General features: G+C 43.0%; 4 protein-coding genes across 5 annotated transcripts; 3 read left to right on the top strand and 1 right to left on the bottom strand.

Annotated features, from left to right (window-relative positions):
* Positions 1–7,585: 7,585 nt before the first annotated feature.
* Positions 7,586–44,168, top strand: Ankub1 (ankyrin repeat and ubiquitin domain containing 1). Of its 2 annotated transcripts, XM_032898351.1 has the most exons (6): positions 7,586–8,037; positions 9,262–9,405; positions 21,296–21,512; positions 26,072–26,186; positions 34,766–35,698; positions 44,038–44,168. In XM_032898351.1, exons 1-6 carry the CDS (start codon positions 7,948–7,950, stop codon positions 44,165–44,167), a joined length of 1,629 nt encoding a protein of 542 aa, XP_032754242.1. In that variant the 5' UTR covers positions 7,586–7,947; the 3' UTR covers position 44,168. The 2 variants fall into 2 exon arrangements, with proteins under 2 accessions (XP_032754242.1, XP_032754241.1); XM_032898350.1 differs by lacking the exons at positions 7,586–8,037; positions 9,262–9,405 and adding an exon at positions 19,363–19,415.
* Positions 44,169–50,309: 6,141 nt separating this feature from the next.
* Commd2 (COMM domain containing 2) lies at positions 50,310–54,597 on the top strand. Its single transcript, XM_032898352.1, has 5 exons — positions 50,310–50,448; positions 50,529–50,606; positions 51,201–51,283; positions 51,773–51,946; positions 52,671–54,597. The coding sequence occupies exons 1-5, from the start codon at positions 50,382–50,384 to the stop codon at positions 52,866–52,868; spliced, it is 600 nt and encodes a 199-aa protein (XP_032754243.1). The 5' UTR covers positions 50,310–50,381; the 3' UTR covers positions 52,869–54,597.
* Positions 54,598–132,142: 77,545 nt separating this feature from the next.
* On the top strand, positions 132,143–250,666 carry Wwtr1 (WW domain containing transcription regulator 1). Its single transcript, XM_032898349.1, has 7 exons — positions 132,143–132,387; positions 132,719–133,153; positions 202,089–202,225; positions 226,642–226,841; positions 242,055–242,176; positions 243,575–243,687; positions 247,232–250,666. The coding sequence occupies exons 2-7, from the start codon at positions 132,723–132,725 to the stop codon at positions 247,414–247,416; spliced, it is 1,188 nt and encodes a 395-aa protein (XP_032754240.1). The 5' UTR covers positions 132,143–132,387; positions 132,719–132,722; the 3' UTR covers positions 247,417–250,666.
* Positions 250,667–262,696: 12,030 nt separating this feature from the next.
* On the bottom strand, positions 262,697–284,981 carry Tm4sf4 (transmembrane 4 L six family member 4). Its single transcript, XM_032896967.1, has 5 exons — positions 284,453–284,981; positions 283,674–283,763; positions 276,588–276,724; positions 273,290–273,479; positions 262,697–262,714 (listed from the first exon to the last, which is right to left on the bottom strand). The coding sequence occupies exons 1-5, from the start codon at positions 284,624–284,626 to the stop codon at positions 262,697–262,699; spliced, it is 609 nt and encodes a 202-aa protein (XP_032752858.1). The 5' UTR covers positions 284,627–284,981.
* Positions 284,982–288,358: the final 3,377 nt, after the last annotated feature.

Raw genomic sequence — 288,358 nt, 5'->3', positions numbered from 1 at the left:
CTCTTTGACAGAGACATCCCCTTCAGGGTTGAGTGTTCAACACTCACTTATTCCTGTGACTCAGAATCATCTACAAAAAGAAACTTCCCTGATCAAAGGTGACCGAGTCACTAATCTGTGGGCATACTACAGATATTTAGAAGGCAATTTGGCAGGTGCGTAATGTCCATTTAGCAAAACAACAGCTGTACTTTTCATTCCAATGCCTATGACTCAGCTGAGGTCCTGAACTCTGTCCTGTGCCAAAGGCTGCTCAGCTACCCTCAGAACAGGCACGCCGGGTCCCCCTTGTTGACAACTCACGCTGCCCTCACCTAACACAGAAATGTTTACTTAATAATCTAATGGCTTCTGGGAGCAGCATTGTTCACCCATAGGGCATAACTACATTTCAAAGCACGTGTGTGTGTGTGTGTGTGTGTGTGTGTGTGTGTGTGTGTGTGTGTTATAGCATACACCTGGCAGTCAGGGACAACTTGAAAAGGCGACTTCTCTTCTTCCACCAAGTAGGTTCTAGGAATCAAAAACTTAGATTCACCAGGCCTGGCAGATGTGACTTTACCTCCTGAGCCCCTCTCCAGCCCCTTGTTTTTACTTCATTAGTTTCCTTTCATTGTTTATTATTATTATCCTGGGTGTACATGTGCATGACGCCTGGGGGGTAAGGGCACACGCCATGTGTCGGTCAGAGGCAACTCGTGGAGTCAGTTCTTTCCTCTTACCTTTATGTGGGTTCTCAAGTTAACTCGGATTTGGGACAAGCACCTTTAATCACAGAGCTGTCTCAACAGCCCCCACCTTTCTATCTTACTTCTCATTAGCTTACCTTTTCATATATTTCCGCCCCTTATCTCCAGTTAAAACTTTCTACTCGCAGGATTCCACCTCCCACTTCATTCTGTATGGGTACTATTATCCACCTCTCTTGGGTGCCTTTGTACTTTCTGGCTTCTATACTCCCACACAGATACACATTTATAAAATTATAAGCTTGAATATATATAATTTTATATAATATATTATATTATCATAATATTTTATATAATATATATTTATATATATTCTTAGTTGCTTTGAAGAGACACCATGTTCATGCAACTCTTAAAAAGGAAAGAAAAAAGAAAAAAAAACAGAAACAAAAACCTTGTTGGTAATTTTATTTAGTTAATGTTAATTTGTAGATTAACTCAGGAAGAAGTAGCTTGTTTAATGAGTCGGGCAATACATCTAAGGTCATGTTATGTCAGGTCACCATCCAAGTTCTATTTTAATCGTTATTTTCTGCAGACCTAACGTGCTTCTCCCAGAGTCAATCTCTAATGTAGCTCTTTCCTCTTTACCAGTGAAGTATTTTTTTTCCATCATGTCCTTACATCTGTTCCTAAAAACTATTCACTCATATGAAATCATCAAATTGAGTAACTTAGCATCATCAGATTGGTTGTAATTTTAAAATTTTATGATCAATTCTTCTATAATAGGGACAATTTTAGTTACTGTTTTCCAATATTTATCTCTCTTTTTGGAAAATTTTGCCTAACATCCTAAGAATAACACACAGTTACCACGCCTAAAATCATGGTCATTCCTGTTCCATCAGAAGCTGTATCTTAATGAATGGACTCTTGGTTTTAAGTCGCAGTGACTAACTTGTACAAGCTTAGAAAGAATAAGGTGGGTTTATCTCATAAATACAAAGTCTTACAAAATTCAAAGCATAGAAACCACAGGACTGTTCTCTCTCCCTGTCTTACCTCTCCCATTTTCTAATGTGTGTGTCCTTTTTATTTCTTGTCTAGTCGTAGGGGATTGGTCTGGTGCTGCTTGTATTCAAATGATAAATTCCGTACCCTAAGATCTGGTTGCTCCAAGACAAGCAAGTCCTCACATATACCAGCCTTTGTTGTGGAAGCCTTGACCCCCACATTATCCATGACTGGTTAATAAAGATGACTACAGCTTATAGGTGGGCAAAAGAGAGGTATGACGGGCTTCGGATCCTGGGATTGGGCTCTCAGGCCCGGACCATGAGGGAGAGAAGGGAGGAGGAGGAAAGAGGAAGTCGCCATGGGATAGGTGGATCATGAGCACATGGCCATGAGGACCCGAATGTGGAGTAGGAACGACCCAGGGGGAACACAGCAAGTGATACCTCAGGGTTATTGACAGGGTAGTAGACAAAATAGCATAGGGGGCTGATATCTGCCCAGCTCTTGTGGTTTTAAGCTCATTATAAATATAAAAGGGTTTTTGTCTTTTATTTGGGAGCTATAAGTTCTACGTAGGTTTAAAAAAAATACACGAAATAATATTTGCCACAACAGTTAACTTCCCTTGAACTTGGCTGTATATTGGAGTTCAATCACAGCTCCTAAGCTGGTTGTTACAGTTTCAACCACTAACTGGCATTTACCGTCAGTGCAGAAAGCAAGGGTTCTTGCTGTTGAGTTATAATTCAACCAAATGGTGTTGGAATGAGGTTCACAGTACAAGTGGGCTGAGGTAGGGAGCAGCTACCTAGCTTTACTTGACTTGCTCGTGTCTTTCAAAAGGCAAGTTCAACAACAGTGTGACAAATGCTCGTACGGAAATAAACACGGAGTTCAGGAAGCTACAGACCATTTGGTTGTGGCTTTGAGTGAAGTTTCCTGAGGATCCTCTATCTTAACCAGAATTCTCTGGAGGCAAAACCTGAGAAGGGGATTTCAATATGTCCCCACGCCCAAGCACTTCACACCCAAGAGAACAGATCTGCCTCTGGGTGCAGGTTTGCCATTGTCTCCTTCCTTAGTAACTGATCCAGCTGGTCAGGTCAATTGCCCGGCTATAGGACCAACCCTCAGGAGGATGAATTCACCTAACGCCAATGAAGAGGTGGGAGAAATAGTTACACCTTCACCCTAGACAATGTACTTTTCTTTCCCTGAGCCCCCGCCTCCAGCGTTGCTTACAGAGCTGAAGCCACACAGCTTCCTAAGTTGGCCCACCTTTCTGAATTACTCAGAAACAGCTAACTTTCCCTTTTCTTCTTTCTGTTTTCTACACATTTCCCCTCATCCCTCTAAAGCCCTCCCTGCTACCCTTTTACTATATGGTGGCTTCTGTCGTGGCTGCTTGCTCAACTTCCATGCCTAGCTCTAAACGCCATGCTTTTCTGTCTCATTCCCCATCTCCCTTCCCTAGGCAGCTGCCAAGACTGACACAACTCCTGCCTCAGGGGTTTTCCCTTAAATTCTAATAAAATTGTCCTCAAGCTTCCTTTTGAGAGGCTGGTCTTATGCTCTTTTACTACCGAAACTACAACCTTCTGGGTGCCCTGATTCCTTAGTAACACAGAGGGACTCTGATAGGATTCTCCTAAATGCCCAATGACACATGCATGCCACTTCCAGATGAAGTACTCTTAAGGAACAACTAAAAATGGAGAGAAATAAGCAGGACAAAGGGCTGAGCAAGGTTGTAAATGTGAAGTCCATGCAGAGCCCGGTATACAAGGATCCTCTGCACAGTCACCTCCTGTGTTAGTCAGGGTTCTCTGAGTCACAGAACTTATAGAATGCCTCTATATACACAGAACTTATAGAATGCCTCTATATACACAGAACTCATAGAATGCCTCTATATACACAGAACTTATAGAATGCCTCTATATACACAGAACTTATAGAATGCCTCTATATACACAGAACTCATAGAATGCCTCTATATACACAGAACTTATAGAATGCCTCTATATACACAGAACTTATAGAATGCCTCTATACATGAAGGGAACTTATTGTAATGACTAACAGTCTGCAGTCCAACTAACCCAACGACGGGCAGCTGTGAGTGGGAAGCCCAGAGTCTCAGCAGTTGCTCAGTCCCTCAAGGCCAGATGTTTCAGCTGGTCTCCTGAAGAAGCTGGAATCCTGAAGAAGTTCCAACAGATGTGCTTCTTCCTTCCCCCAGTGTCCTTCTGTAGGCCTCCGGCAGAAGTATGATCCAGATTAAATGTGTGTGTCACCATGCCTGATCCTTGAACTTGCTTTGTCCCAGGCTAGCCTTGAACTCAAAAGATCTGCCTGCTCCAGTCTCCTGAGATTAAAGGCATGCACTACCTCTCCTGAGCCTATGCTTTCCATGGCCACGGTGCCTCAAGATCTTCACGTCAAGATCCGAGTCAGAAGCCTGTGTCTTCCAGCCTCAAGAGCGGGATCATAGGCATGCCCTCCATCTCTGGATTGTGGTTCCTTCCAGGGGTAGTCACACCTGCTCCTAAGATAACAGGATGAACTTGGCAGTCTTATAGCAGTCAGCCATTGAAAGAATGCCACCCAACAACTGAAGGCTATTTCTTTTTGTCACTTTTAGCGGTTGGCAAACATGGTTGCTGAGGGAGGTGGGTGGAGGGGTATATAGAGACCCATAGCATTAGCTGCATTCTCCATTATTATGTTCTCTATCAGAATAGTGAAAGCAAGGTTATCACGGTGTCAAAACACATCTAAGGGGTTGGGGATTTAGCTCAGTGGTAGAGCACTTGCCTAGCAAACGCAAGGCCCTGGGTTCGGTCCTCAGCTCCGGGAAAAAAACAAAACAAAACAAAACACACATCTGAAAATTATGTGACGAGAGAGAGAGAGGCACTCAATACCCCACCCCCATTTATACTTCCTGTTAATTATGTTAATAATTAACTCCCACATAAACATGTGGGAGTTTGTGTTTGTGCATGGTGGTACTGTTGTGGTTGTTGCTTTACTTCTGTTTTGAGACAGTCTCATTCCATACCTCTGACTGGACTCCAAGTCATGGCAAACCTCCTTCTTCAGCCTTCTGAGTGCTGAGGTGACAAGCATGAGCCACCACGAGATAAACATGTACCAAGAGCTCAGTGCTATTGCTGATGCCAAGAAATGCTTGCTGACAGGAGCCTGATATGGATGTCTTCTGAGAGGCTCTACCAGAGCTCTACTGGTACAGATTAACATGCTTGTAGCTAGCCATCAGACTGAACATGGGTCCCAATTGAGGAGTTAGAGAAAAGACTGAAAGAGATGAAGGGGTTTGCAACCCCATAGGATGAATAACAATATCAACCAACCAGACACCCGCCCCAGACCTCCCAGGAACTAAACCACCAACCAAAGAGTACACATGGAGGGACCCATGGCTCCGGCTGCATATATAGCAGAGGATGGTATTGTCTGGCATCCATAGGAGGAGAAACCCTTGGTTCTGTGAAGGCTCTTTTCCCCAGGGGAATGCCAAGGTGTTGAGGTGGGAGTGGGTGGGTGGGAGGAGGAGCATCCTCAGAGAAGCAAGGGGAGGAAGGATGAGAGGGGGGGAAACTGGGAAAGGGGATAACATTCTAAAAGTAAATACATAATCTATCAAAAAAAAGTGGGAAAAAAAAGAATCAAATGCAAAATAGTGGTTTATCCTCAGTCAGATATATTTTAGCAAGAAGGAAGATGCACATCTATGGCTCAGGGAAAGATCAGCCATTGAGCTGAGTGTCTAATACAGAGGATTTTGGAGGAAAGGCTTTCAGCTCTAGGGAAATGCTCACACTATGGCTTGAGCCATTGTGCTTAATACCATCACTCGGTGAATAGGGTTTGAAAAAACTCCCACCCAACATTGGTTCTCCCATAAGTTCTGCACCATCATTTCCCCAGCACATCTTGTGGGTAAGACAGATTGTAGGTAGAGAGTTTTGTGGCTGACCTTGGTATCTAGCTTTCGTTTTCACTGGTCTGAGGAGTACCTTCTCATGCCAGAGACTAGAACAGCAGTTCTCAGCCTGAGGGTCAAATACCCTTTTCTCCCTGGTCACATAGCAGATACGCTGCATATTGGATATTTGCATTACAATTCATAACAGTAGCACTATTACAGTTATGAAGCAGCAATTTATGGTTGGGGGTCACCACAGCATGCATTAAGAACTGTATTAAAAGGTTGCAGCATTAGGAAGGTTGAGAACCACTGCACTAAAACATAGGGGTGAAGGCTCCATGCAGGTACTGTCTTGATCTCTCTACATCCAATGAGTTGTGCAGATATTGTCCTCAGCAATATTTGGTTTAAATTAAGGCTCACACCATGAAAGGGAGCCCATGCCCTACACTGCCTGGATAGCCCTGAGATGTTGGGGAGAACCAAACACACACAGCTGAATAAGGAAGAAAGAAAGAAAGGAAGGAAAGAAGGAAGGAAGGAAGAAAACAGGGATATTAAGTGATTTCTTTCTTTTTTTTCGGAGCTGGGGATTGAACCCAGGGCCTTGCGCTTCCTAGGCAAGCGCTCTACCACTGAGCTAAATCCCCAACCCAGTGATTTCTAATAATATTCTGCTATACTCATAGATTGGTGCCTTGTCCGGTGTCATCAGAGAGACTTCCACTGGCAGCAGATGGGAGCAGGTGCAGAGACACACGGGCAGACTATACACCACAGAGAGTCTAAATTTGAGCTCTCCATTGGGTCCCTCCTCCGGGAAATAGGGGAATCCAACAGAATTGTATGAGTATGATATTGTATGAGTCAAAGTGGACGGAGGGCAGGAGGAGAACATGGACTATCAAGTCAACTAAGCAGGGCTCACATGGACTCACAGAGACTAAAGTGGCCAGCATGAGGCCTGCATGGATCTGCACCAGGTCCTCTTGTGTATGTTATGACTGTTCGCTTAGTGTTTTTGTGGGACTCCTAACAGTGGGGGTGTGTATATCTCTGACTCTCTTGTCTGCTCTTAGGACTCTTTTCCTCCTATTGGATTACCTTGTCCAGCCTTGATATGAAAGCTTTTGCCTTGTCTTATCGTATTTTATTTTGTCTTGTTTGTCTCTTGGTGATCTGGTGGTGGTGGTTGTTGTTTCTCTGAAGGGAAACGGAGAGGGAAGTGTACCTGGAGGTTCGCTGGAGAAGGTAAGGAGGAGCTGGGAGGCGTGGAGGGAGGAGAAATTGTGGTTGGGATGTATTGTATGAGAGAATTTAAGAAAAAGAAAGTGAGAGAGAGAGAGAGAGAGAGAGAGAGAGAGAGAGAGAGAGAGAGAGAGAGAGAGAGAGAAAGGAAGGAAGGATGGGAGGGAAAGAGGGAGGGAAGGAGGGAGGGAAGGGAAGGAAGGAAAGGAAGGAAAGAAGGAAAGAAGGAAAGAAGGAAAGAAGGAAAGAAGGAAAGAAGGAAAGAAAGAACTCCCACTGATGCCAAGAGGAGTAGAAAGAGATCACAATGGCAAATTGTTCTGAGTAGCACAAAGACTAAAAGAAATATCAATTATATTGTGTTGCTATGTAGCAGGTTTTATTATGCAAGGACGGGGAGGGAAAGGCCACTTTCATTTTCCTGGTACAAATGGGTATTGTTCTGTAAACCCATGCAGGATTGGACACACTGCCAGAGAACAAGTACACAAAGTTGTTATGGAAACTAGAATGCTTCCACGCAGATGTTTATAGAGAATTTTCAGGACCACCTCAAATTCAACAAAATCGACTTCCTTTGCTTTTCTGTATACCAGTGCACCCTAGAGACGCCTGTATTCTGATGGGTTCTTTGAGCAGCTTCTCTTGCGTGATAAATTCAGGAGTAAGGGAATGGCAATTACAACACCAAAGTGTCACTTTTGTGGAGGATCTTTGCTGTGCTGTCAGAAGCCTGCTCACACTTGCCTAGGCCCTTGTCAAATGCTCTGGCTTCTGTAATCTGAGAACCAAGTGGCTACCGTGATTGTGTTGGGAGAAACATTTCCTCCAACAGAGCCCCTGTCTGGGCTGTCCCATACTGGGATACCAGCCTTGGATGTGTCTCTCTATGCTCTTTCAAGTCGCTGTGGAGAATAGATAGTGACAGCTGCCTCTGACCATCAATTTTGTCCTCAATTGTGAATTGGAAAGTTTTCCAGCTATCTTTAAAAACAGGGGTTTTGCTTGTCTAGCTTTTGAGAAGATAACCACACGATGAGGATTTTCATAGCTTTCGAAGGATCTTTTGAGGCATTCGATGTTGCAGCACATACATCGGTGGGAGCCATCAAGCAGATGGTAAAGGTATGTGTTTGCTTCAAGGTCACTAAGATGTATTTGAGCTTAGTTATGGCTTACAGTTGAAGATCTGCATAGGATAAAGATTTGATTGGGTACATTTTTTAACACAAGGAACAAAGGTTTCAGAAAATATCACTATTTGTTTGCATACGAGGTTGATAAGAATATGGTATATTTAGGCACCTTAGATAAAAAACCAAACTTAGCCAGTAAGTTCTTGATGGAGGGCAGGGGAGCAGTTATTAAGTTTCTCTTCTCTTTAGTGAATTCATGGGTTGTGCCTGGATCAGATAGCTTACTGCAATTGTTCATAAAAGAACAAAAATATAACACTAACTTTAGCACCTGCAAAAAGTGTGTCAGTTGTCTGACAAATGCCTTGTTTGATAAGCAAACAGTCATGAAGTCACAAAGGATTTTCGAGACATTGAAGACATCAGTGAACCTGTGAGTTTTGATTTTATTTGGTATTCAGAGAAAACTGGAGCTCAGAGGGGCATCTTACCTCAGACCACACTGCCAGAATAAGAAACAGTCATGAAATATTTAATTTAGATGTGGTCAATCTCATTTACTAAGAAATATATCTTTTTCCTTTGTTTTGTTTTGTTGAGATGAGGTCTCATTATTTAGCTCTGGCATAGACCAGACTGGCCTGAAACTCACAGTGCCTGCCTCTGCCTTCTAAATGCTGAGGTTAATGACATCTGTCACCAAGCCCAGCTTTATTGAAGATTTCCTCAGGATGGTTAGTATTTGGTGGATTATTCCAATCTAGATCTTGCACAGGAGACAATGCCTAATATATGTCATGGATCTATGTGGAAGTATGATAAAGTCAATGGACTCCTTCTCAGAATGTTGTTAAATGCATAAAATATGCAAGATTAAGAGAGAACCACAGGGGCATGGTGGGGAGTGCTCATACTCCTAGCACTACACACTCTAAAGCATGAGGGATAGGAAATTTGGGCCAGCCTAGGCTACAGAGTAGGAGAAAAAATGAAGGTATAGGGTTTTCCCCCCAGATAAAATCTATTTATAAGCTTATGGTATTAATAGGATCAAAATAAAGAATTCTATCCAATTTCTTCTCTGTGTTCTAAAACAAGTATAATGCCATACAGGAAGGGAGGAAGAAAGAAGAGAGAAGGGGGGAGGGGAACGTTGTAGTGGTCTGCTAATAAAGACACAGACTGTTTTCCTAAGATGTCATTGCTCTTTAAGGATTATTTCCACATTCCTCTTTCTGAAGACAAACAAGGCAGGTGGTATCTTGAGCTGACGTACGCGGGAGCTGCCCTAAAGAACAACTGGAGTCTGTCGGACGTTGGGATATCTTTCTGTTCAACGCTCAAATGCTTTGTTAAGGTAAGACAGAGTGATGTTTGCCCGAAGATGTCTCTCTTACTTGGAGGGAAGTCGTGAATAGTTCAACTAAATGATTTCATAACAGAAAAAGCTTTTCATACGCTGGTGTGGTTGATGCAGATCTACAATCCCAGCTCTTGTGAGGCAGAGACAGGTCAGTCTTAGGCTGTATGGCAAGATCCTACCAAAAAAGAATACCACAAATAGCGCTTTCTCTTCCCTTTTAATTTTTAGATTTACTTATTTTATTCTATGTGTGTGAGCGCAGAAAAGGATGTTGATGCTAGAGATGGAGGTGATTGTGGGATGCTGGATGTGGGTTCTGAGACTCAAACTCAGGTCATCTGTAAGAACTGCATTCTATTAACCTCGGAGCCATCTGTCCTGCCCCCCAAAGATTTATTTTTAATTATAGGTATGCATGTGTATGCATATGAGGGCAGTTACCAGCAGAGGTCCAAGCCATTGGATTCCCTAAGAGCCGGAGTTAGAGACAGTTGTCAGCTGCCTGGCATGAGCACCGAGAACCTAACCTAAGTCACGTACAGGAGTAGCACACACTCTTAACCATGGATCCATCTCTCCAGCCTTCCTCCTCCTGTGGTCTCTCCGATGTACACATGGTCTTATGCAGGCTGTAAAGAGCAGGACGATGCAGATGCCCTATTCCTGGTCCCTGCCGTTCCACCTCTTGCTTGCCTCATCCCTTGCCATGTGCCGCATCCTGTCATCACAGGACTCACCATAGAGCAGAAAGCTTAAGGGCTGGCTCTGAAATATCTGTACGGAATGGAGCAGATGAGGTCACTTCCTCGGTCATAAGGATTAGGGGCAGTGGTGTGATGAAGAGGAAATTCTAAGTAATAATGAGAATGATGGGGAAGCATCTGGGCTGGCTAGTTTTATGTTAACTTGACACACGGTAGAATTATCTGGAAAGAGGGATCCTCAAATGAGAAAATGGCCCTGTCAGACTAGCCTGTGGGCATGCTTTGTTCCAACTTGGGTTGGTTCTAAAAGAACAGAGACTGTTGGGTTATATCCTCCAGTGACGGACCATGATGTGGAAGTTTCAGTTGAAATAAACTCTTTACCCCACAAGTTGCTTTTGGCCATTGCGTTTTATCACAACAATAGAAACCCTAAGACAAGTGTCTCATCTGAGTTCAAACAAAGTGGCCATCTGAACTAGATATATGTGCAGGAGAAATGTCTCTCCCATTTTCGGGGGGGAGATGGGTGTCCTTAACTACTGGTGCATAACTTGGGATCCTGGACTCAGCTTTCTTCACTAAGCACTTTATAGAACCCTAACCCTAAGATATACAAGCTGTGTACTTTGTGGTTTCCTGGACTCAATATCTCTAATTTGCAATTAATTTTTAATGGAACAAGTGACCCAACTAAGAGCTGCTGCTTATGCTAGGTACCTTATGCTCTTTTTAACCACTGTAACTGTGAGCTGTCATTGCTTTTAAACATGACACATATTTCCTCATGTCCATCATTAAAAATGTTATGAGATTCGAAATTAACTCTTAATATGTTTGTCTTTATAAAAACACTCTCCCATATTAACTATTAGAGATGTATAAACACTAATTCCTGACTCCATTTATATAATTTTAATGTTCTCTGAGCATTTATTATTTCTGTATTCTTTATATTTTTGAGGAATGTTTAACTACCAAAAACTGAGGTTACAGTGACTATGATTTCTCTAATTCTATTCCTCTAATACTCAGAAAATACTTTTAAAGCAAACCAGATTATATATTTTTTTTCTTTTTTTAACAGTGTCTTGCTATGTACCCCCAGCTCTCAAGCTTTTTATTCGCGGTGTTAGGATTACAGGAGTGCACCACCACATCCAGTACCTTTCTCAAACAGCTTCTCTGTATGTCTTTACATGATTTCCATACTATATTCGGGCACTGTAGAGCCACAGAGATCAACTCCTTACAATCTCTAAGTTCTGTCTAAGGACAGTGATGGGGGTCTAGGTTTTATTTATTTATTTATTTATTTATTTATTTAATATGTGTGGTATTTTGCTTTCTTGTATATCTGTGCATAACATTGTGTCAGAGGACCCTGGAGGCCAGAAGAATGTGTCAAATCATCTGGATTTACAGATGGTTTTGAACTGCCATGTGGGTGCTGGGACCCATAACTCAAACCTGGGTCCCCTGTAAGACCAGCTAGTGCCCTGAACCACCAAGCCCTCTCCAGCCCCAAGGTTTGTTGGTTTGTTTTCGTTTAACTGTTGGCTTGCTTAGAGACAGTGTCATTAAGTTCAATTCTAACTTTTGAGCTCGCTGGAGGGATTTAATGGCCTGGATATATAGAATGTATTACGAGTGCTCTTATTTAACCAAGACCCACCTTAATCTTCATTATTTAGAACAAACTTTATATATTTTTGACTAGTTAATATATTCCCTTGGTTCTCAATTCAAAAGATACAAAAGGATATTGTGAATCCCAGTGTTCAAAAATAAGACCACTATCACGATTTAAAGCCAAATCTGAAGCAAGCTTTAGTTAAATACTGGGCAGGAGGTTAGATCTCTAGCCACGTCCATCTCTGTGTCCCCAGAAAATGGCCACGGATCACACTTTGCAGAGACTTAAAAAGGCAACTCTGCAAGGCCACCATATTTCCCATCAGGTCCAATGAGGGGCAAGCATCAATCCCGATGTCACCCGCATCCAATCAGAGACAAGAGTCCCTCCTGCTGAATTTCCTGCCCACATCCTCCACCCTCATGTGCTCAGGCACATCTGGTGCAGGTGCAAATGGGTCAAACAAGCCTGTTTAGGGAAGTGAAAACATAAATAGCCTCCAGCATGTAACTCAGTTTTCACAACATATGGCTCCCAGTTCCCTCCTGAAAGTCAGTCTATATTCACAGCTACACAGAGAGAAACATTTCCTAAGTACCGCCAACCATCCACAGCTACACAGAAACAGTTCCTAAGTACCGCCAACCATCCACAGCTACACAGAGAGAAACATTTCCTAAGTACCGCCAACCATCCACAGCTACACAGAGAGAAACATTTCCTAAGTACCGCCAACCAGCCATCCATCCAAGAGCTGCAAGCTCTGCACCGAACTCTAATCTTTTTCATGGGGTTCAAGCAAGGAGTAGACTTTAGTGGCAAAAAATGGTTTATCTGAGAGAACCGAGACAGAGCATGGCCATCAACCGTGATGCTGATCAACACAGGGTTTCATTAGAAACTCACACTTTATGGAAGTTTACAGGTTTTACTCTTCTTCATTCTGTCCACTGGAGTCACATCTAGAGTTTGTTATCACACATGTTAAGAAAGGAAATGGTGTCTTTAATCTGAAGAAAAAGAATTACTTAACTGTTGCTTCCTATTTTGATTAGATGGTTAAACAGGCTATTTCTAAAACCCACAGTGTTTACTCTATGTATGTGGTAGCATCTGAAAATGAACGTATGACAATAAAAACTCTCCACTGAAAAAAGATCCCAAGCCCTAAAGAATGAAGACAAGCATTTGCTCTGTCTCGGGTAACCAGAGGCTGCTTTGCAAACACATTGTGGCTTTAGGTCATCACTACATACATACGAATATAAGGAACATCCTTGTTCTGTAACATTTAATTAGGTTGCTGTGTGCAAGTTAGTTCTGTCTTCTGAGAATCTAGGGAAGCCATTTAACTTACTTTAGCAAAAGTTAGAAATGTGACAAAAGCCAGAAACTCTTGCTGAATTCCAAAGCTTAATAAATAAGTAGTTTTTCTTTTAAAACATATACAAGTAGAGAGGCAGAGGAAGGTGGCTCTCTATAAGTTCAAGGACAGCTGGTTTACAGAGCAAATTCCAGGATAGCCAGAACTACACAAAGAAACCCTGCCCTGACAAAGAAAACAAACAAACAAACTAAAAAAAAAAAAAAAGAAAACCAAAAAACAACAAAAGGAAATGTATACGTAGATATATGTCATGAAGTAAAAGCAAGGTAGTTGCTTCTTATTTTGCTTACATGTTTGTGTAGTTCATGAAGTATCATTTATGTTATAAATGGATCTTATGTAAATGTTTAGGTGTTGTGCTGTTAAAAAGCATCAAGGGCCAAGTATGAAACTTAATAAGGAGGTATATGGCTACTGCTCAGACTTCACTGCAGGATACTGAATGTTTTCAGAGCCTGGATTCCCTCCTTCTCTAACCCCAAGGCAACTGCTACCCAGTATTCTTGGATTTTTCTCTTTCTACAATACTGTCCTTAGTTACAAGCAGCAGAAACAAACCACAGAAAATTAAAACAGAAAGAAACCTATTCAAAGCCTATTGGGTAGTTGTCAATCTTGTGAGGAAGATTAGAAAGTCAGGATCTGCAGTTACATAGCTGGAAATGGCACCTAAATCTGGCCATAGAACAAGTTCTGAGAGGCCACCCTCTGGCTTTGAACATTTTTTAAATTTTTTAATATTTATTTTTGTTTTTATTTATGTGTATGTGTGTGGGAGTGCCCTAAAGAAAACAAAAAGGGCACTGGATCCCCTGTGCTGCAGGTCTAGATGGTTGTAAGCTGCCATGTGGGTGCTGGGAATGGAACTATTGTCCTTTTCAAAAGCAGCAAGTGCTCTTAACACCTGTGCATGTGCACAGCCATCACTTACACCACAGAGGAGCCACCAGACAGGCTGGCAGCCTGTCACCAGGCCAAGGTGCTTCCGAACCACCATCACTTGGATAATCACAGGGTCTGCCATTACTTTTTGGTTTCTAATGTTTTTTTAAACAAAATGAAATATAATAATAAAACAAAAGCACCATACCAAAATTAGACAAAACAGGCCCATAGTAAAATAAAAGAAAGAGCTTCAGGAGAAGGCACAAGAATCAGAGATGCCCTCTTTTTCACATTCAGGACTCCCATAAAAGTACTAAACTGAAAGCTATAATGAATATGCAGAGGAACTGGGGCAGGCCTGTGTAGGCCCTGTGGTTGCTGCCTCAGTCTCTGAGTTCAGATGAGCTCTGTTCAGGTGGCTTAGAGAGCCTTGCTCTGCTGGCGTCCTCTGTCTCCACCATTCCCTCTAGCTCCTCTTTTGTGGGATTCTTTGAACTCTCAAGGGAGGGATTTGACAGTAATGTCTCATTTAGAGCTATGTGTTTTAAGCTCTCTCTCTCTCTCTCTCTCTCTGTGTGTGTGTGTGTGTGTGTGTGTGTGTGTGTGTGAGTGAGTGATAATTTCTAGCTGTAGATCTCTGTATTTTTTTCCTGTCTGCTGCAAGAGACAGCATCTCTGAGCTGGTTGAATACCCATGAATGTAACAGAAAGTCCTTAGGAGTCACTTTAGTGTTACTGTTTTGTTTTGTTTTGTTTTTTTTAAGACTAGTAGTATCTGGTTTTACCCCAGATTTCTGGGTTATCTAGACTCTGGTTCTTGGTTACCCTAGCAATGTACACATATGTTCTAACCGGTAGAATGGCAAGTCAGATCAGTTGCTCCCAGTGTTTGTTGCCATGACTTGGCATGTTTTGAAGGTGGGCAGAGCTCAGATCCATGGTTTTGTGTTTGAATTGGTGTTTACTCTTCTCTTCTGGTAGCCTGCAGAGTACCTTTCTGTGTCCTAGACACAGGGCCAGAGCGAAGTTACGGAAATAATTGGGTTGACCACATTCCAAGTACATCTTTTTCTGGACAGTTGCTGTCCACAAAGGGAAGTTTGTTTGATTTCTCAAGTGGACATCAGTCCATTAATGAAACCAGACATCGCTCCCTGCTTTGTTCACTCCAGGTCAGACCGGGCAGGTTCCTGCTTCTTTGGTTTCTGCAAAGTTTGTGAGGCAGAATGATAGCAGAATTCAGATCCACATCAACCTCCATTTGTGTTATCTGCTTTTAATAAAAATATTCTGCATCTCATTGCTAATGTGCACGTATTATTTCTAGTGTGTTTACATCTACTTTCTGAAGACAAAGTAAGGAACTGTGATCTTGAAATAGAATACATTTGTTTGGACTGAAAAATTAAACCTTTGAGTTTGTGGTCCACCATAGCATACTGGTTTGTTTGTGGGTTTTTTTTCCAAGGGGAAAAAAATGGAATCTTCTGTTGTTGTTTTGTTGTTAGAGATTTCTTATTTGTGTATTTATTTACTTGTTTGATTGTTTGCAATCCTGGATGTCAGTGATTGATCCCAGAGCCTCTTCTATACCAAGCAACCAAGCTCTTTATTGCTAAGTTCCACCCCAAGTGAATTATCTGTTTTTTTTTTTTGGTTTCCATAAAAGAGAAAAATAAATCATGTTTGGATACATACAGGATTAGATCTTGTCAGAGGTGCTCATTGGTTTGGGTGTTTGTTGTTTGGGGAAATTGAAAGACCTGCTGCTGTCCAGTGTGTAGTCCACTGTCTCTTGTAAGAAGAGGTTGTGTGCATCATACTTTTAAAAAACATTTTACTGATTCTTTATGGATCTCACATCATGCACCCCAGTCCCATTCATCTCCCCTCTCATATTCATCCTCCACCCTTGCAACCTCTCCCTCAAAAGTAAACAAAAAAATAGAGATAACAAAACAAACAAAAAAACATCTGCAGTGTGTCACAATGTGTCCAAACATCTTTACTTGCAAATGTTCACTGCAGTGAGTCATTAATCTGTTTCGAGGCCTCTGACTTCCCCTTCACCGTCAATACTGGATCCTCATTGGGACTCCACTGGGATATCCTGTTGTTGCCCTGTGTCATGGAGATGCTGCAGTTTTGGATTTGCTGGACTGGCCCCTTCCAACAGTTCACAGATGGGGTAGATGTTGGGGTGGGCCAATTCAGAACCCTGGATCTGGACCTAAGCGGTAGCTGAGCTGGTCAGTCTGCCAGCTCTCATGCACTCACACCATCAGGGCAAGCCTTCTAGCACTGCCTCTGCTAGTTCACCCAAGTGTCACAGCCAGCAAGGGGTGGGGCCAGCTGTCATGCTCTCAAGTCCTCATGACCTCTTGTCTGCTGCAGGTGGTGAGGGAGGAGAAGAGCATTTCTCCCATGCTCTGTACCCCTGAGTGCTGCAGCCAGCTAGAGGCGGGGCCAGCTCTCCTGTGTGCCACAGACAGTGAGGGGCTAGGCCAATGCTGCACAGTCCTGGGATATCAGCTTGGCCCCAGGTAGCAGGACAGACTAGAAACGTCATTCGAGTGGCCGTTGAGGGTAACATGGGCCATGGAGATCAACGGAAACCCCTGCAGCTGCAAGGCCATGGACCGCAACATGGCCCTCAGTGATATCGTAAGCTGGGACTTGACCATGGCCTGGGGTGGCAGCACAGACTATTCCAGGCTACTGACATCATGCTGTTCCTCACCTCCCTCACATTTCCAGTTCTTCCTCTCTTCATAATGCTCAAACCATTCCACTTCTCTTTTTCTCCCATCTCTCCACAGCAGTGGGTGCTTTCTGCCTGCCCATGCCACCTGCCGTGCGGTAGCAGGTGGACCTCTGGAAAATTTTAATCTTCTATATGTCCAACCATGATTTATTTATGGTTTTATTTATCTAACAGCATCTGTCTTAGTTAGGGTTTTCATTGCTGTGAAGAGACACCATGACCAAAACAACTCTTATAAAAGACATGTAATTATTGGGGCTGGCTTACAGTTTCAGAGGTTCAGTCCATTATCATCATGGCAGAAAGCATGGCAGCATCCAGGCAGACACGGAGCTAGAGAAGGAGCTGAGAGTTCTACATCTTGACCCAAAGGCAGCCAGAAGACTTTCTCTTTTGTGCTGGATAGAACTTGAGCATAGGAACTCAAAGCTCACCTCCACAATGACATATATCCTCCAATAAGGCCATACATACTCCAACATTGCCACATTTCCTAATAGTGTTATTCCCTGGGCCAAGCATATCCAAAACACCACAGCACCTGACATACTTGGGCATAACTAAACAACCTGTCTTGTTCAGAATGCTTGGGGAGGAGGATATCGTGTATGAAGGCAGAAAGATGCCTTCGCCTACAGACATCCTCTCTTTAAAAAATATTTATGTATTTGAGTGTGTGTGCACATGTGAGTACACACATGCACACATGCTATAGTGTGCATGTGGAGGTCAGTAGACAGTTGAAGGGAGTTGGTTTTCTCCTTCCATCATGTGTGTCCCAGGAATTGAACTCAGGTCATTAGAGTTGGAGGTAAGTGTGTCTATCCATAGACCCATCCTGGGGCCCATAGATATTATCTTCCAGAGAGATGCCTATTCTGTGATGCATTCTGTCTTATCATTAAGTTAACAGGTACTATTAGTTGACATCTGCTGGGGCGGCAGGCTATCTCTGCTACTGCAAGAGGCAAAAACGTAGCTTGGTTCAACATGACTGAGTAGCCAGTGTTGGTTGAAAGTTCAAGAGTTCGAACCTGAGTAGTTTACTTTAGGCATCTTTTAAGCGCAGCACAACTTAGTGAATTTTTTTTCTGGTGACAAATAACTCGATCCCGTGTGTACAAGAAAAAGTCATAACTCCACTTGAACTCCTTGTAAAAATACATGTGATGTCTTCCATAAAGATGGGTTCTCTAGATGGACTACATGTGACACTGTCCATAGAGATTCTCTATCTAGACTCTCTAGATTGATAAGCTTGTGACAAGGGTCATTAAGTGTGGTCTCAGCCACATAGATAGCACAAAGTCTCAGCCACATAGATAGCATTTAACATTCCTAGTTCTCTTACTGCTTATCCGTAAGCACAAGGGCTGCTCTGCCTCCCACAGGCATGTGCATGCGCCTTTCCCCACACAATCAAGGACAGAACTCTCTCCTGCCACCACACCTCAAGCTACTAAAGGAACACAATGTTTATCAAATGGTGGACATGTGGTTACAATAGCACAATTGAAACTATTTCTCCTGCATTAGAAATGAGTCTAGGATGTCATCTGTGTCCATTGATAAAAACTAGGAAACAAAGTTCAAGTGCCAAAAAAAAAAAAAAAAAAAAAAAAGCAGGGGGAGGGGATAGCAGGTTTGAAGGCATTTCCAAAGACTTAAGAATCTAGCTTCACAGATAACAACGTTTTCCAGTCACTTCTGATTTTCTTCTATGCTACCAGCTATTTTGCCACCCTCCCTTGTTATTACTTGCTGCAGAGTCTATATGTATGCACAGACTAGAGACATTTTTCTTTATAATCATAGGATAATTAATATTCTGGCCTGCTCTTAATCCTACTTATCTAATGTTATTATAAAGTAGTTTGCTGTTGAGATCAATTCAGTTAATGGGTAAGACCGACTTATGCCTCTGCGGTTTTGTTTACATGTTATGTTTATTTGCATTTCGCTTGTCATTTGTTTGCATTTATTGATAAATTTAGAGAGAGCTAAAGAGAAATCCAGGGATTCCAAAGAAATAATAGACTGCGATTGGGTGAATTATAATTTTTCTTTCTCCTCCACTATCTTCTTTAAAAAAAAAAAAAAAAAGTATATGGGGTTAGAGAGATGGCTCAGTGGTTAAGAGCACTGACTGCTCTTCCAGAGGTCCTGAGTTCAATTCTCAGCAATCATGTGGTGGCTCACAACCATCTGTAATGAGATCTGATGCCCTCTTCTGGTGTGTCTGAAGAGTGTACTCATATACATAAAATAAATGAATCTAAGAACTGTGTATGTAATGTAGCTGCTTGTATTATGCATGCAAATTATGTACCCCCAAAACTGTTTGCATGAGAGGGTCCACACATACCTTCTGGGACCTTGCCCGAACTTGGTTCTGATTGGTAAATAAAGATACCAGCAGCCAATGGCTGGAGAGGACAAGCAGAAGTGGGGTTTTAGGATTTACCGGCTTTGGGACTAGAAGGAGAAGGAGATCCACTATGCCGTGGAGAAAGGGGAGACACAGAGCCTGCCACAGGGTAGAGTAGCAAGAAGAGTGGCCCAGAAAAATGTGACTCAGATGGCTGACTAATTAGCGTTAAGAGCAGCCACGATGGAACATAGAAATTTGTAAGTAATAATTCAGAATTATCAGTGGGAGGTAGATTCTAGCAGCATGGAGGTTAGGAAGTCGCTCAGCTATTGTGCTGCCCAAGGCACATTAAAATATAAACAACAGAGTGTGTGTGTGTGTGTGTGTGTGTGTGTGTGTGTGTGTGTGTGTGTTTCATTTGAGAACATCAACCACTTGAAGTGGAAAGTAACCCACTCTGGGATTTATGAATTAAAAAATAATTTGTCATGTATGTGACTCTACACACACCACCACCACCACCACCACCACCACCACCACCACCACCACATATGTCTGGGGTCCACAGAGACTAGAAAAAGCCATCGGTGACCCCAAACTGGATTTACAGGTATTCGTGAGCTGCCTGGTATGTTGATATGTGTTCTGGGAGATGAACTTGGGTCCTCTGGAAAAGCAGCAAGTGCTCTTAAACACTGAACCGTTTTTCCCAGTCCCTCTCCATTGCCTTTTAATTACATTGTATGGTAATTTCTGCCTGACTATAAATCTTTCTGGGATAAATTTGGCAGATACTTACCTGAGGGAGCCAAGGGGAAACATGAGTACGCTTGCTGAGTGAGATTATTACCACCTATGCTCAGAACACTTAGCCCACTGCGTGCAGCTTGCTAGGCTGGCTTCATGTGTAACAGAAGAAACCTTGCACTTGTTCAACTGGTTTGTATCAGTGAACATGGGCCCTCAATCAAAACACTGGAAAGTCATGTTTCATCAGTAACACCGTTCCTCTAAGAACTTCTGAGAGGTGTATATTATATTATGACAGTGATATCAGAGGAATGGACTTAACATACTATAAGTCTGGAGCAGAAACAGGCTCCAGAAGAACCCAAGAAGAATTTGGTTTGGGGTTGGCTTTTGTCTTGTGAGACAGTAATGCAGAAAACTTTCTATGCAGATAAAGCTGGTGTTGAACTCCTGATCCTCCTGCCTCTACCTCCTGATCTCTTAAATCCTGTAACTACAGGCAAGAAGTGGTAAGTGGCTGAGTTGGCTGAAGTTGCATGAAGTACTCAGAACCCAGGTATTCACTTCTAAGAAAGCCTCTGTGGTGGAGACATTCGGGGGCAGTGCCATGCACTGGCATGTGCCCAGCCAACAGCAGGCCACTGAAGAAAAATGTTAGCAGCCCTGCAACCAGTGAAGGGGAAGTGTAACCAGTTTCACTTCTCCCCGCCCTCTTCCTGGGCTTGGTTGGTTCAACTGTTGCTGAGGGAGGATTAACATTCCCCAAACTTAATGTTTTTACTTCTGATGCCTCAATTCTACTTGCTTTCCTATTTGAACTCTAAAATAAAGGGAATAAAGAAAACTTAAAAAAAAAACATATTCGGTATTTCCATTGTACGGTATTGGTATTTGGAATTCGGTGTTATAGCAAGCGTAAATATAAGTGTTTTGTGTTCTGTAAGAAAGCAGAGCACACAGAGGAGGAAGAACACACGGAGTAAGAAAACTGTTCCTCATGTTCTCAGTTGGATCCAACCCCCAGAGAGAACCTCACAAGAAGAACTTTTTTTTAATTAGCCAACGGTTAAAAGCCTCTCTCCACATTAAGCACAGAATAGTGGAGGAGTGTTCTCTGCACTGTTTCCTCTGTAAGCATGTGATACAAGCTAGCAGCCCCCGCTTCTGTATCTGGGTCTGTAGAATAAATGCCAGAGCCCTGAGTCGTCATCCCTTGGCTCAAAGCAGGGGCCGTGTTATGTCCTCAGGATGGGGAGTGAAACAAAGCCGCAGAAGAACACTGGCTTTATTTTTCCCCTCTTTGCACACACGCCATGGGAGTAGAAATGCCCAGAGTCCAGTCCCTCACAACCTTCAGACAGTAAGTGTCCCCTTTGCTCTCCTGCAGAAAGAAGACAAGCCCACTCTCTATGTGTTCAATGCTGTGACCCAGGAGACCATGGCCATCAAGGAGAACATGTCTATCCTGGATAGGAAGGTGTCTGACCTGAGAACGCTGGTAACGCTGAGCTGTGGCTTCCCTGTGAGTGTCTACTGTCTCCGGACACCAGCAGGACTGGAGATGTATGACTGCAACACCCTCAAGGATTACCAGACGGATATCGGTACTGCCTGCCACATTTCACGTCAGCTGCTACCCCAGGACCAGCTCTTTTATACCAGGTTTTGCAGCTTTTCCAGAGGAGACGGAAACCTAGGTTTTTATGTTCAGATTCTTGGGCTTATTTATTTACCCTAAAATAGCTAATACATCCTGTGATTTAACTATCTGAAGTATAAAATGATGTATAGTGATAACTTTCCCTGGCCTCCTGGCCCCCTGAACACTCCATCTCCTTCCTACAGGAAACCCCAGTTGCTATCAAGATTTAAAATCACAAATTTCATCACACCAAGTGAAACCTCAGGAGGGACACTGAGGGTGTACATTATCGATTGAGTCTGTAGAATAAGAAATGAAGGTCTCGCAATTCTGCTTATTCCTATATGTAATTTTAGAATTTTTATTTGCGTGTGTGTGTGTGTGCGCGCACACACACACACACACACACCTTTAGAGGCCAGAAGAGGGAGTCAGATCCCCTAGAATGGAGTTACAATATGAGCTGCTTGACATGACTGCTGGGAACTGAGCTCCAGGGTCTTTGTGAGAGCAGCTCCCATGCTCTGAACTGGGAAGCCGCCTCCAGTTCTGCTCTGCTACTTCTTAAAGCAACATTTTCCTAATATCATCAGGCTGGAAGGACAAAACACAAGGAACACCACCTTTGTCTTCTAAAGGTCATTTCAAACACGTAGAAGGTCGGATGTTCTTCTTTCTTAACGCGGGTGGCAGCATTGTAATACAGTGTTCAGGAGCTTGCTCTGTATAATCTCATTCCAAAATGTAGCCAATCATATTAAAGCAACCCTTTTAACAGCAGTGCTGTGCAAGATGAAAAGCTGCCTTAGCCGCCTGGAATTTGCCCAACAAAAAGACGACAAATTCTCTTTCAGTACCATGCGTTCAGGTTACATCTTCTGTGGCCAAATGTCAACAAGGAAAAGCACTAGATTTGTCTTGCCTGTGCTAGAAAGTGACTCAGACCTTGAATAATTACTGGAAAGTGAAGGAGTCCTTGCTAGAGATCAGACCACCTCGGGAAGTGAGGGCGTTGTAACATTTGTTACAAAGGATCCGAGTTTTCCTCACAGACACACAGGGCTCTGTAGGCAAGCTTGAGTTAACTAGCCTGGCTTCCGGGGACTGCTGAATCTACACTTGCTGACATTGCTCCCAGCTCTTCCTTTGCTTAGCAATCCACGTCCATGTTGTTTGGAACTGAGGATCTAAAACCTTTGATATCAATTATTGTCTCCATTTTTGATCAGAGAAAGGGAAGCTGTAGGATTTGTCCCCAGAGTGCTACTCTAGTTCTGAGTGCTTGCAAGAGGCTTACGTGATCTGGAATGTAGGACTCACTGTCATTTGTGCTCAAGCAGCTGATAATCCAGTGCTTTAATTAAAGATCAAAAGATAAAACAACACTAGAATGCTTTCTGGAGGGCATCTGTTCATTCACTTCTTGGATTGTGACATTTTAACGCTGGGAAGAATTTGGAAATTACTTGCTTTTCTAGATATATATATAAAAAAAAGTAGTTTCTAAATTTTTCATGATATGTTGAAGAATCCCTTAAAATAGGCATTTGAACATGGGGAGTGGGAGTAAGAGTAATTGAGAGAGAAGATTTCAGATACAAAGTCCAGAGCCCAGAAATCATAGATAGACCTCTTGGGTACCTAAGAGAACATGGACATTGGAGTAAAGGCTCAAAGAGAAGGATGGTGTTGGGGAGGTGACTTTGGCCTGCCTCTCACCGTTCCCAAGGCATAACGAGCATTCCCTAAGTAGCCAGCCACTTGCTTTCCCTAGAGGAATCCTGGTCAGCATGCCGCTCATTGGAGAACCTCTCCACCCTCTGCTCAATAAACCACCCTTGCTGCTATCCAAAGGGAAACTCTGAATCATTCTCCAAAAGCAGTGGAAACTAAAATTTTGGAAATGCAATCATATCCAGGTTGAAAAGCCAAAGATTCAAGTTTCGCAGTGAGTCAGCGTACATGCTACCTCACGCAGAAACGCGCAAAGCTGCCCCTGTTCATCGGGCGTTTGCAGGAACATGGAAGAAAAGAGCTGAGGACATATCCTCGGTTATAATCCAGCTCCAAGTTGGTGTGAGCTGACGGGATCACAAGGAGACATTCAGGAGAATGTGAGCCGCGCTGCACGGGATACAGAACTATGAATGGTCAGAGAGGAGGGATGGAAGGCATTCTGGGCTTCTGGGACAGGACTGTGAACATACACTAATCCTAAGGAGAGACTGATTTCTTTTTTTAAGATGTATTTATTTATTATATATAAGTACACTGTAACTGTTCAGACACACCAGAAGAGGGCATCAGATCCCATTACAGATGGTTGTAATGAGACATGTGGTAATGTACATGTGGTTGCTGGGATTTGAACTCAGGGCCTCTGGAAGAGCAGTCAGTGCTCTTAACCACTGAGCCATCTCTCCAGCCCCCGAGAGGTTGATTTTTATTCATGTTTATGTGTATGTTTCAGGGTATGTATATGCCCTAGAAACAAGAAGAGGGTATCAGATCCCTTGGAACTTGAGTTACATACAGACAATTGCGAGCCACCATGTGGGTGGTGGGAACAGGATTCAGGTTCTTTTTTTTTTATGATTGAGATGATTTATTAACCCAGCATCCTTTGTTCTAATGCTTCTTGTTAGCAACTGTCACCTGTCTACCTGTCTAGTGATCCTGTCCAGATCTCTCTGTCCCTGAGGTGTTAGCTTGTGGTCCCCATCTTGGTCCTCTTCCACCATTTTCAGCCCCTCCAGGGTTTGGAGGACCCAGCAGGCCACACTCTTAGAGCCTCTGCTGAAGTGGCCGAACCTGACACATTTCTTTGCCATCGGTAGACCTTGGTCATGGAACACATCCCCCCACACCACCACGGGCTATGGAAGCAGCTCATGTGTACAACCGGTTCTCACCATATGGGGCAAGCTCGTTATGTTTGCAAGCTTGACTGTGTCCATCCGTTCGAGGACTTTCAGCTTCCCAGACTTTTGAGGAAGGCTGCCAGAGCTGTGAGAGCCCCTGCTGGCTAACTTCTTTACAGTAACTCCAGACCTTGTGCAGCCTCGGCTCTACCAGCCAGGGGAAGGGATTCCGGCTCTTTTTTTTTTTTTTTTTCTTCTTCTTCTTCTTCTTCTTCTTCTTCTTCTTCTTCTTCTTCTTCTTCTTCTTCTTCTTCTTCTTCTTCTTCTTCTTCTTCTTTTTATTAAATTGGGTTTTCTTATTTGCATTTTCTGTTATTCCCTTCTTCCTGGTTTCTTCTTCTTCAGCCCCCCTCTTCTTCTTCTTCCTTTCTTCTTCTTGTTCTTCCCCTTCCACCTCCATTCTTCCCAAACAATCTTCTTCACTCTTCCAACCTTCTTCTTCTTCCTTCCACTTTGCCCCAACATTGGCTATTCACTGCTTTGCATTTGCAGTTGGAGCCCTTTCCATGGTTTCCTAGTTCATTTAGTCCCTCCTCCCCATTCTATGTTCTTATGGGGCTGTTTCCCCTTCAGCTCCTTTCCAGTCTTTCTCCCCCAATTCTTCCAAAAGGGGTCCCGCCTCAATTGAGGGTTTGCAAGCTGGCATTGACCTCTGTATTGACATGTTCTGGCTGTTCTCTCAGTTGGAGCCCATCCGGTCCTGTTGGCCTGCACTTTTTTCTTCATCCATCTTATCTAAGTTTGGTTGGCTGTATATGTTGGGCCACATGTGGGCAGGCTCTGAATGGGTGTTCCTTCAGTCCTTTGTTCTAAACTTTGCTTCCCTACCCCCATTCTCATGGATATTTTGTTCCCCTTTTAAAGAAGGAGTGAAGCTCTGTATTTTTGGTCATCCTTCTTGAGTTTCAGGAAGAACAGTAAGAGTTCCTGTCACCACTGCACTTGAGCCCCAAGATTTAAATCTGACTTAAATCTTTATGTTAAAGTAAATAAAGTTTTAAATCTTAATGACAGAATCTTTTGTGTCAGAGGATAACCTGCATGAGTCAGCTCGTTCCTTCTACCACACAGATACTGGGATCGAACTCAGGCCTGCATGTTTGACATCAAGCCTTTGCTTCCTGAACCACCTCGCTGGCTCCTTAAACAAATTCTTTACCATTGATTATAAGTAAATGACTAGTGTGTATACTTATTTGATAAACCTATTCACCCCAAACTGCATAAAATTTATTGGACAAAAAGGACTTGCTAATTAAGTTTAAGAAGTCCTGGTTTGGATGTGGGCATAAAAAAGTGAGAAGAATGAGAAACTACTTTTAAATGTGGGATTTTTTTTTTTTTTTTTTTTCATGAAAATTCCCAGCATTTAGGCATTAAATGCACTCACAGAATGGAGGGAAAAGCCAAGGTACATGAGTGTTGATGGGCTTTCCCCACCCAATAAAGGCCTAGCCAGAAATACCTTCCCTGCTTCCCGATACAAAAGCTTCATCTCACAATGCATCTTGCTATATTTGGAGAAAGATAACGTTAACATGTCTGTATGGCTGAGCCACGGTGAGAGACCGGACCATAATCCGTCTTTCTTGATCTGCAGGCACAACACTTCGTTTGGATGTCTGGGATGGATGGAAGGAATTTCTCATGGGATGTCTTCTTGGGCAAAAACCTAAAGTCCAACGCTACTTATCAAAAGAAGGACCAGTCCTCAAGTACGAAAGCTAAAGCAGACGTTAGATGAGTTTAAGTCACTTTGTTCTAAGCTTCTTCAACCTGAATTCTCTGTATAGATATGATCCTGGCAAACCAATTCACCTTACACAATTCAATACGATATTACTTTATAATTATTGTTGTTATTGAGATATTTGATAACTCAAGATAACAAAAGTGTCACCAGGACTGGTAATGGGTTGTAATCCAGGCAGATTTTCTTCTGGAACACTAATTAAATCTGTGGCAATTAGTTTGCTTATCAGTTGGTTGGTTGTTTGGCTGGTTTTTCAAGATAGTGTTTCTCTGCGTAGCTCTGGCTGTCCTGGATCTTGCTCTGTAGACCAGGCTGGCCTCCAACTCAGAGATCTGCCTGCCTCTGCCTCCTGAGTGCCAGGGTTAAAGGCATGTACCACTATCACCTAGCACATATCATACTTACAGTAACACTTTAAAAATCCTTATCTTCAGGATAAATATCTTGCCACTCATAATTTAATTATTTTATTAAGCAGCAATATCTTTTTTTAAAAAAAATCTGCCAAGAGATAGGTTGAAAACAATGGCTACTTCTTCCCGAGCCTAGCTAAATTTAACCATTAAAACAATGTAACTCCAAATACAACCGTTGAATTTGCATTGAGTTATCACTGTAATTACTTTTTAATTAAAAAGAAAGCCAACGGTTTAACCATAATTTTGTAACAATTTACAAAGCTGCTACTCGAGCTTCAATGTTTGGTTGTGTTTGAGCTTTGAAGTGACAATGAGTCTAGCTTCTCCTTCAGAGGCCTTATTAAAGAACTGACTTGGCTGCCGGTCATTACCTCCACCCAGCCCCTCTGCACACAGTGGCCATAGTTACACCCCAAACAGAATAGGGAGCTGAGCTGTGTTCTCTCTGTGTTCCTCTGGCTTGAATCTCATTCTGCTTCAATGAATGTGTTTGCTGAGAACTGGATAAAAAGCTCTCCTCTCCATGGAGCAGTACTTTGCTCTTTTAGCCTTACATGAAGGGAAATGTGTGTCTAGGGCTGTGGAACGTGGCTAGCTTGGAGAAGCTGCTGGGCATTTATTTTATTGTGTTACTACAACCAGCTGCTACCCAGGTCTCCATTGAGTTGTTTGCGATACGGTGCTTTAGAACAGCTCCCTCTTGTGGGCAGTTTAACCATGCTTTACTAAAGGGTAGAGACCAGCAACCGCTCCAAAGGCAGCAAGAAGAAAGAAAAACAAACAAAAACCAAAAACCAAACAAACAAACAAAAACCCCAGTGTGTTAAAGTAGGTATTCCAGAACTATATGCAAAGACCTGGGAGCAAGACAACAGCTTTGAGGAACTGGGTGAGCCATAAGGAAAGAAGGCAGTCGGTAGGCAGAGGCTGGAAGTCCCAGACCTCTTCATGGAGGAGTATGAAGGAATTTTTACTTACCTATCAAGTTTTGAGAAGACATTCTGGGTTGGGGAGAGGCAAGACTGATCTTCTTTAAAAACTATAGATCATGCTGGGTGCAAGAGCCCCTACCTGCAATCCCAGCACTCGAAAAGGTACAGTCGGGATCAGGGTCCAAGGCCAGACAGAGCTAAACATGAATTCAAAATTAGTGTGGGTCGTAGGAGACCCTGTCTCAAAAGTAACTGATTAGGGGGGTGTGTGTGTGTGTGTGTGTGTGTGTGTGTGTGTGTGTGTGTGAGAGAGAGAGAGAGAGAGAGAGAGAAATAGAGAAAGAGAGAGGAGGGGGAGGCATGGAAGCACAAAGAAGATGAGGAAGATGTTGTGTCTTCTATCACTCCTCACCTTAGTATCCTTAGACAGGGTCTCTCTGGCCCTCCAGCCAAGTCAGCAGGCAGCCAGTCCTACTAACTCTGCCTCCGCCCTCACAGCACTGGGTTATAGGTTCACCTGAAGCACTTTACCCACTGCACCAATATCCCAAACCCTCCAAACCCTGCTCTCAGATAATGTAATGGATGGGCACTATAAGGAGTATATTTTTCCATATTTATTAGATTGGGTATTTCTTATTTACATTTCAAATGTTATTCCCTTTCCCGGTTTCCAGGCCAACATCCCCCTAATCCCTCCCCCTCCCTTTCTGTATGGGTGTTCCCCTCCCCATCCTCCCCCCATTACTGCACTCCCCCCAAGAATCCCGTTCACTGGGGGTCCAGCCATGGCAGGACCAAGGGCTTCCCCTTCCACTGGTGCTCTTACTAGGATATTCATTGCTACCTATGCAGTTGGAGCCCAGGGTCAGTCCATGTATAGTCTTTAGGTAGTCGCTTAGTCCCTGGAAGCTCTGCTTGGTTGGCATTGTTGTACATATGGGGTCTCGAGCTCCCTCAAGCTCTTTCAGTCCTTTCTCTGAATCCTTCAACGGGGGTCCCATTCTCAGTCAGTGGTTTGCTGCTGGCATTCGCCTCTGTATTTGCCATATTCTGTTTGTGTGTCTCTCAGGAGAGATCTACATCCGACTCCTGTTGGCCTGCACTTCTTTGCTTCATCCATCTTGTCTAATTGGATGGCTATATATGTATGGGCCACATGTGGGGCAGGCTCTGAATGGGTGTTCCTTCTGTGTCTGTTTTAATCTTTGCCTCTCTATTCCCTGACAAGGGTATTCTTGTTCCCTTTTTAAAGAAGGAGTGAAGCATTTTGGTCATCCTTCTTGATTTTGTGTTCTGTGCATCTAGGGTAATTCTAGCATTTGGGCTGAATAGCCACTTATCAATGGTGCATCATCCTTCTTGAGTTTCATGTGTTTATTTTCTTTGCATCTAGGGTGTCCATTCTGTTAAATGTTACATTTTCTCAGGGCTAATAGCCACTTATCAATGAGTGCATACCATGTGTGTTTTTTTGTGACTGGGTTACCTCACTCAGGATGATATTTTCTAGTTCCATCCATTTGTCTATGAATTTCATGAAGTCGTTGTTTTTGATAGCTGAGTAGTATTCCATTGTGTAGATGTACCACATTTTCTGTATCCATTCCTCTGTTGAAGGGCATCTGGGTTCTTTCCAGCTTCTGGCTATTATAATAAGGCTGCTATGAACATAGTGGAGCATGTGTCTTTTTTATATGTTGGGGGCATCTTTTGGTATATGCCCAAGAGAGGTAGAGCTGGGTCCTCAGGTAGTTCAATGTCCAATTTTCTGAGGAACCTCCAGACTGATTTCCAGAATGGTTGTACGAGTATGTAATCCCACCAACAATGGAGGAGTGCTCCTTTTTCTCCACATCCTCGCCAGCATCTGCTGTCACCTGAGTTTTTGATCTTAGCCATTCTGACTGGTGTGAGGTGGAATCTAAGGGTTGTTTTGATTTGCATTTCCCTTATAAATAAAGATGTTGAACATTTCTTTAAGTGTTTCCTCAGCCATTAGAGATTCTTTTGTTGAGATTTATCTGTTTAGCACTGTACCCCATTTTTTTTTTTATTAACTTGAATATTTCTTATATACATTTCGAGTGTTATTCCTTTCCCCGGTTTCGGCAAACATCCCTTCCCCTCCCCCTTCCTTATGGGTGTTCCCTCCCCACCCTCCCCCATTGCCGCCCCTCCCCCAACAGTCTGGTTCACTGGGGTTCAGTCTTAGCAGGACCCAGGGCTTCCCTTCCACTGGTGCTCTTACTAGGATATTCATTGCTACCTATGAGGTCAGAGTCCAGGGTCAGTCCATGTATAGTCTTTAGGTAGTCGCTAGTCCCTGGAAGCTCTGGTTGCTTGGCATTGTTGTACATATGGGGTCTCAAGCCCCTTCAAGCTCTTCCAGTTCTTTCTCTGATTCCTTCAACCGGGGTCTTATTCTCAGTTCAGTGGTTTGCTGCTGGCATTCGCCTCTGTATTTGCTGTATTCTGGCTGTGTCTCTCAGGAGCGATCTACACTTCTGCACTTCTTTGCTTCATCCATCTTGTCTAATTGGGTGGCTGTATATATATGGGCCACATGTGGGGCAGGCTCTGAATGGGTGTTCCTTCAGTCTCTGTTTTAATCTTTGCCTCTCTCTTCCCTGCCAAGGGTATTCTTGTTCCCCTTTAAAGAAGGAGTGAAGCATTCACATTTTGATCCTCCGCCTTGAGTTTCATTTGTTCTAGGCATCTAGGGTAATTCAAGCATTTGGGCTAATAGCCACTTATCAATGAGTGCATACCATGTATGTCTTTTCTGTGATTGGCTGAACCCCATTTTTTTTTTTTTTTTTTTTTTTTATTATTAACTTGAGTATTTCTTATATACATTTCGAGTGTTACTCCCTTTCCCGGTTTCCGGGCAAACATCCCCCTCCCCCCTCCCCTTCCTTATGGGTGTTCCCCTCCAACCCTCCCCCCATTGCTGCCCTCTCCCCAACAGTCTAGTTCACTGGGGGTTCAGTCTTAGCAGGACCCAGGGCTTCCCCTTCCACTGGTGCTCTTACTAGGATATTCATTGCTACCTATGAGGTCAGAGTCCAGGGTCAGTCCATGTATAGTCTTTGGGTAGTGACTTAGTCCCTGGAAGCTCTGGTTGGTTGGCATTGCTGTACATATGGGGTCTCGAGCTCCTTCAAGCTCTTCCAGTTCTTTCTCTGATTCCTTCAATGGGGGTCCTGTTCTCAGTTCAGTGGTTTGCTGCTGGCATACGCCTCCGTATTTGCTGTATTCTGGCTGTGTCTCTCAGGAGCGATCTGCATTCACATTTTGATCATCCGTCTTGAGTTTCATTTGTTTTAGGCATCTAGGGTAATTCAAGCATTTGGGCTAATAGCCACTTATCAATGAGTACATACCATGTATGTCTTTCTGTGATTGGGTTAGCTCACTCAGGATGATATTTTCCAGTTCCAACCATTTGCCTACGAATTTCAGAAAGTCATTGTTTTTGATAGCTGAGTAATATTCCATTGTGTAGATGTACCACATTTTCTGTATCCATTCCTCTGTTGAAGGGCATCTGGGTTCTTTCCAGCTTCTGGCTATAAATAAGGCTGCGATAAACATAGTGGAGCACGTGTCTTTTTTATATGTTGGGGTATCTTTTGGGTATATGCCCAAGAGAGGTATAGCTGGATCCTCAGGCAGTTCAATGTCCAATTTTCTGAGGAACCTCCAGACTGATTTCCAGAATGGTTGTACCAGTCTGTAACCCCACCAACAATGGAGGAGTTGAGTTTTTGATCTTAGCCATTCTCACCAGTGTGAGGTGAAATCTCAGGGTTGTTTTGATTTGCATTTCCTTATGACTAACGATGTTGAACATTTCTTTTAGGTGTTTCTCGCCATTCGCATTCCTCAGCTGTGAATTCTTTGTTTAGCTCTGAACCCCATTTTTTAATAGGGTTATTTGTCTCCCTGCAGGTCTAACTTCTTGAGTTCTTTGTATATTTTGGATATAAGGGCTCTATCTGTTGTAGGATTGGTAAAGATCTTTTCCCAATCTGTTGTGAACCCCATTTTTAATAGGGTTATTTGTCTCCCTGCAGTCTAACTTCTTGAGTTCTTTGTATATTTTGGATATAAGCCCTCTATCAGTTGTAGGATTGATAAAGATCTTTTCCCAATCTGTTGGTTGCCGTTTTGTCCTAACAACAGTGTCCTTTGCCTTACAGAAGCTTTGCAGTTTTATGAGATCCCATTTATTGATTCTTGATCTTAGAGGATAAGCCATTGGTGTTTTGTTCAGGAAATTTTCTCCAGTGCCCATGTGTTCGAGATTCTTCCCCACTTTTTCTTCTATTAGTTTGAGTGTATCTGGTTTGATGTGTAGGTCCTTGATCCACTTGGACTTAAGCTTTGTACAGGGTGATAAGCATGGATCGATCTGCATTCTTCTACATGTTGACCTCCAGTTGAACCAGCACCATTTGTTGAAAATGCTGTCTTTTTTCCATCAGATGGTTTTGGCTCCTTTGTCAAAAATCAAGTGCCCATAGGTGTGTGGGTTCATTTCTGGGTCTTCAATTCTATTCCACTGGTCTATCTGTCTGTCTCTGTACCAATACCATGCAGTTTTTATCACTATTGCTTTGTAATACTGCTTGAGTTCAGGGATAGTGATTCCCCCGGAAGTCCTTTTAATGTTGAGGATAGTTTTAGCTATCTTGGGTTTTTTGTTATTCCGGATGAATTTGCAAATTGTTCTGTCTAACTCTATGAAGAATTGGATTGGAATTTTGATGGGGATTGCATTGAAACTGTAGATCGCTTTTGGTAAAATGGCCACTTTTACTATATTAATCCTGCAAATCCATGAGCATGGGAGATCTTTCCATCTTCTGAGATCTTCAATTTCTTTCTTTAAAGGCTTGAAGTTGTTATCATACAGATCTTTCACTTGCTTGGTTAAAGTCACACTGAGGTATTTTATATTATTTGGGACTATTATGAAAGGTGCCATTTCCCTAATTTCTTTCTCGGCTTGTTTCTCTTTTGTGTAGAGGAAGGCTACTGATTTATTTGAGTTAATTTTATACCCAGCCACTTTGCTGAAGGTGTTTATCAGGTTTAGTAGTTCTCTGGTGGAACTTTTGGGGCTACTTAAATATACTATCATATCATCTGCAAATAGTGATGTTTTGACTTCTACCTTTCCAATCAGTATCCCTTTGATCTCCTTTTGTTGTCTGACTGCTCTGGCTAGGACTTCGAGAACTATATTGAATAAGTAGGGAGAGAGTGGACAGCTTTGTCTAGTCCCTGATTTTAGTGGGATTGCTTCAAGTTTCTCTCCATTTAGTTTAATGTTAGCTACTGATTTGTTGTATATGGCTTTTACTATGTTCAGGTATGGGCCTTGAATTCCTATTCTTTCCAGGACTTTTATCATGAAGGGGTGTTGAATTTTGTCAAATGCTTTCTCAGCATCTAATGAAATGATCATGTTGTTTTGTTCTTTCAGTTTGTTTATATAATGGATCACGTTGATGGTTTTCCCTATATTAAACCATCCCTGCATGCCTGGGATAAAGCCTACTCGAATATAGGCTTTTGTAGTAGGATCTGATGATTTTTTGAATTTCCTCTGAATCTGTAGTTATGTCTCCCTTTTCATTTCTGATTTGTTAATTTGGACACACTCTCTGTGTCCTCTCGTTAGTCTGGCTAGGGGTTTATCTATCTTGTTGATTTTCTCAAAGAACCAACTTTTGGTTCTGTTGATTCTTTCTATGGTCCTTTAGGTTAGGGAAGTTTTCTTCTGTGATTTTGTTGAAGATATTTACTGGTCCTTTGAGCTGGGAGTCTTCACTCTCTTCTATACCTATTATCCTTAGGTTTGATCTTCTCACTGTGTCCTGGATTTCCTGTATGTTTTGGGCCAGTATCTTTTTCTGTTTTACATTATCTTTGACAGTTGTGTCAATGATTTCTATGGAATCTTCTGCTCCTGAGATTCTCTCTTCCATCTCTTGTATTCTGTAGGTGATGCTTGTATCTACGGCTCCTTGTCTCTTGTGTCTATATCCAGGGTTGTCTCCCTTTGTGCTTTCTTTATTGTTTCTATTTTTATTTTCAATTCCTTCACCTGTTTGATTGTGTTTTCCTGTAATTCTTTCAGGGATTTTTGTGTTTCCTCTCTAAGGGCTTCTACTTGTTTACTTGTGTTTTCCTGCATTTCTCTAAGGGAGTTCTTTATGTCTTTCTTGAAGTTCTCCATCATCGTGATCAAATGTGATTTTAAATCTAGATCTTGCTTTTCTGGTGTGTTTGGATATTCCATGTTTGCTTTGGAGGGAGAATTGGGCTCCGATGATGCCATGTCGTCTTGGTTTCTGTTGCTTGGGTTCCTGCGCTTGCCTCTTGCCATCAGATTATCTCTGGTGTTACTTTGTTCTGCTGTTTCTGACAGTGGCTTCACCGTCCTATAGGCCCATGTATCAGGAGTGCTGTAGACCTGTTTTCCTGTTTTCTTTCAGCCAGTTATGGGAACAGAGTGTTCTGCTTTCAGGTGTGTAGTCGTTCTTGTCCATTGGTCTTCAGCTGTTCCTGTGGGCGTGTGTTCTGAGTCCACCAGGCAGGTCACTTGGAGCAGAAAAGTTGGTCTTACCTCTGGTTTCGAGTTCCTTGGGCTGGATTTCAACTCTCCGTGAGGGCAGCAACCAGAAGGGCCTGCCCCTCCTTCTGGGTCCCTGTGCGCAGGGGACCCTGATGGCACTAGGTGTTTTCCTCTAGCGTCAGAAATGAGGGCAGAGAGTAGTCTCCTCTGGTTTCCCAGGCATGTCTGCCCCTCTGAAGGTCTAGCTCTCCCTCCCATCGGATTTGGGTGCAGGGAGCTGTTTGACTGGGTCTCTTCAGATCAGGGCAGTCTCAACCGCAGTTTACTGCAGCTTGATTGTGCCTATCTTCCTGTTCCCAGAGGCCCTATACAGTTTCCTCTTGGGCCAGGGATATAGGCAAAGGTGGGCAGAAGTGGCGTTCTCTCCTGCCCTGCAGTCTCAGGATTGCCCGCATGTCTTGGCAATGAGCTCTCTCTCCCATGGGGTTTGGGAGCAGGGAGCTGTGGGCCGGGATCCAGGAGTATTTTTTATCTAGTGTAACTGTTTTGTTGTTTCGCTGACTTACTAACCCTTTATGCCAAACCTGTTCCACTCATTCAGGTACCAGAAAAGGGTAGCCCTGTACATCGCTGCTTTTCATGGACACACTGAGCTTACTGAGTGGGCTCTGAAGCAGGGTGCGCAGCCCCATGAGGCAGTGGGCGTTCACCCTTGCCGAGCATGGTGCCACGAAGCCCTTCACACAGATGTCTCTAACTGTCCTATTCATGCGGCTGCAGAAGCTGGCCAGCTGTTAATTCTGAAGGCCTTTGTCAACTTCAGTGTCCTGTGCCTGGAATGTAAGAACGCGGCAGGGCAATCTCCCCTGGCCATTGCGTCGAAACACCAGCATAAAGACTGTGTGCTGTATTTACTGAGCAAAATATGGTCCACTGTTTCTTTTCTAAAACTCTCGGTCCCAATGAGGATTTATATTAAAATAAAGCAATGGATTCTCCGAGCTCAGACTCGTCGGGGCCATAAAAGCCAGCCTAGCAGAGCCAGGGTCTCTGGGGCAAAGGTTGGAGACACTGTGATGGTGGATGGTTTCACCAAGCCCAAAATGACTTCCAAGAGCTGGTACAAGGCTGACGACAAGAGCTGGCATACCGCCCAGAGTAAACTACCACCCTGCAAGCAACAGCCAAGCAGGAAACCTGTTGGTTCCTTACCAATGTCACAGCACGACACGAAAAAACAAATCTCCACATTTCCATCCTTAGTAGATGCAAAGAACTTTTCAGAAGTGCAAAGTCATCAACAAGAAAACCAGAAAAAAATCGCTGCCCCGGCTAGAAAAGAAAAGAACATCAAAAACCCCTATCTCCCCCAGGTCCCTCTCCCTCCAATTTCAAGAGTGCATTATGCACGCCCACAGTTCTACTGCACTCCGCCCAGTGGTGATTGTTTGCTGAAGTCCCTCTTCAAGTCTTTCTCAGAGCACAGTGGGAGGACTCCACGGGAGAATGCCATCTACTGCTTAGCTGTGGCAAGGTAATGCTTTCTCTTTAAATATACAAGGGCAAATCCTTAATGAGACAGATCTAGGACAGAGAAATGTTCATGAAGCCCTACGATGGTGCACGGAGTAATATAACGTGTTTTAAAATGTCAATTCTTAATTAGCATCATGGACTTCGTCTCACTGAACCTAGTGGCTCTTGCCCGTAGTCACTTGGGAGTCAGAGGCAGGGGCATTTCATGCCTGGGATTCCTTGTAAGATTGTCTCAGAAAACAAAACAATAACAGAAGGATCTCACCTCAGCCTTAGACCTAAAGAAAACTTCAACTGGCGCTATTACCCAGTCCATGTGTCTATCTTTACTCTGAAAGAGCTCAGGAAGGGACACAGGACAAGGAAACTTGAAATATGGGAGGGTGTCATCAAAACTGCCCCCAAGAGTGAACAGCCATGAAAGTAGAAGGAGCAAAATAGAACAAATTAATAACAAATTGAACAATAAAAACTTAAAGAAGCTAACAAGACAAGGTTTACAGGAGAGAGGACATCTGTCCTCTGTAGAGTGGTAGTATTGGCATTAAGGTGATGGGATCACAGTTGGGGGATACACAAGTGTATCAAGTGCGCTTTCTGGAACAGTCACCGCTATGATTGAAAAATGAAACTTCCCATTAAATTATTTATGTTCTATTTTACATATGAGGCATCGCTGAGTACTGAGGTTAGAGCATTACAGATGTATGATGGCCTCTTCCCTTGCTCAGTATGGGGAGATAGAAATTTAAAACAAGGCTTTCCTTTGTGGACTGGTTTTGTTGTTTTCTGTCCTAAGTTGCTGCCCCCTAGTGGTGAGAGTAATTTAGGCTGTAAAATTCAAAATTAAAGATCCAACTTTATATGGCAATAAAAATATTTTCCAGAATTAAAAAAATCCAACGTATCTCAGTGTTGTGGCTCATGCCTATGACCCTAATCTCCTTTTAACTGAATCCAGCAAGAGACCATTCACGGGGTTGGGGATTTGGCTCAGTGGTAGAGCGCTTGCCCAGGAAGCGCAAGGTCCTGGGTTCGGTCCCCAGCCCCGGAAAAAAAAAAAAAAAAAAAGAGACCATTCACTTTCGATACTTCGCCTGCATTTACTAAACTATGTTCTGCGAAGAGGCACTAGTTCAGTGGAAAGATAGTATCTTGGTTAATCTAGTTAACACCACGGTAGTTCCTGTTTCCTCTTCTAAACTAGGTTTAGACAAAGGTAAATCCTTCCAGGGACACCCTCAGTCTTACTAAAGGTGTATCCTGTTCTTTAATTTCTCTATCCAGCTATTTGCTCAATATATCGCCTATGAAACTAATTTATATTCTGTGTATATTGGTTTTTCTTATTTCTATGTATTCCAATTCTATGTAATATCCCATATCCATTTTTATTGGGAGAAATCTTGGTTGTCTTTAACTTAGAGGCTGTTTTGAATTAAAATACATGATTATTTTTATAATAATTTTTTCATCATATGTTATATCCCCACTACAGCTTTGCTCTCCCTAGCCTTTCCCCTATCTCCCATCCCCCATCCCTGATCACCTCCTTTTTCCTCCAGGTCCACAGCCCCGCTCCCCCTTCCTCCCCTCAGAGAAGAGCAGGCCTCCCAGGTATATCAACCAAACACAGCATAACAAGCTACAGCAATACCACGCTCACACCGTCACGTTAAGGCTGGGCTAGGCAAACCAGTAGGAGGAAAAGGGTCATACAAGTAGGCAAAGAGTCAGAAACAGACCCTGCTCTCACTGTTAGGATTCCCACAAGAACGCCAAGCTACTTAACAATAGCACATATTCCCAGGACCTAGGTCCGACCCCTGTAGGCTCCCTGATCTCTGCAAGTTCCTCAGCCCTCAGTTTGATTATTTCCTGCTATCTTCTACTCTTGGGTGTGTTTACTTCTATTTGTTCTAGAGCTTTCAGGTGTGCTGTTAACTTGCTAGTACGAGATCTCACCAATTTCTTTATGAATGCACTTGATGCTGTGAATTTTCCTCTTAACACTGCTTTTATTGTGTTTCTTTGACCCTAGAGAGCTGTTCAGTTTCCATGAGTGTGTAGGCTCTCTGATGTTTCTGTTGTGGAAGACCAGCTTTAATCCATGGTGGTCAGATCAGATACAAGGTATTATCTCAATTTTCCTGTGTCTGTTGAGACTTGCTTTGAGTCTCTCCCATGAGGTGCTGAGTGAAGAAGGTATTCTTTTGTGTTTGGGTGAAATGTTCTGTGGTTATCTGTTAGGTCCATTTGGTTCATAACGTCTGTTAGCTCCATTATTTCTCTGTTTCTGGATGGCCTGTCCATTGGTGAGAGTGGGATGTTGTAGTCTCTATTATTGTGTGAGGTTCAAACGTGGGTGCTCTTTCATTTGGGACATAGATGTTAAGAATTGACACACTGTCTTGGTGGATTTTTCCATTTCCATGACAATGAAATGTCCTTCTCCATCTCTTTTGATTAATTTTGGTTTGGCCTATTCTGTTAGAGAGTAGAATGGCTACACCAGCTTATTGCTTAAGTCTATTTTCTTGGAAAAGTGTTTTCCAACACTTTACTCTGAAGTAATGACTATCTTTGGTGTTTCTTGTATGCAGCAGAAGGATGGGTCCTGTTTTTTTTTTTTTTTTTGTTTTTTCTATCCATTCTGTTAGCATTTAGCATTGGGAAACTGAGTTCACTGATATGAGAGATATTAATGACCAATGAGTTGTTGTTGTTGTTGTTGTTGGTGGTGGTGGTGTGAGAGTTTTGTTGGGTATAGTAGTCTAAGCTGGCATCTGTGGTGTCTTAGAGTCTGCAAAACATCTGCCCAGGCCCTTCTGGCTTTTAGAGACTTCACTGGGAAGTCAGGTGTAGGTCTGATAGGTCTGTCTTTATATGTTACTTGGCCTTTTTCCTTTGCAGCTTTTAATATTCTTTTCTTGTTGCTGTTGTTCTCTATGTTTGGTGTTTTGATTATTATGTGGCATGGGGATTTTCTTTTCGGATCCAATCTATTTGGCATTCTGTAAGCTTCTTGTACCTTTATAGGCATGTCCTCCTGTGATGGTTTGCATATGCTTGGCCCAGGGAGTGGCATTGTTAGAAGGTGTGGCTTTGTTGGAGGAAGTGTGTCACTGTGGGGGTGGGCTTGAAGACCCTCCTCCTAGCTGCCTAGGGACACTCAGCCTGCTCCTGGCTTCCTTCCGGTGAAGATGTAGACCTCAGCTCCTCCTGCACCATGCCTGCCTGGATGCTGCTATGTTGCCATGCTCCCACCTTGATGATAATGGACTGAACCTCTGAATCTGTAAGCCAGCCCCAATTAAATGTCCTTTATAAAATTTACATTGGTCATGGTGTCTGTTCACAGCAATAAGACCCTAACTAAGACACCTCCTTTAGGTGAGGACAGTTTTCTTATACGAATTTGTTTAAATATATTTTCTGGGCTCCTGAGCTGGAATCCTTCTTCCATTCCTATTATTCTGACGTTTGGTTTTTTCATAGTATCACAGAGTTCCTGGATGCTTTGTGTTAGGTGTTTTTTAGATTTAACATTTTCTTTGACTGATGAATCTATTTCTTCTATCATATCTTCAACTCAAATCCTGAGATTCTCCCTTCCAATTCTTGTACTCTGTTAATGAGTAATTCCTGTTATCTTACCTAGATTTCCCATTTTCAAAATTTCATCAGTTTGTGTTTTCTTTATTGCTTCTATCTCCATTTTCTGGTCTTGAACAGTTTCCTTTGCCTGCTTGTTTAATTTGGAGTGGGGAGGCTTGGCTTTCTTTAAAGGATGAATTGATTTCCTACAATTTTTTTCATTAATTTCTTTGAGGGATTTTTTTGTGTTTCCTGTTTAAGGAACTTAATCATCATAGTAAAGTTGGTTTTAAGGTCTTTTTTTGTGTTCCAGCTGCATAGGAATATTCGGGTCTTGCTGACCTAGTTCTGGTGGTGCCCATGTTGCCCTGGCTGTTGTTGACCTGTTGTCCTTACACTGGAGTTTAGGTACCCGGATTTAGGATGATTGTAGTTTAGGTGCTGACTATTGAGTTGCCTTTGTTGGATGGGTGTTGTTTCCCTACATCTCTGTTTCCTCTTTGGTTTTCTCACCTTTGTGCCCTGGATTTCTAGAAGCCTGTTTGACCTCTGACCACACTGGAATCTTGCCTTCTGGCTGCTTGCTTGGCCTTTGATGCAGCAGGGGGTCTCTGTTCTTCTGACTGCTGTGACCTGCACCTGAGCTGCTGGAGTCTGCTGGAACTGGGGGGCCAGGTCCTGGCCACCAATGCAGGATTACTTCTGTGTCAGTCCTTTGATGATATCAGCACTTCTTCCCCTTGCTCTGTATCTAGGAATGAATAGATAATAGGGTATGTTTGTGGTTGGCTTTTGTAACTACTTCTGATCAGTTTTCTCTGTTATGCTGGGGTTTTTGCCGCTATGTAAGGCTGGAACTGTCAAATAACCAATTCAATGTTAAGAAGAAAAATTCTAGAAAAAAAAATGTTCAATAAAAAGGGTTGGTGTAGAAAGGAGAGCCCTATGAAGCGTAGCCCTCCTGGCTGTTTTTCCTCAGCAGTTACTTCAGGCAAATTCATGCTCTGGTTCTCATTTCTCAATAATTTTCTCTTTCGCTTCAACACATTTGTCCCTGTCCACTTTCCATTGCACCTCCCTCAGAATCTGTTTAGTGTTTCTGGGCTGCTAGGGCTCAGAAAGTAAGGGAGAGACCTATAGTCTCATGCCCCTGTGTCCTCTTGTTGGTCTAGTTCACATGTGTCATGGCAGTCCCAGAAGTCAGGGGGTCCATTTGAATCATCCAGGCAGTCAACCCAGACAGTGGATTCTAAGTAATTATCTCCAAATAACCACTATAATTATTTTATACACACACACACACACACACACACACACACACACACACACACCACACACACACACACACACACACACACACACACACACACACACACACACACACACACACACACACACACACACACACACACACACACACCACACACACACACACACACACACACACCATACCACACACACCACACACACACACACACCCCCACCCCACCCACACACACACACAAACACCCCACCACACCCCACACCCACACACCCCCCACACACCCACACCCCCACCACACACACACACCCACACACACACACACACACACACACACACACACACACACACACACACACACACACACCACACACACACACCACACACACCACACACACACACACACACACCATACACACACACCACACACCACACACACACACACCACCCCACCCACACACACACACACACCCCCCACACCAAACACAAATACACGAACATAAACACACACACACACCCCACCATACCACACACACACACACCACCACACACACACACACACACACACCACACACACACACACACACACACACACACACACACATGTGAGCAGCAACACACATCTTAACAGCAGTGTGCACTAACACTGAGATGCCATTTACATGTAGAAACTAAGCAAGAGCCTCATTGTCCATGCTGGGTCAGGTCCGTACACGGAGTAGACACTGGAAGGCCAGTCTCCCAACCCAGGACTCCAGAAAACTCACCTAATGCACCATGTAGAAGCACTGGGTGGAGTAAGGGTCGCTAATGAACTCTCCATTTAGCGTAATGAAAGTGAAGCTCCTACAGGTGAATCAAGGATCACATTGCCGCACTTAGCTCAGACACAGGCTAATATAAGCTGGCTCGGTGACTGTGTATGGCTTTTGCAGGGATGGGAGTGACTGAGACCAAAGGTCACAGAGTCTTGGAGTAGAAGACAGTATAGGGTTAACATAGGTCCAAGGAGATGTCTGTAGTGTTGAACAAAACAGCCTTCCTTGTTGCTTATCGTCAGATTCCAATGAGCTTCATGTGATTCGAAGTCCAGGTCAGTGACTATTCAAATACGGGAGACTGGTTCCGAAGGCTGTGATAGAGCACTTGGAAAACAGACATCAGCCCGAATGCTCACCTGAGCAGGCTCTGTGCTTGAGAAGCGACCAGAGCTCTCCACTCTGTTTTGTTGGTAGTTGTCCTGTTTCCAGTGTTTTGTGTTTCTTGGTATACACGACCCACAGCATGTGCAAGAATGTAGAAGAGCCAGGGATTTGATACCAAGGCAGAACGAAGGATGGGTTCTGAATGGGAAGAAGAGGAGATATGCTTCAGAATGAAGGAGAGAGGGCCTCGGAGTGAGTCAGGTGGCATATGAAGAAAAGATAACTACGTATGAGGGACTGTTTCCAGGTTTACGAGTTAATCTTATGGGTAGCACAGATGGGTTAACACACTTTAAAGGATTCAGAGAGACATAACCACTGAGATAAAGTAAGAAGTTAGACGCAACATTTTAAAACCTAAAGAAAGGGCTGGATCCATGGCTCAATGGTTAAGAGAATTGACCATTCTTGCAGAAGACCCAAGGGTTTATTTCCTGGCACCCACAATCATCCCTAACTCCAGTTCCCAGAAATCCAAGGCTCTGTTCTGACCTCTGTAGGCAGAAGCCATATATGTAGTGTGTGTGTGTGTGTGTGTGTGTGTGTGTGTGTGTGAGCTCGCACACGCCCGTGCATGCACTATGCATATATACGTATGTATGTATGTATAAATATGTAGGAAAACATTCACAAACATAAAGTAAAATTTAATATAACTTTAAACACAAAAAGGCCCACTCTTCCCCAGACAAAGGAATGATTAAGGAAAGGATCTAGGCAAGGTGGTAGAATGGTAGATGATAAAGTTGACTACACTGCTTGAGGACCCAGGGAGAGATTGGCAGAAGATGGCGTTGGCAAGGTAGACTATATCTACATTAAGCAGCAACCTCTCTGTGAAGAATTAGTTCTTATTCTTGCCCCCCATAGCATAGGGAGTTAATCAGGGAGACCACACGGAGGTGGGATTTTAGTAAGGTGAGTGGATTAGTCAAAGTGTTTGCTTTTGAAAACAAATGGGGGTGGGGGGGCAGGTATCTGTGAAAAGCAAAACCGCAGTAGAGGAAGGAAGCAGTTGTGTGACAAAGAGACAGCAGAGACAGAGAACGGCAGCAGTTAGGGAAGCAGGCGGCTGTCAGTACTTCCGAGGAAGAGGCTGAATGAGGATGTGAGTAAGGAGAGGAGAAGAGAGCGGGGTTTGGTTCTGGCTTTGTCGGCGGGGAGGAGAGCAGAGAACCATGTTAGCCCAAAGGTATTGTGAAGGGAACACATTTATAGAGGCTTCAAACAATGTGGTAAATTGTACATACATAGGGGAGAAACATTCCTACTTGCTAACTGGGGGTATAAAACTTAAAGGAACTGTCAGGATGTGAGAGTCATGGGCCTAGGCCCTGAAGTGAGGAGTAAAGGGGGCCGGGATAAGGGCACTGATGGTCTGTGTACGGGACAGACACTATCCCAGGAGATCTGCAGGGCTCTGGCCCGGTCGGAGCAACCAGAGTTGCGCTCTCTGAAGGGACCTCCAAAGATAGGATAGGATGTTGGATGACACCAACATATAATAAGGTGTAAAATCCTTTTTTAAAAATTAAAAATTATTTATTTTTATTTTATGTGTATAGGTGTTTTTTCTACATAGATAGCTGTGTACAATTACTTGCAGTTCCTGTAGGGGTCAGAAGAGGGCATCTGATTCTCTAGAATCGGAAATGGCTGTGGGCTGCCATGTGGGGCTGGGAACTGAGCCAGGGCTCCCTGCAAGAGTAGCCAGTGCTTTTAACCATCGAGCCATCTCTACAGTCCATACGATCCTTCTTTAGTGATTCTCATTTTAACCACACAAAGTAGGAGCCGTTGTATTAAAATTTACAAGTCTTTCTTAATATAGACCTGGAGCAAGTGTAGTGAAGAATTATTTCCACAACATTTCAGTTAAAGACTGTAAAAAATGAGCTTGTTTTTAAATTTCAGAAAGAGAAAGTGGTGAGCGAGGATGTACTACGTACAGTTGCCTAGGGAGGACAGGTAGAAAATATTTCAACCCAGAAAATTCTACATGACTTTGTGTGGCTTTCAGTTTCTAGGCGGGCTCTGAACCTCCAGCACTAACTTGAAGGACTATCCGTCCTCCATCATCGTAAGGAATTAGCTTTAGAAAGACTGTTGTTTCCATTTCCCCTCCAACCTGTGTGTTAAGAGAATTAAACAGTAAAGAAGTTACCTTCAAGATTTCCATTCAGCCACTCTCTGGGAGAGATTGAGCCTCCTTGTGAATCACGTCTTTGTACTCTTGTTGGTATTGGTTTTTGTTGTTTTGTTTTGTTTTTGTAGTGCCTTTAAAGAGAAGCGATGGCTTCAGCAGTTAGAGATAGCAAGAGTCCTAGCCAAGAGAAGCATTTCTAACCTGACTGTCAAAGGAGGTCCAGCAAAGTGTGAAAACTACCCAGAAAGTGTGCTTTGAAACGTCACGGCAGCCCTGGTTTGAATAGAGATACGGTCAAACGGAAGCTCCAGTTCTAATGGCAACACATCTAATAACAGTTCTAATGCTACACAGCTTCAACCTGAGGAGGAGCATGGTCAACTTCTGTTGAATGTTTAACTGCGAGCTCTCCTGAACACTGTATTGTTCAACACTCCCCAGAGTGGCAGAACCCATGGAATGGGGATGTATTAAAAGGGTTTATTGGATCGGCTTACATGATGTAGTTTGGATGGTCCAACAGCACGTGCCTTCCGAATGAAGAACCGGGTACCTGCTCAACCCAGGAAGCTGGATGATCCCACAGTTCCAACCTGCTGCCAAAGGTGTGAAGGATTCTTGGTCCTCCCCCCACATCAGCAGCCAGAAGAAGATGGGTTTTTCTATCAGGAAAGGATGCAGCAGCAGCAGCAGCAGCAGCAACAACAACAGGGGAAATGAGGCACACAGGCAAGCAGGCAAGAAGCAAAGAGCCCTCTGGGACCTCCTTTACACATGGCTGCTATGGTGGTTTGGAAAAGAATGGGGTTCATATGTTTCAATGCTTATGGTTTGTTGTTGTTTTGCTTTTTGAGGAAGTGTGTCACTGGGCGTGGGCTTCGAAGTTTCTCAGTCTCTCCCTGCCTATGATTCATATCATAGCTCTCGGCTACCACAGCTGTCATGCCCTCATCAGGATGATAACGGATTAAACTTCAGAAACTGTAAGCCAGCAGCCCCCAAGTAGATGCTTTCGTTCATATGAGTTGCCTTGCTCCTGGTGTCTCTTCACAGCAACAGGACAGTGACTAAGAGAGCTGCCAATAGAAAATGCCATTTACATATACCCAAAAGAAGCCCCAACATATAAAAAAGACACGTGCTCCACTATGTTCATCGCAGCCTTATTTATAATAGCCAGAAGCTGGAAAGAACCCAGATGCCCTTCAACAGAGGAATTGATATAGAAAATGTGGTACATCTACACAATGGAATATTACTCAGCTATCAAAAACAATGCCTTTATGAAATTCATAGACAAATGGTTGGAACTGGAAAATATCATCCTGAGTGAGGTAACCCAATCACAGAAAAACACACATGGTATGCACTCATTGATAAGTGGCTATTAGCCCAAATGCTTGAATTACCCTAGATGCCTAGAACACATGAAACTCAAGACGGATGATCAAAATGTGAATGCTTCACTCCTTCTTTAAAAGGGGGAACAAGAATATCCTTGGCAGGGAATAGAGAGGCAAAGATTAAAACAGACAGAAGGAACACCCATTCAGAGCCTGCCCCACATGTGGCCCATACATATACAGCCACCCAATTAGACAAGATGGATGAAGCAAAGAAGTGCAGGCCGACAGGAGCCGGATGTAGATCGCTCCTGAGAGACACAGCCAGAATACAGCAAATACAGAGGCAAATGCCAGCAGTAAACCACTGAACTGAGAACAGGACCCCCGTTGAAGGAATCAGAGAAAGAACTGGAAGAGCTTGAAGGGGCTCGTGACCCCTTATGAACAACAATGCCAAGCAACTAGAGTTTCCAGGGACTAAGCCACTACCTAAAGACTATACATGGACTGACCCTGGACTCTGACCTCATAGGTAGCAATGAATAGTCTAGTAAGAGCACCAGTGGAAGGGGAAGCCCTTGGTCCTGCTAAGATTGAACCCCCAGTGAACATGATTGTTGGGGGGAGGGGGCGGAATGGGGGGAGGGTGGGGAGGGGAACACGCATAAAGAAGGGGAGGGGGAGGTATTAGGGGGATGTTTGCCCGGAAACCGGGAAAGGGAATAACACTCGAAATGTATATAAGAAATACTCAAGTTAATAAAAAAAAAAAAAGAAAGAAAAAAAGAAAAGAAAAAAAAAAAAAGAAAAAGAAAATGCCATTTAAGGTGAACCTACTCACTTTTAAATAACCCACTCAAGAAAACCCCTCCCATAATCCTCAGCGGCTAACTTTTGTCTAGTTAAACCCTCACAGGTAAGCTTTGGAGATGTATCTCTTAGTCAATTCCAGATACAGTCAAGTGGACACCAAGGTTAACCAACAGGAATACAGACATCCAAATGGCACCTAAACTCTGAAAAGACAGTACTGTTCTGATGCCAAAATTTACCAATGCATCCCCCATCAGGGGGATCAAGTCTCAGAAAGAACTCATGAAAAAAACAAACAAAAGCTGTCACCAGAAGTTGCCTGTGGGGTTAGGAAACTAAGGAGGATATAAGAATGGAATTTGGGGGGCTGGAGAGACGGCTCAGCAGTTAAGAACACTGTCTGCTCTTCTAGAGGTACTGAGTTCAAATCCCAGCAAGCTCACAGTGGCTCACAGCCATATGCAATGGGATCTGGTGTGTCTAAAGACAGCTACAGTGTACTCATATACATAAATCTTAAAAAAAAAGAATGGGAGTTTAGAACTTTTAATGTATTTTTTACCTTTGTTTTTCCTGATTTTGTTTTAATTCTCTGGAGTTTAAAAGTCATATAAATAAAGATATAATAAGATAACTTTTACATAAAATTCTATATGGCAAAGTCCCTGAGAGTGTTACCAAAAGCCCCTAGGTTCAGACATTTTAACTTCTGCTAGAGCATCTCTTGCTATTGTTTTTTTTTTTCAAACCAAAGTAAAGCTTACATACAATGAACCACGTGGATGTTACATGTAACGGGTAATGGGTCTAACTAGGGTGTGACCATGTAAAGAACACCCCATTCAACCTGTAGAACAGCTGAGTTACCCCTAGGAGGTTGGTTAAGCTGTCAAATAAATCTCAGTCTTGAAGGACAATGCCCTTTGGACATTAGTTTCTAGACAGAAGATTTACAAAGCACTTGGAACACTATGTTCACTTGAGATCTAATGGTGTATGATTAATTTACATTGTTGCATTTATCAATGGCATTTTTTAGGGTTTTGTTTATTTTTATGAGGCATGATTTAATATGTAGTCCTGGCTGGCCTGGAACTAATTTTGTAGTCCAAATTATTGAAAAAGCTGTGGCAATCCTCCTGCCTTAGTGTCCCAAATGCTAGGAGCGGCTACATGCTAAGAGGCATGAGCTGCTACGCTCCACCTAGTATTAGACATTTTTTTTTATTACTTCCTTAGTAGTTAGGATTCTGTTTGTAGATGTGTCATATTATCTATGGACATGCATAGAAATTTAGACTGTCACATTTCTGAGATATTATGAATAAAGCATTTATGGACAGTGTTATCAAAGTGTTTTCTGGATATCTCTGTTTCAGTTTTGGGGGTAAATACCTAGGAACGGAATTATTTGATAATAAGGTGAATACAAAATTAGCATCATGAGAAACTGGCTAAGAGTTTTTTGGGTGTCTTCGCAATTACACACTTCCACCACAACAGAAAAGAGCTTTCATCTGACATGCTTCCCTAACGCTTGCTTCAAGGCCTAACAAACAGGTTCAAGTGTTTCCAAGCAGCTGGCCAGAGGCCTTCTGCCCTCTTCAGAAATCACAGGTTGGAGAGCAGAAGTTCTTCCAGTGCCAGCCTCTGACGATTTTTATAACCCTTGACAGCAGAAGGCAGGAGCAGATGGGCCCGGTAGTTACACCTCTTGTTCTGGTTTCTGGTAAGATTCTTAACCCTGCCAGTGTTACGATCCCTGGGCCGGCCTTAGGTGTTGGACTAGACCTTTAACAAACACTGTCCGCCTCTGACTAAGGAGCTTTTCTCCCCTAAAGCTTGCTGAAATCCCCTGCCACCATGTTTAAACTCCAACCTCTTGCCAGTCATGGTGGGGCATGCCTTTAATTCCAGCACTCAGGAGGCAGAGGCAGGCAGATCTCTGAGTTCAAGGCCAGCCTTTCTACAGAGCAAGTTCCAGAACAGCAAGGACTATGCAGACAAACCTCCATCTCAGGAAACCACAAAAACAAACAAAACAAAACTTTCCAGTTCTGCGCCCCTTCACTGCCGTGGCCAACTCATTTGCCCATTGTGCCCTTGCATTCTGATGGCCTGGCAGGGCAGTTGCTAAAGATAAACTTGGATAAACAACTCCAGGAGGGAGAAGCTGCAGGCTTGCATGTGGCCCGAGCAGATTCCCAAACTGCCTATGTAAGCTCCACACATCCCCTTCCTCTATTTGAAAGCACCACCTTCCTCCTGCGCCTGCCGCCCTCACTGTTTGAAATGAGGAGCTTCATCTGCCTCAGATGTAACGTTGTGCCTCTTCAGAAATCTAACATTACGTAGTGGAATCCTTACTTCTACAAAATTTATGGCTCTCGTATAGGTCTGCAATACCAAGACCCTTGGTGCTACAAGGATTGCAGCTCTTTTATAAGGGAAAAAAGAATCAAGATTCCTTAGTATTGGGCAGTAGTCAGCACTGAAGATTCTAAATAAGCAGGTGTCCAATTCCTCACCCCGTGGTGATAGCCAATTTTGCAGCTCCTGGGGACAGGGTATTTGAAAACACTGGCTGCCTAGAACTGAAGAACTCTTCCAGCAACCAAAGCCTGCAGCTACTTTTTGAGCCTTTTTTGTAAATTTATTTTTTTATTGGATAGTTTATGTATTTACATTTCAAATGCTATCCCCTTTCCTAAGTCATTCCTCTCCCAACCCACCTCCCCTGCTTCTATGAGGATGCTCCCCCTCCTACCCACCCACTCCCACCTCAACACCCTGGCATTCCCCTACACTGGGGAAACGAGCCTTCACAGGACCAAGGGCTTCTCCTCCTGTGGATGTCAGACAATGCCATCCTCTGCTACATCTGCGGCTAGATTATTTCTAAAATTATTTTTATTACATTAGGAGGAGGCAGAGAATGAGAAAGAGGGAGACAGAGTGGGAGTGTGTTTCTATGTGAACACATGTGCCACAATGTGCTTTGACAAGTCAGAGAAGAAATCACAGGAGCCAGCCTTCTCTTCTATCAACCATGAGGGTCTCAGGGGTTGAACTCAGGTCTTCAGGCTTTGCATGCAACAAGCAACTTTTACCCACTGAGCCATCTTACCCAGCCAGTCTGATTTTTTTTAGAATCTTCTACTGCTTTTCAGTTCCTAAGAAACTGGTTATTTTACCATTCTTACCTCTCAGCTCGTGCAGTCACTTCTATGGCTTGGGTTCAGGATGCTCGGCTGTTGTGTCTGTTGCCACTTGACTGCTTTTATCATTGCTGCTACAGCACTGTATCTGCTTCTAGAAGTGGGCAAGAAAAGGCCACTAGAGAGAAGCCTTTTATTGGGTCCAAAGTTGTAGCTGCAAGAGATACTGTACATAGGGTGGTGATGGGGTGTGTGTGTGTGGGGGGGTGTCTATCCCTACCTGTTCACCAACTGAGCAGCCAGCTTCTAAATCTGAAGAAATGTTGTTTGTACCATTCGAAGCAAACCTCACACGTAAATGAAGGATGGTTGGTCAGCATCTTCCCATTTGTGCCAAGCATAGCAGTCCTTTGGCTGGGTAGCCTAGGAAAGCACTTCCTTTCTTGCCTAAGTGGAAATGTTCACCGGCTTATTTAGGGATCATGAAGGCTTGCAATAACACAAAGTCCTACACAAACTGTTCAAAGTCACCCTAGTTGGGGCTGTACCTTCAGAAACCAATGCAAACACCTGTGATCGTCGTGTAGTTTCTCTCAAGGTATTGTGGTGTGTACAAAATAGTCACTGTGTGTGTGTGTGTGTGTGTGTGTGTGTGTGTGTGATATGCACGTATATACACAACACACACACAACACACACACACACACACACACACACACACACACACGCACACACATATACATCACGTATATGTTTGGTGTCCATGGAGGTCACAAGAAGGTGTTGTGTCCCCTACAACTACAGTTAGTGTTGGTTGAGAGATACCATGTAAGTCCTGGAACTGAACCTGATTCCTCTGCAAGAGCAACAAGAGCTCTTAACCACTGAGCCATCTCTGCAGCACCACATATTACACTTTTGCGGGATGATAAATGAATGGAAGACTTGTACCTTAAACTCTTCTTACCAGCGTTCATCTCTTCCCTTCACTACTATAAAGTTAATACTGCGACATCCTGCTCATAGGACTGCCAGAAACCGGAACCCAAAGTATGGGCAGTACCGTCACGCCGGAGCCTCTTTTTGCCTGCACAGAGGTCGGAAGTGGTGAGGGCGGGGCCGGCGCCGAGTGGGGAAGTCAGGAGACTTGCTAAGATGCTGCTGGATTTGTCCGAGGAGCACAAGGAGCACCTGGCCTTCCTGCCGCAAGTGGACAGCGCGGGTAAGGGAGTGAGGGGTGCTTGCAGCAGGGACAGTTTGGGGGACAGCCCGTCACTCACGGCCTGCTGACTTCCGTTGCAGTGGTCGCCGAGTTTGGGAGGATCGCCGTGGAGTTCCTCAGACGGGGATCAAACCCGAAGATCTATGAAGGCGCCGCCAGTAAGAAAGGGAGAGGACAGGCTCTGTTTGTTGAGCTGGAAAGTGCTATCTATTCTCTTTCTCCATAGAAGCCTTTGCAAGTCCTAGGCTTTTACTCCTCTTGCAGTCTTTTAAAAACACGCAGAGCAGTCAGTTATGGTGCAAACTTTGCAAGTAGCTGCGTGATTTTAAAGCTAGTATGGAACAAATATCTTAATATTTAAAATAGATACAATGCCATCTGCCTCTCAGAAATACCATGGTGCTTAATAAAATACTGCATACTGAAGAAGTCGAAGTGTCATTCAAGTGTTTAGTTAACATTTGCTGCCCAGAAACTGCCTTTGCTAAAGCTGGGGGCGAGATTAAGAACATCCCTGTTGAATTCTTCTGCCCGGCTTGAGGGGGCTTTGTGTGTCTGTTCACAGGTTTGTGTTTTGTTATGATTGCTAGGAAGGAAATATTAAAGGCCTCTGTTAGTGGAGTGGGTTGAGAAGGAACAGTAGTCTCCACTTAACTCATTTTCATTGTACTGTTTGAAAAGAGGGTATTTGAACGTGTTTATTTGTAAACAGATGGATGATCTGTTCATTTCTTCCCTCTTCCCCTCCTTAGGAAAACTCAATGTGAGTAGTGACACTATCCAGCATGGTGTGGAAGGATTAACATATCTCCTCACGGAGAGCTCAAAGCTCATGGTAAGGTTTCTGAGAACTGTATTGTATTACCCAGATCCTTTCAAACAGGCACCTATTACAATATCACTAACTCAATCAAATTTGTGCGGTACACAAAAACAGTGTTCCTGGCATTATCTAAGATTAATACCTCTTTGCTAGTTTAAATTATAATTGTCAATATTGCTGTATCATATGCCATCACCCATAAATCTCAAGAGAGGGGAGAATGAAATATTGCAGTTTTTAAAATGTATCAGCAATCAGTATCTGGCTTGATGGAAAAAAAGTAAATAAAATTAAACATTTTACTTTCTTTCACATTTTAATAAGGTTATTTTGTATATTAGTAACTTGGATTTTGGAATGGTGGGCAATGATTTTCTTTACATATAAGGAATGTTCTAGACAGAATTAGAGGATATAATGTACTGTTGTATGTAGAAATGGTTTAGCCTTTACTAAACAAAGATACATTCCAGTGTTCTGTTGAACCCTGTTTATCTTTAGATTTCTGAACTGGATTTCCAAGACTCTGTTTTTGTTCTGGGATTCTCTGAAGAACTGAACAAACTATTGCTTCAGCTCTACCTGGACAACAGAAAGGAGATCAGAACTATTCTGAACGAGTTAGCACCGCGCCTTCCCAGTTACCACAGCCTTGAGTGGCGGCTAGATGTACAGGTACGGCTTTTTCTGTTTTTAATCTGACGTAAGCTATAAGAATTATTTATATGCTCTGCTGTTTACCAACTTAACCAAGCTCTGGTGTAAAAACAGAAATGGGAATTTTAATGCTCATTTCTGGGTCATCTCACAAATAGCTCATTTCCTTTTATTTCTAATATGATTTACTGAGTTTAATTTGCAAAGGTTTTTAATTTGCTTTTATTACATGTATTTACTTAATGAATGCACGTGAGTGGCACTTGCGTAGAAGTCAGAGGACAGCTTTCAGGAATTTGCCCTAAAGGATTGAACTCAGGTAGTCAAGCATAGCAGCAAGTGCCTTAACCCATTGAACCCTCCCAAAGACCCTAATTTGCAAAATTTTTAAGAAATCATTTTAGAAAAAAAGATGGTTTAAAAAACAGACTTGTTTGTTTTTGCTTTGTCTTTTGGCAGTGCTTAGTTTAAAAGAAAATTCTCTTTAGACACAAAGAAAATCATGCAGGTCAGTGTACTCAGTAAGTTTCACACAGTCACTTATGCAACATACATGCGACCGTGACCGTGACCAAGAGGTTTCATTTGCAATCTTGTTTTTCTTTCAGACTGTTTTAAAGCTTGCTTTTCAGTTTGGCACCTGTGATTCATCTAAAATTTGGTTTTCTAACACAGTATAGGGCATTTTAAGTGTTATCCACACAGCATAGTTATCAGTCCCTGTGCTCTCCATGTCTCCCAGCTTGCAAGCAGAAGTCTCCGGCAACAAATGAAGCCAGCAGTGACTATAAAGCTGCACCTGGACCAGAGCGGCGGCCACAGCACTCACTGTCTGCAGACAGACCCGGCTACCCTGCTTCACCTGGTTCAGCAGCTGGAGCAAGCCTTAGAGGAAATGAAAACAAACCACTGCAGGAGAGTGGTCCGCAGCATCAAGTAGCCCGAGGTCCCCTTCCTTCCGGCTGGCAGTTCAGGAGCGGCAGTGGTACATCTGCACTCCATGAGCTTCTTTTCCTGCTCGATCAGAAGCTGAACCACAGTTTCCTTTTGGTGCTAAGTGCCGGCAGCCTCTTGCCAGATTGAGAACATTTAGTATTTAGTGTGTAAATAGGATGGACCAACTAAAATGAACAGTACTGTTCGTGTGTTCTGTGTGTATGGGACTCTTCAGACTTGGATATTTTCTTATCTGCTTTATTTCCTTTGTCCTCGATCAAAATTTGAAAATAAAATTCACTGTTACTACTTAGAACTCTTTCTAGACAGTTCAGTGTCTTTGCTTCTAAAAGCACTATACAATTACAGCCATAGAAAAAGGCAAATAGGACTTTTACAAGCTTTTCTACATTGTTACAGGTAGAGTGTGTATTCTTGTTTGTATGTAAAGATGATAAGTAGCATTTACCACATTGTTTACGTTTGAGTCATGGGGGCTAATTGATGTAAGTGTTATACAAATTTGTGTGATCCTAATGTACATTTTATCAGGGACTAAAGGAACTAAAAGGCATACCATTGTTTAGATTTATAAACAATGATGTAAGAGTAGACTAATCAATTCTTTTTTATATTTGCTTATTTATTTTGTGTGTATGAGTGTTTTGCGTACATGTATGTCTGTGTACCACATGTGCTCAGTGCACACAGAGGCTAGACGAGGTATTGGATCACTTAGAGCTAGACTTAGAAAGCGCTGTGCTTCCGTTGTGTGCTGAGGCTCAAACCCAGGTCTTCTACAAGAGCAGTCAGTGCTCATAACCGCCAAACCATCTCTCCAGCCCCAAAGTAGGTTTTGTTTTTTAATATTTATTTTATTTGTGTGTGTTTAGATCCAAAGGCTAAAGTTAGTGAGTTTTCTCTTCCTATCCTATGGGTCTTTGGGATAGAACTCAGGTCATCAGGCATATTGACAAAAACTTTTAACCCAGTAGTTATCTTAAATACATAGACATAATTTTTAATTACACCAAGAACTAAGTTAATGAAGCTGCCACATTAACAAACCCACAAGCGAAGGAAACCATGATTTAGCAATGCATGTCACTGGGTTTAAAGGTAGCCTGCCTGCCAGTCTATGTGATAGCTCTGTGAGGCTCACTGTCTACAGCTGACAGCAGATGAGCTGGACCGGCCCCACCAGTATTGAACTGTTAGCCTGTGTCCCTCCAATCGACCTTTCTTCCACCTCTTGATTCATTGCTCTTTGGCCAATCAAAAGATGAAAGAATTGACACGGTGGTGCATGACTGTAATTCTAGTGCCTGGGACATCTCTGAGTTCCAAGGCCACTTGGTCTACATAACATATTCTAGGCCAACCAGTCCCTGTCTACACACACACAAACACACACACACACACATACAAACACACACACAAACACACACACAAACACACACATCAAGAAAAAAGCATAATCTACTTAAAAAAGGAAGAGAAAAATGCAGTCCTCATGACTGTTCTCTGTATGCATTTTATCTGTGATGATGGATGGCTCTCTTGGGGACAAAGGATTGTTAGTAATCCCTTTCCCCTCCCTGCACACGCCTCTTAGACCTCGTACACCATCAAATAAGCATATCCCTTTGTTTTTCTCAGACATTGTTTTATGACGCATTTGGTAATTTTCAATTCTTAATAACTTTTTAAAAATAAATTAGCATACAAATGAAGGGGTTTCATAATGGTGTTTTCATACACATGCACCATTGTACTGTGTTTCCTTCATCCTCCTCCTTTAGTGACCCCCTTCCCATGCCCACTCCACTTCCTTCTTGATGACCTCCTTCCCTGAGTCACCCCTCCGCTTTCATGTTATATGTATTCCATTGTCTTTTTTTGTCCCCCTCTGTAAGCTCCCTTCTTATGGTCTATATATTAAAAACATACAAATTTACATCAAGATTCTTCATAATGAAAATATATTTGCCTCCATTTTTCTGTTTAACATAATGATCTACAGTTGTATCTATTTTCTTGCAGATGTCACAATTTCAGTTTTCTGTGTAGCTGAATAAAATTCCATTGTGTAGGGGCTTGGAGAGATGGTTCAGCAGCTACAAGCACTAGTTCCTCTTGAAGATCTGAGTTCAGTTCCCAGCACCCACATGGCAGATCACAACTATGTAAACTCTAGTTCCAGGGATCTGACACCCTGTTCTGGCTTCCATGTGGTGCACAAACATACATGCAAGCAAAACCCCTATGTGAAAAAAACTCAAATTCATTGTATTTCTGTACCACATTTTCCTTCTCCATGTTATCAGTTAATAGACGTCTAGACGGGCCCCACTGGATATGAAAGTTTCTCAGTATCATTGGACTTAGATCCTTTGGGAATACCCAAACAGTACAGCAGTTGTGGAGTAGCTCTCTTCCTGGTTTTCTGAGAGACCTCTGCACTGGCTTCCGCAGTGACCACAGGGTTTACATTTCCACCCACAGTGTGGAGTGCTTTGTTCTGACCTTCTCTGCCTTTGTTGCCCTTCTTTTCTTTCTTATTTAGACAGGATCCTCACCCTCTAGCCTTGACTAGCCTGGAACTGAAAGTGAAGATCAGGCTGACCTTGAACTTGTGAATTTAGTTTTCTTGGCGGTAGCCATTCTGACTGTAGTGACACAGAATTTAAGGTGTTTTTTGTTTGTTTTTGTTTTGTTTTCTGACATTTGAATTTCTTCTGATCTGTTCAATTTATTACCTTATTTAATGATTGTATGATTTCGTTTTCTTTGGTAACGTGGTTTGTTTGTTGCCGCTGCTGCTGCTGTTGTTATTGAGACAGTCTCATGTAACCCAGGCTAGCCTTGAACTTGCTCTGTAGCTCAGTGATAGCTTTGGATTTCTGATCCTCTTCTCCCAAGTGCTGAAATTGCAGTGCCACCACATTCAGCTTTAACATGTTTCGTGCCTGCCAGGCAAGCCCTCTGACAACTGAGCTACATCCCTTCCCTTTCTTTAATGTTTGTTTCGTTTTGTATTTTCAAGACAGGGTTTTGACTGTCCTGGAGCTCACTCTGTAGACCAGGCTGACCTTGAACCTTTACCTGCCTCTACTTCCCAAGTGCTAGGACCAAAGGTAAGCACCTCCCCTGGCCAGCCCAGCCCAGGCCTTCCGTGCTTAATTTCTGTAGTTCTTTAGACCTCCTATTAGTCCCCTATCTGAATATATTTGGCAAAGATTTTATTCTCATTCTGTCTTTCTATTACTGATGTTTTTTCTTTGATGTACAGAAGCCTTTTAATGTCATGTAGCCTGTCTGTCAATTCTTGACTCTTTTCATATACTGTTGGAATCCTGTTTTGAAAACCTGGGCCATGTCTTGAAGTATTACCCATATTTTCCTCTAAGACTGTCCACTTCAGGTCTTTAGTCCATGTGAATTATTTTTGTGCAGAACGAGAGTCATGTGTCTAAATTCATTTTACAGTTTGATCTTTAGTTTTGCCAACACCATATGCTGAAGGGAGCACTTTTTTTTTTAAATATATGTTTTTGGCCGACTTGTGATGTAGCTATGTGGGTTTCTGTCTGACTCCTCTGTTGTATTCCATTGATCTCCATGTCAGTTTTCATGTCAGTGTTTTTCTGGTTTTGTTACTATGGGTAAATAATATAATTTATTATTGTGATATTTCCAGTATTGCTCTTTCTGATTAAGATTGCTTTGGATGCTGGGTGTGGTGCTGTTCACCTTTAATTCAAGCAGCAGGGGGCCCGAGGCCAGCCTGATCTACATAGTGAGGGGCAGTTCAGCCAAGGCTACAGGAGACTCTGTCTCAACAAAGACTACTTTGGCCATTCTGGGTCCTTTGTGCTTCATTATGAATTTCAGGGTTGTCTTTTCCTAGTTCTTTAAAGAATGTCATTGGAATTTTGAGGCAGATTTGTGTCGAATCTATAGATAACTTTTGGGGAAATGACAATTTCCAACTGTCTGAGTTCTACTGATCCATGACCATGGAAGGCTTTTCCATGTTCTAGAATCTTCTTCACTTTTTATTTTTTTTCTTTACTTTTAGTTAAAACTTTAGTTTTATTGTAGAGGTCTTTCCCTCTGCATTTTGACTTTTCTCTTGTATCACATGACCGTGACTGAAGACAACTTAAGGTTTATTTAGCTCATGGGTCCAGAGGGTTAGTGTCCATTGAGGTTGGGAAGTATGGTAACATGCAGCAGATCAGGGAGCTGGGAGAGCACACTTAGAAACAGAAGGAATGAATGGAAGTGAAGAAAAGCTACACATTCTCAAAACTTGCCCCAGTGACATATTTCTTCCATCAAAGTTCATAGCATCTCCAAACACTGCCGACTAGGGGCCAAGTGTTCAAAGGCATGAGCCCATGGGAGATATTTTTCTTTTCTTTTTGGTTAGATTTCTTACTATTTACTTTTTTGAAGCTCTTGTGAATGGAATTTTTTTTTCTGATTTTTTTTTCAGCAAGTCCATTGTGTGCACATATACACACACAATTTATATATATTGATTTTGTACCCTGCTACTTCACTAAAATTGTGTATCGATCGGGTCTGTGAGTTTTCTGGTAGGGTTTTTAGAATTCTAAGTATAAGGTCATGACATCTACAGATAGGGAATATTTTGACTTTTTGTCGTATCTGTATACCTTTTATTTCTCTTATTGTGCTGATAAGGACTTTAGGCAAAATATTGAATAAGCTGGAAAGAGGGGGCACCTTTGTCTCATTCTTGACTTTAAGAAAAATGTCTTCTAATCCCCCCATTTAGTATAATGTATTTTAGATTTATGCATAGCCTTTATTGTGTTGCTGTATGTTCCATCTATTCTTAATTTCTTCAGGGGTTTTATCACAAGGGGATGTTAATTTTGCCCGTTTTTTTTCTGCATCTGTTGATATGAGCGTGTTATTTCTGTCCTTGAAATATGTTATATTACATTGATTGATTTATGTATGTTGAAACTCCCTTGCATTACTGGGATGAAACATCTCTCTCTCTCTCTCTCTCTCTCTCTCTCTCTCTCTCTCTCTCTCTGTGTGTGTGTGTGTGTGTGTGGTAGTGTATATGCTTGAGCATGGTCTTGCACATATAACAAGTGGTGGCTAGTGGTTGATATTGAATGTCTTCCTTTGTTTCCTTATTATTATTATTATTATTATTATTATTATTATCATTGTTATTATTATTATTGACAGGGTCTCTCATTAGCCAGTGAGCTCCAGCAGCCTACCTGCTTCTCAGACAGATCCGTGTTACAGATCCAGCTGCCACATGAGTTTTCACCTGAGTGCTGGAGCTCCTAACTCAAACCCTTCTGCTTGCATATTGAGAATTTTGCTGACTCGACTATCTCCCCTTGCTCCTTAAGGTTTTACTTTAATACTTTTTATGCAATTCATATATTTTTATGTATATGGATGCTCTAACTGCGTGTTTGTCTGTGTACTGTGTGTGAGCAGTATTCATGGAGACCAGAAGATTGCATCAGATCCTCTGGGACTAGAGTTACAGTTGTGAGCCAAGACAGGTGCTGAGACTCAGACTCGGGTTTTTTGAAGGGGACAGCATGGTACTCCTAACCACTGAGCTCCCTCTCCAAAGTGTTTTTAAATGTGGGTTGTTACCATTCTCAATATTGTTACTATATAGCTATATTACATTAGGGAGGCCAGAAGGCTCAGTCCATAATGTACCTTCCATGCAAGCAGGACTACCCAAGTTCACATCCCCAGGACCTACATGAAATCGGGGTGTTACATCACATGACTGTCACCCTCGCCTTTGGTTAGGGGAGGGAAAGACAAGTAGATCCCAGAAGCTGATGTTCAGCCTTGCTGAACCAGTGGACTTCAGTGCCCTGAGAGACCATCCTGTCTCAAAAACTAAAGGTGGAGAGCAACTAAGGAAAGACACTTGACATCAGCATGCGTGCATACATACATATACACACGTGTCCATACATGTACACCACATCTACATGAGCACTCACATACAAGATAAGTAAAAATTAAGAACAACAACCATCTTCCTGTGTATGGATTAAATTAAAGTATGTATATATAATATTTAGCATAGTACCAGGCCTTTTTTAAGATTTTTTTTTATTTTAGCCAGGGGATAGTAATGTACACTTTTGATCCCAGCAGTTGGGAAACAGAGGAAGGCAGATCTCAGAGTTCAAGGCCACCCTTGTTTGCAGAGAGAGTTCCAGGACAGCCAGGGCTACACAGCGAAACCATGCCTCAGAAAAAAAAAAGTTTAGATAAGTCAAAATAAGACAAAAAAAATCACCTAAAAGTTTATTAAACCATTAACATTAAATATATAAATCCACATATAAACACAGAGCCCACTATGCTCTGTTTTGAAACTTTTAAAACTTTTTTAAATTATTTTTTTAACATATTCACTTTATATCCCACTCACTGCCCTCCTCCTGGTCACCCCCTTCCACAATCCCCCTCCCCATTCTCTCTCCTCCTCTGAGTGGGTGGGGTATCTCCTAGGCATTCCCCCTACCCTGACACATTAAGTCTCTGCAAGGCTAAGAGCTTCCTCTCTCACTGAGACCCGACAAGGCAACCCACCAGGAGAATATATCCCACGTACAAGCAACAGCTTTCGGGACAGCCCCTGCTCCAGTTGTTTGGAACCCACATGAAGGAAGACAAAGCTGTACATAGACTACATATGTGCAGTGAGACCCAAGTCCAGCCTGTGTATGTTCTTCTGTTGGTGGCTCAGTCTCTAAGAGCCCCATGCTTTTTTAAAAAATTGCATATATATATATATATATATATATATGGGTAGGGGATGGGGGGATGTATAAAGGTATGTATAATATGTAAGTACTTGACAAGTTGTAGAAACCTGGTTTTTTTTTTCATCTTTGCAAACTATACCATGAAGAAGAGCAGTGATACACTTTATACACTAAGATGTGCATTTAATGCTTTTTATCGTTGTTGACTGATTTGTTTGTTTTTTCTGAGACAGGATCTCATTGTGTCACCTAAGGTGGCTTCACATTCTTCCTGCTTCAGCCTCAGGAACACAACAGGTTGTATATCACCAGCTGTAAATGTTTGCCAAAGAACTCATCTTGGGTCTTCTTGATGCTATCCATCCACAGTCTGCAGTCCATAATAGGACCTTAGAGGAAAACCAATTTCATTTTCTTAAAAAGACTTACAGTACAAAGGAAAAACTACAAATGCCTACATTATTAATACACTCTAAAATTGATTTTCAGACAGGCATAGTGGTGACCACCTTTAATTCCCAGCACTAGGGAGGCAGAGACATGTGAATCTCTCAGTTCAAAGCCAACTTGGTCTATGGAACAAGTTCCAGAACAGCCAGGGCTACACAGAGAAACCCTGCTTGAAAAAATAAAATAAAATAAAATAAACTTTGCTTTCAGTTAGATCTTTGCCATTGTAAACCCAAACAACTCTTTATACTATGAATTATTTGTCTAATTTTAATATAAATTGTGCGGTTTTAAAAATTTATTTATCGGGGTTGGGGATTTAGCTCAGTGGTAGAGCGCTTGCCTAGGAAGCACAAGGCCCTGGGTTCGGTCCCCAGCTCTGAAAAAAAAAAAAAAAAGAACCAAAAAAAAATTTATTTATCATATATGAGTACACCATCATAGCTGTCTTCAGACATACCAGAAGAGGATATCAGATCTCATTACAGATGGTTGTGAGGTGGGATGGGACTTGAATTTGCTGGGATTTGAACTCAGGACCTCTGGAACAGCAGCCAGTGCTCTTAACCACTGAACCATCTCTCCAGCCCCCAAATTGTGTTTTTTAAATCATTATAAATATTGCTAATTACATGGTTATTGAACTGACAGCCTATGCTCTTCGTTTAAACTCAAGTTTAAATCACTGTATTTACTGTAGTGTAGTGACATCTAGAGGGGACGTGTTGACAGAGGCATGGCAATGTCAAGAGTGCCTCGGCTCCACGGAAATGGCAGAGCCTTCCTGGGTGACTCTGAAAGGGATGGTAAAGCCTTCCTGTGGTCAGTGTGAAGTGATGATAATGTATACAGGAAACGTCCACCACAGTTTCTCCCCTTAGCTATTTGTGGCCTAGAGACTGGTCCTGGACAGAGACAGCGCCTACTGAGAAGCTAAACTGCCTCTTTGTTCTGTGTATGACACCCTACCTTCCCTTCCTGTTCAGCTGTGACACCTCCATCTCCCTGTCCAACTCTAATACTGCAAGCTCGATGCTCTTCTGGGGTCCTGTGGTGTCTCCCTTTGAGAGCACAGACCACCAATCCCAGGTTTCTGTGTTCATGTATCTGTCACTTCTTTAGTGTCCTAAGTCCCTCACCATCCCTACTCAGGGTTCTGGGACGCAAGCCATGCAACGTCAAGGAGACGAGACTTCCATTTTGTGTGTCACAGAGTAGTTTGCTCAGCTGCCAGCTGCAAAGAGAAACAGCAGAACCAGCCACGTGAAGCTTCTAGTTCTTCCTCCCCACTCTTCATTTTCTTAAAGGTACACTTTACTTATTTACATGGGAGAGGGGCACAGAACAATTTGAAACCTTTCTTCTTAGACACAGTCATTTATTGCATGCTTGGAGTGGCCCCTGTGTGTGGAATGAAGGATAATTTTCTGGTTTAGTGTGTTTAGCTCGTTTCATCCTGCAGAGCTGTTTCACCTACAGCTCCTAAGGTTGCAGAACAGACTCCCTAAATGGGTGTTCTGGATGAAAGGAATGTTCCCCCCATCTGTTGACCGTGCTCCCCAGCGACTGCACTGCAGTCCAGAAGGCAGGGTGGAGCTGTAGTGCACTCCGGTGGCCAGAGCCTTGGAGTGTTGGGAGGCACACAGACCCCTGCAGAATGCTGAGGAAGATGTGGTCGTGCAGGGCATGGCAGAAAGTGTCCTTATGCTTTTCCCAGTGAAGTGGGGTTCCCTGAGGTAACTAGAGGTGTGATGGGAAAAGCAAACCGAGTCCTTTTTCACCTGCATGCCAATGTGGTGATTGTCATAAATCCAGTGAGGAGTGCATGCCTGTGGTTGTAAAGGAATGTGCTTAGTTCACAGAATAAAAAGACCTCTCAGTTAACTCAAAGACTAAACCCAGAGATTACAATTCAGAGAATGAGGAAAAGAAAATCCAGAGTAACAGAATTTCATGGAGGCAAGTATGGATGGTTAGAATATGGTTTGGGGTCGTGTTCTGAAAACCGTATAGTTTTACTCCAAATTTGAAAAAAAATCCTTCAAAGGTCAAGTGAGATGAAGTGCTGTAACCTAATAAAAGTGCTTCAAAGCAAGAGCTCAAAAAGGGTTGGAAAGTGTTGTTCTGCCATGCTTCGTTTGTTAGGTCTGTGTTTGTTGAGACAGGGACTCACTATGTATTCCTGGCTGGCCCGTAGCCCAGGCTGTTCTCAAAGTCAGAGAACGACCTGTTTCTGCCTTCTGAGTGCTGAAATTAATGGTGTGCACCTAACTGTTCGTTAGGGGTTTTTTGTTGTTTTTTTGTTTTTAAACATTTATTTATTCTATGTATGTGAGTACATTGTAGCTGTCTTCAGACACACCAGAAGAGGGCATCAGATTTCATTACAGAGTGTTGTGAGCCACCATGTGGTTGCTAGGATTTGAACTAAGGACCTCTGGGAGAGTATCAGTGCTCTTAACAACTGAGCTATCTCTCCAGCCCTTTTGTTGTTGTTTGGTTTTTTGTTGTTGTTGTTGTTGTTTTGTTTTATTTTTAATGAGACGGGGCCTCACTACATAGTTCTGGCTAGCTTAGAACTCGTTATGTAGACCAGACTGACTTTGAACTCAGAGATCTACCTGCCTCTGCCTCCTGAGTGCTAGGACTGAAGGAGTGAACACTACTGCATGCAGCTTGTTTGTTAGTCTTGTAAGACCAGGCCTCACTCACTGTTACCTAGGCTGGCATCGAATTTAGTGTGGTGCTATTCTTGGTTGTCAACATGACCACATCTGTATTTAACTAAAATCCCAAGGGGCTGTATACACGTGAGAAGGACTTTCTTCTTAATTAAATCATTTGAAGCAAGATAAATCCTTTAATCCAGATACTCTGAAGTGACAACAAATTCCTTTAGTCCAGATCTTTTGAGATTGGAAGATCCGGGCCACCCCTTCTGATGGCAGCCCATGTGAAGAACATGGAAGAAGGATGCTTGCTCTCTCTTTGCCTGCCTGCCCTCCCTATCGATGGCAAGACCGGTCCTTCACTGGCACTAGAGCCTTCTTCAGGATTCTGGTGTATCAGCCGAGACATCCAACTTCATGAACTGAACAACTACTGGATTTTTCTTGGCCCTTCTGTTAGTAGACAGCCATTGTTGAACTACCTGGACCGTAGCGTGCAGCACTCTCTAATATATACCCTCTTTACATATATACACGTGCATGTATGTATGTAGTATGGATGTATGTATGTATGTATGGATGCGTGTATGAAGATAAAAGTCCTCTTCTGACCTCTATAGGCATTCATACACATAAGGCAGACATAATGCACACAGCTTTAATCCCATCACTCCAGAACACTGGCAGATCTCTGTGAGTTCCATGCTAGCTACAGAGGGACACCTTGTCAAAAAAAAGTCACTACATATGAAAATGGTTATTTGTAATTAATTATTTCCTAACATTATGTGTATAAATGTTTCCCTACACATATGTCTGTGCACCATTTATGTGCCTGGTGCCCATGTGGGCTAGAAGAGGCTATCAGATCTGGTACTGAATTTAATATAGGTGTTGGGAAGAGAACTCAGGTTGTCTGGAAGAGCAGTCTGCTCTTTAACTGCTGGACCATTGCTCTAGCCCCTAAAATAGTAATTCTTATTGGGTGATCAATATGATTAAAACCGGGGCTGGAAAGATGGCTCAGCGGTTAAGAGCACTGACTGCTCTCCCAGAGGTCCTGAGTTCAAATCCCAGCAACCACATGGTGGCTCACAACCACCTATAATGGTCTATCTGGTGACAGCTACAGTGTACTCATATGAATATAATTAAAACCTTTTATACATTTTATTGCACTTTTACTCATTTCGGAGGCCACTGCTCCAGTGCACATTTGGAGGTCAGAGGACAATATTGAGCAGCAGGCTCTTGCTTTTTACCTTGTGGGTCCCTGGTATGAACTCAAATCAGGCTGATTGGAAGGGCCTTCCCCACTGAGCTGTCTCACTGCCCCATTAAAACCTGTTTTAGGACATCGTTTACGGGTTTGGAAACGACACAGTGACGTAGAACACGTACTGCTCTGACGGGGGCCTGAGTTGGCTTCCAGCAACATGCCTGACATTTCACAACCACCCTGGTCTAGATTCTTCAGGCCCTCATACCGTGAACGCATACTACACGCACACACACACACACACACACACACACACACACACACATTTAAAAATAGAGCTTACAACTTGTTTGTGGTCACAAGAACGTAACTACTGAATAGGCCTCTCTGTGCCTTTTGCTTCCCTCCGCTCTTCATCTTCCCCCAACGTAACTGCGACTTCACATCTTCGTTAGGCCCTCTGGACAAGTTCGGCTTTTTTTTTTTTTTTTTTTTTTTTGCTCAGTCTCTCATTTAAATTTGTGTCCATCCTTTAAAAAAAAAACACTGTGTAAAATATATCACAGAACATAAAATGTACCTTTTCAAAGTCCACAGTTCTGTGGGGTTTAGTATGTGTGTGAAGTTGTGGGGCCACCTCGCTCATTCTATTAAAGAACATTCCATCATCCCCTAAAACGCCGGTCTCATTAGTTGTCACTCATCGATATTCTCTCTGGCTTCGGGCCACCATGACACTCCATGGATTTGCCAACTCTACACACTTTATTTAAGTTGTGGAGTACACAGCCTTTGTTGGCTTCTTTCTCTAAATGCTATCAGGGGTCTTCTGTACTGTACCATGCTTCAGTAAGTCCTGCAACTTTATGACTGAACAATATTTGGTTGTGTAGATACAAGCAAATTATTTATTGGAAGTTTCTTCCTAGTTGTATTGTGAAATTAATGTATTGTGTTTTATTTTAGGTTCTTAAACCTCTAGCAGATTCTAGTAACATATTTCCAATAACGATTGATTTCTATAATTCTTCCCAGGTATAATTTAGTTGGGTCTGAGAGCAATTTCTTCTTAGCCAATTATTGAAGAGTCATTTCTCCTGGACTGAGAGGTCTTCCTAGCCTTACATCAGAGTAGCAGTTAGCCAGCTGAAAGTTAAAACTTCGTAGTTGAAATCAGCTTTAAAGAAATCATTCTATTTTTATATCCATTTTTATTTCACCCCAAAAGATCTCTTTACTAAAGTAAGAAATGTCCCGTGTGCATATTTTTTTGAGTTAGGAAAACTCATGTTAATATGATTGAATGTCTCTAGTGGAAAAGAGGAAGGGCTTTTAGCTTTTGCCAAAATTGGCATCTCCTATTTCTGAACTGATTTAAGGAGGCACACTGAGAGGCTCCTCCATGACCTTAGTTTTCAGGTCATGTGACTGCAGCCCCTGTTATCTGGGCAGTCCTCTCTGCTATCTCTGCTTAGGGCCGATGCATTCCTCATGTTTCTGAGTCCCATTCTTTCAATATCGCGACACTAACTTCCACTCAGTCATTTTCATGATTTATTTTAAAGGGAAAAGAAACATTTTGGAGTCTATCTCATCTTCACATCTCCTGGCCCACACACATCCCCTGTCCAGGTAGCACACACTCTTTTCCATTTTAGTAACTTAAGATAATTTGCCTTCCTCCCCAGCCACTCATGGGATTGCTGCCAGGACTTGCTGGGTTGCTAAATCCAGCTCTAACTCCTCAGGCATTGGATGTGGCTAATGCCTTAGACAGTTCCCACAGCCCTTCTGTCTGACTGGCCGTTGTGGTTTCCATTCTACATGCACAGCACTGTACTATTATTCTCCCATGTGGGACGCTCCTGCGTTCCCTCTTTCTTAGGAATGTTCTCCAGCACTGTCCTAAGCCACTTCTCACAGCCTGATACTAGATAACTCGGTTTATTGCCTAGATCCCCGCCCCCCATGTTGATTGGACTTTCCAAAACCTGTCTCAGATTATTCCACGTCTCCCCATTCCCAGCGCCCTCTGCCCATTCATTGAGCCAATACCGTTTCTTGCCTAGGTTCCTTTACCTGACACCGTATCTGGGGTTTCGCTAGTCTCTGACTCACTTATTATCATTCCCCCTCTCAAAATAAAAAATTTTCTCACACAGCAGCCTCAGCCTGAATTCTATTTGTGGCAAGTGAGCATCCTCCGAGCCAAGCAACTGCCATCTTGGGGCGTTCAGCTGTGCCCCCTTGAAAAAGATCATGCCATCTGGGCTTCAGATAGAAGGACAGGGAGGAGCATGGAATTCTCATCTTAGAAGCCAGTTGTTTCCTGCCATCTGGTGTAAGCAACTGTGCCTTAATTGCATGTGGCCTGCAAGAGGGGTTAGAGTATATATAGGCTGAATAGAGGTCACCCTGGGAAACTCTCGTTTCTGCTGAGCAAAGGTTTTCTTTACTCGGGTGCAGCTTGTTTGGGGAGTGTGATGGTTTGTATATGCTCGGCCCAGAGAATGGCACTGTTAGGAAGTGTGCCCTTGTTGGAGGAAGTGTGTAACTGAGGGCATAGGCTTTAATACCCTCATCCTAGCTGCCTAGAAGCCAGTCTTCCACTAGCAGCCTTTTTTATTGAATATTTTATGTATTTACATTTCAAATGTTATCCCCTTTCCTGATGCTACCCTCTCCCATTCCCCTTCCCCTTGCTTCTATGAGGATGCTCCCCCTCCTACCCACCCATTCCCACTTCAACACCCTGGCATTCCCCTATACTGGGGAAATGAGCCTTCACATGACCAAGGGCTTCTTCTCCAATTGATGCCAGACAATGCCATCTTCTGCTACATATGAGACTGGAGCCATGGGTCCCTCCACATGTACTCTTTTGTTGGTTTAGTCCCTGGGAGCTCTGGTGGGGTCTCGTTGGTTGATATTGTTCTTCTTCCTATGGGGTTGCAAACCCCTTCAACTAGCAGTCTTTAGATTAAGATACAGAACCCTCAGCTCCTCCTGCACCATGCCTGCCTGGATGCTGCCATGCTCCCACCTTGATGATAATGGACTGAACTTCTGAATATGTAAGCCAGCCCCAATTTAATGTTGTCCTTATAAGAGTTGTCTTGGTCATGATGTCTGTGCACAGAAGTAAAACCCTAACTAAGACAGGGAGAAAGTCCCCACACCCCTGTAAGTAACTCCTCACCTGTGTTCTTTAATGAAGCTTAATAAACTCACTGGTTTTCCCAGCATGGCCTTCAGTGGAACATGCCTTAGTTTGTGATGGGATCTTAGGAGAAGGGGTAGGTCTTGCTTTTTTAGGGCTTTTTAACACAATCAAAATGAGGAATCCTATCCTTTGGATGCTTAAAATTATTTAGTTGATGCACATTGCTTTTTGGAATAAAGTCTAACCTTCTTTTTAAAAAGGAATTATTTTTTATTTTTTAAAGTGTACGTGTGTTCTGGCCTCATGCATGTCTGTGCAGCATATGCGTGCTGATGCCTATGGAGACCATAAGAAGGCATTAGATTCCCTGGAACTGTAGTTGTAGGCAGTTATGAGCCTCCACGTAGGTGCTGAGAATTGCAGTCAGGTCCTCTGGAGGAACAGCCAATGCTTTTAACCATGGAGCCATTCTCTCCAGCCCAAATCTAACGTCTTAACTTGGCATGTAATAATATGGTTTTTGCTTCAATAACCCTTATCTCACTAGATGGATATTCCTTCTCATTTCCCCCTGCTAGGGTCCTTTAGTCCCCCAACTTTTGTGACTTTAACCAGAATGTTACACTCTCTGGTCCTCCTTTCATTACCAAGTAAACAGGACCCCTTCGCTATGTCGCTATGTCACTATGTCCGTAGTGCCTCATGCTGTCCTCATAAAAGATTCACATTTTCTTGTAATGTGTGGACATGCACGAAACAGGGTGGACGGAAAAGCCACACAATACAGATAGAGTCAGTTCTCTCTCTGCCATATAGGTCCCAGGGATTAAACACCAGTCAAACTCCATGTGCTGGCAAAGGCCCTTACCCATGAGCCATCTCACTGGCCCTTGGGACATAGTTTCTATTGAACAACAAAGAAAGATGGAGGAGAGGGAAGAGAACGTAAAACATGGAGGAGAACTAAACAGGCATGTGGTTTGCTTGCTTGCTGGCAGACATGGTAAGACAAAGATACAAAAATAGCATGAAATTACCTCAACATAACACGGCTATTTGTAAATTCCCCACAGCAAAAATCATACTATGTTAAAGATTCCAATTTTTCTTCTAAGATGAGAAATCTTGCACAAATGTTTGCTTTCAACACTAATATCTAACACGGTATTAAAAATACTAGCCAGAGGGCTGAAGAGTTAGCTCAGTGGTTAAGAGGTCCTGAGTTCAATTCCCAGCAACCACATGGTGGCTTACAACCAGCCATAATGGGATCCGATGCCCCCTCTTCTGGTGTGTCTGAAAGCAGTGTGCTCATATACTTAAAATAAATAAATAAATAAATAAATAAATAAATAAATAAATAAATAAATAATTCTTTTTAAAAAAGAAAAGAAACACTAGTCAGAGCAATTAGATACAGCAAGTAAGTAAGGACATTGTGAAGGAAAATTCTGGAAAGAAGCTGTACCTGCTGAACCTCCCACAAGGTTGACTGACAAATTAGAGTTTCAGTGACTGTTTAGAGGTTGGAATGTTGCAGATCCAGAACCTAATTACAAGTTATCTTAGGCTACATTTAGCCTTCTAAACAGCCATTCCTTGCCCACTCTGTGTCTAACTTAACATTCTGGGGCTAACAAAACCTTTAGGTTATATTAAGTTATCAAGACTCCAATGTCCATCAAAAAAGCTAATAAATCCATCAGACAACATCAAAAGCCCAGGACTGCGTCTCTAACCCATACTTTGTTTTCATCTTTCTGCATAAAGTCTCCACCAAGGTATCCGATGTGCTCCTTGACTTATGACTATCTTTGTTACTGTGAAAATTTCATCAAACTATTACCATGTTAGATCATAGAATTTGAAAACAGTTTAATATGTGTTCCTAAAGCCATAGTTACTCATATTTGACTCCAGAACAAACTCTTTTGCTCCTCTGAAATGAAAGCTGTTTCTTTTGTTGATGATATCTATGTTGAAAATGAAATAAAATTGTCTTTGCAAACGATTTTATATTTGAAAACAAGTTTCCATCAAAAGAAATCATTTGCACATTGTTCTGGTTTGTTTTTGCCAATTTGCTACACACCTAGACATACTTGAGAAAGGGCACCTCAGTTGAGAAATTGTCTCTATCAATTGGCCTGTGAGCATATCTGTAGGGCATTCTCTTGATTAATGATTGATGTGGGGGCTGGAGAGATGGCTCAGCAGTTAAGAGCACTGACTGCTCTTCCAGAGGTCCTGAGTTCAATCCCCAGCAACCACATGGTGGCTCACAACCATCTGTAATGGGATCCGATGCCCTCTTCTGGTGTGTCTGAAGCTACAGTGTACTCACAAACATAAAATAAATAAATATATCTTCCACTGTGGGCGGTCCATCCCTTAGACACATAAGAAGTGTAGCTGAACTAGCAGTGTTCCTCCATGGTCTCTGCTTCAGCTCCCCAGGTTTCCACCTTGACTCCCCACAAAATAATAAACTGCAACTGTGAGCCAAGCCCTTTCCTCCTCAAATTGCTGTTGGTCAGAACTTATCGCAGCAACAGAAATGATCAACCTGAAAAGAAAATGGTGTTATTAGTTCTATTTCAATAGCAAGAAAAATTATATGCTTAGGAAATAGAACAGTCTGTATGATGACAACTACAAAACACTTCTTAGGAAAATTAAAGAAGAAATAACTGGGGGGGGGTGTGGAGAACTATCTCAGTGTTTGAGAACTTTCTTTTTTTTTTCCCCCGGAGCTGGGGACCGAACCCAGGGCCTTGCACTTGCTAGGCAAGTGCTCTTCCACTGAGCTAAATCCCCAACCCGTTTGAGAACTTTCTTTTTCAGAGGATTTCAGTTCAGTTCCCAGCACCCACACGCAGCTCACAACCATCTGTAACTCCCCTTTCTGATCTCTTCGGACTCCAGACATGCACACGATGCATGTATATACATGCCAGCAAAACACATATACACATAAAAATAACAAATAAATCTAAAAGGTAATTTTTAAAGACAATATCAACACAGAATGAGAGGACATATTTGTTACGGCATTCCTGATCCCTGGGAAAAGACTCAATTCAATTATAATTAGAAGATTTAACCAGGTATGGTGGCACAAGCTTTTAATCCATTCACTCAGGAGGCAGAGGCAGGCAGATCTCTGTGAGTTCCAGGACAGTCAGGGCTTTTACACAGAGAAACTCTGTCTTGAAAAAAACAAAATAAAAATAGTAATTTAAAGATTTATTTATTACTGCTAGCAGGACAACAATCTCTGAGACAAACTTGAAATTGCCATGCAAAAGGGGGTGAAGGAAGGATTTTGAAGGAGAAATGACTATCTATTTACACAAGCAAGCCAGGAGCTGTTCTGCTTTGACAAAAGTAGGTACTCAAGGCTATCTCAATATGATCCTGAAATGTCTGCATAAGCAGGTTGCAGAAGCCAAAAATGCAGTCAGACATATCATAAGAAGTAGATGGTCCCAGCTGTCCATTTCTGGATGAAGGTCACTGAGTCAGGATTATGGGTTAAGTTATCTTCCGGGGACAGCTAGTAGGTGTCTGTCTCTGACTCCAACATGGATGCTTAGCGTAAAAAGTTTCTCTAGTCATCATGTGTTTGTGAATCACATGTTTGACAGGGAATAAATAAGTGGAACATACAAAGAACTCAATAACAAAAATGCCAGCATTCTTACTCAAAAGTAGTCAAGGGATTTGAATTTCTCCAAAGACGCTCTACAAATGACCAGGAGGCTATACGCTCAAGGTCACTAATCAGTCAGGAAATCCAGGTCAAAAGTCCCCTGAGAAGAACAGCAGGGTGACACACGCCTTCAAACCCAGCACTGGGGAGGCAGAGGCAGGTCTATCTCTGTGACTTAGAGGCTAGCCTGGTCTATATAGGAAATGCCAGGCCAGCCAGGAATTACTTAGTGAGACACTGTTTCCAGTGACAAAAACAAGAACGCCAATAAAATACCACTTGATACCTGTTGGAACAGCAAAGCAATAGAAAAGAAGGATTAGGGAGGATGTGGAGAAATAGGAACCTGTGTGGCCTCACAATGGGGATATAAGCAGTATAACTTCTGAAGAAGACAAGTTAGCAGTTCTCAAAAATTAGAAGTAGATTGCTATGTGGTGACAACGTGCTGCGTTTAGGTGTATGCCCCAAATATGTGAAAGCAAGGTCTTGAACTATTTGTCCACTATTATCCATAGCTGCATCATCCACATAGGTATTTACTTCCGAGTTTGTGTGGAAGGCCCCATCCATAGGTGAGTGAGAACCCCATACGCTTACAATAGAACAGTGGTCCTCGAAGCTCCTAATGCTTCAACCCTTTAATACAGTTCCTCATGCTGTGGTAACACCCAGCCATAAAATTGTTTTATTGCTACTTCATAACTGTAATTTTGCTACTGTTACAAATCGTAATGTAAACCTCTGATATGGGACTCCTGTGAAAGGGCCCCTCCATACTCGAAGGGGTCATGACCCACAGGTTGCGAACCACTGCAACAGAATATTACTCAACTTTAAGAAAACTCTGGCGTATGCTACAAAAGAGTTAAATCCCTGAGGCTGTGGTGTTATGTGAAAAAAGTCCCTCGCAATGCTGTCTGATTCCGCTTATTAGCCAAAAGCACGGAGACACAGGAGCAGCTGTGGAGTGTTTAATAGGTTTAATAGGTGAGAGGTTTCACTTTTCCACGATGAAAGGGACCTGGAGATGGGTGGTGGAGATAGCGCACAGTATCCTGCACTTAACTTCGCGGTGCTGTGCATTTAAAGAGGGCGACGATGATGAAATTCAGAAACCCAGCTTCAACAGCACAAGCCTGTAACCCCAGCAATTCAGAGGCTAAGGCAGGAAGTTGTCAAGTTCAAGGATAACCTGGCGGACACAGGGAGAGCCTAGAAGAGGTGTGTGTGAACGAGAAAGGAAAGAAGAGAAACAGAAAGAAAGAAGATTCCAGATGAGGAAGCACGAGTCTGAGAACCACAGAGCTTGTTGGGGGAGGCGTAAATCCTGTAGCTATTTGGCTAAGCCGCTGGTTATGATTCCCACCTCCCTATACCCCTTCCCCCACCGCGTTTGCCCTTCCCTTTCTCAATTCTCATTCACTCGGCTGCATTCCTGTACAGTCATGCTTTTCGGAGATTGCAAATTCCAAGCCATGAGCATGCTTCTGACCCCAGTTCAAGGCCAACCTTGTGTACACGGAGAATTCCAGACCAGTCAGAGCTTCACAGTGAGACCCTGTTTCGAAGTAAATAAATACATTAACATACAATATAATTCCAAGTTGGATGTAATGATCCTGAGGAAAAAAGAGAGAAAAGAGAGAAGTCACCAGTCAACCACTGGCAAAGCCTTTTCCATTTTGATTATCCCACAGACCTTTTCGATCCCCAGGGCCTGGTAAACCGAAGTATTGTTTGTGACTTAGAAAACGTGTGATTTCACAAGCTACTGCTGACCCGTCTGTAAGGCCCATGTGGGTGCCTTTCCAAATGCATGAATTTTTATTCTGTGCCTCAGCTGAGATTAGTTTCATTATCCCTTCTCCATACATAACCAGGCAATTACAGCCTCACAGTGTATTTTTTTTCCCATTCACAGAGTTCGTTTTCCTCTTGTCCTGCACTCCTTAAACACCAGGGGGCGCACATCCTTAAGTATCACACCAGGATTTGTCTTCCGGATTTGTTCCAGAACCAACTTTGAGGGAACACTTAACTGGGCCATGGCTAAGGATCAAAGCCTTTCCTGGTGGCTGCCTTAACTCACCACTGGACCCCAGGGGCAGAAAGTTAAGGTAACTCAGGAGAAAGTCCCTCTTTATCAATCAACTTAAACAGCGTAGTCCTTAACAGTGTGGCATCTGTTCTTCCTGACTTTTCTTTGTGTTTGGCTACATACAGAGTGTCTTCAAAGCTAACGACAGAGCGAGCTGGAATGAAGAAGCTGTTTGCAAAAGGCAAGAAGCAGTGCGGCATGTAACTACAAAGTGCTTAGGGTGGGGGATGTTAATAAGTCCAGCCTTTTGCCAAATTGGCGAGAAAGTAATCTGTAAATGATATTACTAAGAACACTTTTTTTATTATTCTAATAAGATATGTTTTAGTGTGTGTGTGTGTGTGTGTGTGTAGAGAGAGAGAGGTCAGAGATTACCTTGCAGGAACTGGTTCTCTCCTACAATTCGGGACCCAGGGATCAAACTAGGGCTTAAGAATTGATAAAAAGTGCCTTTCTTTACTCCCTGAGCCATTATATAACATATAACATATATGTTTTATTATTATGAATGAAATTCTCACACTTATTCTTATAATTTTTATGTTGGTCATACCTTATAAAATATTTTATTGTTTATGCCTGTTAATATTTGTGGAGTGATCCTAAAATATACGTTCAACACCACTTAGCAATCATTGTTCCCTTATGAAGTTTTATGCCTACTTATAAAGTTATTGAACAAAAAAAAAAAAAAAACAGCCAAGGGCTGGCCAAACGGCTCAGTCAGTCAGTGAGACTACCTGCTGCCAGGGCTTAAAACCTGAGTTCAATCCAGGATCCCACACTGAAAGAAGAAAAGTGACTCATAAAAGTTGTCCCCTGACCTCCACATATGCAGTGTGGCACTTATGTGCCTACCTATACACATCAATCACATCACACACACAAACACCCAAAGTGTAATTTAAAAAAGAAAAAGGAAATAGCACATGCCTTTAGTCCCAGCACTTAGGAGACAGAGGCATGCAGATCTCTGTGAGTTCAAAGCCAGCCTGGTCTACAGAATGAGTTCTAGGACAGCCAGAGCTATATAGTGAGATGCTGTCTTAAAAAACAAACAAACAAAGTAAATGATCTAGGAAGAAATATCAAAATACAAATACATAGGCATAGTCTTTAATACCAAGTAAGAATATTTATTATTTTCCTTTGATTCAAAGTTTGTAGGACTCCCCACCCACCTCCAAGGTACTGAGGGTCAAATCCAGAGCCTTGGAAAGCATATTAGGAACAAATGGTACAAATGTTTTAATCTATTTTTTGTTTTTTATATTGTTTTCTTTCTTCCTTTCTTCTCCCCACCCCTAACTCCCCTCTCTCTCTCTAATACAAGGCCTCACTATGTAGCTTGGCTATCCTGACCTTTGACTCACAGATGGGGGTTGGTTGGTTGATTTTGTTTTCTGAGAAGGGTCTTTAACATAGTCCTGCCTGTCCTGAGTCTCACTGTGTAGATGCTTGGCTTGAGTGTTACTTTTTGTTTTTTTGACAACTGTGGTTAAATGTATTTGACACAAATAATCAATGTTTAGAGCTTTTATGTTCAGAATTCTGCCCATTGTTTATAAGCAAACTTGGGAGCAGTTTTCCTAGGAGGCAGTGTTAGAGAGGATGGGAATGGAGGCAGTGACGAGATGTAGGCTGACGGCTACCTTGAGAGCTCGAGTCTCCGGTTTCCTTGGTCATAACTTCTTGTACCCCTGAAAGAGACAAATTCAAACAGTATCTGAGCGCACAGTCAGAGTTTAAATTTAGCCAACAAGGAAGCAGGAACACCCTCTATAGAATAAGAGCAGGCTTATATTCTTTTGTCCTGCCTCAGGGTGGGCACTTCCAGGTAGGAGCTTGTTCTGGGAAGCCCATTTACCTGGAATTTAGACAAAGTATACATACAACATGTGAGTATATGCTTAAGCCATATACTAATAAGAGGCATAAGCATCTCTGTTTTCTCTGGGGCACAACACGTACATGCTTTCCTGGCAGATGAGAGGTCCTGAAACAAGTTAAAAACAACCCAGCTAGAATCACCCACTCCCAATTAGGTTTTGTTGTTGTTTAACTTACTTACTTATTTATTTATTTATTTATTTATTTATTTATTTAGGAGGATTTATTTGGTCGTCTCTTCCCAGAGCTTACCTTCTTCATAATCACCCGCAGACCATGGTTAAGTTTCTAATTTTCACAGGAATTTTAAAATCAAGAAACATGCTTACCAACCTGCCTGATGTTTTAAAGAATTCCTCAGGCCACATGTGGAGACGGGGATGGTGACAGAATACCCAGAAGTGTGTATGCTATTCAGGGGTCGAGTCCACACTCCAGTTAAGAGATGATAATGGCTACAGCACAGAGGCAGCGTACAGAGGGTGAGAGACGATGCTGAGAGGACTGTAGAAGCAGCGTTCAGGTGACTCACTGAAGAGTTAGATACAGAACCGGAAGAAAGGGGAGAGTCCAAACCAGCTTCCGGCATTTGACCCACATCTTCGGCAGCCACTGCCATTTGTCCAATGATACAGCTCGAAGGCTTCTGGGTAAAATAGTTGGCTAGAGGTGCTCTCTAAATAAACTTTTTTTTTTTTAAGCTTTATTTTATGTATGTGAGTACACTGTACTTATTTTCAGACACACCAGAAGAGGGCATCAGATGCCATTACAGGTGGTCATGAGCCACCATGTGGTTGCTGGGAATTGAACTCAGGACCTCTGGAAGAGCAGTCGGTGCTCTTAACCACTGAGCCATCTCTCCAGCCCCTCTAAATAAACGTATAAAGGAGGGAGACTGAATAAGATAAAATAAGATTCCATTCAAAACAGTGAAAGAACTTCCAAACCCCACAAAGAAAATGAAAGAATACTGTGGTGCTTTAAATGAAATGTTCATAACACTTTCTGAAATTGGAATAATTGGTCCCTAATTGATGGTAATGTTTGAGTGGGGTTTAGGAGGGGTGCGACCTTGCTGAAGGAAGTGTGTCACTGGGAGCGGGCTTTGAGATTTAAAGCCAGTCCCAGTGTAATCTCTGTCTGCTTCCTGCTTCTGGCTTAAGATAGGAGCCCTCGCCCTCAGCTCCACCATCATGCCTGCCCACTGTCATGCTTCCCCACACAGTGATGGAGTCTTCTCTAGGACTATAAAGCTCTTTTTCCTCAAAGTTTCATGGTGTTTTTCAGATAACTTAAAAGAGCAGAGGAAAAGACAGGCAACACAGAAGTAAGATGAACACAGAGTTAATGGGGCGTGGCATGAATCGGGATGGCTAGACCTCAAGTCTCTGCAACAATTGTGGGCGTTGGTAAGACAGTGATTCCTCTGGAAGACACGTCAACACTGGAAAGAAGGCTTGTTCCCATTTTTCATGCTGTAAAAAGACTTTAGGAGCAGTGGCTGGTGCCATTTTGAGAAATAATCCACTTTTTAAAACTGTGTTCCTTTAGGAACCCACAGCTGCAGAATGAGACAGCCGTCCATGGTGGAATGGAACACTGGATATCAAGGAGCAAAGGGTGTGGCAACAGGAGGCTTATATCAGACAGAGATAGGAGAAGGGAAGGACTACCTATCTTCCGTGTCCCGGGGGATATCTCATCTACTAAATTTAAGACCAGAGTTTAATGGCTTTGAGCTTTAACCTCGAGTGAGGGGAGAGGCTCACACATTGAACCACCCATTTATCATTCTCTGTGAGAAAGCCAGAGAATGATTCTGCTCTGCAGGAAATTGATACCCAGTCAGAGCCGCATCCTTCCGGCAAGGTGTACAAATCTCAGAGACACAAAACCATGAACAATGATATCACGCAACTCCTCCAATGGTCATATCACCCCAACCACTGGATTTGAGGGCACTGAAAGAAATAAAATGCTCAGTAAAGATATCCAAAGCTTGCTGGTGAAAATGGTCAATGAGGTCAAAGCAGATACGAACAATCAGACTGACTTAGCTTCTTTCTATTGCTGTGATAAACACTACGACCAAAAGCAACGGGGGAGGAAAGGGTTTAATTCAGCCCATACTGAAGGAAATCCCCAGCAGGAACCAGGAGGTAGGAACTGAAACAGAGGGTGGGGAGGATGCTTTGTCTGATTTCCAATTCCAGCCATGACCTGGAGTGGCACCACCGCAGGGGGCAGACCCTCCCATAGCAATCATTAATCAAGGGCGAAAGACTTATCTATAAGCTGGTCAACGAGATGGAGATATTTTCTCAATTGAAGTTTTCTTTTCCCAGATAACACTGGTTTGTATCAGGCTAAGAAGAAAAAGAAAAGAAAAGAAAAGAAGAGAAAGGAAAGGAAAAAAGCTAACCACACGGATGAAGTGAATCTGCTCAGGATCTGTTGCTCAAAGTCAGCAACAAAACTTAAGTCAGGGGGCCTAGAAGACGGGTAAAGGCACCTTGAACTCACCTGAGACCTACATGGCACATAGAACTGACTCTTGTAAGTTGTCCTCTAACCTGAACACATGTGATGTGACATGCATGCTCACGTGAGTGCAGCATGCATATAATAATTTAATGTTTCTTTACGAAGTCAGTAACATGGATGAAAAAGTCAAGATCGTGGAAGAAGGTTCAGCAATAAATTGAGATATTTACAAAATACCAACGTTGGGGCTCGGTGGGGGCTGAAGAGATGGCTCGGTAGTTTAGAACACTCACTGCCCCAGGTAGTGCTGGTGCATGCATTTCACCCCAGCACTTGGGATGCAGAGGCAGATGGATCTGAGTCTGAGGCCAGTCTGGTCTACAGAGTTCCAAGACAGCCAGGGCTACATAGAGAAAAAGCAAAACAAAGACAAAACAGAAGAATACTCACTGCTCTTACAGAGGATCCAGGTTCAATCCCACATGATGTTTCATAACCACCTGTAACTCTTGCTGTAAGGTTTGCTCTTCTGGCTTCCTCAGGTACCTCATTCGTATTCACAGTGGTGGCGTACACATTTAATCCCAGAGGGAGGCAGACTCAGGCAGATATCTCTGAGTTCAAGGCTAGCCTGGTCTATAGAGCAAGTTCCAGGACAGCCAGGACTAGACAGAGAAACTGCGTCTTGAAAAAAAACATGGAAAGATAGATATAAATAAATAAATAAATAAATAAATAAATGGAGCAATGCTGGAGGTATCACAATTTCTGATCTCAAATTTTATTACAGAGCCACAGTAATAAAAACAGCATGCATGGTATTAGCACACAAAGAGATATACAGATCAATGGAATATGGTAAAGAACACCAAATAGGCCCACACAGAGACCACCATGTAGTTTTGTACAAACCTGTCAGGAAAATCTTATACTGGAGTAACTGAAGAGAAAGCTCTGTGGTTAAGAGCATCAATTACTCTTCAAGAGGACCTAAGTCTGACTTCCAGAAACTGCACAGAAACTGGTGCTATCTGTGTAATTCCAGTTCCAGGATGCTTGACACCCTCTTCTGGTCGCTGTGGGTATTGCACTCATGTAATGCATATACATGATGCAGGCGGAACGCACACTCACATAATATAAATCTTTCAAAGTAAGTAAGCAAATATTAAAAATTGATAGAAGGGGCCGGAAATATGGCTCGTGGGTTTAGTGCACTGACTGCTCTTCCAGAGGTCCTAAGTTCAATCCCCAGCAACCACATGGTGGCTCACAACCATCTGTAATGGGATCTGATTGATGCCCTTGTCTGTGTATCTGAAGACAGCTACAGTGTACTCATATCTATAAAATAAATAAATAAATCTTTATAGATTGATAGGTTTTATAAAACATACATTGGAGGGGTTGGGGATCTAGCTCAGTGGTAGAGCACTTGCCTAGCAAGCTCAAGGCCCTGGGTTCAGTCCCCAGCTCCGGAAAAAAAGAAAAGAAACAAAACAACAACAACAACAACAAAAAAAATACATTGGAGAAAAGATGGTCTCTTCAATAAATGATTCTGGGGAAATTGGATATCCAAATGTAGAAGAATAAAACAAGTCCCAAATCTTTTACCCAACACAAAAATCAATTCCAAGTACATTAAGGACCTTAATGTAAGATCCAATACTTTGAAATTTCTAGACATAGATAAGAACTTTGCAAAGACTTCAGGAACACAGGAATTAGCCCCAAGAATTGACTTGGGCTTATAAAAATTTTAAAAACTTCTGCCCTGCAAAGGAAATAATTAATTACTAGGATAATGATGTTATCTACATTATGAGAAAAACTGTCTGCCAATTAAACATTATATTGAGGTTTATATCTGGGATTTATGAAAAATGGCAAAAAATAAATACCAAAAAGTCCAAAGTGAATCTATCAATATATAGGCTAATGAACTGAATTGCCAGTAATAAAAGAGAAAGTAAATGGTCAGTAAATATTTTAAAATGTGTTCAATGTCCTGAATTAGCAAGAAAATTCAATTTGCTGGGAGTGGTGGTACCTAACTCTAATCCCTATACCCTGCAGGCAAAGTCAGAGGCAGAAAGATATTTGAATTGTTGAGTTTAAAGGCTAGTCTGGGGCTGGAGAGATGGCTCAGCGGTTAAGAGCACTGACTGTTCTTCCAGAGGTCCTGAGTTCAATTCCCAGCAACCACATGGTATCTCACAACCATCTGTAATGGGATCTGGTGCCCTCTTCTGGTGCTTCTGAAGACAGCTATAGTGTATTTATATATAATAAAAAAAAACATCTTTTTAAAAAAAAAAAAAAAAAAGGCTAGCCTGTTTCACATACCAAATTCTAGGTCAGCCTGGACTACATAATGAGACTCTGAAAGAAAGAAAGAAAGAAAGAAAGAAAGAAAGAAAGAAAGAAAGAACAATTAAAACTACTTTGAAATTTCATCTAAGAATAATTATTTGTTAAGAAAGCTAGAAAAATGACTAGCAGCTAAGATCACTAATTGCTCCTCCAGATGACCAGGGTTTCAATCTCAGAACCACCACAGCTATTCAAAACTGACTGATGCCCTCTTCTGGCATTCAAGGGCACCAGGCATGTATCACAGACACATGCAGGCAAAACACCCATATACATAAAAATAAATTATGTTTCCTTTTCAACAAAAGGAAGACATGACAAAAAATCCTGACAAAGATTCAAGGAAAGAAGAGTCTTTGAGCCTGCTGGAGGGACTATAGACAGATGCAACCACTGTAGAGAGCACTTTGGAAGGTCCTCAAAAGCTGGAGACCCTAAGACCCAGCCACGACACTCTTTGGTATATATTTAATCAACTCTAAGTCAGCACATCACAGAGATACTTATATATCCATGTTTATTGTTGCACTATTCAAAATCCATCAACATATGTATTCACTAGCTGTGGCCTATATATACAAAGGATTATGACGCAGAAGACAAATGAAATGTTGATCCTCTGAATATTATTATATTAAGAAAAATAAGCCAGACTCACAAAGACAAATCCTTCAGGGTTTTTTTTCTTTGTATAGCATAGATTTAAGACTCCCCCTCCCCCATCCCACGCATATGCACCTACACATCTGTGTTTGTAAATCACAAAACTAGAAAAGGATCGTCGGAGATAAAGAAGAGACTTTTAAGGTTTGTGGGAAATAGAGCAATCAAATGGAAGCATTTGGGGGAAGGGAAGCTGCTAGCCAGCAAGGGCTAAGGCAGCATGGAAGGAGAACGCGCTGGTAGCGGAGAAAGGATAAGAACAAAGTATAATGGCGCATGTGTGAAGAGGCCATAATGAAATCTATAGTTCTGTAATTTAGCTTATTAATTTAGGGGCTGGAGGGCCTAGACCGTTAAGAACTCTTGCAGAGTACCCAAGTCCAGTCCACAGCACCCGCCATGTTGGATACCCACAACTGATACCTCAAGGCACCGGCACCGGTGTGCATATGTCCCCGCGCAAACATCCCCACAGACACGGAAGTTACAAAGAACATATGAAGCTTCTACGATGTCACGTAATTCACTTCTCTGCCACTAGATGACGTGTTATGAGGAAAAAAATAAAAACTAAAATCAGGATTAACAGTGGAAAGGCAGCCAGCAGAAGCAGAAGGTGCTTGTTTTCTCACGTTCTCTAGTCTGTAGTTGAAAAAGAAATGGTCAAAGAGTACGAAAACACTTTGAAGAAGCAGAGAGGGGGAGGAAGGGAGGAAGGAGGGAGGAGGGAAAGGGAGAGAGAGAGAGAGAGAGAGAGAGAGAGAGAGAGAGAGAGAGAGAGAGAGAGAGAGAGAGAGAGAGAAGGGTCGCAGCTGTGGCAGCAGTCAGTTCTCCAGTTCTCCGATTTGAGTTTATAGATCAATCCCAAGGCGCCGTGCTTGCAGGCTATCATCCTTATCCATGAGCCATCTCAATGGCCCAGGACTGGGGAAGCCTTTGAAAGCATTGGCCTCTTCCGGGCAGAGATGATATCATGTTTTGGACTGAGAAAGTAAGGCATGTCAACTTTCTGGACTTTGAAAGGAAAGTCCAAATGACATCAGAGGATTCTGGGTATACCTGGAAGGTGACAACTGGAACTGTGAAGTCGGCTAAGGAGCCGATTTCTATCACTGATCGTGCTCTAAGAACGTTAATCTAAGCGGATTTTATCCCTTGTTTTTGATACGCCTTTTTACACTGAGTTTTGATTTTCTAAAGCTGTTTTCCCAGCTATTGTATACAGACCAATCTGTCAAGTGAATTCTTAAAATTTGTATTATTAATAATTTTCTAACTAGTTGTCAGTTTGTTGGAGAAGGTTGCTCTGTACCCATTACCCAGGGTGAACTAAAAACAAACATAATGAAAACAACCGTGTTGCTCATTTTGAACTAGACTTCTATACTAAAAAGTATCTTATTGCACAGAAGGCTTTCTTTTAACTTATGTGTATGTGTGCATGCTTACAGGAGTTTGTGTGCAGCACAGGAGTGCAAGTATCCTTGGAGGCCAGAAGGAGGTATAAAGCCAGTGGAACTGCAATCAGAGGCTGTGAGGACCTGCCGTGTGTAACCAAACCTGGACCCTCTGCAAAACCAGGAAGTGCTCTTAAACACTGAGCCGCCTCTCCAGCCCCAGTGACTTAAGGCTTTAGAGAAAAGACCTCACTGGAAAGAGTTAAGTAGACTTCAAAGAGGAACGAAAAAACCCCACGTTTTTATGAATCCTGAAAGAAGAGTATTTCAAACAGGAGCAATACCAACTCCCTAAGGTGAGACTGCACCTCCCAGTTTAGCAGCAAGAGAGTCTGAAAAACTTGGAGCCAGACTGTGGCTGAGGACTCTCTGGGCCCTGAGAACACCAACTTTAAGAGGTCAGATAAAGCCATCGAGAGACCGAGGTAAACATTTGAGTGATAAGTAGGAAAATATGTAGTTGTAAAAAGAGAGAGACAGAGAGAAAGTTTATCTGATACTGCTGAAAGTGCTAGACAATGAGAGCCATGAGTGACTTTGAGGATGTGAGCAAACCAGGAGCAGTGGCGTGACTGGGAGGGAAGTTGGTCCTGCTCGAGGACAGACATGTTCAAAGGGTAGAAGCTAGGGGCCAGGTGAATATGCTCAAACCTGCAGGGTTGTTTCCCTTAAGGGTGGTGTCCTGGCTTACGGAATGGCTGCATTTCCAGTCTTTCTGAGTCGAATTCAACAGCCTTCCATACACTGAACAAAATGTGTTTGAGCCTTGCCACTGTCATCAGAATAACCACAACACTACATTTGTCCAATTAGTTCCTCTCTATGAAAGTTGACGCATCAGTGCGTCTCTGTGGACGAGTCAGTCTTTCTATAAAGTCACCAAGTGATACACCGGGCCCATAGCTATTTCCATGGTTTGGGAAAGCATTGCTGTAAGAAATGCTTTTAAATGTGCTTTCGAAATATGTGCTCAAAGCTATAATCTGGATTAACATATTTGGAGGTTGTTAGCACATGCTTATTTCTTCACTTTAGGCCTTTATTTCTCATAGAAATGACTTCCGTGCGAAGCCGCAAGAAGAGAGAAGAGAGAAGTAACTTCGTTGTGCGTGTCCGGTAAATTCACTGTGGCACCTGGCGAGAGAAATTAGGGTGCAGTTGCCTCGACCTTGTTTCCTGTCATAAAAACACACGCACAGATCTCCAGAAACCTTATATAGACACACATTCTGTAAATGCTGGCACTTGGCAGCTCAGAACCAATCTAAGAGCTGGGTCTGTTTCGTACCACTTCTGACCAGTAAGAGGCACAGAGTTGTTAGTTAGGCTTTTGACTGGCTTTACACTCTCTTGAATATTATATCCAGATTCTGAAAATCCTCTTATTTTCCATATTCAAAACTCTACAGTTTAGTCAAAACATAATCAAGTCGAATGTAATTAATTAGTGAAATCTTTCTATAAACAGGGGCTAAAAATACTTGGGGAGTCATTGGGAAAGTGGACTTTGTGTTTGTGAGCCTAGAGTAATATCCCCGGTCGTCTATGTGTCTATGTCTCTTTCTCCCCTCTCTCTCTCTCTCTCTCTCTCTCTCTCTCTCTCTCTCTCTCTCTCTCTCTCTCTCTCTCTCTCTTCCTCCCTCACTTTGGCAAGTTCCCTGAGTTCCATCTAATGTTTGGCTGTGGGTCTCTGCTTCCATCAGCTGCTGGAGGATGTGTCTTTCAGATTAGTCTAGGCACCTACCTATGAGTATAGCAGAATATCCTTAGGAATCATTTCATTGACTTTTTTTTTCCTGTTGTGTTTGGTTCTCCCCTAGGTCTCTGAGACTAGCTCTGGTTTCTGGACATCCAGGCAGTGTCAGGGATGGGATTTCTCTCTGGACTTGAGCCTCAAATTAGACCAGTCATTGATTGGCCATTCCCATAAGCCCTTAGCCACCATTTCCCCAGCATATCTTGAAGGTAGGACAGGAGTAAGAAAAGGTTTTGTGGCTGGGTTAGTATTTTAATGCCACCACCAGGAGACTAGCCAGGTTAGCAAAGATAACTAGTTTAGGCTTTGTATCCCCCATAACTAGGAGTCTTCTAGGGTCACCCTCTTAGATCCCAGGAAGTTTCCACAGCACTAAGTTTCCATATTTCCTCCTAAATCCCCACCCCAAGTTCCAGTCATCTCTCCCTGAACTCTGACCTTAATTCTCCTTGACCCCCTGCCCACCTGATCCCTCCTGGTCCCATCCCCACCCAACTCCAGTCCACCCAGAAGATCTATTCTATTTCTCCTTCCCAAGGAGACCCATGTGTTCCCCTCTAGAGACCTCTTCATTGCCTAGCCTCTCTGGGCTTAAGATTGTAATGCAGTCATCCTTCACAGCTAACATCTACTTACAAGTGAGTACATACCATGTTTGTCTTTCTGGGTATGGGTTGCCTCCTTCAGGATGATTTTTTTTCTAGTTCCATCAATTTGACTGCAAATTTCATGATAGCATTTTTTTTCCCTAACAGCCGAGTGATACTCCATTGTGTAAATGTACTGCATTTTCTTCACCCATTCTTTGGTTGAGGAACACATAAGTTATTTTCAGTTTCTGACTATTATGAACATAGTTGAGCAAGTGTCCTTGTGGTAGAATGGAGTACCTTTTGGGTATACGCCCAGGAGTAGCATAGCTAAGTCTTGAGGTAGATCAGTTTCCAGTTTTCTAAGAACCGCTGTATTGGTTTCCAAAGTGGCTGAACAGGTTTGCACTCCCACCAGCAATGAAGAAGTGTTCTTGGTCCACATCCTCACCAGCAAGAGTTGTCACTTGTGCCTTTGGTCTTAGCCATTCTGACAGGTGTACAATAAAAATCTCAGAATCATTTTGATTTGCCTTTCCCTGATTGTCTAAAAATGTTGAACATTTCTTTTTCAGCCCATTTGAGATTTCTCTTCTGAGAATTCTCTTTTGAACTGTACCCCATTTTTAATTGGATTATTTGATTTGTTGGTGTCTAGTTTCTCGAGTTTTATATATATTTTGGATACTAGCTCTTTGTCAGATGTAGAGTTGGGAAAGTCTTTCCCCATCCTGTCGGCCGCCATTTTTGTCTTCTTGATGCCATCCTTTGCTTTACAGAAGCTTTTCAGTTTCATGAGGCCCCACGAAGTAGAAATTTCTGGTTGTGTCATGTGATACAGACTCACATGATGTTTTGCTGAAGCCAAGACCCGTGAGAGGACACATGATGTTTGGAGAGAGTATAACTGGGACTCAACAGACAATGATGACATCCTTGCATAGCTGGCCTTGCAAGGCTTCGTTGGTCTCCCATCTTTACTTGGTGGAGAGAGGCACAGCAGACAACCTCTCCTGGTGTCCCGGCTGATTGTGGTTGCTCCTGTTGACTCATGCCAACTCAGTGGAGACCTGGCTGTTTCTGTTGGATAGATAGCCACCACTGCTGACTTGTGTTTCGTATCCTGACACTACTGAACTGGACTGCTGGTATCCTGGCTACTGAGACTGGAATCACCCCAAAGAACTACTTCTAAACAGTCCATACTCCCTTGTCTTATTTGCCAACCCTTCTCCCCTACCTTTGGACAGTGGGCTAGGGGTGGGGGGGTTCGAAATGCTTGAGAACCCTTTTTAAAGTAGGTTCTGGAAAAATCTAAGCCTATAGTCCCCATTATTAATTGAATATCTGAGATATCAATTGTTATTAGTGTTATTGGTTACCAAATGTGATTGGTGTTCAGTTTAGAAAGTTGTCTCCTGTGCGAGTGCATTCAATGCTATTCCCTAGTTTCTTTCTATCAGGATCAGCATATTAGTTTTGTTGAGGTCTTTGTGCAGAGTGGTGGACATGGATCTATTTGCATTCTTCTACATACCGACATCCAATTAGACCAGCATCATTTGTCGAAGATGCTTTTTTGTTCATTATTCGTTTCTCACTTCTTTATCAAAAAAAAAAAAAAAAGGTGTCCACAGTTCTGTGCATTTGTGTCTGGGTTTTGGTTCAGACAATTCCCTTGATCAATTCTATTAATTGTGTCTGTTTTTATGCAAATACTATGCTGTTTCTTATTACTATTGCTCCACAGTACAGCTTGACGTCAAAAATGGTGATGCTTGTAGAAATTCTTTCATTTTTTAAGAATTGTTTCAGCTATTCCTCGGTGTAGTGGCTATTCCTGGTTGTCAACTTGACTTGACTGTATCTGGAATGAGCTACAATCCAGAATTGGAGGGCTCACCTTTGATCCTGATCCTGAGGCTGGGAGATACAAGTTTCTGATCTGGATCTTGGTATGGAGATCTTGAGGCAAAGTGGCTATGAATACCAGGAGTTTAAGGCAAGGAGATCTCTGAGTTCAAGGTCACCTAGGACAAAGTAAGTTCCAGATCCCGGCGTGGTGACACACACCTTTCATCTGGGACACACCTTCTGCTGGAGACTTACATAAGGACATTGGAAGAAGAGTCTCTTTTTTGCCTGCCTGCCTGCCTGCCTTGTGGGACTGAGCCACTGCTCGATCCTTGGACTTCCATTCACAGCTGCTGCTGATCATTGTTGGGGAGTTGGACTACAGACTGTAAATTATCAACCAATTCTCTTAATATATAGAGACTACCCATAAGTTCTGTGACTCTAGAGAACCCTGACTAAGACACTGGGTTTTTTGTTTTTCTGTATGAAGTTGAGTAGTATCCTTTCATTGCATTGAATATACATTGAATTGTTTTGGTTCGAGGGCCATTTACACATAGTTAATTCTACCAGTACATGAGCTTGAGAGATCTTTTTTCTCTTCTTCAATTTCTTTCTTCAATAACTTGCTTGATTAGTTACCCCAAGATATTTTTATATTGTTTGTGGCTATTGTGAAGGCTATAATTTCCCTGATGCCTTTCTCCATCCATGTCTTATATAGAAGTATTTTTGTTTTTTTGGTTTTTTTTTTTTAATCTTGTATATAAGCACATCTCAAGATATTTATCAGCTTTAGGAGTTTTCTGGAAAAAATTTTGGGGTCACCTATGTATGATACCTGCAACTAATACTTTGATTTCTTCTTTTCCAATTTGTATCTCCTTTTATCTTCTTCAGTTGTCTTATTGCTCTAGCTAGAACTTTGAGTACCATATTGAATAGATATGGAGAGCAGGCAGCCTCGTCTTATCCCTGATTTTAGTGGAATAGCTTTAAGTTTATCTCCATATAATTTGATGTTGGATATAGGCTTGTTGTTTATTTCTTTATTGTGTTTAAGTATGTTCCTTAATTTTTCCAAGACTTTTATAATTATGGGGTGCTGAATTTTTGTCAAAGGCCTTTTCAACATCTAATGAGATAATCCTGTGTGATTTTTTTTTCTTTTAGTTTGTTTATATGTTGAATTACATTGACGGATTTTCATGTTTTAAACCATCCTGAGGGATGGAGAGATGGCTCAGAGGTTAAGAGCACTGACTGCTCTTTCAGAGGTCCTGAGTTCAAATCCCAGCAACCACGTGGTGGCTCACAACCATCTGTAATGGGATCTGATGCCCTCTTCTGATGTGACTGAAAGACAGCTACAGTATAGTCATATAAATAAAATAAATCTTTAAAAAAAGACCCTTTAAACCATCCTGAACCTCTGGGATAAAGCCTATTTGATCATGGTGGGTGATCTTTTTGATGTGTGTTTTGGGCTTTTTTGGTTTTTGTTTGTTTGTTTGTTTTGGTTTGGTTTGAAGGTATTTTATTGAGTAATTTTGCATCTATGTTCATAAGGGAAATTGGTCTGCAATTCTCATTCTTGATTGAATCTTTTTTCGGTTCAGTTTGGTTACCAGGGTGATATCATAAAATGAATTTGACAATGTTCCCTCTGTTTCTATTTTTCTATTTTGTGGAATAATTTAAGGAGTATCAGCTTTTTTTTTTTTTTTTTTTTTTTTTTACGGTCTGGTAGAATTCTGGGCTAAAACTGCCTGGCCTTTTTTTTTTTTTTTGTTTGTTGTTTGTTTGGTTTTGTTTTGTTTATTTTTTTTTTTGGCCTTTGGCTTTTGGCTTTTAGGAGACTTTTAAATGGCTGCTTCTTGTTTCCTTAGAGGCTATAGATCTATTTAAGTTTGTTTATCTGATCTTGATTTAACTTTGGTAAGTGGTAGCTCTCAAGAAAAGAATCCATTTCTTTCAGATTTTCCAATTTTGTGGAGCATAGGCTTTTAAAGTATGGCCTGATGATTCTTTGGATTTCCTTGGTGTCTGTTACTATGTCCCTTTTGTCATTTCTGATTTTGTTCATTTGGATATTCTCTCTCAGTCTTTTAGCACAAGTGTTTGTCCATCTTGTTGATTTTCTCAGAGAACCAACTCTTTGTTTCATTGATTCCTTGTATTGTTCTTTTTGTTTCTAATTGATTGATTTCAGCCTTGAGTTTGATTATTTCCTGCCACCTACTCGTTTTTGAGTGTGCTTCCTTCTTTTTGTGCTAGAGCTTTTCCGTTTGCTGTGAAGTTAGTTACTAGTATGAGACTTCTCTAATTCCTTTATGAAGGCACTTAGCGCTATGAAGTTTCCTCTTAGCACTGCTTTCATTGTGTCCTATAAGTTTGGGTATGTTGGTTTTTTTTTTTTTTTCTTTTTTTTGAGATGGGGACCGAACCTAGGGCCTTGCGCTCGCTAGGCAAGCTCTACTGTTGAGCTAAATCCCCAACCCAGTTTGGGTGTGTTTGTACATTCATTTCATTTAATTCTAGGAAGCCTTTACTTTCTTTTCTTTCTTTCTTTCTTTCTTTCTTTCTTTCTTTTCTTTTTCTTTCTTTCTGCCTTGGTCCAGTGGTCATTCAGTAGAGAGTTGCTCGGTTTCCATGAGTTTGTAGCTTTTTATTGTTTTTGTTGTTGAAATCCGTGGTGGTCTGATAGGATGCAAAGGGCTATTTTCAAATGTCTTGTATCTGTTGAGATTTGCTATGTGATAAAGTATGCGTTCAATTTTGGACACAGTTCTAGGAGCTGCTGAGAAGAAGGTGTATTCTTTTGTGTTTGGGTGAAATGTTCTGTTAGGTCCATTTGAGTCATAACTCCTGTTAGCTCCATTATTTCTCTTTAGTTTCTGTCTGGGTGGCCTGTTCATTGGTAAGAATAGGGTGTTGAGGTCTCCCAATATTAATGTGTGAGGTTCAGTGTATGATTTAAGCTTTAGTAATGTTTCTTTGACAAACATGGGTTCCTTTTCGTTGGGGACATAGATTTTAGGAATTGAAAATGTCATTTTGGTTGATAGTTCCACTGGTGAATATGAAATGTCCTCTATCTCTTTTGATTAATATGGTTTGAAATCTAGATTGATAAATACTATAATGGGTACACCAGCTTGCTTCTTCGGTTCATTTGCTTAGAAAATACTTTTCCAACCCTTTATTCTGAGGTAATGTTGAATCTGTTTCTTGATGTAGCAGAAAGTTGGATCCTGTTTTCCCATTCATTATGTTAGTCTATGACTTTTCTTTGTGGCGTTCAATTCAGTGATATTGAGAGATAGCAGTGACTAAGGATTGTTAGTTACTGTTATTTTGATGATGTTGTTGGTTGTGTGTGTGTGTGTGTGTGTGTGTGTGTGTGTGTGTGTGTGCTTCCCTTCTTTTGGTCTTGCTAGTGTGTGCGATTATTTCCTATATTTTCATGGGTGTAGTTAACCTTCTTGGGTTGCAGTTTTTCTTCTAGTACCTTCTGTAGGGCTAAACTTTTAGATAGAGCTATTATTTAAATTTGACTTTATCATAGAATATCTTGTTTTCCCTATCTAAGGTACCAATTTCTGAGTTTGTCTTTGTTGGATGACTGTTTTGTTCCTTGGTTTCTGTTTCTTCTCTGGTCTTCTGGCCAGAATAACCTGTGGCTGGCAGAGAGACTCCATTCAAATTTGGGGCTGGGCTTCCGATGGCTGCAGTGGACTCTGTTCTAACGGTAGGTCTTTGCCTGTTTTTAGGTTTGGGACACAGTGATGAGGAGGGATGGAGAAATTGGGGATAGGGTGAGTGAGGAACTGAGAGAGAAGGGAAGTCTCTGGGCATGCAACTTACCTAGAGTTCTGAAAGCCAGTGTGTCCTGTGGTTGAGCAGGGGGTCTCAAGTCATGGTAGCAAGGAGGGGAGAGGGACAGTTAAGTTTCTCTGATAGGCACTGGGAGAGTGGGGATATTCTGTGGGCAGGTGGCATACCCGAACTTCTGGCAAGCCTGAGTGTTCTGTGGTGGAGCAGGGGAACCTCCACATTTCTAAAACTTATATTTTATTTGTATATGTAAAAATGTACGGGGTTGGGGATTTAGCTCAGTGGTAGAGCACTTGACTAGCAAGCACAAGGCCCTGGGTTCGGTCCTCAGTTCTGAAAAAAAAGAAAAAAGAGAAAAAAATGTACACACATGGGCACTCGTGTGCCACTGTATCCCTGGTGAAGTCAGAGAGAGTCAGTTCTCTCTTCCTCTTGGGTTCCAGCAGTCAATTCAGGTTGTTAGGCTTAACACCAAGTGCCTTTGCCTGCTGAGCCATCCTTTCTTCCCTTCCTGGATATGACCCCAGGTGAGCAATGTCCCAACTCTGTTTGCTCTTCAATCCTAGTTCACAGCTTAATGGCAGCTTAAGCCTGTGATTATCAAAACACTTTCTCGGGAGAGGAAGAATTTGATCCGTCCAGGTCATCTTTTACCTAGGCTATGTGACATTGTTCTCCTGGAATAGATGTTAAGCCAGGTCCAGCAAAATTTGGACAAAAGATGGCAGGTTCAGGCTCCATATCCAGTATTACTAAGAGTCCTCCTGGGCTTACCTTTGTAGATTCCAGGGAGTTTCCATTGCACTAGATGTCCACATTGCTCCCAACTGCCCCCTCCCAGATTCTAATCGTCTCTCCCATATTGTCTTCCTCTATCTCTGCCCCTATCTGCTCCCTCCTGTTCCTATCCCTACCCACCCTAGTCCACCTGCAAAATCTATTTTATTTGTCCTTCCTAGGGATATCAATCCAGCGACAAAATCTTCAACCTACAATTTGTCCTGCCTGCAAGACCATGGTAGGGCAGAACTTGTGGAAGTGGCCAACCAACTAGTAGGACTAATCCAACTTGATGCCTAGGATAACACCAAACACGACTGACAAAAATAAATAAATAAAATAAAATAAAATAAAATCAATGAAACAATTCCTATGGAGTCAGGAAGAAGCCAGCCATCTTGGAAGATGGCCACCTTTATACCTCTCCCTGTTTATCTATTAGGAAATCTATCTAATTCTTAGTCCTGCCAGTGTACAAGAAAACTTCTGGAGGTTGGCTAAATGACAGTGTGAATATAGTTAGATTTCAGAGGCATCTTGAAAAGATGGAAAGCAGAAAAGGAGAGGCACATCTGACCTTAGACATGTAGGACCAGGCTTACTGATCACACTGTGACAGGACGCTATGTCACCCACAGGTAACTGAGCCACATGTCCCAAGCTATGCAGGTGGATGAGAGAATGCCCACCGAGTCAGATGGCTGTGACCCTTATAGCACTTCCTCCCTCGTCCCCACTTCTGGCCATGAGGGGAACTAAGAAGTGTAGGCTTTTAACCAGAAACTACCAATAGTTAAACTGCTTAATATTAATGAGCTAAACGCTTTAAAATGGTGAAGATGATAAACTTTACGTTACACTTCTTCGTTACCATAATTACAAAATGAATAGACATGCAAGCAAAGGAGAATGGGAAAAAAGTCACAGCCTTTTGACCTTCTTGAGACTGTGGTATCCACTGTAAGTGACGGGATTTGAGAAAAAGAGACATGTTTGCTGTAGAGAACTTGAGTTAAGTTACTGGTTTGTCCAGGTCCCGTGTTCTTAGTACACAGGCGGAAACACTGAGGTATCAGCTGTGATTCTGATGTGACGTTGGATCTCTGGACCCATGGCAGTGCCCAGAAGATGAAGCAGCATCCTTTTGTGGCAGAATGGTATAGATGGAGAGGGCCTAGAGAAGAGGGAAGGTGGTCACAGTTCTATCACTCTAGTTTAGGTGAATGCAGGTCATGTAGCCACAACGCAGGAAAACTGAGCCGGAGTCGAGCTGGAAGAAAGTACAACTGTGAGTTCAGTGACAGACTATTTAAATACAGATGTGCAAAGATACTCACTTGGGTGTATGACTGGCACTAAGAACTCATGTGGCCTCTAGTCCAGAATTTTCTGTTGGGCCCTGGGGACTTTGAGAAGTGTTACTATAAGTTTTTCACTGTGCACACAAACAGCAAAAGTCCTGAGAGTGCTTAGGAAAGAGAATTGCTTAGTGTTCTTTATACATATACATATATATGTGTGCATGTGTGTTGTTAAATCGAGGTATGTAATATATAATGAGTATAACTACATGTAACATAATAAGCATATATTGTATATGAGTGTTTAGCCTGTGTGCTTGTCTGTGCTCCGAGTTTGTGTCTGGTTGGAAGAGGTGCCAGATCTACTGAAACTAGAGTTATAGGAGGTTGTGAATCACCAAGTTGGTGCTGGAAATCAATCATGGGTCCTCTACAAAAGCAGCAAGTGCTCTTAACTGTTGAACTATCTCTCTAGCCCCTGTTTAACTTGCATAAGTTTTTCTCAAATTAGTTGACTGCTGTACCCTTTTCCCCATTAAAATATCCACTAACTTACTAAGGACTACACTGGGGGAATCATTCTTTGATCTATGAAGATTTTATTGTTGTTAGCAAAGTAAAAAAAAGGTCAGAGTGGTTGCTAGATCTGTGGATATTCCATATGGTTACCCAATAGATGGTGGAAGCTTCCAGAACCTCATGCCTGACCTGGAAACTGAGGACACTAATCCCTCAATGTGGACAGTAGACTGCTAGAGGTTTTTGATCAAAGACAGCTTGCTCTCTTGGCTTTCTACCTCAAGTGCATGTGCCAGTAGAGACTTGGCCCAGTCCCTGCCTTGTCCTTTTCATCCTCCATATTGGCTTCTTGTCCACACTTTCCATTTGCATAACTAATATACACAGCACAGAGTTCCTGCAATTCTAAAGACATCTGGCCAGCACATCTTGAATGCTGATGTCAGGAAACATCTGGAAGACAGTTAAAGTTACTGCGGGCCCAACAGAGAACAATGGAAGTATGTTAATATGGAAAAATCAGCAGGGGGTGGGGTTGGCTTGTGTAATAAAGATGGCTGCCAGGCCAACTTATAAAAGTTCACTCGAACTCTGTCAACATTTTGAGCATTCACACCACTAAGCATTTGAGCAGAAGGCCAATTAAAATGAAATCATTGCCATTTTCTTTTGGACCCTTACCCTAGAAGCTTTCCTTTTCTTTCTTTTTAAAATACGTTCATTTTTGTCATTTCCCTCACCCCCACCCCACCAAGATGATGTGGACCAAACCTAGAGTTTTGCATATACTGAGTAATCCACCACTGAGCTCCATCCCAGTCCCATGGCCTTCCTTTCCATAAAATGTCCTGTCAGCTAGTCAAGATATACTTTTCTAAAGGCACGATGAACTAAATCTTATTTTTTAGTACATTAGTATGATCTTCCTTCTTGATCTCTCTCAAATTATAAAGATGTAAAATACTTTTTATTCACCTATATCTCTGTCTCTAAGAAGTTTGAAAGTTGAGGAAGAGGGCTACACAAGCCTGAGTGACCCCTAGTGGGAACTGACTCCCAAGGTTGTCCTCTGATTTCCACACTCTCTCCCTGAGTAATAATTAATAATGCATAAAAAGATCAGTGAGAGAAGGCAGGTGCCTATTTAACATATCAAGGTGGACCTTTGTTAGCATATCAAAACTCCAGGTTTCCCAGCATCCCTCAGTCCCTACTGGCTACAGAGTATAGCTGGCATACCCCACCCTGTACCCTGAACTCTTCAGCCCAGGGGCTTAGCTGCTCTTCCTCCATAGAATCTTCCCTATATAATCCAAGTATTCTGGTTACCTGTTCTCTGCTCCTTTTTTGATCCTTTTGTTCCTTTGGCTTCGTGGGTGCTGTACTTGGATCCTCTCTTGCCCTTCTCCTCCCCCTCTCCCCACATGGTCCAGGGTCATGACTACTCTGGGCTCTCCCAGATGTGTCTGCTTCTGGCTGGCTATGTCACCCTTCCGTCTATAATAAACTTTCTCCTCCACCATACCTACTAGTAGTCAGGTCCTTCCCTTTCCTTTTACTATCTTTCTTTTTTCTTTCTTTTTTTTTTTTTTCATTCAACTATCTTAAAAAAGGGTAGGAGAGGGTCAGAAATAAAACTCAGTGCTAGCATGATTGCCTAACACTCAGGAGGCCTTTTGTGTTTGTCTGGAGATGTGGCAAGAACTGCCCCCAATTCTACCCTTAAAAAAATGAACAAAAGGCAGACCTGAGCTTGGTGAATGTGGGACTGAAACGTTTACTTTTTGTTTCTTTGTTTGGTTTTTCAAGACAGGATTTCCCTGTGTAATCCTGGCAGACTATCCACACCAGGAGGCTTTATGAATATTATTTTTCAATGGCATGAAAGAACTCAAGAAGAGTTTTCGTATTGAATTCTAGCCTGTCTCCTCACTTGGGCGTATGTAACTAGAGCATGTGGTAGTTATTTTTGTCTCTGGATTTCTTTCTGTGAGGACGATGACAGCTCTATCGCGCTAGAATCGCTCTTGAACTCTTGTTAGCCACCCTTAGTAAGGCTTCCTCAAAACCTTAGTGTCAAACAAAGCAGGCAAGCAACTTAGCAAGGCATTTGTTTTTACAAAAATGGCATGACAGAACCAAGACCTAGCTAGGTCTCACACAGGAACAGGAAGTTGACTTTTATTCTAATTAAGGAGGTGCCTGTACCTCTTCCCCATTGGCTGGAGTCCAAGTTTACAGCCTTCATGATTGGCTAATTTAAAAAGCTTTAGTACAAAGAAAACGAAGGAAAGGGGTAAGAGCTCAGCTGCAGGGGCAGGACAGGAGTGAGGAATGCTGTATGTGGGAGCATCCCTGTAGAATTCTACCTTCTGTTTCACTTTTTTCCACCCTACCTCCCCAAGACAGGGTTTCTCTGTGTAGCCCTGGCTTTTCTGGGACTCGCTGTAGATCAGGCTGACCTTGAACGCAGATCCACCTAACTCTCTGTCCCAATTGCTGAAATTGAAGGAGTGTGTCACATTGCTCTTAAATTCTGTTTTTATATTGGAAATTTCTAACAACTCTTTCTTGTTCTGTAATGGATTTTATATCATGCTATTCTTATAATGCTATTCTTATAATATCTTCACTTCTCTGAGTACAGTAGTTTTTTTTTTTTAAGACTTGTTTATTTTATGTATGTGAGTACATTGAAGCCATCTTCAGACACACCAGAAGAGGGCACTGGATCCCATTACAGATGGTTGTGAGCCACCATGTGGTTGCTGGGACTTGAATTCAGGACCTCTGGAAGAGTAGTCAGTGCTCTTAACCACTGAGCCATCTCTCCAGCCCGAGTACAGTAGTTTTTTTTTTTTTAAAAAAAGTTTGCCCAAGTACAGTAGTTTTTTTTTTTTTTTTTTTTTTTTTTTTAAGTTTTACAGTGGGCTGGAGAGATGGCTCAGTGGTTAAGAGCACTGACTACTCTTCCAGAGGTCCTGAATTCAAGTCCCAGCAACCACATGGTGGCTCACAACCATCTGTAATGGGATCCAGTGCCCTCTTCTGGTGTGTCTGAAGACAGCTACAGTGTACTCATATACTTGAAATAAATAAGCAAATAAATATATCTTTTTTAAAAAGTTCTACTAAAATTTTTATTATACAGGATTACTAAAGCCATTTTCACGCAAGCATGTAAGGTACTTGGAGCATCCTCAGCCTCTACCCCCACATCCCTCCTCCTCCCACCCTCTTTGTCTCATTAGTCCCTTTGTTCCCAGACAGTTTTGGTTTTTTTTACTTTCATGTCATCTGACTTTTTTTAAATTTAAGAATATGTAGTTGTGTGTGTGTGTGTGTGTGTGTGTGTGTGTGTGTGTGTGTGTTTTGCCACCACATGGGCCTTAGGTGCTGAACTTAAGTCTTTTTCAAGAGCAGTTTCTCCAACCCCTAACGTTATTTTTAATGTTATCTTATTTCGTTATTTTTAGCCTTAATTATGTGGGGTAGGGGTTATGCACATGAGCACAGTGTCTGAAGAGGCCAGAGAGTGTTGAATTAGAACACTCCTGGAACTAGAGCTGCAAGTAATTGTAAGCACCCCTGCCCCTTATGGGTCTCAAGATAAACTTGGGTCCTGCGTGGGCTATTTACTGTGGGAGGAGAGGGAAGGGGGCATTTTTCTCCTCCTTCTCCCCTTTCTTCTTCTCTTGAGTCTTCTAGGAAGGAAAAGTTGTTCTTTTTAGAGAGGCTAGTTTTTCCTGACTGCCCACACTCTAATGACTAAATGTTAACTAAAAAGCAAAACACTTTATCACAAAAATCATTTTTCCATATACATACATACATGATATGGATACATATACATATATGCATGCATACACACACTCTCTCTCTCTCTCTCTCTCTCTCTCTCTCTCTCTCTCTCTCTCTCTCTCAGTGACCCACTGCCAGCCTTGATCCTGCCTAGTGCCTCGGTTCTGGTTCTTAGACCACTTTGTACTCTCTGGAGGCCTCCAGTTGCTGAGTGGAGATGTGTCTTTGAGGGGACACTCTAGCCTGGCTCCTGTTGAACGCAGGGTTGCTTCTTGGTTTTCTCTTCTGCTGACTTACATACAGTTTAGCTTTCTCAGCTCAATAGATAAGCCTGTTTTGAACTCCTAAAATTCTGTTGCCTCATTATTTCTTCCCATTTTTGATAAAAAAAAAACTGCAATATTCTCATTTTTTTTTCTTTTTTTTTTAAGCAATATTCTCATTTTAATGGAAGTTTAAAGGCAAACACGCAAGGTCAGTCATCTTTAATTAGTATTCCTGGAAAGACATGCTTACTGTAATGATTTATTCTGAAAAATCAGGTTTTATTTTTTGTGCCAGAAACTCAAATTGAAGTACTCTAACAGGATCACCAGATGCAACTTAGAATAGTTTTGAAAATGTATTTATTAATTTCGTACTGATTTGTAATGAATTGGCTGTCCTAACTGCTGTGTGGTAAATGTGTCTATTTGTTGGCAAAACCCACTTGAGTTGTTCATCACCTGTCCTGTGGCTGTTGATGTCATCAACGTGTGCAACCCTGATGAGCTATGAAACCCAGGCTGCCCCTCTGACACTCCTCCACAACCCCACAGGCTCCCAAACGCATGTCCTCGAGCCGAATGTTGGCTGGCATGCTGGCTGCTCTGGAGAGAACTCTGAGTGACTGAAATCTTCATGTCAGAAATCACTTTACATTCAATCTCTATTTTGGCAGGAGATTTTATGTTTTATCTTCTTCCTATAGAATACAATGGGGGGGGGTGTGATGGTTTGCATATGCTTGGCCCAGGGAGTGGCACTATTAGAAGGTGTGGCCTTGTTGAAGGAAGTGTGTCACTGTGTGGGTGGGCTTGGAGACCCTCCTCCTAGCTGCCTGAGGATGCCCAGTCTATTCCTGGCTTCCTTCAGGTGAAGATGAAGACTACTCCTGCACCATGCCTGTCTGGATGCTGCCAGGCTCCTGCCTTGATGATAATGGACTGAACCTCTGAATCTTTAAGCCAGCCTCATTTAAATGTTGTCCTTTATAAAACCTGCATTGGTCATGGTGTCTGTTCACGGCAATAAGACCCTAAGACCGGGCGTATATTTGGATTGGCCAGGGCAATGGGAAACTGGAGGCAAAAAGATCGGCAAGAATTTTGTTCCCAATAAGTGTGCTGGATGGTTTTACGTCAACTTGACACAAGCTAGAGTTGTTTGAAAGGAGGAAACCTCAACTGAGAAAATGCCTATGTAAAATACAGATGTAGGCTATTTTCTAATTAGTGATTTACAAAGAAAGGTCCAACCCTCTGTGGACCGTGGTGGCGGTGCCATCCCTGACTGGTTGTTCTGGCTTGAGTGGAACCCTGCAGGTATCCCAGCAGGGAATCAAACCGAGGGTGAAAATTCAGTTCAGACTGACATCATTGTCATTGACCTGGATAAAGACTGGGGAATCTGATATCAAACAGTTTAATCTCAACACATTTAAACACAGTGTAATTTGGGGCAGAAAGCTTCCTGGTGTAATACAATCCCCAGTGCCTAAGGAAGTGTTAATTACGGTGAAACTGGACTCGTCATTTCTTCCCAGAAGATGGGTTCTAGAGATAAACTACCTGTAGCCTAGGGAAGGATCTGGCCTGGTCTGGGTAGTGTTAGCTGCCTCTTGTCTTGGCTGTGAAAGCTTGGGGGAGCCTTTGGCTATACAGATAGTGTAAGGATCATTTAGACTGCTTAGGTGTCTCTGGTTCTGATTGTGGGAACTTGAGTAGCCCTGGGCTATGAAGGTCATTTACGTCACTAGCCACCTCCGCTCCTCACTGTAGGAGCTGGACAGGGCCTGGTCCAACAGATAACACAGACTGCCAGGCTCCATCACGTCTAAGTCCTGGCTTTCTGGATGGAAGAACAGGTTGTTACCCCCTTGTTTTCCTGGTAGAAAGGGAATCCTGTGCTTAGCATTCCTAGGTTTCTCTGGAGGTCTGTGGGCACAAGGAACTCTGTGCCTTGTCCCCAACACTGGTTTCTCTAAGAAAGCAGGCTGAGCAAGCCACGGAGAGCAAGCAGGTGAGCAGCCTCTGCATTGGCTCCTGCCTCCAGGTTCCGGCTCTGTTTGATTTCCTGTTCTGTCTTCCTTCAGGGATGGACTGTGATGAGGGAGTGTGAAGCCAATCAACTGTTTCCTCCACAACTTGCTTTTAGTCATGGTGTTTCTCCACAGCAATAGAAGCCCTACCTAGCCCTGTGTTTATACCTTCCTCATTTTGACTATGGCTGTTGTTTTATTGTTGTTGCTGCTGCTGCTATGAGGTTTTGGTTTTTGAGCTCCGAGGCTGAGCTCGGATTCACAGAGATCCACCTGCCTCTGCTTTCCAAGTGCTGGAATTAAAGGTGTACTCCATCACGCTGGGCTACACCTTCCTCATTTTGGGCCCTAATTTTATGTGACAAACTGTGAGTTCTACAACTAGTCTCTTGACAGTTGTCACAGAGATCCACCTGCCTCCTTGGCAGGTTTCCAGAGGCAAATGGCCCCAAAAACATGGAATTAAAAGTCAATGAAATGATTCTCCATCACTGTACTGGATAGTGGCCTAGCCCAGTGGACATCAGAGGCTTCATCCAGCAACTGATGGGGAGCAGATGCAGAGATCCTCATTTTGGGCTCAGGGACCTTGCAATTTTGTATGAGGGTCAAGGACACAATGTATGAGTCAACTCTACCAGGGTTCACAGGAGCTCACAAAGACTGAACCAATAATCCGGGAGCCTGTATAGTCGTGGTCTAGGGCCTCTGCTATATGTATGTTATGGTTGTCTAGCTTGGTGTTCTTGTGGGACTCCTATCAGCAGGAGCTGGGGCTCTGATTCTTTCCCCTGCTTTGGGGACCCTTTTCCCTCCTACTAGGTTACTTGTCCAGCCTTAATATGATGATTTGTGCCTAGTCTTATTATAATTTATTGTCATGTTTGATGGCTATCGATGAAAGACCTGCCCTTTTCTGAAGGGAAATGGAGCAGGAGTGGATCTGGGGGAGAAAGGAAGTGGGGAAGAGGAGATAGGAGGAGAAGAGGGCCCAATTGATAAGATATAATTGCCCACCTAAACACACAAAGCCCAATACACATCCATCTCTTAAAAACATGTGTAACAACCTGTAAAGGTACAGCGTGGAATCTTAATGTCACCTGCCATATTGTCCTGCCACGGCTTCTCTCTCTCTCTCTCTCCTGTCTCTCCCTCTTTCCGTTCCAGTCTCCTCCTCTTCCTTCAAACTTTTCTCCTGCCCATCCTTCCTTCTCATCCAATGGCAGGCCTCCTTCTATCCTGTACCTGCTCTCACCTGTATTTTACAAATTAAATGGGGAGAAGGTTCTGGTGAAGTCACCTGAGTCCTGAGTATGTGACTAGGCAGCTGTCCTTGAGGCAGTGGAATTAGCATCAAAATACAGATAACTCCAGGGTAAACCACAACTCTTGGGTCTTTTAGGGTGTCTATCTCTGGAGTGCAAGCACATCCAGACATGATCTGAGATGGTCAAATAAGGCCCAGCTAGGCCAGGCACTGTAAAGCTCTTGAAGACTTAGCAGTGGAATGTTGGCGTCATATCCTGGCTCTGCTGTGTATGGGAAAAGAGAAATGGTGAAAGAAATGTCTAGAGCAGAGAGATGGTCTGGCCTCAGTGGAGGTGAAGGCTGAAGGAAACATAAAGTCTTGCTGTGGTCTGAGCTGAAGAAGGCCACTGAACCAAATAATATATACCCAGAGGAGCCTGGCCATTGTCAGTATGAGGAACGTTGGTTTATTTTCCTCACTTTTTAAGGTAGAAAGTGAAGATATTTTAGCATTATGCCTACTATACCATACCTTACATATATCAAATGCCTGTAGGCCCAGCTACTTGGGAGACTGAAACTGAAAGCTCAAAGTTTGAATTGAGTTGTGTGCTACATAGCAAATTCAAGGCTTGTCTGGAAAACTTAGACTCTGGCTCAAAATAAAAATGGGCTGGAGTGGTACACACCTCTAATCCTAGGATCCAGGAGACTGAGGCAAGATGGTCACACTAAGCTTGAAGTCAGCAGGACTACTTAACAAGTTCCAGGCTACATAGAGTGAACATAATATATTGCAAAGACCTGGGTATATAGATAGCTAAGCCATAATGCCATTGTCTGGCATGTATGAGGCCCTAAGTTCAATTCCTAGTACCAAAACAATTTGTTAATTCATAAATCATTCTCACACAAGAGCTGCTCTCCTACCCTGTTCTAGCCCCTCATTAGGTAACCAAGGTTACCATTTATATCCTTTCAATGATAGTGTGGGCCAATGTTAGTAAATATCCTTAGTATATTGCCCTGCATTTTCAAAATTAGTATAAAAAAGATGAAGAGGGGGGATCAGGAAGAGGGAGTAGAAGGAAGCAGCGGCTGTTCTCTCACTCTGGAATAGTGGTTCTCAACCTGTTTGTCATGACACCTCTGGGGACAGATGACCCTTTCACAGGGGTCACGTAAGACCATCAGAAAACACAGATAGCTATATTATAATTCATAACAGTAACAATGAAAATAGCGTTATCTTTGGGAGTCCCTACAATATAAGGGATTGTATTAAAGGATTACATCATTAAGAAGGTTGAGAAGCACTGGTCTAGGACAATGCACACTGTTGGGCTCTGTGATGCCACTTTTTAAAAACTGGCTTTCCTGCCGCATCTCAGTTCTTTCCTAAATATCTGATTCTTATCTATGCTAACTTGTCTCTCTGCAGTTATACCTCTGGGATCCAGAAAGGATTTTGATACAAATGGCTATACAACAAGTCATCCTACCAAATAAGGCACAAACTTATAGCATTGTTCAATTCATGTTTTTTAAACTAGCTTTTCGAATTTGGAAAACTTCATTCAACTCTTAGAGCTAAGCCAATGGGAAAACTCAGAAAGTTAGTCTTTAAGAGAAACAACTGAAGTAGAAAAGAAGAAAAGAAACAAGAATTTTTTAAGCCAAGGAAATTTCTCACTGAGGAAAGATGCAAGAAACCTGCCTCAAACACTGAGAAGCTGAGGTCAGTCCCTAGGTTCTAAAAGGCTGAAGAAGAGAGCCCTGTTATCCTCTGACCTCCACACATGTACTGTGGCATGCACTCCTCACCATCGTGCAAAATAAACATTTTCAATGTAGTAAGAAAGAAGTAAGATTATCTGATCACCAGACATGGCGGTTGACCCTTACGATCCAAGCACTCCAGAGGATGAGGCAGTGGGATTGTGAATTTAGGGCTAACTCATGACACATAGTAAGACCTTGTAGGAAGAAAGGGGGTGGGGGAGGGAGGGATGGAGGGAAGGAAAAGTGGGAAGGGTAGAGTGAAAGGAAAATGGAAGAGCATTTTTTTAGTTCACGTCCTCGATTGGAGAGGGAGGTCATGGACTGCTAAATATGTCATTGTTCTTGGTTTCTATGAGTTAGCCATAGAATTGTGCATTATACTCTGGTTTGTTTACACTTATCAGCATCAACCTAACTAATTAACCACTACCCTGGTTTATATTATTTATACCAAAACATATCATTCCAACCTTAGCAAGCTTTAACTGTATGTGCCAAAGAAGGTCACAGTGGATTCAGCTGAACATAGGCTTGCCAAGCACGACTGGGCTGGAGCTGTGTAGTGGGAGAAGGATACAGGAGGGTGTTAAAGTGATACTCAGGTTTAGGGATACAGGAGAGTGTTAAATGACTCATTTAAAACTTCAACAGCTCATTGGCTGCTTTGATGCAAGAAGATTTGGTCTGAGGATGGGGTAATGAGTCAATATTTCAAAAAATTATGTGTATTGTTTGACCATATATATGTTTGTATATAAATATATATATATATATATATATATATATATATATATATATAGAGAGAGAGAGAGAGAGAGCCTACATGGGACTTAAGAGAGCATCAGATCAGATTCCCTAGAACTGGAGTTACAAATGACATGTGGACATGTGGATGCTGGGATCTGAACCCGGGTCCTCTGCCAGAGTGCCAGTGTTTTTAACCAATGAGTCATCTCTCCAGCCTTGAGTTCATTTTAAACTTTTTGAGTTTGAGGTACTTATAGAAATACTAAAAGGAAACATTAAATGGTGTTAGGGTCAGAATATATACACACACATTGGGTGCTTATCAGCTCGTGAAAGTTTGTAAAAGCTCTATGAGTTGGACCAAGGCCCTTTATAGTAAAAGGATAAGAGAACTATAAATAAGAAATAAGAAGCCCGGGACCACCCACCATGATGCTGTTTCAAGCTTGCTTGGATCTGGGATCAACTAGAAGTAATATCTCTGAGTCAGTCTATGAGCATATTTCCTGGGAAGATTAACTGATGGTGGAAAATCTCCCCACAGTGTTCAGTAGATTCTAGCTGTGGCCCAGACACTTTTACCCTAGCTGCTTGTTGATTTATGCATCTACTCTGTTGTTTCCACTGCTGCTGTTTCTATTTGCTGCCGTCAGGTGCTAACTTCTTTGGCTTTCAACATGAACGAAAGATTAGCAACTCTGCGAATTCTCTAGGCCTTCAGCATCTGATTGAGGCTGCACAAGGCATCCAGCCTCACAGACTGGGCAGCTGCCAGATTCTCAGCCTCTTCAGCATGAAGACAGTCATTATTGAACTACCCAGCCCATATCATGCAAGCCGGTTTAATACTCACTGTAACACCTATCCACTCTACCAAATCTGTTCCTCTTGAGAACCCCTGCTATTGTACCACCCAGTATTGAATTCTGGAGCTGTTGGCATACACAGTACTCTCCTCCATCAGTGTGTGTTTAGAGAAGGCTTCTTTGTTTACAGATTAAGATTGTTTCCAGGGGGAAGCATCACACTGCATCTATGCCCTATGCTCAGAGTCTCGAGATTATCTAAATGACTGGAAATTAGATGGGTGTAGTAAAATTCAGAATTTGACTTCTTGATTCCTTCTTTCTGACTCTTTTGTAGACTGCCACTAATAAAGACCAGGCCATTTCCAGGCCCATTGCCTTCCTTGGGTTTTACCTCACCGTTGTTTTTGGAAGTGATGGGTATCAAACCCCAGGAGTTCATGCATGCAAGACAGTACACCGGTGTACCAGGTCCAACTTATACCCTTCGAAAAGTAAGTGGCCTATGGAAAAAGAGACATGAGCCTTGAAAACATACATGTAGACCTGGTATAAAACACAGCTAACTGTGGCCTGGGGCAAATTTCCCAATCTGGCTAATGCTCTATTTTCCTTATTGTATACCAAGATGAGCAGTATCTTCCAGGTAGCTTAGCTGCTAGGACAGGAAGCAGAATGCAAATTGTCCTGCCCAACCTTGTTGCTACAGTTTGGAAATAGTTTGTGTGTGTGTCCTCCAGGGGCTCACGTGTTGAAAGTTAATTCTTATTATGCAGAGTAAAGAAGGCAGAAACAAAATTGGAGTATGATGTGTAGAGATGGTAGAGGTAGGCCTTTGGGAGGTAGTTATGATTTGGTAAGTTCGCGAGAATGGAGACCTGTGATTGAGTCCTGGTTGCATGTATGCAGAGAAAGATAAGAGGGTGGGTGAGTATGAGTATATGTCTGTGATGGGGAGGAGAGAGAGACACAGGAACAGAGACAGACAAAGGGATACTTGCCATGAGCTTCTTGTCAGCAATAATAAGACTGTCATACGAACCTTCAACTCCCCAGAACTATGGGCAAAGTAAGCTTTTTTTTTTTTTTTTTGACAGTATGCAGCTCCTGAAAATTTATTATGAAATGAGCAATGTACTAACACAGTTGTATTATTATCAGTGAGCAGGCCTTCTATCCTTATGGATTTCTTCTGTCTGTAGAGCCCAGGAAGCATATGGTTTGTTAACAGATTTTGGTCTGAGTCAGTAAAAGTGAGAGTGGATTTATCTAAGGCTGGTGTGAGTGGTGAGTGGATGGAGATTTCTCTTAAAAGCTGCAGCTGATACAAACCTGAAGCCAGCTGGGAACATTCAGGCTAATTTTGCTGATGAAGGATTTATGCTGAGGTCTTTGTTTTCCTCTCAGGGACCCAAAGTTACTGCTCTGGGATATAAACAGATCTTGCTTTTCAGAGTAGGTAAGGGGTTGGAGACGCTTCAGTGTTTTTGAGCACTTGTTCTTGCAGGGAACTGTTGCGATAAATTTTCCAACCCAATTAATATGAATACAAGCTGCACACCTAGATTGTGCAGATTTACCATTACACTACTCTATTCCCCAGCTATGAGATCCCTCATAACCTGTGCTTTCTCCAGGCCATGTGCTTCAGCTCCGTCTTCCTTCCACCTCCTCTTCCTCTCTTCCCCCCTCTTCTCCCCCTCTCCCCAACTCTTCAGCTCCACCTTCCCTTCCCCTGCCCAATCACTGGTTCTTGCCTTTATTTTACAAGTTAAAATGGGGAGAAAGTTCTGATGATGTCACCTGAATGTGTGATTCACTCCTTGTCCTAGGCAGCCCCTCTTGGGTAAGCATTACTAGCATCAAATAAAAACAGCATCGGGGCAACCCACAGGGGACCGACGTTTGATTCCTGGCACCCACACAACAGCTCACAAGTAGATGTATGGTACATGTAAGCAAACCATTCATACCCCAAATAAACAATATTTTTTAAAAATATTGTAAAAGACAGTCCAGAAGAAGCATCTTTTCCCCTTTTCTTTAAGGAATAGCAATGTTATAGTCTTTTTAAAAATGCATTCTTTTTTTTTTTTTTCCAGAGCTGGGGACCGAACCCAGGGCCTTGCGCTTGCTAGGCAAGCACTCTACCACTGAGCTAAATCCCCAACCCTAAAAAATGCATTCTTAAGTGTGTTTGCCTGCATGAGTTTATTCATGGATCCTTTGGAACTAGACTTACTGGTAGTCGTTAGAGACCTGATACAGGTGCTGGGAACTGATAAATTTGGGTCTCTGGAAGAGCCTTTTCAACCACTGAGCCACCTTTCCACCTCTGCAACACCTTATTCTTTTCCTCTGGTACTATATTTCCCCTTAGAAAAGTTACATCAGGATACCAGGACATGGTCAATGTTCTCTTCTCCTTCTATCCTGTAGAAACACGGGCCTGGCTCTTGATGTCACTGCTTAGCTCTTATTCTATATCTCTGACGGATTAGGTGCCAGCTGGTTCCATCTGGAAATTCCAAGGTCCTTACCAGCTGTATCTCTGGCAACATCATTAGCTCCCTCTCCATCCTTCCTCTGGTCTTCCAATCCTCTTCAATGCCCCGTTCTCCTGGTAACACAAACTCAAAAGATGAGAGAGCGGGCAGCCAAACCACACAATTAATGTCCTTGATTGTTCTGGTTTTGATGGTCACCTAGCTTCAGGGCAGCTTAACCTTTTGGATACAAAATGGTTGGCAATGATCTGGGTGTCACCCTGGATGTCACCTATACAGATGAAACGGACATCTTTTTTTAAATTGGTTTAGTATGGAGTGAAAAAGTTTTTCCCAAAAGTATGTCAGAAGATTTCTCTGATGTCTCATTGGCCCAGAAAAGATGATGTGTTTATGTTAATTAATTAGTCAAATTGAGACAAGGTATCACTATGTAACCTACATTGATCTGGAACTCTTTCTGTAGCTCAGGCTGGCCTTGAACTCTTGATCTTCCTGCCCCTTCCTTCCGAGTGCTGAACCGATTATAGATATGCACCACTAAGCACAGCACATTCTCTCTGTTAAAGAAATTACTGAGCGGTGGTCTAACATAACTACTGTGATGTTATGCCCTTGAGTTAAGGCCAAGGTCATCTCTCATCTAGTGTAGGCATCCTTGCAGAACTGGTGCTTCTCTATCAAGAAAGATGGGGAGGAAAGAGAAGGATGTCATATAAATCCCCCACTGCGGCCTCAGTCCATGTCTATATTTGCCATAAATAAATCATAGGTACCTAACTTGTCATCCAGATTCTCTGCTTTGAAGTCTGAACCCACTTTCCACAAATCTGTCAAATGTATCCTTTGGAACATGACTCTGCCACATTGCACTTTTGTTTAAGATGTTTCTCCCTCTTCAGATTTATCACTGAATTTTTCAAGCCATAGAACATCCCAGGAATTTGAAATGTCTAAACCAACTTCAGGAACTTTTATACATGTATTAGTTAGGGTTTTACTGCTATGAACAGACACCATGACAAAGGCAACTCTCATAAGGACAGCATTTAATGGGGGCTGGCTTACAGGTTCAGAGGTTCAGTCCATTATCATCAAGGCCGGAGCATGGCAGCATCTAGGCAGGCAAGGTGCAGACAGAGCCGAGGATTCTATATCTTCATGTGAAGACTGCTAGCAGAATACTGGCCTCCAGGGAGCTAGGGTATCAAAGCCCACGTCCACAGTGACACACCTACTCCAACAGAGCCACACTTTCTAATAGTGCCACTCCCTGGGCCCAGCATATGCAAACCATCGAATTACGTGCTAAGCGGGCATGAAAGTGCACAAACATATTCTCTCTAAACAGTTAATTTTCCTTACCAAAGGCATAATAAATAGACTGTCCCTAAGAGCGCTCTCTGCACACTGGGTTAAGCAATTTTTTCTGAGTGGAGACGGTGTATAAGAGCACATTTTAAAACAGTGTGTTTAGTTTTATATGTATGTATGTACTTATATATTTGTGCATGCATCATGTGTATCATGTGCATGCAGATGTCCTCAGAGCTAGAAGAGAATGTCAACCCCTTAGAACTATAATTGTAGGTGATTGTAAACCCCCTGGGTACTAGGAACCAAACCAAGGCTCCTCTGCAATTGCAAAACTGCAGATATTCTTACCCATTGAGCCTTCTCTCTGGCCCTACTTTCTCTGTACATCAGGCTGGTTTTGAACTCACAGAGATCCACATGCCTCTAACCCCAGAGTACAGGAATTAAAGGTATGCTCAGAATGGTTTGTATTTTGTTATTTATTTATTTATTTTTGCTTGTGATAGTGTATACTGTAGCCCAGATTGGCCAAAATTTCTAAGCAGTTGAAGATGACCTTGAACTCCTGTTCTGTTGCTTCTACTTCCCAATCCTCAGCTTTCAATTGAGTTGTTTGTTTGTTTGTTTTAGATGGGGACTAATGTAACCCAGGCTGGTATCTGGGAACTTGTTATGTAGATGAAGATGTCCTTGAACTTCTGATCCCCGGTGTGTTGGAATTTCAGGTGTACACTGCCATAGCAGTTTGTTTCAGATATCTGTGTTAATAATATGATGGAAGTTGCAGGTTTTGCAATCATTGAACATGAAACGTTTGGGATGTCCTCTAAATATTTGTCAATACCTGTTTTCAAAAAAAATTTTTTGGGATATCCTAGGGTATAAAATTTTCTCTAGCACACATTTCAAGTCTTGAACCAGCTTGAGAGGAAACGTTGACCGGGTTTGGTGACACATTGTCTTTAATTCCAGCACCCAGAAGGCAAGACAGAGTTTGAACAGAGTTCCACAGGGCTACATAATGAAATTCTACAGGGCTACTTAGTCTCCTAAACAAACAAAACAACAACAACAAAACTTAAAAAAAAAATTAAACATCTTTTACAAACCTAGAGCTGGAAGGAGTGATCAAGGGTTATTCTGGCCACATCTGCCTTTTTGAACATCCCTGTCCAGAGTATCTCAGACAGGATTCAACCCAGAGATGTCCTCTGCCCAAGGGTCCCTGCCAGTGGTGCGCTTTAGGTAGCCCTACATCATTTCTTCTGACTTTAGAATGATTTTCCTGAGACCCACGATCATGAGTACTGCTTGTTTTCGTCCTTCCAAAAGTTGTCCTTCCTTGGTTGTTCTGAGTTGAACATTTGCTAAGTACTTTGCACTATTTGGCTGAAAGTACAGAGTCCTGTGTATTGTTGGACAGAGGAAAGGCATTATCGAAGGAAGAAGTACCACTCTCTTTCCAGGACAGCCCTTTGTGTTTAACTCCCAGGAAGTGTATGGCTCCAGTCTCCTGCCTGGCCTCTTCATTTACATAACCAGCCCTACATCATTCATTTACATCTCCCCGGCTTGGGAGACAGTTTTCTCTTTCCTCCTTTCTTTGCCTTGCTTGTGGTTTGTCCAACAAACTCTCATGTAGCACAGGCTGACCTCCAGCTTCCTCTGTTAGCGAAGGTGACCTCAAACTTCTGATCTTCCTGCCTCTGCTTGCACCTACGAGGATTTTAGGCACTCCACACCACTTCCCCTTTTCTTCAGAGTCCCACCAGCCTGAGAGGTGTGGTGGGTGCCCTTTCACCCTCGGTTGACAGTGCCCAGTGGATCTTCTTACAGGAAGAGTCCTGTAGCAGCAGGAGAAGGTTCTGGGGGCAGTGAACACATCAAGAGCATGGGATTTTTTGGGGTGTTTCTGTTTGTTGTTTGTTTGTTTCATTTTTACATAGGTCTAACCCTAGGATTAGGGTTTACATAGGTTTTGGCTTGTCCAAGCTGGTCTAAAATTCTTGATGTAGCTGAAGAATACCATAACTCCTGATCTTTCAGCCTCTACCTTCCAAGTGCTGAGTTACATGGAGCTCTGCTTGTGATCTGTCCTTGTCCTGGGCCACTGATTCTGGTCAAGCCACAAGCCACCTCTGAAAAGCCTCATTTTTCATATATCTGTCTATCTACCTATGTATGTATGTATGTATGCATGCATGTATTATCATCTATCTATCTATCTATGGATCTATCTATCTATCTATGGATCTATCTATCTATCTATCTATCTATCTATCTTCTATCTCTTGACACAAAATCAGATAATTGGGTAATTTTTCAATTCTTTCCAACTTAAGATTTTTCTCTTAGCAGGGCTTAGAGAGGTGACTCAGTGGTTAAGAGAATTAGCTGCTTTCCCAGAGGACCCAGGTTCAATTTCCAGCACATACATGGTAGTTCATGACTGTCTGTAATTCCAGTTCCAGGGGATCCAACATTCTCATATAACATACATGCAGGTAGGGAGAAAGCCAGTGCATGTAAAACAAAAATAAATTATTTAAATAAATTTTATGTTTAAAAAATTTCCTCTTAGCATATGGACATGTTATATAGCTATTTCCATAATAAATATATTTACTGTTTCTGTGTGTGGCTGCTGGTGTTTGTGCTGTGACAGTGTTAGGAATAATGGTCATAGAGAAGAAGATGAGGGTGGTAGTTGAGCATAGTGGGCAGTGGCAAAGGTGATATAGATTGATGTACGGTGATGCTGTCTGTGATGGTGGGAGAGTTGCCCATGATAGAAATGAACTTGGTGATGGTAGTAACTTTGAATGTATAGTAATATATTTACCACAGACTGGTTATCTCAATGATTCCCACAGAATTTAGCACACTGTGTTGTATAGAGCAGGTAGTGTTTGGCAGGACTGGACGTGACCACACATGTCTGTAATCTTAGCACATGGGTAATTGAGGCAAGAGAATTCAGGGTTCACAGCTAGCCCAGCCTACATTTGATGGCACCCCAGGATATATAGCTAGACAAACAACAACAACTACAAAAACCTCAACAACAATGAAACAAACAAACAAACAAACCCTAACCGTAGACAATAATGAAAACAAAATGATAGGTATCTTACAGAGAAAGCAAAGGCTTTTACTCCTGTAAAAACTGTATCATTTCATTTGGTTCGATAGGCTGTTTAGTTACTCTTGGTTGGCATAATCAAAATCTTTTATGGAAACAATTTAAGGGAAGAAAAACTTTGCTTTTCAGTTCCAAAAGTTTACAGTACATGGTAGTGGGGAAGGCACGGTGTCAGAGGTAAGTTTACTGGTGACGGCAACCTGAGGTGACAGTTCACATTGTAGTAGATCAGGAAGAAGAGGAGGTTGGCCAGGGGTAAGCATTATTTGCAAAGGCCCACCCTAGTGACCTAATGTCTCCAGTCAGGCCCTACCCACTAAAGGCATTATAGCCTTCAAGATATTAACACAGGACAGGGACTAAGTATTGAAATTGTAAACCCATTGGGGGCACATGTAGGATTCAAATCATAACATAGCTTTGAAAATGCTGCCACTAAAGCCATTTTAGTTGACATTGTATATAGTGCACTCTATAAGAAAGAATGAAAGGTTTTTTTTTTTCAGTTAACAAGAAATCCTTATCAAAAGTAGACTATACACACTCACAAATGGTGGACAGCTGACAGGGGGCTGGGAGCCTGCAATCCGAGTGCATGGGAGTCCAAGGCGAAGTGGTCTCGAGTGGAGCAGCCTGGGCGTCACGTGAGGCCCTGTCTGACAATAAAACGACAGACGTGTAGGGTGAGAGCCTCAGGTGTAAATCTACTCAGAGGTGAAAAGTTCATAGGAAGAAGGTTGACTAGGACTTTATCTGAATATTAAACTGAAAATATAAAGATATTTTTATCTGACTTGAAATAGTTTGGATTGTTATGGAAACTATAGGCTAGTCTTTAGATTGAAACAAGTATTGTTTTATTTAAGGGCACATAATTTTTCTTACAAAAATTAGTACCATACAGAACATTCTTTACTTAACACACAAAAATATTCAAAGGTTTCAACAACTTTCCCTAGTTGTCTTTCGTTTTCTCTTCAAATAACTCTTCAACATTGGATTATCTTAGTGTTTCCTTCTTGGGTTGTTAACGGATCCACCAGATAAACAAGGTTCCAAATATTCTGTTAAAATAATTGACTTAAGTTTTGAAAAAATTTTGAAAGACTTACATATGGATATTTGTGACTTCCAATAGACACATTTGAGTGCCGATCAAGAAATTGTTTTATTTTAGAGTATCTTGGGCTTCCCTGATTCAGAATGGTTTAGTAGAGATGACTCTTCCTTGAGGAGGCCATTCCCATGCTTGGGTAGGTCTTACCTTCCGTGACTTCAGAGAAGCTTATACCCATTATCTCAGATACGTCCTGACTTTCTTTGGAGTGCCATTTTTTTTTCTTACCTCATGTGTAAACCTATACTACAATTGGATTTTTAAAATTCTTCTAAATATAACACAGCTCTAAGATGATAACCTTGGGACAAGGATTTAATAATATCTCAGGTTAACTGCTAACTCTTAAAGAGTAGTGAGAAGGCCAAGAGATATGTCTTCTCTGGGAGCTGAGGCAGGAGGATGGTGAGTGTGATCATTGTTATACAGTGTGATCCTCCCTCAAAAACAAACAATGACAAATACTGGAAATAAAAACCCAAGCCAAACCCAAAGCAGTGGGTTTTTACTTCTTGAACACCTAAAAATTACTTTAAGGATTCTAAAAATGATAGCACTGGGCCTGTACTTAGCTATTGGCTAGCATGCTCAAAGCCCTGAGTTTAAACCCTAGTAGAGGAAAAAAATGAAATCTTGGGAAAGCAGTGGAAAAGATAATGGTAATTGCCACCAAGCCTGATGATCTAAGTTCAATCTCCAGAACACATACTGTAGAAGAGAGCTGACCCCTGCAAGCTGTCCTCTGACCTCCACACATGCACTGGGGCACACACAAGTGCATGCCCACCCATATACATACAAACACACAAATAATTTTCCAGGGATGGAGCTGGACCGTCACTGGAGAGGAAATCCACAGGAGGAAATGAACCATCACCATGTCAGCATGACCAGTGAAAGAAGTGGACAGATGAGAGAGAAGAGAATAGAGTGAAAGGGGGGGGGGTTGGGGATTTAGCTCAGCGTGGCCCTGGGTTCGGTCCCCAGCTCTGAAAAAAAGAAAAGAAAAGAGAATAGAGTGAAGGGAAGAGTGGCCGCTGGGGTACAGCCGTCTCCTACCTTTCTCCTCTTCCCATTGTTTAGATGTTGATATCTAGATGGTAGAGGCTAGAGGACTGAAGGCAGCTCACAGCGTATGTGCCTGGGTTTTTAACATTGAGAGGGCTCAGTCTCTGGGTGCTTTCCTCACTCATCCAAGTCCCTGGTTTCAGTCTGTAGCAACTCTATTTCAATAAAAAAGAAGGGAAGGGAAGAGAGGAGAGTCTGTCTTAACCAACGTTCTATTGCTGGGAGGAGACACCATGACTAAGGCAACTCTTCTAAAAGAGAGCATTTAGTTTGGGCTTGCTTATAGTTTCAGAGGCTTAGTCCATTGTCATGGAGCATGACGATACACAGGCAGACGTGGTACCGGAGAAGTCACTGAGAGTTCTACATCCAGATCACAGGCAGCAGGGAGAGAGAGACACTGGGCTTGGCTTGAGCTTTTGGAACCCCAAAGCCCACTCCCAGTGATGCACTTCCTCCAGCAAGACCACACCTCCTAATCCTTTCAAATAGTGCTAAATCCTGGTGACTAAGCGCTCACAAATATGAGCCAATGAGGACCACTCTTCTTCAAATCGCCATAGGGTGTTTTAATTATTTCTGTTGCTGTGGTAAAAATACCATGACCAAAAACAACTTAAGGGAGAAAGAACTCATTTTGGCTTATGGTTCTATGAAGAGAGTTCAAAATGGCGGGAGGCATGACAGCCCGGTGTGGGCAGGAGCAGGAAGTTGACCAGTCACGTGTTTCAACTGTACACAGGAAGCAGAAAATGAGAGTAGAAGTGAGGCAAGGGTATAAACCCTCAAAGCACATCCCTGGCGACATCCCATTGCCTCCCAAACGGCACCACCAACTGGGGATCTGATGTTCAAGTTCGTGAACCTATGGGATACATTTCTCAAACCACAACCAGGAGGTGAGGGGGCTTCCTTGAGGTACAGGGCTTCACTGAAATCAGTGTGTTACAGAAGAGCTAAAAAGGCCAGTGTTGGACCCAAAAAATAGCAAATTGGTGCTTTTATGGCTATTTCTACATTTCAAATGGAAAAAAGATAAACATGTTTTCTTTTGTTGTGTTTTGCATATGAGACACTAGGTCAACTTAAGAGAAATGTAGTTATACCTGCTCAAAACGTTTGTGAACCCCCAAAAGACCACTAATGACCCGATTCTGATGCCATCTGTCTTAGTTAGGGTTTTATTGTTGTGAACCTACACCACGATCAATGCAAGGTTTATAAAAGACAACATTTACTTGGGGCTGGCTTACAGGTTCAGAGTTTTGGTACATTATCAAAGGCAGGAGCATGGCAGCATCCAGGCAGGCATGGTGCAGGAGGGACTGAGTTCTACATCTCCACCCAAAGGAAACCAGGAACAGACTGAGCATCCTCAGGCAGCTAGGAGGAGGTCTCCAAACCCACCCCACAGTGACACACCACACCCTGGGCCAAGCATATGTAAACCATCACATTCTGCTCTCTGGCCTCCATAGGCTTGTTCAAACATGAGTCTATGGAGGCATACTTAAACTTAGTATAATAAAAAAGTACATTTAGTTAACTTTCAAAGTCCCCATAGTCTATAGCAGTATCAACAATGTTAAAAGTCCCAAGTTCAAAGTCTCTGCTGTCACTTAACTGTAATCCCCAAATTAAGACAGGCAAACAGCTGGGCAAACGTCAAACTCTGTCATCTCCATGTCTGATATCAAAGTGGTCTTCAGATCTTTAACTCCTTTTTCACCTTTGTTGAGTGTAACAAGCTTCTTTCTCCTGAGCTTGTTCCACTTCCTGTTAGCAGCTTTCCCCAGCAGATAGCCTGTGGCTTGTTTCAATGTCTTGGATCCACCAATGATCCTCCAAAGAGCCGACTTCACTTCTCCAGCTCTGCCCTCTGTAACGCTCAGGTTGATCCACTCCATTGCCTCAGCTGTTCTTGGTGATCATCCCCATGGGACTGGCATCTCCATTACACTGGGGTCTTCCGTTGCAACCAGGCTTCACTGTAGCCTCTCACAGGCTCTCTTCATGGTGCCAAGCCTCAGCTGCTTTGCATGACTCCTTCAGTCCTGGACCATCAATTGCAACTGAGGCTGCACCTTCATCAGTGGCCTTCCATGGCTTCTCACAGTGCCCAACCTCAGTTGCTCTTCAGGACCCCTTCATGCCTTCAAAACCAGTACCACTTGGGTGACTCTTACACATTACCAAGTCCAGCTGCAGCAAGAGGTACAACTTTGGCTATCTCTGGAACACAGCTTCTTTGTGCTCTCAGAAAACACTTCTCAGAAGATTTCACCTCAGTGATACTGATCTCTTTCTTATCTCCAGCTAACCAGCATCAATTATCCCAGTAGTCTTCTCCTCCTCCTCTTGAATATAAAGCCAGAGACACGTAGATGAAGATGCTGAGTTCTGCTGCTCCCAGGAGCTGGAACATGGCCCCCTTGTCTATTACATTATCACTGGCTTCCTCTTTTCTAACCCCTTCACTGCCTAAGCTTGGCTGTCCTGGATCTTGCTCTGTAGATTGACCTTGAATTTAGAGATCTGCATGCCTGTCTCTTGGGATTAAAGGTGTATACCACCACACCTGGATTTAAGTTTTTCTTCACCTAGATTGCCCTGTTCTAGGCTGGCCTTGAACCCAGAGGTCTGCTTGTCTTTGTCTCCTAGGATTAGAGGTTTGTACTAAGTTGCCTGGAGCTAACTTAGCTGGGTGGGATCTTATCCCAAGGACATTACTTCCTTAATTCGGATTTAATATCCTTGAACACAGGATTCAGCTCCATTTCACTTCCTGGTGTCCCTTTAATACTTGAACCATATATTTTGTGGTTTTCTTTTCCTTTTTTAACTTCTCTCTTTTCATTAAATTGTTCTTCATAAGAGTGAATTTTAGCAACCACACAACAGAATTTACACTGGGCTGTTTTGAGACTTCCTTTTTCAAAGCAATTAATCTAAATCTCTTCACCTTAACCTCAGCACACTCTTCGGACAATGGCAAAAAGCAGCCACATTTTTCTTCAAAATACCACAAAATCAGTCTTTAGGCCACATACTGAACCATCTTGGGCCAGGTCAGAACAATTCAAATTACTCTCAGTAACAAAGTCTTCTGCATTCCTACTAAGGTAGCCCATCAAGCCCTATTTAAAACATTCCACTGTTTTCTAAATCCAAAATCCCAAAATCTACATTCTTCAAACAAAAGCATGATCAGGCCTATCACAGCAATGCCCCACTCCTGGTACCAACTTCTGTCTTAGGGTTTTATTGTTGTGAACAGACACCATGATCAGTGTAAGGTTTACAAAGGACAATATTTAATTGGGGCCAGCTTACAGTTTAGAGGTTCAGTCCATTATCATCAAGGCAGGAGTCTGGCAGCATTGAAGCATCCAGGCAGGCATGGTGAAGGAGGAGCTGAATTCTACATCTTCACCCAAAGGAAGCCAGGAACAGTCTGAGCATCCTCAGGCAGCTAGGGAGGAGGGTTTCAAGCCCACCCCACAGTGACACACTTCCTCCAACGGGGCCACACCTTCTAATAGTGCCACTCCCTGGGTCAAGCATATGGGAAACAATCACACCATCTATATTAGGGTCTTTTTATTCAAGCTTGAGCTTGGGCTCACCACTGACCCTGGTGCAGCAGGACAGGAGCATGAAGCCCTGAGCCCTCAGCAGGACAAGGTTTTATAGAAAGTGGTGAGCAAGTGAGGGGGCGTCCAGCTTGGCGAGCATCTGATTGGATGATTATTGTGACGAATGTTGTCCTTTAAGCTGACAGGTGGGTGCTATGTAACGAAAAACATGAACAATCACAGGTGGTCTGCAAATACTTCTGGAACTATCAGACTAATCTTGACAGGCTGTTGCTAGGAAGTAACTCTGGGGTATGAACACACTATGTCAAAGACAAACTATGTAATTCTTTCTAGAACTTGGGTGCGGCTTGGGTTCAACTTGGGTTCAGCTGCAGGTTAAGTTCTCAGGCTCTTTTTCTTTTAAAATGGAGGCCAGTCCCAAAATGAAGTAGGTTTGGCCTCTCAGTAGTATCTAGTAGCTTAAATATCTGATTTATCCTTTGTTCTGTCTTTATGTCTACTAATTGGCTTCTTTCATACGGGCATGGATTTTTGCTTCATGGTCAGACTTGTACTTTCCTTCCAAATGTAAGGGAAAGAAACTAAATCAGCTGCATGCGTTGTCTGTAATCCCAGCATTCAGGAGGCTAAGGAAGGAGGTTTGATGTAAACTCTAGGCCAACCTGGATTACAGAGTGAGACTGTCTCTCCAACTACAGCAGAGCTAACAATAACAAAAAAGAATTAGCTAGTGGGGTTGGAGAGATGGCTTGGGGATTAAGATGGCTTGGGGATTAAGAGCACCAACTGTTCCTCTAGAAGACGCTAGTTCAATTCCCAGTACCCACATGGAGGCTCACAACAGTTTGTTAACTTCAGTTCCAGGAGATTCAATTACTTCCGGCCTCTGTGGATACAAAGTACACAAATGGTGCATAAAGACATACATGTAGGTAAGAATCTATACACATAGACGGAGTGAGGAATGAACTAAAGTACCAACTTGCAAGCAGTATACTGCAGGGATGGGATGCTAGCCTTTCGTGTGTACTGTGTGCATTAAATGAGAGACTTTGTGACTGCTGGGAAGAAGTATATACCTAAGGACAAAGGCATACAACCAAGAGTGGCTCCATCGCATTCCCTGTGACCTACTGGGAGTCTTTTGCTTTCTACTGTCATGTTTTAAGAGGTCCAGTAGCAAGGTACTATTAAACTATAATCTATGGATGACAGATCAATGCGCTAGACTCTTGTGTCTGGGTACAGGTTAGCAAGGAGAGTTGTGATCATTGTTGTTGGGATCAATAACCCCCAAAATGAACTGGGTTTATTAGTGTACAAATAGAAACCAGGCAAATTCATGTAACCAGGTAGCTCACTTGGGTGCCCCTGGGACTTCCTTGCCCAATTATAACTGAATGGGTACATTTAATAGCCTTTGGGTATGATGGCAAGATCCTGGTGTCTTTAGGAATGGAGACTTGAGTTGTGGCACCAGGCTGGGTCAGCGACTCTTCCTGCAGAGCTGACAGCATTGAATATGGAGAAAGGAGGAAGAGAACAAAGTGCTGTGGTTTCAAGACAAACCACAGAAACCACAGAAATAAGAACTGTGGTTGGGGGGTTGGGGATTTAGCTCAGTGGTAGAGCGCTTGCCTAGGAAGCGCAAGGCCCTGGGTTCGATCCCCAGCTCCGAAAAAAAAAAACCAAAAAAAAAAAAAAAAAAAAAAAGAACTGTGGTTGGTGTCACTCATTTCTCTCTTCTAAATTTTCACTCAGGGAGAGACATAGAGATGGGCATAGGAACCTCAGAAAGGACTACATACTAAAATGCATGCATGCATGTTTGAGGTGTGATGGTAAAGCCCTACAGGTAAATCCTTAGTGATTGTTTGGTTTCAGGTGGAATCCATGGATAGGCCCCCAGTGAACTGACAGTGCCAGAGGTTTCTCTCAGAAACTGACTGCACTATCAACCCTCTGAACCTTCTCCTCAATCTCCCCTGGTTACATCCAGTAAGATGCTAGAACCAAGCCACTGTGGATCATCATGGCCACTCAATGGACAGTCATTACCTTGCAACTTGTACCAGCCTGAGATCATTCTCTTGGAACTGTACTGTAGTCTCCAGCTTTCAATGCCTAATCCTACTTTCCTTCTTTTTCCAGCTGTGCCACAGGTACATTCCCTATGACTTCTTTCTCCTCTTCAATCTTTGTTCTTCCCTCCTGCATATCTTACTCATCTAACTAGCATCTTGTTCCTGGTGGGTCTGAACTGACTGCTTGTTCTTTCCCACAAATGCTCCTTCCTTCCTTCCTTCCTTCCTTCCTTCCTTCCTTCCTTCCTTCCTCCTTCCCTCCTTTCTTTCTTTTTTCATTTAATGAGTAGTTGAACACTGAAGATTGAGCAGGTCTTATGAATACAAGTATTGTTTCTGGTTAATTTAGTGTAATTGAATTCTCCCAAGGAACTTCAGGATAGTTTAGATTCTATAAGAACCAAAGCAGAGAAGCACAGGTCTGCCTTTGTCTATTTTCAGAAGGGCAAGAAAACCTTCAGGGTTTTCCTGGTTTACCTTTATGTTTCCTTCCTCTCTCCCAGTTAGCAGGAACTTTGTCTCCTGTATTAGGTTGCTGTGACAAAATACCCAACTCCCCCATCCCCTTCAAAAAAGGAAGGTTTTATTCTGCTCACAGTTCAAGAATACCGTGCACCATGGTAGGGAAGGATTCCCTGTGGGAAGCAGAGAGAGATGATAGCTGGTGTTGTTTTTCCTTTTCCCCTTTTATTTAATCTGGAACTCCAGTCATGGAACAGTGAGGTCAACTTCAGGGTTGGTTTTCCTATCTTAGCTAATCAAGAAACTCACAAATAGACAGGTCCAGAGATTTGTCCTGCCTGTGATCTTAAGTCTTGTCAAGCTGACAATATTAAGCAACATATTCCCCAATGGCATTTTCAGAAGAATGGGAATTTCTGATACAAGCGATGCTTTTTTGACTTCAGTTGGTTGGGTGACGACAGAAGGACAGAATGCTCTTGATTTACTCAACTGATGCCCAAACTCAAACTGCGGCTTGATAGGCCTGGCACAGGGGTCACTCCCACTGAGGTCTTTCTCGGTGGAGGTTCCCTTTAAAGGAAGATGCCTATAGGAGAGGTTCTTTTTTTTTTTTTTTTTTTTTCCTTTTTTTTTGGGGCTGGGGACCGAACCCAGGGCCTTGCGCTTCCTAGGCAAGTGCTCTACCACTGAGCTAAATCTCCAACCCCATAGGAGAGGTTCTTAATGTCTCACCAATGAAAACAGAGCCTCTGGTGAAAGGGGGAAGATGGAGATGACTGCCTGGTGCTAAAAGCTTGGACTCTGCACAAAGGCCCTTGGTGACTTTTGTTAGAAGGGGGCGGGTCTCTTCTACGTCGGCAGCTTGCTTTGGGGACAGTACAGGTAGTAAGGAATTCAGGGCAGGAATTCAGAGGCAGATTCACAAGCAAGGATGAATCTCTCACCAGATTATGCTTGTCCTTTTAGGCAAACAGATGGAGACTTCTGGCAGGCTCTGTGTCTTCCTCGTGTCTTTAAACATAAACACAAAAAGTCTTGGAACCCAGGGGACATATTTCAGTGACTGGAGTGTCTGAAAAAAGTTCTGCAGGAGTATCAACATAGACTGTTCCAGAGCCATCAAATTCCAAACATTTATCTTCATCTTATTAAAAATCACTTGCTTTCTTTGTTACCTGCCCTCCTCCCCCAATTATTTTGTTTTGTTTATGAGATGGGGCATCACTGTGTGGCCTAGGGTAGCTCCTGCTCATAAGTGATTTCCCTTTCTGGACACCTAAGCGGCAGAGACTACAAGCTCTGCCATTATGCCTAGCTAAAAATTCTTCAATTACTGTCTATGACAGTGTCCATCAAGGTTCTTTCCTGATATAGACTGAAGGATCAGAGATAATGGTAATTTGGCATCTGGCTAGTTAGCATTGAGTCTACAAGAGTAGAATTATTTCATGGCTTTCATGGACTTCTCTATTCTAAAAGAGGGACCCACCATGGTGTTGTGGCTAGATCGCTTGCTTGGTTTGCACAGAACTCTGAATTCCATTCCCAGCATCACACAGACCAAGTGTGGTGACACACTCCTATAATCCCACGACTCTGCAGGTGGAAGCAGCAGGACTGATGGGAAAGATAGATTTTGTATAAGAATCCTATGAAAACATTAGGGCCCAGAAGCTTGTCTTAGCCTGTAAAAGCACTTAGCATGAAGGGCTGACAACCTGAATCGGACCCCTGAATTCCACAGTAATAGGAAGAAAACAGACAACTTAAAGGTGTCCTCTGATGTCCACCATCTGTGTGTTATGGTACTCAGCCACCACCCCTCCCCCCACCCAACATGGGAAATAATAATGATGATGATGGTGATGATGATGATGATGGTGGTGGTGGTGGTGATGGTGGTTGTTATTGCTATTGCTTGTTTGTTTGTTTGAGACAGGGTCTCTCTCTGCAGCCCTGGCTCTCCCAGAACTCACTATGTAGACCAGGCTACTCTCTAACTTACAGAGATCTGCCTACCTTTACCTCTCAAATGCTAGGATTAAAGAGGTATACCACCATGCCTGGCAATAATAATAATAACAATTTTTAAATTGAAAAACAGCTAGATAAGAAACTTTGTTCTTTGCTGAAAGGTATAAGATATATTTAATTACAAAAAGAAAGTTTTATGTTGTATGAGAAAACGTCTATTTTCAGTAAGGGTTGCGGGGAGTAGGAGTGCTTGCAAGGCAAGTCGATGATTGAAAACCTAGATGTCTTTTCTTTGAAAATCATTAAACTTGTTTATTTTTGCTGATTCAACGTTAACTAGTCACACTGATTTAACATCTACATGAACTCCCGTCTCTGCAGTCTGTGTCTCGGAAGAGCCGTGACTGACACTGTCATGGATGGTAATCACAGAACTCTAGCTGGCATGGCTGAGACAGGAAGGTCACTTGTGTGCAGGGGCTAGCCTAGGCCATGTAGTGGTGCCCCCATCTCAAAAACAAAACCGAACAAAAGAACTTGGGGCAGGGTCTGTTATTATTACTGCTCTTTTGTGGATCTTGGTTTTCTTTTTTTTTTTTTTTTTTCTTATAAGTCCACTGTTCCTGTCTTCAGACACACCAGAAGAGGGCATCAGATCTCATTACAGATGGTTTTGAGCCACCATGTGGTTGCTGGGATTTGAACTCAGGACCTCCGGAAGAGCAGTCAGTGCTCTTAACCACTGAGCCATCTCTCCAGCCTGGATCTTGGTTTTCTTATTCCTGTAAGAGGACTCTTACAGAGCTTGCCTACCAGTTCTCACAGGGTCACTGCCAAAGGCATGTGCATGTGTACTCTGTATAATACCATATGCTATTTATTATCTATTATTGTTACAACAGCGGAACTTTTTAACTCTTAGTTACCAGGATTTGGAGATGAATTCAGTTGCATGGAAAAATTGTAACTTGCTATGGGTAAATACTATATGATGAATAAATCCATCTTCTTGTCTATTATTATTTGAAAATATGTATTTAAATTGTTTTATATGTTTAATTTGTCATATGCATGTTCATAAGTGTGTGTGCACGCGTGTGTACACCATGACACAACATTAGAGAACCATTTGCTTATTAAAGATTTATTAATTTATTATATATAAGTACACTGTAGCTGTCTTCAGGCACACCAGAAGGAGGCATCAGATCTCATTACAGATGTTTATGAGCCACCATGTGGTTGCTAGGATTTGAACTCAGGACCTCTGGAAGAGGAGTGCTCTTTTTTTTTTTTTTTTTGTTCTTTTTTTTCCGGAGCTGGGGACCGAACCCAGGGCCTTGCGCTTCCCTAGGTAAGCGCTCTACCGCTGAGCTAAATCCCCAGCCCGGAGTCAGTGCTCTTAACCACTGGCTTTAAACCATGAATTGAGCTTTTACTCTTTATCAGAACTGGGACTAGAGCCCCACATACCCTAGGTAAATAAGTACTCCACCAGTAAGCTTTATCCCTGGTCCATCAACAGTGGCCTAACTGGTGTCTGGAATGGTGTGAAGGAGCTAACACTGGTGCTTGTAAAAGCTTGGCAGCTGTCAACAGGAAAAATAAAGCCGGGGAAGAGAGGTGGCTTGAACAGCTGGTGGAACCAGACTCAGGGGAGGGAGGAGCTGAATGACATCACCGCCCCATGAATGTCTTACCAGGTGGTAAACCCTTCCAAGCTCAGCTTGAAAGATTGCTCCTGGCCTCCCACATAATAGGCACGCATGAAACTATGTATTTGCAGGTTACTCAGGAAGCCCAGGCTTCAACTCAGCTTGAAGTCAGCCTGGCCTTAAGACCCTATCCCCCATCCCCAAAGTATTTATTGACTGGATAGATAATCCCCACACCTTGAAATTCCCCTCCAATCACTGCTAAGTCATTCTCCAATCAGCCTCATTAGTAACTAATAATAACCATATCATTTGGGCTTCTGAGAGTAAGTGAGTCAGTTTGTTATGTGGTGCATCCATACAGATAAATAAACAGAGAGAAGCATTATTTTTTAATTTTTATGTTAAGTACGTGATTTGGGGCTATTATTTTAGCATCTTTTCATTCATTTCTAATGTTTTGGACAAAGTTATGATTATGTCATCCACAGATGTTGCTTAACTGAATTGTTCTTTTTTCCTGAAAAATATTAGAAATACCTTTTAAAGAATGCAATATCATCTTCATTAAACACTACTTCAGATAGCTAACCAAGCCATAATGGGCTACGTTCAATTGTTAGATATACTAGGTCATACTCTTCTTGTCACCTGATCCTCTCCAAAAAAAAAAAAAAAAAAAAGTAATAAAGAATACACAGTTTACAAAAAGCACAAAGATAATGGCAGGAAGTAGGCACAGTGGCTTTTACTTGTAATTCTAGCCCTTGGCAAGCTGAGGCAGGAGGATTATTCCAAGTTCCAGGCCTACCTGGGCCACAGAGTGAGATTTTTGTCTCCAAAAGCAGAAAACAACAAAAAGGTAACTGCTGTCGTTCTCTTCCTGTGGCCCCAGCACTGCTGACGCAATCCGTAACGGAGACCATACTGCCCATCCTCAGCAGCAAGATTACTGCCCTGGTCATCAAGCCATGAACGCACTTACTAAGAACAGCAGTGTCCTGCATCTCAAGAGCAAATGCAGACACGGGGGGCCTGCACCAGTTTGCTTAGGTCTAAGCTCAGTGTACACTGCATGTGTCACATGTTCAAAACATCAAGAAAAACATCTTGACGTTTAAGTAAAAATCAATCTCATTTTACAATCTTACGGACTTATTTTAAAATTAGGGCCCTTACGTAATCAAGACATTTTCTGCGTTGCCTTTCTTCATTCAGTTGCTAGTGAGGACCCAGTAAGGAGAATGTTCTCCTTACTGATTCAGCAAGTACAGACATGGACCACGGTCTTTTAACAACACAGCTACCTCACCGTTTTCTAACAGTTCACCTAAGCTGGAATCAACCGCTCAAATCAGTGGGTGAGACTTTCCTGAGCCAAAAAAAAAAATGGCAGATGAATAGTTGGGACAGCAAGCCATTGGTCTAGCAGCCAGACACACTAAACAACCCTGTCCAGCATGGGAAAACAAAGAGAAAATGAAGTCTTTTTCATAGGTACATCATAATCAAATTGTAGCAATTGCTGGACAGATGCCTTATACACTTAGACTTCACGGATGAGTCTTGAAAGCAGAATGGGAAAGATCGTATTAGAATAATTTTGCATTCAACAGGGAGTTGATGCCTTCTCAGGGGAATGCCATAAAAAATGTATGACGGTTCTAGCTCCCTAGCTGTCTGCAATGTAGTCGAGGGAGCAGGAGATAATGAAGTTATGGCTGAAATATAATATATAGTAGTGTTCTCTCTAATTTTATGTCACTGGAATGAAAAAGAGAAGGACAGTGGAAATCTAGGGAGAGATGAGGAATCCAAGGAAAACATGACAATAGAGTTTAGAAGGCAGTTTCAAGTTGGATTTAAACATTGTAACAGAGGCTAGAGAGGCAATTAAGAGACTGGCTGCTCTTCCCAGGGGACCCTGGTTTGATTCCTAGCACCCACTTGGCAGCTCATACCATCTCTAACTCTGGTTCCAAGGAATCTGACTCATGACCTCTTTGGGCACCAGGCATGCATTTGGTGCACAGACTACATACCCCACGCCCCAGCCCGTACACACAAAGGAGACGTAAAGGAAATATTCATGGATCAGAGCCTTGTTGGATTAGCTATAATAATAAAGGTTATTCTTTATTAGATTATATAAAAAGCAAATTAAAAATTCTGGGAAGATGGCAAGTTGTTGAGAGAACTTAGGTGCTAGATTAATAGCTTTGACCTTTATTCCTCCCTTCAGGCAGTTGTTAAAAGGCTTCAGAGCCAAGGAATGACATCATGAAAATAAGAGGCCAGAGAAACCAGTTAGGAGGCTACTGGGAACATTTCGAGATAAGATTCTGTTGTGGAAGTGTAACAGGGAGGGCAGATTTGAGGAGGTTGGAAGAAAAAAATCAATAGGATAGCATTTACTCCTGATTAGAGGAGAACGGATGGGGATGGTGTTGAGGACAGGATAACGCAGAACAGCTTTACTAGGAAGGGTGTTGGGGGAGGGTTTGGTGATAGACTTCTGGTGGAAAGTAGAGAGTAAGATTTACATATCAGCAGGAGTGTACTCTCAGCTGATTATCATACAATAAAAAGCGGCGTGGTGTTTCTCCAGAAGTCAGGGAAAAGGTAACACAGTGACTTCATAGGCATTCCTAGGCAGCAGTGACCAGCTCACACACAGGACTCACAGGAGGACGATGTGCTAGGGGAAAAAGCACACTGTTCATGGCTGACCCACACATTTTTGGTTTTGTTTGTTTAACTTCATGTTTCCATTGTATGTATTTGGACACAATACTTGAAAATCTATTGGACTGGGTGTCTTATCTATAAAGGGAGAATTTATTATGCATTGGGTCTTGCATGGGCCTTTATGAGGTTTAAATAACAGACATTTTCAAGGGTTGTATTAATTTTTCTTGCCATTTTGGCTGGATGCATAGCTGGCTCCTATGCTCAATACCCAGAACCCAAACCAAACGATTTTCACCTTCTTAATCTTTAGAATACAAATTCCGCATGTAAATCCTAAATTTTGTGGCAGAAAAAAAAATCATTTTGTTATATAAAGTCTGTACTCTGGTCCCACCCTGGCTCTGTTGGCTTTTCTGGTGCTTACTAATGTCTGCACTCAGCTAGAGAGCTGGCTGGAGACTAGGCTCAGCGTAAAAGCCAGTCTTTTCTCTTCTCCCACTTGCTTCCCTCTCTGCATTCCTCCCTTTCTCCTTACCTCTCAAACAATCTTTGCTTTTGTTTATGTGAGTGATTGCCTGCATGTATGGATTTATACTATATAAATGCCCCATACCATGAAGGCCGGAAGAGGTTATCTGATCCCTGAAATTAGAGTTATAGATGGCTGTGAACTGCCATGTACCTGCTAAGAACTGAACTCAGGTCCTCTGCAAGAGCAGCAAGTGCTCTTAACTGCTGAACTAACTCTCCAACCTCCTGATATTACTTTTAGATAAGGTCTGGTGTCAAGTGTCCTAGGCTTACCTTGAGCTTGCTCTGTAACCTAGGAAGGCCTTGATTTTTAGTCTTCTTTCTTTAGCCTCTGGTTAACTGGGATTACAGACTTGCACTAGTGAGCTTGCTGCCAAGTGGTTTTCCCTTGAGGTGCAAATCTGCCTAGGTTTTGGTTGGGAGGCTCTGGTGTAGTTTTACTACTGTAGTCTCCTGGTTAAGTTAAATCTCTGGCCCCGGTCATATTTAAAAGGAAGGATTACATAAAGGGTTTGAATGAAAGGCATGGATCTTCCTGGAAAGGAAATACAATAGCTTTTGTGGGTGGACTGGGGACAGGTGAGGATAGGAACAGGAAGGATCAAGTCAAGGGGGTGGGGAATAGAGGGAGAGAACATGGGAGAGACATGAAACTGAGGGGCAAGGCAGAAACCTAGTGCAATGGAAACTTCCAGAAATCTATAAGGGTGACTCTAGTGAACACTCCTAGTCATGGGAGATACAGAGCCTGAAGTGGGTGTCATGTAATCAGGCAAGACTTCCAGCAGAGAGATTGGGACACCTACCCAGCCATTGAACCTTCAACCTACAATTTGTCCTGCCTGCAAGATGTACTGGGGCAAAGGTGGGAGTGGTCAACCAATGGCTTGTCCAACTTGAGACCCTTGCCGTGGGTGGGAGGGAGCCCATGCCTGACACTGACTAGAGGACCAGAAACCAGAGGCTGGATAGCTCAGAGACGTAAGACAGAACCAAACACTGGTGGGAAAAAAGAGTCAATGAAGGCATTCCTATTCATAGATTGGTGCCTAGCTCAGTTGTCGTCATCAGGCAACCGATGGAAGCAGACACAGAGAGCCATAGGCAAACATTGGGCAGAGCTCTGGGAATCCAGCAGAAGAGGGAGAGGGAGGGAAGGAGGGTGGGATGTCAGAGCTAGAGTGTTTGAAGACACCACCGGAAAACAGTCCACAGAATCAACTAAGCAGAGCTCGTAGGAACTAACAGGCTCTGAAGCAACAATCCCTGTATGAGTTTGATCTAGGTTCTCTGTATATATGTTATGCTTGTCTAGTTTGGTGTCTTTTAGAGGGACTCCTATCAGCAGGATTGGGGGTTCTCTGACTCTCTTGTCTGCTTTTGGGACCCTTTCCTCTTACTGTGTTGTCTTGTCCAGCCTGAATATTTGAGGATGTGCCTAGTCTTTCTTTTTAGTCTGTCTGTCTTTCTTTCTTTCTTTCTTTCTCTCTCTTTCTCCCTTTCTCCCTCTTTCTTTCTTTCTTTCTTTCTTTCTTTCTTTCTTTCTTTCTTTCTTTCTTTCTTTCTTTCCTTCCTGTTGTTTTTGTTTTTCCAGACAGGCTTTCTCTGTGTAGCCCTGTCTGTCCTGAAACTCATATTGTAGACTCAGAAATTCACTTGCCTCTGCCTCTGCCCCTGCCTCTCAAATGGTAGGATTAAAGATGTGGACTGCCATGTCCCATGACTATTCTTATTGCAACTTCATATGCCATGTTTGTTCAATATACCTAAGAGGTCTGCCCCCTTTCCTGAAGGAAAATGGAGGAGGAATGGATAGAGGGAAGAGAGGGGTTGGGAGGAGCTGGGAGGAGAGGTGGGAGAAGAAGCCTGTGGTTGGGATGTACTGTATGAGAGAATACATTTTTTTTTTTAAAAGGAGGATGGGCTGGAGAGATGGCTCAGTGGTTAAGAGCACTGACTGCTCTTCCACAGGTCCTGAGTTCAATTCCCAGCAACCACTTTGTGGCTCACAACCATCTGTAATGAGATCTGATGCCCTCTTCTGGTGTGTCTGAAGACAGCTCCAGTGTACATATATAAATAAAATAAATCTTTAAAAGGAGGATGGTCTATTGGCTTCAACAGATGATCACAACTTTAGTAAAGGTGAGTTGGGGAGGTTAGATTATTTGCCCTTTGTAGTAGAAGGCGGAGCCAAGTACTTTAAAGCTTGTATTGTAGTGAAAGAGTCAAGATCCACACTTTGCTTTAATTTTGTTCCTATGGTTGCTTTGAGACTGTCTTGTTCTGTAGCCCAGGCTAGTCTAGAAGCTTTGGTGCTGAGATGCTGGGACTAGGGGGTGAGTCACTCTTCCTGCCGGATCTCTTTTATTTTTAGACAGAGTTTCGTGTAGCTCAGGCAAGTCACTCCACAGCTGAAGGCGGCCTTCCCATGCTGATTTTCCTGCCTCCATCTCTCTGGTTTAGGACTACAGCTCTGTCCCACTAAGCCAGGTTCTACCTGCTAGTAGGGTGTTGCGGCGGAGGGAAGTACTCTACAAAACTGAGGTACGCCTTCAGCACGGCTCATTTTGTTGTTGTTATTCGAGACTTTCACACTTACATATAATGTTTTGATCAAATCCATTCCCTCTTCCCCATTTCCCCCCTTTCCATTCATTTTCTTTTAAGCTAACTGATTCTACCTGCTGCGGGCTGTACATACATGGGTCACTCAGTAAAGCCTCTTAGGTCACACATCCATGAAGAAAACTGTCTCTTCCTCCCCCAGCAGCCACGAAGCCTCAGTAGGCTAGCATAAGACTTTATGGACCCTTCCTGCTCCCATCAATGCCTGGATTGAGCTGCCTTGTCCTTGTTCGTCTCCTGGCCTTAAATGTGGTATTTTGTGAAGTGGGTAGTACTCTTTTGCTGAAATGACAAAGGAGGAAGCAAAGGACTTGAGTGCTTGAGTGGGTGAAGGAATTACACCTTTTTTCCTTTATTTTTTTAACTTTTGAGACAGTCTCATTATATCTCATCAACTGTCCTGGAACTCACTCTGTAGACCAGGCTCACCTTGAATTTACAGAGATCCACCTGCCTCTGACCACTAAGTGCTGAGATTAAAGGTGTGCACCACTACGCCCAAGCACAGGAACCTTACTTAAACTGCCTTAGTTAAGGTTTCTGTTGCTATGACAAAACACTATGACTCGAGTCATCTTGGGGAGGAAAGAACTGATTTCATCTCACAGCTTCCTGTCATCCTGGGAAGACAGGGCAGAAACTCAAGGTAGGAACTGAAGAACATTGGTATCCTACTGCACCCAGGACCTTTTGTCCAGGGTACTGCCTGCAGTGAAATTGGCTCTCCCAGATCAAGCATCAACCCCCCCCCCCAAAAAAAAAATCAACACAGGTGTGCCCACAGGCTAATCTTGTGGGAGGTTTTTTCTTCTCTCTCTCTCTTTCAATTGAGGTTCCTTCTTCCAAAATAGATCTAGATTGTGTCCAGTTGACACAAAACCAGCCAGGCACACCAGTACCTGATAGTTAAGATAGCTGTCGTTATTTAAATCATTATTGTTAGAAGAATTGGGATGCAGCATATTTTATTGAATCATATACTGTCAGGTTTGTTTGTTTATTTATTAAGACAAGGTCTCCTTATGCTACCCAGTCTGGCCTGGAACTACTCGGCTCAAGTGATCGATTCTTCTGCCTTGGCCTTAGACTACAAATGCACACCAGCTTGCTTGCCTTGCGATGCGGTGAAAGATTATGCCTGTTTAGGAACAGGAAGCTTTTGAGCTAGCAACCATTTCTGACTTACGCCTGTGTTCTCGGCTGTTTACATCTTGAGACTTGGCAGGGAATAAAGGCTGCATCCTTAGTTATCCAATCTCAAGCCCTATTTACACCTTTCTGAGATAAGAGCCTTCCTGGAATGGGGCTGGCCTCGGGCATCCTCACCTTGGCCCTGCAGCTTCTGAATTAGTAACCTTTCCATCCCAGGCACTTCCTCCAGCTCCACAGTTCATTCCTCCCTCTTGCAAAGATCCTGTTTCCGAGGGCAGGAGCCTCAGTGGCTCTCTCCCTTTCTCTCTGTCCTCTGAAGAGAGGACTCATGTCTGGAAAACGGCAGTTTCAGATTCCTGGAAGCAACCAACTCCGCTTATCTTGATAGGTGATCCAGGGGCCTTTCTCTGTTTGAAGCAGATCCTCGTAAACTCTGGGTTGTGAACTCACCTGGGTTGTGTAATTTATTGTGGAGCAGGGGTTGTGAAAAATTTGGCAAGCAACTGTGAGAGGCAGAAGCAGGCAGATCACTGAGTTCCAGGCTAGCCTGGTCTACAGAGAGTTCCAGGACATAGCCAGGGCTACAGAGAAACCCTGCCTTGAGAAAAATAAAGTTTTTGGATGCATACACAGAACCAAAAAATTAATTCAAAATCAAACATATGACTTGCATTTTTGGTAGTACTTGCCTGTGTGGCCTCTTGTGACTTCATTGTGCTCTTGGTTCTGAACACACATGGGCACTCTGCTCTGTGCACACTATATAACACCAAGGAAAAATGCCTGAAGTGCTACTGCTCAGATTTGAATTGTGGTGGTGTTCCTGGGCATAGTGTTTTACTTTTAAAAAGATTTAAAAATGCAGAATGGACAATATTTTTCTGCCACCATTCCTCAGTATGTATCACATTAGCACAGCATTTGGTTAGGATATTTGATGTTGAAAATGACTGAGTTGCCGACTTGACTTTCATTAAAAAAGAAAAAAAAGTCATTAAATGAAATTTGGGCTTGGAACTAGGACAGAACTTCCAACAGTTTCTGAAATGACCCTAAACATACTTCTGCCATTTTGTACAATGCCAGTTTCGGGACTGGCAATTATCAAGTAAAAAAGTATAAAATGTTGAAGACACCCGATGCCCTGTAGTATCATTCTGTCTATAGAAACAACCACATTCATTTTATTATTTATTACTACTAAGGAATGACCCTAGGCAAGCGCCCTGCCACTGAACTATGGTCCCAGCCCAAAGCACAGCTTAGTGATTTTAATGAATGGCAAATTTTTATATATACTCGGGAATCGTTTTAAGATTAATTTATGGTTATCAATAAATCTTTGATTTTTACCATTTTATACAAATATAGTTTGGGGTCAGATATTTTTCAGGCAAAAGGAGTTCATGAGTGTTTTCCAAGAAGTCTTGGTAGAAGACTACCCTGTCATTTCCCAGTCAGTAAGGAACCTGGAGTCACAGGTCATGTATGAATACTGGGGTAGGATACAGCTATTCAAAGATGGTCTCAAAAGGACAAAAAAATTGTGTTGGGTAGGGGCTCACGTGGAGGCTAGAGTTGGTTCCCTCCTTCCACCATGTAGTGTGTGGGAATCGAACTCAGGTTGTCAGGATTGCTGGAAAGGACCTTTTCCAGCTGAGCCACAGTGCTGTCCACTCTTCTAGCTCTTAAAGTAAACATTATGGAGTAGCTTTGCCTTTGTCCCTTCAACTTGCTGTTAGGTCATAGTCGTCTTCATTTTCCTATAGTGCTGTCGTCCTTCAACTGTGGATTTAATTTTGACTTTTATTTCGCCCTTAAACATGGTGAGGCACAGTGCCAGCATTTAATATAGTTCTGCTGACAAACTTGCATCCAGCCCTGGCTAAGCAAAGTGCTTTGCATGTATTGCCTCATTTAGCCTATCTAATAAATGTCTATTAGAATCTGCGGGGTCGGGTAGGGGCTTCCTGGAATGTGATTTTATAAAGCGGTCATCCTTTCTTGGAGAGAAGGAATAGAGTAGAGCAGCTGGCAGTGGGACGGGCAAGGCCTCCTCCCTCTTCCCGGCAGCTGTCTTACCAGGCCCGACCTCCTCTCCCCACAGGCTGGGGTCTCCACCTCTGGCCCAGGTCCAGTGGGGTGGGAGTATGTGTGGCTTTTTCCGGGTCACTGGCACACCCTCTCTATCCTAGCCACCTGCCCCGGTTCCATCCCAGTTCCAGGCTCCCTGGAGGGACACAGGGACATTCCAATCCTCCCACTACCCTCGCAAATGCCGCGGGAGGAGGGAAGGGGGCGCAATTGCTTGGCCTTCTAGAACGCAGTTTTGTCTCGACCTTTTTTTCAACTCCTACTATCCAGATTCACTTCGTAGAGAAAACTAACGACCGATGAAAGGCTTGCAAGTTGGTAGTTTACAATCGACTCTTTGGCGAAGCCGCATCTTCAGCAACAGCGGCACTATTTGGAAACCGTCTTGCAGACAATTGAAAGCCAAACGGCCAAGTTGTCTCCTCACCAGACCAAATATGGTCACAAGCGCTAAGCAGCCTTCCGTGGAAAGTCTGGCCTCGCGGGTGTCTCCCTGAGCCAGGGTGCGCCCCGGTCCGACCTCTGTCAGATCGGCGCCCCGTGCCACATTCCGGGTGCTGGGCGCTCCCTTCAAGGCGAAGGCAAGCGCCCTGCCCGGACACTCATTCTGGGCCCTGGACCCTCAACTGCAAGCCCTCCGTTATTCTCCGATTTGGTTTTTGTCCATAACCCCTTGATTTAACAGGCTTGAACCATTTTCTCTTTGATCCCGCCCCAAGTCAGTGGTAAACTCAAAGGAATGCAGATAGAGCGCTCGGCGGGAGAGGTCGGCGCGGCGCGGCGGGGCGGGGGCACGGTCTCTCCGGAGCAGCGAAGTGCCCAGCCCACCCCCGCCAGCCGGGCCAGGGTGGGAGGAGGAGGAAGAGGAGGGGCGTAGGGCAGGCTGGCTCCAGCCAGGAGGTCATGCATAATTCAACAGCTCCACTTTCGGCCCGCCTCTTTCCTAGGGGTGGGAGTTTGCAGCAAACTTTGTTTATGGGACAGTCCGGGAGCCGCGGCGGCTGCGCTAGTCTACGTCTTCTCAGTCGCTTCCTCGCGTAGTGCGAGCGCCCGAGGCCGGCTCCGGGGATGTAAGAGGAAAAGCCTTCGGCTGCTGGGAATCCGCTCGGGATCTGCCAGCCGGGGCCGGGTTCCTGCTCGTCAGTTCAGGAGGCGCCCAGGCTTGGCTTCCCCGCGTGCCCAGGTAGCTCCCGCCGCGCCCCGCACCCTTTAGGCTCTTAGACGACCGCAGTCCCGACTCTTGGGGTCGGCGGTGGGCGTATTGGTCAGGGGAGGCTGCGACTGGGTCTGGTGCAGGCACCTTCGACCTCGGTCCGCGGCTGCTTGCTCAGGGGAGCTTCTCTGCTGCGGGAAAGTTGCATAATCTCGGAGGCCAGGGGCGCCCCCTCCCCCACCGGCTGGTCCCTGGACCCATACCTAACTGTCTCTGTGCTGTCTCTGTCCTTCCCCAGGACAACTCCCCCTGCCCCCGACTTGCACTAAAAGGCAGACCCGATTTTTCTTTTTTCTTGTAGAAAGATGAATCCGTCCTCGGTGCCCCATCCGCTCCCGCCGCCAGGGCAGCAAGTCATCCACGTCACGCAGGACCTCGACACGGACCTCGAAGCCCTCTTCAACTCTGTCATGAATCCCAAGCCCAGCTCGTGGCGGAAAAAGATCCTCCCGGAGTCCTTCTTTAAGGAGCCCGATTCCGGCTCGCACTCGCGCCAGTCCAGCACCGACTCATCGGGCGGCCACCCCGGGCCTCGACTAGCTGGCGGCGCGCAGCACGTCCGCTCGCACTCGTCGCCCGCATCCCTGCAGCTAGGCACCGGTGCGGGCGCCGCCGGAGGCCCTGCACAGCAGCACGCACATCTCCGCCAGCAGTCCTATGACGTGACCGACGAGCTGCCGTTGCCCCCCGGGTGGGAGATGACCTTCACGGCCACTGGCCAGAGATACTTCCTTAAGTAAGTCTGTCGCCAGCCAAGAGGTGCAAAGTTGCGATGCCCCGGTGACGCTCGTACGCTCATGCGTTCGTGTGGTGTGGTGTGGGGTGGTGTGGTGTGGTGTGGTGTGTGTGTGTGTGTGTGTGTGTGTGTGTGTGTGTGTGTGTGAGAGAGAGAGAGAGAGAGAGAGACAGAGACAGAGACAGAGACAGAGACAGAGACGATTCCAAGGTGCTTCAGAGATCTACAAAGTTAAAATAGGGAGTGAGTTTCTGGGAGTTGGACTAGAGCAGAGAACAATTTCGCGAAGTCAATTTAACTTCATCCATAGTGCTTTAAGCCCTAAGAGTTCCAGGACATTGGAACACTTAAACTTGGGGAAAGGAAGTTTGAGAGACTTTGGCCTAAATCTGGGCCCTTAGCGCCTTCACTTAAGTTAGCTAGCTCAGAGCCAGGTAAGTAGCCACACCGGAAAAGAACACAGTCCCTGGTGGGCTTTACCTCTCCCAGCTGATGACGTAATGACCACACAGTTCAGTAATGTAATTACCAACCGCATTGTAAAGTAGTTATGGGCTGGACCAACAAATTGTGTGGAAATTGGGTCAGGAGTCTTATGTTACACTTGGTAACCTAAAATACCACAGTAGTGTGCGTTGTCACTGTTCATGCTCCATCAGACTAGCTTTTTGATGTCGGGAATTTTACAGTAGATTCAGCTTTTGAATTAGATTGAACAGAGAAGTGTATTTTCAACTGCTAGAAGAGACTGGCGTTCTTGAGGAAAAAACAGGCTGGGACTTGAATTGTTATCAGAACCAGTGAGGTCATAGGGGTCAGGCTTAGAAAAGACCTGGACCGAAGTTGTGGCTGAACCACTTGGTGCAGAATCACTTCAGCTCATCTGGTCTTCGCTGTCAAAAGGGAAGATGTCTAAGAACTTGTCTTAAACGTCATCTTAAAGCCCTTAATTCTTTAAGTAGCCATGCTTCAAAAGGTTCAAATGTAAGATAGCACGTACTGTTTTAAATGTGCAACGCCAAGCTCCTCCCTGGCATTGGTCTTTGGTCCTTTGATTACTGAGGCCCTCTAAGAATGAGCGGGTGGTGTCGGTGGATGCTATGGTCATATCTGAGACTCATATTGTTTGTTGGTTAGCTCTTTCTTCCTCATCCCAAAGCTGTTGCCATCGTGTGCATACATGAAGTGCTTGTGGAGGCCAGAAGAGGATGTCTAATTCCTAGGCATGGCAGTGTGAGCTGCAACCCGCTCCCCTAATTTGGATTTGGGTGCTAGGAACTGAACCCCAGTCCTCTGCAAGAGCATCAAGTGGTTTTAACCACCGATCCATCTCTTCAGCCTCTTGGGAATACTTTTTGTTGTTGTTTTTTTAGTCTTTGTTTTGGGGCTTAGTGTGGTGCTGGCATCCGGAAGCCAACTCAGTGTCTTTTCCACACAGTCGGTGTGTAGATTATTGAGCGAGGTGTGGACTCATGCTCGGGGCTTTGATTTCTAAGTGGCGGTAGAAGTCGGATATTTGATGCCATAGCATGGAGTTTTTCTAAGTTTACAGAGGAAGATATTAGTTTCTGTACAGCATACATGTTCAAAATACCTTTGTGTATTAAGTTCACTTAAGTGAATGCAGCTGTATGTATCTCACCATGATTTTTTCCTAATGTGAACTTTGCAATACATGTAAGTAGAGTCTTAATAATTTTTGGTCCCATTTGGCCTCAGATGATTTTTAAACCGCTCACAAATGCGCACGCGTATGCAGAAGAGCTGGGCTTGCCTGATATCTGTGGGAACCTAGACAAAAAAGCGACTTCTAAATAAAAACAAATTCTTTTCTACATGTGGTTTTAATGATTAAAGTTGCTCAGATGTGTTTGTGATTTAGGGCAAAAATAGACATTAGCCTTGGGTATAGGGAAAGTCACTGCTGCGGTCCATTTCTGTCCACCCTTGCAGCTACGGGCACTCTTCCAGCTAAGCCAGAGAGCTTCATCGTTTCATTTTGGATGGTAGATGGGGTGTGAATAGTATGCTGGCATGACCTGACGCCGTCCCTGGAAATTTCTTGGCTAAGTGACTAAGAATTTAAGGAATTATGTTTTTGTGAATATTGTCTTGTAGAATAAGCATTCTGCCAAGAATTCTTGATTCCTTTTAGAGCTTTGTTTGAACTTTGAATAAGGTAAATGTTCTGTGCCACACTTTGTTATACAGCCGTAAGGGAAGTGGTAGCTAGCTGTTCGTCCTGATTTAATTCTCTTGGAATCCGTCCATTACACAGCTCTGTCATCCATAAGTGGGGCTAGGGGAGGGATCCTGTTCTTATCAATCAGAAGCCATAGCAATTTATAATCAACAAGGATCAGTTCGAGGGTTTTTGGGGGAGTTTATTTTGTTTTGTTTTCTCCGTGGAACTAACTCTGTAGACCAGGCTGGCCTTAAACTTAGCAGTTTGCGGGTTTTAGTGGCTTTTGTATTTTATTCTTTATTTTTGGCTAGGAAAATGAGCCTAGAGGAGGAGGATGAAGGTGTGATTTGGCAGAAGTCATGTTGCTGAACAGTGGTATCTGACTGAAATGATTCCATCTACTTTAAAGCAGGTTTTCTTTTCCCTTTCAAAACTCTCTTTCTGCCTGTGCCACTTCTGCAGCTGAGCAGTGGCTTTGTGGGGAGTAGAGCTGAGACATCTAAGCCGCCTTTAACTGCCTTTTGCCGTTTTGTTAGGGTGGATAGATTATTTCTAGGTATATGTTGTCCTCATGTCTGTCCCTTTTCTTTTTAAAACAGGGACTGACTTGGAGCCCTAGCTGGCCTCCAACTCACAGATTTGCCCGCCTCTGCTCTTGAATGTTGGGATGAAAGGCAACCCTTTCTGTTTCTTAAAGGTCACTCTTTGAGTATCGCACTTTTTCTCTGCAGTGGTTGCCCTTAAGGTACTCGATAGAGAGGGAAGACCAAGTGTGGGGGAAGATGAACCATGGTTTCTCTGAAGCTTCCGTGTCAGCCCCTGTGCGGCCTGGTTTGCTGATAGCTAAACCACTGAAGGCTATTATTTTAGTTTATTTCATGGGAACATGGAGGTTTTAGATCCAGTTGCGTTGGGAACCCCAGTGCCCTTGGAAGAATAGCGAGCTATCTAATGACAGAGGCATCTCTTCAGGTCCCCTACCGAGGTTTTCATTTATTTTTAAATTTCTTTCTTTTTTTTTTTTAAACTTTTTAAAGAGATTTATTTATTTTATGTATGTGAGTACACTGTCACTGTCTTCAGACACACCAGAAGAGGGCATCGGATTCCATTACAGATGGTCGTGAGCCACCGTGTGGTTGCTGGGAATTGAACTCAGGACCTGTGGAAGAACAGTCAGTGTGTTTAACCACTGAGCCATTTTAAACTTCTGATTATAATGGCATACATGGTTTTTGTGTATAACTGTAGAACAGAATTATAAAGAAAATGATCTCCAGTCAGCGTATTCAGTCTTTATCCTATAAATGTTATTGTGGAAGAGTCATAACAATTCTGCTCTTTTTTTTTTTTTTAATTATTTATTTATCATAGTATACTATGGCTGTCTTCAGACACACCAGAAGAGGTCATCAGATTCCATTACCATGTGGTTGCTGGGATTTGAAGTCAGGACTTTTGGAAGAACAGTCAGTGCTCTTAACCACTGAGCCATCTCTCCAGCCCAACAATTCTGCTCTTAATACAACAATATTGGCCATTCTTAAAAACGTTTTTAATATACTTTTTTTTTTTAAAGACAGGATCTCTTGATGTAGTCATGGCTGGCCTGGAACCCCTGCCTGCCACTGCCTCCTGAGCCATGGAATTAAAGGCGTGGTTACCACACCCTGCTGTTTTGCCTTTTCTGAAATTTATGTTGACATATTGTTTTTGATTAAGCCGCTTTATACTTGGTAACAGATCTAGTAACACAGTCATCTTTGGTTGAATAGCACTGGCTTCCTTTGGCCCCTTAGTGCTCACAGGTAGGAGCCTTTAAACTTTTAAAAATTGTGTCTGTATTTAATTTAGTTTCCTCTTTAACCCTCAGTGGTAGACTCTGATAAGATAGGGAGAGTACAGTTCCTTATTGCAGTTTTCTTTGTTTACATATTGCTTGTCCGATAGGCCATCTTTGTTATTTATTTATTTATCTATTTATTTATTTTTGTCTTCTTTTTTTTTAAATAAAGACCAGGGTCTCATGTTCTCAAAGGCTGAGAATTATTTTGAACTTATGATTGATATTCCAGCTTTATTTCCCGAGTGCTGATGGGATTTCAGGCACACGCCACCTCTCCTCGTTTGTACTGTTGAACCCAGGGTTTCACCAATGCTAGGTAGGCACTCTGTCAGCTGAGCAGCCTGCCTCAGTCCATTCTGTCACCATCGGTGGACTGCCCTATTCTGTAAGTCAGAGACATTTGGCTTGCTAATGGTTCTTAAAGGTTGCCTGTCCACAGGACCATCCATGTTACCAGAGCCTGGTACCTACAACTGGAATTTATGCTTTGTCTAAATGATGAGACAGGAGCTTGCTGTGTAGCACAGGCTATCCTGGAATTTGCTCTGTAGGTTAGGCTAGCTTCGAACTCACAGAACTCCATCGGCTTTTGCCTCCTTATTGCTGGGATTAAAGTGGTATACCATTATATCCAGAAATTCTTATAAAAACATTTGTTCTTACTATTTTTATTTATGTGTATGTGCCTGTGTGAACGCCATGTGTGTGATGGCTCTCTCAGAGGCCAGTATAGAGTGTCAACTTCTTTGGGGTTAAGGGTTAGAAGAATTTGTGAGCTACCCGATGTGCGAGCTGGGAACTGAACCTGGGTCTTCTTCTGCAAGAGCCTCAAGTATTCTTAACTCTCTCTATGCCCCTCATAAACAGTTCTTAGAGTCAAAAAATCCACAGTCAACAAGCTACGATTTTAACGTTATAAAATGACTAATTTCCTTATGTAGTAGTCAGAATTGGATTTTACCTATTGTTTTGGCTTTTTGCTGACTTTGAGTTCATAGGGATACACCTTTAATGCCTGCAGGAGCTGGGACTAGAAAGGTGGTGCCTGGCTTGGGTTGGGTTTTCAACTGACGCGTGTGTCTGACATTATAAATCCTTAACCAATCAAGAGAGAGCATATCTAACCCACAATGAAATGATTTTTTTTCTTACTTTTCATTGATTAAGTTGACATCGCTTTTTCTTCATACTTTGACCATGAGTTTTTTCTGACGTGATCTCATGCTGTAGCCCACCTTGGCCTCAGAGTCACGATGATACTCTCATTCAGTGCCTGAGTTTGGATTGTAACTGAGTGACCTTGCAGCGTTTTGGACCTTGATTTTCTTTCTTTCTTTTTACTCTTTATTCAATTACTGTATATTAATTCTATGTGACAGTAGTGTTCATTATTACATTTTCATAGATGACTGTCACGTATTGTGGTCATCTTTACTCCCCATTCATTACCTTCTCCTGACTTCCTGTTCCCCAGATCTTTTTCCACTTCCCCGGCTAATCTCTCTCCTACTTTTGTGTCTTTTTCTTTGTGAGACCCAATGAATTTAGTTGGGATTACTAACATAGCACGGGAAGGGGTTATTTATAGGGCATTTAGACTTTACTAACGATGACATCACTGAAGGAAACGGCTCTTCCTCTTCAGCAGCCATTAACTCCTCATATCCCTTCAGAGAGAGATTGGCTTTTAAGAGCTCCGCCCCCTAGCAACACTCGACTGCTTATGAATACTCAGGGCAGGTGGACCAGGACTTTCTAAACAGAATTTTTTTTCTAGTATGTCTAAGTAACTTTTAATGCGTTTATGTATTATTCGCCCTTACGATCTAGGATATATTCTGTGCTCTGTCCAATCAATCCATTTGGCCTCCTACCATAGAGATAAGTCATCAGTCTGTTATATGTCAGGATTTGAATCCAAATGTGGATGAGGTCCCATAGGGCTTCAGATAGAGAAGGCCTTATAGATCCTGTAAAGGACATGAAGGTGAATAGTCAGAAAGTTGGAGGAAATTAAAAACAAAGTGTGCCTGGAAGCCTGGAAAGAGAATGATTAGAAGAAGGAATGGTTAGCACTGTGAACCTAGACATGACCAGGGGACACTTCCCCATCCAGGACACTTCCTGGGCTACCAAAAAACAGGGGCCTGATGTATGTGAACTTAGTGATGTAATTTGGAAAAATGAAGAAAATACGAATTCAGATAGTTGTAGGCAAACACCCCATGCTCTCATACAAGTCTCTAGTGTCCCTGATGATGAATAGTTCCCTCACTTCATAGGTCTGCTGCTTTGTGGAGATACTGTACATTTTCTTAAGCACTCTACTACAATGAGATCTGAAGCCAGTGTTTTTGTAACCAAGTTACAAGATTTGAATTCGGGGGCTGGAGAGTTGGTGTTGCAAAGGGCCTAGGTTCAATTCCCAGCATCCACATTGGAATCTCACCACCTCCTCAGGCATCAGGCATCCATGCAGGCACAACACTCATACTCATAATGTAATATAAATGCCCTCCCCCAATAAGAACAAAAACCAGATTCGAATTCAAGTAGCACCCAATTGATAAAATAATCACCTGTCCTGTTCTTCATTCTCCGCTTGTGGTCAGTTAGTTAGTGGCACGTATCTATTGTTGGAGTGTGTCGTACTAAATTATAGCCATAAAAGCATCAGGTATGTATGTAAGTGTGGTTCTGGAACATAGAGTGCAGTTTTGGGTGGGGGTTTATCTTTCCTGTTCTTTTATTGTCTTTATTGTTTGTTTGCTAGAACTGGTTCTTGGCAAAGGCACTTCTGAGATTATGGCAAGAAAATTCTTCTGGCGATATTTGATTCTGTCAAACTGAGTTAAGTTTGGTTACGTTTTATAATTAAAGCCAACATTGGGATTAAAAGGCTATTTCATGGAGCTGGAGAGATGGCTCAGCCTTAAAGAGCCCTGGCTGCTCTCGCAGAGGACCCAGGTTGATTCCCAGTACACATATGGTGGCCAACAACTGTCTGAACTCTACTTCTAGGGGATCCTCTTCTGGCTTCCAGGGGCACCATACATACACGCAGGTGCATGAAATTAATTTAAAAAAAAGAAAAAATTAAAGGCTATCTTATTTGTAAATTTAGGAGCAACTGAGAACTGTTACAGATTTGGGATTTGTATAGACATGAATTTAATGGAGGGGTTAGGGTTCATATAGGAACAGATAAATTTAGGTTCTGTTCATGACATTGTTGGAGTAGTTCCTCCTCCTCCTCCTCCTCTTCCATTACCACCACCACCATTATATTTTTGGGGCAGGGTTTCTCTGTGGGACAGCTGACCTGGGACTTGTTCTGTAAACCTGCCTCCTGAGTGCTGGGGTTAAAAGTCTGTGCCCCTATGCTCGGCTCTGAAGTTTAGAAAACCCTGTAGTACATCTGTCCCCACTTTACGGGTTTTTGTCTTCTGTAGTGTGTAAACTATAAGCCTGTGTATATTCAGCTTTGGGAAAATAGGGATTTTTAAATTATATCACCTAGCATATTTGGCTAACTTGTGCCAAATATAATATCATAAAATACCATAAAACCCAGCCATGAATTTGCATTGTGGAATAACTTGAAGGGATGAAAGCTAGGACTAAAGGGTGCAGTTGCTTGGAGGTTAAGCTCTAAGTGTAATCTTTTTTCCCTTAGTCTATTCAAAAGCTATTCCATTGCTGGTGTAAGACAAGTTCAGCTTGAGTTACTGACTTGGCAGTTCCTGCATTTTCCATGTGAAGACAGTGAGGGTGGGCTCTGGCTTAGCAAAGACAGCCCCGCAGGAAGGCCTCAGGACTGTGATCCTTCCAGTACACAAGGCAGGCATTTGCTCTTTATCCTTGTCTGTTGTTTGAATCTTAATAACTGTTGATCAGGGATCATTCAACAGCCTTTTCCCAGTTGGAACAGCATAGAGCGTTGGGTCATTATGGAAAACTGGGTGTCAGTGTTAAACAGAATGACTTTAAAGCCTGCATTCCAAACCGGGAAGCCTCGTCCTGAGTCTGACAGTGTTGGAGCAAGTTATGCTGTCCTGCAGCCTTTTGTAATTATTAGCCACAGCCACATGAGTCAGGTGCTGCCCCGTGCCTTCCATTTAACCTGTTAATTGTTAAGTCCTGGTGAATTGCTTTGAAAATCACTAAAGGATGCGAACTTCTCACTTGCACATGCATCAGGATACCCAGCTTACCTCATAGGTGACATATGTGGCTCCAGGACAGTTGAAGAGCATTGCTTATGCATGCCTTAAAGCGAAGTGTCTTCAAGGACTTTTAGTAGCATTTGCAAAGTTCTCCTTAGGCCTGGTAAGCCTCTTGGGTGATTCATACCTTCTTTATGGATCTGAAGGTTGAGAGCTGCAGGAAGAAAGAATTATAAACTTGTCTGTGAGTTTGGGGACGTAAACTGTTGTTCTGGAATTTTGTCAGCTGAAGTAAAACTGAGTTTTTATTACATTTTTATATTACATTTAGTTATTTAATGTTTGTCTTCATACCTTTGTGTGCCGCAACTTGCCATTGCCACGGTGTGAGTGGAAGTTAGGACAATTTGCAGAAATTGGTTTTCTCCTTTTACTGTGTTGGTCCCAGGGATTGAACTCAGAACTCCTGTGTCTTTACCTGCTGAGCCATCTTGCCAACTTCTGGATGTAGCCTTTGATATAATAATATAGACCCGGTTATATTCAGAGATAAACTTGTTCTATATACCAGCTCATTGGGATGCTAAAGAAACATCAGGTTTTTAAAACATTCATTTAGAAGCTCATACATAAATTTTGAATGAAATGTCCCTTTAAAATGTTTATTTGTTTATTTAATTATTTTTAAATTGAAAACAGATTCTTTTCTCATACAGTATACATGGATTATAGTTTGCCTTCTCTCTTCTAAGTTCCTTCCTGCCTCTCCTTCCCTCCTACTCCTTTTTTGTCTCTTATTTATTAGAAAAGAAGGGTCTTCTAAGAGATAACAACCAAACACAGCACAGTAAAATATGATAAGATGAAGGAAAAAACTATTGAAGTTGGACATGGCCACCCAATAGGAGGAAGTTGCCCGAGTCCCAAGAGTAGGCACAGGAGCCAGAGACTCATTCTCACAGGAGTCCCATGAAAATACTGAGCTGAAAGCCGCAGTGTATCCACAGAGAGCCTGGTATGGACCCGGGCAGGTCCTGTGCTTGTGCTTCAGTCTCTGTGATCTCATATGTCCGCTTAGTTGGTTCAGAGGGCCTTGTTCTCCTCGTGTCCTCCATTGTCTCTGGCAGGACAGAGCCAGATTTCCACCTCCTTTTCCTCAAGGTCTCCTGAACTCTGAGGGAGGGATTTGATGACTATCTCTAATTTAGACTCTCTCCAAGCAATGTCTGCTGTGGGTTTGTGCGTCTGTTCCCATTTGCTGCAGGAGGAAGCCTCTCTTTTGACTGGACAAGGCACTGATCTATATAAGTATAGCAGAATACCATTAGGAGTCATTTCGTTGTTTGTTTAATCCTAGGTCTCTGTGCTATCTAGTGTCTGGTTCTTGGGCCCTCCCTGGCAGTTTGCAGAGAGCAACCTTTTGCCTTAGCAACAGCCTGGGTTATTTGGGGCCCCGTTGGCCAACAACTCAATTGAATGCAGCCCAGTTCTGCCCTTGGAAGGCCTTACCTAGCTACAGGGGAAAGCCTGTTAAGACTCTGTCTCTCATTACTGGGAGTCCTCTTTAGGATTGCCGGTGGTTTGAATAGGAATGGCCTCCACATGGCTCATATGTTTGAATGATTGGCCCATAGGGAGTGGGGCTATTAGGAGGTGTGACCTTGTTGGAGCAGGTGTGGCCTTCCTGGAGGAAGTGTGTCACTTCCAGGCCTCCAAAGCTCCAGTCAGCTCTCTCCCTGTTGCCTGGGGAATCAAGATGTAGAACTCTCAGCTCCTTATCCAGTACCCTGTCTACCCTGCATGCTGCCATGTTTCCCGCCATTACTGTAATGCACTAAACCTCTGAATTTGTAAGCCAGCTCGAATAAACTGTGGTCCTTTATAAGAGTTGCTATGGTCATGGTGTCTCTTCACAGCAAAGAAACCCTAACCTAAGGTAATCACCTTCATATATTTTAGGTTGCTCTAGGTTTCCACATCACCATCCAAATACCCCTCAATTTCAGCCTTCCATAGCCCTTCCCTCACCTGATCATCCACTCTGTCCTTACCAGCCCCAGTCTTCTAGTAAAATTTATTCTATTTCCCCTTCCCAAATTTCACTGTATTGCATTAGCTGACCTATGTAGACATTGACTGGCTCACTATATAGACAGGGCTAACCTCAAAATCATGGCGATCCACCTGCCTCTGCCTCTGCCTCTTGATTGCTGGGATAAGGGCATGGAAAGGGATCAAATTCAGATCCTCAGGCTTCACAGCGAGCACCTTTATCTCCTGAGGTCAGTCTCTCTCTCTCTCTCTCTCTCTCTCTCTCTCTCTCTCTCTCTCTCTCTCTCTCTCTCTCTCTGAGACAGGGTCTTTTTATATAGGCTAGCTGTCCTGGAACTCACTATGTAATTCAGTTCAGGCTGGTCTCGAACTCACAGAGCTCCTGAATGCTGAGATTAAAGGTGTGTGTCACCATACCTGACTCAGAGTTGCTTTTTGTTACAAAAGATCAAAAGTGTTTCTTTGGCTAGAAGCAAAACATTTCATCTCTCAGTTTCTGAGGTCCCAGTGGTATAAGTGGGATGGGTCTGTATTGGTCCTAACCTTTATCCGTAGACGGAACAGTGGTTTAAAAAGATGAGCCGAGGTCCAGGCTATTGGAATTTTAATGAGTTACCTGAAAAATGGGTGTGAATCTGAGAGACAGTTCAGGTCGTTTGTACTTGGCAGTCTGAATGGGCTTTGAGCATGAGGGGAGATTGCATGAAGTTATAAATGGCCTTAAGGGGGATTTTGTAAGAAAACTGGCAAGTTTCTTGTGAGAGGGGGCCTAGGAGAGTAAGGGAGACCCAAGACTCTTGTGCTATCATGAACCTTCAAAGCTAAAGTTTTGGGAAAGGCGAGGAAGGTAATATAAGTAATATAAACGAGTGTCTAGAAATAGCAATACTCATAAAAGACTTGGGGTGTTTTGTAGATTTCCTTTGTTACGGGAGAGATAATTGTTGTTACCCGAGTTTGCTGGGGGATAAAAGAGCTTACCTGAAGAATGATTTACTACTTTAAAAGCATTTAAACGCCAGCTATATTATTACACTATTACATTATTCATACCTAAAAACCTTGAAAACCGAACGAGTCTTCAGGTATGCTGGCATGCTGGCTCCTGGGGCAAGCCACATGAAGCAGCAGGTGGCTGCAGGCAGACTGCTCCTTTTGCAATGTTGCCTGCCTTTGTTCTTGAGCACGATGCTAGAGTGGCCGGGCTTTGGTTTGTTTCTGGTCTGGAGCCTGCTCGGATGAATTTAAAAACCTGTTTGTTTCATCCATCAGCCAGCTGGGCTTTACCCATAATTCCTGAACTTTGATTATGGGGGTTATTGTTGGACAAGAGCGTCTTTGTCAAGGAGCATGTTTAATACTCTGGGGTCTAGCGTGACTAGCGGATGTAAATTGTATGGAAGTAATTAAATGTGAAGGAAATGTCATGTGGGCTGAATTTAAATGTTCAGACTTTGTGGCATTCTTTTTTTTTTTTTTTTTTTTTTCCTTATACTAAGAAGGATGGAAAGAGAAAAACAAAGGTTCAAAGAGTTAAGGAGGCAGATAGAGAGATCAGACTCCTTGTCTCTCCTGGCTAAAATGTGAAGTCAAGACCAAGTACTGTGTGAATGCCATTGCCCTTCAGGTGAACCCTTGGCGTCTCGATGCTAGGGGTGCTGGAGTGTCTTCCCAGCCAAGTGTCTTTTCTCCACATACGCATGTATACAGCAAGGGCGTGGGCTTTTCATGTTACAAAACAGACTTGGAGGGAGCCGTGTAAACGATACCCTTTTCTTGAGTCTTTGTTCCGTTTTGTACAGAGGAATGCCACAAGTGTCCATGCAGAGCTGCTCTCTAGATTTCTGGGCATAGTTGTAATTTCTCTCCTTGCATGTGGTGCCTTTTACCTCTGTGCTTGGTCTTTTAAGACAGCCAACTCCATCTCCTCCCTAACACCCTAGTGGTCCAAACAAGCAGAAGACCTACCTCTTCCCAATCCCCCTAGTAATTTAATCTCTACCAGGTAGTATTTGGCCATTAGAATGTCGTGTAATGCTTATTGTGAAAAGCAAGAGCTTAATTCATTTCCCTTACTTGTCATCTTAAAAATATGGACTGGGAATTGTGTTAGCTTTAGTTTCATGCACACTGATGCAAAGAAATACAGTGTTGGCATTGGATGTTGTAAAATGTGTGTGTGTGTGTGTGTGTGTGTGTGTGTACACATGAGTGCAGTGCCAAGGAGACCAGAGGCATCTGATCCCTGGAGCTAGAATAATAACTGGTTGTAAACTGTCTAGTGTGGGTTCTGGGAATTGAACTCAAATCCTCCCCAAGAGCTCTTAACTAAGTCATCTCAGCAGCCTTTGAAATCATTACAACATCACTTGGTGTTCAGAGGCAGAAATGGACACAGTTAGATCTGATGCAATAGTACAGATTTGATTTGCAGTTGAGTTTGGTCCTAGTAGGCTACCCTCGTCTGCTCTGATGGAAGGCACTTGTGTTTCTTTTTTATTCTTTATTTGTAAATTTGTAGAGCTAAGAAAGAAATGTTGACCACTTTGTATTTCTCAAGCATCTAGCTTAAAACCAGATATATAGTAGGGATTCAGTTAATATGTTTTCACTTCTCTACTTGATCATTTGATAATTTTCCAGTTGATGTTTGTTGGTTTCGTGTCCCACTGTCCTTGGCATAGTAGGTATATATGAAGTAGACTTCATTCTACTCATTCTACTACTCTTGGTATTCATTTTCTTGTCTGACTGTACACTGTAAGATATCATGTCTCCAGACCAAACAATGAAGATCCAAGAGAGAGACTGCCACTGTGAGTAGCACGTCGTACACATGCATCCCCAGATTATTTGCACGCTCTGTTTGGTGGAAATTTACCACCTTACCCTTCTGCTTTTAAAAGCTCTTGAGACTGAAACTTTCCCAGCAGAGCTGGAGAAAGCTGTTTTTGTTTCAAGGGATTTTACAGGAATTTAACGGGACTATTGCATTTAATACTAGAGGTTAAGTGGGAATTTGGGATCTTCGCTGTAATTAAGCAGGTTAACTTTATCAATAGTGAGTTTATTGATGTCAGAGGAGCTAGTCAGTCTTGAATATTAAACATGGCCTCAGGTTCATGCTCAGTGGCCCACCATAAATAAACTTTAAAGGAAACGTTGTCAATGTAGCCAGATAAATCCAGGGGAGACTGTACTCCTGGGTACACCCCATTCTAAATCATTCATTGATTACTAATTTTTCAAGTAGAGATTTATCTTGATGTTTATTAACATGTCATTGAGGATTATATAGGCCGGCCCCACAGTTCCTTTACCTACTCAGTACCTTGCTGCCCACCTCATCACTTTTAGGGGAGAGCTTGATTATCCAAAGACACGACACTCAACAAGTTTAATTACTAAATGTACATTGTGTTTGCAATGATAGCTTATTTATTTATTTTTAGTTTTTTTTTTTTTTTTTTTTTTCGAGCTGGGTACCAAACCAGGGCCTTGTGCTTGCTAGGCAAGCGCCTACCACTGAGCTAAATCCCAACCCATAGTTTCTTTTTTAAAATGTGTGTGTGGTATGTGTGTGTTCGAGATCATGGTCAAGCATTCATGATGGTTGGACTTTGGTAGGGAATGGTCATTAGTCTGTTAGCTCTTTTTCTCTCAGAAGGCCCATCCTCAAAGGTCAGGGCCAAGTCTTATTATTTTCTAGAACCTAAGAATGAGTAACTGAACCAGAGACTGAAAAGGAATGTTTTGGTGAGAGAGCGTGAGGCTTTCCCTTTGCTTCTGCTGTCATCTTCAGGAGCTAGGTCACCTAGTTCCTGATACACCTACCTCTACATTGACTTGTCTAACAGAAGTCCCACTCTTTGTCACTGTATGTTTGTATGTCTCTCTCTCTCTCTCTCTCTCTCTCTCTTTCTCTCTCTCTGTGTGTGTGTGTGTGTGTGTGTATATATATATATATATATATATATATATATATATGGTTTAGACAGCATTTCACCATGTAGCTCTGGCTGGTTTGGAACTCAGGATGTAGACCAGGCTGAACTTGAACTCACGGGAATCTTCTTGCCTCTGCCTCTTGAGTGTTGGTATTAAAGGTGTGAGCCGCTCTGCCTTTATACATTTCTTTTTAATACTTTCTATATTTAATCACCCCCAAAATTGTTTACCTCCATTTTACTCAGAAAACCAAGGTAGAGATATTTACTTGGCCAGAGTCGTATACCAGTCAGACCTTGGCCCTGGCTGCCCTTTTCCATCCTTGACATGGTTGACGGTGCTGTCTCACCTCTTTGGGATCTCATCTTTCCTTCCTGCTTCTCCATTCCTGCTACCTCCACCCTCCTGTGACTTGATTGTTCCTTTGTAGGCTGTAATTCCTTATACCAGACCTTGGTCCCTGTGGTTGGAACTAGACACTCCCTCCCATTGTTTTAATTCTACCACTCTCAGAGGAGTCCTGTCCTGTCAGGGCTGACCTAGCAGGCTTCTTACCCTTTCCAACATGAACACCCTGCTCTGCTCATGTAGGCTCACTGTTTGCTGGCCCCAGCGTGATACTTAACTCCTTCCCATAGTATCTGCACCTCTTGTCTGATCCTTTATCTGGTGCATTCTATTATGTAGGTCTAGCTTGGCTTTATTTCCTGCCCAAATGCTCAGTTTTTAGGGTCTTTACCTCCCTTGACTCTTGTGGGGCATAACTTCATTTTCTCAGGCTTAGAAACTTCAATGAGGCTTATAACCTTTTGTGGGGTCATACCTGGTCTAGCACTGAAGTGGGCCCCCAGTGGGAGGCATTGAGCAGTGGACCCAGTAGACAGAGTACATTAGGAAATTGATTTAGATCTGAATATTGGGTTTGTTACTTGGTTTCCTCATTCTTGAGTGAGGAGCTTGAAGATATTAGCCAAGGTTCCTTTTAATTTTATTAATGGAGTTTTTAGAAAGGTTTATGGGGATATAATTTAAATCACATAATTTACCTAAAGTGTACATAATCCAATCTATTTAGTGTATTCATGGTGGTTAGAGCTATCAGTTTTAGGACATTTTCATTAGCACAAAGAAAACCCCTACTAGCCAGACAACCATTAACCATCACCCTTCTCTGTCCCCACCCCCGCCCCATCTGTTTATCCTTCCTGCTTTAAACAATCAGCAGTGTGTTTTACGTTTCTCCACATTTGCTTATTCTGGCCCCCTTGTGTAAATGGAGGCATGTCATCATGGACTTCGATGGCAGTCTTTTTTTTGCTTGGCCTACTGTTTTCAGTACGCAGCAGCGGCACCTCACTCCCCCTGTGGCTAACTGGTATTGTAAGCAGATGAATATTGTTAGTGCGTTTGTCTGCCGATCTGCTGGTGAATACTCAGGTTGTTTCTTTTGGCAGTCTCTTCTGTTTTTGAGAGAAAAGTGGCCTCTTCCTTCTCGTCAGTGGTTTCTATGGTTGCCAGTTGCACTTTCCATTCACTGCTTCGGAGGGGGGAATCTGGGCCCAGTGGTGGTGTGTGTGCCTAGTGTGGACAGACGGGTCGGATACTTGGCCGTCGTCATCAGCAGGCCACAGTCAGGGAGTACTCATGAGTTTTGTAGTTAAACATTCTGGTTTGAATCATAGCTGAGCCACTGAATGGAATTACATAACCAGCAAGCTCTCGTTTCCTTGTTTGTAAAGTGGAGTCTGTTTTGACTCTTTCCTTAGAGTCAGAGCTGTGCTAGGAAGGGCTTGGAGCTCAGCAGTGCAGAGGGACTTCATGGCTATAAAAGCAAGAAACTAAGTAGATAGCCTTCCCTCAAACAACTGTAGTAGGCGTGTGTGTGTGTGTGTGTGTGTGAGAGAGAGAGAGAGAGAGAGAGAGAGAGAGAGAGAGAGAGAGAGAGAGAGAGGGCCACGTGCTATGTGAGTTTTTGTGTATTACATGAGTGAAGAAGGTGTCTGTGGAGTCCACAGGAGGGTGTCATCAAACTGTACTCATAGAGAATTGTGAGCAACCATGTAGATGTTGGGGACCTAACCACAGTCCTCTGTAAGAACTGGAGCATATTCTCTTAACCATACAGTCATCTGTCCAATCCTCTTATACCCTAATTCACCTTTGTCTAGTTTCACACTCGGGCCCTTTGAGAATGGCTGTCATGACTCAGGGACCTGCCACTGTTTGGAAACGAAAAGAGAGTGCATGTTTTATTCTTTATGGGGACAAGATGGGTTACTTCTTTCATAGGATTTACTTAAAGGTTGTCTCCCTGAGCTACATTGTTAAAATCTACTTTTGTATTTCTGGAGGTTATGCTATAACTGTATCGTTTCCTTCTCCCCTTTTATCTCTCCAACCCCTCTTTCTGCACACACGACACTCTCAAACTCATGGCCTTGAAAAAAAGATGTGTGTGTGTGTGTGTGTGTGTGTGTGTATAGTTTTTTTTTTTTTTTAAAGATTTATTTTATTTATATGTGAGTACACTGTAGTTGGTCTTCATACACTTCCGATGGTTGTGAGCCACCATGTGGTTGCTGGGAATTGAACTCAGGACCTCTGGAAGAGCAGTCAGTGCTCTTAACCACTGAGCCATCTCTCCAGCCCCTAGTTTTTGTTTTTTAAAAACACAAAGTCTTACTGTGTAGTCCTGGCTGGCCTGGAACTTGCTATTTAAATAGCGTTGGCCTCCAACTCCCAGAAATCTGCTTGCATTTGCCTCTTGAGGGCTGGCATTGAAATCATGGACCACCACTCTGACTGTATATTTGGGGTTTGTACACGAACCCTGAAATGTTACCCTACGCCCATAATGAGTTGAATGAGAGATGGAATGTTAATTTGGCCCTAACTTTATTTGTAGGTTGTTATTCAGAACAGTCATTCTGGGTGAAGTAGTTGGTAAATTGAGGAAACTGTAAAGAATCCTTGAGAATGCAGCTTCAGATTTTAGGTAAAACTTCCCTGCACGTACAGATTAACCATTTTTGAAAAAAGTACCTCGAAGTAAGGTTTTAGATGCATATAATTTTATATTTACAGTTACTGGTCTTTAGAGAGAAGCAAAAATACGTTTTTTTTTTTTTTCTTCCTAAAATAAAGAAATAAATCCAAACAGCTTCGACCTCCACACTCTTGGTGGAGGTGAACTGTAGAATTACAGTTGGGCTGTAAGTCTAGAGTCCCTTGACCCCAGCTAGTGGGGCAGGTCCTGCCTCAGCTCCTTTGCGGTCCTTTGACCTATGCTCACGGACTGTGAGGTCATTTCCTGACTAACCCTGTTTTGTGTAGTAGATGGGGACAAAAGGGTATCATTAACTCTGTCCTTCCTAACACTAGATCTTGACCCTTGGGAGTTAATAGAACTTAGACATGAAGTGAGAATTGACATCACTTACAGGGAAACGTCTGAGCCTCTTGGTCTCTAACTTGGCCCTGCAAAAGGAAGGCTTAGTCATGGAGTTGTTACCTGAGGCTTAGGCACCATGAGTCAGCTTCCCCTTGCTCTGCTGCTTCAGAGGTTTCCTGATTTACATGTAAACTCCTGTTCACCTGCCCAGCAGGACTCGGGCATGTGACCAGGGCATCACCTGGAGTGGCAGCCCTTGGCCCTGCATTTCTGGTTCACGTAGAGCCTAGCAGGACCATGCAGGTTTGCAGGAAAAGCGAGCGGGGATTCTTACCATCTTGTTATTTTTGTCTCCAGATGAATGTTTAATACAAAATGGAGTAGAAAATTTTAGAATTTTATCTTTTGCTATTAACCAAAATGGTTTGGGTTTTATTTACTTTATATTACTGACGCTCACTTTCAGAGCTAGAGGAAGAAACAAAATTTAAGAGTGATTTTATATAAGTTATTTTGAGACTACTCCTTTTATAATTATCCTTTTCTCAAATGTTAGCCTTTAAGTTATTGTAAAAATGATAAAGTGTGTGTGTGTGTGTGTGTGTGTGTGTGTGTGTGTGTGTGTGTGTGTTTGTGTGTGTGTATATGTGTATGTGTGTGTGTGTGTGTGTGTGTGTGTTTGAACCCTGCTGCCACAGGCTAGGTGAGTACTTTACCAATGAAGGTGGAACTTTCTTTTGGGGCTAAGGCGGGCAGGTTCTGTAGCCCAGCAAACCTTGAACTGGCTCTCGGGTGACCTTTAACATCTTTCCTTGCAGGGCTGTAGGCAGGGTACTTGTGTGCACGTGCTTGTGTTTGTGAGCCTGAGGACCTCTGCTTGTAAGATCAAAGGCACATATTTGAGTTTGAGAAAGAAGTGAAAGGTAAACAACAACATTCATTAAATAAGGCAAAGAACGTGGCCCATCCCTGTAATCCCAGTCCTCAGAAGTCTGAGGCAGGAGAATTCATAGTTTGAGGCAGGTTTGGGCTGCCTAGTGAGAAAGACTCTTATCTCAAAACAGAACAAAACAAAACGAAAAGAGAAACGGGGAGGCTAAGGCCTTCACTGCCTTCAGCCTTGATAATGGTGTAGGAGTTGGGAAACACCTTTTCTTTTCTTTGAACTATTTGGCAGAGAAAACTGCAAGACTGTGTCATCTGATTGGAATTTTTCTTGGTACTGTTTGAAATAGATTCACTCCTTCTAAATAACCATTTCCCCAAGCCTCTGAAAACTCACTTTGTCCCTCACTTGTTAGGGTTACACACGTTCTGCCGGCTGGGAAGATACTTGTACCTGAAGTATCAAAGCGTACCTACCAGTGACCAACATCTGCCACAGTGACAGCGTCTCACGACTGGTTCATTTGATTTTCTTTGCTGCTAAGAGTGCAGTAAAGTTTCCCCAAACTGTCACAAGAATAGGCCTTTACCACAACCAAACTGCTCAAGGGTTGTACTATATAAAAAAGCAAGGGGGACCTGACCTGTTCGTGAAACCTTTGTAAATCTCATCGATGAAAGGCTCATGTGGCCTCACGGGCTATACAACGTGGATGTCTCTGGTTGGTTTGACATCGCATTTGACACTTGTGGTCCGAGAGTGCCCCCTCTAGCCGCAGCACTTCTCCTTCAACTGTTACAATGAACTCCGTTTTTCCTGGCTTAGCTGTAAGGCACCTGGCATGTTCCTTTCTCAATTCTCTTCACCTTTATGAGCATTAGGAGGATGGTGTGGCCATCAAAATCTGGTGTCCGTCTGCTTCATTTCATTGTTTGGGGTAAATATGGGGTTGACTTCCTCACATACGGCTCCCCACCCCCCAGCGGTGAAAATGAGGGTGAGTGGTTTCTAAATTTGGATTGTAGTCAGGAAGAAGGGGAATAGATAACGGGTACTCAGCAACAAAAATTCTTGCTGGATAAAATACTGATGTCCTCTTAAATGTGAATTTCTGATAAACACCGGATAAATTTTTCATATGAGTGACCTAAATTTTGCATGGTACATACTTGTAAAAGTAATTATTTGTTGTTTCCTTGAAATTTATATTTACCTGGGCATACTGAGTTTTTATATTTTGAGTTGAGAGTCTCATGCCTAGGCTAGTTTCACGTAGCCTAGGCTGGCCTCAAGATGGCCTTGAACTCAATCTTCCTGCTCCTGTGCCCTTTATTCCCTCCCCCTCTCCCTGCCTCCTCCTCCTCTTCTTTCTCTTCCTTCTGCATTTCTAGTTTACGTGGCCCGAGATTTCTTTTCTGTGGGGAGATGCTGGGAGTGGCCCAATGGGCAGGATATTACGCTAGTGTGAATTAAGAGAGGGCAGGGCATAAATAGAAGGTATTGGCCAAGCAACTGCTTGGTGGCCTCAGGACAGAGTGGGTGTTCAACTACCTGCTTACTATGTGACAAGGTTGGGCAACACCTTGTTTTTGATGCTATTTTTGGATGTTCTCCTGTGTTGCGTGTGTTTCAGCACCGTATCACCCACACCTTCAGTGTGGGCGCCTTTCCAGCCGATGCTCTTTTGTCCACAAGGGCAAGCACCTGCAGGATCTTCCCTTGGAACTTACTTTAAAAAGGAGTAGAATTTTACTTCTATCCAAGAACATAGAGTTTGCTTTGGGGGGCTTAGTACATATATTAATAACGTGCAAGCTGTTTTTATTTATATTTGAAATATCACTTCGATTCTGGTCAGTTTTTCCCTTTAATATGCTGCAGAATACATATATGGTCGCGTTAGCCATTCTCTTTAAATTCTGGCTCATACAAGATGAGGGTTTTTTTGTTTTGCTGTTGCTTTTTTTCTTTTTGTGAGACAGAATCTTTCTATGTAGCCCTAGATGTTCTGGAACTCTACCTAGACCAGGCTGACCTCAAGGTTCTAGAGATCCTCTTGTATCTGCCTCCTGAGTGTTGGGATTTAAGGTGTACACTTAGCTACTACACAGGCTGTCAGGTTTTTAGCTTTGTTTCGTACCTGATTTGAGGATTTTGTGATGAGGTGTAAGAGGTTCATCTGACCTGGTTTGCTCTGTATTACTGACTGTCTACTGGGCATCTTGGGAATCCCAACTACTAAATAGTAGGATTCAGTAACACAGAAGACTGGCCTTAGAATGAGTTGGTATGCCGTGACTCCACGCACAGTCTCCCCACGTTAAGACCTGCCCATTTTTGCTGACGTTGGCCGGCCGAGGTGTTTTTATTTCCCTTGGCCCTGCAGCAGAACTCCTGGTTCACGAATGACAATTACTTTGCTGTCATTACTGTGTGGTCGTCTGGTTTAGGACTGTCACCTTGATGTGAGCTCAGCTGTGTGTCAGGCATCTGGGGCGGGACTTGGTAGACACCTAGGGTTGAGTGGAGGTGTGTCATCGATGAAGGAGGGAACCCTTGGTCAGGGAATTTAGTGACAGCGCTTGCTTGTTTCCTCATGAGGAAGCACCTCGTTTGCTTGTCCTCTTAGTACCTACTTCGTCATGACAAAAATAACCAGCCTTTCTTAATATGACAGCGGTTATGACTTGGTTCCCGAATTTTGTAAGAAGCAGAACATACATACCCTTTATGCAAACATTGGTGCTTTATTACCTTTAAAAAATAAAAACAAGCAAAGTATTTTTAGTCTGTCTCTCTGTCTCTTTTCTGAGACAGGATTTCTCTTTGTAGCTCTGGCTGTTCTGGTACTCCAGCTGAGGCTGACCTCGAACTCACGGAGATCTGCCTCTTTTGCCTCCTGAGTGCTGGGATTAAAGGTATGTGCCACCTCTGCCCTACTATTTTTTAAATTTTTAAACATTTACTTTATTAAATTCTGTATATATGTGTCTCCGTGTGGGTGTGTGCATGTGAGGCCAGAGCCATTATTCTTTTGAACAGGAGTTATACACACTTATGAGCTGTCTGATGTTGGTGCTGGGACTCGAACTCGGGTCCTGCAAGAGCAGTGTGTTCTCTTAACCCTTGAGGCCTCTCTTCCAGCATGGTAGTTTAGAAAGATGCAGCAAATTGGGCCATTACAGGGGATAGATTACTGCCACTGAAGTCTGAGGGTCTCCATCTGTAGGGCTTGGGTCTGTGGCCATAGATGTAGCACAAATAGTGCTCTAGTTTTCCGCCTGCTCTGATCAAGAGTGAGCCTGTTCCAGTTGGACAAGTCAGGACTGTTCCAGCTGAAACTGTTGGATGTCCAGTGCAAGTGCATGTACCAAGTGAGGTCCAGGTTGACTCTGTGATCTAGTCTTTTGGACTTCTCAGCTGTTTCCTTGACAGCTCTCTCCCTCTCGGCCACATTCTCTTTCCCAGCTGATGGTCATATGGAGTCTGGCAGCTGTGGGCTTCAACATCCCAGGTGAGCGATTTTAGAAGGGATGAGAGGGCTTTTCCCCCCAGCTGCAGTGAATGTCATACCTGTTTATGTGTCTTCCCTGTGTCTCATCTGAGCAAGGTATTGGATTAGTCACTGTCCAAGAATCACATAGTTACCATGAAGTAAGAGCAGTTTCCTCAGTTGGAATGGTTATGTTGGTGGGAGGTAGGGTGGAAAGTTCTGTGGCCAGGAGGGATCTTCTGGGCAGATAATAACCACATATTACGAAGAATGCAATCCGTGCAGGAGGTGAAGAACCTAGCCTGACCTTGTTTGTAAGCTGGAAAGAACAGAAACACACCAAAGCAGTTTGTGGCACTATCCAAACCATACAGAGGTAATGAGGAAATTGTTGTTAAGTGTGAAGAACCTTCGTCATTCAGAGGGGTTTGTGAGGTTTTACATCAGACACAACTTCCCATCTGTGGTAACTTTATCATGTTTGTACTTCTCCTGTCTGTGGTCACTCAGGAGATTGTTGGTTCTGAAGGTAGTAATCCAACTTCTGCTTTTGCAGACCTACATTTACCCATAGAAAACATTTCTCACTCCTTCAAATAGGAAGGTCAGAATTTAGTTTCACGGAAAGGATGTTGTAATTCAATGGGGTAAAGGCTTCGATTCATAAAGTCAGCCTGTTTTGTAAAAATAGCCTGCACTGTTTCACCACTGAGGCATCGTGATAGAACTTTTAGTGGCTGTTCAGTGACCATTCAAGCTGTATATTAATTTGTTCATCCAGTTTCTCAAGTTCACATTCTAAATAAGCAAATGGGATAAACACAGTTTTAAAAACATGTACCCTTTAAGGATCATTAGACATGATTCTTAAAACTAGAATTACTCGGGGTAAGGCTGCTGCTGCTGCTGCTGCTGCTGCTGCTGCTGCTGCTGCTGCTGCTGCTGCGTGTTTTAAAAGGGATGAGGGGGAAGAAGGCAGTCAATCCAGAACCATTTGAATACTGAGTCAACTGTATTAATTCTTTTCCTTTAAAAAAGATTTATTTTGTACTTATTTGTAAGTGTGCACGCATGTGTATGTGTGTGTGTTGGGGGTGGTGGTGCGCAAGCCACATATATGAGGGTGCCCACAGAGACCAGACGATGGCTCCAGGTCTCCTGGAGCTACAGTTACAGGCCATTGTGAGCTGCTGTGTAGGTGCTGGGAATCAAACTCTGGAAGAGCAGCTGTTGCTCTTAAGCACCCAGCCATTTTCTACATCTCTGGTTCTTTATTTTCTTTCACTACATGGAATATTGAATTCGATTTTAAGTACCAAAATATTCTTATTATAGTTATATTATTTATATGACATCATGTTATTAATATAAATTTATTATCTAATGGCTCTAATATTTTTCTAGTTTCTGAACTAGAAATGTTAATTATTCAAATCCTGGCTAGCTTGAGAGAAAGATTATTACCACTTGGGAAAATATCGGCCACCCAGAGGTACTTTGATAAACTCGACTCTCACTAAGCGCCATTGTTAAAAACATCTTGAGCGGCTACCATAAGCCCCTGTTATATTAAAGAAGGAAAAATGACTGCTCTCATGTCATGGGCATGTTGTGTGAAGATAAGTTAAATGACATTTTTGCATGTATAGGGTGTGAGGTGTGATTTATCCACCCAGCCGTTTTTTAGGTGAAGGTGAGTGACTGGGAGCTAACAGTAAAGACAAGGAAAGCACAGTGACTGACAGAGACATTGAAATTCTCTGGGACCTGGGCAAGTGTCCTCATGGAGCTCGAGAGAAGCTGCCAGTCATACACTACAACAGAGGAGAGAAGGCGAGAGTTTAATGTTATGCCCTGCAGTAGACTGTCTGCAATCCGTGATGTTATTCTAGACTACCGACGTACATGGGTCTTTAAAGACCGAACTGTAGCACAATGAGATGTAGGCCATCTCAATGACTAGTGTCTTCTGCTGAGTTGAGTCATTTTTTTTCCTTTGAATTTCTTACTTGATTTTTGTTCCCTCCATAAATTTTCCATTATCTGGCAAACATTTTCTGGTTGGCACCTGGTTACTTTGATTGGTGCATCAAGAGGACTGGAAAGTCTGGTTGCTAAAGTCTCTAAATAGTCCGGGGCATGGTACCACACAGCAGGCTACTGTGGAGCGGTGGCCCTCACTTCAGAGCATCCATTTATTACAGCACTCCTCAGCGCTCCTCACTTCTGTGTGGGAACTGCGGTTTTCTGCTTCCTTTCAATAACATTACTTGAATTTAAGAGAAAAATTACAGAAATATAGTTTCACAAAGACTTCAGTGACTTAGAATTACTGTCTGGAATTTTAGAAAGCAGACAGCAAGGAGGCAGAAGGAAGGAGCTGAGTAGTTTAAAGACAAGAGCCATTTCTTTACAAAGGAGGCTCAAAAACCATGGGTTAATAAGTTTTGCCCTTTAAAAAAATGAAGTTTAGTGAACTTCAAGTCCGTTCGAGCAAAATGCCAAAATAGAGAAATCTTGTTCTGTGACATTTTCAGCACAATAGAGTAAAACTGGCAACAGTGGTGTTTTAGGACCTGTTATTCTCTCAGGAAATCTTTGAGTCTGGCATAGAATTGTTCCTCCTGTGAGTAGCATGGATTCTTTAACGATCTTCAGATTCCTGGTAGTTTATTTACTTGAATCTGTTTACCTCAGTTACCACAAGTAAGCAGATATCCCAAAGGGCACAGTGGAAAACTCTAGATTTGTGGGGTGTGTGTGTGTGTGTGTGTGTCTGTGTGTGTCTGTCTGTCTGTCTGTCTTCCAGCTTTGTGATCCAGAAGTATAATTTATTCCTGCATGTGAACAGACGCAGTTATGACTTATTTTTTGCAATGGAAATATTGTTAATGGGGACTCAGACATCTGAGCTGGCATTTGAGGTTATAAAACAGACAAGAATCAGGTTCATTTCAGTTCCTATAAAATGTCCTGTCATGTTTAGTAGTTAAGACTGCGTGTCTGTCTTAACTATTTCTTTCTGTTGTGTCTGTCTGTCTTGACTGTCTTTCTCTGTCTGTCTCTGTCTCTATCTTTCTCTCTCTGTGGGGTGGTGGTGGGGGTTGGTGCTGTGGTGTTTTTTATAGAGCAAAGGAGAAACTGATATGGGTGGAGCTGTAAGATGCTTAACTCTCCAGAGAGAAATAATGATCTTTGGAACCTAATTTGAAGGCACCTGACCCTTCAGAATCGAAGGCAGTTCTCTCCTTCATCCAGACCACAGTGAAGGGGATCCTTTCCATCAGACCCCATCGGGTGAACTCTGTAGCTGCTTCAGCTTAAGGGCTGACAGACCAGACACCAACCAGACAGGTTTCAAGAAAGTTCAGCCCTGTTTGCAGCCTTCACACTACTAACCTTGTGACCTTTACATGCTCCACATGCTCAGTTCCCTTGTGAATCTTTATAATAAAAAGAGACTTGGTGCTCAAACCCTTCTTCATGGGATGTGGCCTAGGGTAGTGGGTAAGTGTATGGCTTCCGGACTCCTGGTGTTTGGGTTTAGTTCTGAGCTCTATGCCTCATTTCCCTCTCTCAGAATGGAGATGGTAAGCATCTGAATGTGGTTGAGAGAGCCAAGCACATGAGAGTGCCAGGGGCTTAAACGGAGTCACATTCCTAATGATGCAATGATAAGATCTTAGATGCTTATAAAGACTCCTGGTTCTGAGAACTAAATTTATAAATCACCTCTTATGATCCCGAAAGATCCAGACCATTGCAAAAATGTAAACACTAGTTTCATCGGGCGGGGAGATAGATGGCGGCCTGTGCAGTCGGTGTTTCTGGTGTTGTCAAGTCTTTGGGCAGTACAGGTAGGCTAAGGGGCTTCTCAGTGCCTTGAGCTCAAGAGGAAAGTAAAATTTGAACAGGAGTGTCTTTGCCGTGTCCAGGAGCGTGTGGAAGTTGAGTACATCATCGGCTGGAGTGCTCTGCCTACCTGGTTTCCTTTTCTGTAACACTGCTGACAGAAACTGCCTCAGTTAGTGTAAAGAGTCCAAGGGGAAGCAGCATAGCTTTTCATGGGGGCTGGGGAAGAGAGGCACTCCAGGGGCACACTCATGAGGGTGCATTCTCCCCACGTCCCTTCGTATGCCTCTTAGGACATGGTATAGTCCAGAGGTGTGACAGATGGTCAATGCCATCCTTCCTAGAAAGCTGTCCTGGGAGCAGGCATGGCTGTGCCTCTTTCCCTGTTGTTTTCAGCCTTCAGTCCAGTGAGGTCACTACAGTGGCAGTTTATCTTAGTAGCCTGAATATCTGGGTTGGATGTCCCTGAGTATCTTGAGGAGATCAAGGACTTAGAAGAGGTGTTGTCCCCTACATTGGTTTTGACCCTGGAGTCTAGGTGGTGCCTGAGGAAAGGTTCCCAGAAAACTACAGTTTGCAGCTTGAAGTGTATAGTGTAAGCGGTGTTGTGTAGCTTGGGCTCATCCACATGAACTTGGGGACAGGAAAGAAAGATGAATTGGTTACACGGTATTCTAGTTTTTTTTTTTTTTTTTTGGTTCTTTTTTTCGGAGCTGGGGACCGAACCCAGGGCCTTGCGCTTCCTAGGTAAGCGCTCTACCACTGAGCTAAATCCCCAGCCCCGGTATTCCAGTCTTACAGGGAGGGATTTTTGTTGTTTGTTTTGTTGTTTTTCTTTTCTTTTGAAATGAAGTCTTGCAACCAAGACTGGACTTGAGCACCTAAATGTCCAGCTTAAGACCCTTAGGTATTTGGATTACAGCTGTAACCAGCTGCTGCAGGATGAGATAAAGTTTGAATCTTCTTTTTTTTTTCCCCTGTTCAGTTTGTTTGCCAGCGTCCTTTCCGAGTGTGACTGCCTTGTCATCGCACTCTGTGATTCCAGCCATCTATGTTAAAGCAGGAGAGGAAATGGGGTATGCTGGTCTCACTCAGCTAAAATGCATTAAGATGGCAAAGGAAACTCTGGACTGAGAAGATTTTCAACAGCAGTTTCCCCTGCATTTTACCTATGCCGAGCAAAAGCCAACTGTCCCCTAGTTAGAGATTCATGTCATGTATAAAAAGCAACATTTCCTCCCTGCCTCCTTAGAAGCTTAGAGTAATGAGTAATGAAGTATCTTTCCTTCAATATCTAGCCTCAGTATCAGGAAACTCTGTAATTCTTTAATGCCTGTTTTAAGTAATGGACATCTTTACAAGTCTGAAAATGGCTTCTAATAAGGCATCTAAGTATGAAAGAGATTTATTAGCCTAGAAATAAGTTTGTGCTAGCTAGCCTGGGGATTTGAATACATGAGCTTAGGAGGAAGCCATCCCAGAGCTGAGACTTTAAAGACAGATCTGAAAAGAGGTTTAGGAAACAGTTCGTCTAGTTTTAAGACAACCCATGGAAGCTCTGAGGGCCTGGGAGGATCAGGTTTGTGGAGATGAATTGGAGATGAGACAGGAAATGTCTACAGGCACAAAGCAAATGCCAGTTGCTGGCCGAGGGCAGGAGAACGCAGGCCGCACTGCTTGGATGCTGGTCTGAGCCCTCTCGGTCGGAATGTTCCTGGTGTGTGTTATGAAGGGATGTCTCCCACTGAGGATATTGACTCAGGAATGTTTCCGTTTGCAGTCAGGATGGCCTCCACCAGACCAATATTCTTCTCAGGCCTTTTCTGTTTTGTTTTGTTATCTTGGATAAACAGAGAGAGAGAGAGAGGGTGATTCATTTTTCTGGAAAAACAGGATACGGTAAAATACTGCAAGTGACAACGAAACAGACATGTTTCACATACAATAATATTTATCAAGGAGCCCAGCAGTACATGGGGCAGACGCTTCCATGGTGTGGCCCTTCTCCCATCCCCCTTGCTTGTTTTGAGTCCTTGGCCAACTTCCTTGTTTCTTTGGATCTCAGTTTCCTCCGATGGTAAGTCAGGCAGTCATACAACTGAATGGGTACACTGTGAGTGTGTGGCCGGAACAGTGATGGGCTTAGGTAATTGGCATTCTAGTAAACTTGACGATCCTTATGCTGGGTATAAAAGACTGATTCATTCACATTCGCAGTCATACTAAGAACCCGACTGTAAAAGAAAATGGCCAGCCTTTTGCAAAGTGAAAAAAAAAAAGTTTCTATCTGTGGCCCAAGGTGTTGGAGTCTCTTGATGGTGCTACCCTGAAAAGGAGATATCACTTAATCGATGGGAAATAGAAGTTTCTAAGGGACTCATTCAAATATCATTTACTGCATACTCTTAGGTACCAAGGGACAGGAAGATTAATTGCAGGTGATGTCTTTCTCTTTAAAGAGTCTGTTTTCCACTGTCCAAAAAAAAAAAAGGTATCCCACTGCCCACGTGTGCAGCATGGGTAGGTGGGGGTTTTATTTGGGGCTTTTGCTCTCTCCTCAGAATTCAGGTCAGTCCTCAGAAGATCAGGTCAGTCATGTTAACAAAATGATGCAGATTGGGCAGCTCTTGTCAAAGCGCGGAAGGCTTTCACTTCAAAATCTTGGTCTTTGGTCTGTTTTATGTAGCTCCAGTTTTACCGACTGCAAGTATCAGGCCACAGGTGAGGTTTGACAAGGTTGTGTGAAAACTGCATTCCTGGTTCAGCAGCATCTGGTTCTATCTGGACCTGCAAGGTCTACGCAAGGCTGGAGTAACCTGAAGGAGTAAGCGGGACTCACAGGGAGCACATAGTGGCCATGGAATACTTTCGTCAAAGTTGTATTCCAGGGATCTATGAGGGTTCCCAGACTGCCCTTTAGGAATTCAAAGTCTTTTCCATAAAGCACCAAGCACCGAGACTACATAGCAGCCCTTTGGACGCACTGACTGCCCTCCTTCCCAAGGCATGGGTCATCTCAGCATGGGCAGATGGCCCTTCCTTCCTCCTTTCCTCCCTCTTGACCCATTTTCCTTCTTCTACGGTATGTTCAATACAATAAAGTAAATAAATGAAAAAAAAAAACAAAACAAAGAAAACTGCATTCCTGGTTGACCTTCTGCCTTTTTATTTCTATCATACCTTCTGGTCTAGAATAAAATCCCTCCAATGTGAATCTCCTCCTTGATAAGTTGTAAAGTGGGATGGAAAATTCAGGGGTCTAATCCAGTCTTTTGACTTAAGTCTGTATGTATGGAACATGAGGTGAATCGCAAACGTTTTTCTCATTTGCTGAAGGAAATAATGACTACCACGACTGTGGGCTCAATGCAAGACCAGGCAGCAGTGGGGGAAGTATTTTTTTTTTGAAAGTTTACAAAGTCCTAGTGGGATTTACCATGGATATCAAAGAAGCTAGAAGAGCAAGGGACTACACAAAAACTTAACCGGTGTTAACTGGTAGATGTGTGCTCTGGGTGAGCTCCACAGGGCAGTTGTCTCCCCCCACCCCTCTCCTTACACATATAATTCTGTTCATATTCTCCATCATTCTGGCTCCATTTCTCTCAGCATTCTGGCTCTCACAATTTTCTTTGTCTTTAGTAATTTTTTTTTTAAACTAGGCAAAGAATTTATAGGATGTGAGGAAAAACCAGAGTTTAATGTTCGTTTGTTTTTTTGTTCTTTGTTTTTGTTTCTCATATGGTGGTGGGATGAACCCCAGGGTCTGTATATGCTAGGTAAGCACTTGCATGGCCAGCTATGTCCCCAGCCCTTTCAGTATTTGAGATACAGACTAAATATCACCTCCCACATGTAGTCTCCCTTTTGATACTCTCTCTCTCTCTCTGAAGCAAATGCCAGGGGTTGACGAGCTTCTAAAGAAGGCCAGCCAGTGCGTGTTACTGTCTTCAACAATTAGAATGGTTTCTGCTGTATCTAATCAACTCTGTAATTGATAGACCAAATATAAATGAATGAATACGGGCAGGTTTCAAAAAACCCCTTATTTTAGAACACAAATGAGAGCTGGGTATAGCCTGTAGGCTCTTGTTAGCTGACCTCTGACCCACGTTCTCCTCTGTGTAGTTTTACTGGTTCTGCACATATCTTGTCTGTTCATAGATTTTTAGGACAGAGTTCGGTCTTTTTCCTCTTGTAATTCCCTGGGAGTTGTATAGGCAGGAACGTATTCAGTTGGTGTTTGACAAATGAGTGGCCCACAAAATGAATGGAGTCTGTGTTCAGGAGCTGTCAACCTCAGAACACCCTGAGTGGCTCAGGTCTTCCAGGCTTCTCGTGTTCTGCCCACCTCACCTCCACCCCAACTTGTCCTGCTACTAAGGGGGACAAGAAGACACTCATTTTAGCCACTACCATTTACAGCTCAAATAATTATTTATATTGTGTTGGGGACTGTTTACCTTGCTGAATTAATACTAGGCTTCGTTAAATGTGCAATTAAAAGGAAAAGTAGCTGTTTTTAGCTTTAAAGGCATAAGACTGGATTCATGATGTAAGTGAACACAGACACTCGAGCTATTTCCAAAGGCTCCAGGAATGGGTTTTTACTAGTTTATGTATTACAAGGCATTGCTTTGTGTAGTGGTAGAGGAAAATAATCCAGAGAAAAACCAAACAGAAAACTTTTCTCATTTTAAAATCATTCCGAGCGCGTGTGAATTTTGTATTTTGTTTTCAGTTGCATCTTATCATTTCTCAGCGTCAGAAGATGGACCGCTTGCATGTTTGGATATTGGAACACCATGTCAGAGGACAGAAAATGTCCTTCGCTTCCGTGTAGTGTTAAAAGTCTCTTCTCCTCACACAGGGTCAGTTAGCCTAGAATCTTGTTCTTTTCTTCCCGTCGAAGTGAACTCTGAATCCTCTGAATCCATTTAGGGAAGACGATATGAACAAACCCGTGTGAGTGAAGTGTTAATTTCACTGGAAGTAAGGCTGATGAGGACCTTGGCAGAGGAAGGCTATTGTTTCCTCTGTGGAAACTTTAATCTTTGTTTTCTGGTGACTGTAAAAAACAATAGGTTGCTGTGGGGTTTCAGTAATCGAGGAGGAAGTGGCATGAGGATGACTGCAAGTCGGTTGACCAGGATGAGGCTGACTTTTTTGGAAGACGAAGTTGAACAAATCTAGTTAGCTATCTCCATTTTCTGTAAAAAAGAGCAGATACTAAAATGTCACGACAATGTATATATAATTGCTGTTGAAAGTGCCCACCTCTGCTGCTCCAGTGTGAAAGGTGGCCATTCTCAGTCTATAAACAAGTGAGTGTATTTATGCTCAGTCTAGCACACCGTTTTAGACGTTTCAAGTTACAGAGAGTTACTCTTTTAACTTGCTTCGGCTGTTTAACGATCTAGAAACCATTCGTAGGTTGTCTCAGAGAAACTGGCTGCACATTATCATCTCCTAACCCTTCTCTAATGAACTAGCAAAATAATTTCTTGAAGGGGGTAGTGGAGAATGTTCTGTGTATCTTATTAGGTAATTCGTTTACAGGCAGTTAACCCGTACTGGGGAAGCCTTAGGGGTCCGGATGGCACTTGAAGAATCTGGTGTAGGCCTTGACTCATAATGTAGGATTGAAAGATGAACGTTGGCTAACCAACCGGCTTATGCTGAGATTAGACATCACTACTTGGCTTTATTTTTGAGATGCTTGCTAAGCTGCCCTCAAACTTTTACCTCATCCTCTTAGCTAGAAGGATTACTAGCTCTCCACAAGGTTCAGTAAACCACATGACCTCCGGGGCTCCCTGTAGATCTTATCGTTGTCACGGGATTTAGCTCTGTTTGATACTTCCTTCAATTTATCTTTCTAAACATTACTTAAGCTATGTGCTGAGAAATTTAGTATTTGCTAATTGTTTGGGTCTTGATAGTGGTAGATTTGTGTTTTGGGGAAAAGGATCGTCAGAAAACTATACTTCATTAGCTCAACTGCGTTTGTTTTCTACTTGGTTGGCATTTGTTGTCTTGACTTTCTTACTGTTAAAAGCAACGTGATGGGTAATTAATATGCATTAAAGCAAATTAATACAACTATTATTTCATTCAAGCTTCATTAAAAAATCTAATAGCAATGAGAACATTTATATGTTTTATTTTATGTGCAAGTGTTTTGCCTGAATATATGTGTACCATGTTTCTACCTGGTGCCCATGGAGGTCAGAAGACATCATTGGAACCCGAGGAACTGAAGTTACAACTGCTGTAAGCTGTCATATGGGTGCTGGGGACTGAACTTGGGTCCTCAGAAGAGCAGCTGGTGCTCTAAACCATTGAGCTACCTCTCTAGACCCTCTGATCTGGACTTAATGTTCTTACTTTCCACATTAATTTCTTTATTCAGCATCTGCTACTGGCGCTAGTCTACACTTAGAGGGATGGATTTTTCTTCTCTCCTTTCTCCATCCCTCTATCTCATTTGCTTACTAGCTTGCATAGATAATTTCTTGGCAAATTTCTGTGTGATGCTTTTGAGGAAATGCTATCAGAATTAGCTGTAGAGCCTTGCAAATCTTTCTTGAGTCTCCAAGAAGTCTTCTAAGACATTAATCGTTGAGGGTTGTGCTGACTCCTCATTGACAGAATGAAGTCATTAATTTTGGTTACATTAGTTAAATTGGAAAATGCTTCCATTAAGATCTTAGGGAAGGCCAAGCAAGTGAGTCTTAGAAAATTGGTACAACAGCCTCATGTAGTTGTGTGTACTGGCGCTCAGAGCGTTTGGGCCTTTGGGGAGCTTAGTCAGGACTACCCGAAGGTTCAAAGCTAGCCTGTGTTACATAGGGAAATCCCTTTTCCAGCAAACAAACAGCCTTAAAATTACCATGCCAAATTCACAAGTGACACAGAAGACAATCCACACTGTGCCTTCTGTGCAATGATAGTGAGTTCATATTTGTGTCATATATTGTTCTTTATTGGAAAAAACATTTTCATTGGCCTGATGGCTAATCTTGGTTGTCAACTTAACACAGCCGGAAAGAGGGAACCCTAGTTGAAGAGTTTCTCTTATCAGATTGGCCTGCGAGCATACAGGTTAAAATAATTTCTTGATTGCTAATACAAAAAAACCCACAGCCCACTGTGGGTGGTATCATCCCTAGGCAGGTGGGTCTGGGCTGTATTCGAAGGATGGCTCATTGATCCAGGGGGAAGCAAGTCCATAATAAGCAGCATTCCCCTGTGATCTCTGTTTCAGGTCTTACCTTGGCTTCTCTAGATGATGGGCTGTAACCTATAAACCAAATAAACCCCTTTGTTTTCTGAGTTATGGTGCTTTTCAGAGCAGCAGAATGCAAGCTAGAACAATGTGAGCTTATTTAACGGATACTAAAAGATCTTAAGGAAGCACAGGTGTGGTGGTGCATGCCTTTAATTCCAGCACTAGGAGGCAGAGGCGGTTGGATCTCTGAGTTTCGGCCTATGTAAGTTCCAGGCTAGCCAGAGCTACACAGTGAGATCATGTCTTAAACAGAACAAAGCAAAATAAAAGTGGTAAGAACAGTAAAAATGGAGAATGCTTAATACTTAGAAATGGCCTTAGAAAGTTGCCTTGTGCGTGGTGCCACAGGTCTGTAATCCGAGCACTTGAATGGCTGAGGCAGGAGGGTCATGGATGTTTGGTTTCAGACCCTGGATAGGGACTGAGGTGCATATTTTACCCATCAAGGCAGACCTGGTCTCCTGCTTCACCCAGCATCCCTCAGTCCCTACTTGGCATACCCTGTCCCCAGCCTTGAACTTTCCAGCCCAGGGGCTGGGCTGCCCTTCCCCTGAGAGGCTCCTCTCTATGTAATCCAGACATTTTGTTCTCTCTTTCTTTCCCTCTCTTCTTCCCTCCCGTCCCCTCCTCCTCTTCTCTGCACACATGTGCACACCCTTTCTCTCTTTCTCTCCCCCTTCACCCTACCCCTCTCTCCCCATGGTGACTGTGAACTCACTGGAGAGCAGCTTCCCAAAAAACCTGCCTTTAATCTAATCTAATCTGGCTTGAACTGCCTCATTTCGCCAGCAGCGAAGGAATAACCGATCAGTGAGGGTCAAGAGTTTGAGCAGGCTTTGCCCTCATACATAGCTTTGCCTTGTAACCATGTTTTTCTCTTCTTCCTCTTCCTCTTCTTCCTCTTCCTCATCTTCCTCCTCCTTCTTCCTCTTCCTCCTCTTCCTCAATCCCCCCTCCTCTAATGTGGGTGTAGTGTTTTTAGGCTGTTAGGATAATAGAACTGTAACAATAATAACAATAAAGATGACATTTCCTGTCGTTCCTCTCCAGACTGTTGCTCTCTCCCCCTTTTAGTCAGTGGTGACCTGCCAGTTTATCAGAATCAAACCAAATTAAATCTGGTCTCAGATCTTTCACACAATTTCAGCCTTCTTAGAATTTAATAACAAACCTCCCCCAAAAAAAAAAAAAAAAAACCTTGAGAGCAACAAAGAACAAAACAGATCTTCCCTTTTGGAATCTCTCCCCACCTTTCTAGGGGCCTGGGGACTTAGAGTTCACCCCGGTATCCTGCTGGCTTGGAGCAACTGTAATTACGTATAGGTGTTTATGTCATTATCAGTAGCTGGAGGAAGGTAGGTCTGCATTGCCCAGTGTTTGCTATGGACAAACCTGTTAAGTTTCTCTACCCTGCCCCCCCACCAAAGAAGCTGTAAATGTTCGAGGTTGAGTAGCTCAGATCACCTTTTAGTACATAATAGGGCTGGGATGCTAAGCTCACCTTATGTGACAGAATCTTTCTCTCACCTGAGCACTCTGACTAGAGAAACTGCCTTTGAAGTGATCTGAGAAATATGTGTGCTTCCTCCTAACATAGTTCTGTATCTTTTGTGGCCTTAGACTTTTATAAGCTGTATGTTTTATTTTAAAGTTACTGACTAGATTGGCTCTGTCACTTTTGGAGGGACCATTGGAACTTTTAATACATACGAATGGCACAAAACTCATTGGACTACACTATTTTGAAACAACACTGTCTTGGGACAACTAGAGCATGTACCTTTGAGAGCTTCACCTTTGGGGCTGGAGATAGCTTAGGGGTAAGAGTTCTTACTGCCCGTACTGGGGATGCAGGTTTGTTTCCCAGCACCCAAAGCAGGAAGCTCACAACTTCCAATTGCAGGGAGTAACCTCTTCTGGCCTTTGGGTATTTGCATGCACAGGATGCACAGGCGTACATGCAGGCACTCACATATACACATCAAATAAGACTTAAACACTTCAGCTTGGGAGGCAGGAAAATGCTTGTGTGTGAACTAATCGATATGCGTCTCAGTATGTTCAGGATGCTATAATACAATAAGTTGGCTGGTGTATGAATGATAAACATTGACTCCCACAGTTCTAAAAGTTGGGAAGTTCAAGATGAGAGAAGATGTTGTCTGACCCCATGGTTCTTTCTGTCTGTCACCAAAGAGATGTATCTTTCTGACCTCTTAGCAGGACACTAGTTTTTTTTTTTTTTTAATATATATATATATATTTATTTATTTATTTATTTATTTATTTATTTATTTATTTATTTATGAGTCTTTAGGATCTAATCCTTTTGAAAAAGGCTTTATCTTGGGAGCTTATATTTCAGTGATGAATTTAGTAAGGCCGCAGCCGTTAATGGTACCTGTTCATATTCTCACCTTCCTTTCGTTTCCCATACTTCAACGGACAGGCTTTTAGGGTCAAGAAAGTTCAGAGCAGGGACTGTTAGTGGCTTCCAGGAGTGGCTAGAGTTTGCGGGGTGTGTGTATATGTGTAACTTATGACGACATTTCAATATCTACGAGGAAAAAATCCCAGCAACTCCTCTTCTCAAACAAAGCTTCTGGTCTGAACCTATAGCTTAAGTCTTTGAGTCCTAGATCCTTCTATCTATTGGCCTTAAAGGGGCTGTGCTGTGGTTCACTTAATTTTCCTCAAGTTGGGACCTCACACATCCTTTCTTCCTCACCTAAAATTGTCCATCTGACCTTAAAATTCCCAGTGCACCTTTCATGTTTCTTAGCCCTGGTCTAGCTTGCCACTATCTCTGCGTGGACCATTGCTGGCTCTGACTGGCTGCATTCCCATGAGTAATCTTGTTTTTCTTTGACTTTATTGTCGTGCTGGGACAAGAATGTCTTCTAGTAGGACGGATGTCTTAATATTGTGCTTATGATTTAAATGTGATTGAAAGCACTTCATTTGGCATTTAGGATGAAGCCCATGTATCTTATGGTGCTCAGAAGGCCATCTAGTGTGACCAGACTGCTATATTCCCCAGTCTTAATGAACTTAGTTTTCCTTCTATACTCTGCATAGTACTTGGGCGCTGGGTCTTCTCAGGGCTCATTCTGTCTCTTTAGTTTCTCTTCCCTTCTTTAGTGCACAGGCTTAAAAAAAAAAAACACCCCTCAAGTGTCCATAGACACTCCTGCCCTTTGGCTCTGTGAAGGAGAATGTAGAAATTAATGCTTTCATTTTCTGGTTAGGCTTGGTTTCTCTCGGCAGCCATCCTGCCTTGCCCTCTGATTTGCCAGAGTGTGTGATTGGAGGAGGGTATGAAGATGGGTCAGTACCCCTTCAACAGGAAGGACAGGACTTGAGGGCTCAAGGATAGGAGCTCTGGGCTGGCCTGACATCAATTCCCAACACTCTCTGGAGAAACACTGAGCAGCTGGTCATCATGTGGGCTGGGAGGAATGGGGCTGGGCTAGGGGCTGGGATTAAGGCAGCCTTGTGCCAGCAGCTGTGGTATTGGGAACACCTGGTGCTCCTGGAAGTCCAGGGGCTCTGTCTCTGACCTCTTTCCTTCATTTCCTGCATTCTCCAAATGACAGCAGAACATTGAAATAGAATATAGAGGCGAACATGTCCTGCAAACATTTGAGTTTCCTGAAACTGGTCCCTCTTTCCGTTGAGGAGGTCCTGCAGTGATCAAAGCTAGTTTAGGTATCCCAAATCTCTTGTGAAAGTCCTTCGGAGTCTGTGGCGCCCGTGTGTGTGTGTGTGTGTGTGTGTGTGTGTGTGTGTGTGTGTGTTTGTGGGGTGGGGGTGAGGATTGCACGTTGTGAGCTGCAGTGAGCAGGCCCTGTATCACAGGGAGTTAGGCTCCAGTCTTGGTCTACCAGCAGAATTTTAGGGAAATTCCAGAGCTTCTGAGCCTCAATTTCCTCACCTATAAAGTAGGACAATAATACCAGAACATGGAGCAAAGACTAGGAGAATCTAAAACAAATGGATTTCATGTTATAAAATTTGAATATTTTGCATGTATCACTGTTAATAGTACTATTGCTGCTTCTAAAGCATGGAAACCTGTTCGTTGAGTATGCTCACCAACTCACAGTATGTGTGGATGCATCCTAAGCCTGCAGCCATAGTGGTATCCCAGTCCTGACCTTGGGTATAGAAAATGCCTGTGTCACAGATCTGTGCAGCCTCTCAGCTGCCTTCTTGTACATGGCATTTACTACACCACAGAAGCATTGTTACCACACCAGCATTTTTTTCCGCTGACATTATCTCATAATCCAATCATTATTAGGAGAAAATGTCAGTTGACTTTCTGCATTAGTAAGGATGTGAACAATGAAAACCGTGTAACACAAAAAACGTTCTGTGCGGAGTAGAAAAATGCCATCGCTTTCATGATTTTGCCAGTGGGGTAGTTCATGGCTCTACTTCAGAGTTACCCAGGGACTGAAGTGGAGTGGGAATTGGGGATGGAATATAATTATGGCAAGGAGGGGGGAGTACCCCTAGCTTTATAATTATTTGTACTATCAGGAAGCAACTGTCCTTTGAATTATATTTTAGCTAAAGAAATTATGAAGCCATATTTTTATGTGAACTTCCCCTCGTGTTTGAGACATTTGCTGACAATTCTTCATAAATCTTAATTAAGACGTCAGAATTCCTTGTGAAGCTTCTCTTCATGTGTGTTCCCTTGTACAGTTACTAACAAAAGACCCTTTATGTCTCTGCCCAGCTTGATTTCAGTCATGAACTCCATGTTCCTTTATTACTTCATAGAATCTGGTTTCTTGACTGACTTAGTAAATCGGTTCTCAAGGACTTGGTGGGAAGCCAGAGGGCCCGAGTGAGACTTGCTCACAGGGTGGGTAGAGACAAAGGGAGACTGGCCACTGGTAGCCCAGTCCTTCTCAGGAAAGCTTCCTGTGCCTTCATGGTTTTTTTTTTTTTTAAGAGAAAAAGATCTCTCTCTCTGTCTCTCTGTCTCTGTCTCTGTCTCTGTCTCTGTCTCTGTCTCTCTCTCTCTCTCTCTCTCTCTTTATTATTAACTTGAGTATTTCTTATTTACATTTCGATTGTTATTCCTTTCCTGGTTTCCGGCCAACGTCCCCCTAGCCTTCATGGTTCTTAATCAACATTGAAAACTTCTGCCCAAAGTTAGTGTCTTTTGAAGGTTGTAGGAAGATGCAGACGCAGATGCAGGTGGATCTCTGAGTTCAAGGGCAGCCCTGGTCCATATAGCGAGCTCAAGGCCAGCCAAGGCTACACAGTGAGACCCTGCCTGAAATAAATTTGCTTTATGCAAATGTCCTTATTTTAGCTGCTATTGCTGGATTGGGCTTTCTAATGTAATGTTTCCAATCACTTATGATCCAGGATGACTGCTGGCAACTCAAAATGTTTCCAGACTGAGGCTGAAAGGAAAACTGGCAGAAAAGCGCATGAGATTGCCTCTGTTCTTTCCTCCCCTCAGCCTGCTCCAAAGGAGCAGAAAGACGTGTGAATGCTCATTCAGAGCACACAGAGGCTTCTAAATATGAAACTTTTCACTGAGCTCTGCCCTCAGTGTCCCAGAGCTTGCTCTGCGGAGAAACATTTTTTTTTTCTCTCCCATGAGAAAGCTTTATTGTTTCTCTGTCCCCTCCCCCTAAACTCTTTGATGCTTGCAAATGGTAGTTTTTCTCCGTGGGGTCTGCTTTGTGGCTGTCAGTGGTGAATGTGAAGATTACATGTAGTCTGTCCTCTGAAGGACTTTGAATCAGAAGAAAAACTACTTACTGCCAGTCATTACTGTAAACTCTGAATCGATACAATGTGCAGTGTAATGGACCTCATCTTTCACATCGTTTGTGTGTGTTGAATTTTTTCCCCCAAGGCAGCCATTCCATATCAAGGATTACATGGCAGACTGTTTGCTTGACTGCCTTTAGATCATTGGTGGATATTTTGAACATGCACATATTATTTCCTCAATTACACCGAAAGTCTCTTAGAGGTTGCTGGAAATAGATCTAATAAATTTTTTAAGTCTAGTTTTTTTTTTTTTTTTTTTAATGTCAGACCCGTGGCACTGCAGGTCTGTTTACAGGATATTATAGGATGGAGAATTGGACATATTAGTTTTGGGAGTATTTGGGTGGATGGTGAACTCCAGAAAAACTAGTTACTGGAAAGCTTTGAGGAGTGTGTGCTCATACAGTCTCAAGAAAAGGGGAAATGGTCATTGTAATTTTAATTTTTTCAAACCTTATTTTAATGATGGCTCTTAAACAAACGCTTTAACCTCCTTGTAGCCACCACCCACCAGAGGTAGTGGAAAAGAAAGGATGTGGGGGAGGGAGTAGACCTTTTAGAAAGGGTCTTTGGAACAACTCCCATCTGTGTTGTCTGGAAATAGGCAGTTCAGGTCACAGGTTAGCAGGCGGGGCAGCTAGATCCACTTGCAAACACTTTACAGATACACCTGAGGTCGGGTTCGGTAGAGTCAGGTTAGCAACAGGGGTCCCATGACCTAGCAGAGACAGCCAGGCCTCAGCCTCAGCCAGAGTCAGCAGGAGGGAGCAAGAGGAACCCCAGGAGAGGTGCTCCACTGTGCCTCCCTCAGGGAAGCAAAGACGCGAGACCCACAGGGCGTTGCACAGCTAGCTGTAGCAGCAAGCCAAGCTTTGCCTGCAGAGTCCTATTTATACCCTCCGAACATCGTGTGTCCTCCACGTGCCCTGCCTCAGTGCATCTAGTCAGTCCGAGTCCTCAGAGTCCGGACAGATGCAGCTCAATTATGCAGTGTAAGGCGGATCAATACATGGGTGTTGTTAGCAAAGAATCCTTCATCACGTGTCCTTTCACATGTTTGCTTTAGCAGAACATCTCTCTCCTGTGTCTGCTTCAGGAACTGCTCCTTCAGGAGTCTGCCTTAGTCTCTCACTCCTTCACGTGTTTGCCCCAGCAAAACACCATTCAACACAACTGATTATCCAAAGAACCCTAAAGTTTCCACTTCAGGTCGTGATATGGGCCGTTTGTGTTGTTTCTTTTGAAATAATACCCACTTCTTAACATCTGTGTATTTTTGAAGGTAGGAGTATTGATTTATTAGGGCCTGAACGTTGTTCTGTGTTCTACGATACCAAGGACTGGGGTGTTGGTTTAAAGTGATTAGTCTGCTCCCACAGATCTGTCGTTTGTACAGATTCATACGTGTGTTGCTCCACACAATGTCTTTGGGGTGGCAGCAGCATCTGTTTACAAAGGCTGTCAGCTGTTTTCATTGGTTTCTTCTTCTCTGGGCCCCACTCTGGATTGCTTGAGCTCCCTTATGGCATGGTGGCTGGGTTTCAAGGGTAAGTATTCCCAGGGATAGAAAATAGAAGCTAGAACTGGGTTTGGAAGTACACATCTGTCATCTGTAACCCCTGGGGCTGGAGGTAAGCAGAGCTTAAGGTGAATTCTAGGCCAGCCTGGGTCACCTAAGACTCTGCCTTTAAAAAAAAAAAATGCTGTGTAAATGCCATAATTACCTAGGCAGGCCACACCTCTTGTAGACAGTTGGAACGTACCCAATTATTCAAAATGACTGTTTAAAAATTTTTTTAAAACCAGTCATCAGTTTTCTATAGTCTGTGTCTTGTAGATGTTACCCAGATATGTGAACAGCACCAACTTGTGACTATATTTTTGTGTGTGTGCTGGTGTCCTTTGACTGCGTGCGCCTACAATGTAGATTTTAAATAGGCAGTTTCATGAATTGCAGCAATTTTTTTTTTTTTTTTTGAGATTTCATTGCTATCAAATGAGTAGCCCCAGTAGCACCTGTCTTGGGGAAATTGGCCTTATTTCAATGAAGAAGTGAGGGGGAGTACCAGGCCTTGTCTGTTCTCATTGGAGTAAGTTACGTGTCAAGTGTAAGGGTCCTGGGATCTGGTTTTGTGTGGTTGGGAAGGACCCAGAAGTCATATTTGTTTTAGTATTGGGTTGTCAGGCTCCTTGTTTCCTTTTTGATTTTGTCGGCTTAGCTAATGAAGGGCTTACAGTGTTCCTAAGACTTCGCTTACAGCACCCAATTATATTTGTCTAGGAGGCTCTGGTGTGTGTGAAATCTTACTTATTGCTGTTGATTCTTGGTAGTGATATTAGTGTTTGAAGATGTTACTGTTGTGTCCCTTGCCAGTTTTATTACCATGTAGTATAGATTTTTGTTGCCTTTTTAAATTGTCACAATGCTGGAAATTTTGATGTTTTTAAACAAAATGAAGCATCCCTTTTATAATTTCTTGTATCTGCAGAATACATATATTTATCTTGGTATGTTTTTACCTTTTAATGATAGTGTTGAGTATTTTTATTCAGGAAGTCAGTACACTGACAGAGTTGGCAGAATTTTAAGTCTCATTTCCACCCAACACCGTTTAAATAGTTTGAGGATTGGCTATAATGACAGACCCTTCTTTTCAACTGAGTTCAGTTGGCAGCCAGTGGACACTTTTTCTTTATTTTGGTAAGGTTTTTCCCTGGGCAAATACTTAACCAAATCCTGCTTTTCATCTGTTTTGATGGCACCAGACCATACTTCCTAGCCGTTTGCAGACAGTGTCTGTCTGGTGGCAGAATTTCCTGGGCACAGAGCCCCTAACTGGTACTGCCTGGCTTCTTGAACTTCACTGATAGACTTGATTATTTGCTCTGTGTTTTCTGCCATGGAAACCAATAAGCGTACCGTTTTGAGACAGCAGAGCAGCAAGAACCATCTGTTGTCAATCAGTTACACTACCATCCTTAGCCTGTGAACTTGGCTTAGTCAGACATTTCCTTCTTCTAGGTATGGTGCTACAGACCTGTGATTCAAGCATCGAGGGAGGTGAGGCAGGAAGATTGTTCTGAGTTTCAGGTTGGCCTGGGTTATAGAGTGGTTTCAAGGTTACACTGGGCAATATGGCAAGACACTGGTCCTTTCTTTCAATATCCAAGTCAGTTCTTCTAAGTCAGCACTCTCCAGAGATCTGGGTAAGATTGCAAATTAGAAGCTGCACGTGAGGAGTGGGTAAATATGATAAGAGAGGGAGCAGGATTCTTGGGTTATCGCACCAAGCTATCCTTATCCGTTTCCATACTGGCCAACCAGCATTGTTGTACACGCCAGAGAACTCCCACCATTGGACCCAGGTACCCATCGCTACTGCTGCTGCCAGCGGCACCGTAGCTACCCCGTGCTAGCTACGTGCTTGTGAACTTCTCATCGCACTTGAAATAACAGAAACAGAGGTATTGCGGAGTGAACTGGAGCAGGAAAAGCTCAGGGGTATGTGTAAGGGTGGCCAGGGAACTCAGGCCTGAGACAATCACAGAGAGAAAATGGCTACTTTTCTCTCACCATTGCTGATGGGGGAGCTAGGTGTGTCTCTGGAGTTGTGCTCTGGAACCCAGTGCAGCATTCTGCCAGCACGCCCAGGGCCAGCATTCTGTATCTCTTCAGAGCCTAAACCCTTCCCTGGGGAAAGTTTGGTCCCTGATTTGCTAAGGGCAAGAGTGAATTTTCTGGGGGAATACAACATAGGCACAGCTGTAGTAGTAGTTAGCAATCTTGTATCTTCAGTTCCGGGGTCCTGATGTCTGTGTGGGTGCCCAGCATGCATGACCACATGCAAGTACATACAGGCAGGTAACATTCATACATTCAAAACAGAAACCAACCAACCAACAAACCAAACACACACACAAAAACAAAACCCAGCTTTTTTATGTCAAGAATGAATTTCCTGAGAGAGAAAAATAAGGAAAAAGAAAAAGCTTAAAACAAAAGTGTGTGTAACCAAGGAAGTGCTGCTATAGCGAAAACTTTAGCACACTAAGGAAAGAAATTGAAGACACTAGATGATGGAAAAACCTTCCATGCTCCTGGGGCGCCAGAAATAATATTGAGAATGGCTGTGCTACCAAAAGTAATCTACAGGGTGAGTGCCATCTGCATCAAGAGTCTAGTTGACAGTCTTCATAGGAAAAAGAAACACTGCAACAGCAACGAAAACAACAACCTTAAAATGAATATGAAACTGAGAAGCACAGATAGCCAAAGCTATTTAAGTGGGGGTTTGGGGGAGGGGGTGTGGGGAGTTGGGGGAGTGGGGGGGGGGCGGGGTATCACTGGAGGTGACCTTAAATTATACCACCGTCATGTTGTCAAAGACAGTGTGGTACTGGTCTAAAAACAGACATGTAAACCAATGGAGTCAAATAGAGGACCTAGAAAAACAGTCCCACATAGCGGTAGCTCTAATTTTTGGCAAAGGCTTCAGAGGCAGACTTCAGAAGAAAGGACGGCCTTCCCAACAGATGGCTTTGGGGAGACTAGACCTCTATCTGCAGAAAGTGAAGCGTGACCTGCATTTGTTGCCCCGAGTTTTAAATGGAACAAAGACCTTAATTTAAAACCTTAATTTAAAGGAAAAATGGAGAGAAAACTCTTAAAGTTGTAGGCCTAGGCAGGACCTTTCTGGAGGCATATAGGACATAGTCCCAAGAATTGATATGTTAGATTCCACAGAGTTCAAATGCTTCTGCACAGCAGAGAATACATTAATAATCACTTCTGTAATAAAATACCATGACCCAAAGCAACTTACAGAATAAAAAGGTTTTTATTTTGTTTTGTCTTTTTTTTTTTTTAAGATTTATTTATTTATTTTGTATAGGAGTACACTGTAGCTATCTTCAGACACACCAGAAGAGGGCATCAGATCCCATTACAAATGGTTGTGAGCCACCATGTGGTTGCTGGGATTTGAACTCAGGACCTCTGGAAGAGCAGTTGGTGCTCTTAACCACTGAGCCATCTCTCCAGCCCTTGTTTTGTCTTTTTGAGACAGAATTTCACTGTGTAGGCCTGGGCAGGCTTGCACCTTCTGCTTCCACGTCCTGAGCGCTGGGATTAAAGGTGTTTCCACTAAGATTGGCTGGTAGAAAGCAACTATTTGGTTTATGTTTCTGGAAGGGGGGAGGCCCTGCTAGGGAAGGTGCGGCAGAAGGTGGCTGGACAGAGCAGAGAGCTGGATGAGGACATTTTACATTATGCAGGAAGCAGAGAGAGTGGGCAGGAGCTGGGATGAGGCCACAAACCCTCAAAGTTCACCTCCAGTGATGTAGCTTTTCATAAGGCTGCACCTCATAAAGGTTCCATGCCCCCCTCTTCCAAATAGAGTCACTGCCTGGGAAGCAACATACCTGCTATACTCCAGACTTCAGGATGTTAATATGCAGAATATATAAAGAAATTCAGAACTTATACTGCATATTCCAAACTGCCAATCAGCGAATGACCTGGCCAATATTAAAAACTGTTCGACTTTATTAGCCATGAGAGAAATGGGATTTAAATTGCTTTGAGATTCCATCTTACGGGGTTGGGGATTTAGCTCAGTGGTAGAGCACTTGCCTAGCAAGCACAAGGCCCTGGGTTCGGTCCTCAGCTCCAAAAACAAACAAACAAACAAACAAACAAACAAAAAAACCAGAGATTCCATCTTACCCAACCAGAGTGGCAAACATAAAGAAAGAAAAGGACAACACATATTGGCAAGGCCGAGGGAAGAGGAGCCTCCATTCACAGTTGGTGGGAGTGTAAACTGGTACAGCCAGTCATGGGAATCAGCATGGTGGTTTCTGAAGAACTTAAAAATAGAAGTCCTGTATGACTTAGCTGTTCACATCCTGGGCATGTACCCAAAGAACTCTTTCCTACCTCGGAGATACTTGAACTTGCGTTTCTGTTGCTGTTCTCGTTAATGGTAGAATTAGAGAAAGAACTGAAGGAGCTGAAGGAGTTTGCAACCCCATAGGAAGAACATCAATATCAACCCACCAGACCCCCCGAGCTCCTAGGGACTAAACTATCAACCAAAGAGTACACATGGAGGGACCCATGGCTCCAGCTGCACATGTAGCAGAGGATGGCATTGTCAGGCATCAATGGGAGGAGAGGCCCTTGGCCATGTGAAGGCTCAATGCCCCAGTGTAGAGGAATGCCAGGGCGGGGAGGTAGGAGGGAGTGGGTGGGTGGGTAGGAGGGGGAGCACTCTCATGGAGTCAGGGTTGGGAGGGATGGAATGGTGAGTGGTTTCTGGAGGGAAAACTGGGGAAGGGGATAACATTTGAAATGTAAATAAAGAAAATATCCAATAAAAGAAAAGAAAAGAAAACAAAACAAGGCAAAGAAACTACCATAAAATAAAATCAGTCTGGAAGCTCATCAGTAGTAGATGCATACATAAGGAAAATGTGGCCTTAGCTATATGGTGAAAAAATTTATTTATGTGTAAGAAAAATGAGATTTGAAGGAAAATAGATGGATTTATTAATTGTTACATTAATGTGAGGTCATCCAGACTCAGAAAGACAGAATCTGCATTCCCTCTCAGAGGTGGATTCTGGCTTTTGATGTTTATATTTGTATATGTGTGGGTGAGAGTGTGAGCAGACAGCCTGATACAGGAAGGGAAAAAGAAGTTTTGAGGAAGGTGTTTGGCAAGAAAATGGATGGAGGACTATTGTAGAAAGGTATAGGTGGTAGGGTCAGCAGAGGAGTGAGGGGAGAAAGGTCAACAAAAATGATGTGTTACTTTGTATACCAAAACAAAGCACTACGCAGAGGGTGTTAATGTCTAAACAATGTTCCTATGGTATCTGGACTTTGGTCACTCCTCTGTTGAAATCCTTAGACCAACATAGTTCTAGCATGGCAGGATTTTGGCATCAATGGTGTCTTAGTGTTCTACTGCTGTGAAAGACACCATAATCAAAATAACACTTATGAAAGAAGACATTTAATTTAGGGATGGCTTAAAGTTCTAGAGGGTTAGTCTGTTATCATTAGGGCAGGGGCATGGAATACTTGTAGTACTAGAGCAGTAGTATGGGGGTTTTTGAAGCCTGGAAGCCTACCCCAGTGACACATTTCTTCAAACAAGGCCACACTCACTTCAAGAAGGCCACACCTCCTGATCCTTCTAATTTTTTCAAACAGTTCCACTCCCTGATGATGAGACATTGAAATATATGAGCCTGGTCATTTTTATTCAAACCATTGCAGTGGAATATGATTAAAGATAGGTTGACCAGTGAGAAACAATTATATATTGCAAATACTGTTTAGTTTTTCATATGAATGAATACTTCCCAAAATCTGTATTTATTATCAGCCATTTGTAATATGGCTACAATTTTTTCATCCTATAAAAGTAAGCAAATATAGGACAATGTAACTATGTGTTAGAGTACTAGCTTATCACATGCAAGATCCTGGGTTGATATGTAAGGGGCTTGTTAAGTAAATTGTGATACTTAGGAATTTTAAATAGCATAAGAATTTTCTTAGAATACTATGTTGGATAGTTTTATTTCAATTTTATACAAGTTAAAGTCATCTGAGAGGAGAGAACGTTAATTAAAAGAATGTGTCTATAAGATTTGCTTGTAGGCAGGCCTGTAAGGCCTCAGTTTCTTAATTAGTTAATTAATTTCTTAATTAGTGATTGTTGGAGTAGGGACTAACCTTTTTTGGGTGTCCCATCTGTGAACTGGAAATTCTGGGCTCTAAGAAAGCAGGCTGGAGCAAGTCATGAGGAGCAAACCAGTTAGCAGCACCCTTTATGGCTTCTGCATCAGCTCCTGCCCCCAGGTTCCTGTCCTGCTTGAGTTCCTGTCCTTAACTTCCTTTGATAAACTGTGATATGGAAGTGTAAGCCAAACCCTCTCCTCCCCACCTTGCTTTGGTAATGGTCACAGCAATAGTGACCCTAACTAAGATAGATAAGAAGGAAGGTGGTTACTCTTATTGCTTACTAGGCTTGGTGTCAGCCTGCTTATGTAATGTTAGTGAGCTGAGCTTTTTTCCCCTGTCCTTTGCAGGAGATTTTTAGGGGATGGAAAATCTTGGGGAGCAGCATTGTCCTAGCTAGCTTAAATTTCTACTTAACACAGCATAGAGTCATCTGAGAAGGAAGCCACAATTGTGCAATTGCCATGATTAGATTGGCCTATGGGTACATCTGTGGGGGATTGTCTTGATTACCCATTGAGATAAGAGTCTATCTCCATCGTGGTAGAGAACTTGCCAGCAGGCTTGGAGACATGATGCTGGAGCAGTGGCTGAGAGCTCACATCCATCCACAGCCAGGAAGCAGAGAATACACTGGGGAACTTCCCTTTCGAAATTGTAAGCCCACCCTCAGTGACACATATCCTCCAAATGGGGCCAAGTGTATACATGCTGATGTATGTACATGGATGGCAAACCACCACACTCTACCCACTGGCCCCCATAGTCTTGGGGCTATATCATAATGGAAACCATGTTCAGTCCAACTTCAAAAGCTCCTGTAGGTCCTTAGTTTCAACACTTTCAATGTCCAAGTTTGCCTGTAAACTCAAAAAAGTAAACTAAATAGTTTCCACTTACAGGGGTACAGAATATACATTAACACCCCAAAAGGGAAGAAAGGGGATTAATGAGGAAATAGGTGACCAAAGCAAGACTGAAACCCAGCCGGACAAACTCCAAATCGTGTCCGATGTCGAAGGGATGAGACGGCTCCTTCCTTCCAGCTTTGGTGACTGCAGGACACCTGTTTGTTGGGCTGGTTCCACTCTCTGAAGCTCTCTTTGGTAGATGTCTCCCAGCTCAGGCCCCTCTAACATCTTTGGATCTCCACTACAATTCATGCTTCACTTTCACAGCCTCATACAAGAGCCTCTCAGGCCCTCCACGCAAGGACTCCACTGCTGCAGGCCTGACCTTGGTGGATCTCCTTAACCATGGAGGAAGATTCCAAACAAACTCCTTTATTCATGCATTATTCGTGCTTCTAAAGTTAGAACCTCATGGTCTCCAATGTCAAGTTTGGCCCTGGTGAATCACTTTCACAGCAACTTTTGATTTTTTTTTTCTTCTTCCTTTCAATGAGTAGACACTTCCTTAGGCCTTTTTCTATTACAAATTTGAATCATAGGTGGGTGGGGTTTTGTCCGGAGGGCACCCCTCCCTTCATTCCATCTCAAACCATCTATTCTTTCAGCACAGTCTTTGGCTCCGATATTCAATTTCCTGATTCTCTTTGTCCCTTAAACTTTATATTTTGTAGTTCTTTGTTCTTTCATTGTAGATCTGCATAAGAATGATGGCTAATAGTAGCACAACAAAGTTAATATTAGGCTGTCTTGAAATCTCTGCCAAAGAAGGTAGTCCATTACTTTTCAGTTTAGCGTCAGGCAACTTCTTGGGACAGGGGTAGAAGGCAGCCATATTCCTGGTTCAGATACCACAGGAATGGCCTCTATGGCTGCTGTTGAGATACATGCCTTTGGGCTGGGCCTCCACAGTTCGCATAGCTCTTAGCACATTGTCTTCCGATTATGTTTAGCTTATAATATCCAGCTGCTTTTCTATTCCAAAGTCCCAAAGTCTTCCACATTCCCCCTCAAGACCACATGGTCAGGTTTGCCATGCAATAAACCCACTTCCTGGTACTGATTTTAATAATAGTTACTTTTTCTATTGCTGTTACTAAACACCATGACCAAGCAAGTTACAGAAGGAATGGTTTATGGTGGGAGCATGTTAGCAGGTAGGCAAGCTGAGTGCTCACACGTTAGTCTACAAATAGGAACCAGATAATGCACTGGAGATAGTGGGATGCCTGTGTAACTTTAAGCTGCACCAAGTAACATCTTGACTAACAGGGTTATACCCCCTAACCCTTCCCAAACAGTCAGCAACTGGGGCCTGAACATTGAGACTTATATGCATCTTATTAAAACTACCACACACCCCCAAGTTGCTTTTGGGTGGTCTTTTGACACAGGAACAGATGAAACCAGGACAGGTGTACAATAGTAGATCAATGTCACTAGTTAAGGGGAAGGAATATCTTTGAACCTTTTTGGTTCTTGGTTTCCATTTTGTAAAATACTTCCTGGCATTATTTACCAGTAGTTATTATGAACCCCAATAAGACATCTGGTGGTCATTTGACAGCTGTATGTGTATCAGTCATGAGATTAAAAGCTTGACATGCCTTCATAGTTTAATTTCATGGTAACTTTTTATGTGGATTCTTTTGTCCCGCTAACAATGTTAGCTGACGTTTATTGGTGGTTTTCTACTGTACAAGCATTGCTTCAAGTTGTCTGTATATCATAGGTACTGCAGGGTAACTAAAGTACTGGGAATGACTAAGCTGTGTGAATATGGGAGGTAGGGTTGGAACACGAGCCAGCCACAGATGTTGTACCACTACTCACTAGTCCATTTTACAGGTAAAGAGTCTGAGAAGTACCGGGAAGCTGAGGAGCTGACAGAGCTGCCTGTCACAAGGTCGTACAGATAGCTGGTAAATGGCATAGCTGTCTGTCATCATTGCCTATCATGCAGTGTAGAGTCTAAGCCACCGGCTGTGATGGTTTGTATGTGCTTGGCCCAGGGAGTGGCACTATTAGGAGGTGTGGCCTTGTTGGAGTAGGTGTCTCATCGCTTCTCGGCCTTTTGGCTAAGATCAAGTGTGGAGTAGGTATCTCACTATGGGGGTGGGCCTAAGACCCTCACCCTAGCTGTCTGGAAGTCAGTCTTCCACTAGCAGCCTTCAGATGAAGATGCAGAGCTCTCAGCAACCCCTGCACCATGCCTGCGTGGAAGCTGCTGTGTCCCCCGCCTTGATGATACTGGACTGAACCTCTGAACCTACAAGCCAGCCCCAATTAAATGTCTTTTATAAGACTCGCATTGGTCATGGTGTCTGTTCACAGTAGTAAAACCCTAACTAAGACAAAAGTATTAGACATTTCGAAGCCTTTTTGCCATTTGTTGTCAAAACAACTCATTAAACATGTACTAGAGGTAAATCCCCATAAGGGTATCTGTTGGAGCTGGAACTTTGTTTACTAAAATCTGCGGTTCCTTGGAGCTGGGAAGTATAAGGTGTGCTTCACGTGCATAAATCTCTATACTCAAATCCATGTCCTTCATCCCCAAATACACTGTTTCTCTCTTCCTGAGTTTAGACAGTTACAGTGAGCTGGCCCTTTTAAAAAGTTAATCAGTGCCCTAATATAGCAGCAGGGCCTTAGAAGTGTCAGAGCCAACTCTCCAGTGGAGAATGATCCAGAACGAAAAGTGAATTCCTGAGGCTGCCCTCTGTTTTTACTGGCAGGTCCCCATAGCTTTCAGATGTCAGAGTAGACTTTGGAATGTCTCTTAGGTCACTTACCACCTCATAGCAGATCACAACCCCCTAACTCTAGCTTCAAGAGGTCCAGTGTCTTCTACTGACCTCTGTCTACGGGCAGCAGTCACATTATACACGCATGCAAAATACACATACATAAAAATAAAATAGAATAAGAAATAAACCATAATGAAAATTTCCTAGTATCTTAAGTTAGTCTATTGCTGTGGAGAGACACCATGACCACAGCAACTCTTATGAAGGGAAGCATTTAATTGGGGATGGCTTTTAGGTTTAGAAATTTATTCCATTATTATGGTGGGAACCATGGAGGCACAAGGCAGACGGGGTGCTGGACAAGGAGCTGAAAATTCTACACCCATTTCAGTAGCAGCAGGGAGAGAGAGAGGGAGAGGCGGAGACAGAGACAGACAGATAGACACTGGGTCTGATTTGAGCATTTGAAACTTCAAAGCCCACTCCTAATGGCATACTTCTCCAAACAAGGCCACAGGCTATACTCTGTGAGTACATGGGGGCCATTTTCATTCGAACCATCACACCTAGTCAGGAGTCAAGACACACAACCTTAATCACAAGTATTCTAGGGGCCAAGGCAGGAGGCTCCCAAGTTGGTGATATGTAATGTTAACTCTCTGATCATTATATCCAAACCCATCACCCACCCATCCATCCATCCATCCACCCACCCACCCACCCACCCACCCACTCACCATTCCTTCTTTCCTTCCATCCATCCATCCATCCATCCATCCATCCATCCATCCATCCATCCATCCATATGATGGTTTTGGTGGCATTTTAAAGGTGGAGTTGATGACTCATGCCTGTAATCCTGACTCTTGGAAAGCCGAGGCAGGAGGATTGCTGTTAGTCGGAGTCAGTCTGTACTAAACACTGAGATATTGTCATAAACAAACAAGCAAGAAAACAAGCAAACACACTCAAGAGTAGGTGGGAAGAATGAAGTCGTTTTAACTAGAAAGTCTCAAAAAATAAACAGACAATAATTCTGGCTTGGGATAATTACAATGAAATGCAGTTAAACAATAGAGAACACTCTCACCCTAGTTTACTGTTAAGTGCTGGTCACTGAATCCCGAGGGCTTCTACTGTGGAAAAGCTTGTAGCCTACACTGCTAAGAAAGCCAGCATCTAAGTCTCCAGACTGTGCAGTGTGTATGCGTGTGTGTGTGTGTGTGTGTGTGTGTGTGTGTGTGTGTGTGTGTGTGTGTGTGTTGGGGGGGACAGTTGGTGGCTTTCCAGTGGGCTGAACTACAGGAGTCAATGGCAGCATGATGGTTTGTGGTGTCTGGTGAAGTCATTGATCACTGGTATGTTCTATATATATTAGGCTGCATGTATTGTGTAAATGGCTTCCGACTGATTGTGGTTAGCACATAAGTGTGATTGTGCTGTGTCTGGAGTGTTCTGGGGGAGAGTATAGGAATCAGTGGCGTGGGTTTTCGGTGTGGCACGTCCTGGTGACACTAGTGGAAAGTGACTTGCTAAAATAGAAAGTAAGATTGAACAGCTGGGTTGGTGGCTTGTTGCTCTCTTCTCACCAGTTGTCTCAACGGGACGGAGGAAGAGCCACCCAGAGTGTTTTCTAGCAGCTGTGACTTCAAACTAAGCGAAGTTTTGTTTTGAAAGCACCCTAAGAATAGATGTGGGCTCTTGGTTTTAAAGTAGAGGGGAAGATTAAAAGTTTTCTGGATACAAATAGCTCAGATCACTCTTTTAAAAACCCAAGCTTGGTTTCAAGCTATAAGATGTTTCTATATGCATATCTATATTTGTCAGTGGATACACACATACGTTTGCACGCACACGTCACTCTCATGCTCTTGACGTCTGTTCTTCTGTGTAATCTGTGCTGGTTCTGCTCTGCGGGAGCTGGTATTGGGGGAGCTCTGGAACTTGAACGTAGCATCATCATGCTTTTCTTTGCCCGGGAACTCCTTTTCTTAGTGGTGGTTGGTTTTTGTGTTTGAGATAGGGTCTCACTGTGTGGCGTTCACGGGCTTATAGAACTCACTGTGTATACCAAATTGGCCTCAAACTTGCAGTGATCTTCCTGCCTCTGCCTCCCAAGTGCTGTGTGTGGACCACCATGCCCAGCGTGTCTAGGGGCTCTTTAAAGGGACAGCCTGTGGGTCTTAAGTTCTGGTTAGCTGGTTGTGAAGGTAACTACGTAATCTCTGGAACATTGCGAGTGCTCAGACAGTGATGCTTAGTAGAACCGCCACGCTTGGGATAAGTAGCATAAACAGTGTATGTTGGAATTTAATCCCCAAACACTGGATTAAGACAGAGTCTTACTATGTAGTTGAGCCCAGCCTCCTTCTCACCGTACCCAGCTTCTAGAGCACTGGGGTTAGCAGGCATGCTTCTAAAAATGTATTTCAATAGGACATTAGTAAATGTGAAGAAAATCACACTAGGATAAATGAAGAGATATTTGGGACTAAGCCAATTTTAAATGAAAGCCTTTTACTGCTCAAAGTCTTTCTATATTTTAGGGGTAACTGTCTCTTCCAGTGGTTTCTCAGCCATTTGAAGAGAACGTTTATAGGTTCAGAATTACCTTCTACAATCTCATAGAAAGCCATACTTGAAGTTTTTTTCTGTTCCAGGACCAGAGATGGCTTGACTAAGCCAGTTTTTGATTGATACCGGAGAGTCCACAGGTTCACGGTGGTACTTGAGTGAGGTAGTTCCCCCACAGTGAAGTATTGACTATTCTCTCCATTTTCATTGCCTACCTGCCCTCCTCTCCATCCTTGTTTTTCTTATTGAAATAGTCGTACTTTTAATAGAAAATTTCCAGGCCAAAGCTAAATCTCTTGGTTTAATAGAATGTATTGTTCCAGGGATACATGTCCTTTACGTAGAAGTCACGTGATTTCAGGGCGTTATCATTTGCTTCATTTCCTGTCAGGTAGTGATAGACTTCTGCTGTGCATTAGGCACTGTGTTACGATGAATGTCATACACATCCCATAGGCTCGCAATTCATACTTACTGTGTGTAGGAGCAGCAGTCACGAACCTCTTTCAAGAAAGACTCATTTGGAATGGCTAAATCCTTACCCAAAATAAAATCAGTTTTTTTCTCTCTTATCCCTTCCTTTTTTTGTTCCTTCTTGCATGAGATATATGTGTATACGGTGCTTGCTTGTGACCGTGTGGATGCTAGAGGGAAACGTTGGGCATCTTCCTCTTGTTCTTACTGCCTTAAGACAGGGCTACTTACTGAACAAGAGCCCAGGTTGGCTATTCTCTTCAGAAAGCTCTTGGGGTCTGTTTGTCTCCCCCTTCTTTCCATGGTAGCGTTAGAGGTGTAATGTAGCTCTTTCTGACTTTTTGCATTGGTGCCTGGATTCAAACTCAGGTTTTTCTGCATTCACAGCAAGTGTTCTAACTGACCAAGCCATCTCCTCAGCCCCCAGATGTTTCCTCTAAAGAGCACTTTTTCTTTATTTTCTTTTTCTTTTTCTTTTTCCCCAAGGCAGGGTTGCTCTATGTAGTCTTGACTGTCCTGGAGATCACTCTGTAGACCAACTGGCCTCACACTTACAGAGATCCACCTGCCTCTGCCCCCTGTGGGCTAGGATTAAAGGTCTGCTTAGGAGAGTATTTTGACTGTCAATGTAGCATAGAGACTTTAAGAGTTGCGGTCATTTAATTTCTCCCATGCTAGTTTCTGGACCTTACAAATGGAGCTTAATAGGCCTGTTATGTGGATCAGATTAATTTTTGAGACTTTAAAATAACAGGATCATCAGACATTGTTACCATGATGATTGCGAATATTATGACTGAAACATGAGTCAGCATTACCGTGACTGTCATGGTTAATACCAGTACTAATTTGTTCATCCATTCTGCAGATGCATATTCACAGTACAGCTTCCATATATAAGACATAGAGACCATGGTGTATGGTGCAGTTATTGGCTCAGTCAGCCTGTTCACCGAATGGACAGGAAAGAGGTGATAGAGATGTGATTTGTTTGAGATGCTACTGTTTTGTTTTACTGTTTACTGTTTAGAAACTAGAGAGTTTCTTTGTCCTAGAGATAAAGAAAAAAAAATCTTCCTGAGTGAGTTTTATGAGTATTTGTTGAAAAATATGTTTTAAATATGAATAATATTTCTTTGATACATTTGAAAAAGTTTTTTTTTAAGATGGGGTCTTATGTAACCAAAGATAACCTTGAGCTCCTGATCCTCCTATCTCTGCTTCTCAGTTACCGAGATTGCAGGCATGTGCCACCAGATCTGGTGATACGGTTGATGCTGACTGGAAAATGGTCCATTGGACTGAACTCATTCAACTTGTTCATTCATTCACTAGTCATACATTCAGTGCTTAATTCATTTATTCCATTAATACCCGCTGTAGGCTTTCTTCTGTATTCTCAGTCCATGGCTGGAACCGCTCAGAGGCTAAGACCTTTTATAAAAATCTCCTTTAGTTTCAAGCCTGGCAGTGGTTGGCCAGCCCTTGGGAGTCAGAGGAAGAGTGTTTAAAACCAGCCTCAACTACAGTGGCATCCTGTCTCATAAAACCAAAGGGGGAGGGTTCATGGAAAGGAAAAGCCCGAATATATCCTGTATAGAAAATACCACTTCCTTTACAGACCCTGTGATCTGCATCCTTGCTCAGTTCCTCTCAAGTCAGTGGGAATTGTGTAAGGAATGTGAAGGCCGGATATGCCTCATGGTGGGCTGAGAAGGAACCCGGTGGCTAGTCATGAGACTAAATTTAAACTGTTATTTGTAGTGAGTATATAATTAACATGGGATCAATGGTCAGAAATAAGCAACCAGAGTAGGCTTTTTCCTTTAATAAAACAAAAAAGAAAGGGAAAAGAGGAAAACACAGTTAAATGTGCCCCATGCATTCTCTTTCATAAGGGCAGTTGGAGGAGGGCTTGGAGAAGCGGTTCTTTAGTTAAGAGTGCTTGCTGGTCTTTCAGAGGACCGGAATTCGGTTCTCAGCACCCACATTAGGCAGCTCACAGCGTCTGTAAGGCCAGCCCCAGAGAATCCAGTGACCTCTTCTGGTAGGTACCAGGCACATACATGGTGCATACACATACACACAACCAAAGCACCAACACACATACAACATTATTTTTTTTCAAAAAACTAAAGTTGAGTGATATTTTCAATCCTAGTATTTCTAGTTAAAATACGTGCTTCTTTCTCTCGGACCCGGCAGTGTCAGTAAAGGCAGTCCTACAGCTGGCGGGTGGGCCCCAGGGTGACAGGTGCTGGACATAAGATGTCAGATCATCCCATGGAGTATAGACGGTGCATAAAGTGATATTCCCTCCTGCTCTACCCAAGGAGAGGACTTCGGTGCCTGCTGATTCCTCCTTCAGATCTCCCTTCTCCTCAAGCAGTTGTCACAGGCACCTTCAAGCTACTGCTTATAGAATTTGCCCAATTCTTTTCACCCCCTCTTTGTGCTAGTTTTCTCCCTTCTGTGACTCTCTGCTTCCATGTACCTTCAGGCTGAGCACTAAGGGAAGAGTCATCCATGTTGGATTTCCAGCTAGCAGTTAAGGAACCGGGTGGACCGCTAACTCTATTCTTTGTGGAATGAGTTTTTAAAAAAATATATATTTTAATTATTTTAGATTTCATGCGTATGGATGTGTTGTACTTGTTTATGTCTGAGCACCATGTGTGTGTCATTCCAGAGGCCAAGGAGGGCACCTGATAACCTAGGACTGGAGATACACATGGTTGTGCGCCATCATGGAGGTGCTTAGAATTCAATCTGGGTTTTCTGCAAGAGCAGCCAGTGCTCTCAACTACTGGCTATCTCTCCAGCCCCACGATTTGCTTTACTTTTGTTGTGTGTGTACATCCACATGAATGCAGGTACCCACATGAGTGGGGTGGGCAGGGCTTCAGATCTCCTCAGGTTACTGGTAGTTACTGGTAGTTGTAGCCATCCCGTGTGGGTGTTGGGAAACAGACTCAAACAGTCTGCAACAACAGTATGCGCTGTAAACCACCGATCCATTTCTCTAGCTTCACTGCTGTGAAATTAATTTTGTAAGAGCATATATCCAAATGTGGAGAAGAGTATCATTTTTTGAAGAAGAAAGTGAATTCTGTTCAGGGGAGGAAGTGAAATGTAGTTTTTTTTCCAAGTTAGAAAAAAAAATAATGCTTTAATGAAGAAGATTCAAAGAACTCTAAAGCCTTCTTCCGCCTCATTCATATGTATCCTATTATCCAAAATGGAATTATGTTTTTCAGCAATATATCAGGGACATCTTTCCATTAAAAAGTATGTAGATAGATCTCTGTCATTTATAGTAGCTGTTCAGGTATTCATTGCCTGGACTATACCATAATTTATTTACCCATTGCACTAACATGCATTTAACATAGAGAGAAGACTGCAGTGTCTGTCCTTTTAGAAGCATTTGCACACTTTTTGTCTGTATAACACTTCTGATGCCAAGTTCTCTAGCACACCACCAGGGTATCCTACAGTTTAACTCAGTTCTGAGGGCATGTAGTCCAGGGGTAGGCCACTTGGTTAGCAGGCATAAGGAGGCCTTGTATTCCATCCCCAGCACCACAAGCTTCTAAGTAGGCAGCCTTCTAACACCATCTTACTAGAGACAGTCACATGGGCTAAGGGCTCAATCCCCAAGACTGTGCCTCTCTTTCCAGATGCTGATGGAAAATGCTAGGCTTTTCCTTGTGTTTCTCACTCGCTGTCAATCATGGTTCTTGTGAGCCCCTCCTGACGTTTTGACTAGTTTAGTTTGTTTTCTATTGCTGTGATCAAACTCACCGCCTGGTAGCGGTGCTTTTCAAGATGTGTGTAGGCAAGGACTTGCTAAGCAGGCCTCTTGCAGCCCAGGACCTAGTCCGAGGAATCAAGAGATGGACCTCTGTGTGAGTAAAATGTTTTCTCTTTAGCAGAGACACTGTTACCAGAGCAAACAGCTCTTGGGATGGGAGTAAGAGTTTACTATCTAAATGCTTCAGATAGTCGACTAATAATCAGAATTTACAAAGAACTGTAAAATTTAAACATATACCAGGCAATAAATGCGGTAATGGATGGTTTTGGAGACAGAGTTTCTCTGTGTGTAGTCCTGGTTGCCCTGGAACTCACCATGAAGACCAGGCTAACATCAAACTCACAGAAGTGACTTTGCCTCTGCTTCCTGAGTGCTGGGATTAAAGGCATCCATCACTACACTCAGCTTGGACTAATGAAATGAATAGACAGTTCTCCAAAAATGAAATAGAAATGGATAATAAATATGTGAGGATATGCAGCATGACTGGCCTCAGGGAAATGCTTTAATCCTTACCACTTCATCTTACTCAAAATCTGAGAGGGACTAGAGATGACTCAGTGGTTAAGAGGACTTTTTCCTCTCGAAGATGACCCGTGTTCTGTTCCCAGCACCCAGGTAGTTAACTGAGACCATCTTCAATGGTAGTTAACTTCAGGTAGTTAATACAGGGGAGTCAATACAGATGTCTATCAGCATGTGTTTATGTGTAAAGAAAAAAAAAAACGGATTCTGGAATTTGCAGGAAAATAGATGTATCTGGAAAATAATTAAATTAGGTGATACGACCCAAATTTAGAACGACGGAAGTCATGTTTCCTTTCTTATGCAGATCTTAGCTAGTGTGTATGTAAATGGTATAAGTGTAGGCAAAAGACATGTGGAAAATGAGAGAGAAGACTGGTGAGGGGGAGATTAGAGGGCGGGGGTTCAGGTCTCAGGGAGCCGGGTTGGGGAAGTGTGACGGGGAGAATACCTCAAATGTACTTTGTTGGAAAATACCATAATGATAATGTAACATCCAGTATGCTAACTTAAAAATTAAAAAGAGCACCTTTGTCTCAAGGTCAGTTATTAGCCACCATGACTATATGGAATGTATACGTTTTGCAGTAAACTAATGGCCACCTTTATTCTCTCCCTTCTTGGGTTCTTTGTTAATCTAGGGTATTTGTAGATTAGTTTTCCTTTTGTTTCTTCTCCTCCTGTCCCCCTCCCTCCCTCCTTCCCTCCCATCCTCTCTCTTTCCCTCTTTCTCTTCTTCCTCTTCCTTATTCGTTTTGCATTCTATTAGTTAGACCTTTTATGTAGACAGTGGAGGCAGATTTTCATAAGGGAGACGATGTAGTTTATACCTGGCACCGCGTATACACCTGGCAGCCAGTGCAAAACAGCGCTGCATATTAGATGCTCTTATGCCCTGCTGTAGGAAACCAAGGATTGGAGAAGTGACCGTGGCCTCCTAATTTGTCAATGACAGGCAGAGTAGTGTCTCATTTTGCTACTTTCCACCAAGGATGCCAGGGTATGTGTTACAAAACACCGTGGACTGAGATGAAATTGTGAAGCGTCTGTTTGCCTGGCGTGCATAAACCCCTGGGTTTCGTTCGCCCCTGGCACTGCTGAAGGGCACGAAGCCTCACTGTGGACTTCAGGATCCTCGGAGGCATGATCCCTCCCTCACCATTTCAGTACCTTGGCATTTGTCTTTGACCCTTCTGGTTACTTCTTACAGAAAAGGGTTGTAGCTGTGAAAAACACTGTGAGTCTGTCTTCAGACTCTGGGGTTCACGCCAGCCTTCTTCTTGTTGACTCATGATGTCTTACGCCTTGAAAACATGAACAGAAAGTGGGTCAGACAGACCGGGCCTTTGGCTCATCGTCCTAGAATTAAAGGAGAAAGGAAACCAAAGCTAATACCAAAGGGAACGGATCTCCCCACACGAGGAGACGAGGAACTTACTAAGAAAAGACGTGAGTCTAGAGGGCAGATGCTGACCGGTTCCTGTGCCTCTGTACTGTTTACTGGACACAGGTAATACAGGAAGGGAGGTAGTTTGTTAAGGGGAAGATACAGAGGAGGCAGAGGTGTGTATCTGCTGTGGCCTGCTTCCTGGAAGCCATGAAGGGAGAGACCGGCTGTGAGGTCGTTAGTATAGTACTGGACGCCCGCCTCCTGCCATGTGCTTTTTCAGAGAATGCGCCCTGGGCTGAATGAAGCTTGGGTAGGCTAAGGGCTGCCAGTCTTTCGTTTATTGTCCCTTCTACCTTCCTCTCTAGAACATCAGTTCTCCATTAACTCCCATTCTTTTGCCTGGAAGGAAATGACTTTGCCCTCATTTTCTGGCCAAGTGACGTTTACTTGATTTGTCCCAATTAGAGGGGAGAGCAAGAATGATAGCTGTGGCCCAACTTGGAGACATTTGTTATTTGGAGTGATTTGGGAGCAACCAAGCATGGGGTCAATGGATGTCCCACTTAAGAACAACTGGAAAAACAGCACGGAGAAACATGTGTCAGACACAAAGAGCCTGGAAAAACAGTTTTCAAAGTCCTTGAAGCAGTCATCGTAGTTTGGTGATTTTTAAAACAAACCGAGCTGCTTTTCAGATGTCGGATGTAGGCGGTGTGGTTGGGGTATCGAGCAAGAAGCCACTGAGACAGAACGTCAGGCTCTGGACCGTTTATAATAAAAACAGTAGCTCTTAGCCACCTATGGGCTCTGATTTTCATGTCTACCATAGGCCTACCCTTGGCTTAGCAATCTTTTGAGGGCCCACACACTGTAGGCCCTTAGCGCATCTATATTTAAGTGGCACAAGTTCAGTATTCCATGCCCAGTAACTCTCCGCACACATATTTGGTGCGTGCAGAATAGCTTCATCTGAAGCTGCAGCATGGGAACAAGCACATATCCTATCGCTGGAAAGAACTGGCTGCATTGGACTTACTGAAAAATACCATGCTATGCACTGAGCCTTAGTAGACTGGGCATGTAAAGAATTTTAGTGGTGATTTCCACTACAGTCAGTGGACATTAACACTATATTTTGCGCTATATGTGCAAAACTTTATTTTGGGGGTCGGGTGGGGCAGAGTTCAGTGCTTGCGTGTGTTTTATCTCCAGCCTTCAAAGTTGACTATTACAATTGGATCCCTGCAGGTACAGCACCACTGTAAATGTTCATTAGATGAATGAGGGGACAGAAACGTTCCATTTCTTATGGATAGTGGACTTCCTCTCTTCTACCCTTCCCCTTTTTCATCACATGTTTCTGTCGTTGAGAAAATACAGAATACAAACACCAAGTATATATTTTGAAATTGTCATTTAGAAATAGGAGAATGGAAGGAGTAAGACAAATGCTCACCTTCTGGCTGAGTCCCAACAGTAGAGCCTAACAGGGCCTTGCGCTTCTTTAATACCATTATTAATCCCAACACGAGAAAAGAACGGAAGTGCTGGGTGTTTATAATGAAGTGGTTGATGTAGCCAAGCTTCTAGGGGCTTCTGGGCTTGAGTCGAACGGACAAAACTCAGCCAGGCCTTCTCTTCTTGTCCTCTTATGGGTTATGAGAGAGGAGGTTAAGCGAGAATCTGGCTCTGCCTGCAGGGGCAAGGTCAGATTTGTTCGCCCTGGATGGTAATGGTAGGCTAGAGCAGGTGATGGTCTGTCCCTGTCCTGTGGCTGGACCTCTTACGCCCTAGAGGCAGGTCTATGAGTCACACTGCTGTGCGGGATCGAGGAACCATTTCCCAAAGTGTTTGTGTCTGAGAAGTGGTGCATTCATAGTGTTTCTCTCTTTCCTGTCTGGAACACCAAACACTGGTCCCTAAGCCCTTTTAGGAACCACAGATAGTAAGATCTTATGGTCCCGAGCTGGTTGTCCCTGTCTTCCTATGCTGAGGGCCACTCTGATTCCCTTCCACCATGGCTGAGTAGGTTCAGAGGGAACGAAGAAGAGGGAAGCTTAAGTAAAGCTCAGTAGAAAAGATCTAAGGGAGACAGATCGCCTCAGCAGACTCCAGTGCAAGGGCTCTTCCCACTGATGCTGCTAACTTAAGTGGCTTCTTGGCAAGGCTGGGATGGAGGTCAAGCATTAGAGCCATGGTCGTTAAAAACACAGTCCTTTCTCTTCATTTAGAATTCCAGAAAACTCTGAGACTGTAAGCATGCATCACAGTAATGCTTCTGGCTTGGTAGCATCTTTTATTAGAACACCTTAAAGATCCCCTATCTGTGTACGAGCTGGCACTCTGGTGACGGACACTGCAGGGATACCTGTATGAACTGCTACCTTGAAAATTGACCTGGAAACTTTGAACCACAAATTCCTTGTGGTTTCAGAAGCAGAGCACTCCCGGTCACCTTTGTTGCATGTCACCCCCAAGTTTTTATCGAGTTGGGATTTAGATGTTGACTGTTTTGATAGTAGCTATGCCAGCTGTGCACATTTGTAGTTTGACTCTTGTCTCCGTGTCTTGTATTCTAGGTCAGCGAGGGCGGTGTCATAGGTGATTCGGCAGATTGGAAGAAGTGCAACCCGTTCTAGTTAGTGAAAGCCGCTCTGGGACAAAGGATCGACCGGAGTGAAAGCTAGGATGAGCTTAGAAGGGAGACTGCTCATCTTAGAGATCACAGTAAATCAGAAGCTGTGCGTCTGTTCATCCCGGGCGGCAGCAATGCTCTATTTCTGATTGCCAGTGTCTTTAACCTCAAAAGCAGGCTCCCCATCAATGAAGTAGCTAACGCAGTGAGCAGAGGGTAGGCTTCTGCTCTTACTCTTGTAACCAGGATTGAGGAGGTAGAGCTGAGCATCCTCAGTACTGTTGGCTTCTGCTATGGGTTCCCACTGTTATCACCTTCTATGGCATCCTGGCTTTAGGTGGTATCAGAGGAAAAAGTGTGTGCTCAGGCCAGGGAGAGTAGTAGTAGTAGTAGTAGTAGTAGTAGTAGTAGTAGTAGTAGTAGTAGTAGTAGTAGTAGTAGTAGTTGTTGTTGTTGTTGTTGTTCTTCTTCTTCTTGTTCTTCTTCTTGTTCTTCTTGTTCTTGTTGTTGTTGTTCTTCTTCTTCTTCTTGTTCTTCTTCTTCTTGTTCTTCTTCTTGTTCTCCTCCTCCTCCTTCTTCTTGCTTCTTCTTCTTCTCCTCCTCCTCCTCCTCCTCCTCTTCCTCCTCTTCTTCCTCCTCTTCTTCCTCTTCTTCTTCTTCTTGCTTTCTTCTTCTTCTTCTTATTATTATTATTACTATTATTATTTTAAGACTTATTTTTGAGTACACATTGTAGCTGTCTTTAGAGACACCAGAAGAGGGCATTATAGATGGTTGTGAGGCCACCATGTGGTTGCTGGGATTTGAACTCAGAACCTTTGGAAGAGCAGTCAGTGTTAATTGCTGAGCCATCACTTTAACTGCCCCCCGCCCCCCAAGAATTATTAAAGATCATGGCCACCACCTTTTTCTTATGGTTTAAGACAAAGTCTTCAGTATCAGTTAGAAGACCCAAATATCATAGGCTAGAAAACAAAACAAAAGAGAGTACTCAGGAAGTGCCAGGACAGAGTAAAAGATGGAATGCTATGCTGTTTCCCAAGTCTCGAATCTGAAGTAAGAATGCTTCTTTATAGAGTGTTAGATTAGAATGTGGGTAATGTTTGTCTCTGAAAATATTGCAGATTTGTGCTGTAATTAGGAATAGTCTTCAAACTTTCAGTCTGGGACAAGCCTTCTATCTGCTACAGGATTAAACATGGCTATAGAATTTGCTGTCTGCTTATAATGGGTCAAATTTTCTTGGGAAACCCTGAGAGTTTATTGGCCTCATTGAAATCTGTATCAGTTTTCCTTTTTTAACATGTACCGAGGCTGAGTCTGCTTGGTCAGTTCACAAAAAGCAGCTTGCAAAGGTATTTCATTCAGCATTGCTTAATGTTAATGCTTTTTTTTTTTTTTTTTTTTTTAAGACAAGAGTCTGGTTGGCTTGGAACTCCCTATGTAGACCAGGCTGGCCTTCAAGAGTTGAGGTGACACGTCCAGGCTGTTAACACATACATTTGTTATGTATTAAGACAGAGCTAAACTGGACCAGTGAACCAAGAGTATCTATATCTAAATTGGGCTTATAATATCATGGGGATTTAAGGTTTTTAAAAAAAATGCCTTTTGTATACCATACAGTTTGTTCCATGGTCATTAGAAAAGTTTATATTTCATTGGAAGAGAAATAAATAATTCTACTCTCCAAAATTAGAGGGAGTCAAGGAAGAGGAACTTCATCAAAATAACATTATGATGGACTTGTTCCTTAGTTGGCCTCGTAGTTCCCATCTCATTGGGACCATTCTCTTTATGTACCCTGCTATGTTGTGGTTAAAGAGGCAGGGGGAAGGCCCTTTAAGTCCTGCTGATGATTGGAACGTTGGTCCTGACTGTAGTGTGAAACTCTGATATAGTAAAGAAAGGGGCAGAGGGATAGGCAGTAAAAAGACAAGGGCATTTATAACCATTCCCACTTTTATATCTTTCTGTGCTTCTAGCAACATACAAATGTATTATACATTATTTCTCTATCTCAAAAATTCTTTGTTGTTGTGGCTAAGTATACTAGGTCAAGGATTGGCAAGTAAATTCTTCCAAAAACATCAGATCATTTATTTGCTGGGCTCTGAGAAGCTGGTAGATTCTATTTTTACAGATAGAGTTTTATCTTGGCTTCTAATTGTTCTACTAGTCAAGGTTGTATATTTATAAAATGCTTCTTGTTTTTATTCCTGCCCAGAGCATCATGCATAGTGGGTGTAGAATGACTTTGGTTGTTGGGTCAATTTTGCCAGCCTTGTAGCAGGAGACGCCTGACACTAAGAACGTGAACTTGGGAATCCTGCTCACGAAATCATGAAGCATGTGACTTTGATAGTCTAGGACAGACCCACTTTACTTGCATGTATTTTTGCTTAGCATATTTGCTACAGGAGTTTTGTTTGTTCGTTTGGCATCTCTTTGGCTATGGATGACAAGTTTTGGGTGGGTTATTCAGTTAGGTGATACAGGGTCAGTGCTACTATTAAAGTTCAGGTTTCCACGTATGTTGTGATTTCAAGACTGTGATCTTTTATGCTTTTCAGTAGTCTGTAGTAGGTTACAGAGGCAGTAGTGGCTCTGGAGAGGTGTGCGTGTGTGTGTACGCGCGCGCGCGTGTGTGTCTGTCTGTCTGTCTGTCTGTCTGTCTTTGTCTGTCTTTGGAGACCTATTCCCAGGGGTAACTTAGATTCCATATGGACTTGGGATAGAATGAGTCTAAGTGGGAGAGGAGAGGAGAAGGAGAGGAGAAGGAAAGGAAAGCCAGCAAGAGTGAGGGCACACACAGCCTTCCTCATCTGGAGAGAAAGTACTGTATAGGACAAAGCAGCAGGAGAGGAGAAAAGTAGACAGTCCCCCAGGCTCATGGGCAGGGCCAGGCTTGGAAGTAAGGGGTGACCTGAGGTCAAGAGTGCTTCCTCTCTTTATTGCAGTTAATCTTTACCCCATAGACTTTATCTCAAAATTAAAATGGCTTTGTATTAATCCATGGGGAAAGAGGATTTGACACACCAGTTTCCCAGTAGCCTTCCTTTCCAGTCCAGAATCTTCCCAGAGGCACGCTGCTGGCCTTTTCTGTCTGTTGGCCAACCCCAGGTCCTGGAGCTGCTGCTGCTCATTGGTGACTAGCCAGTTCTGGAGCAAAGTCCTGCTGGGGTTTGAAGCCTAGCACAGGTCTGTGCTTCCAAGGAAGGAGAATGAACGGCCACTCCTTCATGTTTGTTGTGGGCACTTTTCCCACCACATGTTACTCGAGGCCCTTTGTGGAAAACCTTTGTAGGGATTTTGTTTTAAGTCTATGGAAAAGTTTGTGGTTGTCCAGAAAAGTTTTCCTTCCTCTTAGGAACTGCTATTCTTTGTAAACTGCACGGGGCCAACAAACTTGATTTTTTAAAAAAGACTGCATGAAGATATGGGGGGAGGGAGGGGACATAATTGTCTTTTAATTTTTATTGATTTATTTTTTTGTTGTTACTGCCTTATTTTATTTGTTTGAGACAAGGTTTTTCCATGTAGCTTTGGCTGACCTTGAATTTAGAGAAATCAGCCTGACTCTGCCTGGAGGGTTAGGACTAAAGGCATGACCACCATGCCCAGCTCCAAGCTTATATTGAAGATCAAGTTCTTTGCCCATGCTATGAGGATTTCTAGATTCTTTCAAAACAAAGTGTCTACCATCATTCCTGTTCTTTATATCTTTATAGTCTTTATGGGCTTAAAAGCACTTAGATTCTTTGGGGAAAGAAATATGATTATTCTCCAGACAAAGAGGGAGCGAAGGAAGGTTAGGTTAGAGGGAACTTCATCAAAGGGGGAAGACAGCTGACTTCTAAGTCTTCAGTTTATCTTCAGTATCAACTCTCAGGTAACCTACATATTTGTGCATTATTTTTCCTTTGTTTTTGTGTGTCATGTGTCATGTGTTATGTGTCTTGTGTCTCGTTGTGTGTGTGTTTGTGTGTGCGTGTGTGTGTATGTGTGTATGTGTGCCTTCATGAGTATTTCAGCCTTTGCTAGTTATAAAAAAAACTCATAGTCACTCTTAAAAACCTGTAAAGCACAAAACCATTTAGGTGGGAGAACACAACAAAACAAAACAAAGCCCCCCACTAAGGAACCCATTATTTGCATATATCACCATACATAGTTAGTCCCCCCCCCGTTTACATTTGGAAATAGCATGTATTTATAGAATATATAAATCATAGGATATAAGAATATATAGATGCATTGATGTTAATTTCCACGAGAGATTATACTTTTTAAATAGAAGGTTTTTTTTCTTAAAGTAGGCCCAGCAGGAGAATAGAGCCAGGAAGGAGGTGGGAGTGGAAAGGAAGTGGGATTAATCTAGTTAAACTCTCAGGCTTGGCACATGGCGGCGTGGTCACACTGAGAAACAGGAGGAGGGAAGTGACTCAGTCTCATATTAATAGAGGGAGCCGGGATGTTGCAGGGAATGGCATCTTTTGGGGTTGGGAGCTTGGGTGAGGGGAGCCAAAGCTGAAGGCTGTAAATAATAGAGGTTAGCTTTCAAATCCAATCTTGAGCACTGTAGTTAGCCCGGTGACCCATGCGGTCTTCTTTGAGTTTAGTGTTTAGAGTGGGAGACATCACATAAGCCAGACACAGGTGTCCAGTGTAACAAGATAGGTTTCCAAATGCACTGTCTCCATTCGTAGCCAATCTGAGAGTTTTCGTGAGTAGTTTTCATTGCTGTGTGTGGACTTGAGGAGAAGACCACTCGATAAGACGCTACTGCAGCTTCTCGCCCAATTGAGGCTCCTCTTCTTTTGGAGACTCGGAGAAGATGGTGAAAAGCACAATTAGCAGATCTGGGAACAAAACTCTTTAAAAAGGTGATGGCTTGTTGTAGATTTGGATCTGTGGGCTTCAGAGTTTACCAAAACACTGTGAGTCCCAGACCTCAAGCCTTACTTACAGTAAGTCCTTTTATCTTTGGGTCAGACCCATCAGGATGAGGCAGGAGTGTCCAACACCAAACGCTCTAACCTCTTCCCAAAGGAATGGAAGGTAGAAAGCATTAACTACCCCTTCAGATGCCAGCTTTGTGCTCAGGACGCTCTGTGTCCCACCACATTCACAAGCCATCACCTGCTCGTTCAGAAGTGAAGAGAGTAGGCTCTGTATTGGGTAATGTAGCACTCCAGTTGCTACAATAGTCCTTCAACTTTAACCCTGCGTCGGATGTCAGCAGTGACCTATCTTTATCAACAGATCCTGTATAGTGGTAGATCTTCTCTCTGGGCAGACTGGGCTTCTTATGATGGCTCTCAGATAGCATCAGTATTCATGATGCTCGCATCTTAGAACAGTTCACAGAGAAGGGTTTATGGTCCAGAACAGAAAATATTTATTTAGGACAAGCCTACCTTGGAAATCTTGGATGTGTGTGTGTATGTGTATGAGACACAGAGTCACAGACACATACACAGATAGATCGATCGATGAATAGATAAATAAATATGGGTATACATTTGTTGCGTAAGAGCGTGCCTTAGAGGATCACCACCTCAGGTGTTTGAGCCATGTCCTAGGGGTTCTCTACTTCCCATCTTGCCTCTGGGGCACTGTGAATTATAGGCATTTACCACAGTGCTCAGCTTTGCTTGGGCTCTGGAGCTTTGAGGACCTCTTGTGTATGTGCTGAGCATTTTCAACCAATGAGCTAGCTAATCCTATCCTGGAAACAAGGTGTTGATGGGGCTGGCCTTAGCTTTAACTGCTTGCTAAAGGGGATTTACTTAATTTTGACATTTAGTTCAGTGATGCCAACTATTTATTGTTTGTGTCAGTTCCTTATTCTGAAGGCTTATGACAAAGAACCTGGGGCTGTCTGAGTTTCCTCATGTCCAAAGGCTGACTAAAGGATTTATTCAAGTCTTAAAACAGAATTAGGCTGTCAAACTGAAGATCTCTCTCTCTCTCTCTCTCTCTCTCTCTCTCTCTCTCTCTCTCTCTCTCTGTGTGTGTGTGTGTGTGTGTGTGTGTGTGTCTGTCTGTCTGTCTGTCTCTCAGTGATCAGGGTCCTGCGTTCTCATCTCTTTAGGCTTGCTTTTTACAGCATGACTTTTTATTATTGTTCTAGCTCACTGCTGACTCTTTGAAGACTGAGCTGACTGCTGTGCTCGACATTCAGTAATCAAAGTTAACCCTGACCCCACTTCTCCTTCCCCACGTCCGGCGCAGAGCTAGGCTTGCACTCAGCCTCTGGTTTATTGTTTATTTTATTTTAAAATTATATTCACTATGAAACTCTTAGAAGGGCATCCATGTCTTCACTCTTGGCGATGGAGGAGTCCCCCATGGTAACACATCCCAGTCTTGGAAGAAGCATTTAACTGTGAGGAAAGAAAAAACAAAACAAAATGAAGAAATAAATAAATAAAGGAAGAAAGACAGAAAGAAAGAAAGAAAGAAAGAAAGAAAGAGAAAGAAAGAAAGAGAGAAAGAAGGAAAGAAAGCTGAGCAAAGCCAAACTAAATACAACTTTACAGAAAGATTTCTAGACCTAGTGTAAACCCAGAGGGTTTATGGTAGTTTTGGGCGTCAAAGATAAGAATACCTTTGTTATTCAAAATTCACGTGTGGTTGACCGAAAGAGCAGTCACATTCCTTTTGTGTCTTAGGTATTGTGTAGGGCTTGACGGGAAGAGGCAAACCTTACTGTTTTCGTGGACATAGAAAGATCTCTGATACCATTTATACATCGATGTAGGGGCACTGTGTGAATTTACTCACCCACCCACTCACCTCCATCCACCAAAGGTTGGGCCTGGTGAAGTGGGACAGGTCGGTAAAGCAGTAAGAAGGATCTGTGATGTGGTTTGGAAACAGCATGGGACCAGCTTTTGGAGGGCAGCTCTCTGTGGTATCTGTGAGTGGGGAGTTGAGGGGTGAGGAAGCAGCTGAGGTGTGATGTGTGTGTCTAAGCTCCTGGGGGTAAGCCATCTGCAGTCCTTCTCGTGGCTCAACCACAATGCAAGGCCAAATGGACTAAGGAAGTCCCTGGGTAGAACCAAAAGCAATTCATCAGCCGCCTGTAAGCTGACCCAAGGGGAAGATGGTCACCGAGATACTGTTACTGGTGATGTCGATGGCAATTCTGACAAATACACAAGTAACTAATTGTTTTCCTTCCTTTAGTCACATAGAAAAAATCACCACATGGCAAGACCCTAGGAAGGTGATGAATCAGCCTCTGAATCATGTGAACCTCCACCCGACCATCACTTCCACATCGGTGCCACAGAGGTCCATGGCAGTGTCCCAGCCCAATCTTGGTAAGTCCCGACCTCTGACTCCGAGCTGAAGGAGTCTGAATGAAATTAAGGATATGACCGATCCTGGTTATGATTGAGAAGGGTTTGATTGCAGATCTGTGAGGGAGAGTTCAGCCAGAGGCCTCTGGAGGGGTCTGGACTGAACCTGGCCATGAGAGAGAGGAGAGAGAAGAGGAGAGGAACCTAGGACTTAGAGGCCAAGAGAGGAGGTAAGAGCTAAGAGTGGAGGACCTAGAGAGCACATGGCCCAAATGGCTGAGGTTATATCAGACAGAGAAGCTGGGGGGAAGGGAAGGGAAAGGAAACCCATCCCCTGGGCTGGAAAGGTTTGGGTGGGAAGGGGTGAGACGTGCTGGGAGGCGCCACAGGTACTAAGCAAGACCTGTTCTGAGTTTCTCTGAGACCTGACAGAGTCTTCCCTATGGGTTTGGGGGTTCAGAAACTGCTCTGCTAGCCTTGTATCTCCTCATGCACTGGAGTGTTTCCTTCATTCAGTTACATCTTGATGTTTTTGCCATATAATCTGTGACACTGATACTGGCTTCCACTGTGCTTCCGACATTCTCTTTATTTCCTTAAATTCTTTGAAGAATCTTGGCCACGTGTCTTCATTCACACTAGGCAAGGCAAGGAGGGCCTATGCTGCCTTCCTGTGATTTGGTTCCTGCAGAGTACACGTGTGAGCCTGCCAGCAGGCAAGGTGCTTGGATACCTTTTCTCTTAAAATCGCAACACCATGCTGTAGCAGTATTAGACAGACAAAGCAACGTTATGAGTCACAGCTTGCTAGACAACACAGCCAGAGTTTGAGCCTCCTATATGGGAAGAAGGTGGCTTCTTCCCATTCAGTCTACATTTACAGTGTTCCAGTCTGGCTTTTAGAATTGGGGGTATTTTCTGCTCCTTGACTTCACTTTAGAAACACTAAGGTAAGGTCCACGGTAGATAAGCAGAGCCGAGTAAACATTCTGCACGGTCAGGGGTCTTCCAGGAACTCTGTACTTATTGGTCTAAAGCTTGCACACATGCATTATATCCTCAAGCAGCTGCCCCTCCCAGCCAATAAAGGAAGATTGCCCTGGTCCTGCAACCAGTGTTTGTAACCCAAAACTCCCCACAAGCTCCAAATCTATGAAGTGTATGGATAGCAAGTGTTGGCATAACAAAGAAATGCCAAATTAGATGTCAGCAGACTACTGTCATTCAGCGTTCATTTGTGTGTTCACGTGTGCCTGCGTGCGTGTGTGTATGTGTGCACGCAAGCGAGCTTCTGGTTATCAGACTCGGCATTGTGCATGCCAAATGCTTGATCTGCTGCTGTAGGTATGTGCTCAGCTCCTGACTTAACTTTAAAATAGGTTGTATTTGGAAACGTCTTTCATGAGCACAGTATTTTAAATTCTAACACTTGGAGCTTTGGATATTTCTCAGGAGAAAGTGAGAAACATCCCTAAACCCACATGAAAAGGCTAGTTCAGTGCTAGGCACAGGGAGCCAGGCAGATGCTGGGGTTGGCTGGCCACCAGTGCAGCTTAGCCAGTCGTAGACTAGCAAGAGACCACTTCTCAAAGAAAAGGTTGGCCCAGGATCTGCCTCTGCCCTTGCGGTACCAGGGAACTGTTATGCGTCTGGCTGGACCCAAGGGCATGAAATGTAGCTAGATGGATGGCTTCTGCCAGACCTTGGTCAATGGTAAAACAGACTTCTCCAAGATGGTTTTCAGTGAAACAGCTCTTTATTTATCCATCGTAAAGAGTGCTGCCAGTATATAAAATAGAACAGATGCATCCTGTGGGCTGGTGTGAATGTACCCGGGAATGCCCAGTGAGCTCCAGAGGGCAGCACATTGACAGCCACAGTGTAAGTCGTGGCTTATGGTTTTTAAATCATGTATTAAAAAGAGGGACATCGCCTTTCTCCTCCTTAATTTTTTTTTCTTTTCTTTTTTTCGGAGCTGGGGACCGAACCCAGGGCCTTGTGCTTGCTAGGCAAGTGCTCTACCACTGAGCTAAATCCCCAACCCCCTCCTTAATTGTTAAATTTGGAACTCTACTACTTGTCAGTGAACTGTAGCTGGCAAGGGAACTCTAGTGATATTCCCCATTAGTGGGGAGGTCGTTTAGGTACTGTGAAACAAGTGTTAAAATATAGACTCTTCGAGAGTAGAATTATCATCTTTTAAGGACGAATTCTAGGTACTTACAAACCGGTGTTGTAGTTAGTAATATAGCTAAGTATGTCAGAAGCAGCTCTCCTTTTACTTTTCTATATGGGAGTAGCTGTTTTGGTATACACATACCAGAATATTAGCTGATACATGATATGACGCACGATATGGAAAGCACACATCTGTTCTTTTTATAACAAACTTTGTATGTGTTTGCTTGCATGTATGTATGCACATCGTGTGCATATATGGTTCCTTTGGAGGCCAGAAGAGGTTGTCAGAACCCATAGAATTGGATTGAGGCAGCTCTGACGTGCCATATGGGTGCTGGAAAACAAACCCAGGCCTTCTGTAAGGGCAGCAAGTGCCTCTGTCTGTCTGTACCTCCAGATTCCAGAGGCCTCCTTTGGCAACTGCCCTCATCGGCATATAGCCACATCCATGACCCCCCCCCCCCCATATACACATAACTTAAAAAACAACTTATAAGAGAAATTAGGTGTCTACAGGATCTTCTATCCCATTGGTCTCCAATCCTGGTTTTGTATTTGTATGTCACAGTTTGTGTCACTGTGTTCCATGGTATGATTTGAGATCAAGTATTGTAGCCCAGTGCTGCTCTTTCTGCTTGGATCCCATTGGCTACCCAGGGTGCTCTCTGTTTCCGTGTGGCTTTTGTATTATTTTTGTTTTTCTGTGATGAATTCAGTTGAAATTTTGATAAGGGTTCATTCACTCTTAGAAATCACTTAAAATAATATGACTACTTTTACAGTATATAATTATGTTGAAAGTCTTTATATAGATATAGAATTTCTATATATATAGATATATATAGAAAGTCTTTAGTGTTTTAAAGTTTTCATTATAGAGGTCTTTCACCCTCTTGGTGAAATTGGAGTGTTATTTTTTAATGAGTTCTTAAAATTAACCTTGCCAGGTCATTCTGTGTGTGTGTGTGTGTGTGTGTGTGTGTGTGTGTGACTAATTTTTGTATATTGATTGTATGTACTGCTACTTTGACGAAAGTGTGCATTAAGAGTTTTCTTGTCAGGTGCTTATAGTGCACACCTTTAATACCAGCACTCTGTGAGCTCAAGGCTAGCCTGGTCTACAGAATGAGTTCCAGGTTTGCTAGGGCTACACAGAGGGGAAAACAAAAGGAATTTTCTAGTTGATTTTTTTTTTTAAGGGTCAGGTAAGTACATGATCCAGCTCTAATTAACAATACTTTAAACTTCATTCTTGTCTTTTTCTATTTGTATTCCTCCTCCTCCCTCCTCTCCTCCTTCTTCTCCTTCTCTTCCTCAAAGTCTTCATGCATTGTATTCAGCAGGCAAGGAGAGCAGCACCCTTGTGTCATTTTTGATTTTAAAGAAGTGTTGTCAGTTTTGCGCCATTTCTTAGAGGCTTCTCCAAGGCCTCTCAAGAATGAACTCATCAAAGATCTTTTTCTGCATCTATGGAGAAGCTTACGTGATTTTTGTCTTTCAGTCTGTTTGTATATATTATATTACATTTACTTACATATATGTTGAGCTAACTTGCGTGGTTGGGATAAAAACAGTGCAGCTATGTCCCAGGATGACAGGGCTCCTCTTTCTCGTCTTTGTTTCTTTGAGACAAGGGTTCCTTGGTAGGCCTGACTAGCCTGGAACTCCTGCAGAGGAGGCTGGCCTAGAGCTCATCCTTCTTCCTCTAGAAACACTGGAATTAAAGGTGTGCACCAGCACACTTCTTGTGTTGTGCTTTTGGTTCTGGGCCTGACTGACCCCCTGATGATCTTGAACTTGCCTTCCTATTTAGAGCTCCTAAGGGTTAGGTTACAGGCCTGAACTCCGGAGAATCTTCTTAGTCAGATATGGAATGAGTTCCAAGTGCCTTGGGTGTATCCCCAAAGTTCAGCTTGTAGACCATGTTTTAGTTGTGAGAGAGGGGGCCTCTTATCTTTGTCGTGGAGTTAGTGGCTGTGTAAGAACAGGGGATCCTGTAGGTGACAGAGTGCCTGTGGGCTTAGATCCCCTGTACTTTCTTTCATGTCATAGTCTCCGAAGAGGAAATTTGTAAAAGCCTGCTTTCTTCTACTTTAATTCGAATAATTATTCCACGCATGGTATAATTTTAGCCTTAAATTTTAATTTTCAAATTTTCCACATTTGGTTGACTTGAACGTTTTACTTGGTTTGATATTGCTTGAGGAGTTTGATGGCCTTTGGGTCTGAATTACCAGGGATGGAGGTAAGGAGGGAAGGAAGATGATGGAGGACTTTAGATGCTAAGTAAGACAGATGACTAGGTGGGAACTCTGTGGGTACTATATACAGGTATCAAATGTTTTTCTTTTTAAAAGAAAAACAATCTTTTCTCTCAATACAAGAAACATAATTTACTTGGTGAGAAGGTAACAGGGAAATAACACAAAATCTACAGTCTTAACTATAAAGGAAATTAACATTTTAATAATAGATGATAAGTTGATTTACTGAATAAATCTGTTCTTCGAATAGTAAATGTCTCTGTTGGGAGTTTTGGAAAGAATTTGATCGTTAAATCTGGTCTATCGCCTGCCTTCTTTGGGAACATCCTTGCTCTGGAGGATTTTACCCACATAAAGTTGGAGCCTTATCTCTTCTCCAGCCCTCCAGCCCTGCCCTAGTTGCAGGGCTTCCTCCAAATTGTATTGAATGACACTTGGACACTGCTCTCTGATCTCAGCTTTGGATCCTTGGTAATGTTGTCTCTGCTTCTGTGTGATCATTTACTCCCCACCCCATTCCCCAACCCCCAAACCGAGGCATCAACTGATTAATTTCTTTTTCCTGTCTAGAAGTCTAAATTTATTCCTGGGTGTTTTGCAGTTGGTGATGGTTAGGGACAGCTGTTCTCCCATGCTTTGTCTGAACAGTTTTTCCGTGATGAAGTCAGCAAAATAATACCATATGAGGGCCCTGGCAAACAAAGCCTTGGTTGATACTCTCTCTAAAGAGAGAAAGCTCACTCTTCCTAACTTAAAAAAAAAAAAAAAAAAAAAAAAAAAAAGAGCAACAACAACAGACAAAATAAGGCCTTAAATATGTTTTTGGCCATGAGATTCCAGAAGACTGCCCTTAGGAAATAATTGCTATTTGGTCACTATAAGCTAATGTTGTTCAATAGTCACCGAGAGGATAAAAAGCTACTGTAATTTTGCTGTTCAAAACCCTTCTGTAGCTCGTTACATGCTGGTCTTGTCTTGGCACATCGGGGAAGGCATTTGCCTGGAAGCCTGATGACCTGAGCCAGATCTCTGGAAACCACATGGTGGAAGGAGAGAACCAAGTCTTGCAGGTTGTCCTGTGACTTCCACATGGTACATCTGTGTACGGACACACATACATACAATGAGTTAATAATTTTTCTTATATGTTGTGTGTGTTGGAAAATTCTCTACATTTTCTTTTGTGATCTGCTTCAAAAATTAATGTACCATAATTATCTTTAAGTTGCAGGTTTTTTTCTTCTGTGCAATGCCTTTATTTTATTTTTGTTTTATGCATATGGGTGTTTTGCCTGCATTATGTCTGGGCCTGATGCTGCAGAGGCCAGAGGAGGGCATTGGGACTAGAGTTACAGATGTTGTGAGCTGCTGGTGCTGGGAAGAAACCCAGGACCTCTGCAGGAGCAGCCAGTGCTCCTCTGAGCCATTTCTCTAGCCCCATGTGCAATGCCTTTTGATGCGGTCGTTTTATTAAAAGAAATATTAGCACATGGGAAAGAAACCTAAAGTTGGTTTTGAGAACGTTCCTGAACAGTAAGCCTCCTTGCCACTTTGACCTCTGACCACTTTCTCCGCATAGACACCTCCACTAGCAGCTCCCTCGGATTTTGCTAGCTCTGCTCTAGCACATTTTCTTGCCTAGGTGCATAATTTCCTTTTAATAGCTTAAGCATGGGTTAGAGAGCTTTCTAAATGAGTGTTTAAAGAGTGGTTCAGTCTACCAACAGCATGTCTCAGTCGAACAGTTGATAGGCCGTGTTTTTGTTTAGCCAGCTCCTTATGCTGCTACTTGGCTGATTGTTTAATGCTACAATGTACGTCCTAGAGCCACGTAATGTTTATGGAGAGGGCAATTTTGCTGAAGTAGAATTCTTAAGAACGTATGCATTTATAATTTTAGTAATTATTCTTTGAACGTCTCCTTTCCTAATCTAGTAAATACGGTCTTTTCTCATATGTTGGCCAGAAATGTCTGTCATCAAGCTTTTTTTTCCACACAGTTTAATTTGTTTTTATTTTAGATTTACTTTACTTTTACATGTATGCATGTTTTGCCATACAGTTTTTGATAAATAAATGAATTTAAGTTATCAATGGACGTGGACATGTTTTTCTAGTTTACAAGTTGTATCATGTTTATGGCTGCATGATGATCCTTGTGTGAATTATTTAACTAGCGAGGCCATTATCTTTTTTGTTTAATCAATGAATTTATCTGCTTTGTTGTTTTTCTGCTTTTCAGAGTAGCTGAGACTGTACTCAGGGCAAGGCAAACACCCTGCCACCAAGCCAGATCTTAGCCCAGTCATTGATTCCTTGGGGCAGGGTTTCACTGTATAGCTTCCCCTGACTTCCAGACACTTCATTCTCCTATCCCAGTAGTTGGAATTAAAGTTTTGTGTTACTGTGTCTCTAGTTTTTATAATTTCTTTAACCTGTGTCCTGTTGGTAGCCATAAGAGTTTATTCTACTTTTTACCATCATAAGCGTTGTCGCAGTATATATGTTAGTGCCATATAGTTAGTATATATGTTAGTATATATGTTTGTGCCAGCATTTACTTCAATTTATTTTTCCAGTTTCTTTGGACATTTGGGAGTAAACTCTAGCTTTGCTGTGGTTTTCCTATGTGGAGTCGAGGAGTATTGTCTATAGAGTCACGGTGGTGAAGAGCGATTGTTTGGAACGCTGCGTTCACATTCGTTCTCTTCTGATTTATCTTATGTGTGCACGAGTGCTTTGTTCACCTCAGATGGCTTGTGCATATGTGCGTGCTTGGTCTCTATGGAGATCAGAAGAGGGCAATGGATTCCCTAGAACTGGAGTTTACAGGTAGCTGTGTGGTGCTGTGTAAGCACTGAAAGTCACACTAAGGTCTTCTGTAAGAGCCAGTGCTCCTTACTGCTGAGCTGTCTCTCTAGGCCCTGGGGTATTGATCTTTTAATAAAACAATCTTCAAGAGTGGTGAGAGTCTGTCTTCTCAAGGCACCCAGCTTTCTGTCTGGCTTTGTTTCTCTGGCTTAGTGTATCCAGATGCTTCCTGCCTATCTATCCACGTGTCTCCTTCCTATATGTCCATATGTTTCTGACCTGTGAGACCATATGCATACTCATATATATATCCAGATGCTTCCTTCCTACCTGTACATCCAGATGTTTTCTGACTGTACATCCAGATGTTTTCCCCTAAGCCATAAATGGGAATCTCAGTGGGAGTTACTCCACTTCCCGGCACACGTCATGTGCTTCATGCCGTGTTATTTCCGTCCTTCCCCTTTTCAGTGTTATACAGACTGTGGAGAAGAGCGAGTTGTGAGGTTTGAATTTTGCCAAGTGTTTAAATATTTGCAGAGCTGGAAAGAATAAAGTTGGAAAAGAAGGAGAAAGGGAAAAGAATGAAAAAAGAGAGAGAGAGAGAGACGGAAACATGGCTGACTTAGATCTGGCTTAGTTTCATTTCACTGTTCCAAATGCTATACTCAGGATATCAAGAAAAACACTTTCCCAGTTTGTCCACTATTGTCAGTGCTTGAACTAATTAAAGCTGCGGTTGCTCCCTCAGTGTCGTTGGCTCATTCCACCTTCATCACAAAACAAATGCCTGGAGCAGTTCCATTCTAAAGGCCTCTGGATGCTGTTTTGTATCATGTACTATTTATTGTATTTCTGTTGCTGCTGCCTGGACTCCAGAACCCAGGGATGGTCCTGAGAGGTCTTTCCTCTTAGATGCCCAGCAAGCCTTATATGCTTGTACCCTCTCTGTAGCCAGGCTTTTCTTAAACATATTTTTTCTTTTCAATCTGAGGAAATATCAGGGTCTAAATTATAGGAATGACAGAATTACTTTGCCTAAGATATTCTTTACTTGTATGTTGGCAGTTGCGGGTCTCTTCTCCGACTTTCTTTTGGCCCCTTTACCCTGTTTATTTGTTGCTGTCACAAGGCCACAGTGCCACAATGCCACAGTGTTACAGTTCTGAGCTTGGGTAAGTAAAGGCTTTCAGGGTAGGTCTCCACTGTCACTGTGAGAATTCTTAGTGCCACAGGTCCCTCCTAAGAATTTCCTGACCTGGATTTCTTGGCCTTAGTGACCACTTTCCAAAAGATTTCTTATGAAAGGCTACACTAGTTGTGAACTGTGTATCTTGCCTTACTAAGCTGTTCGTTTTTATTTAAGTCACAGTTTGGTTGGGAGCTGGGAGGAACAGCAAATACAAAGTATGTGGGTGCACACACACACACACACACACACAACTATAATGTCACTCATTTCATAACCAGAGTTCTGTTCTTCCTTGCAAACTCAAGTCATTTAGCGAAAGCACTGTTTTAATGGGTGGTTCCTCCAAGTCCAAGACCTTAATGGAAGCAGTGCCCCAAGTGCAAACATAGTTTCTCTGGCAAAACCTATTAGTCTCTGCAGTTTGGACAATGTTCACATAGGTTTTATTTAAGGAAAAAAACTTAATTTATTTTGAAAGATTCTTAAACTTCAGAAAAGTTTCAAGTTCGGTACAAGGAACTGCTTGCTGTATTTATCCTTTGTCCTATATACCTTTGCTAGTTGTTGGTAATTTGCTTGTCAACATAGCTCGATTTGCTTCTCTGTGTGTATAATATGATCTTTTCTTTTCCCTTCTTTCCTTCTTCCTTCCCCCATCCATCCATCCACCCACCCACCCACCCATCCATCCATCCATCCACCCATCCATCCACCCATCCATCCATCCATCCATCGATCCATCCATCCATCCAGCAACATCTCACTCGGGTATCCTCACACCTGTGGCTATCTCAGCCTCTCTGGTAGTTGGAATACAGGCCTGTACTACCATACATCATAGTAACAGAGTTTTGTTTCTGTTGCCGAAGATTAAACCCAGGGCCCAGAAGATTCCACAACCATTCTACCACTTTGCTACCCCTTTATCTCTTTCCTTAATTGGGCAAGGTAAAACTGGAGACATCACAATCTGTAACTGTAAACATTTCCATTGCTTTCCATTGTATTTTCTGAGCAAAGAACAGGTGTCAAAGTCAGGGGACCCCACCACGATACAGTTCTGTATTAAACGTGCAGTCCGTAGGAGTTTTGTGTTTTGTTAACACGTGTTGCATTTTAGGCTGCTCCTTCTCCCCTTTCCCTTTCTTTTCTTTCTTGGGTGCTGGGATCAAACCCAGGGCCTCAGTCATGCCATGCAAATGCTTTACCCCTGAGCTGTATCCCCAGCCTGTCATTAAATTCTTGTAATTCTGGAGTGATTCTCCAATTCTAGTTTTTTTGGACCTTGACTTTTTTTTTTTTTAAGACTATGGGCCAGTTACATGGTAGACAGTGTTTAACCTTGCATTTGTCTCGTGCTTCCTGTGACTTAGGTGTTGGTCATACTGTTATACTTGTTTGTCAGGAAGCAACAGGTATGTGTTATCATCACGTGATCATTAGAGGCACAACGTGTTGATTGGCCCTAGGACTGGGGACGTTAACTTTGATCATTTCGGTTGAGAGAACTGGGGTGGAGGCAGAGTTGCTGGGTCACTGGCTGCAGTACATTTAATATCGAGTACGGAGAATGAGCTATGAGGAAAAGCATTTCCATGTTCAGTCACTGAGGTGTGCTCAGCGGCCTGGAGAATGCCCTTGGGATGAATGCTAATCAAATGATAATTTCTGGCGGTCAGTTAGGCTTCACAGGATAGTTACCTGATATAATTTACATGACGAACAATACATTTGCATATCTATCTGCATAGATAAGTTTAATTTTAGCCCATTAGTCTGTTACTGAGTTCAGAAGTCCTGCTTGGATTCGCCTATGTTTCTCTGCATTGTTTAATCTGCAGCGTAAGGACTTCAGTTACTGTCCTTGCATATTTTCAGTCAATTCTGGAAACCTTGGTTTGGATATTTTGGTGCTACTTGTTTTTATTTCTCATAGCATGGGAGCTTTTGTCGAGTTTCCTGAGTTCATTCAGCAAATATGCCTGCTTCCTTCGTCAGGGCATTTCAGAAATGGGATATGCACATCATTTGATGTGGCCTTTAATTATAAGGACTTCTTGTGTGACTTTTAGGATCTTTGTTTCTTTTTTCTTTTTTTTTTTTTTGGTTCTTTTTTTCAGAGCTGGGGACCGAACCCAGGGCCTTGCACTTCCTAGGCAAGTGCTCTACCACTGAGCTAAATCCCCAACCCCTCTTTGTTTCTTAATAAACTATGCTAGTTGTCTAAGTTACTGTTCTGTTGCTGTGAAGAGACACCATGACCAAGACAACTCTTATAGAAAGAAAGCACTTAATTGGGGGCTTGCTTAGATTCAAAGGTTAGTCTGTTGTCATCATGGCGTGGGGGTGGTGCTGGTGAGGTAGCTGTAGCTGAGAACTGGACATTGTAGTCTGATGGTATGCTGGCAGGCAGAGAGAGAGAGAGAGAGAGAGAGAGAGAGAGAGAGAGAGAGAGAGAGAGAGAGAGAGAGAGAGAGAGAGAGATTGGTCCTGACATGTTCCTTTGCAACCTCAATGCTCCTCCCCCCACATGACACACTTCCTCCAACAAGGTCACACTTCCTAATCCTTTCTAATTCTTTTAAACAGTTCCAAGCCCTGGAGACTAAGCGTTCAAATCTATGAACCTATGGGGGACACTCTTATTCAAAGCACTAATTCTTCTTGGTGGGGAGGGGAGAGGAAAAAGAAACTGATACTTGCATCCATTTATTTCTTCCTCCTTTATAGTATGTAACATTTGGAAGAATAAAAGTAAGTAACCAAGTTAAATTGGGACTAAGGTGAAACTATGGCTGAAAAATGGAAAGAAAGCCAAACTCATGGAGCCAAAGGGAAAAAATGAATAACAGGAAGCCTTATTTGGTGACAGAATGGACTTGAACTTGCTGTGCTCTGATGTGTCTACTTACAGGAGATGGGTCATTCATGAGAGGTGGGCTCACACATTTTTGAGGATAAATATACTTTTTTTTTTCCCATAAAGTACAAAGCAGTGATTCCTCGAGATTGTCTGGACATTGTCTAGATTATTTTCAACAAGCAGGACCAGTAGGAGTTCTCAGATTTCCTGTAACCTTTGTGCATAGGAGTTGGGTGGCAGGACTGATTTCAGATTAATGTGGATCAGATTTAGATAGCCGAGAGCCACAGTTCCTGTCTCGAGTAGTTTCTGTTGTTAATAGCACAACCCCTTAAGCTCACCCTTCCCAATAAAATGTAGAGATAGATGTGGGTGTTTGTTTCATTTTACTTGAGAGCTAAACTTTGCTGTGAGTCAAAAGCAAAGTGTACGACTTCCCACTCCTTGCAAAATGGAGTTAACTTTTCTCTCGCAGTAGGATCCCAGCGTCCATGTAGGACTGAGAGGCAGTTGAGAGACATTAGTTCTGAGGCTCCTTTGACCTGATGTGACTGAATCACTTGGCAGTTTCCCCGTGTCATTCAAGTAGGGCAGGGCATCTGAAAGAGATTCTATTCCTCTGGAATTGAGGCTAACATGGTGCCTTCAATAGCTGTTAGGACATACAAAACCTCTATGTTGCCTCTGGTCCTCTGCCTTGGAACATGAACTGTATACTTTTTTTCATAAATACCTTAAGCCCATACATAGGTCAGGAATGTTCTCACCTTAAGGGTATCTTTATTAAATCTTTGAGAACGTCAGACAGTGTATTTTGACTACCTGCCCCCTTCCTTTAACTTCTCCCAGATCCACCTGTACCCATCTCCCTATTCCCCCAATTTTATATCCTTTTAAATTTTTATTTAATAACCCATTAGTTCCAGTTTGATTGTTCATGTACTACTGTGTGTGACTATCCTTTGGAAATCAACCTACCAGGAGCCACATTCACAAAACTGATTCTCCCTCCCTCAGAAGCTATCAACTGTCTGTAGCTCCTAAGTTAGGGTGGGAGGTCATGAGCGTCTGGGGGCCACTCTTGCTCAAAACCCTCCACACTAGAATGATATCTGCTTTGTGCAGGCAGCCACAGTGACTGTGAGTTCACACATGCAGCATCGTGCCATGTGCAGAATGAACCGTTTTGTTGGTGTCCTCATGGACCCCTTTCACCGGGGCTGTGGTCCCCGAGTCAGAGGTTATTATTCACCTGCTGTTAGTGCGTCTGTCCTCTTGATCTCTGGAGGGGAAGGGCCCCTGCCATCTTTTCCATCACTGGATTCCAGAAACCACGAAAAAGATCGATACAGTCTAACATCCCCCCAGATCACCACTATTCATTCCTATTGAACCTTTCTATTTCCAAGGCAATCGTCTGTTACTGGGCATTCTGTTGGGAGCTAGGTACAATACTCTGAAACCCACTCACACACAAAGCTACACGGTTTGACGAGCTTCTTCATCTTAATAACCTGGGTTAAATTATAGTTTGTCCACCCCATGTCTGGTCCCCCGTCCCCAAAGTGGTTCTAAACTGAAAAGTGCCGACAACTCATTGCCATCTTTGTGTTAATGCCTCCCCGTAATTTTTGTGATTTCTCACAGAGCCAATAATTTCCAGTGATTGATTGTTACCTGCAAGTTCCTTTTTATAAAACTCTCCAGATGCTTGGACCGCCTCATGTACTCTTAGAGTCTGTTGTGTGGCCTCTCTAAACAGTAAAGGGTGTTTACTACAGCGATGTACAAAACGCAGATCAAAATGAGCACACAGGCAGCATTTTCTCTGTCCTTGTGGGTGGTGCCCATTTTCTGCTCTTGCGCTTGGGCTCCAATGCTTAGCACCCGTCACTGAAACCATTGGGCAAAGCCGGCCAATACAAAGTGCCCATAGCCTTTCCTAATGAACAGAAGTGGCTGGGGTCAGATATCCTGTCGGGATAAAGGTACACTTACTGTGTAAAGATAGTTAGTAAACAATGTTGTTTTCCCTGAGAGTACCCACCCACGGAAACAAGTTCAAAAGCAGAAGGATGCCTTTCTGGAAAAGCACAGTAAAGGTCTTAGTTTTTACTGTCCCCTACTAGACATGGCTAAGCACACCATCTCTGTAGATGTGCTTCCTGATGGATCGCTTTGGATAAATCTTGAGATATTCCAGCAAGTAGGTGGAATTGGGGTTACACGTTCCAGTGCTGCTTTAGGTGAAAACACACACACACACACACACACACACACACACACACACACACACACACACAAGAATCGAGAAACTAACATGACAGAAACATGGGAGGGTTGGTTGCTGTACCCCATCCCAGCCCACCCCATTTCTCTGGATTTGTTATAATGATAAGTGTCCTTTAGTTAGAGCCTTACCGTTAGTAAACTATACATCCAAGCAGTGCGCTCACTAAGGAGAGCATCAAAGCCAGTGGCACAAGTGTTTGTCTTCTTCCTAGCAGAGTAGAGGTGCCCAGTTACTTGTGCACAGGTCTGAGGATACGATTACTGTTGAAATGGGCAAGCAGGATTACAGCAGGAAAATAATTTCTTGGTGCTAAAAATTCAAGGTTGTCGGGGGTGGGGGTGGGGGTGGTGTCAAATGCAAGTTGGGTTAGGTTTTTTTTACTAGAAGAGTCTGCTACATTTGGAGCATTGCAAGCTCCGTGTCATCAGTCTTTGGAGAGTCTGTTTAGCTGAGTGTATATTGTCCTTGAGCTCTGCGCTTATCAACCGAGCCAGATAAGAACTGTCTTTATAGTAGTCTCTCCTAGAATTAGTATGAAGTCGGGGTAGTGAAACTTATTGGTTTAATACTTTACAGATTTCTGGAACCAAATCCACCCGGAAGAGAAAAGCTGGTTTCTTCCTGTTTGTTTGTTCACTCACATCGTTAGATGGCAAATACTGTTTCTGGGAAATAAGAGATACAAGTAGCTCACTGTTGACAAAAGTAGATAAATACACAAGGAAGGCAGGAGACGCGTTATTGTGTCATGACTAAGTCAGGGCTGCAGTGTGGCTGGGCTTCCTTTCCTCTGTGGACATGTGTTTTCCATCAGACAGGGCTGCGTGACACGTGAGGTTGGCCAGCACGAGCCAAACCATGCATAGCGTATAAACAGGGTTTCGGAAAAGGCCTGCAGCTGCGCTCAGACACTCTTCCTGCTGGAATATTTTGTGAACTTGGTGCCCTGGGTCTGTTTGTTAAGTCAGAAATGATTCACACCTGTACATTTTGGCTTGGCTTCTTGTACCTCTGTATCGTGGCATGGTCAGGTGTAGTATTACCTGTCGACAGTGATGTGGATCATGAGAGGTAATCTTTTAAAAGTGCATCTAATTTTGTCTCTCTCTGTCTCTTTTACAAAGTGCTATAAACTCTGTGTGAGATTAGATCATACAATCAGAGCACCGTCAAACCGTGACCCAGGTTTTCATCCTTTCAAAGGGTCTGTGTGACAACTTCTTCCTGAGCTGACACAAGGGAAAGTAGCTGTCCTCTTCGGCTTAGGTTACCAGCTATTTCTGACTTCTGGACAAGGGCGGGGCAGGGATAGGGTCGGGCCCCTTAGCTATGCCTATGCAGCATTCTGGTGTGCCCTGCCCTTTCAGCTTTCCTGGGGGCATTAGGATTCCTCTGTGTGATTTGTGCTGAGTCCTTCCAAGTTTCCTCAGTTCTTAAATTAATGACTTGGTGGAAATCATCAGTTTTAAAATGTGTCCCAGGGCCTGTGCCAGAACCCTAGAGGGCCTGTGCGGTAGCTAATGTGGGGGTACAGTCTCCAGAGGCTTAGTGTAAAATTTTAACATGATAGTTGACCCATGCTCGTAGAGTGAAAGTGAGCCCCGGAGACTTGAGAGCGCACAGTCAAAGGGCTGACATTCCACCATGGTCCCAGGGATAGCCCAGGCTCTTGGCAAGCTGCCGAATGAACCCCTGGATATAAGGGAACCCTGGCTTCAAGCTAGATAGGGGCTCATGACAAAGGATGCTTTACCATGAAAGTCTGATAAGCACAGGTCTAAATGGACTGACCCAGTCACCTGACCTTTTCTTGATGACAGCATACAGAGTAAATAAAATAATATTCTCTCCACCAATAATGGGTGTTTTGGAGCACAACTGACTGCCATCCTGCATCATGGCCTTAGTCTTAAATATCAGCTGGTGATGACGGCTGGCTCTATGAGAGTTCTGTCTTGACGAGGTAACCCCGGGGCTGCTGAGGGTCACAGGCCTAAAGTCAGAAGCCATTCCATTTGTGGTGATTTGCCCTGCATTAGTCCTGTCTCCTAGGAAACCCCTCAGTCACAGGGAGGCCAGGATGACTGGTCAGACCTTAGTTTCAACATTTGAAGTGGAGAAGAAAATGGTCTCATGAGCAAGTTTTTAACCCTAGGGTCTATGATTTTATAGCTCTTAGCTTGCCCTCTGTCTTAGTGTACTTATGTTGCCAAATGTGCTACTGATGATGCCGCTTAATAATCTTAGCTTAAACACTGGGCTGAATGACGCACTGTTCGAAGGAGGAAGTTTCCTGGGTTACAAGTCCTGGGTATTATCCAATATGGTGTTGGTTGACTGCATGCTCACTGTTTTGAGGAAGTACCACTCGGCTTCCAAACAGTGCGTCAGCCTCCTCACTGTTCAGAGATGAGCTAAAGGTGTATTTGATACTGTTTTATTACAAAAACAAGGTTTTTTGTTTGTTTTGGTTTTTTGTTTATTTTTTAGACAAAGCCTTACTATGTACTCTTGGCTGTCTTGGGACTTACTATGTAAATCAGCCTGACATTGAATTTATAGAGATCCACCTGCCTCTGGAGGGCTAGAATTAAAGGTGTACATACCACACCCAGCCTACAGGTGCCCGCCTGCCTGCCTGCCTTCCTTCCTTCCTTTCGTTCTTCCATTCCCTTTCTCTGTTTTCCTTTTTTTCTTTTTGCATTAAAGAGGTTATTTTGAATATAAGCAGAAAAGGTTTTCTAAGCCCCTGTGAAAACTGCTTAAACAATCTGTGACTCTTACTTGCTCATCAGCGTTTGTGTGGAGACTGGATAGATAGACCTGTCTTTATGTTCCTGCTGTATTCTTTGCTTTTGTTTTCTTTCAGTCTTTCAGTCTTCCAGCTTAGGTCACTCTCCGACTTCAGTTTGTCTCCTACCAAGGCCCTGTGTGTGTGTGTGTGTGTGTGTGTGTGTGTGTGTGTGTGTGTGTGTGTGTGTGTGTGTGTTGCTTTGTTCATCTATGACTTTGTATATTGCCCATCATTCTCTAGACACATGAAATTATTTGTTCGACACAGGAGGAACTTAATAATTGTTGATTCATATTTAATTTAATCATAATTCAGTGCTTTGCCAAGACATCTATTAAGCTGGAGTTGATCAGCATTTCTACTCAGGAGAGAGAGTCATACAAGGTAGAGATGTTTGTAATTTTTTTCTGCCTTAGAAAAGGACAGGGAACTCTTGAGTATATTTAAGACTGAGAATTCCAGCAGTAAAATAGATTTGTCTAGTCTACTCTAACAGTTCACAATCTTGATTGACAACATAATATACCTGGAAACATCTCCTTTGTATCTATTTACTTTCATGAAATATATTAGAGACCACACCCCACTCCACCCCTGTGTCTTTCCCCCACCCCCTGTTAATTATACTCCCTAATTAAAAATTGCACTTTTTGGGGCTGGGGATTTAGCTCAGTGGTAGAGCGCTTACCTAGGAAGCGCAAGGCCCTGGGTTCGGTCCCCAGCTCCGAAAAAATGAACCAAAAAAAAAAATTGCACTTTTATAAAAAAAATTGTGTAGAATTTCTATAGACCTCCACACTCAGTTTCATCTGCTGTTTAATCTCACATTTGTATGCTGTGTTTGTGATAACTCATAGACAAGTATTGGCTCTTTGTTACTAATCAAAATCTGCACTTTAAGCCAAGTATGGCAACTCATGTACTTGGGAGGTCAAGGTTGGAGGATTGCTAAACTTTGGAGGCCAGCCTTATTTTACTTACCAAGTTCCAGGATAGCCAGGGATACATAGTTAGGTCCTGTCTCAAAAAGACCAAAGAAATAAGTAAATAGGAATAAAAAATAAAGTTAAAACTTTCATACTCCATTCAGATTTCATTCAGACTTTCAGCTGATGTCTTTTGCTGTTCTACTTCACATACAGCATCCAGACAGCACCCTCACCTAGCATGTCTCGAGCTGCTTGGCTGGGATCATTTCTTAGCTTCTCCTCAGTGTGCATCACCTTGATGGTTTGAGGAGTATTACTCATGTGTTTTATATAATTCCCTTTATTCAATCAGACTTCCCCCCAAACACTCGTGGGCTCTCTCTCTCTCTCTCTCTCTCTCTCTCTCTCTCTCTCTCTCTCTCTCTCTCTCTCTCTCACAATGGTTTCAGGAAAGATGATGACTTTAATTTTGAAGCCAAGGGACACCATTTTCATCATGTCTTCTCAAGGTTACGTACCATTATCACATCTAGTCACTGTAAATGCTGTCCCTGGTCACCTGGCAAAGTCGAGTTTTTCAGGTTTCTGTACAGTAAAGCTTCCTCCTTCCTCTTCGGAACTGTGTATTTTTTCAAGACCTTCTCTGTGTGTGTTTCAGAGATTTGTCTCTTATCCCCTTATTCGCCCCCTTAGTTCTGCCATCCAGTTCTTTGGATATATTGATATAGGTTCCATTGGTATTGTGCTCTGATTGATCTGATGATCCACAGTGACTCCCAGTGTGGAACTGTGCGTGACTGGTAGCAACGGGGACACAAAAAGAAATCGGTGCAGAAATGGGAAGTCTCAGTTTAGGAAGACCTCAGTGCCTCATTTAAGTAGAACTATGCCACCGAGACATTAAGAAAAATGAAGCTTCAAAACTGAAATTCCAGGCTGTTGTCGGCAGAGGAGAAGAAACTGAGAATGTGACAGGAAATGTTGCTAGCCATGGATGTGGCCTCCTCTCCTGCACTCAAGCAGGACTTGCAGAGAAGAATTAGAAGGGAATAAAGTCACATCTGTGTCTCTCTTTGGCTTCTGTGTAGCACCTGGCCACTTGTCATGGGTTGAATATGCTTGGCCAAGGGAGTGGCAGTATTTGTAGGTGTGGCCTTGTTGGAGTAGGTGTTTCACTGTGGCTGTGGGCTTCCTATCCTAACTGCCTGGAAGTCAGTATACTGCTAGCAGCCTTCAGATGAGGATGTAGAACTCTTCCTGACTGGATGCTACCATGCTCCTTGGTTATACTGGACTGAACCTTTGAACCTGTAAGCCAGCCCCAGTTAAAGTTGTCCTTATAAGACTTGCCTTGGTCATGGTGTCTGCTCACAGCAGTAAACCAACCCCTAACTAAGACACTGTTGGAACAGGGTCCTTCTTTGCAAAGTCTACCTACATATGGCTCCATGCCTGCCTAGGAAGGTTTCTTTAATCATGCCTAACCTTATTGTTTGCCCTTGCTTTCTCCACTTCACCTTCTGTGGATGTAGAACCAAAAGCTGTTTGAAAATAAGGGAAGCAAGGCTAGAACCCAGAAGAGCAAGCCACTGGATGTCTCCGAGACCAAACATATTCGTCAGACATCCTGAGCACTGAGCCTAGCAGCTTCTGAGTTGCACCTCTCTCTCCTCTGGTTCCTCACTCTTGGACTGGGGAAGTTGCCAGAACGCTTTCTCCTTGGATTGCTGTCTGTTTCCTGGTGCTGCAAAAGGCAGGAATTCAAAAGCAGACTTCTCCCACCTAGATAGAACTGAACTCAGGAGCATTCTTCACTTCGAGCTCATCTTACTCTTAAGGCTTTGGGGAATGACCGAGGGTGTCCTACCAGATAGGGTAAAGGAATGTCATTGCACATTGTCCCAGGGCAGCATTGACCATGGATGACATGATGGATCATGTCCATCCTCAGTAACCCTTACACACAGTGCTTCACCAAAGACACTGTTACCGCATCACATGTTAGATGCTCTGGAGTTTGTTTTTCATAGTTGCACTGGCTGGTTCTGTGTGTCAACATGTCACACGCTAGAATCATCACAGAGAAAGGAGCCTCCCTTAAGGAAATGCCTCCATGAGACCCAACTATAAGGCATTTTCTCAATTTGTGATCAAGGAGGGAGGACCCAGCCAATTGTGGATGGTGCCATCGCTGGGCTGGCTGCCTTGGGTTCCTAAGAAAGCAAGCTGAGCAAGCCAAGGGAAGCAAACCAGTAAGTAACATCCCTCCATGGCCTCTGCATCAGCTCCTGCTTCCTGACCTGCTTGAGTTCCAGTCCTGACTTCCTTTGGTGATAAACAGCAACGTGGAAGTAAGCTGAATAAACCCTTTCCTCCCCAACTTGCTTCTTGGTCACGGTGGTTTGTGCAGAAATAGACACCCTGATTAAGACAGTGGTGTTCTCTTTTATATTATAAAAAAAACTCGAAATTTTATTTTAGCCAATTTCCAATAACAGAAGAAAACCAATTTATCTCCTTCCCCTCAAATAGAAAAAAGATGGGAACGATATTTTTGCTCTTTCGGAAGCAGGAGGAACAGAGGCTGAACTTGAGTTTGCTGCTCTCTTGTGTTGGTAGAGAAATTACGTGCTTGGATATTCCTTTCTTTGGAGGGTAGTAAAGGGTCTTGAACCCATAGGGTCTCCAGTCTTTCTGAGCAGTTCATGGTAGTTTGGCCTTATACTGCATTGGGGTACTGTTTTTAATAGCGAGACCATTGTTTCCTCTCAAAAAATGTTCTGGGTATCATCCCAGCCAGGATTTTGCTCCTTGCAAACTCAGATGTTTGAGTGCGCTTTCCTGGGACCTTCGTGCTGTAGCCATCTTTTCTTCCCCTGACTCCCAAAGGCGGTGACTGTAAAGATATTCAGCCAGCAGTGAAGGGCATGAGCTCCAGTCTAGTGGCCTCTCAGGAGCCTTTAGAAATTAATGGGTGGGAAGGAACAGAGTTGAACAGTGGATGCCTGGATGAAGCCAAGACACCAGCTTCTAGGCTGCTTCCTCTGGGTCTTGTTTTCCTCATTTCTGTATTGCAATCGGAGAAATTGCAACAAGCAGACTCTTAGCTCCGATGGCCTTACCTTCTCAGCCTTATTTGTTGTGTTTTGAAATAATTTTAGTGTCAGTGTAGTCTGTCCAGGACACCAGGAAAATACTGAGTTTGATATTCGCAGGGCCATAGTTTTTGTATTTTGAGCTTTTGAAAAAAAGATTTATTTTTATTTTATGTGTGGGAACATTTTGGCTGCATGTATGTTTATGCATGTTTATGTGCTGCATGCATGCCTGGTGTCCAAGCATGCCAGAGAGAGCAGTGGCTTCCTGGGAACTGAAGTTAAGGAGGGTTGTAAGCTGCAATGCATGTGTTAGGAAACCTCTCTCTGCAAGAACGACGATGGTCCTAACCACCTAGACATCTCTGCAGCCCCTGTTATTTCAATTTTTAATTTAAAAAATTTGGCTCATGTTCTTCATAAGTAGTATGTGCATGTTGGCAGAACTTAAATGATACAGAGTGGGAAGACGGTCTTCCATCTTTGACACCCACCCGGCCTCCCTTCTTCACAGAGGCACCACCGTCACCAGTTTCAGGCTGATTTTAGAACAACTGGTGTGTATGTGTAACCCACAACTGCCCCTCTTGGGGACCCCTGCCCTTTCCATAAGTAGTCTCATGCTCAGATATATGATTTGTCCTTTGTGGATTTGTTCTTGTTACCCCTGAGATCATCCTATTCCCTTATTCTCTGGAATTCTAATTCCTCTTCTTCCTCCTCTTCCTCTTCTTCCTCTTCCTCTTCTTCCTCTTCTTCCTCCTCTTCCTCTTCTTCCTCTTCCTCTTCTTCCTCTTCTTCTTCCTCTTCCTCTTCCTCCTTGTCTTCTCCCTCTCCCTCTCCCTCTCCCCCTCCTCCTCCTCCTCCTCCTCCTCTTCTTCTTCTTCTCCTTCTCCCTCTCCCTCTTCTCCCTCTCCCTCTTCTCCTTCTTCCTATTATTATTATTATTATTATTATTATTATTATTATTATTATTATTTTTATTATTGTTATTTAGAATGCCCCTGAAAGGATGGGCTATAATGTAGAACTGATAGACAGTATGATCATGTTTAGGGAGCTGGGGAGGTGGCTCAGTGGTTAATAGCACTAGCTGCTCTTCCAGAGAACCCAGGTTTGATTCTCACAACTGTCTCAACTACACTTCTAGAGGATCTGACATCCACACACAGACATCCATGCAGGCAAACCACTGATGCACACTGAATGAATGAATGAATGAATGAAAGAATGAATGAGTGAATGAATGATCATGTTTAGTCTTTTACTATTGTGATATTATTATAAACATCCGCACATGCTGTGGTGAATGTGCTGCACTTGACTGTTTTATTTTGAAAACAAAGCCATTGTCTAAGGCCCGGTCTTTTCCAGACTCTATGGTTAATAACCAGGGGTGTTTAGTCTAAATGGTCAAATCTAAATTTGGTGGAAGAAAAAAAGAGCTCTACTGTCCCTTCCCACCAACATCTGTAAGAGTGAACACCTGTAAGAGCAGATGTTCTCAAGATCAGCGAGGGTGTGGTTTGGGAAGAGTCAGCCTCTGAGTCTTAAATACCCAGATTTAAGGAATCCGACATTAATAAGATCTTCAGAGTACGTGTGGCCGTGGTGTGGAGTTGCGTGGTGGAGGAGGGCACTGTTTGTAAGTGAACCCTGGGCGGCCAGGATGTTCTGCAAGGCTGCTCTACCCAGGCTGCTGAAGCCAGTGCCACACAAACCTTGTGTTAGTAACTTCCTTTGCCCTGGACAGGTGAGGTGGCTCAGTGCTCTAGAGTGCCTGTTGTTCTCTGTTGTTCTTCCGGAGGACCTAATTCGAATCTTAATACCCATGTCTGGTGGTTGGTTTGGCTTCCCTGGGCACCCGTAGATACACAAACACATAAATAAAAAGTATTAGATAACTTACATTTAGGGGAAAAAAACAAATAGTATTAACAGCCCGTGCTTTTTTAACAACCCCCCCCCCCAATCTTGATGTTTCTGATATTTGGAACATTTTGTGTCTTTTTCTTGCCTACAGCAGTTATGTCAGAAAAGTAGGAAATGCTCTTTTCCAGAGAGCTCAGAAATGTCTGTTCTTTGAGATAATTGTTTAACACTTCCTTCTTCTGAGTTGAAACAGATTTTATGAATTAAGCTCTTCAAGATGTCTGGATTTTGGTCTTAGGTGAAACTTTATATGAGGGAACATTTTCCCTGTGACACCATGTGTGCAAAATCGTTCTTCCTCCAGCCTTCAACAAAGCCTTGCTATACCAAGTTCTGGAAGGAAAATTTACATTTCAAATATTCTACCATTAGTAAGGACTGTGGGGTTCTTATTTGTTTGTTTTTCTCAGACCGAGGGTGAGAGAATGCCCGTAAGGTTCCTTTGGGTCTTCACATCAAAGCTCAGTAATTGAGTTGGTACTACCTCCTGCTTTAGACACAGAAGCTAGTCTTTCATCCAAGGAACTTCAGTTATACAACATACTGCCACATAACATCCTCAGCAAACTGAAGATTAAAATATTCCACCGGGGTAGAGTGGCACACAGCATATTCCTCATATAGGAGATTCCGTCCCCAAACAAATATAAATACAAACCTTTAACTCTGGGGCTTTAATTGAAACATTTCAGTGTTTGGAGGCAGAATTAGTCAGGGTCCATATTCTAACACAACCCTGTCTCAAAATTGTGTGTGTGTGTGTGTGTGTGTGTGTGTGTGTGTGTGTGTATCGTGTTTACTAGCATATATGTCTGTGCTTGGTGCCTGAGGAGGTCAGAAGAGGGTGTTGGAGCTCCTGGAACTGGTGGTGCTAGTGAGCTTCCATGAGTACTGGGAACCTGGTCCTCTAGAAGAGCAGACACAGGGCTCTTAACCATGGAGTTGTCTTTCCAGCCCTTCTTTAGATATATTTTATAAAGTTCTGTTTTTTGAGACAATGTTTCTTTGTGTAGCTCTGGCTGTCATGGAACTTGCTCTGTGTACCACCAGGCTGGCCTAAAACTCTGTCTCCCAGATGCTGGAATTAAATGTGATGCCACCACTGCCTGGCCTCCCCCATCAACCCTTTTGGACATTTTTAGACAGAATTTCACGTAGCCAAACAGGGGTCAGATTTGCTGTATTGCTGATGACCACTCTGGGTTTCTGATTCTCCTGTTTCCACACTTGAGTGCTAGGATTATAGGAATGGACCGTCACTCCAGGTTTATAGGATGAACCCAGAGCATGTTAGACAAGTACTCTATGAACTGAGCTATGCTTCCTGTCCTTAGTTATTCCTTTCCAAGAACATATGAAATGGGTCTCTTTTATGATGAACGTCTGCTTTTGTTTTTCCTGTTGCTCTCAGTTCACCTGTTCATCCTGAGAATTCTTGTATAGCCATTGGATATTGAGAATTGGTTACATGCCTTCTGTAATGTGCTGCAGCTATTCAGGGTGTTCAAAAAGTTCACCCACTCCTGGGTGTCCTGGTGAAAAAAATTTCCTGATTTGTGAAAAAACTTTGTGAGACATATTCTGACCATTAGGTTTTAGGTTAAATTTAATATGTATTCAAGGATGGGGTTTGTGAGATGGCTGCTATGGTAAAGGTACTTGGTGTAAGCCTAGCCTCCTGAATCCAACTCTGGGACCCATGTGGTGGAAGTAGAGAACCAAGTATGGCTAACACACGTATGTGCCCACACACACGTGAGCATGAGCACAAAAACCTACACACGTGTACACACACACACACACACACACACACACACACACACGTATTAAAATGTATAGGAAACATATGAAATAAGATGTTTACAGAAAGCTAACACTAGATAGTGTAGAGCTGGTACCTGTCCCTTCATGAATTGAATTAAGGCAATAATTATTAAATAGTAATGATCAATGGTAAAGTGCTTGAAAGGAATTCAGGAATCCATTCTCCAAAGCACAACACATTCTGATGGCCTCTTTATGATAAGGTATCGTCTGTCTTGGTCCTGTATGTCATTGATCTGTTTATTATTCCCTTCTGTAGCGATGAATCACCAACACCAGCAAGTCGTGGCCACTAGCCTGAGTCCACAGAACCACCCGGCTCAGAACCCACCCTCGGGGCTCATGACTGTGCCCAATGCACTTACCACGCAGCAGCAGCAGCAGCAGAAACTGCGGCTTCAGAGGATCCAGATGGAGAGAGAGAGGATCAGGATGCGTCAAGAGGAGCTCATGAGGCAGGTATGGTACCTGTTGGTGACTCTGGCCTTGGGCGGCTGCTTGCTTTCGAGACAAGGCTGAAGACTCATACTCACAGCCCAGTTTCTTCCAACTCTTTATGCCTGAACAATCTTCAGGGCTAACCTTAGGAGCTCAAGGACATGCTCACATTGGCATGGCTGCCTGGCCTTCCACTGATAGTGTTTAAAAAGAGAGAAAGGAGAAATTGAGAAAGAACATCTTCCAGTTAGCTATTCCTTTGTAACAAATTATCTCCCCCAAACTCGGAGACTTGAAGTAGTCATTTCATTTAATCACAGTTTTCTAGGTCAAGAATTTAGAAAGGACTGAGGTAGGTGGTTCTTCTGTTGCTGTTAACTTGAGGTGACTTAGTGGTAGTCACTGGTGGGTAGCTTGCAGGAGGATGTTAGCTAATGGTGAGTATTGCTGGCAGGTTGGGCTTAGTTGGGATTATAGGAAGCCTAGCAATCTCAAGAGTACCGAGACATAGCAGCAATCTATCAGAAGAGAGAAGAGAAAGAGATGGGGGAGAGGAGAAGTTGCTAGTGTCTTAGGGTCTGGTTCTAGAAATGGAGTCAATCTCCCTCATTAAAGGGGATAGTAGACAGGGATTCCATAAAGCAAGCCCCCAGTAACCAGGCACCTTTTTCTACAGCAGAGCATGAAAAAGGGTGGAGTCAAAGCAGAATGAGAAAGAAAACTGGTTTAAATTTAATCAGAACGTTCTACAAAACCGCACGGGCATCAGCTAGCCTTGTTTTGTTTTAAGATTTTGTTTCTAGTGCTGTGAAAGGGACACAGTGGCTAAGGCAAGTCTTATAGGGACAGTATTTACTTGGGGCTGGCTTACAGGTTCAGAGGTTCAGTGCATTATCATCAAGGTGGGAACATGTGTCAGGCAGGCATGGTGCAGGCAGAGCTGAGGGTTAGACGTCTCCATCTGAAGGCTGCTAGTGGAAGACTGACTTCCAGGCAGCTAGCATGAGGGTCTTAGGCCTACACCCACAGTGACACACCTACTCCAACAAGGGCACACCTACTCCAACATGGCTACACCTCCTAATAGGGCCCCTCCCAGGGCCAAGCATGTAAAAACCACCACAATTGTCTTATTATAGCTGGACATAGTGGCACATGCCTTTAATCCCAGCCCTTGGGAGACAGAGGTAGGTGGATCTGTGTGACTTCAGGGCCAGCCTGGTCTTCAGAGTGAGTTCCAGGACAGCTAGAGCCACATGATGAGACATTGCCTAAAAAAAAAAAAAAAAAAAGTCTTGTTGTGCGTCCCAGCCTGGTATCAAACTGCCTCAGTTCCTAAATCCTGGGATAAAGATGTGCCACCATGTCCAGCTCAGTCTAGTTACTACGTGCCCATCTATGCACAGAAAACTGTTGCGTGTCTTCTGAGGGTTCAACATTGTACTTGATAAACAAAATAAAATAATAGCCTGGTGTGGCGATGCATACTTTCAATCCAGAACTCAGGAGGCCGACTCAGGGTTGAGAGTTTGAGGCCCCAGAGTTGGCTGGGGGTGTCGCTCAAAGGTAGAGTACTTGCCTAGAGTATCCAAGGTTCTGGTTCCCAGCACAGAAGGAGACGAAAGACAGAGAAGGAAAGAAGAAGGCGACATGCGAGGGAGGGAGAAAGACACCTGGCTGAGTTTGAGTCTTTTGACCACTGTTAAAGAAATCTTTTTTTTAACTGTTCAGAGAGTGTCCTTGGAAGGGAGCATGGGGGGTGTTTTAAAGATTTTCTCAAGTTACAGCTGTTGTTTTAAAATCTATACATCTTTTATCAATAATAAATAATGTCTTGCTTATCAAACATATCTCAGATGTAGTATTTGAAAATAGGAAAAATGATATCTAGTTAAGGAAGATGCCTATTAAGTAATTATTGCTTTCTTGGCTGTGTCATGGTAACACATGCTTTTAGATGTATACTATCATGTTTCTTGGCAGGAGATAACCATATTTATTGTTTTCCATTTTTGGATATTTCTATGTGGAATCAATGTTTTATTTAGAAATATATTATGAATTAGCATAACCCTCCTTGGTTTTGTATTTAAATGATCGTGTGTGTTTTCTCAAGTTACTCTTTTGTTAGGAATGATTTCTTCCTCCTTTCCCACAGAAAGAATTTTTGAAAAGGGGTGTGGCAAAGTGCCTGGGATTGTTCCCTTTATTCTAGCTGTAGGTGCCTTTGAGCCAAGGATAGTTTTGATGGTTCATGTTACAGAAATGCCAGCATAGTTCCTTTGGTACTGATCTCTGGCAGCTGGGGAACTTGGTGCGTTTTTAGGGCATCACAGTGTACAGTCCTTCACACAGGCAGCAAAAGAAAGTCTGGCTACGTCTACTCAGCTCGCTCGCGCTCTCTCTCTCTCTCTCTCTCTCTCTCTCTCTCTCTCTCTCTCTCTCTCTCTGTTTAGTGTATATGAGTACCAGTGTGTGTGTGTGTGTGTGTGTGTGTGTGTGTGTGTGTGTGTGCACGTGCACATGCTCACGCACTTGTCTAGTTAAGAGGTAGGACGAATGGTTTTGATTTCTTTAATTTTTTACTGGAATATAGGGGAGAAACAACTCTAAATAGACTTATTAATCATGGAAGGTTGGTTTTCTCATCCAAACGCCACCCAGAAGCAGTGCATTCCCTGTTATAAGTTATAGATAATAAGGCCATATGACAATGGTGTGAAAGTGTTTTCTGGGGTTATTTCCAGAATATCTTGAATATCATCTTGGTAGACTTCAGTTTTTTAAAAATGATGTATCTTATCTTACATGTATGAATGCTTTGCATGCATGTATGTGCACCATAGGCACGCCTGGTTCCCCAGAACAAGAGTTAAGAAAGGTTGTGAACCACCTTATGGGTGCTGGGAACTGACCGGCATCCTCTGCAGAAACAGCAGTTGTTCTTACTTGCTAAGTCACCACTCCAGCCCTTTGCTAGGCTTTTGCTATTGGTGTGTATGCGCATGCTTATGGAGGTCAGAGACGGCCTTCAGGAGTCAGTTCTCTACTGCCAGCCTGGGATTTGAGAGTTGGCCACAGATGGTCAGGCTTGCTCAGCAAACACTTACCTACTGACCCATTCTGCCCACCCCTGGAAGGCTTTTCGACTTCTTTCTTCTGGTGATTTTTCACTTCGTTATTTGTGCCTTAACCAGGGTAGAAGTAGGAAAAGGCTCAACGTAAAAGTGGTCTTTGGGGGCTGGAGAGATGGCTCAGCGGTTAAGAGCACTGACTGCTCTTCCAGAGGTCCTGAGTTCCATTCCCAGCACCCACACAGTGGCTCACGACCATCTGTAATGGAATCCTCTTCTGGTGTGTCTGAAGACAGCTACAGTGTACTCATATATGTAAAGAAAATAAATATTTGAAAAAAAAAGTAGTCTTTGGTTCACCTGTTCAGCTGCTTTCTAACAACAAATGGGAATTTGTAGTGTAGAAGACTGGTTTTTCCTGATGTGCTCTCTGGGGTTTCTATAATCCCACATTGGTTTGTTCTGCCTCTGTCACCAGCCGGTTCTCCTACCTGCAGGAGATCTTGAATTGTACAGCTTGTCTTCTCGGCCCCTGTTCATTTTTCTTCCTTCTTCTGTTATTCACTTATTACTCTACACCTATGGTTTGATGTTGTTGCCCATGGAGAAAGCCTCTCCTCAGTCTGTGCGGCATAGCCGTCTGTCTTGTATGTTCTGCCAGAAGGCCCGGTGGAGTCCTCTCTTAGCCCATCGGTATTAACAAGATAGATTTGGAGACGGTTTGATTGCCATTTTAAAGTGAGTTTCTATTGGTTTAGGATGCAACTCTATTTCCCCCCTTTCTTCCTTTATCTCCCTATTGATTCCCTTGGCCAGTGTTCATGGGATTGAAAGTAATACAAAGATAAATGGGACATGCCTGCCTTGAAATGGCTTTTATGGTAGCAGATGAGACAGAATAATTAGTTCTAATCTAAGTTGTTGGCCAAAGGGTAAATTAACACCATTACCTCCTTGGGTCCCAGTGGTTACCTCTTTGACTTTTATTGTTGTTGCAGAGCCCAGACAAGTCATTCTCTGTAAACAGTGTGAGATACTTCTGTATCTCTGCCCATTGATCACCAGTAAGCTATTCAACAACTGCCAAGCCCGGGTCAGAGTGGCAGCATATCCACAGATTTAGCATCTTAGCTAGGCTGGGCCTGGTGGTAGCAGGCCTCTCGGTCCAAGTCCTTGGGAGGCTAAGGCAGGAGAATTGAGAGTTTAGGCCATCCTGGGCTGCCAACTGAGTTTAAAGCCAGCCTGAGTCAGTAAGTGAGAGACCCTGTCTCAAAATAGGAAAATAAAGGGGGGGGGGACTGTAAAATGACTCAAAGAGTAAAGGCACTTGCCACCCCGAATATCATAAGGCAGAAAGAGAGCAACTGCCACACGTCATCCTCTGACTTCTGTACGTGTAGTGTGCCGTGTATGTATGCACAGATGGGTACACATATACCGCACACATATATGCATACACGTTGTGGAGTTTTTATAAGGATATTGCACATGTAGATGATTCGCCTGGCATGCATGAAGGCCTTAGGGCTCATCCCCATATTATATCATACACACACACTTTCTGTCTCTCTGTCAGTCTGTCTTTCTGTTGGTCTGTCTCTCTCAACTTGGAATGCTCCCATAAGTGTAATCCCTAAATTTAGCATTATTTACCGAAGCAACAGCATCGCTCTTTTGAGGGCCTGCGCTGTTGAGAGACTGTTACTATTTTCAAGCAAATTCCATACTGTTTCCCCTCAACCTCTCTTTAATTGGCCCTTGGGGCTGGGGGCGGGGGCAGGAGAGCACAGCTTGCAAACAAAACTGCTGACTAAGGTTGGCCTTCAGTTTCCAGGGCAACAGGGACACAGATGGAGGGAGGCAGGCACAGAATTCTTTTAGCAGGTCTTACAGATTTCTGTCAAGCTTGACAGCCCTCTGGGGGGTGGGGGGTGGGGGCAAGGCAGATTGGTTGACCAGCTTCACAGGGCCATTTCAGATCCTTGATTCCAAGGAGAGCAGTGCTGATCTCAGGGAAGGTTTAAAGGGCTGTTTTCTGTCTCGAGTTTTTAAAAGATTTTCAGAAAACTTAAAATCATACCAAGCAAAGCATGTAAGGTATAGCAGCTGTTTCACAGCCATTGGAACGCTGGACATAGTTTTTAGGAAGGCACACTGTAGAATTAGGTTTCGGGACTGACTAAGGCGTTTGAAGGATCCTGTTGTCCTAGATTCATCATATTTCCCTGTCATCTGTAGTGAGATGGCTATTTTAAGTTCATTCATATACACACACATGCTCAACAAATGTTCCTATCACATATGTTGGGCAGGAAACAGAGTCTGTCCCTGGAACTTCTATTTCAGTTTCTAGAAAGCGTTGAATTTGTCTAGGAGTTGAGGATATCTATTGTGCCCCACCACACAGGAAGGTAGTGTATGTCTGTAACCTAGGTCAGGGCTCAGGACTGCTAGCTACAGACCAGTCTGGCCTACACAGCAAATTTCAGGCTAGCCAGAGCTACAGAATGAGACTTTGGTCTGGGTAAGGGTAAGAAAACTCCAAACCAGCCTGTTCTCTGAGGTAGATTTGCTTGTCCCTTTACATAAGTGCATCCGTAATAAAAAGCTCCTTTGAAAACAGCTTGGTCATTGTTTTAAATCGGAGACTCATTTTGTACTGAGGAAAATGAGATCACAGAGGTATGAGGAAGTATTTCATTTCGAAAATCTACTTTGCCTTTTTGTAAGTCAAAAGTCTTATCTACATTTTGCCTTCCTTTGAGCGATTCTAGGATGTAACAGAAGTTGGATAATAATTACGGACTCAACCAATGTTTTCTCCAGAGTATCGAAGTTTTGGATTTGCACTTTTCAGCCAGTCTGGCAGCTGAGTGCGTGTGAGGAGGGGTTTCAAAGGGACACTCCGGGAAATGTGGCAGCGAATTTCTAGAATCGCTTGGCCCGGGGTTTAAAAGAGATTGACATCAGAACCCCACTTCCCAGGCCGTCTGCCTCTGCAGTCTCCATGGTTTTGGGAAGGAAGGAGCGAGCTGCATCTCTGCGCTGAAATAACTGTTTTTAATGGCAGGATTTTAAAATACTGCTTTCATTTCTTTTCATTTGTTTCTACTTGCCCCACCCTTTATAATTAAAACAATTCGGTCTTCCATTTTTGTAGAATCTCGGGCTCCACACTTAAGTCAAGCTGAGCACTCTCAGAAGAGGTTATTATCATTCAGTTAGCTCCCTTTGAAGTGCATTCCAGCCAGGGCAGGAGCTGGCTGGTGGGAGGTGCCCTTCGAGCCAAAAACACCGAGCCAGGCCCTGCTTTTATTGACATTTACTTTCTAGCTTCTTCTGTTGATTTATTCCACAGAACTGCAGGCCAGTGGGGGAACTTAAGGGGAGGGAGCTTCCAGAACATCTTAACTCACAAACCATCTGATGCCTTTCATTGTCCCCGCTGCGTCCACCACAGAGCCTCCCAGCCCTAGGAGGGTGCGTTTTGAATCCACAAATGATTTTTGGTTTTGTTGTTGAACTTTCTGAGACTGGCCTTTAAAACCGAACCTTAAAACTTTGCTAAACGCGGTGTGAATTCCCAGGACACTAGCTCCACCCATACACATCGAAAAGGATCATAGAACACTTTCAGCTCCATGTTCGTCCCAGTCCGTGGAGGAAAAACTGTGCTCAGTGCTGTTGAATAGACTGGTTCATTAAATTTTCTTCTAAACAAGCCGAGTGAGGTCATGGGGTTGGTATTTCCATTTTATAGCTGGGAAAACGGGATCAGAGAAATGAAGTAACTTGCCCAAGTTTCATCTCCAATAGTAGGTGAAAGGGCCTGATTTTGAGGCCTGCCAACTTCAGCCCTCACTTCCTCCTCCCTGGTACTCTTTCTTGTCTGTGGAAATTACTGGAATAGCCTCAGAGGTCAAACGGCCTGGGTTTAGACACTGGCTCCACCTGCTGTTAGCTGCGGGGTTCCTGGGAAAGCCACTTAACTCTCTCAGGCCCTCAGCTACCTCATTGGCCAAATAAGTTATTGGAGTCCTGTGTGCAGGCCTCGCATGTAGCTGGCAGATTGCAAGGTCTAGGCCAGCCCCTCTGCCTCTCAATCTTTCCATGCCCTCCATGACACCTTCTGTTGTTTGTCTTACTATGCCCTTTGATCCATGCCCTGCAGGATAGGCTTCATAAAGCATCTTAAATGAACTGTCAAGAATTTAGTCCCAGGGGCTGCAGGGATGGTTCAGATCTCAGCACCTACATGGTAGTTAACAACCAGCTCTAACTCTAGTTCCAGGGCCATCCCACATCCTCTTTGGGACTTCTTGGACACTGCACACATTTGGTGAACAGACATGCCTGCAGGCAAAACAAACAACAACAAAAACAAAGACAAAAAAACCCATTCATATAAAAATAAATAAATATCAATTTTTTTAATTAAAATTTTTTAAAAGAATTTTGTCCAAAATGTCACAGCTATATTGTAACTGACCTAGGATTCGAACCCCGATCATTGTGATTTTAAAGTCACCTTCCCTACATTGCATCACCACTTTCTGTTATGCCAAGCTCAGGCCAGCCTCCATAGCACCTTAACTGCTTGACAATTCAACTGGTCAAGAGCTCACAGAACTGGGAAGTAGCCAGTACCTTAGCTGATCACACCTAGAAAGTTCTTCCTTCTATCTGCCACAGATCTCTGACTGAGGAATCTTGAAGTTCATTAGTAGTTTGAGAGCCACTTCAAGGCCTTTGAGTTTTGTGATATCCTGACTCTTCTCAGACCCATTATCCTCCAGTGGTCACTACGAGGCTTGGTGAAAGCGTCGATTAGAACCTGCCCGTAGCCTGACACACAGAGCTTGATGGCATGTCAGAAAGTCACTTGGAGCACTCGCAGAAGTAATGATGACCCGTTTGTTACTTGAGATGGATGTAAGACTAGAGAACAGCGATGTAGGGGGTTAGATGCACATCCTAACGCCTGTCCATTGCCCATTCTTTGTGATGGTCTGTCTACCCCTCTCGAATCCTGTAATTGATGTTTTTATATTCTAGCACAATCCAGGTATTTTATTTACAAGCTATAGGCCTAGATTGGGCAGATTTTGGAACTATTCTAACTTAGGTTCCAGCCATATGTCCCTTGCTCCTTGCTGTTCTTCTGGCCACATGCTCATGGTCCATCTCCTCTCATGGTGGCTTCCTCCTCCCTTGGTCTCCTCTCTCCTCCTTTTTCCTCTCTCCCTGCAACCCCCAGCCAGGTATCTGAGGACCCACTTACCTCTATCTACTGCAGTCATAGACTTTAGCCTCTTAACCAGTTAACCTAGGGAGCAAGGTTTGTATTACAAAAGTAGACATATCTGAGATACAGTGTTTAGCATTTGACACCATAGCAGCAGCAGCAGACCAACCCCCTACAGAATCTTCTAGGAAGACAGGCATTGTCTTAGATGTTGCTGAGGCCCCGTACTTAGAGTGTGACGGGAAGAAAGGGTTTACTTTGGGTCACAGTTCCAGGTGACGCAGTACAGAAGGCATGGGAGCAGAATGGGGTCACATAGTGTCTAATTAGGAAGCAGAGAGAGAAAAATGGAGTACAGCTAGCTTGCTCGTTTTTTATGTAGTCCACGATCCCAGCCCATGAATCTGTACTGCCCATATTTAGGTATAAACTCAATGTCACTTGTTAATTTAATCGTAGGTAATTCTTTACAACTGTGTCCACAGGCTTGTCTCCAGGGTATATTGTAAATCCTGTCAAATTGACAGCCACAATCAGGTTTGAAGCTGGATGGATAGTGAGAATATTCTACCGAAGCTGAAGATAATGGGAGCTGTTTTGAGCCCAGTCTTAGGCCTGGCACTTTTGAGTGCCAGCTAAGTGTACGGAGCTGAGAAGGGAATGCCGCCACCCTCTGGGCCTGTGATGGTCTGGAGTGTCATTGTGTAGCCTAAATACTAACACTGGGTAAGATGTGTCTGGAGGAAGAGAGATGAAGTACTGAGATGTGGAGCAATCAGAGGCCTGTTTTAGAGGCCAGGAAGGGGGAGGTGGAAATGACAGGACTGGTGGTGCCTGTGAATAGACCACTATTGCCCTCAGTTCTCCCCAGCTGTCCAACTCTGTTATTTGGTTTTCTGTTGCTGTGATAAACACCAGAAGCAACTTGAAGGAGAAAAGACTGTCGTAGCAGCTTAGCAGTTCAACCTTCATGGACGAAGCCAAGGCTGGAGCTCATAGCAAGAAGGCAAGCAGGAACCATGGGGGAATGCTCCCCACTTGGCTGCTCAGCTTGCCCTCTTATAGAGCCATTTGCCCAGGGGTGGTGCTCCCACATGTCATCAGCCAAGAAACTGCCCACAGGTCTGCCTACAGGCCAATCATACAGAGGCCGTTTCCTCTTCTCAGGTGACTCTAGTTTGTGTCAGGTTGACGTAAACTGACTAGCACACCTGCCAAGACCAGAGTCGTTGATAAGTTCTGAGAGCGGTCCATGGTTGAGGTAAAGTTGGATGTTTGCCCTTTTGCATAAATAAGGGCTTCAGCTGTCAGGTAACAGTCAAAAGCATTCTGATCTAGATTGTCCCCCTTTTGATAAGGACATACTGGTGAGGTTGGGCCTTTCTTTTTAGCCTTTGGTATTATTCCCTCCTCCCCCAACTCTGTGGGCAGATATGGGAATTTTTATTTTATTTTATTTTTAACTTTTTAAAGCAGGAGTATCTTACTTGGGTTTCTGTTGCTGTGATAGAACACCATGACAAAAAAGCAACCTGGGAAGGATGGGCTTTATTTGATCTCATACTTAACCCTGTCACTGAGGGAAGTCAGGGCAGAAACCTTCAGGCAGGAACTGACCCACAGGGCCCAGAAGAATGTGTTCTCTGGCTTACTCAGTCAGCCTGCGTCCTAGTACAACCTAAGACCACCTACCTAGGGTAGCACTGCTCCGCCCACAGTGAGCTAGACCCTCCCACATCAGTTATTAACCAGGAAAAAACGCCCCACAGACTCACCTGCCAGCTATCAAGTGGAGACCTTTTCTCAATTGATTCCTCTTTCCAGATGACGCTTTAACATGTGTCAACTTGACAGAAACAAAACAAAACACAACAGCAGAAAAGCAGGCAGGTGGAATTTTAAAAGTTCTAAATGTAGAACTGTTATATTATAAAATATAATTCTCACCACTCTATAGTTAAACCTAATTTTAGGCAGTGTAGGTCTATAATGTTTTCTTGGCGCTGTGATGAATTTCACATTTCGGTTTAATCTTTCTAAAGTGAAAAGATGGCTAGGAGAATCAATTCCACACAACAGTGAGGGATACTTTAAGTTATCTGTTTACGCACTTAGTTTTGTAGCCCTGGAGTTGGAACCCAGGGGTTTTCTTGTACCTTAGGTAAGCCCTCTGCTGCCAGTGTGTTTATTTTGGCCTTTAACCTGTGATTTTGAGATTGGTATGCAGAACACAGGGGGAGGTGATCGTTAGGCATCGGTGTAGTGGCTTCTGGAGCAAACTCTGTTCTGAGCATCTTTGTCATAACAGCAGCACCTTGCACATGCAGCGTTACTGTCCCCACTGTGAGGTGGCCAGGGACAAAATTGTGAAATAACTCAATGGGACACAGCAGGACCAAGATTCAGATCCAGGTATTTGGTGCTCCTGATTCTGTTACCGGCCACTGAGCACTGTGCATCTAGTGTTAGGGACAGGTGAGCGTGGTTCAGGTGAACTGCTACCTAGGCAGAGTGTGTACTAATTTGTGGTTGAATGTGTGATTTTTTTTTTTAATTTCTTGTTTTGTTATTACCAGCATTTTTTTTTTCTTTTTTTCGGAGCTGGGGACGGAACCCAGGGCCTTGCGCTTGCTAGGCAAGCACTCTACCACTGAGCTAAATCCCCAACCCTACCGGCATATTTTTAAAAAAATATTTCTATTTGAATAGATACTATTTCCTGTTTACTTAGAATGGATTTGATGGGTATCTACTACATACTGAACATGGTTACAGGTAGCAGGTATGTAGGGATGAACATGGTGAACAAGCTCCCTTTCTTCACGGGTCGTTTTATTGGGGAGGACAAGATAAAACCCAAGTTGCTGTGAAGAAAATAGGTGTAGGTTAAAAGACAGACAGTGATGGGGGTTAGGGGTGACCTTTTAGATAGAGGCAGGGAGGAATGTCTTTTTTTTTTTTAAACAACTCTATTTTATTTGAGGTAACTTTTTGTCTGATGTTTTATTTGAAGCGATAGAGAAGTTCCTGGGACTTGGGTCCTACATCTTTGACGTTATAACCACGTTCTCTACTGCAGTGCTGCGAGACAGATTACATCTATGTTTCAACTCCACCAGCTCGGGTGCAGTCATCATCGTGTAGCAATGTCCCTCATGTACTTCTCAGAAAGCATTATCCGCCTATTTGAAATGGATTATAGAATAATGCATATCTAATGAGAGTAACATACATTGATTTGTCATAAAAGCCGAATCTTTTGTGATCAGACAGTGAAAGCGTATAGCAGATGACCTGTAGTTTTGCCAGTTTCCAGCTTCTCATTGGAAAAGGTAGTTTCAGCCATCAAAGCATTTCTTTAGGCAGACAAATCTCAATAGACACTCAGGATTAATGTGCTATCCTTTCTTTTTCTTATTTACTCATCAAAATCTCTAAATAACTCAGTTAAGTCACCCAGCATATCCATTATCCTTGGTGTCTTATAAGGATTCAGGATATTTCCAACGAATGAAAACAGTGCTGGTATTTTTTAAAAACATTTTTTGTAGAGCTAGGGATTTTATATTTGGTTTGTTCCTATATTATGATCATATTTTTGCTCTGATGAGTTTACTTGGGTATTTGGGGGACTAGAAACTGAGGGAAATGGGCTTTGTTGGGAAGTGTGTTCCAGACAGAGGGAATAATTGTACGGATTCAGGAGGTGGAAGCAACATTAAAGACAGATGCTAAGATTGGGAGACAATGTCAGAATCTGGCAGGGATGGCAGTTAGACCACTGGGCTACAGACAAGATGTACCTCCACTCTCTGTCCCGGCAGGGTCGGAAGCGGAGGGCTTCCTTATATTGAGCTGCTCTTTGGAATGGTCTGTGGTCCAAGAATGATCTTATAGTAATCTTAAACAAATCATTGCATTGTTAGTAATAAGTGGTCCGATTTAATTTTTAATGCCAGTAGGGTTAAAACAGCCCTCTGCAGTCTCTTGCATTGTTAGTTATTTGAAGAAGCTAGAAACATGATCCTGAGAGCCCCCTACAGACAGGATGTGGCATTTCCTCTTTTGGTGACTTGAAGATTGGTGTAACTAGTTCGGACCCAATGATGAAGAATGGAATAGCACTTGTAGTATGCTGGGGGAAAACACTCTCTGCTATTTTAAATATGGAGAAGCAGAGAGCATTTCCCCCCACCATACTACAAGTTCTTGACCCTTTATTATATAATCTTTAATTTTTTCTTGGTTAGCATACAAAGAAATGGATTTCATCTTGACATTTTCATGCATGTATGTTATGTTTATTTATCCTTCACTCTACCCTGACATCTTTCTTCTTACCCTCTCGACTGTCTCCTCCTTCCTTCCAGGTAGTTCCCTTTCCTGCTTTTAAGAAAGTTTTTCCTTTATCTTTTATTTAGTACATGTGTGAGCACACCTGTTTCATGGTGCACATGTGGAGATCAGAGGGCAGCTTTCAGGAGTTGATTTCTCCCCACTTGGTTAAAAGGAAGTCCAGCTATCTCATAAATTTTGCGTGTGGGGGCACATGTACATGTGTGTGTACATGCAGGGGTCTTTCTCAGTTGCTTTCTGTCTTTTTTTTTCTTTTTGGGACAGTGTCTTTCACTGAACCTGAACATACTGGTTCTCCTGTCCCAGTCTGGGGGCTCTGTGTCTGCTCCTCCCCCAGCTCTGGTGTTCCAGGTGTGACTGCTGTGCCCAGTGTTTTCATAGGCACTAAAAATCTGAACTCGGGGCTCTGTGCTTCTGCAACAGGTACTTTAAAGCCATGACCTCAGCATAACCTTTGTGTCTATAAAAAGGTGTTTTTATAGTTTTATAGTTTTATACTCCTCGGAGATAGTGGTGCATCCATGCCCCCATTACTCAAGAAGCAGAGGCAGAAGTTCGGGGCTAACCCAGGCCACACAGTGAGATTCTGTCTCAAAGGAAAAATGGGAGGGAGTTTAGATGGACAAACAACAAAAGAGGCATCTGTTTTATACTTACTCCGAATAGTGGAAGAGGGACGTGCCAGCTAAATCACTGCTGGATAGTGGAGATAATCACCAAGGGACTCTTGTATTTGCTAGAATGTAAATCACTGGCCAATTGCTTTCATACCGAGAGGTTCAGTGTATGTGAGTGCTTGTAAGAGCTTGTGGTAGTCTCAAGTTTACTCACCCCAGGTTCAAGTTTTGTCTTCTGCATGAGACTTTCAGGAAAGCCTTGTTGGATAGTAAAGTTTCTAGAGCATGCAAGGATGACTATAAGAAAATAATTTAATTTTTCGAGGTCAGTTTAGAAGTTACTTTCAGATCTCCATTTTTAACCTGGCTGTTTTGTATATTATTGAGTAAAATGTATTCTAATTATTTGCCTCAAGATAAACAGAAGTGGGGCCCGTTTCTTGCCAGGTTATTTTTACCTCTGCTCATATCAACGGTGTAGTTTTTTTTAACAGACCTTCCATGGTTTGTAAGAGTTATACCACCATAAAAAGTACTAGTAATGGGACGGCAAACATGGGAGGAACCGAGAGTTTTCTAGCTGATGACTTGACTCCCTAAACAGCAGTACTTTATCCATCACATGAAGAAATCTAACCAACATCCTAGAACTCAGATAGCTAGAATGTTCTCGCTCATGGTTTAGGAGTGTAAGATCATTGACTTCAGTTGGGAAATCGTATAAATGTGGCCAGGGTCCCACCTTGGTCATAAGCATAAGAATGTGAGAACATTCTTCCCTGGAAATGGCTACCAACCTGCAAGGGGTCTGATCCCCGGTCACCTCTATTTGGACTGTATCACAGCAGACAAGTTCATAATTTCTGGACTGATTCTTCTTGGTTTTAATGCTAGCTTTAAAAAATCCATAATCCATTATCTATCAAACATCTAATTGTCCATGGGATTTTATTTGGATCTCCAGTTTCCCCCACCTTTCAGCCATTTTAGTCAACTGAACACTTTCATTATTCTGTGTATATACACACTGGGTGTGTATGTTGTGTGTATATAAGTCAGGCATGCTTGTGCCAAGGCTTGTATGTAGAGGCTAGAGGACAGTTTCGTGGAGTCAGTTCTCCCCTTTCACCTTTATGTGGGCCTGGGGATTTAATTCAAGCTGCTAGGCTTACACAGTGAGCACCTTTACCCATGAAGCCGTCTCATCACATGCACTCATGATGGAATGTAGACCGGCCATTTCTTAAAGCAAACTTTTAAACTGGCTGTCTTGTTCCTCTGGTGGTTAACACCAACCGCTACGTGTAAATTCACGTAGTGTCTGAATTCCGAATCCTCCATTTGCACTAGCGTGTAAATGGGAGAGACCAGATGTGTGTGCTGGTCCAGAGGTGTCCAGTGGCTTTGATTGTTTTAGATTTAGTTTGAGACCCTAGAACAGAACTAGCTTGCCAGTGAGAAAGTATCTCGAGAGGCTGGGGTATGACTTGTGTGTCTTAACAATTCTATGGGCGGGCTAGAGAAGTGGCTCAGTGGTTAAGAGCACCGACTGCTCTTCACGAGGTCCTGAGTTCAATTTCCAGCAACCACATGGTGCCTCACAACCATGTAATGGGATCTGATGCCCTCTTCTGGTGTGTCTGAAGACAGGAACAGTGTACTTATATATAATAAATAAATAAATCTTAAAAAACAAACAAAAAACCCTTCATGGGCAAGTACATGTTTTCAAAGTAGGTGCCAGAGGTCCAGTGTCCCCTTAGGTCCTGTTAGCTGGGAATGGAAGAAAATGGCATGCTTTAAAGACTGTGGAGGAAGGACACCAGTCTAATGACTTTGACCTACTGAAATGTATATAAAGTGTTTTGTGTCCGTGTAGTATATTATGATGCAACCCTTTGTGGCAACTGAGTAACTCCCTTTCCCTCTGACTCTTGTGTAGGAAGCTGCTCTCTGCCGACAGCTCCCCATGGAAACTGAGACCATGGCCCCTGTCAACACGCCTGCCATGAGCACAGATATGAGATCTGTCACCAACAGTAGCTCAGATCCTTTCCTCAATGGGTAAGTTTACACTGGCGACCATTGACTTTTGCTTTCTCCCTGAAACCGTAATGGGGTGTTTGTTTACACTGAGGGAAGTCAGGGAGCATTGGGGGGTGGGGAGAGAGTTGGAGGTAGATGACAGAATAAAGGAAAAGAAAACTTTATGGGGAAAAAAACCCCCCTCAATTTCAAAACTTAGTCACGTGACATGGAATATATCCCACAGTGATTTGCACCTGAGTGTGACCCTCACATTTAAACAGGACAGTGCTATTTGATAATCACTCGCAAGAATCTTGAAATTCTTGGGAGTGAGGGTGGGGTTAAAAGCATGGCATGGGAAACAGTACAAGAAAATCACAGTATTTATGGTGAAAGGGGAATGATGTTTACAGTTTAGTTAATAATGTTAATTTTCTGCCTTGGGTAATTATGTTGTGCTTATGAAAACTGTTTTAATTAAGGGGGCCAGATGGAAGACATATAGAAACAGTGTTCTTTTTGCATGTTTGATGTGAGTTTTAAGTTATTTCATAATGAAATAAATTATTAATTAAAACAAAGAGATGTTGGCTTAAAAAAAAAGAGAGAGAGAATGAAAAATGGTAGCAGAAGAAAAAGATGATTTAGCCAGAAGTATCTATCTGACCAATAGAAATAGTGAACCTTAATTGTAGACCTAATAGAGGGAAGGAGTGGCTATTGTGGTTTTACTCTTTTCTGCTCTTACAAGACTCCTAGCAAACAATTACAAATAAAGATTGAGGTAAAAAAAAACAAGTACCCAGAGTAATGAGCAAATAGATTTTCAAAAGATGTTTATTTTAAAGAAGATAAAAACGTGAAGAAAACTATGGTCCTCACCACCCAGGCTTGCTGTTTCCAGGGCTCCGTTGGAACCCATCCCTGCCACCACTAAGCTTCCTGCCTCCCTGCTTTCCCCAGGAGCGGCCACTCTTCAGAAAGTGGTGTGTTTCTGTCACAGTGAACTTTGCTATTTTTCTGGATCCCCTCTCCCCAGCCTCTGAGTGTTGTGATTACAGACGTGGCCCACCATGAGTGGCTATATACATACTTTTACCATGAATGTGCGTATCTATGAGCATGATTCAGCACTATTTCCTGGTTTTTACAAGATTTACACAAATATATCTGCATATAGAATAGGGTCCAAATGATTATTTTGAGACCACAAAGAACCCAGTGTCCTTGTATGGTGAGCGGCCAGTTTTAGTGCATATAATCGATTGGTTTTGGTAAGATCAGGTTATATGTTTCAAAATTAAAAGGACCACGTATACGTTTCTCCCTTTCACTGATTGAGTTCTGTGACTGCATTTTAATTGTGAACTTTATTGAGTAGACTCACATTGAGGTCTTATTTGTTTGTTTGTTTGTTTGTTTGTCTGTCTGCAGAGGGCCCTATCATTCACGGGAGCAGAGCACAGACAGCGGCCTGGGGCTAGGGTGTTACAGTGTCCCTACCACTCCAGAAGACTTCCTCAGCAACATGGATGAGATGGACACAGGTGGGCACACAGCCTGCAACCGTTTGTTGTGTGTCTTCATTTTCAAGTTGTCCCCTCAGTTCTTGCACTCCTAAAATCCTAAAATCCTGAAACACAAACCCTCAACATAAACGGACAGCTAAAATTCCACTCACTCCGCTCTTACTAATTGTAGGCCTTTCGGAGTTTGTGCTAACATGGCTTCATGTATACATGGGGTTGTAAGACCCCACCCCCATCCTTTTTAGTCTGTCGCTGTCTTCAGAACCATACTATTCATGACTGCAGTGGGGTGGCTATGCTGCACCCCCTTTCTAGATGTGACGAACAGCCCACTTCTTCTATGGGGGGAAGACACTCTCTTTGGTTCTCCAGGCATGCCGATGTTTTCGTGTCACTCACTGGTTTGGGAAGGGATTGACTGTGGTCATTTAGAAAATGAACCACTCAGAGGATTCTGTTCTAGCATAGCACCCCGCTTCAGCAATTGACAAGAAGACACAAACATGATTTTCCTAGTCCCCAGCTTGTGTATGCTGTAGAGGAAGCATGTCCAAACTTTTGACATTGGGACATGGTGTTGTCGTCTGCTAAGTTCAAATTTGAGAACTGCATGATTGAGCTTTTAAAAAAAAATTATAAAATAATCTCTATATTTTAAGTAAGCTTGCCCTTTGGTGTTGGGACACAGATTTTCTTTCACTCCCTCCTAACCTTTCTCCCCCTTTCCCTCCCTCCCTCCCTCCCTCCCTCCCTCCCTCCTTTTCTCCCTCATTCTTTCTCCCTTCCTTTAATTTTGAGTCAGGGTCTCTCTGCACCTCGTGCTGTGCTGGAACTTGTATGTAGACCGGGTTGACCTTGAACTTCAAGAGATCCTCCTGCCCCTGCCTTCTGAGTACAGCACTAATAGCAATTAAAGGCATGGACCACCATGCTCAGCTTACGTATAGTTCTTTTTGGTCCTTCTAGCTAAGCCAAAATTAAATGACAGCTTAAGTATATGCTCTTTATAAATACTTTTGCAAGTTTCTCTTCCAATATTCATGACAGAAAAGCAGTTGTGCTGGAGACATGGTTCAGCACTTGATGCTCTCCCAGAAGACCCAGGTTCAGCATCTACGTGTGGCTTACAACTATCTGTAACTTCAGTTCCAGGGAATACAACACCCTCTTCTGACCTTTGTAGGCACCAAACAGTCAGGAATTACACAAACATTTATGCACGCAAACACACACACACACATGTAGTAGTTCTAAAACAAAAATGAAAGATTGCCTCCCGAATCATTGGTTTGCGGTAGCTTAGCATCCTTTGTGCACGTCCAGCTACCGCGTGCTGCTGTGAGTCTAAAGTGTTGAGTCTGAATGGCAGACTCATAGCCAGGTTTACAGTGCAGCCTTGTGAAAGTACAGGACAGCATCTCCAGGTTTTGTAGGCTGACAGGAGTAGGTGGGCAGTATAGGAGGGGTTGTGAAGAGTCACATAGGGGTGGTATTCACTGGGCTGTGTTTGATTTATTACTTCTCTTCTGCACCCCTTTCATCTTTTCACACAACCCTCCCCCCACATTTTGCTTCCTTATCGGGTGGCAGCTTCCTTTGTTGTTTACTTTCCTCTTTTAAACACTGGGAATCCAGTGAGGGCAAAAGAAATAAGGGGAGAGCTCAGGGGAATCTTAAAAAGATGGATTCTCTCCTATAGGTTTCCAGTGTTAAGTAGGTAAATGGGGAGTGCTTTTGAAGATGTAATACTCAATTTGATGGTGTCTTGAAAAGAACACAGGCAACATTCAACTTGAGTTGAGTCTTTGTCTCTCCACTCTCTGGTAACTGTGTTCTCTATGGAACCCCTCTGAGTTTCAGCTCTCACCCGTGAAATGAGTGTTCTTCTGTGTGTGCCCCACCATTGAAGAAGTCTGTTGATGAACTAGATTTGATAAACACTATGGTAGCTTTAATTGGGTTAAGGGAGTGTGAACTCATTGAGTTCAGGGTTACCTCTGTGAAGTGTTTGTAGGAAATGGACATAAACTGTTAAAGAGAGACATGGAATATTTAGTCATTAGCTGAGGGCAGGCAGAGCTCAGTAGTGGCCAGAAGATTGTTGAATCTGCCAATCACATTGACCGCTTCCCCATGAGCAACACTCTCCCTTTTTGCAACAAGTACACACACCTGGACTTGAATGAAGATGGAACAAAGCTATATTAACATAAACAAAATCTGGGCAGTCATTCATCCTTCCAGAATGTTCCATGAAAACCACACCTCTGAAAAGACTGCCTATTTTTTTCTTAAGTAGCTTAAGTAACCAACCAACTCAAGTAATTAAATCTACAAAGATAAAAAAAAAAAAAAACAAAAAAAAACACAATGACATTGTAGAGTCACTGCAAAAAGAAACGCTTTAAGATTGTTAAGCTTGAAGATATTTTACTTGGCTTCTCTTGTGTTCATTTCTAGTGAGGAAGAATAGGAAGAATTCTTTAAAACAAAGACTTTGTTTGGGTAAAGTACATGTTCTCAAGAATTAGAGGATTGTACATTTTGAACTTTTAAAACACTTTATTTTTGTGCCGGTGTATGTCTGTGTGAGTTTATGCGTCCTATATGTATGCAGGTGTCTAGAGGCCAGGAGGACAACAGGTTCTCTGAGGCTGGAGTTACAGGTGTTTGTGTGCCAATATGTAGGTGCTGGTAACAGAACCCAGGTCCTTTGGAATAGTACTAAGTGTTCTTTACTGCTGAGCCATCTCTCCAGCCCCTGTAGTGATAACTTTACTAGATAGATGACATGGCCTTGCATGTGGCAGATACTGTGTTACTTTATTCCAGAAAGACTCTGTGACTTCCATTTCCAGGTAGTAAAGATGAGAATGGGACAAATTAAGTGTGCTTAAGGTCACACAGTGAAAAGGCGAGCTGTGTGATACCAGGTTTCCATGCATTTCCTCCCATAATACTGTTAGGTGAAGAACGCATTCTCATGTCTAATTCTGCGTGCTTAACTTTCTAGCATTTTTCTTAATTTGTGTTCTGCAGAATTCAAGTCTTATCGGGATAAACACTTCCAAAATAGAACTAGGTGGCTAATGTGTCTGTAGACATGAATCGTGAGTCATAGTAATACTTGAATTATCTGTACCCTTCTCAAGAGCTTAAAAGAAAAGTGTGTGGGGGGGTGTGGCTCAGTGGTTAAGAGCATCAGCTTCCAGGGCACCCTTGCTCAAGTCCCATTGCCTTCATGGTGGCTCACAACTGTCTGTTACTCCAGTTCTGTGGGTAATCAATACTCTCTGATCTGTGGGTACATATGATGCACAGGTAGAACGTAATACTCATAAAAGATGAGAGTGGCACTTCCCTTTAATCCCAGCACTCAGGAGGTAGAGGCAGGTGGATCTCTGTGATTTTGTGACCAGCCTGGTCTGCATAGTGAGTTCTGGGACAGTCAGAGGACATAGTGAGACCCTATCTTGAACAACAACAAAAGTTTAAATTAAAAAAAAATTAAGAACGTACAAGGAGGAAGTAACCTGGTTACCCTTCATTCTATCTATTACAGGTGAAAATTCGGGTCAGACAGCCATGACCGTCAATGCCCAGCAGACCCGCTTCCCTGATTTCCTGGACTGCCTCCCAGGAACAAATGTTGACCTCGGGACTTTGGAGTCTGAAGATCTGATCCCCCTCTTCAATGATGTAGAGTCTGCTCTGAACAAAAGCGAGCCCTTCCTCACCTGGCTGTAGTGTGATGCCGCCGTGAGCTGACGTGTCCTGGGCCTTGTGGACCAAGTGCTGGAGCGGAGCGGGCCTGCAGTGCACCGCGTTCTGCCTTCGTACTCACACTCCTTGTCCATATGGCCGCTTAATCATTGCCTGGTTTTGATTTGCAGGAACTTATGTTACACACAAATAAATATTCTCTTTTCATTTTCTGCAAGCCTGCATTTCTGTGGCAGATAAAGCAGGATTGATTGTGCAGAATAACTTTTTTTTTTTTTTTTTTTAAGAAAATGCCTGCTGCCCTATGGCCAAGCTTTATTGCAATTAGCTGAAATTCATGTATCAATTGATTCTAAGCCATAAAAAGCTGACCTCAGGCAGTGAATTCTGATAGGCAGCTTGGTCCAGGAAGCGTGCACAAAGACCTGATTCACAGTTTCAAAAACTGTACTGATAACAGTAGTAACAAATGCTTTGAAATGTATTTAACTTGACCTTTAAAAAAAAGTCACTGTATGGATAGTGATTTTCTCCTGTAGGAAATACAGTGTAGTTTGGGATCCACGCTGGCTCTGATGGCTTCTCTCATTCTGTGTTTACAAGGACACAGAGTATTAATGTTGTCACCCTTCATCATTTTCCTGCATAGCAGCTCAGCTCTGTGAACAGGAGAGTAACCGCAACGTCTGTCACAATTCTTGCAGGACAGATCGTGTGAAAGAGACCAGTTTGGTATTAGTGTGAATGATTACAGAGCAAAACTATTTTTTATCGCAACTTGGATTGTTTTCAAAATGCAGCCTAGAATTTGATGTTTGTTTTTATATTAAAAAAAAAAACCCTGTAATTTTGTAACTATTACAAAGGGTAGCCAGATGTTTTTGATAAATCAGTGGCAACTATATTTTTTGTCTTTTGAACCTGTTCTGAAAACGTCAGGCCAACATAGATCGCAGCCTGATGTCACATGCGTTTTGTATGCTGCATTTTGTATTCTGAGGCATTATTAGTTCTGCTTTCAAGATTTCAAGTGTTTAAAATAATCCTGTCTATGAAACTGAAGAATGAAGCAGATCTCTGATTAGCATATACAGAAAGGCCCTTGTCCGGGTATGTGGTGTAGATGTGTACTTCTGAATTCAGTAAAATTGATTCCTACGTGTGCTAGCCTAATCCCTTTGCTAAGTCGGTAAGAGAAGTCTAAGGTATGTACCCAATACCTCGTATGTAACCAACATTGTTTTGTTAGCTTATAGGACTGAGAGTTTCATGGTCATCTGGCCGGCAGTCTGCCTGCGCTTGCAATGAAGTCCTTAGCTGTTTAGTGTTTCGAACTGACGTTATTTATAATCTATGAATTTAATCTCTTTTTTTTATTTTTTGCAAAGACATCAAGAATCTGGAAGGCAGCTTTCGGTTGCCACGAGGGTGGGGGCTTTGTTGGGGATCTTCAGTGAGATCCCTTTTGATCCATGGGAATAGGAATGCACAGAGTACATTTTGATCTTGGTGGGAAGAGGCAAGTAGAAAGGTCAGAGACAAAGTCGCATAGCCAGGGAACATGGCGGAAAGGCCAGTTGATGTGAAATGAGGCAGATGTGTCAGAACCCCCCAAAAACAAGGCAAGCAAGACGTGCGAGAAAGTGCCCCAAAGAGCAAAGCAACAATTTTCTCTCATCGCCTTTATGCCAAAAGACACTGCAGTTAGGGAGAAGAGGGTTAGGGCGCACTTTACCGGGGAGGGGCAGAGGAGGGAGGGGCTGTGACACTGTCCATGTATTGCCAAACGTCTTGACAGACAAAATCATGGACTCTTGTGACTTCCAGCACTCTTAAAGTGATTTCTCTTTTCCTGAAGGAACCCCAATTTATGTCCAGGTAATTCCTTGTTTTCTCTGAGCACTCCGAGAGAGGCGCAAAGATATTTATGTTGCTACTAGGTTGAAAGGGAGCACTCTTTCGTTTCCTCTTTCGTTAGCAAAAGTTGCAAAAAAGAGTTATACATTCTTTCTGAGGAAAACCAAAAACAAGCCAAAACACAAGGGACCTAACAAAGCTTGACAGTGTTACTGTATTTAAAAATATTTTTATAGATGCATTTCAGGTTATTAAGTGTAAAAAAAAAAGATACTTTTTTTAAAAAAAAAAATTAGTTAAATCATCTATGATTTATGTTACCAAGTTTTAGAAGCAATTTTCTAGTAAGCTTGTGGCATTATGAAATACTACAATAATTTTCTTAGTAAATTAGTTTAAACCTTTTTAATTAATATAGTATTTTTCTAGAATAAAATATGGCCCTTGACTGTTTACTAATAGATAAAGCCAGATATGATTGTTGTTTTTTAAGAACATAAAATGTGGTTTGTTACAGAACACTAAAGCTAGAAATCAGACCTTTTTTCCTAGTTCTGAGTGAACCCAAGACTTCATGTGTGTCAGGCAAGTGCTTCCCAGTGGAGAGTCACCCCAGACCTCAGAGCAGTCTCTTAGTGGTTCTTTGGTATTATTATAAGTATTAATATTTTCTAAGAATTCATAATAAGGTGCTATTCATATACTATATCGTACTATAAGCCAACTATCAGACAATCTAGTCTTCTTAGTCCTAAGTCAATACATTTTGCCATGTCATCTCCAAATTTTGTCATAGAATAGACAATTTTTTAAAAGTTTGATTCAAAACACATTTCTCTTGGTAAGATACACTTTACTGAAGCATTTGAATAGCTAAACATCCTGTCATGTGTTAGCAGTAGGTGATATTTAGGCCGAGTTTCACTGTAGTATCCAGGATGTAAAATGTATTCCTGTCATTGATTTCTCGGTGTGTGAGAAACACATAAAACAGAATAAGCCTTAGCCTCCTGGGCACTGTTCAGCAGAAAGGAATCTGCAGAAGGTGACGTGAATTGATAGGCATGTCACGGAGTACTGTGTTCTTATGATGTGATCAGAAGCAACTTCTGAAAGTCCAACTTTCGTGGAACAAAACAAGCCATTCAGAAAGGAAAACGGTTAATTCAAAATGGTGATTGACGGAGACCCCTTCTGACACTGTATATGTGCTAATACTTTAACTTAATTTTTTCTTTTTCTTTTTTTTATTTCTACGTTTTACCAAGTGGGACCTGTGTTGTTGATTTATAATCCAGTATGTTCTACATACAGGAAATGTGCGGCCAAATCCATCAGATCAAACCATTTTATCTGGAGTTTGGTACAGGTTTTACTTCGCAATTCTATATAAAAAATAAATACGATTGAACTTCAACTTGGGCCTTTGTTTCTGTCCCGTGGGATGGTCATTTACTGAGGGCTTTGGGTGGATCTGAAGTGGCTTCTACAACCCCTGGCAGACAACGAGAAAGACAGGGAGATCTGAGGTTCTGTAGACAAATGTGCTTTGGACTACGTGGCCTTCAATGATATGATTGTCCACGGATTTTTAGATCCTATTTCACTTGAGGTACCCAGGAAGACTTTTAAAGGTACGAATTTAAAAAACAAATAAAAGAACCCTCATTACCCTTTGAACACCCTCATCAAAAAACAACATGGTGTCTTCCCCCCTTGTTTTAACTGGAAACAAAGCAAACTGCTATCATTAATCCTGAATCTGGGTTCTGGCCATGTTTGCTTCTCATTGTTACTGTGGCTTCCACCCACCTACCTGTTTGCAGTGCTGGGGGCTAACTCTGTTAGGAATGAGGTGCTTCCACCCCACCAGACCAGGCTTATGTCGTCATTAGAGCTACGTTTCTTCCTCACTCATTTCCTGTGCAGTACTGAGGACTGAAGTCAGGGTCTTACACAGGCCAAGCAGGAGCCTTACCACCCAGCAGTAGCCTTCAGCCTGCTTGCTTACTTTGAAAGTTATAAGGGCTTTTGGTTGAAAATGCTAAGTACTCACATAATAAATGGTTTATATTCCCCAAATCTCAAATAAAAAAAAGGCTTTTCCCCCTATGGCATAATTATTTTTTAATAGCAAAAAAAAAAAAAAAAAAAATCAATTATATAGGCTGTTTGATACTTTTTTTTTTTTTTTTTTTTGCTTACATGACATTGTTGATACTTATGGAGCACTTACCGCATGCTGACACTTCACAAAGCATTTACATATTGTCTGGTTTCATCAAGTTTCTCACATTGGTGTAGATGATGGAGGCTTCCCCATGCTGAGCAGTTCATTCCCATGCGGTCACTCAGTAAGCAAACAGTGTCTCGTGAGCAGCTCCACCCTGGTACATATCATATTCTGTTATTTTAAATTGCAAGTAATATATTTTGTGTAGGTCCCCCCCCCCCCGATTATTTCTTGCTGTAGTGGACAGTCAGCCTGTGGCTAGAAGTTTCTAGGATGGAGTCCTGCCTCAAAATTTATGTGGCTTTAAATTTGATGTATTCTACCAACGATTTTACCTAAAAAATGACTGCCAGTTTACACTCCCAACAACACACATGCAAAAAAACCTTGTCACCATTGCCAGTCTAGGGCTTGACATTGTATAATCAAGGGAAAGTATTTTACTCCTGAACAACGCAGTCCTTGCAGTATTGCTGAGTTAATTTTTTCTATTTCTTTCTTTTTTTTTTTTTTTTTTTTTTTTTTTTTTTTCGGAGCTGGGGCCTTGCGTTTTTTTTTTTTTTTTTTATTGCATAGTTTACCCAGTTCACTTTAGATCCCGTCTTACCTTCCCCGGAGTCATGTGAGCCTTTCAAGCAGAAAGCTAGAAAGTCTCCCAGGGATCCAGCAGAGGCCTGCTGTGGGCTTCTGCCTGAGAGAAAGCTCTGGCTTTGTTTCTTCCTATACTAGTTACTTGTTAGCTCTGTGTTGATACGACATGACCAATACAACTTACAGGAGAAAGGGCATGAGTCTGTCTTACCAGGAAGGCATGGCTCCCAGCTCCTAAGCAGCAGACGTGCTGGTCAGAGCAGGAAGCTGAAGGCTCAGGTCTTCAGCCATCACAGCAGGCAGGGTTCTCCAGGGCAAGTCCAGTGATATACTTCTCCCTCAAGGCCAGACCTCTAAGTTTCCCAAACTGCAGTCTTTTGGCAGCCACGTGTTCAAATTCCCCAGGCTATGGAAGATGCTTCATTTCAACCACCACAACTTCTTTTCCTGCTGTTCCTACTGTCTTACCAGTCTCCCTTACGTACTGTATCAACTTTTCATTGCTGTGACAAAATACCAGAGTTTAGAGGAGAGAGCATAGGGGAAATTAATTCGGTTCATGGCTTCAGAAGTTCAATTTCATGGTTTTATTCCACTGATTCCATTGATTATCAGCCCGAGCCAAGGCTGAAACATCATGGGAGAAAGGAATAGGCAATCAAGGTAATTTTACTGTTTGGTGACCAGAAAGCAGGAAGAGAAATGGTTAAGGGATAAGACATACTCTTCAAAGACATGTAATGACCTTCTTCCATCTAGGTCCCACCAATGGCCCAGCAATGCAAATACATGAATGACAAAGCTGGGCCATTACTACTACTGATCAGAAATTGTACACTATTTCACCTCTAATAAAATTCAAAAGGGCTAGAAACAGGTGCTGGCCAGAATATAGGAGAACAAACACTGCAGTGCTGGCAGATGTGTGAGTGGATACCAGAGCTTTAACCAATGTAGCTGGCAGCTAGTTCTGTTTTGTTCTCCACCATGGCCCTAGTTCCTAAGCTCACACGCCAAGCAATATTTGAGGTAGAGAGAAGACACATAGAAAAACAGTACTGCAAAAAGGGGAAAGAGTTTGTAAGGAAGGTTGGTTGAACAAGTTGTTTGCCAATTAATTAATGGAACAATTATCTCAGTAAGTTCACGTAGTGGATGGGTGGAGCTGGATGAACAGATCTGTGACTACAGCTGACGCCCCTGTTCAGGAGTTTCCTCTCTCTATTCTCTCTCCCCTTCCCTCTTCCTCCCTCCCCCATCCTTCCCCCCCTTTCTCTCTCCTCACTCCTTCTCTTCTCCTTCCTTCCTCTGTCCTTTTCTTACCAGTTTCTTTTTCTTCTCTCTTTAAATTTTTCCCTTGGATCATAATGTGTGGAGAATTTTTTTATTGCCAGTACTAAAATTTTAAGACCTGAGTTGGACATGGTGGTGCATACCTTTAATCCCAGCACCCCAGACACAGATAGGTGAAGCCAGTGTGGTCTACAGAGCAAGTTCACAGACAGCTGAGACTACACAGAGAATCCTGCCCCCCCCCCAGTCCCCAAAATGACGACTGTGTGATAGGGTGTTTCCCTTGGGACACTCAGTCCTTTTAACTATGATTAAACACTGTGTGGATGGCTGTGCGGACATCAGAGCTGCTGGATATATAATTTACTTTCACTCCACTGGGAGCACATTTGACAAATCTTTCAGGTGCTATGCTGAGACTGGAGGGCTGACATGTGCCTCACCCAGAATAAAGAAGTTCTTTAAATGCATTAGCGCGAATATAGAGTCAAGATCCGAAACCTTATCCCCTGTGTATGAGTTTCTGGTCACTTGAGTGAATCAAGTCTGTGAACTCTGCTCCTGAAACAGAGTGAGTCAGCCTGATATGCTCGGATCCTGGAAGCAGAACTCAGTGTAAGCCAGGTAGAATTTGGTCAAAAGTGCCACATTTCAGTATCTACTGGTTATTATAAGATGTTCCCAGACATTTACACTGAATTCCAGACAGCTCATAGATAAGTGTACCCAACTCTATTCCCAGGAAGGTATGGTGTCAAGGACCTGACTGGGGTGGCAGTAGAATGAAAAAAGGACAAACATACAGACAAGCTGGGGTCTGAGGGACCCCAAACCACAAGTGTTTATTATATAGAACTGAATGGAGAGGCAGAGGCTTTGCATACAGCTGAACGGGAGGTAAGGTTTATGGGGATAGAGGTAGATCAAGCTTCCAGGTTAGTTAATTTTCATGGGAACAATCTTCAGGCCATAAATGCCCAGGGGCAGAAAGGTATGCTGGACAGTTTTGCATACGCTGTCAACACCTATATTGGGCTCCAGAGAAATGCTCTTATTTCCTTCTGGATCTGAGGCAAGGGTGCTTGATGCAGTCATGTTTGTGTTAAAAGCAAGCATCTGCATAGAACTTCATCCACTCGGCTTCCTCTGCCCTCCAGAGCACTGTTCCAGTAAGCAGATAAATCTCTCTAGAGAGGAGTGCGTTTTCTTTAACCTTGCATTTTCCATGCCTAGGCAAAGAAGGAGCTGAGCGCGCATCAGCACACACGTGGCTGATTCTTTGTTGCAGCACAGGCACTGTACAGGCAGAGAGCCTGATCGCCTTTGTAGAACCCTGACCTGAGAGTTCAGCCAGTGCCTGTGACGGTTGTGGGAACACACAGCTGTGAAGGAGAGTGGGAACAGTGTCAGGTGGGTGATGCTGGCCTGAGCCTTTTGTCTTCAGGAGGCTCCCAGGCATCTCAGGTGAAGGAAACAAGACAGAGAACACGGAGGGTCACTCATTCATCCTAAGGCAAGTCTTGCTATACAGACTAAGCTGATCCCAGACAAGCCAGGTATACAGAAACCTTGAAGAGACGGTGCAGTTTCAGAGCTGAGATTTATCTTATATGCATGGTGGAACCTACTAGAACAGTGGTTGTCAATCTGTAAGTTGCAACCCCTTTGAGGGCCACTTATCAGATATCCTGCCTATCAGATATTTACTTTATGATTCACAGCAGTAGCAAAATTATTAAGTAGCAATGAAATAATTTTGTGGTTGGGGCGTCACCAGCCTATGAGAAACTATATTAAAGGTTTGCAGCATGAGAACTACTGCACTAGATGGTTTTGATGGGTGGATGACTTAAACGGAGAGAAGTTGGCCCTTTCCATGCCCAAGGACCTATACGGTACCAGGAGCATTAGGAGAAATTGAAGTCACTCACTGGCCACGGGGAATTGGTTTCAGGATGCCAAACTCTGCAGACCTTTACATAAAATGGCTGAGTGTTGTAGCGGTGAATTACTTAACTGCTTTGACTCCTAACGGGTTGCATGCGCTGTACCCACTCAAGAGCTCTCTGGTTTCTCCAATGAAAGATACTCATGAGCCAGCTAATTTTGTTATGCCTTGACTAGTGCAATGGTAGGGCTTTTCTAAACCTCTCCGCAGCCAGCACATTCTCCCATCCGGGATTCCTGACTTAACACCCCTGAAATCTGTATTTTATCTTGTTGCCTTGGCTCCTTCTGGGTGCCAATCTTATCTTTGCTGCCCAAGACGCTTCTGGGCAGCCCTTCGGAGCCGCTTTCCTTCTCGTACCTACGTTTCTGCCGTTAAGCCCTCCTGTTCCATCCTGGTGTAGATGCTTTCTTTTTTCCCCCCTGTGTTTCTTCTCCTGGGCACCTAAAAGTCCCTCTCTGCTCAGCCATCGGCCATTGGTTCTCCTTTTTTAAAAATTTTTATTAGATATATTTCTTTATTTACATTTCAAATGTTATTCCCTTTCCCATTTTCCTGTCCATAAGTCCCCTTCTCTCCCCCTCCCCCAAACGGATGTTCTCCTCCATCCACCTCCCTTTCTGCCCCCCCTCCGACATTGGGGAGGGTCCAACCTTGGAAGGACCAAGGACTTCCCCTTCCACTGGTGCCCAAACAAGGCTATTCTCTGCTACCTATGCAGTTGGAGCCCTGGGTCAGTCCATGTATAGTCTTTGGGTAGTGCTTTAGTCCCTGGAAAGCACTGGTTGGTTGGCATTGTTGCTCTTATGGGGTTGCAAGCCCCTTGACCTCTTTCAATCCTTCCTCTAATTCCCCCAAATGGGGTCCTGTTCTCATTTCAGTGGTTTGCTGCTAGCATTGACTTCTGTATTGGACAAGCTCTGGATGTGTCTCTCAGGAGAGATATATATCCAGTTCCTTTCAGCATGCACCTTTTAGCTTTATCAATCTTAACTAGTTTTGATGTCTCTCTATATATGGGACACATGTGGGGCAGGCTCTGAATGGCCGTTCCTTTAGTCTCTGCTCTAAACTTTGCCTCTGTATTCCCTCCTATGAATATTTTTGCTCCTCCTTTTAAGAAGGGGTGGGAGCATCCGCATTTAGGTCGTCCTTCTTCTTGAACTTCCTGTGGTCTGTGGATTGCATCTTGGGTAATTTGAGCTTTTTGACTAATATCCACTTATCAATGAGTACATACCATGTATGTCTTTCTGTGATTGGGTTAGCTCACTCAGGATGATATTTTCCAGTTCCAACCATTTGCCTACGAATTTCATAAAGTCATTGTTTTTGATAGCTGAGTAATATTCCATTGTGTAGATGTACCACATTTTTTGTATCCATTCCTCTGTTGTAGGGCATCTGGGTTTTTTCCAGCTTCTGGCTATTATAAATAAGGCTGCTATGAACGTAGTGGACCATGTGTCTTTGTTGTATGTTGGAGCATCTTTTGGGTATATGCCCGGGAGAGGTATAGCTCCCGTAAAGAACTGCAGGGCAAAACAAGTAAACAAGTAGAAGCCCTTAAAGAGGAAGCACAAAAATCCCTGAAAGAATTTCAGGAAAACACAACCAGACAGGTAAAGGAGTTGAACAAAACCATCCAAGATTTAAAAATGGAAATAGAAACAATAAAGAAAGCACAAAGGGAGACAACCCTGGAGATAGAAAACCTTGATCATTGATACAAGCATCACCAACAGAATAAAAGAGATAGAAGAGAGAATCTCAGGGGCAGAAGATACCATAGAAAACATCGACACAACTGTGAAAGATAATGTAAAACCCAAAAGGCTCCTAGCCCAAAACATCCAGGGAATCCAGGACACAATGAGAAGATCAAACCTAAGGAAAATAGGTATAGAAGAGAGTGAAGACTCACAAATTAAAGGGTCAGTAAATATCTTCAACAAAATTATAGACGAAAACTTCCCTAACCTAAAGAAAGAGACACTCATTTCCTTTTTTCTTTGAAAAAATTTTATTTATATGAATACACTATAACTGATTTCAGACACACCAGAAGAGTGCCTCGGATCCCATTACCGATGGTTGTGAGCCACCATGTGAGTTCTGGGAATTGCACTCAGGACCTCTGGAAGAGCAGTTAGTGCTCTGAACTACTGAGCCATCTCCCCAGTCCTACACTCACTTTCTTAAAACCTTTTTTCAGTCTCCTAGTTCTAACAGACTGAAGGTTGAGAATATGGCATTCTTTTATCTTTTTGTGTGTAGATGTGTGTGCCATTGCGCACATGTGCATGTCAGAGAACAATCTCAGGGGTTGGTCATTGCTTTCTACTTTGCGTGGTACAAGGTCTCCTGTTTGCTGTCTGGTGCAAGAGCTGCTGGGAACTCTCCTGTCTCCACCTTACATCTCACCCTGGGGATGGTGGAATTACACAGGTTCATTACTTCCCCCAACTTTCCTGGATTCTGGGGACAGAACTCAGGTCTTCACATTTGCTCAGGGAGCCTTTTATTTACCATCTTAGTTATGCTTTTATTGCCATAACAAAACACCATGATCATGATCAAGGCTAATGATTTTTCTAAAGAAGCACTTAACTTGAGACTCATGATTCCATAGGATGATTGAGTCTATAACCATCCAGGTGGGGAGCATGGCTGTAGGGCGCCCTCCAGTGGTGAACAACAGTACTGCGCATACGCAGGTTTTGCACCTGGTGTCAGTTGGCCAGTAATATGCTAATGAGGGGGGCGGTACCATGCTGGTGGGGTGATTCGTTCTCCACCAATCCCTGGAGGACAAGTAGTGGGGTGATAGTGGGATGACAGTGGGGTGATAGTGGGGTGACCGTGCCCCACCAATCCCTGAGAGATTATTAGCATACTGTTGTGTATATAAGGCGATCGACATTGCTGCTCGTGGTCCCCTTGTCAACAATGAAGGTGTCCTGCAGGCTGTTGAGAAGAATCCAACTGTGTTGCATCTTCCTTGCCAGCCGAGGTGGGCGTGACACATGGCAGCCAGCCAGCAAGCAAGCATGACTCTGGGGCAGTAGCTTTTTTCTTTTTCTTTTCTTTCTTTTTTTTTTTTTTTTTCGGGTTGTGGTCCGAAACCCGGGGCTTTGAACTTTTTTGGAAAGAGTTTTCCTTTTTACTTAATTTCCTAACCCTTTTTTTTTTTTTTTTTTTTTTTTTTTTTTTTTTTTTTTTCGAGTTGGGGACCCGAACTCAGGGCCTTGCGCATGCTAGGCAAGCGCTCTTCCACTGAGCTAAATCCCCAACCCCATGGATACAGGTTTTTAAAACCTCAAATCCCACACCACAGCGATACATGTCCTCCAACCAGGCTGTGCTTCTTAATCCTTCCCAAACAGTTCCACCAACTGGGGACCAGGCATTCAAATACAGGAAGGCGCCTGTGGGGCCATTCTCATCCAAGTCTCTATATCCAGTGAGCCATCTCTCCAGCTGCAGAATTTGACATTTTAACTACAGCTTTGCTCTGGATAAATGACAAACCAAATTACAGATCACTTTACTACAATACAGACAGGACACCTAATCTTTCTTCCCATCATTAGGATGAAGGGCTTCAGTCAAACATCGGGGTACGATGATGTGAGTTAATTTGTGGAGTTTGCAAAAATTGATAGCAATTAGCCCCTGATAGCCTAGGAAACAAACTCATCTATAAAATCATCCTGGAGTCAAGTAAGGGCTTCAGAGAAGCAAAATGAGAGTGCAGTATTAGTGAAAAAAAAAAAAATGCAGTACACTTCATGCATGGTTCCCTGCAGAGAGTGGGTGTGTAAGTGTTAATGAAAGGGTTATGTGGTCTAAATGAGAATGGCCCCTATATCTCATAGGGAGTGGCATTATTGGGAGTGTGGACTGTAGAGTAGGTGTGGCCTTGGTGGAGGAAGTGCGTCACTGGGAGGGTGGGCTTTGAGGTGTCAGAAGCTGAAGGCAAGCCGAGTGGCTCATTCTTCTGCTGCCCGAAGATGCAGATGTAGAACTCTCAGCTACCTCTCCAGAAGCATATCCGCCTCCGTGCCACCATGCGTCCTGCCATGCTGTTCTCCTTTATGTGAGTTGCCGTGGATACAGTGTCTCGTCACAGCAATAACATCCTAACTAATACAGAGGGCACACGTGGGCAATTTCCTTTACAAAGTTGCCCTGGCTCCATTCCTGCAGCTAGTTAAAACACTCATTGCTGTGCAGTTGTTACTGTGTCTTAGCCAAGTTTGTTAACCTTTAGTTTCTTTATAAAATTAGTATAAGAAAGGGTGGACAATGAGAAAACTGCAAAGACAAACAGCGTTGGCTTGTGTAAGACACACGTGGCATGTGGTCACATACAACTCCCTTTCCTTTTGCGTATTCTTCCCCTTCTTCCCAGGACAGATATTTCTCACAGCATTTACCATTATCTAAGGATAGAAAACGTAACTTGGCTCCCAACTGTGGTGCCTTATTACTTGGCAGCATCATGAGTCAGAGATTTTTGTCCACGTATGAACACTGAAACCTTTAATTTCTGATTGGTTTGGCTTTTTATCACTTCCATTCCTCATTCTTTGAGGTTTTTGGAAAACATTTTTTTTTTCCCCCGTGGGAAGCTACTGAAGAAAAGTTTAATTCTCTAGGACGGTACCTTGGACGTAATTGCTATGTATTGCCACTAGAGGGCAGCAGATAGTTTTGTCTAGGTATGGTGACAGCTCTGGAGGCAAACAGAACAGGGCATCACAGAAAAGGAAAAGATGTGTGGCGCGGACATTTTGGAGGCCTTCTTTGCATTTATCTGTGCATTCTTTGATGGAGAGATCCGTGGTTTTAGTGCTAGTGAGGTTATTAAAGACAAAGAAAATAGGAAGGAATAAAGTTTTTGTAAGAGCAGGTTCACAGCGTTGTTGATGGCTCTTCTGCTATAGACATCCTAAGTCTTTAGCATAGAATTAGAGTTCTTGGCTCCGCAGGAGGCTGAGGGATAGGAATTCCTCGTACTCAGCAAGCCAGAATGCCCTCACGTTTGAGGACGACTACATTTACTGAAGCCAGAAGTGGGTACGTTCGCTTGCTTACCTTTTAGTTTCTGACATATACAGCTATGGCTGTTCTGCATAACTGATTTTATTATAAAACATATATAAGCATAAGATTAAAAGCGTAAACACGGGGTTGAAGTGTACATGGTAACTTTCTGGATAGCACCTGGAGGACAGTGGAAAGAACAGCTGCCAATTAATGCTACCCAAGTGACCATTCTGGTGTCGTGATTTTGTTTGTTCTAGCAGGAAGTAGGAGGCAGCATGAGTCTCTGGACGGGTTTTATTTTTGCTTCAACTACATCCTCAGGAATTCTCTTTTTATCTCTCCCTCTCTGCTTTTCTGCCATCTCACAATATTAACATCTTTAAAGATTTACGTTTAGTTTATGTATATGGCTGTTTTGCCTACATGTGTGTCTATGCATTGTGTGCATGCTTGGTGCTCTCAGAGGCCAGGAGAAGGCATTAGATCCCCTGGAACTGGAGTCAGAAGTGGTTGAAAGCTACTATGTGGGTACTAGGAATTAAATTAAGGTTGTCTGGAGGAGTAGTCAGAGCTCTTCAGCACTGAGTTATCTCTCTAGTCCCCCATTATTAACATTGGATGCTTGCAAATGTCATATTTACTGTATATGATCTTAAATGTCCCTCAAAGGTCCATGTATTAAGGGCTTTCTGTTTCTCCCGAGCAGGACAACTTATTCCATTAATATAACAGAGTTGATATCTCCTTTAATTACCACTTACTATATACGTGACCCAAAGCTTAAAGAAGTGGACATGCTGAGGAGCCCCCACTCTGGATGAAAAAAAGGAGAACATAACAGGTCTGGGGTCAGCAAAGCCTCTACCACTATTCAAAGGAAATAGTGGGAGGCCAGGGCTTGTGTGATAGGAGCGAGATCACTGCAGGGACTGAACAAACTGTGGGAGGATAGCCAAAGGTATCGTGGGGAGAATTCAGGAATATGGAGCGTACACTGAAGAAGTCAGGCAGCGGGCACACCCAATCAAAAGCGAGAAGCCACGTGGGTCGCAAATGCTGAGACCATAAGCAGGCAGGAGAAGAAAGAATTTTAGGTGCTATGACGGTGTACATAGGGTGCCATGGGACAGTGTAGTAGACTGGCAGCAGGTATAGAAACTGAGAAACCCTGGCTTAGCTTAAGTAACAACACAAAGGGCCGGCGAGATGGCTCAACAGGTTAAGGTGCAAGCTACCAAGCCCGACTATCTGGGTTCCATCCACATGACATACGGAGAGAATTGGCTTCTCAGAGTTGTACTCTGACCTCTACACACGAACCTCCCTACATACACAATACCTGAAAGTAATTCTTAAAAAGAAACACCACATGTACACACATAAGGAAACTAAAAACCACTTCCCTCCTCTAGGTTTGGCATGGCAGCTTTGTGATATGTAAGCTTGGTTCGGCTGAGTGACAGCTCCTCATACCCGCTTTCTGGGCTTCCTGGCAGGACACTACCTAGATAGGACTCTTGCGAGTCCTGGTGGGCAGGGGGAAAGCAGCAGCTACCCGTTAGCTCATATGGACTATTGCTGACCCATGACCTCACCTCTGTCATACACAGACCTGCTCTGCAGCTCGCCACCTTCCCAGGATTCCCCTCCGTGCCTCTAACTCCTGGTTGGTTCCCTAAGAACTAAGTAACGTTCTTAGTCTTGTGCTAAGGGCTTCTCATTTCTACAGGACACACGTATCATGGATGTCGCCAGGAAAAAGGACAGCGTGTTAGTCCAAACCCATGAGCTCCAACTTCATCTTCTGTCTGGTTTTTACATCCATATCTGAGTGCCTTACTGACAGCCTACAGCGAGCACTTTAAGCCCCAGCGTCAGATATGAGAACAGCAAGATGGCTGCTTAACTGATGCTGATAATTAAGCTGTTGCAAGTGAAGTCACCGTAACATGTATGTGTGTATGTATACACATACATAAGCAATTTAGAATTGTTATGGTGTGTGTGTTACAAGAATCCTGGGAGCTGCTTTGTAGTAGTCACCAGATGGTACCAGAGAAATCCAGGTCCCTTCCTGAGGTTTCTTTGTAAAAAGAATTTAATAGTGGACTCAAATGGAAGCTCAAGAAAATAATTTATTAGAGTTTAAAATAAAACCCCAGGACAGGCATGCTACCAATCTCTATAGATGTCTGGAGGAGAAAAGAAAAAAAGCCAGGCTATTTGAATCACTGGTCTGGGGGTCCACCGTACATACTGGCAGGCAGCCGCATGGCAGGGAGGGAGGTAGTAGGGATAGAGTAAGAAATTCTAAATCAGGAAAAGAGTGTTTAGGTTTTGTCCAGCATCTGAAAGAAAAGGACATATGGAAAAGTGGGGCAACCTCTTGGGAGTTTGCAGTGACTGTGAACTAGGGTCAAGAATTCTGGGAAGGAAAAGTACAGTATCTCATTAAAGGAATGATTCTCTTCTTAAATTCCTCATTGTTTAAGGTGACCCTGTTTCCTAGGGGTGGTCTCTTAGCCAGGTCATTAATCCTGTTCACTTGTGGGTACCCACTCCAGTCTCCTAACCAGGAGTTTTCCCCTAATGGCCTTCAATAATGACACTTGGGACACTGAGTGTCCTTCCTGAAGGCTCACTGTTGAAGGATTGGTCCTCGGGTGGTGGTGGTGTTGAGAGGTGAACGGATTTTTTTCATCAATGGATGAATTTACCATTGCTGCTGGGACAAAAGGCCTAGCTGGAGGACATGGCTCCTTGGGTCATTAGGTGTGCGACTTTGAAGACAATTTTTTTATTCCTTCTTGGCTGGCATGAAGCAAGCGGCTCTCTTCAGTGCTGTCCTTCTACCACAAGGTCTCTGCCCTTCCACAGACATAAATCAACAGAGCCTGCTGTCTTACCCTGTAAGCATGAATCCAAAGAAATTCACTTACTATACTGCTTATCTTGGGAATTTTGTTCAATAGTCGAATGTAACTAATGTGATACCTGAAAGAACAGAACAAGTTAATTTTGTAGAAAGGCAGACACTTCCTCCTCACTTTCAACCTGTAGGTCCTCTCGGTAGCTGTTTTAAGCCCTGCACCCTTTCTTTGCTTTCTCCCTACCTTTCCACTCTCCTGCCCTCCTCTTCTGTCTTCTCCTATTCTCCCTTCCCGTCTTCCCTCTCTTTAATGTTTGTATCCTATCTTCCCTCTTGGATGATTACCATTAACAGACTGCACGATGTTCTAGAAGTTTCCCTCCTGTATCTCAAGAGTTGCGTGCTACGCTTGTTGGATAAATTGCGGTGCAACTCCTGTTCTGCCCACAGCCTTCAGCCCTTTCTTGCTGCCACTGGCTTTGGGTAGAGTGAAGACTGGTGTCTGTCTTGTGATGTTCTATCTACTCATTTGGTTATTTTGCCCATTTTGAAAACTTGTGGAGTCTTCATGTCTGTCTTTTTTTATTGACTATTTTATTTATTTCCATTTCAAATGTTATCCCCTTTCCCAGTTTACCCTCTGGAAAACCCTTATCCCACCCCCATCCCTCTGCTTCTATTAGGGTACCCCCTACCTACTCCCTCCTGACTCCTCACTCTGGCATTTCCCTACACTGGGTCATGGAGCCTTCCCAGGACTAAGGGCTTCTTCTCCCATCAATGTCTGACAAAGCCAACCTCAGCTACACATGTAGCTGGAGTCACGGGTCTGTCCATGTGTACTCTTTGGTTTATGGTTTAGTCCCTGGGAGGTCTGGGGTGTCTGGTTGGTTGATATTGTTGTTCTTCCTATGGGCTATAAGTCCCTTCAGCTCCTTCAGTCCTTTCTCTAACTCCTCCATTGGGGATACCATTCTTAGTCCAATGGTTGGCTGTGAGCATCCACCTCTGTACTTGTCAGGATCTGGCCGAGCCTCTTAGGAGACAACTAGATCAGGCTCTTCTGAAGTTTTTTCCTTGAATGTCTGTCATTACAAGGATGTTTCTCTCTCCCTCCCCATCCTGTATCTCTGGTGTTAAGCAGAAATAAACTGACATTATCTGTTGATATGCCATCCTCCAACTAATCTGCTATATAAAAACTTCCATCAATGTTCTTAACTTTAGTTTTCAATTTTTTTTTTAAAGACAAGGCATCCAGTAGCTCAGGATGTCTTGAACTCCTCACCATTCTGCCTCTGCCTCCCAAGGGCTGAGGTAATAAGCATGAAACACAACACCTGATATTCCTTTTTAAAAAAAAAAAAAGGATTTTTAAAAAAATTCTCCTCCTTCCTTCTCCTCCTCCCTTCTCCTCCTCTCCTTCTCCTTCTCCTTCCTTCCTCCTCCTCCTCCCTCCTCCCTCCCTTCCTTCCCTCCTCCCTTCCTTCCTTCTTCTTCTTCTTCTTCCTCCTTCTTCTTCTTCTCTTCTTCCTTCTCCTCCTCCTCCTCCTCCTCCTCCTCCTCCTCCTCCTCCTCCTCCTCCTCCTCCTCCTCCTCCTCCTCCTCCTCCTCCCTCCTCCTCTCCTCCTTCCTCCTTCTCCTTCTCCTTCTTCTTTTTTTTTTGCTAACAGATCAACAATTTCTTTTAAACTAGGAAAGTTGGCACGGACCTTTAATTGCAGCACTGGAGAGGCAGGAGGGTCTTGAGTTCAAGGTCAGTCTAGTCTACACAGGAGTTACAGGTCAGCTAGGGATACATAATGATACCTGTCTCAGAAATTAAAAAGGAAGATACTTTAAAAGAACTTATTTGGGACCTTGTTCTCTTTATTACCCATTTATGAGTAAAATCCTTCTCAAGATCTAATCCATTTTCTTTATCAAGTATACCACAGCTCTACAAGTAAAAGTTCAGTTCAAACCTGATTATGTTGACCTCTTTTCAAAATAAATTTGTTGTAAAATAAATTTTAATCTTGAAACATACTATATGTAGTATACTTGAAATATACTATACCATACTAATATACAGAATAATTTTTTCTAAGTCTAAGTACAGGAAACCAAATACCTCCTAGTAAGAGGTAGCCCAACATAAACTAGAATCTGTGTTCTATGGTCCACTCTCTGGAAAAAGCCAAACCTACTCTACGGAATGGTCTGTTCTTTCTCTTGATGGGTCTCTCTTCTCTGTTGATGTCCAGTTTAATCCATATCAAACCTTTTGGGTGGTGCAGGTCTTTAATCTCAGGTGAATCTCTGTGAGTTTGAGGCCAGCCTAGTCTACAGAGAAACCCTGGAGCCAGGTGTAATGAGTGGTACATATTGTGTAAGTCCAGTACATGGGGGACAGAAGGAAGCAAGGCCATACAAAGTTCAAGACCAGCCTGGTCTATATAGCAAGTTCCTGGATAGACAGGGCTATGTAGAGAGACCTCTCTCTAAAAACAACACCCCCTCCCCCTAAAAAAAAAACCCACCAATTTGTGCTGGCAAGATGCCTCAGGCTGGAAGAGATCTTGACAACAAACCTGGGTTTGGTCCATTTAAACCCACATGATGGGAAAAATGGATTACCATAAGCTGTCTTCTGATCTTCTTGGCATGCCTGTGTGTGCTCCCGACCAACACACACACACACACACACACACACACACACACACACACAAACACACACACACACACTAATCCAAATAGCCCTTACCACAACCTCTACACCTAGCCATGTACTGTCCTCAAAGTCCTTGAACCCAAGCTGCCTTCAAACTTGTGTGTCTAAGTGCAGAACTGGAGACATTCACTAACCATATCTGGCTTATACTTTTATTCTTATGGAGGCATTGTCAACAAACAACTTGATGCTGTAAAGCACATCCCTGTCACCGGCTGTGGTGGCACTCACCTTTAATTCAAGGACTTGGGAGGCAGAGGCAGGTGGATTTCTGAGGCTAGCCTGGTCAACAGACTGAGTTGCAGCACAGCCAAGGTTACACAGAGAAACCCTGTCTTGAAAAACCAATCCCCCAAATAACGTATTCCTGTAATACCAGTGCTCAGGAGGCTGAGGTAGGAGGATGCCAAGTATAAGGTCTTTTTGAGGACTACACAGTAAGTTTGAGGCCCACTTGGCCTATACAGCAAGACCATCTCTAAACAGAAACAGGGCCAGCAAGATGGATCAATGGTTAAATGTACTTGCTGTTAAACCTGATGACCCAAGTTCAATCCCCAGGACCCACAAGACTGAAGGATAGAACCAACTCCCCAAAGTTACTACTTTCTGATTTTTTACATAGGTACCACATATGGTACACACACATAAATAAATGCAATCTTTAATTTACAATAAATAGAAAACTTTCCCAACATCACTCCAGGCCATTGCAGTTCTAGTCATGAATCTTGCCTTTATTGTGACAATCCTAAGGCTTAGAAAAATGGACACATTTTCCTTTTGGAGCAGTGGGATAGGGAGGTAAACAGGGTTTCTGTATGTAGTTCACTTGGATCTAGAACTGACTACAACAGACTAAGCTTTGAATTCACAGAAATCCCCCTGCCTCTACCTCTGAGAGCTAGGATTGCCACTACCACAGGTAGCCAATGTATTTTTTTTTAAATCAAAGATTCATCCATTTATTTTCACTCTAGTTTTAATATTGCATGTATTGAATCTTTTTTTAATGATTCGTTTTTATTTTATGTGCATTGGTGCATTTGCCTGTCCGTATATCTGGCTAGAAGCACATCTTAAATATTCCTTCATGTCTTTTTAAGCTGTTCAAGGCAGAGCAGCTCTCACTCCTGGGCAACCACCACCCGGGTGTGAGTGGCAGGAGGAGGAGCCGGTCTTGCTTTACTGTACATTTGCCTTACTTAGCAGCTCTTGACCATCTCTTGCCTATAGCAGGGTGTGTGACTAGCGTGCTTGGCTGAGTCTCAGAGACATTCCCCTTCTCTGCCTCCATCCTTAGATTATGTGGATGCCATGGAACATTTTTTGACATAACTCTTTCCCCTCCTACTAGTTCCCTTCTCCTGTGCAGTTGGTCCCATGCTCAAGGGCAAAATATAATGCTATGGTACAGCAAACAATCCCAAGAACAGCCCATATCAAAGCAAGGCACTGTTGTATTCAAAGTTAGAAACCAAAAGAGGCTGTTGGGAACACAGTTTTTTTGAGTATGTATTTTAAATATGAATATTCTCACTAATAATATGGAAGAATGGAAAGCAGGGGCTCTGGGACCCTGCTCATAAAGAAATTCTACCAATTATGGTAATACCTCATGTTTGTCTCTCTACGACCTTTGCCTTTGTGGTGGTTTCAATGGGCTCATATGCTGGAATACTTGGTTTCCAGTTGATTGAATTGTTTGGGAAGGATTAGGAGGAGTGGTCTTGGGAGACCATCTGTGTCACTGGGGGTGGGCTTTGAGGTTTCAAAAGCCCACACTGTTCTCAGTATCTCTCTCCACCTCCTCCATGCAGACAAGGATGTAAATCTCAGTCATTGCCCTGGTGTCATGTGAGCCTGGCAACCTGGGCCAGGCTCCCCACAATAAAGGCAATAGACTCTAATAATATGCAACTGTGAGCTCCAAATTAAACATTTTCGAAAGTTGCTGTGGCCACAGGTTTTGGCAGGGCAAAACAACTAAGACAACCTCCATTTTAATGCTAAGCATAGAGGACTCAGGCACTCAAGTAGGCAACACAAAGTTGGCTACTATGAGAAAAGAGACTCACACACACACACATACACATACACGTACAAGTGTGTATTCATACACACATAGCCAGAGGGGAAGGAGGAGGAAAAGGAAGAAGAGGAAGAGGAAGAAAAGTAGAAGGAAGAGAGGAAAGGAGGGAGAGACAGAAATATGTACATGTGTGTGGAGAGGGATCGCTCCAAGGGAGAATTTCTCTCATTGTCTTCTAGATCCCCATTCTAAGTCCTCTTATCTGAGTTATGCTATTTCCCCTTATCTTCTGGAAACAGGATTTGAAGCCTGTCCCTCTGGATGAGAACTTGTCAAATTCTTGTTTCTGTTATTCACGTGTAAAATAATGAGACCGATGTGTGACTGGATATATCTATCCATTTCTCTTCTGAAATAGAGGATCTGTAAAAGCCCTACATAATTGGTCCTCGGATGCCCATTCCCATTTCCCCATCAAAGAACTCAAATGAGTGAATTACTATACTGGGCAGGAGCATTCCTAAGCACTGTAATCAGGCCACACTCTTGGGAGTGTTATTTTGGCCTGCTTACACTTTATCCTGGTTAATAGGCTCTCATAGAAGACAATGGCAGCATAGCACGCTTGGTCCCAGCACTGCCCCAATGTTCAGATGGTGAAGGTTAGTTAGGGCTTGTAATTATAGAGCATTTTCTGGGTAAATTCAATAACCAGCCACATTTCAGAACCAATGGTCTAAACTGAATTGAAGTATGGTGTGTGTGTGTGTGTGTGTGTGTGTGTGTGTGTGTGTGTGTGTGTGTTAAACTCTCTCAGAAGATCCTAAGGGCCCACCTGCTTGACCAAATTGGTCACAATTCTGCTGGAAGCTAAATTTCAGGTTTTAGATAGGATCGCTCACCTTACAGAGTGCACTGCAATAGTACAGTAAGGGCAAGGTCACAGCATGTGACACTTCACATCTTCAGTGCCTGACCTTTTGGGTGACCCGCACACAGTAGGCGGTGGATTTGAGAACCAGGTTTTGAGCATGCCTAACCCGCACGGTGCAGGTTATCTGATCGGTGGCTCTAGAAGTCAGTCTGGATGGTATTTCCTCTGTATTCTTTGCAAGTTACCTTGACCATGCTGAAAACCTTCATTTCATACTTGGTGACTTCAGGTACTCCCAGATAGATGTATTTCGACATTCCTTTTACAGATGGGGAAATGGAGACTTACAAATTCACTTTCAGGGCCCTCTAAGCTGGTATGTTGTAGAAGTGATATTTGAACCCAAATGAATTTTGATTTCACATTCATGCCTGACCAATAAAACCAAAGTTAACCTATTATCACATTACATGGAATTAGCAGGAGCTCTTAATCTTGCCCAATAGATTAAAAAAAATATTATCCAAGTCAACTTCTTATGACATTTTAATGCTTGTTGGTCAGGCATGATAGCATATGCTTGGAATACCCACACTGAGAAGGTAGTTTTGGGAAGACCATGATTTCTAGAGCAGTTTGGATTATATAGCAAATCTCAAAAAACCACCACCCCCCAGCCAAAACCAAAACTCCCAACCAACCAACCAACCATCCAACCAACCAACCAACCAACCAACCAAACAAACAAACAAACAAAAACCCAAAAATAAAACAACAAACAAAAAGTAAAGAAAGAATGCATTTATAAAAAGAAAAAAGACAAGCAGGTCTGATACATTCTTTCTCTTCTTCCTCCCCCCACATTTATTATTTTAATTCTGAATTTAATTAACTTAATATACATGTGGGAACCCTGGCAAATTATGACAGGCTCATAAAACTAGTTACAAGTAGTCCAGACAAGTTAGCCAAAACAGGCTTCACATAAAAATTATATATAATATAGCAATCATTCCTTACCTATGCATCCTGAAAAACCGGTTTTCCTGGTAATGCTTTATCTCTTTGAGTTCAATGCAAATATTCCTAAAGTATGAACAACTTTATACACAAAGAGACAATGTGGTAGGACAAGTGACCTCCTCTATTTTAACTTTTCTTATGGGAAATCATGAAAAATGTGCTTTAAACTTGTTCTGGAATTCAAAATAGGGCCTAATTTGCAAAGTAAAAAAATTCCACCAAATTCCTGGGTTGAGCTAAGTTGTTTGGAGAGAGAAAAGGATCTCCTGTGCCTCCCAAGTTCTGCCAGAGAGGATCCAACCAGACAGGAGTTAGCAGCCCATGTGTGCAGTGCTGGGCCTGGGCCATGTCTTCCCACACATGGTGCTGTAGACTTGGAGGAGATCATCACCGCCTGTTAGACTGCTCTGTCACCCTAGAGGGTAGGAAAAGAAAATGAGTTAAGATGTCTTTCTTTTCTCTAGTTCTCTCCCTGTTCTAGCCCTCCTTCCCCTGCCTTTTGACTTCTCTCATCCATTAGTGGGTTCCCTACTGTATGCTCTCAACACTTTGATGACTTAGATTCAGACTTAAATCTGTGGCTTACTTGTTTTCGATTACAGGCATGGGAGCTTTTATTTCTTTTGGGTCATTTATTAGTAAACACAAGTGGGGTGGAAAAGGTGCTTTGTTAAAGCCACAGTGAATATACATAGTGTGAGGACTTGAACCCAGCGCCTAGCTTATGTTGCCCATTTTATATGGGGATAAAACAATTATAAGCACCATTTGCTGAGTCTTATGAGTGCAAAAATCTATGTGTAGCTATTACCCTGTAGTATACACTGAACGAATGCTCACATTTTATAAATAACCAAGGCAGGGCACCTGGTCACTATTTGGCCACCCTCCCAATTCTCACAGTTAGAATTTTGAGGAACCCTCCCATATGTCACTTTTTAAAAGACACCAGGCTCTGAAGGCTTTCAGCTTGACTGAACCCACATTGACCTGCACGCCTTCTGCATAAGTGAGGCAACAGGTAGATGGGATAGCTGAAAACCACATGTCTGTCCTTTGTCTTCCTATTGTCAGTGACTTAGTCATTGTACCATCAAAGTGCATAGCCTTGGCAAATTAAATTCAGTAAAGAGACTCTATACTGGCATTTATTTATGGCTATGCTTTTAAACAGACAGATAGCCTTTGATTTAGTGAACTATTACTATCTACCCAAGAAGCAAAGAAAATGTACCATTCAGCTAAAATATGACTATCAGTTTGACTGCCTTAGGAATTATTCACTCATTTTAAATGGGCTGGAAGATTTAAATGGTCAACATTCTTACAGATTTATTTATTTTTGTTTTATGTGTATGGGTATCTTGTCTGTGTGTGTATATGTGTGCTTAGTGCTGGAGAGCCCAAAGGAAGGCATCAGGTCCCTGAAACTGGATTTACAGACTGGCGCTTGTTACCATGTGGATATTGAGAATCAAACCTGGGTTCTCTTGAAGAGCAGCCAGTGTTCTTAACCACTGAGAGTCATCTATCTATCTATCTATCTATCTATCTATCTATCTATCTATCTATCTATCTATCTATCTATCTATCTGCCAAATGCTCAATATTCTTAATTGTTATCACAAAAGACCACTGATAATGGGCAATAATCCTTTCCAATTGTTTAAAGATTAAAAAAAAAAAGCCTAAGTGTTGTGGCTTATGCCTTCAATCCCAAAGCTCAGGAGGGAGAGGCCAGCTTCAGGCCAGCCTGGTCCACTTAGGGAATTTCCAGTCATCCAGGATGAGACCTGGTCTCAGAAAAAAAAGGAAACAAATACGCAGCACAAAAGATATGAAATTCTGCAGAAAATGCAGTCATAGGTGCAGTTTATTATACATGTATCCATGTTGGGAACCTGTACTTACTACAGATGTATTTTTAAACCCTCTACTTATTATTAGTAGTATGTTAAGTGTGTGCATATGTGCTATGGTGTGAGTGTGTAGGGTCTAAGGACAGCTTTCAGGAGCCAGCTTTCTTCTTCTGCTATGGGTTCTGGGAATTGAAACCAGACTTGCATTTAAACATTTACAATTTTGTTCATTTATTTGTGTGTATGCGTGCGTGCGTGCGTGCGTGCGTGTGTTGTGCAATGCTTGAGGAGAGATCAGTGAACACCTTTGGGAGTCGGTTGTCTCTTTCCTCTGTGTGGGTCCTGTGGATTGTACTCAGGCTGACGGTCTTGGCAGGCAGTGCTTTTACCCACTGAACCATCTCGGCGGTGCTGATTTTTTTATACTTTCAAAGCAATATATGAGCAGTAACTTTTGTAGTATTATAGTTTAGAAGGAAGGAAAAAAGTAAGGCTTCATTTAAAAAAATTCTGACAGCACTTTTTATTGGATTTTTTCCTATTCCTAGTTATTATTTTTATTTTTACTTTTGGAATTGCATATTGTTTAATATGTAAGTTTTATATTCTATTTTCAAACTCTCAACCCTTTCATCCATGGTGCTGCTAATTGAGCCTCATGTATGCTAAGAAAATGTTTTACCAGTGGACCAGTCTATTAATACCTTCAGTCTAGTGTTTTCAATATTATAGTTTAGTGAGAATATTTTTTCACACTTGGCAAATAAAAATAATTTTAAAAGACTGGGAGGATGTATAAGAAAATTAGCAGCTTTATACAGTGAGAACCTGGGAGAATTTGAGAGAGTAGAAGGGAGGGAGGGGGGCTTTCCAGGTCATTATGTATTTTTATATATGTGTCTTTACACGTATTTTCATATACGTATATGCATATGTATATATACATACATATTACTTATTTGAAATGTAAAAACTGTTACTGTTTTAACCATGTCTCAATCTGTTTATAATAAATGTGTGTGGATATGTAATTGCCCAATCTAATTTGGTTATGTGTTGAAATAATCTGACTGTTATATTATCTATACATTTGTCTTTATTTTTTTATATTTTGTTATTGACATTTTATGATGGAATTTAGAAAGTCATCTTGACTAACTTTTTTTTCCTACTCTTCTTGTATCAGAAATTGTTTAGGTTCTACATTAATCCTCGTCACTGGAGGAAGTGAGAGTTCCAGGCTAGGTGTGATATATTATTACAAGAACATGCTCATCTGGAAAACACTTCCTCAAAGACCTTCTGTAAATGTTGTATGTACACACACACACACACACACACACACACACACACACCTAGGTGTGAGGCAGGGGAGCGTGGTCACTACATGTGCAATAATGTTCACTGCATGTGCTGTTTGTATGAACTGGCAGGAACCACAGGGTGGCTAGGTTTTTCCCAGGCAGACAAACTCACTAGCCCTCATCACATGGCAATGGTGCCCTGACTTGCGCTCCTTGGCTCTGAGAAGAAACAATGGAATCCTAACTTACCCCACAGCAGCCACAGCACTGGCAGTCTCCACAGAGAGTTCCCAGGAGGCCATTGATCACCTGGATGGCACAGAGAACCATCTGGATCCCTCCGATGACCAGCAGAATGGAGAAAAGGGTGAGATTCCAAGGGACCACATCGCGGGGTTCTACGCACTTGCTCCACAAGGCTTGGTCATTAAGATAATCACTACAGGTGACAGGGATGCAGGGAGGAGGGAGACATTTGTCAAATGTATGTAATTCCCTAGACTAGAAAGTTGCCATTAGTATTTCTCTTGTACAAGACAAGCTCTAAGCTCTATGGTGGAAAAACTTTTAACAACAACCAAAGAACCCAAGCAAACCTCACTGAGTACATCTGAATGCAGGTGCTGTCCTGGCCACTTCACATCCTCACTCCTTTATTGCTTACAGAAACCAATGACTCTTTTTCTCCATTCCACACACAAGGATGCTGGCACACCACCCTTGTTTGTGGACGTGGAAGCACAGGGACTTTAAGTGACTTGCGTCAGTCACAAACTACTAAATGACAGAGCAATGTCTGTGAGCTGACCAAGGGGATGAATCAGCACACACACATTCATAAAGAAGCAGAAAATGAAGCAGCAACAGGCCTGGGAGGTATGCACTGCATCCACGTTGATGGCCTTCATCCTAGATATCATTACTAGAGATCGACTGTATGGTCACAAGTTATCAAGCGGCCATCAAAGCCGTGTAAAACAGACCATGTCACATGGCGAAAACGAAGCATCTAAGCTGGGTGTGATGGCTCACAGCTGTAATCTCAGCTCTTAGGAGCTAAGGGCAAGATGCCTTGAGTTCGAGGCGAACCGGATGCTATGGTATGATAGCCTGTCTCAACAAACGAAAAACCCACCTCTACAACAACAAAAAAGATGCCCCTCAGTTGACAGAGTGACTTGTGACATGTGCCTCAGGCCATGAGTGATATCTACAATACAGAATAAAAGGGACGAGGTGGCACATATGTATAATGCTAGAACGAAGGAAGCAGAGGCAGGGTCAGACATTCAAGTCCGTCCTTGGCTATATAGTTAGCGAAAACCAGAAGACCCAACCAAACAAATAGCACAAATCGGGGGCGTGGAGACTATTCAGTGGCTGCTCTGGCTCACTGGCTGCCCACACAGAGGCCCTGGTTCAATTCCTGGCACCTACATGGGATCGAACAGCCATGTACAGTTTTAGGGCTCTGGTTCCCTTTTCTGGCCTCCATATGTTTGTGCACTCATGTGCAGACACCTCTACCACTTGCACATGCACGTGCGCGCGAACACACACACACACACACACTTCAAAATAAAAAAATAAATCTTAAAAAAAAAAAAGGACTGGATTTTAACCAAAAAAAATTTTTTTTTTTCCGGAGCTAGGGACCGAACCCAGGGCCTTGCGCTTCCTAGGCAAGCGCTCTACCACTGAGCTAAATCCCCAACCCCTTAACCAAATTTTAATTCAAGTTTTTGTTAGCGTACAGACATTCCACACAGGAAGAGACTTAAATTTCTGTATAGGGAGAGCATGTAGCAATCTAAAGGTGCGATCTTTTGAGGGAGAAATGGGAAGTTCCCTAGAGATGGTGGGTAGGAGTTGTGGGGTCACACACACATAGGGGCTTCCTTCCTATATGGGCTATCTGTCAGATTTAAAGCAGCCTGGGACACATGAGATCCTGCCTAGAAAGGAAAAAGGAAGGAAAGCAGAAGGGTCTCCTAAAGGCTCCCTTTCCCCTCCGATGTGTCCCTATCATGGATCTTATGGCATATACAATCTACTCTTTGTCTCTTTGCTGTCACCATCAACGAACATTTCCAAGAAAAACAGTGCCACGTTCCTCGGTATTGAGAGACTACGGGCTTTATAGTCTGAGCTGGAATCTCAGAAGCTACCTCAGTCACATTAAGTTCATAGAGGGCAATGTGTTTTACACAGCAGAGCACCACAGAAATCTATGGTAACACTGCAGGGATGTTGTAGAATAGATCGAAGCAATAACAGAAGTGTCCATCAGAAAGACAAAATCCACTGCTTTCCTGACGCTTCCCAGGGGAGAGACTGAGCTATTGACAAAATACCTCCAGAGAAAGCTCAGCCTGCTGGTGTCTGAGTGCTATGTTCCTCAATCCAACCCCACAGTGATGGTGTCTCATCAGTTCGTTGAAAGATATGGGGTGTTTCCACAGTAAAAGAAACATTTTGGAGTCATTGTGTGTGGTGTGAAGATGACAGCGATCTTGCCTTGGTTAGTCGTGAGAATAAGGTTGAGGTACTTGAGACCAGTGAACACACCAAGACCATCAGATCAGAGCCAGTGCCCCCCACCTCCCTAGTTGGAGATAATTCTTGAAGTTTCTAAGGATTTCCTTGTAAATGAACACAGAGCGGTCTCAATACATACAGCCATCCTTCTGCATGCTCAGGTTCCACACATGTAAGTTTGATCATGAACTGCTGATTAAAATGGCATCCGTAATGAGCATGTCATTGTTCTCTAAGCAAAGCAGTTATTTGCATTGCATTTTCATTGCATCAAGGATTATAAGCAATATGCAAATGCTGTGTTAGCCTGTGCAGGGCTGAAGTTATTGGGGATCACTAACTATAGATGTCCTGGAGCCTCTTAGACGAGGAGGACAACTGTTTATTGGTATATTATAGAGCTTTTTTTTTTTTTTTTAAAGTGGGCTCATTCTCTATGTGTTAGAATATCCAAGAGCCGTACTTCCTATCTCCCAAGGATAACCAGCCACTGTGTGAAATAGAGGGTCTGAGATAATGAACAGATGAGAAGTGGTCCAAGCTTCTCAGAGGATACAGGATAGTTATCTAACTATAGTTATCAACTGAAATGGAAATGTTCTTCTGTATGCTTGCTGTTCAGCAGAGTAGCTTACAAGCTACAAACAGCTAGTGAGTACCTGAAATATGGTTAGAATTTTGGATCTCAAATATGGTGACTATGTAGTTGGCAGATTTTGCTTATGTTATTGAAGACCAAGCATCTAGATGTTCTGACTTCTAGTCCTAGCTACACTCCCTGAGGACAAAGATCTTGAATAAAGTTTGTTAATGTTTGGATATGACATGTGACACAACAATTTTTCTCTGGTCAACTCTTCCAGTTTTGTTTGTCAAAAGGACACTCAGAAGTGAAAACCATGCAACTTCTAACCGTGCAGCCAGCTTTGGCTTGTCGGGGGTGACGTGCTGAGAGTACAGAAAGGAGAGGCTGTCACGCCATTTTGATCACTGTACAGTGGAGCCTTACCCTTCGTGGAAGGGGTATCCCCAGGTGTTACTGATCATGAAGCATTTAGGACCCTTGTTGATGGAAACGGCTGAGACGATAAATGAGTATGCAGCACCCAAGAAGCCAACCGCAGCAAACAATGTGGAGGTGAACATCTGAAAGCGAAGGGAGACAACGAAGCTCTTAGGCCGGGCAGAGATTATTTATGTCCAGTTATGCCATTCAGCGTACCCGCCCGCCTGATGCCAAACATGATGGCCATAGGGCAGGAGCCGCTTGTTATTATGGGGGAGACTATAGCTCTGTAAGAGTGGAGCTTTGTGCCTGTGCTTCCCCTTTTTACTGCACGCTCGGCATTTGCTCATCCATTGATTGAGGGATGCCGCACTGTCTGCTATACCATGGTATATCTATAATCCATGCTCTTGGAGGAGGAGGCAGGAGGTTCAGAAATTCAAGGTCATTCTGGGCTGTCTGTCAAATTTAAACCAGTGTGGTGCACACAAGACCCTGTCTAGAAAATAGCAGGATGAGTGTTATTTTGAGAGCGTGTTTGTTTGTAATTTTCAACTGGACTGTAAGAGGGGACTGGCAAAGAGGGGGTGCAGATGTAAACAGCCACGTTTAGGCAGATGAGAAGTCAGGTTAACAAAAAGCACACAAGGCGATAGTGTTCCCTTTTGTCAGAGTGTAACTGTCTGAACTACTAGACCACCTCTGTCTACAATGCTAATCTCATATATAGTATAAATGGTCTAGCTAAAAGGAAGATATAGAAGAAATTAACCTTAGTAATATATTTTGTTTAATTTTGCATATTTAACATGTTATCATTTCAACATGTAATCAGTATAAAATATATGCCTTTTTTTGTATAAGCTCTTTGGAATATGATCATATTTTGTGTAGATTAGATTTCCCACTTTTTCTGTAGTCACACTGGGCTATCATATTGAATAATATTTATTTAGGTCATTTGAAATTTTTGGCAGTTAAAGGATTTAAAATCCATGGATCTGGTGTTCATTGGATTAATGGCAATGCTTTCTCTCAAGAAAGAAGGGAATGTGATAGATGAAGGTAGCTGTTCTTAAATGGATAAATCGTGGTTTATATCATTGTATGATGTATCTGGGAAACTGAGGCACTGGGTTACAGTTTCAGAAAGCCATAGGTGGTATGCTATATTTTTGAGCTCTAGTTTGAAATATCCCACCGTAAAATAAATGAAACAAATACTCTGATTTTCATAATCTTACAGAATAGGCGAATCACATAAAGGAAGGTACACTTTCCAATATGTTGCTGTAATTTAGATCACACAAAAATGTCTTTAAAAGTTGTTAAGTTCACTAGTGAGGTATGTGATATTTTTAATGTCTTTTATTGTTTTGATATAGGGTCTTGCTATATAGACTAGGCTGGCCTAGAACTCACAGAGTTCCACCTGCATCTGCCTCCTTCAAGCACTAGACTAAAGGACTGTGTCACCATGCCTAGCCAGATATGATCTGTACTAAACCAGTATGGGTTAAGTCCCATTCATCATAGATTTTATGTTAAAACTTCTTTCATTGAAACAGAATTTACTGATCAAAGTATTTAGTTAGGGCACTCACCCCCAAACTGATAATATTTAAAGTGGAGAGGCTTGGGACTCGGGGCAGCTTCCCACACCACCTCTTGAGAGCATGACTGCCTGCCAGATTTTGGAGTGCAGCACGGGAACCTTCATCCTAGCATTTGCACCCCAGGACCCTTTATCTCCCTGAAGGGAATACATAGAAAAGAGGAACACTAATGCGTCATGACTACAAACTGGTGGGTATGAGTTCCAGGGAGGAGGACCTGGGTCTAAGTCCTGGCTCCTCCCACCTGGCCTCATGAAGTTAATCATTCTTTGCATTTCCTCTTCTGTATAATGAGGTTCAATACTAATACTCAATGAATAAGAGAACCTATTCAGTGGTGACCAGTGACCCCTCTAGAAGAACCAGATATTCCTCAGGGTTAAGGTAGTGTGAGTTACTAAATAATGCCCAGCATCCTATTCACTGACAAGACACTAGGGATCTTTTGTGCTTATTTTAGGAATGTTTCTGTGACTCTATAGCATACTTAATACAGTATTAGTACTTAATAATTTATTATTGTTGTTCTATAATAGTTTAACTGTTATACCCTTGCCTTTCAACACATACAAAATGCAAAAATCTAGGGGAAAAGGTAAAGGTAAACAGATTCCTTCTCAGATACTCATTCCAGAAATCCATTCTGCAGCCAAATGCTCTACTGATGAGCTACTCCCCTCCCCCCCACAATCACGTTTTAGCCACACAGCTAAACACGCATTTCCACCTTGTATGGCGTCAAAGCTTTCCTTGAAATAGGTAAGAAACTCCTGGAATCAGATGCCTTTTAAGTCACCCCTGCTGGTTTTATGACTCCCCCCTCCCCTAAATCAGGGTCCAGTGATCATTGAGCCCAGGTCTGTCATTACTTAGATGTGTCTTTGGCCACTATCTCTGCTGATATTGGATAGAACACATGGGAAGGACAATGGAGCTGGAAGGGGAGGAAAGGAGTATGGCCTGGGAACATAGTATTTACAGTGTTGGGCAATGGCAATGTGTTAGGGATATACCTCTGATGGGCACAGACCTTCCTACTTGACAACCATTCTAAGAGACCTATAGAGGCTACCTGAAGTCGGTTCTCTCCCTCTCCCTACTTCCTTCCCAATCGTAGCCTCTCAAGTGCTGGGATTACAGTGTACAGTAAGCCTGACTGGTTTTCTCTGAAAGCAGTAGTATCCAGAATGTTCTGCTTTGACTCTGCCTGAGAAAGCTATGGGGACTACAATCAGAAACTTAATGTATGGACTGACTTCCTCACTTGTAAAACGAGGACTTCATTGTGTAACTCAGGGATCTTTTCTGGGGATTAAACCCGGGAAAGTCCAGAAGTCCCCGACACTCCCCTGGTATTTCTTGCTGCAGTCAGCCGACAGGCAGTTATCCAGGGCTACCTGCCCTTGATACCAGCCCACTTACCTGAGACTTCTCTTCCTTCACCTTGCGACCCCTTTCTCTGATTCTGCTAAGGTCTTTCCACAGCCAACAGCTGTTACGACCATAACCCATTTTACAGCAGGGCAAATTTTCTATTTTGTTTTCTCTTTGTTTCAAATATTTGGTGTGCTAGGGATTAAACCCTAGCAATTCACTACTGGGTGTCCTGCCCAGAAGATGATTTTTAAAGAGTAGAGAAGAACGAAGACGTGTAGATCCATAAAGTTCTTACTTCATGATAGTGTGTCCTTAAAAGCATTGCCTTTTTTAAAATTTAATTTAATATATAATTGTTTACTTATTCACTTTACATCTTGGTCACTGCTACTCCTCCTGCTCACCTCCTTCCATAAACCTTCCTCCAGTCCCCCTCCACTTTTCTTTTGTGTGGGTATCCCCTTACTGTTCAAATCAAGTCTCTGTGAGGCGAGGCTCACCCTCTCCCACTGAAGCCAGACAAGGCAGCCCAGCTAGAAGAACATATCTTACATTCAGGCAACAGCTTCTGGGACAGCCCCTGCTCCAGTTGTTCCGGACTCACATGAAGATCAAGCTGCACATCAGCTACATATGTATGGAGAGGCCTAGGTCCACCCTGTGTATGTTCTTTGGTTGGTGGTTCAGACTCTGAGAGCCCCAAGAATCCAGGTTAGTTGGCTCTGTTGGTCTTCCTGTGGAAGTCCTATCCCCTTCAGGGCCCGCAATCCTTCCTCCCTCCTACTTTTTCATAATGCCTTTCTTAAATTTCCTTCAATCTGGCTGCCACTGGAAGGAATAAATAACTAGATATTCAGGATCCGCCCATAGGGAGCAGTGGTGAGCTGAGCACAAGAAGAAATGTTCACACAACTGCACACACTTGCCTTATGAGACCAAGATTTTCTTCAGAACATTAACCCCATCACCCTGCCTGGGGTGGGGATGCAGGGATTTATTACTTGGTGTGGTTAAGAACGTCTGCCTTACCCCGGCTGTCTTCTTATCAATCTACTTTCCATCCCACTATTAAAGATGACTTTGAGTCAAATCCAAGGTTTCTAAACTGCCCTTTCCTAAAGGGAATGAGTTGATAAAATTAATTAGTTGTCTAAGTGGGCCCTGGGAGGTGAATATTTCGCAAAGATTAAAGAGAGTACAGCGGGCAATGAGCAAACAGACAAGGCATGGGAAAAAGAGGCAGTGACCTAAAAGCAAACACAGGTCAAGGCTTCAAAGGCCACCCTGAAAGGTATCAGCTCTTCCTCTTCTCCTGGCTCATTTCAGCCTAATTAATCTGAGAGAGTTCAGACCTTTGGGCTGAGCCTGAGCCTTTCTCTCCCACCCCCTCACAGGGCCTATTGGGGGTTAGAAGAGAGAGAGACAGAGAGAGAGAGAGACAGAGACAGAGAGACAGAGAGACAGAGAGAGAGAGAGAGAGACAGAGACAGAGAGACAGAGAGACAGAGAGAGAGAGAGACAGAGACAGAGAGACAGAGAGAGAGAGAGAGAGAGACAGAGACAGAGAGACAGAGAGAGACAGAGAGACAGAGATCATCAGGTTCATTTTCTCAGGCTTCACAATGAAACTGTGAATTGGATGATTTCAAGGTTGTTTACAGATCACAGGTTCACTTTATCTGCGCAGTTACCACATCCTGTGGCTCCTGCCTTCCAACTCCTGCTTTTCTTTTTATTATTGAAGGACAAGAATGGTGCAGGCTCAGTTAACGTTTGGGGAATGTTCTAGAAAAACATAACAATGCCAGTGTGGGTGGGGGAGACCGACACTCTGGCTTCTGCCGTGTTTGCTCACAGAGCTTTCTACTGGCAGAATTTCTCAGAGCTCCACAGATAACTGGGGCAGTGTGCGCTTGTAAGGAAACACCTTGAGCCATTTACAGAAATAATTCAGATAGCACCACTGTAGTGCTTAAATGATGCAGCTGTGTGTGTGTGTGTGTGTGTGTGTGTGTGTGTGTGTGTCTGACAAAAATGTCTTTTAACTGTCTCACTTGGTGTTCCAGATCCTCTAAACAGAAGAAGTATAACTATCAAGCAGGGGCCTTGAACTATAAACATGGTCTTAGATGGGGATAAGGGACACTACCAGGTTCCACAAAGCATCCAGTATGGAACCCTAGAGCACAGGCCATATCAACATAACATAGGCCCTGGTTGTGCTGGGAGGCCAGTGATACTGGGTTAATTTCTTATTTGAAAAGAAGTAAGACATACACCCTGGAGGCCTCAGGAGCTCTAGTAGATAACATATATTAACCAGACCAAATATTCTAGAACATGTTTGCTCAACTATGCTTGGAACACAAGGATTTCTTGCTGCATTCTCCATTTAAATCTAATGAAATTAAAGTTTTGTATAATATTTTGGACATGGTTTCACTTCTGCCTGTGGCTATAGAGGAACCTAGAAGCAAGCAAGCAAGCCTGTCCACCTCAGGCCTGTTTTGTACCTGCCAGCCATCACTCAATTCTGCTCGGCATCAGCAAGGCACAGACAGATTTTTAAACACAGGCATGGTTTTTATTTATCTTCATCCATATTCCTTAATTGGTATGTTTTCAAATTGGTATGTCTTCCAAACTGACAAATTATAAATGCTCTGACGGGAAAGAAAGAGTTATATAGCACTTCCTTTCCTTTATAGTCAAAATGAAAATAATATCTAGTATTTAGAACATTTAACACATAGTTATCTCAAATGAACTGTCGCTACTTCTGACACTCTTCGCAAATGATCATTCTGAATGCTGAAAGGACTATTTTCAGTATCCGTGATGGCTTTTTAGAAGGTGAATATTCTCTGAATGATGTGACGTCACACGAGAAACTGCAGTGTATCTATAAAATACTGAGCACAGCAGCCCTTCATGTGTGCTTGGTAGATACCTTCTTTCTGGACTAAATCAACAAATGTTTATGAGAAGGAGATGTCAAGAATTTCAGAATGGGTAGACAGACTTTCAAGAATTTAAAGTGGGCTTGGGAGTCTCCTTGACGGGAACAGGAATCCTGGGAAGCTGGAGAGGAGAATCCTTTATTCTTCATCAAACCTAGGATCTACCACCATCATATTTCTGACTCATCTCATACCCAAATGCTTGATAGTTTTTAAGCCAACTGTTTTGCTAATTTGTATCACAATTTGAAAAAAGCTGAAATTGTTAGCAAACACGAAGATGGTGTTATTAGATTTTAGTCAGGTGCCCCTTGAGTTTCTAGAGCTTTGGGTTGTCCGTCCTTTGTTACAAAGGAAGTTTGAAGGTTTAGAAACAGCAAAGGCTTATCCCCATCAAAATAAGGATTTCTTTCCTTCATAAAATAAAAACAACTGGGGGATAAGTAAAAGAAAACATTCTTTGTTGTTTGGATACGTGTATCTTTGTACCAGGGTTTGGCCCATATCTAGGGAGTTCTGATCCAGTCCAACTTGCTTATCTTACAGTTGGTGTCTTGCCCAGCTGCAGAAATGGGACCTGACCCACATTCCAGCATTCCTTCTGCGCCCCTGGGAGCATTAATACCTCCCTAGTCTCTACTTCACCAACAAAAAGGTGGATAGCCACAAGAAAAAAGGAGAAGAGGCTGAATCCCGAGGTTGATTCTGAATGGTAATAGGAAATACAGTTTCCATAAAGAGTGCCCTTTCTTTTACTTGTTCTGGTTTCCTTCAGTGAAGAGGCAATTGAGGGCTGGAAGAAGGATATGACTTAGTGACGTTCTCATGTCTTTTTAGTTAGGCAGAAAGGGAAACCTGTGGCTCTATCTTTGCCCTCCTTCTGGGGCCTCACTCTGGTTTTAAGGCTCTGGCATCTCCGTGTACTTGTAAAACTTAAATGTATCTTCAGCTCTATGAAGGCTGTAGAATTTAATGTTTTATTCTTATTATTCTGATCAGTGGGAATTAGAGCTTAATCATATACTAGATGACCCAGGAGTCTTGGCTGGGGCTGATTATTTGTTTCGCACACCCGTGCTGCCCAGCACAAACAGCGAACCCCAGCTATTCTGCCAGCTGATCCCATAATGACTCACCGCAAATCGCTTCCCACAGCTCTCATTACCACAGCATCCGCAGCAGTCATTGTTCTCCAGGCCCAAGAACACCAGCGCAGGGAAGATCATCTGCCAGCAAGAGAAGCACTTAGAGGGTCTGGCATGAAGGGAAACCCATATTTTTCTTGCTAGTGAAGACCTCAGGTCTCAGGGGCTTAAGGGGGCAGGCAAGACCTAACAGCTGGTATGGCTCATGGGTAGACAGGGGGTTTTGAGTATGGGGGTTCCATTTGGACAACTTCTGTGAGGAGATTTTAAGAGCTGATATGCTGAGTTTTCATTTACAGGGTGCGTTTAGGGCAAGGATAAATTTATACTCAGGGTATAGAAAGTGAGTCCCTCTAGAGGTCCCACCCATATTGGAAACAAGGCGATGAAGAAGCAGTGATTCCTGAATGAGGGCTAACCTAGAGCTTCTGCATCTTCATTCTAAGTCAATCCATTTGTATAAAGCACCGTGTTCTGTTTTTAATTCTTATTGCCACGATTGACTGAAGTAAAGCAATCGGTTAGCTGTTAGCTTGGTTCTGTGGGCTCAAATGTCCTAGGGTGACTCCAGCCCAGGCTTAGGGGTGAACCACTTAGTAAACCAAGCAGTCCTCAGCCACGAATAGAAAGGGGAAGTATATTAAGGCACTACTTTTCATCACACAAAAGGTTATTAGCTTCAGAATGGCATCTCATGCTCTAAGGACGGAATGAGAAGCGGATGAAAGCGGGGGAGTTCTCCTTCGTGGGACTAAGGTCTTTCTACTCACCAAGACTCCGCTTCCCAGTATTCCTCCGAAGTACCAGACCTCATCCGAAAGGTGGCTCTTGTCAGCCACCACTTTTCCTCCAGGAAAAAACAACAGGATATTTGCCAGGATGGCAAACAGAGCCAGGGGAATGAGGATGCCCCCCAGGCACCTGGCACAGCCCCCAGTACACATGTTGGGGTGGCACAGTAAAGCACAGAGATCAAAGGCTCCTCACCACCAGCTTCACAGGGCTCCTCAGGGATTTTGGCAGCGTGTTGCAGTGGCTGTACCTGGTTCAGTAAGAAATTTGGGACCAAAATGTCAGAGCGTTTTGAACCGTGGAGTCACTTCTGAACTATAGCAGGCCCTCAGTGGCAATGGGCATTTATATCCCTGACCCACTGTCTTTTTTTTTTTTGCACCCCATAAATGAGATTACGTTCTGTGCGATCGTTCAATTGTTTTGCCATGGAGACCAATAACCTCTGTTAATAATCCACCAGCACAGACAAGATGTTCGAGTTGTTGCAATTGAAGAGAAAGCTGGGATAGGCAGTGTTCAGCACTGCCCCTTTAATTTCATAATGTCTCTGCCCAAATAAAGAAGTACTCCCTAGGTATTACATACATCACTCTCATAATCCACTAATATCCTGATTAACGTTATGCCTCCCAAAGACTAAGTGATCTGCTCAGCTCTTCCTTGGTCTTGTTCACGGAAAGCCTGACACACGGGCATATCCAGATGGGCTTGTTTTCCTTAATAGAAAAATAATTCCATGGCTTTATTGAATACTGCTAAACTCAGGTCTGGGATTTTTAAAGGACAAAATCAGAACAGCTATTTACTTTACTGCCTGACTGCTGTATTTCTTTACTTGTTTACTCAATTAGGCAATTAAATACCATGTTCTTCCCACCACATCATAGAATCAGCAAAACTGATTTTTCTAATTGGGTTGTTTGGTTACTTCATACAGAAATAGAAACCCGTGTCTACTGGAGCAAGAGGAGAGCCCTGGGAGACGCTAGATGCTGATGGAGGCAGAGAGGATGAGACTGGAGGCAGCTAGAAATCAGGAGGAAGGAAAATACACCCGCACTGGAGGCTTGGCCACCTGTTCAGGAGCACAGTTGAGTTATTGGCTTGCTTTGGGTCTCTTAGGACATCTCAGGCACACCTACGCCAGCTCCACATGATGCATTGACTTATCCGGGTACTGTGTGATGAATCAGCCAGAGCAGTATGGGGTGGGGAACAGATCCTGTCTAGCTCCTTACTGACAGTCTAGAGGTCAAAAACTGATGACAATAAGTAAGATATTTAGGGGTTCGAATTGTTGCTAAAAACAAAACAACAGAACCCAGTTGACTCATAACTGTCATGGAGCACTTGCTCCTTGACAGAGATGACCAAGGAAACAGTGGACTATGCTTTGCCAAGTCTCTGGGACCACAGTCCAGGGGAGATGGATGTGGGAAGGATTATGGGGAGGCAGACACTGAGGTTCTTCCTGGACAGTTTACAAAATGTGCCTTGGTTGTCCTGAATACCCACTGAGAGAACTCGGGGTCAGTGTGAGATAAGAAAACAAAAGGAAGTAGTCACTGAACACCTGCAAAATCTCAAGTACAAATGAGTATTTTGTGTGTGTGTGTGTGTGTGTGTGTGTGTGTGTGTGTGTGTTTCCTGCTACCCAGACTAGCATGTTCCATCTAGCTCAAATAGGCTTGGAGAATTCTTTAAAGTCATCCCAGTGGAAGACAACGAGCTAATGCTGTGTGTGTGTGTGTGTGTGTGTGTGTGTGTGTGTGTGTGTGTGTGTGCGCGCTCATGCCCATGTGGAGATCAAAGGAGGATGCAGAGTGTCCTGCTCTGTCATTTTCCAGTCATTCCTGTATGACAGGGTCTCTCCCTGAATCTGAATCTGGGGTTCTCTAGTTTCTCTGCTAGGATGACTGGCTAGCAAGGTCCAAGGATTCTTCTGTTTCCACCAGGCCCAGTCACACTTAGACCAAGTTCTGGATGATGTACTGGATGTGCTCTCCCTGCCCTCAAGTGCTAGGGTTATCGGCACCAATGGCCATGCCAGGCTTTTAGTTGGGTGCTGTAATCCAAGCTCAGGTCCTCATGTGTGTTCTGCAAACAGTCGTACCCACTGCATCATCTCCTCACTCTGGCTAGGCCCTCGCTTGAAGGTTTATTGTTTACTCTCTGTCCTCATGGAATATTAGCAATACATGGCTGAGAAGACAGAGCCCCCTTCTGCATCCAGTCCTCTGGGAAGGGCTGACTCAGAAATGAGAGATGACAGTTCTAGAAGAAATTGAAGATTGTGGGTATGGAATTTTTGAAGGAAGACAGGAAAAGAATAGTAAAATGGTAGTATTCTCATGGGCCCCCCAAGAGTGGAGTTTTGATCAAAGGGTCTTCTCCAGCAGGAAGTCCAAGGCCTTTCTTCCACTAGATTCAGCAGCATGCTAACAGAACATGGGGGATCCCTGGTCTCTAGCACTGAGGAAAAGATGTAACTGTTTAACTTCTAAACTGCCAAACCTCACCACACAACACACAGAGAACAACTCATTTGTTCAACTGAGAGAAGTCAGTCAATGTGTATGTTGTCCATCCACATGCCTCATTATTAGAGCCTTCCCTGAAAACTTTGCATTCTGTCTCCTACTCAAACAAATGCCTATTCGCATGTAGAAAGGCAAGCAGCATCTTTAGCTTGCAGAAAAGTAGACATTCGTCCCTCTTTACCGATGTCTTTTGCTTGCTGGAAAGGAGGTTGTCCGTAGGTACTGAGCATACGGAAAAAGATGAGGAGGCACTCCACACTTTTACATTCACCTTCACACCGATACATTTCAGCTCCCAGTCTTTGCTTGCCTTGCAAGAGACTGCTAAAACTTATTTCCCAAGGTCCCAGAAGGATGGCAGAAAAATGATAGAAAATACCAGTGAGGGGCTGAGAAGACGCCGAGAAGCAAGCCAACTTTGCTGAGAGGCTTGTAGGTGTCAGCAAGATTTAGTTGCCAGAGATGGAGGAACACGGGAATCAGTCTTTACTGAAGAGCTGGGAGGCCTGTGTGAGGTCCACACCCAGGCTAAGATAGAAACCCAGTCAACATCCTTTGTGGACAAGCTTCCCTCTTTCCTTGTCCGACTTTCCCACCTTTTATCTTTAATCTCTCCAGAAGTGTTATCAGCAGTCACTTCTTTCAAGAAATCTTCTAAAAGAATGCAACTGGTGCTTAGTATTATTAATTAGGCACCAAACCGAAAAACTCTAGGGGAAGAACCTAATATTACTCTACTAAGAAGTAGATCTAGTGATGGATAAGCTGCCCAAGTTCTTATCTTTATAATATAGACTAGTGTGTCTATTAACCTGCATCAGATGACTTTGCTTTGAGACCCACAAATAGCAAACACGCATAGAATAAGAGACTATGAAGAGTTCTGCTCTAAGTGGGAATTCTGCACTTGATCTTAGCCAAAAGGCCGAGAAGCGATAAGTGGGAATTCTGTACAAAGTTCAGAGATGATGGTAGAAGAAAGCAAGGGGAAAGACTGTAAAAACATGAGGGAACAATGTGTGTAGTGAAACAGTATTTTCTGCACGTGACAATATTATTGCACACATAAATTCACAGAAACTAGGATGACCTGCACAAAATGAAACCATGCAAATTTCCAGAATAGAAGGGGCGGGGCTCACAATGTCCCATTATCAGCTGAGGAGCTGCAGCATTGGAGTGATGGCAGCAGGGGACTGGGGATAAAGGAGTTAGTTTTCATTTAGAATTCAGCCCCTGAGACACTAACAATACTTTAGTATATAGTCCTACCCCAGTGCACATACAGGTGCATTGGTGTTTGTTTTGAGACAGGGTCTCTCTATGTAGTCCAGGCTGTCC

This window comes from Rattus rattus, chromosome 3 (genome assembly GCF_011064425.1).
Source record: "Rattus rattus isolate New Zealand chromosome 3, Rrattus_CSIRO_v1, whole genome shotgun sequence".
In the NCBI taxonomy this organism is placed as follows: Eukaryota; Metazoa; Chordata; class Mammalia; order Rodentia; family Muridae; genus Rattus; species Rattus rattus.
Note: the sequence above shows the minus strand (reverse complement) of the source record. Positions and strands in the feature narration are given on the sequence as shown.

Excerpts from the sequence above, each read along its gene's own strand:
- Ankub1 (XM_032898351.1), top strand. The coding sequence starts at position 7,948 with ATGAGGATTTTCATAGCTTTCGAAGGATCTTTTGAGGCATTCGATGTT. Across the intron at positions 26,187-34,765 it reads AAAGAAGGACCAGTCCTCAA|GTACCAGAAAAGGGTAGCCC; the intron begins GTACGAAAGCTA and ends CCACTCATTCAG. Across the intron at positions 35,699-44,037 it reads TACTGCTTAGCTGTGGCAAG|TGCCTTTAAAGAGAAGCGAT; the intron begins GTAATGCTTTCT and ends TTGTTTTTGTAG.
- Commd2 (XM_032898352.1), top strand. The coding sequence starts at position 50,382 with ATGCTGCTGGATTTGTCCGAGGAGCACAAGGAGCACCTGGCCTTCCTG. Across the intron at positions 50,449-50,528 it reads GCCGCAAGTGGACAGCGCGG|TGGTCGCCGAGTTTGGGAGG; the intron begins GTAAGGGAGTGA and ends CTTCCGTTGCAG. Across the intron at positions 51,947-52,670 it reads AGTGGCGGCTAGATGTACAG|CTTGCAAGCAGAAGTCTCCG; the intron begins GTACGGCTTTTT and ends CATGTCTCCCAG.
- Wwtr1 (XM_032898349.1), top strand. The coding sequence starts at position 132,723 with ATGAATCCGTCCTCGGTGCCCCATCCGCTCCCGCCGCCAGGGCAGCAA. Across the intron at positions 202,226-226,641 it reads AGTGTCCCAGCCCAATCTTG|CGATGAATCACCAACACCAG; the intron begins GTAAGTCCCGAC and ends TCCCTTCTGTAG. Across the intron at positions 226,842-242,054 it reads AAGAGGAGCTCATGAGGCAG|GAAGCTGCTCTCTGCCGACA; the intron begins GTATGGTACCTG and ends ACTCTTGTGTAG.
- Tm4sf4 (XM_032896967.1), bottom strand. The coding sequence starts at position 284,626 with ATGTGTACTGGGGGCTGTGCCAGGTGCCTGGGGGGCATCCTCATTCCC. Across the intron at positions 283,764-284,452 it reads TACTGGGAAGCGGAGTCTTG|ATGATCTTCCCTGCGCTGGT; the intron begins GTGAGTAGAAAG and ends TCTTGCTGGCAG. Across the intron at positions 273,480-276,587 it reads GGATACCCCTTCCACGAAGG|TGATTATCTTAATGACCAAG; the intron begins GTAAGGCTCCAC and ends TGTCACCTGTAG.